General features: G+C 38.5%; 3 protein-coding genes across 10 annotated transcripts; 2 read left to right on the top strand and 1 right to left on the bottom strand.

The window, feature by feature from the left end:
* Positions 1–47,991: 47,991 nt before the first annotated feature.
* Positions 47,992–163,996, top strand: ATP8A1 (ATPase phospholipid transporting 8A1). 7 transcript variants are annotated; one of them, XM_071556561.1, is made up of 37 exons: positions 47,992–48,331; positions 59,985–60,099; positions 61,878–61,977; positions 64,487–64,585; positions 69,762–69,807; positions 72,427–72,467; positions 76,107–76,180; positions 78,013–78,082; positions 78,678–78,805; positions 83,150–83,261; positions 85,112–85,277; positions 88,637–88,764; positions 89,585–89,662; positions 92,291–92,379; positions 92,889–92,933; positions 94,575–94,647; positions 96,408–96,513; positions 97,704–97,786; positions 97,982–98,031; positions 103,389–103,458; positions 104,452–104,536; positions 108,005–108,144; positions 110,033–110,171; positions 111,015–111,079; positions 115,325–115,497; positions 120,586–120,769; positions 120,879–120,989; positions 127,444–127,518; positions 127,639–127,761; positions 130,145–130,223; positions 133,966–134,027; positions 138,935–138,991; positions 139,469–139,576; positions 151,951–152,039; positions 152,397–152,489; positions 159,106–159,197; positions 159,521–163,996. In XM_071556561.1, the coding sequence occupies exons 1-37, from the start codon at positions 48,283–48,285 to the stop codon at positions 159,616–159,618; spliced, it is 3,495 nt and encodes a 1,164-aa protein (XP_071412662.1). In that variant the 5' UTR covers positions 47,992–48,282; the 3' UTR covers positions 159,619–163,996. The 7 variants fall into 7 exon arrangements, with proteins under 7 accessions (XP_071412662.1, XP_071412666.1, XP_071412661.1 ...); XM_071556560.1 differs by lacking the exon at positions 76,107–76,180 and adding an exon at positions 73,467–73,540 and having other exon boundaries at positions 47,993–48,331; XM_071556563.1 differs by lacking the exons at positions 76,107–76,180; positions 92,889–92,933 and adding an exon at positions 73,467–73,540 and having other exon boundaries at positions 47,993–48,331.
* A 3,698-nt stretch (positions 163,997–167,694) lies between these two features.
* On the bottom strand, positions 167,695–170,232 carry SHISA3 (shisa family member 3). Its single transcript, XM_071555205.1, has 2 exons — positions 169,944–170,232; positions 167,695–169,116 (listed from the first exon to the last, which is right to left on the bottom strand). Exons 1-2 carry the CDS (start codon positions 170,230–170,232, stop codon positions 168,665–168,667), a joined length of 741 nt encoding a protein of 246 aa, XP_071411306.1. The 3' UTR covers positions 167,695–168,664.
* A 62,202-nt stretch (positions 170,233–232,434) lies between these two features.
* On the top strand, positions 232,435–264,453 carry BEND4 (BEN domain containing 4). Of its 2 annotated transcripts, XM_071555206.1 has the most exons (6): positions 232,435–232,856; positions 241,147–241,713; positions 253,404–253,495; positions 257,325–257,565; positions 260,747–260,938; positions 261,411–264,453. In XM_071555206.1, the coding sequence occupies exons 1-6, from the start codon at positions 232,493–232,495 to the stop codon at positions 261,455–261,457; spliced, it is 1,503 nt and encodes a 500-aa protein (XP_071411307.1). In that variant the 5' UTR covers positions 232,435–232,492; the 3' UTR covers positions 261,458–264,453. The 2 variants fall into 2 exon arrangements, with proteins under 2 accessions (XP_071411307.1, XP_071411308.1); XM_071555207.1 differs by lacking the exon at positions 261,411–264,453 and having other exon boundaries at positions 257,325–257,494; positions 260,747–260,826.
* The last annotated feature ends 5,973 nt before the right edge of the window (positions 264,454–270,426 follow it).

Genomic DNA, 270,426 nt, shown 5'->3' on the forward strand with positions numbered 1-270,426 from the left:
GGTTCACATGGCCTTAATTGGCCTACCTGGCATTTTAGTGATTGCATTTTGATATTTCATTGCAGACCAGGTCAGCATAGACCTTTCTCAGAGGGATGTTCACATTGCCCTCTACAAGGTTACTTGAGACTTGTGGAGGTTGGTGTAAACACAATATGGATGCCAGCAGCTAACGGAAGAAGCACTCTGAGCAATGAAGAAATCATATATGACATTTCCCAGACCCTCAGTAAATTTAGGCACTTCAGTCCTCCTGGACAGACCTAAGTCTCAAAATAGAGTGTCTGAGCATCTTAAAGACAGACTACCAGCAAACATGATGCTGTCTGGCATTGACTGATCTGGCCCACTATTAGCCCTCAAATGGCTGGACCAGTCCTTCTTGATAAAAAAAGTTGAACTCTAGACCACCTGCCAAATTTTTTTGTTGTTTCAGTCCTTCTTTCTTTTGAAAATGTCAAAAGCACACAGTAAGGCACAAGGGTAAAGCCACATTGAGTCAAGGTGAGGTGGGGACTTTCTCTGCTCTCTCTCCCTTTGGTAGCTTGACAGTGGAGGGCAACACAGAGTGTAGGAGTGAACCAAGTAATAATTTCCATGAGGAAATGGGATAAAGTTCCTGTAAGAAACAGTAAGGGCAGAGTTCTTTGGTTTTGGAATCTCAGCTACAGCTTTAACAATGTATTTGCTTAGAGTTTACATTAAAATACTGCTTTTTAAAAGAACATAATTTTTCAAATGTGGAATAAAAATGAAGAAGTTCTTAGAGAATGCCTTTCCATGTTTTTATGAGCTCTGCATTACCATGATTTGTTCATGTAATACAGATTGATTTTTTTTCTAACAGTCAAGAATGTCAATTTTCATATGCATTATGCCAACAATTATACAAGGAATACTTTAAACAATCATTGTAGCTGAAAAGATTAGAAATTTGCACACTTTTGACTGCATATATTTCTCTTACTTAGGACACTACTTATCATATGATATGGTTCATGGGCCTGAAAAAATGTTCATTGTGGGATAAAAGTAGGCATATAGTGTGACAATATCACTTATAATATTGGCATGATTGTATTACTGAAAATACATATGTGCCATAAAATACTGTTTTATACTGATAAATAATTGATTTGAATAAACATAAAGTTTAAGTCCAGTTTTGGTTGTCTGTGACTACAGCTGGAGTAGATGTACAGACAGACACACACTCACTGGAATGAAATGCCTGAATGTGTCTTGTTTTTTTTTCTATTTGGAAGAACATGAAAGTTGTTTCCTCCCTGTACGAGCATAGCTGTAGCCCTTATTTCATAAAACTACACTAACCAGCACACAAGATGACTGATTTGAAAAGCTGGTATGTTTTCTTTGTTCACAGTAATTGAATTTGGTGCCATCAACTGTAGTCAAGTGAGTCTCACTTCACCTCATAGTACATGAATAATGCTGATGATCTTTTATTTTTAAAAAACATGTATTGATGTATTTCATGTCTATACCACAAATTCTTTGGCAAATGTTGTTCAATTTGTCAACCTGTATGTGTGTTTCAGTGTCATCTTTGCAGTCCTTGCACCTCCTTTTCTCTGCAAAAACTTCTCCCAGCTTGAAACACTTTTCGCTAACTTTCAGGAACCTTTAACTAGAAGATAAAGCTGAGTGAGAAAGATGCTAATTGGTATAACAATGTCCATTACTTTCACATGCAATGCTTTAATTAGGAGAAAATATTATGATGAATTCTCTGAAAGCCTTTTAATCAAATTCAAAATTCATGGCAAATAGAGTAGTCAAAGCAGAAATGTTTCTATATTGAGCAAAGCTTTCACAGTCCTGTTTTTATTCCATTGCTCTGATCCCCTGCTCAATCAGCTTCCCCATCACTCAAGCCTCACTGCTTCACCTTCCTTCCAAGTCCGATCTCTCTTTTTTTGATCCTTTCTTGAGGAGCTGAATTTCTCCATTGCTTTTTACAGTAAAATAAAATTATTATTTAGAATGTCTACCTTGTAAACTTTCATCAATACAAGTATTTGTCTTCAGTAGGTCCTGGTTTACTACCTACATGCAAGAAATACGTAGTTCCTCTGACTGGCACAAGATAGATTACAGCTAGGTCATTTCCCACCAAATTATTAAACTATCCAATTTGCTGTTTCATGATCAATAGGTGGTGTAATGCAACAATTGATTTCATACCTCTCTGGCTCCTGTAATAAAATAATTTTATTATACCAGAATTGTGTGTTTTATCCTCAAACTAATTGGAGAGCTGAATGTGTTATCTTGGGAAGCATACATATTGCCAAAGTGAACTGTCTGATGCTTTAGCAGTGCTTTCTTTCACCGTTTGACCTGAGAAAGCTATCTGTCTTCAGTGTTTTTAAGAAGCTAGTACTTTAAGGGAAAAAAGTGTAATATTTCATTTGATCTGGGCATTTCAATTATTGTTTTCCTTGCTGGAATCAAGAACCAACCAAAATTTATGCAGGATTAAGAAATTAAAATGTATTTTCAAATGGAGCTTGAACTGAGGCAATGACTGCAATGTCCATTGATTAAACTAGTTTCTCGTTTAAATATTCAAACAATCTGACAAGACAGATAGTCATTTTGTACCTAAGGTCCAACACTGCAAAGAGTTGATTTTTACATCTTTGCTCATTTAAGTATGTTTTCCTTTGGGCACTGTTGCTTTATGGGTCTAACAACCTCTAATCTGCAGATTTGAAATATATAATATTGAAATAACAGTTAAGGATTTACTGATTAAGCAATACACTACTAAGAAAGTAATTGCCTAATAATATAATTAAATAATAAGCACATAACTACTACTTATTTAGTGACATTTTGCATAATTCTTGCATACAATTACAAATCTGCTATCATTCAAGTATTATGAAACACACACAACTACTATGGAGTTACAGCTCTATCACCCTTTCCTCCCACCACTAATTAGTAACTGGCTCCAAGTCCATCTGTCTTTACCATACCCCACACCCAGTCTTTCAGAATATAGACCTGATGGAAAGCTCAGTGGATCATCTAAGGAGCAACCTAGAAGATGGGCCAGCATCTCAGTTTATAAGTCAGCTTCAGTTTGTAGACATCTATGCTCAGTTTATAAGTCAGCTTCAGTTTGTAGACATCAGAAGATTCACCCCCTCCCATGTTCCTTACCTAATAATACACCTTATTGCAACTTACTCTATTTTCAAAACCACCTTTTTGGCATTCTTGCACCTTCTTTTCTTTGATCATACTCTTCCTTATGGTGGGCCAGATCCTTTACTTGAAGGCACAGGGGGCTCATCTTCACCTTTGACTGTAGTGGACCTATTTTGTACTTTAAGCTCTTGGATAGTGCAGGATCCTTTCTCTTGGTGCTGGAAGTCACCAACTTCCACCCTTCCACTTCTCCATACGTTGCACTTACCTTAGGACTAGGTGTGGATGATGTGCTTCTCTACCGCAGTTAGGATCCAGCTGCTGCACCTCAGTGAAGATTCCATCTTCTCCACTGAATGAATTCTTCTCCAGATCTTCTGCTCTCTTCCCTCTGTAACTCTTACACTTTGCAGCATAGAAGAGCATCTCTCCTGGTATCAGAGAGAGGTCATATGCACTCCTGCAATCAGGGTGTTGTAGGGTTGCACCTGCCACCTGAAGCTCAACCTGTGCCACAGGCTCTGCCCAACCAGGGACAGCTGCCCAAACACCTTCTGAGGAAACTGCTCTACCATGTGTCACCAACACAACTATGCACCTAGCCCTTATACAAGCCTGTATCAAGCAAGCACTGTCTAAAACAGTACTGATCCTCCCTACCTGGTGGCCACTGCAACAAAGGCTTTAGTCATTCTGGGTCAAGGGTGGCTGATCATGGTTGTTAGAAGCTGCTAGAGTTTCCTTGGGATTTGTATCCTTTTATCTCCTCTTACCTCATCCTTACCCAACAGCAGCAGGTACCCTTAAGTTTCTCAGAGGCTTCACAGGCATTTACCAGTTATCCTGGGCCTTGTTCCCAGAAGGCCCAGAAGCTCCCAAAGCAGAACCCATACAAACTGCTGCAGGAGTTACTGAAACCCTATAGAGAAGATAAAAACACATGGAGTGCCAACAGCTTGAACCAGGTCAGGGAAGAGCAAGCCCCATGAAGATGTGTAGAAGTGAACTATGAATTAGATAACCCCAAATATCTGGAACAGTCTAAGCAATGTCTGTATAGGCAAGCTCTGAATTTGGAGGAGAAATATTATCCATGCCTATTTTCCTAAACCAACCACACACTGCAAATCTGAATTTAAACTCTGAATGGAGGATATATTTAATTAAAAGGCTTTTTCTTACGGACATGTATTGGCAATCCTATGATACTGGTGGCAGAAGTAGGGCACAAAATCCATTGTCCAAAGCCTCACCTATTTATTGACCTGATGCTGCAGGTTATCTGCACCAACACTACAGACAGCCAAAAATTTTGGACTATGGCATGTGTCTCTCTGACACTATCACAAAGACTTTTCTTTGTGGCCTCATATCTTGCTGCATCCCTTGATGGTAAAGTTATAGTTTGGTACTTACTATATGTGCAGACCTGGAGCTCACCTATTTATCTGCCTCTCAGGTTGTATAACAGAAGATTTTGCAGACCCCTAACTAACCTGTGACCACTGAAAGATAAGAGAAGAGAAAGCAGCTGTATGATCAGGCAGAGATCTACAAAAAAGCCTTGTCTATGAGTGGCCTCCAACTTCACTGTCTGTAAGCTTTGCAATTGTTTTAATTCCCAATGATTGTGTTTACACTGCTGTGTGGAACCCTCTATAAGCTTAAGGTCCAAAGATATGTTCATCTACATTGCTGCAGTGTAGGATGTCCCCATGATCTGCAAAGTTTTTAGGCTAAAGGGAAATCTTAGGTGTAGACAGTGCTGAAAGTGTCTCTTAGAGCTTACTCACCCTGTGGACAGGATAAGGCATCTTTCTATTTGACATATTCTTGGGATAGCCATGATAGACAATACAAAAATTGCAGGTCTAATGCATATGAAGCATTTGGAGCCAAGAAGTCCAGCAGCAGAGTTTTCTTTCATGGTTGTTTTCAGTTCATTCATTAGAATCTTTGCACAGATGCAAGTAAATTAAACAATAAATTCTGAAGAATGCAAATATGTTCAGGGTATACACAAACCTGCAGAGACCTATAAAGGGAAATCACTACATTCTCAGCCTCCATTTTATCCATGTTTTGTTTGCTATAAAAACGTGGAGAGGCAGAGGTGCTGAGCATTTGCTCAGGAATTGTGCTGCAACATCTGGCATCTTGAGGTAATTAGTCTGCGCTGTACCTCCTTTGGAAACCATAGCAACTCTACAATAACTTAATTGTCTCCTCTGATGATGGCATAATAAATAATGTGCCACTGCTGTAATACACTAATTAATGGATTCGCAGCTGCCCAGCTGCTGTATACAAACACGCTGTCTATTATGGGTTTCTTGGTAAGAAGTGTTTGCAAACAGAAAAAGAAAAGGATTCAAAAAGAGCATAATTTTGCATGACCTCACTCCTGGATAAATTCAATGTGGAGATGGTACATAATTTAATTGATTAAGAATTACAGGAATCTAATTTATGTCAGTCAATACAGTATATGGGAAATAGATCAGTTTTGTCAAACTAATTGCATTTCTTAAGAGCATAAGCTTTGATAATTTAAAATAACTAAGCAAATGTAATCTACACATCTCTATAAGGTATTTGATGTCTCACAACATGACAAAACATGACTAGAAATCAGTATTAGACAGTATCAGTAAGGTGCATGTTAAAAAGATCATGAAACAGCTATCAAATCAGGGAGGAGGCATTAACAGGACTGTGTAGAAGCCAAATCTCAAAATCCCAGTTCAACTTGGCAAAATATAGTTCTTTACATTTAGAAAAAACAAACAGAACCTATTCAGCCAAAACAAATAAATCAGAAAAGTAGTGAAACTGAAAAAGATCTCAGAGTAATGCTAGACTGAGAAAATCATCTAGATTGTTAGAAAAAGAATACAAGGTAGTGGATCCACTAGTGATAAAACATTTGTTAAGACAATGGTTAACAAAATTCACGTGCATGCTTGTATGCAGTGCAGGCAAGAGTAAAAGAATTTATTCAAGATTGGAAAAGATACTCTAGAGCAGAAAAATGTGGCCATTCTGCAGCACTGGCCCTGACAGTGGTTGTCAAGCAAGGGTGGGAAGTCATACAACCACAGCAGTACAGTAGAAACAAGCCCAGTTGAGAGACAAAGATAATTTGCACCATGTGTCATCCTTCCTCAATTGCTTCCAGAATCTGTGCTTGTACTTCACCATAAGGCTGCCTTACATAGTGAACATACACCAGCTTGCTCAAAACTGGCCCAGGGATCTCTAATCAGGCCAAGCATCATTTATTTAGACATGTAAGTACTCTGCTGATTTTGTGTCCAACTCTACTCAAACACCATGCAATACAAGCAACTGAAGCTAAGAGCATATTAATGTCCTAAAATCAAGTAAGTTGGCTACTTTTCAGGAACACCCAAGCTTATTCCAGGAGATGGTAGCAATATAATGGCCTGTGATACACAGAGGATGTTTCAAGAAATGATCACCTGGCCCCAATCAGTGAGGACAAACACATGATTTAATAAAAATATACAGTCATCTCAGTTCCAGTCTGTGATTACCACCATTACATTGTCACACTATAAAAAAAAACAGCAGTGTGAATATGCAGTCATGGAACATACAAATTTGAAAATACTGTGTTTTCATTAAGACTCAATTTAATTATTCAGACACATTTTAAAATCAGATATTTGTCAGTAAAATAGCTCCAGAAAAACCCAGATTCCTTATTAATGATAAACTGAATTTTGAAATTTCTATGGGAAAAAAGTGAAATTTAGCCAACAGAACATTACTCGGTGAGAGTTAAATGAGTGCCATCGCCATACATTAAGCATGTTAATACAAATCTCTCCTTAGTGACAACAGTATTCTTTTCATTTTGTAGTGAAACGACAAGGGTACAAATTGGAAGAGGGAAATTTAGGTTAGATATAAGGAAGAAATTCTTTCCTTTGAGGGTGGTGAAACATTGGAACAGGTTTCCCAGGGAAGCTGTGGATGTCCCAGTCCTGGTGATGTTCAAGGCCAGGCTGGATAAATCCTTGAGCAACCTGGTCAAGTAGGAGGTGTCCCTGCCCATGGCAGGAGGATACTGGGATTAGATGATCTTTCAGGTCCCTTTGAACCTCTTAAGAGTCTATGAATTCTATGAATTCTGTGATTTTGTAAAGCACTGGCACAAAACATCATGTTTATTCTTCTCTGATCCTCTCCCTCAGACCTGTTGGTCATGTTAGCTGTGACCCACCTTTGCTTCCTAATAGAGATAAGACTGTGGTATTTTCCCAGCTCCTTAAGAAGGAATGCACATTATGAAATCCAGTGTAAGTAAATGCACTTGTAATCAAAGTGGTGAATGAAATACTTTATGACGTTATTTTTACAATGTCCAGACCCATGCTAGCCTAGGCCAAAACTGTGTCTTGACCTCTCACAACACTCCCAGCACAATTTATGGCAGTACAAATGGCAAGTTAGGAACAGTCATAGAACAGATGTCGAAGATACTAATATATACAGCAAAGAAAAATATTTGTGGTTCAAAAATGTAATTACAGGTTAAAATATATTGATATATCACAAAAACAAAAAGCCAAGAATACACACAAGGCTTTCCAAAAGAGAAAATAATCACAAGACAGTCGTGAGTTATGCTTATATCCATCATGACTCATATTTGACTCATGGTAAGTGAAATGAATTTGATTCACAGGCATAAGCACAAATGCTTTTTCCTGTGGGAAGCTAAGAGTTGTTTTGACTCATTATTAGTACCAACCCAGATAACCATGCCTAATATATCTGGGGAAAAAAAAAAAATCACGAGGTCAAATTCTGTTGAATTCGTCCCCATTCCAGGTCACGGAAAGAAACAGGGGAGTGATTGAGCAGTTTCCTCCCCTTGGCTGGCAGCCGACCCTTCCTTTAGAGATATATCTAATCAGACTGAATTTTGTCAAAGTAGAGGCAAATGTCTGTTGAGGCTTCTCAGGGCTCCTCTTTCCCGTGCTGATGCAATGCCCGCAGCCTGCCACACGAGGGTACGCATCCCAGGAAATAGCCACAGTGAAGGGGTTACTGCGGCATTAACACCTTCCCCTGGCCCGAGTGAACCCGATGGCACTACCAGATGGGGTGTTTTGAGGGCAGCAATACTTCACTCCTACCAGCTCTGTGTTAGCAGCATCATCGCGGCAAGAACTTTCAGCTAAAAAACAACTTTTTGTCGTTTACAAGATGACCACAATTATTTGACAGGCTTGGACAAAATTCTATAGCTTTACATCCTGTGAAAAGTTGATTATGCCGTATTTCATGCAAGCCAGTGAACAGAAATTTATTACATTGATTTCACTATTTGCAAATACTGAAAAAGTTAAAGGACTTCTATTACCTTCAGTTGAACAAGTTTCAGCTCAGAGATGAGGAACACACACTAGACCTGTGTAACCAAAGCAGGATGCAATAACATATGTATTTTTAACTTGATTCCATTATATGAGCGTACTTCATTGTTCATTTTCAGAGATCCTGGGAGTTAAGCATAAAAATAACAGTAACTGTGTCTATGTAATGTGTGGAGTGGGAGGAAAAGGGGGACTTCGAAACAATTTCAAAGTTAATAATGGTGTGCTATTCTAGGCACTGCTATTTTATCCTAACTCCACAAGAAACTTCAAAATTGTTTAAATGCTTTTTGTCAGATAAGCAATATTAACTACACAAAGTACCTCATGTTCTTTGCAGAAAAAGGGAAGGAGATTGATCCGCTTCCCTTCCTTTCCTCTTCTTTCCCAATTCTCTCCTTTTCTTCCTCCATCCCCACATTTCTACCACTTGAATTTTCATGTGAGAGTAACTCTTACCTTCACAGCTCCAGTAGCACTAAGCTAATAGGCAGCAATCATCAATCACCAGCACAGTCAGCTGGTGTTTTGTTCTTACAAGACATCTATGGCTACGTGCCAAAGACTAAAAGTTTGTTTCCAGATGAAACCCCTTCTAAACAGTTAATGGATCTCACTGCTACTAATAAGCCTAAGTGAAATACTTCAGCAGCTTGACTTGACAGCCATCATCAATCACAATGAAGAAAACTGTTCAGATCATTTACTGCTCAGACAGGTTGAACATCTTTCTCCATGATTCTAGTTAATCCACAGCATCAATTAGGTAAACTTAGCTTCATTTCTAAGAATAGTTGGATAGATGCTGGTTCCCCTGTTGTTACATCAAAAGCAAAAAATATTCAAGGGTGATGAAGGTAGCAGTGTTCTAACAAACTCAACACCTCATCTGGACCTTCAAGGAAAGTGTGCAGTGCCAGGAATTTTCATGGCTTTCACCCTGAGGACTCTCACACTCCACAAGACAGCTTTGGCTCTCCAGCTCCCTCAAAGCACCTGCTACCCCTGCTCTCCTCCTGCATCCCACAAGTTAACATCTGCTAGCATTAGTTAATGCCACTTGGCAATAGCTGACATTCTCTAGAGAAGCACTACCTTCTTGAAAGATTCCAGACTACCACCTGAGCAGTCTGCAGAGGTCTCCCTGTGGATAGAACTGCTTCTCACCTGCCCCCATCCTCCCCAGACCTCAGCAGTGCATCACACTTGCTGAGGTCCTGCCATAACCTCCTTAGGATCATATAGCCTTGCTCACAAGCCTGCTTGGGCAAAGGCATGTCCTCACCCCACGCTCCTATGGAGGGGTTATTCTGGGCTATGCACCAGGCTATGCAATCCACTACATTGCCTTGATGTAGAGCAACAGGAAAATTCTGCCAGACTACATTTCAGGGCTTCTTTGTAATCTTTGTTTTTGCTAGACTAAAATCACAAGCCATTTCCACAACCCGATTATGCAAGGTATTTCAGAAAACACTGACAACCTACATTATATGATTATTGTAATAATGAGGTCTTTCATCAGGGAAGTCTATGAATAATTAATTCTAATTAAGTAGCTGATAGAGTCAGTAAACCTTTCATCAGTGCTTGAGTACTGCACATTACAAACTGTAATAATTTTTCTGTTAGTGTAAATGCTGAGCAAGAAAGTGTAATCAATGAAAACATTATTAAAATTTGTGCCACTGCTAGGAAACAGATTGGAAATTTTATTCTCTGCTTTTGTTTTCCTGATTTGCTCTTGCAGGATTAGGTTGTCCTTGGCCAATGACTCATTCTTACTGCAGCACTATTTGAAAAATAGAAGTAAAGCAGTAAGTTAACAATAGGAAGAATAAGGAAAAGAAGAAGAAAAATGGACCATACACAGAAAGTTGTTGGCTTTCTCTATTAAGAAAACTTACGAGGAAAATTTTTATAGAAAGTGCTGAGCCAATGGCTGACATAATGGACACAGACAGCTTATTTTGGATAGCTTTACATTCTGTGGACTGTCATTACACCCACCACAAATAAACCAAACTTTTGGATTTATAAAGTTGGCATGTTATGCTTAATTCTGGGATTAAATACCCCTAAACTGTTTAGGTTCTATTAGTAAATTCTGAAAAAAAAATTGTGCATATTTGAAAATTAATGACAAAATCAATGTAATAAATATGGTTGTGATTACATGTAGAACCATAATATGAGAAACTAAATATTAACATAGAATTCATATTACCTCAAAGCCTGAATATACACATATAAATGGGACAAAGTTCTCCTTGGACCCAAGTGCTCACACACTGCACAAGAGAGGGAACTGGAGCACACAAAGAATTCCAGCATCATTAAAGGTGAGGAGATAATGTACTGAGAAGCAGTGACTGGGTCATTATTGGATAAGGTTGAGCCTTTAGACAATCAGACCTACTATTTGGGAGGTAAAATGCTGTTGAAATTTTTGTCATGGACTTGTGAATTCTGATGTTTTCACAGTCCACATTTCCCTAGTTCTTTTGTTGTTGTTTTTTTTTCCCAGAAAGAGAATTATAATCTTATTAATAATACCAAGGAGGAGGACATAAAATAAACGCAGAAAGGAAAGATCTATTGAGATTCTCAAGATATGTTTAGATGTCATGTGAGACAGCAACTCTTACAGTTGTTTAGATGTTTTGCTTAGATATTTAGAATTGAATTAAGGATCCAGGTCTCAATGTGCTTGCAATATGAGATAATAAAAGAAGGCTTTCACTGTTTCATCTCCTGTGAGCAAAATGGTGAAAGAGTATGTCAGTATATATGATATACTATATCATTAAATTCTTAGAGAAAAATCATAATTACAAAAGGCAATAACAGCAAATATAAGAAGTAATTTTTAAAATGCCTCAAGAATAGTAAGGATGATTCAAAAGAATTTAAATTCACAAGTTTGTGAAGAAGAAACATGTAAAATCAATGCCCATAAATAAAAAATGAATATGAAGGTGGTAATTCAACTATAGTAGTATTTCCTCCAAAATTTTACTATTTTTTTATACATTTTCAATTTTTTATGATAACAACAATTAAAAATACAGGAATTTGAGTAGGTGCCTACCAAGAAACGAGAACATAGAAAAGGGAACAGAAGCTAAAGGGAACACAAGCTAAATGAAAAAAACCCTAACTTGTAAATGAAAGTCTCAGATTTTATGACAATGTTACTCCAACAGGATATTTGCCCATTTTGTACTTCCATTGCACTGCAGTAGCCACTGTCATAGGGGATACCAAACACCCCACAATTATGTTTTTTCATTACTATGAATTGCATATATTGTCAGAAACATATGTTTTTATGTGGAGCAGAAAATAAAAACCTTGATAACATGAAAATGCCTACTTGCTCAGACCTGTAAGTACAAGCCTAATGTTGGTCATTATGGGGAGTCCCTGTGACTGCAAGAGAGCAAATAATGTTTTTGTCTGTCTTTGTAGAATAAAGTTGCCATTCATGTAGAAGAAAAAAATATTTATATGGCAAGTGGAAGAAATGATAAATCATACCACAGTTCTCTAGCAATTGCAATAAACATTGTACCTTTCTTTCCTTCCCTTTCCTTGAGTACATACTTTGCCAGTTGTAGTTATAGACCAACACCAACTTGCAGAGTTTTTTTTTACTTTCAAATGGACACACACAGCACCGAGTCGATCAGTCACCTGCAATACCCGGGCATAGCTCAAGGTGGAACTATCTTATTTTTCTTCATCCTGACAACAAAAAATAACAATTATGACATGGTTCTAGTAATATGAATAAAAATATCAATGACTATGTATTTCTCAACATTTTCTTAACTGTAAAACAATCTATTTCCCAGGAAGCAGAAAGTAAGGCGTGGGAAAATGGATAGAGTTCTAATTATTTTGTCTGATTTACTTCATAAAAACTGTTTTGCCTGTTTAGGGGCCAGGTGGAATGATGCAGCAAAAAGAGATAACAAAGCTCTGAGCCAAATCCACAGCAGTCAGTGGAAAGCATCTCACTGATTCAATGACTATTACAGTGCATTGAATATTACCTTCAACATTCAGTAAATATTAAATTCCATCATCTTCAATGCAAGCCAAATTAATCCCAGTTAGTTCTCTCGACAGCAATTTACTGGTTCAAATGTGTCATTTTTCTTTTGAGCGATTCCAGCATAGCCTGTTTTTTTAAAATGTCTCTATTAAGAGAAGGTAGAATAACATCAGTACAATAGAGTTGAAGGGGTCACATGTGCACTTTGGGGCTTCAGTCAGATCACACTCTTGTCACCCAGCTATGGAGAGAAGAGTACCCTACTGATGAAAGCCAAGTGAGCTGCAGTCTACACAGCGATCTCCAAAGAGCATTTCTGTCATCAACAGGTATTTTATAAATGGCACAAAAGAAATACAAAATCCCATGAGTGCTCAAAAGCACACTAGGGCTTCCAGAGAATATGCTGAGTAGAGCAGACTGCTGCTACAACTCTTACTGCTGAAGGAGAGACAGAAGAAGGTCTAGCAGAAAAATTAATTCAAACTGGCCCATACCTGCAATTACAAGAATAAGGTACTTAATGCATAATCTAATGAGGACAGGATCCACCATGGTGCTGAGCAGCAAGACAGCCATGGCACAGTCTCCTTGTTTTAACAGTAAGACGGACCCCCACTTCTTGTAAGCAAACCCCATTATCATGAGGTTTCTGAATCATGTAGGCATTTCTTACGCAAACCTCTGTGTTTGACAATACTAATATGACAGTTGATGTTCCATTGGCAGGGCTGGCTGACTGCAGAATGGAAACTGGTGTATAGAAGCCACCTCTGGTTTTATGAGCAATACCTTTACGGACTGCAAAGGTTATAATGCTTGTCAGAATTTTTTACTATGTGTCCTTCAATATTTATTGAGCTCTATGAGTCTACAAGTGACTAAGTATCTTTTCTAGGTTTAATTCATATTCTATGTATTGAAACAGCAAATCTAAAGTTAAAAATGTGTTTCTAGATGAAAAATGCCAAACTTCATTCTCAGGTAAACAACAATTTGTAATTCCTGTTCATTTCCACATTTTAAGCCAGTTACATTTAATTAAAACTGCAGAAGTAAGCTATTTCTTGTAAATACTAGCATGGCAAATACACCAACACCACTGTAAAAATTAAGTAACTCAGTGCTACTTTCACTTAAACAAGTTTTCAAGCACATCAGGCATGACTGCTTTTAACTCCTTCAGAGATTAGAAGAATGTTTCAAGATTCTTGCAAGTCAGTAGTAGCACACATAAGAAACTGTTTCATTCCTTTTGCAATTCAATTTACAGGGTAATAATACAGTAGGTCTTGTGCATGGAAGTTTGAAAATTAATGCATTTCAGATGCACTGAGAATAGGGTCTCCATTATCTTTATTGTATGAGAGCAAAAGACACTCTATAAAATGAATCCAGGTATTTACAACATAAGTTTATAACTCACTCTTCTTTATAGTAGAGCAATATTATATCTCCCAAGTGTTTCTGTATTGACTAAGTGGCTACTTCCTTGCAAAGTGAAATTGATTTAGTACTTCATGAAAGAGAAAAAAAATCAAATTTTTTTAAAATTGCTTTTTTAAAACCATATAAAGGGATGTATAAAGTCAGGGGACAAAAAGCCCTTCTAACCTGATATTCAGGCTCAAACAGTAATGGAGGCCTAGAGATCTTTTTTATTTTTCAAATTCCTAGAAGACCAAAAGAAACAAACAAAAAAATTTAGGAATTAAGAATTTATTTCACTGTATTTCCTCACTGCTCTGATTAAGTACATCTATTTTAAACTGTAGTTATACAAACTCTTGTGTGCAAATCTAGGTTTGCAAAGTAGGTAAACAGAAATATAGTTATAAAAAATACTTGCACTGTGACCTTGAACAGAATCTAGTTTCTAATTTGATTTTAAAGTTGTGATGTCTGGAGTGTCTGATCCACTTTCATTCTTGCAGTGAGAACTTAGAGCCTGAAATCACTGCATATGTTCCACTTACTGAGGGGAAAGTAGTATTATAAAAAAGGTTGAGTCAAGATGTATGTGCCCATTCAACTACAAGAAATTTGAAAGCAGATGTTCACAGAAAAAAGAGGGTGTTCCACACAGAAGCTCAAAGTGAAAGACAGTCCTCCATTTGGAGTACTTATTTGATCTTGGTCTGCTGTTACTGTTTGGTAGATGTTCTAGAGATGAATATTGAGTTCAAAAATTATTGTGGCAGTGGTCATTCTTTCAAGCCTTTGATGCAAAGCTGGATTTATACAAAGCTTCTGCTTGCCACCAAATTAATGACAATCTTTTGTGATAATAATCAAAGGAAGCAAGGATTACTCAAAGTCCCAAATTTAGATAAAAGATTACTTCTCACAACTCACCAGTTCCTTAATCACTGCTTTCCCCAATGAGACCTGTGAAGAGTGATCTACAAGATATTCCTCCAAGTATACAATCTCCTAGAACTAACCCTTAAAATGGCAAGGGCTTATATTTACACAGAAGAGAGAGAAAATAAAAACAGAATACAGTTCATTCACATATATATACAAATGTGAAAAGAAATAATAACTCTACTGAGTCACCCAACCAAATAATACAGATTCCAACTACTTAAACCCACAAAAACGCCCCAAAAGATTCTTTCTGAGAAAACTCCCAGCAAGAGAGGAGAAAAAAACAATAAGATGCTACTTGCCTAGATACAACAGCTGTGGGGGTGGCAATGAGGCCCAAGCACAAGTGGCGGCAGCGCGTCCTCCGGGGCTGAGCGAAGAGCAAAAAGGAGACAGAAACTCCATCTCACTCTCTTTTTATACTTGTTTTGATGTCAAATGATATGAAATATCTCTTGGTTGCTTAAGTCAGGTGACACTTGTCTCTCCTAATCTACATTACATTATCAGAGCCTCCTAAAATTATGGCCTACATCTATGCCTAACTAAAACTACCACATTGAGTAAGCTCAAACCTCCTTCAAGTTTAAAGTCACAGTAGACAAAATCATGTACCACGGTAGGTGGCATGACTGCTTCTTATTTTTTAAGGACAGTCATTTGGAGCTTCATGTTATCTGAAGAATAAGAGGATAACTGACTGAATGTACCAGAGGACAAATGCATATCAAATACAGCCTTAAACTTAGATCTGCTGTTGCTATCAGTAATCTTTCACCAATAATCAGTGCCTCTCTCTTAAAAAAATGCTAAGCTGATGTTTTAATAAAATTACCAACTTCACTGGACCTCTTTACAGTCTCAGTTTTCACCTGACATTCATTTCACATGGCATCTCTCAGCATTTCGGGTCAGCTACATTTCCTTCACTGAATTACCTGTCTCATTGAAAGTTACTGTGCTCCCTCTCCTTTTATTAAAAAAATAACATGTCACCACCATAAAATATCAACCTTGCTTCAGGCCAAATAAGTTTTGTGCATGTCTCTAGACCTACTTTGAGTATTGCCATTTCTTAGAGCGCCTTGCTAACTACCTCACTTCAGTGGCTTCCTGACCGTCTCCTGGCAGCTTAGCATGGGGTAATCCAGGATCACCTTCTATTGAATCTCAATGATTTTGATGTTATCACCTGCCCCTCTTCACTGTCTACAAACATGGTGGACAAAAACTGCACAAGCCTATTTATTGTATAGGAGATATATGTGCCATTAAAAAGCATCAGCAAATGAAATTATAATTAAAAAAAAACCCCACAACAAAATAGTTGGGTATTCTACAAGAATGTGTTTTGTGCCTTGAAGTAAAAAACAAAGCATGTTTTTCTCATATGTTTTTCAGTGGCTCACCTTGATATTTTGCCTAGTAGGAGACTGCCTTAGAGTGAGAACTACAGCCATTCTCCAGATGTTTTCATCCCCTGGTACCACATTGTTTTGGTTGCTTCAGAAGCAATGAATCTTCTCTGTCCTTATCTCCTCTTCCCTCATCACTACGATTTTTTCCAACCAGCTTCAACCATACCATTTTATGATAATCATTCTTTTTTTTTTTTTTTTGACTCTCACATTAGCAGATAGCATCTCAGGACAACAAGATAGGGACTACCCAATAGGAAAGACTAGTCAAAGGTGAAATGGGTCCAGGAAAGAGAAGAAGATCAAGTAAGACTACAAAAATTGTTACTGAAAATAAAGCAAATTAAGGAGAAAATGGTTTATATGAAAGAAAATGAGGAAAAAAAAAGTAAAGAGGAAAAAAACCTCAAATAAACTATAAAAAGAAAGCTCAAAAGATTATAAGTCAACTTATATCTCCAAAAACTCATACACATATGCTAACATGACTCTTCTGGGAACAGCATAGAAGCTGCGTGAGAGAAGTATTTTACAGTATTTATGCCTAAGGGTTTTTTTTTAATTTTTGATTTTTTAATTTTTATAGATTTTAGAAGCAACTGTAGTGAGTGTAGATTTTAGTGTACTTAGTATTTCTAGTAGCTTAAGTTCAGTGTTAATGCATGCCAACCCCTACCCCATATCAATGCCTCAAATTCCATTTAGTCTTGTTTTCAAGGCAGAAGGCTGAATAATATCTTAAAGCCTGTGCCACAAGACATAAACATAGGCCAATGACCTCAAAGTCAGAACACTGGAAGGCCTCCAAGTATCCTAACATGCTATGAGGAAGAGAAGGATTATGAAGAGGGGATCCCACTCTCCCCCAGAGTACAATTCCTCATGGAGTGTGCCTGGGTCAGGATGTGGCTGGACCAAGGGCATGTGTGAACAGGGGATTGGATGAACATTATTATAAAAACCATGAAACCAGTGTCAGGACACACACATACACACAGAGAAAGAAGCACGTCATCATGTATTCCTGAAGGTCCTAGACCTGGACATTAAAAGAACCTTTTTATCTTATGCTACACTAAGTTGGCTGGAGTCCTGTTTTCTGCAGTCTCTCAAGGCATCAGTATAAAGATCTTAAGATGGCAGCAGGTCAGTGGCAAAACAAAAATGACAATTTGCTCATAGGATAAAAAGTCTCAGAAAAACATAAGAGATAATTCCTGCTTATTTAAAGAAACAAAGCTTAAGATTCACTATATGAAATAGAGAACCAATGGGTCAGATTTTGACATTAGATCTTGTATCTGTAAGTACTATGCCAAAAAATGGAAAAGCAGACCTGAGGAAATAAGATAGAGAGTGAATTATACATAAGCATTTCTGCAATATTACAAGTATTTAAAAAAAAAAAGGTATAGCAATGAACGTGCAAGGAACTTCTTTCTGTGTGGCAAGGTCTACTAAACACCCTGGTGTAACTGAAACCCCAACTATTGCTCCTCAGTGTCCCCAGAGCATGTGTAGTGACTGGAGACTGGCTCTAAGGAAGAGGCATGCTGCACCATAGAAATAAAAATGCAAGTATGAAACTGCTGGGAAGGATTCCTAAAACACTCACATCTCTCTTCCCCATAGCCAGCATCCTGGCAGTGTATTCCTGAAATCTTTACAAGGCAGGATTCTGGAACCAGGAGCATACACATATTTCCATTGTTGTAAACTATTGCCATTACTGAACAAAACCATGGAGCACAGAGCTACCCAGGCAGCAGAGATTTTGATGAATTTGAAGTTAGTGGAATGTCTGTACAAAGAGCTCCTTATAGTACAGAGACAAAAGAGGAAGATTTGTAGGAACTAAGTGTGTGTCCTCTATGTAATAGCAGGTATCTTGGTTTAGGGATTTTGCAACTTTAACATTTTCCCGGGGAGGGGGGGAACCCAACCAAACAAAAAGACCCTTTCATATGCGCCTATGCTCCTACCTAGCACATACCTTACAAGTTTCACTTTAATGCATCTTTCAGAAGTGGCCATACTATGTATATTGGGCAAAGAATGCAAAGTGACTCCCTTCTAGAAATGAGAACAGAAAACATGGGGACTACAAACGCAGATCTTTTTCAAAGAATACATACTCTGCAGGTACATGAACATTCAACAAGAAACACAATATTTTTACTGGAATCTCTTCTTTTCATGTGAACATACTCTACTGACAGTAATGGACATGTTGCATGACATATAGCTACAGTATAAAGGACAGGCCAGATCAATATCTCCTGTGAAAATAATGAATATTTTTGGTTAGACTTTAATCTGTCCCATTTAAATTCATGACTCATTTCTTATGTGTAGCTGAGATTTAAGGAACTACATTTAAATCAAAGACTGTGAAATTACAATATTTTGACAAAGCAAAGTGGTCAGCGTTTGAAGTTTTCTACTTCAATAGCACCACAAACTTTTAATATGCTAAAATTAGCCACCAAGTATTATTAGAATTTATTCAGTGGCTTTAATGGCTTGGTCTTGTTACCCATTAAACAAAAAGAGAAATTTAAAGAGAAATTTACATCAAATAGGCAGTTCTTTAAAACACTTACTGCATGTTTAATTTCGAATCAGCTTCTCTAAAATTTCATCCTGATGGTTATGAATACTGGCCTAGATTAAGTAAGCCCTCCCCAGTAGATCTTCCAGCTACACTTACACTCCATAGCACTATATCCCTCTTTTTCCCATCCTGTCTCAGAACTTACTAGAATTTGGCAATTTCACCCCAAATATAAACTGTATCAGGTGTTTATTCCTGTGATGGTCTGGATATAGGCATATCCACCCTATGAATTCTTTTATCTAAAGCTGTCTCCAAGCCAGAATCATGGTCCCAGTATCCATAATACGCTAGATTACAGACCCATAGGTTATGGCTTCTTCCTAATATCTGAAAAGCCACAGACAGTCCATTTCCAAGTAGGATTGCAAATACTGTTTTCCAAGATGGTTTATTTTCATAACAGACAGAAGTGGGGGTGATAAAGACAGACCAGCAAAGCACCTCTTCTGTGACTAGGCTAAGCCTTCTGGAAGATGAGATTTTGGAGACCTTAACTCTTCCATGGCAGAAAAAGGAGTGCAACTTCCTGCTTGCATGCTCTGTTATGGACCCCAAGAGGCCATAGCATGTGTGAAGAAAGACTTCAGTGATCAGAATGATCAGTAAACACTATTCCAAGTGTATTTACCATTTAAGAAAAACTCCAGCCATTAGTCTGCACCTGCATCCAGTGACAGTAGATGGATGGGTTGCATGGCAGTTTCTGCATGAAGTCCAGGAAACTGGTGTGCTGGTTGGTTTGCTGTGTCATCTATAGACAGCTTTGTGAAAGAGCTCCAGATATGCAATAGAAAGGTATTGTCTTTAGCTTTGATCCCACTGTCTATGTGCTTGAAGATGCTGGAAAATTGATAAACGGATAATGCAGGAATTGCAAAGTCAGGAGATGCAGCTGCTGGCCCAGCAGAGAAGGGAGCTGACTCAGCAGTACTGGCACTAGTAGCAGAGACATTACATGAATCTAGAGCCAGAAGTGGGAAATATTTTTTTTTCTCAGCAGCCACTCTGCAACAATAGTTTCTAGTTTATGAGCCCTAAGAGAGAGCTGGATCAACAGCAGATGTGAGAGCTATCTGTCAGGAGTATTTCATCTGAGCCTGAACCTTCCCTTACTTTCTGCCACTTACAGTGAAAGCTGAATTACATTAAGTCCTGAGGGAACCCAGCTGGCTCAGCAGGAGGTGGGGCTGGAGTGATCACCATGGCAGGTCCCTCAGTTCTCAGGCTCCAAGAAAAAGCAGAGCATGAGCTTGAAAAATCCTCCTGGGCAGGAGAGTGAGCAGGATTCAACTGAGCATAGCCAGTAGATAGGCTTGGGCATGCAAAGAAGGTTCTCAAGGCATATTTTTAAACTCTCCTGGGAGGTGCTGGGGTTAATAGTGGTTGCTGTTGTGTGTCTCTTCTGATATGTATGGTACAGGGGTAAAGGAGGCACCATTGTTCAGTTTGTATTTTTCTATCCTGACAGAAAATAAGCTGTTTCTTAGATATGTTTTCATCAAAGCACCACCAGCTTGGACAGTAGGCTCAGCTCCTCCTTAGAGGACACCCTGCAACCCATCCACTACCACCACCTTCCCACAAATACCCCAGATGCCTGGGCTTGACCAGTTTAAAAGATGGCACTAGAAACAGGCAGAGTTTCCTCACATGGCACATATTTGTCAAAATTATATGCTCTGTAGGACTTCAGCAAACTTAGTACTCACAGCATGGAAAAGGCATGGATTAATTAATTTTCAGATTTTCCAAAATATCTGTTCATGGAGTATCTGACAGGACATAATGCCTACCTAAATCTATAGGGTAAAAGGTGTTTTGCTTCCACAGACAGTCTAGTTACAGAAGAGCAGAGTCTTAGGAAACAAACCAAAAGAACTCCCAGCACTGCATAAAAGAAATCTGTGTAGTAGATCACATAATTGAGATTAATAGGATGTAACAGGACCTCCAGAGGGACATCTGCATCTAAGGAGTTACCTGTGCTATCGTCTTCACTGAATATAGTGAGATGTCTTTCAGATCTCTGTTTTGTACCTCCAGTGGGAGACATCATGTATAGCTTGTTTTCTGGTTCCTTCAAATAACCCAAGGGAAGTTTCTCTCAGACAGGCAGAGAACCTTTGTCATTGTGACCACAGAGGCTGGTATGCAAAATAACTCAAATTAAAATTGTGTTGAAAATCATTACTTGGTAGTCTAGAATTACCACTTCTGCAACAATTTAAGGGAGGTTACATAAGCTACACAAAGCTCTTCATTATAAGTAGATAAGCCTTACCAGAGTTTCATAATAAAGCATAATAGCATGCACTGATGCATGAAAAAAAAAACCATTTAGTTTCCACAGCAATAAGAAAAATGTGACTAAGTTTCAGGGTCTTTTCCTTTTTCTTTCTTTCTTTCTTTCTTTCTTTCTTTCTTTCTTTCTTTCTTTCTTTCTTTCTTTCTTTCTTTCTTTCTTTCTTTCTTTCTTTCTTTCTTTCTTTCTTTCTTTCTTTCTTTCCTTTCCTTTCTTTCTTTTCTTTTTTCTTTTCTTTTCTTTTCTTTTCTTTTCTTTTCTTTTCTTTTCTTTTCTTTTCTTTTCTTTTCTTTTCTTTTCTTTTGGTATTGCTGGTTGTAAAATACCTGAAGGAAGAACGGCTGAGGTGCCTCTACTCTAGACAAAGATAGAGGAATCCATCATTCAAATTACATCATCGATCAAGGATTGGTTTCCAGGAGTCTGGCTTAGTGTTGCTTGCAAAATTACTTTAAGCAGTGCATAGCTGGGAATTAACACATACAGCAAGAACAGCAAGGCAAATGCCAATCTTCCTCCAACCAGCTGCACTGAAACAGTAACATTAGATTGCCAGCTAAATATTGTCTCCACATTGAAATGTTCTGAAGACTCTTTCTTGTTGTACAGATAATTACACAGAGCCTTCTCCAATCAAGGTTAAAAAACTCCACCTTGAAGTTTATCTGAGACTCTTTCAGCTAAGCCTGTTCTATGTTAGCTGAAAGTGTCTAGGGACCTTTCACCCCCTGTGTGCAGGTGTGCAAGGAAGATCCAAAAGAAGTCAGGCGGCCCAGGAAAGGCGAAGAGACACAGCTGAGAAAAAGGATCTCCCACAAGTCTCCACAAAGCAGGGAAGTTTTGCTCTTCTTTCGCCCTCAGGACTTCAGCATTAGTCCAGTTGTTGTATGAAACTGGTATGTTTCTGAGGTTTCTGGCACTACCTTGCCTCTTCAAGAGCTGTTTTTGGAACAGTGAGCCTTAGATCACTGGAAAAGGATGATGGAGTTCCAGATCATTTCTAGATGGTCACAATAATTTTGCAGAATATTCTTACAAACATGCAACCCACAAGAAGAACAGAGATCAGTCTGGACGAGGTGGTAGAGGACAAGTCCAGCTATATTTCTTCTCATTGTTGCTGCTATTGTGAATGCTTTGAACTGCATGGGAGTGTTGTGATGGAACTGGCTTCTATCTCCACCACTATGAAAAACGGAAGGGTAAAAAGCACCCTCTCTTGGAGAAATGCACTACTTAGTTATATATTCTTATTACTATGAGTAGTACATTTAGACTACTTAGTCTGACATGGCAAGGACTCAAATGGCTGGTAGAAGGTAAGACGGCTGTTCTACTTCAGTCTCAAGTCAGCAAACAAGTATCACTTTCCTAACTATGAGTACTTTGGGGGAGGGAAACAGGTGTTCTGGGATAAAGCTCCCCTCTAACAATGTAGAAAGACTAAGCTGGTACAATAGAGTAGATTATAAATTGTACTGGTTTGACTAAAAGGTGGGAGAGGCTGCTTGCCACATGGTCTATAAAGTGGCTCACTTTTGCTTAAAACCTGGCCATGACAATTTGTGTGATTAACCTCTGAAAGACTTGTGTAAGACATTTGAAAGAATATTTATATCAGTAAAAACATCAGAGTTTTCTTTTTGGTTTGAAATAAAAGGGTAGTAACTTTTTCCTATTGAGTACTGATGGATTTAAGTCCATTATACTACATTAGTATCTTCTAACCATAAGATTGTGCAGGTCATGAGTGTGAGGGGTTTTTTTGTCTTCTTGAGAATTGTTTGTCTTCCTCTACTTTCTCCCATTTTCATTTAAGCATTTTACATCATTCTACTGGCCATTTTAAAATGGCATATAATTACTTATGGTCTGAGGCCCACCAGAAAACTCAATCACTTACTAATGTATGAGTGTCACACTTTTACTAGAGGGTAATACAAAGTCTGAAAATGTCACCTGGCTAATTGTTTAATAATACTCATGCATTCATTATGCTACATCCTGCCACAGATGCTGATAAAATGGAACACAGCTGAATAGCTGTAGGCAACTCGTGGTGAAAACCTCAAATCTCATTATTTGAGTCTTCTTGTCCTCTGAGCTTGCCCCAGTAAGCACAGTGTGCACAGGACAACTGGATATACACAACAGTAGACAAATCTGGTAATACCACCAATTGTCAGTCTCCTGACAGTTTCCATTGAAAGATCCTATTTTGGTTGTCTTTGCCTAACTATTTGGACTAAAATTGTCTATGCGAGGATCTCTGCCTCAGGCTGAGTTTTATTAGAAGCATTTCAGGGAAAAATACTCTATCAGAAAGCAGAGTTGATGGAGGAGGGGAATCCATTGCTTTTTCTGCATTACCAAAACTGTTTAATTAACTAAACAGGAATCTGCTTACCACTGTTTTTCCTGGCCCTCACAAGGTACTGCAGCTGATCAAGTGGCTGGATCTGTGTGACCATGGGACAAAACAACTGGCCGAGGAAAATTGCAGTGGAATAGATGTGTTTGAGTACAGCAAGGTTCAGATCTCCATTTTTGTTTCAGTGAGAATATTCTCAGCTAGAAAAAGAGGCTAGTTCTAATAATGTAGAGAAAAATTGGTATCCCAAAGCAGAGAAGACAGTATTGGAATGAGACAGAAAGAATCTGCAGTTGAAGGGAGAGAGGAAAGGAGTGAGAGAGCAAAGGGGAAGCGAGAAGCAAAGCCTTGCACCAGATGGCACTCTCTGTTTCAGACTCTGATGGAGACAGAGATCACCAGGTTTCCCATCCTTTCACCGCTAGCAGAAACTCATCTTATCCTCATCATATGGCTGCTCTGAGAACGGAGTGACAAGTTGTTTTCTTACCCATTGATGGATTTGCATATTGGAACTAAAATATTCAATACTATTGATTGACCCTGTCATGTTAATATAGGCAGTATGATTCCTCTACAGCAGCATTGTTTTCCTTAGTTCTTGGTGTGGTTAAATACAGGAAATATACAGAAAAAACCTACAGATAAATTGTGAAGTCAGTTATATAAAACTAGATTAAAATTTGGTCTGTATTTCCCATCACATGTCACATGCGACTGATCCATTTAACTTGTCAAAGCATTTAGCTGCTGAACTCTGTTTACATACTTTGAGCAGAGAGAAACACTGACCAATGGTCTAGAATAGACAGAAGGACTGAGGGGAAGAGCCTGGGCAATTCTCAGTCCATCTAGCTCTTGCTCCCTCTCAGAAGTATGGGGAAAATTGGTTTTGCATCTGTAATTTAAAACAAAACAGTTGCTAGCATTACTGTTAAATGCATGTGTATATATAATGTACCATTCCTCTTATTTTTAAACCTCTGTTTTAAGCTCTTTCAACAAGGAATAGCTTTGCTTGGACAGACTTTTTTATTATCTATCTCCATACTTGCAGCAGGCAGTGAAATGCTAGAGTCATCTCTTCCTCCCCCTCTCTCTTCCTCGCTCCCTCATATGGAGGATGTATTTACAAATCATGTTTTACAGGAGGCTTCCAGACTCTAAACACCCATAAGCAATGTAATGAATCACAAGCACGGACAAAATGCCGCATACACAGGAAGCGACTGAAATCCCTGAGAAAAGTAACTGAAAAAATAAACATGTTCTGTGGTGGGGTTGGAAGTGAGGGAGAAGCAGGAAATGCTCATTTCTGAACCTGTTCATTCTGTGCTATTGAAGGCATTGCAAGGAAAAGAGCAATGCTAGCTTCCATGTGTGATGTTTTCCATCAAATAAAGGATACTAGGCAGAGACTAATCACTTCATTAGGTACCAGGCTCAATGTGCTCTTCCCCAGCTCTGAAGGAAATGTGCTATGCAGTTACATTGGTCAGGGGGAAGAAAAAAGGCCTATTTTTAGTGATATCCATTTGAATCAGTCAGATTTCCGGCAATTCACAGGCCAGCAGCCAACCCTCAGGCCTTCCATGGCAGGTGGGGACTTGGTGTGTCTCCGAGGTGGCACAGTAGCCAGGCAGGAGGAAGGAGCCAGCTGGCCACCCTGCAGCCCAGCACTAGGCAAGCTGTCTCAGGAGAATGACCTGCTACTGCTTTAGCAACCAACGAGGAGGACTTGGAGAGGGGAAAAAGCACTGAGACCAGCGAGCTAGGTCATATCCAAATGCCTGCTGTTCCCTTTCACTGGATAGATAATCACACTCAAAGTAAAAAGCAGTTGTGGTGGATATTTTTCTTCCATAACCCACTGCAAATAGTCTATTTCATGGTATCCTGAAGTGATAAAGTCTAACATATCAAACAGGAAAGTCCATTCAGGCAGTATTAATTTGACCTATGTATGCACCTTTGCTCAGAGCCACCTCTTTGGGACCTGCTTCATGCACTCCTGCAGCTTCTCACGGACAGCCAGATTTGCACTACTGAAGTGCACTGTCATTTTCTCAGTCCAGTCTGTGGGGTGACTCATATCTAGTGTGCTTATCAAAAAAAACTCAACAATATGAACACATTAATAGGACGCAGATTTCAGGCATATCAACAATTACCTGGAGCATGGTACAAGTCTTGACAGAAATTATATTCATACACATGAAAGACATTGAGAGCTAAAAATCAGTTAATGGTAAAATGGAAAAAAATATAAAAGAATACCACAAATAAAACCCATCTCTGCTGTGAGCATATTTCTCTTTAGTGCAGAGAGCATTTCCAGAAACTGCAGGAGAAAACAATTGTGAGAGTCTGCCAGACAATCTGCAACACAAAAGCCTGGAGTGGAATGATAACCAGAGAAAAGCACTTTATTCCCTCTACGTGATATATTTGTTTTCCCTCCAGAAACCACAGAGCCATGATAAGCTGCTGTTGGGCTTCTGAAGATCTTTCCTTATGATGGATAGTTAATGAACAGAATACAGCTATGTTAAAAACTTCTGCCTTTATTGTTTGGGGGTGAAGTTTAGCCATCACTGTCAAGGAAGGACTCTTTTTAACTACACAGAGAGCATGTCTTGGGTGAAGATGGCACATGGTGTACATAGGTCTTGCAGTAGACTAGTGTAGGAAGGCAAGAAATTCTGGTAACTAAGAAAGGCTTCATGGAGCTCATTGTTATTCTGGGACTGCAGTTGTTTTGTAGTTTTATGGGAACATTTCTTCCTGTACTGCAATTTCCAGCAGATTCCCTGGAAACAGCTCATTTGCTTGAGCCATGGGTGAAAGAGAGATTTCACTTTTAAATAGCAATATCTGACCTAGAAATATTTCGGAAAGGAATGGGAAAGTGAAACGGCAAAGTGAATTTTGTAGAAAGCAGTGTAATTTTTTTTTCAGTAATGTATATGAGTGCCTTCCAGACACTAAAAATCCGCAGGGAAAGACAATCCTCTCTGAAGCAACATACAATAAGAGCAAGGTGCTACTCTGAAGTGTGTTGCTGCACTCTTAGCAGAAGCAGAGAAGTCGTTTATCGTGTAATGGAACACAAAAACCTCTCATTTGAATTAGACATGTAAATAACAAATACGGTAAGCAGCCCGAATGAACACATTGAAATTTAAGTGAGAATGTAATTAATGGCTTGAGTTGATAATGCAACTGCCTATGTTAATTTTTTTAAAACAGTCATTAATTTTTTCCTAAATTCAGTCAGTACATTGATCAACAGGCAAAACTGAAACACTGTTTTCTTCACAAAGTTCCTTACCAGAGAGATTATCAAGCTTCAGAGAGCTAGCTGGTGAGATGTTAATTCCTTTAAGCATAAGGGGAAACAGCAGAGGAAAATAGAGAAGGAAATTAAATAAATGTGTATGTCTTTAAGTATACAGTGAGTAATTTGAATTTTAAAAAAAAAATAAATAAATAATAAACACATGCATTCTTTTCTGATGTTACTGCACCTAGTTATATCCCATAGTTATCAAGAAGATGTACTTAATCACAAATAAGAGACAAACAATTCAACTGAGAATGGAATATAAAAGGTTGTGCAGTTTCTTTGAATGCAGTTCACACTTTGAAATTGCAAAACAACTTTCTATGTGAATGATCTTTGTCAGTACTGAATTAACAATATTCATATTAATATGGGGCCTACACTATAGATTTCCTCTGAAAGTCAGTGACCAAATTTTTTTCTGCACAGCTACTGAAAATGAATATCATGAGGAATCTCAGCACTTTTTTTTTCCACTCCTTTTTTGTTATAGACATATTAAAGAAAAGTTTAGAGATTAAATAAAAGCTTCTGCAACATTTATCCCATCTCCAAAGTAGTGCACACCACATAAAGTCTCTGTTTGCCCCTTTTGCTAACACTTGAGTAGCATTATAATTTAATATTCACATCTCTCAGGACCAGGGTTGAGGGGGCCACTCCTGAGATCATTCACACACACACACACAGTTTGGGAGAACATATCGAAAGCACCTTATTTCCAGCTGGGGTCTGGTTATAAGTGCCATGATAGAGGCAGGGTTTGGAGGGGATGGGACAGCACATCTGGGGGCAGGGTTAGGAAGGCAGGGCTGGCAGCTGCAGCAGGGCAGGAAAGGGGCATAGAGGGGGAAGGAGCATGGAGGCTGAGCCCGTCACTCATCCTCACCACTATTTGGTATAAAGCTTTTATAAAATACACCACAGTACTCTTATATTTGGTCCACCAGGGAGCTCACATCCCTCAGTGCTCAAGGTTGCTGTGTTTGCACAATTCTTTGTGTGCCCTTTTGCTTCTGAGCTGTACCAGGAGGTTTGTGCCCAAGGCTGAAGCCCAGTTCCTTAGGATGCAATCTAAGGAGAAGCTCTGTTCCCCAAAACATATTGAAAGTAAATTGCTACTAATCACATGTAGAGTTTGATGAAAGTCTGAATCATAAAAAAACTCCAAATGCATGAATAGCTTCTTAAAAGATAGGTTTAACTGAAAGTGCGGAGTTGAAGCTTTCTCTAAGCTACCTCACAGCATATTTCTGAACAACAACAGAGCATAAGGAGCCTGCACTGATCAGCCTCTGCTTTAAAATGTATGGCTAGAAATTCCAAACGCTGATTTGTCAAGAAGCAAACTCAGTTTACAACAGTGCAGTTGTTCAATCTGCTGCAGACTAACAGAACCTTTGACTGAGGTCAGCTTTCCAGAGTATATAGCAAATGTCAACCTGTAGACCTGACTCTTTGGAAAGTCTTTGAACTTTTTGCATCTCATACTATTTTCTGATTTCTTCTGTTGACATAGTAAAGATAGGAAAAAAAGAAAAAACAAGATGATTTAAAGTAGTCGGCTTTCTGTCACTGATTTATTTATTTAGACATCTAAAGGAGTGTGCACTCTGCAGATGCAAACATTCCCAGATCCTAGTCTTTTTGTAGACCCCTGCAAGCACAGGTTGCCTCAACGTGATTAGAATAGAGTTATGGAAATAAACTGAGACAAAAGTGGGAATGTAATTTATAAAAACTAAACAGCAGAGCTCACTCAGGATATAGCTATGTTTCAAGGTCTAAAATCATTGTCTGACAGCCTGGGATGACCTTCAGTCTAAAACTAGACAATTAACTGGGAAATAAAATCTTATCAGACTAGAGTGGTGGATATTATTGCACATTAACTTATCAAGGTGACACCTTCATTCATAGTGTCATTCACTGATTGGTACAATTTCTTTGCACTTGGTACTCAGGGCACTCAGCTTTCCTCTGGTAAAATCTAGCTGTAACTTTGTGCTGCCAAACACAAATGAAAAATTACTATCCCAAACAGCTAAAATAGATAAGTAGTCTAACTGAAAGAAAGCTTGCCACCTCTTTTGCTCATGCGTTCCTATCAAGTTGCATGAAAGGCCACACTCTACATCTGGGTCAGGTCAATGGCAATGCTTTGCCCTGCCCTTTGTCTGGATCAAACCCTCTTCCTACAACACACCTACAGCCATAACACTGCAATCATGAATTCTCCTTCCAGAGGAATAACAGAATGAGAAACATAAGAGTGGCCTAAATCTTTACTGTTACTCATTGATACCTAAAGGTAAAAGAAGGTGAGGTTTTAACAGCAGCTTCTCTGGAACAGTTCACCCATATTTACATGAAATGGTGTAGCAATACTCTAAGAAGGAAAAAAAATTATCTGAGTAATGAAATGCAGGTTAGTATGGCGATGACTCTGCTATAACACAATAACAGATAACACAGCTTTTGCTGTAATATAAGACTTCCTACATTCTGTCCCTCCTGTCAGTCTCCAGAACTACCCATTATGGGAAGATTTCTTTCATATTAGATCTTTTCTTCAGAAACCCAGTCTACAAGTGTGAAATTCGTAATATATATAAGTATAACAAGTACAAAAATCAAAAAATATTAGGCCTAAAGCTGCACACTGACTGTGGATTGGGAGAAAAGAGGTAGCTGGAATACTGTAGACTGTAACAGAAGCCTGACCACAGATCCATATTAGCCTGTGTCTTTCTGCAGTGTGGAGTACAGTCCCTGTGTCATGTTGGCAAGGGAGCTGACAGCTGAAAAAAGCACTAAGGCATTATTTTCTCTCCCAGCCTTCTGTCTTTAATGATCATGCATTCAAACCAGTAATCTGTGGTGGTGCATGACGTGAGATGGCACAGAATTGCTCCAAGTAATGTGGGTAACATCTGACATAGAGGCAATAATTTAGATCAGTGTTTAAAATCTAATTTCCTAGACATTTCAAATTATTCCTCACTTAACACTAATGTAATGTTTAGATATAAGTCTCTTCAGGGACAGGGAGGCAGAGGAAGTGTGACTGCAATGCCAAGAATGACTGAGTGGTTAGAATGATACAGCTAATCTAGAAAGATAAAGCAATACAGAAGATAGAATTTATAGCAACTGTGCTTATTGACTAAAGTCAAAAAATGACACAGATGATGCTATTGTTTTGAAATTTAACTGTTGAATTGACTGTCATAAACTTTATGCTGGCTCAGAAGATATGGTAATGTCACTGCAAACCCAAGCTGTATAATCCTAAATTTCTTAGTGATTGAGATCTTCCTCCTAGAACACTGAGGTCTCTGTTCTCATTAGAGTCTGTAACAGAAACAGAAGGCAAATGGCAAGGGAAAGGGTTTTCCAGAAAAAAAAATGTGAGTGGCATAAAACCAAAAATTCTTCCAGTTTTTCTAATTATTGTTGTTACAGAGATTTATGATCCCCTCAAGAACATACTGAAGTAGATTTGCCATCCTCCATATGTAAAGAACAACTTAAATGAACCAGAACTCCAAAATTGTTCTGAATTTTAAAAAAAATTAAAAAAAATCTGTAACCATGCTGCTGCATATGGGATCCTGAAGAGAAAAGACTTTGAGGAAGTGATTGTACAGACTGAGCAGCTCCAACTAGTTTTTCCCCTGTTCCCTATGCAAGACCTGTCAGAGAAACAGACTGCAGTGAGGAGAGCAATGGGTTGGTCACCAGAGTTTGCATATCTGTAGTAGTCACCTCATCTGGAAAATGGATACAAAGGCTTAAATATAATTTTATATGTGGAGAGTCACAGCTATGCTGATTTATCCCCAGAGAACAGAATCATTCAAATTATCAGCAGAGTGGAGGCATGTCCAGCATTGCATGGGAAAGATAGACCTTAAGGGAGGTTTGGTCACCAAAGCCAAATTCCATCACTATCCCTGAAAACCAAATAAGCCCTAAAGAATGAAGAAGGGTCAACACTTCTATAATCAAGCACTAGTAAGCTGCTGTTGTGACAGTGAGTGAAATGTTTCTTTTCTAATCCCAGGGGAGCCTGTGCAATGCACAGTGTCTGCTTCTGCTTTCTTTCTGTTCTGCTGGACATCAGCAATACCATCAGAACACCTTCTGTATCATACATGGTTACTATTTACCTGTGAAAGCAGTGCTTTGTAGCAAGACCTTTCCTAATGCCAAAAAAAAAAAAAAGCAAACTCTAAAAAGCCACCAAAAAATCAACCCACACATTGTCAAGACTGACATTTAAATGTAATTGCAATTCTTTGTCATATTGTCAGGAGAGTTTTCTGTATTTTCAGAAACTAGACAGCCAAAAATAGAAGATTAAGTCTAATATTAGTCTCCTCCCTTGACATATAATCCATTAAAAAATCCAGTTTAATCAGATTTTTTACACTTATCAAAACCGGGTTTTTTTCTTTTCTTTACACTGCCATTCATTTAATTACACTAAAAATTGGAATATCTCTTGATAGAACAATGTACCATAGAATTTATATTATATTCTAGTCTATTTTGAAATTCAAGACTGTGAAATAATCATCTGGTAGATACTTTAACAAGCAGGATTGCAAAAAAAAAAAAAAAAAATTAAAAAAGAAAGGGGAGGAGAAAATCTCAGATTTAGTTTCTACAATCTCTATCCATAATTGTTTACAATGGATGCTCTAAGGTTTTGAAATGCAAAAACAAGCACAAGAAGGAGTAAATTTGGGGCACGAAGGAGTGAAGGCGGTGAGAGGAAGAAGCAAGCGTTTCAAACTGGAACTGTTGAGTGCAGAGGTTGGTCAATTAATTTCACGCAATCAGACTCGCAGTCCTCTCTGGACATTGATTTTCCAAGGTTATTTAGTAGCTGGTTAAAAGGAAAAGTTTAAAGAATAACTGAATTTCAGTGCTAAGGCTACTACCATTATATTTGAGAGACAGAAGCATCCTATCCTACTATCTTAGTTTCTAGGGTCATAAAAGAGCAACTCGGCAAAGCCAGGAGTTAAGGCAAAATCACTTCTCTTCAAGTTCAGGTTGATCCTGAATTTCTAGACTGAGGCTTACATTTTCCAATTACCATTGTCTCTTTATTTTTTTTTCTTTTCCACTTAGTAAAGTGTATAACTATATTTCAAGAAAGCAGAAACTGATGAACAATAAAATGCTTGTTCAGGGCAAAGAAAAGTTTCCCATATGAAATACAGGAAATGAGAAAGATAATTGTATAACAGTATATAAACTTCAAATGTGTCCTCCATAAGGAAAACAGAATCAACAGCCCAACCAAAACAACTGGGTCATTTGACCAACTTTCCCCCTGTGTTCTAGGAGAAGGGGGGAAAAAAAGTTAAGGATTCTCATTAAATTGGAACACGTGGCCCAGAAGGAAGAAATCAACGTATCTTTTACCATTAAGTGAGAAGTAAATATCTTTACTATCTTCTGATTTACAAAAGACAGCTTATCTGGAAGAATTATTACCCTTGCTAGCAGAAATAATTTGAGAAGTTTTCCACAAGGTGAGTTAATTAAACTTAACGACCAAATAACAGCAGATAAAAAGAGAAAACACAGAGAGCTAAAAATGAGGCAAGGTTAGAAAATGCATGATCAACATCTTGTTAAAAATATTTATTACATGGGATGCATCCAGTATTGCTCATGGATGGGAGGAAAAGACAAAGAAAGGTAACCAAAGAAATGCATTACTGTAAAAATCACACATTCATCAAGATGTTGCCATGCCGATGGGGAAAAAATAATCAAGTAGGAAAAAGCCTAAGAATATTTCAATTCTTCTATAGAAAATAAAGCTTGGCCTCCATGGATCCTATGTGGTCTTGCATTCTTACTTGCTTAAAGCACACATAACTGGTAATTCAGACTTCTTTCCATCCAAGTCCAACACTGTTCACCAGCATGCTTCACAGTGGAGTTGCTAGGCTAAATGAAACAAAACATTAGGAAAGTATTAGGACTTTTGTGGAACTTTGTTTTTCTCTCTAGTCTCTGTCTCATTCTGTGAAAATAACATAGACAAGAAAAGTAATTAGGATGAAAAAAACTCCATTGCCAAATAAACTTAATAGTGTCACAAAATCAAAGCATGCAAGGAAGATGCAGGTCAAGTAGAATCATAATGATGTAAATCACTGGAGGAGAATCCAGGGCCTACTTGTAAACTTAAAAGGGATAACTGTCATTGCATTAAAGCATCCATCATTCCCTTCCTCTTCTGCACAGAAATAAGAATTTCTAGAGAATAGCATACAATTATAGCATCTCAGCTGTATGTACAGCAATTCTTACAAAATATACCTCTGAAAGCAGTACTTCATTTGAAGCTGTATTTCTTTTTGTCTTTTGTCTCTAATAATTAACATGCCTGGGACCTGGGCACACAAAATCACCTGAAATTATTTCCTTTGTTTTCATTAAAAAATACGAGCCTGTATCTCCTGTGTGTCCCACACACACATGCACATATGCATACTCACAAGAGCCGTTTTACACCCTGTTTTGAGGTTTCAGACTTTGCTCTTCCTCTCCTGCTGAGACAGAAGAACCTCTCAGGAAGAAAGATGTAAGTCTGGAAATGGGGCTAGGGAGGCCTGGCAGAGGATAGACTGCTGGGGTGTATATGCAGCGGTTCCTGAGGTGGGATGTAAGCTGTCCTGCAGGTGCCCAGAGCAAAGGACTGTGGAGAAACTGTAGTTAATCTCTGATGAACTGGTACATGCACATATACTATTTTTTCATTTACTTTATTTTCAGGTGGATTGTCAGTTTGATACTGAATACTTCTATATGGTTAAATCTATGGCAGAATTATCAAGCACTTTCCTGATATGCATGGTTTCCCCTATATTTTCAGTATAAGCAGGTGCGTTCTTATTGTGATTCTATCAGAAAACGATTTTTGACAGGAATTCTTTCAGTTAACTCGCCTTGCTGTTCCAGAGACAGGATTTATGTCAGGTCAAACAATCCTCACATTTTCTTATAAGATGATGACAGATTAAGCACACACTGAGAATGAGAGACGTTTCTAGGTGAGAGAAAGGGCCAGCTTTTTTCTTATATGGCAAGTGCTTAGGAAAACTACTGGCCTTTTTGTCAGCAGGCTAACTCTTGATCCTAGCACACAGCTGACAACTGTATTTGCTTGGCTGGCTGTGGCTGCACAGAGGCAGCATGATTGCAGCACAGCAGGGGAATGGAGGAGCTCGCAACAGGGTAGAATTGCTCTTGGCCACTCAAATGTCTGCTGCAGAGGTAGGTTAAAGGACTGCAAAAGAAAAAATTGAATCAGATAAAGGGCATCTCTCATTTCAACTGTGCAGTGTAAGGCCTTCACTGCATCCCTTTTGCCTCCACTGTAATAAAGGCACAATTTTAGTAAGAAAGACACTCAATAGAGCAGTGGCATCTTCACTTCAAGCATATAAATAGTGGTTTGAACCAACACTGTATACATTTCAGTGAAATAAGAACTGAAGTGGATATTCTATAGAATATATGGACTGTTTTAAAAAGAATGTCCAATGCATTGAGTCTCAGGACTACAGCCCTGAGACAAAGTACAAGGTAGTAGTAACCTCTGCCATGAGGCTCTGCTTAGTAATCCTGCAAGCATTTTAAAGTCAGCCAAACTTTCTTCACACAAACAAATAATGAGTATTCATTCAGTACTCTGCCAGACTGTTCATCAAGTTGTATTGATTTTTATCAGTTCATAAACATATGTCAGTTTGAACTTTACATCACTATCAATATAAGACCTAGATTAAAAAGGTTTAAAACCTAATGAAAGTGTTCCAAGGCATGAAAGGAGTCCAGATAATCTCTGTTTATTTGGTGGCTGACAAATACTGTTAATATCTGAGACAGAATGTCTACAATAGCATTTTAAAATATCAAATTTTTTTACTTGATTCCTTCCAAAAGACTTACCAAGTAGAAACGCATATGAGACTTCTTGTAAACTCCGTGGTAAGAAGTAAAATACGGTAACTGAAGCAATATTTGGCATTCTGGAAAGCAAATTTGAAGCCTGTCAAACATCAAAATAAATTAATAAATACCATATATTAACCTCCCATAGCATCCAACATTTATCTCCTCAAACAGGATTAACTGAATAATTCATCAGTGCTGCAGAATAGAAAATGAATGAGTTTCTTATACAAATCTTTTTGAAAGAGATTATGATTACCAGCATATCATATGGTTCCCAGTACTCCCCTTTACACAGTGAATGAATGTGTTACTTTAGTTTCATAAATGACCACTCTCAAGGGCTTTTTTGTTCTGTGCCATGTATGGAATATACACTGTTGCCAGCTATTTTCTTTCTTTTGCAGCTTATATTTTTTTCAAATATAGCACAGCATTACAACTGGACATTTGTCTTCCATAGAAGTGGAGGATTTTCATGCACAGAACTAAAATCAAACTCTCATTTTACAGAAAAAAAGAAGAGCATGCTAAAACTGTGGATTGGGTCAGAGACTGAGTTTAAGCTCAGGACCGCTTCTTTTACTCTGTGTGTGCAAAGGCAGGGACTTCAACTGATAATATCAGTTTTATTACCTGTCAAATGCAGTTTATAACAGGTGCTTTTTCAGTGACAGCATCCCCATCCCCAGAATGATTTAATCGCAAAGCTAAATAATGTTCTCATGCAATCAACAAGAATTCAATTAGTGTGTGTCTTCTTGGCTTTATCTCAACTCTTCAGACATTACTATAGGAATTCAGCTTTCGCAGCCTCTGTCTCAGCCTTGTGCAAGCAAACATTTCTTGAAGCAGAGGAGCTTTGCACTGATCAACAGATTTGTACCATGCACAACTCTGCAGCTTCCCCTTTAGATGGGTCCTGCATCTAACTTTGCCTTCTATGTGTGGCCTATTATCACACTACCAGAACACATTTGACACCTTAGTATGGCCATGGTAGCAGAGGCTACATCTTTTCTTTCCAGGTGACAACAGGTGGTTGTCACTGGCAAAAGGAAGGCAGTAAGATGAAAGTTCTGAGTGTGAAACTGGTAGCTATAGGCACAAAAACTGAGAGTGGGAGGAGGCCTACAGGAATCTGAACAGGTTTCTGTTCCTCTCTGCTCCTTCCCAATGGAAGAAAGGAATCGATTTCTTTTTCATTGCCACATTTCCTCTGGGAAAGGAAAATAAGGCAAAGGTCATGTGCTGAATGCTGAGTCATTGCTTTTTGCAGTTTGTGTTTGATTCCTGCATGCCGAGTAATGATGCAACATTGCCAATCATTAAAGTCAACTCATCTTCACAACTAAAATGATTCTCCATAAATATACAGGAAATGTTTAGCATGACGGTAAAATAACACATAATTTTAGAGATTGTTATTTTTAAAACTTGTTTTACTCAGTTTTCTACATTTGCTCCTTTACTAGAGAAGAATGAAAAGTGAGCAATGCTATTCATTTGTTCTAAACTAAGAATTTAATAATTGTTTCCAAAAGCTATTATTAGCTATGTTTTACTGGTAAAGAGACAATTGTGGAAATCACTGCAGGAAACAAGAGGCGTTATCGGGAGCTAAAAACATGCTTGTCCTCTAGCTTACAATTAATAAAATGGGAAACCTGTCAGTTGGACATACGCTGCTCTTCCGCAATGGAGAGTGAAGCACCTTTACTTTTCTCCCTCCTGTTTCCCAGAAAAGTATCCAATTTAGGAAAAACACATTTTGTTTCCTGCTTTTCTTGTAGTTTTCTTTGGCAAACTATACTTTCCCCTTACATCTTAGCTCTGAACCCACTTGGATTCAAGACCACTCAGTTCACTGGGTCCTAAGCACACTGCAGCTGTGTGTGAAACTGCTGAGATATAAATAGATCACCATCTCAGTGAGTTTTAAAGCCAAAAATAAGCTTATTAAAATTGAGACATTGTACAAACTGCATTCAGTTGTATTCATGCTGGTCTTTACATTCAGTAACACTGAATTCAGTTATTCCAGAGTACCGCAAGGAAAAGTGACAGCCAAAGTGACTTCTCCAGACCTAAGTTTATAGCAGGTATTTATTTGAATAGGAAGATCCTCCTTTTCAGCAGGCTGATGTCTGAGAATAAAAGGAATGTATAAAAGTAAGAACTTTTTGGCTTAAAGGAAGTTTCTTTATAATCTTGTATGCATCAAATCAGCTTGGTAAGAGATATAAAATGTAAATGGGTATTATGGAAACTGATTAAGGTTTTGCAGCTGACATTAGATGAAATAGTTTAACTACACCCATGGTGAATACTGTTCTGTGTTTCAAAACCTGAATAGCCATCTGCTTTAATTCCCAAACATCTGACATAATATAATTTCACTTGATACTCTTCATTTTATGGTCCTTTTCTCTCAGATACACATTAGATTAGTCTCCTGATGTCTAAATAGATGCTGCTGTCTCTAGAGAACTAAAAGAGAAATGGAAGACTTTAAGAAAATGGTGTTTTTTTCATTCCCCCTTCAATTTTACTTTTCTGGGATAATAGAGCTCTCTGACTTCTTTGAAACCTTACCAACCTCCTACTAAATTTGCATTCTATTACAGATTTATTTATACTTGGCATTTTTCTTTGGCCAGCAGAATAGGTTATGATGCTGGATTAGTGCTTTATTCATAGTAGGATTTCAGATGAGTCATGGATGTATCTCTGCAGCAGCTGTTGCAGACCTTGTAAAGCCATTATGCCCTGACTCTGAGTGAGATGTTGCACTGAGGTACTGTGGCTACAGTCTTAGTGATTTCTGCAACAGAGCCCTTCAATGTAGATGATGGAAAAGTATCAATGAAATTGATGTAGAGCATATCCTACAGGCATCATGCACACAACATGCACTTCACAAGTTTTGTGACCTTTTCAGATCTTACGTGGAAATACACTGCAGAAGATGAGGAAAATCTACTTGCAGAAGTTTATAATTGCCTTCTGTTAAAAAGGATTGACTTCCTACATCATGGTAAAAAAAAAATTCCTTGCTCATGATACAAAAAACACAAAAACAAAAACAACAAAAAACCCCAAACCCCAAACAAACAAAACCCCAAACACTTAAAACAAACCCCCCAACCAACCAAAGAAACAAACAAGCAAAAAATCCCCCACTGTCCTGCTCATAGTAAGAAAAAACCCCAAACCCACAAAACAAAAATAAATACTTCCCTGATGATGATTTTAAAAAGTTCAATTTCCTTGTTCATGGTAAAAAGCCTCAGCAGACTCACTGACGACCAATAACATTCACAAGAGTTTTTAGAGGTCCTGCTGAAAAACTACACATTCATAATACAGAAGAAAATAGATCTCATATATCAGAAATTTGGTCAGGAACTCAGCTGCCTGTCTGCAGAAGATTATACCATTATAAAATACACAATTTCTGAGTTCTGGGGAAGAGTTATCATAAGCATAGACACAGATAATGCTTAACATTTTAAGCTTCAATGACAAGAACTCCACTAAGCTTCCACCCTTGCGTGATGCCATCTGTACAGAAATATTAATCCCATATTTACCTCTAAGGTCTCTTATGTTAAACTGACATACTCAGCTAAATTCAGATTTAGAGTAGATAACCTGCTGCACTTGGGGACAGGTACATAAAGTACAGCCACTTGTCCTAGGCACTCAGTAAATGACCATCTTGTTTCTGTGAAGTCATCCAGTCAGACAGCAGGCATTACTCTGGACTAATGGAAGGTTTATATCAGGTTCCTTGCATACCTTTCTAACATTCCATTTGTTGGTCAATGCTCCTTTCATCTGATTTCATTCCATTGCCTTTATTTGCATATACTTGGAATTAATCTGGCTTATGAAGATATATATAAAGTAATAGAGGACATGCATAGAGGACATTTAATAGTGACAAGCTATATTTCTGAAAAACAGAAATGGAGCAGTGCATGATTGTTCTAATGCAAAGATGCATAAATAAAAAGGGAGAGAAGAATTATCTACATTGTTACTCTGTTTACCCAGAAAGATACATATTTTTTGACCTGTCAAGGATAAAACACAAATTCTCACCTCCCTAACACTGAGGCATGGACATGTGTCATGTTACATTCACTCGCTTTATATTAGAAACTCCTTCAAAGCTTTTCAGAGACTCCTACCATGCTGCATGTTTTGATTTTGCAATGAATCCAGCACGAGGACATTATTTTGTTTAAAGGTCAGGCAAAGCATTAGCTGAGTACACCCTTAAACAAAACTATTTCATAAATACACATGGCTAGAATATTTCATAAATACACATGGTTAGAATAGTTCATAAGGGCCCAGTGCTGCAAGGTTTTGGGTATATAAGCAAAGACTTCATTGCCCAGATTTGTCTGTATTTATCACCTAAGTAAAAGGAAATACACATTGTAAATCCTTACAAAATATCAACACAAAAGGTCAGTTAATCAAAGAGATAGATCAAAATAATGTTGGTTTATAATGGTAAATATTACCTCTGGGCAACCAGAGGTAATGTGAACAAATGGGCACTGTAAAACTGAAAGTGTGATGTTTTAGTTTCTTATATTGCCTGTTCAAAAGTTCCTGAAACAAAATATGTCAAAATCTTCTTTTTAAAACCTACTGTGGCAGCCTTTCCATCTAGGCAGTCTTATAGCTCTCTTCACTATGATATGCAGAGCTAAGTGAATGTGAAGACAGACTTTATTAGAAAGTAAAATAACCTGTCATAAGCATCCAACAAACAATAGGCATAATTATAATTTTTATTTAAGAATGCCATTATTTTAAAGATTACATGAGAATGCTCTTCTGCTCTTCATATTTTTTTTAATTATGCCATATTACCTTGCTCTAGAGAAGACAGAAAGAAAATGGATAATGCAATAGGTCACATCATTGAGGAATAATATTGATTTATAGCATGACATTATTTGGCACAGTTTTTTAGTCAGAAGGATTTTTTAGTTTGTTCTAGTAACTACATAGTAACCTGATGGGTTTAAAACTACTGGAAAAAAACAAATCTGGGCAGTTTTGATTAAAAATACTGGATTTAAATTTAAACCATCTGATATTTTAATATTGAAGCTATTATTTTACAGATAGACTAAAATTCTTCAGGAATCACTCACTGAAGCATGCCACAAACATCGTGAGTATCCTGACACTCCTGAGTTTCAAGCTTACCTTTTATCAGGGTTGTTAGATATTTGGTTATTGCCCACAGCCCAAGAGCTGAAGCACTTAACCAAGGACTAGGATAGGCATCTGCCCCAGTGTCAAATACCAGACATTTGTCCACAAGTATGTTAGAAAACATGAGCTTCTTGATGTCCTAAAAGAGCTGTACTTTGGTAGCTACAGACACTTTATCTATTATTTTAATTCCTCCCTTTTCCTTTGCTTTGTACAATGGAATGATATTCCATTACTCCTATCTTCCCTATCCACAACCATTTGCTGATTCCAGTTCTCAGTGTTGCAGTCACACCTCATCCTCCTTGGCACACAGTTGTCTCCAAAAGTGACACTGCAAAACATGGGAAGTTTAATTTTTAGTTTTTGAATGCTGGTCTAGTAAGTGCCCTTCTGATCAGGGAAAGACACTACTGCAGAGGAGAACCCTGCTCTCTCCCTTGAGTCCTGGCAAATGGTGTAACCTTCAGAGATTTGGCTGTCAAATGCTGACTGCACTGAGAATCTGCAGGATCAGATGTTTAGTCATGACTCGCCCAATTTCAGTTGACTTTATTTTCAACCACTTTGGAACAATGTCATAAAGCATTCCTCTGATAATTAGGCAGACCACCTGAATCTCTGCAAGGGTTCTTCAGTTTCTCAACTAAGTGATCAGTTAATTAACATAGGAGTCCCTCACCCCATGCTGTTTTCTTTTACAAGGTTGTCTACTCATATTTGGTTTCAGTGAAATCAGGGAGTGACAAGATCAATTTCCAAGATCAAATCCTGCTACACGGCAGGAGGGCACTACAGGCAGTGCCCCATTGTACTGTCCTACTACTACAGAGAGAATGACATCTGCTCACTCTCCCCAAAACATGGAGGTGACTCATGCACTATATTGCTTTGTTTAACAGAATCTATTCTGTTATGGATGAATTTCAGCTTGATAATGAATTTTTGGTTTATGATCTCCTTCTCTTTACTCACATTTGAATATTTCTCCTATCATAGCTCCTAGCAATCTATAGGTAGGTATATCAATAGATGTTTAAATCTCTTATTGTCATTTTTGCAACTGACTGCCTATAAAACTGAAAGCATTTATTTTCGCAAAGGTTCTCCTTAGTCCCCCTTCCTGTTCTCCCAGAAACACATATCTAATTGGAAAAGTATCCCGGCTGTTTTCAATTTAAACTTCAGGGGCCTTGTTTACTACCATTATTCCATATGCACAGTGTTGTAACTTCTTTAAAATTGAGAGTGTTAAAGGCAGCATACCATGGAGGAAAACAGCTGGGAATTCTACTATTGTTATCCATGTAAATCATTTAATTTACATTTGCATTCATTTCTTAAAGGGAAAGTAATCACTGAACAGTAGAATTAAATGCTCATGCACACAATTAAGACCTGGGGATGCCACTAATTATCCTTTTAGCATTTTCTTATAATTTGCCCTCACAGAAGAAACCAATCTAATATAAACATCTGCATTTTATTTCTTGTCTGTAGTTTCAATCTACTATTTGAGTATGTGTGTGATTAGCCACAAACAGCCATCTGGTTGGCCACACTCTCCATGATCCATTTTCTTTATGTGCCAGTATAAAGAAAAACATGACTCCTGTGCCATGTTCCTTGTGGAGAAATCTGTTCACCACAATACTACACCCAAACTACCTGCATGACTGTTTCAGTTTCCATCTGCTGAGCAATGAGTGCTTGTGTGTTTGCCATGGCTTTACAAACATCAAGGAATGACTGCAGAATGCTACAATAATCTTGAACACACTATGAAGGCCAAGTAGTCTGACAAGAGTTCAAATCTTTGCCTTATTGCTTTGCTAGGGGTTTTTTCAGGCATGATGAACTTCCTCAGATTTTCTACAGTCGTAAGCGACTATCAAAAATATTACATACAGACCTTGACTTTTATGTTCCTCTTTATGTATGTGCCTTTGTATGATTGCTCTTCCTGTTTACTCAGCTGAGCATATAAGGTCCTGTGGGTACAGCAGTTAGGTATTGGCAATTCTGTAAGAAACTGTCAACTGTGGGCCTATATTTATGGTTTAAGACCATGGAAGCCCAAGATGATCAGCCTTGCTTGGTATTGAACATCTCCTGTGAAAGGCTAGAAGCACTGTTCTTAGTACTATTACTGAGCAAGGATCTCACTATAATAGGGCTGGCATTAGTATAAGGAGAGAATATAAAGGGACTTTAAAGATCATGTCATTCCAATGCATCTGCCATGGGAAGAGAATCTTCCACTAGACTAGGTTGCCCAAAACCCCATCCAGCCTGGTCTTGAACACCTCCAGGGATGGGGAGTCCATAATCTCTTTGGACAACCTCTTCCAGTGCCTTACCACCCTTACAGCAAAGAATTTCTTCCTAATATCTAATCTAAATGTACCCTCCTTCAGATTAAAGGCCATTCCCCTTGTCCTATCACTACATGCCTGCGAAAAAAAAATAGTAATCCATTCAAAAGATAAATGAAAGCTTCCAAAGTTGAGGATTTGAAGTCATGTGCAATAACTCCTAGAGAAGTATATGGCATATTCAAGACAGCAGAGATACCCAAACACTTCTCACATAGCCCACCTGTTCGTCTATATCCATCCCATCATCCTTGTGTGCAAACTGAATTATGGGAAAGCCTATCTGGGGAAAAATAAAGAATACCTTCCCTTCCCTCCACATGTGAAAATAAAGAGGATTTGATGCTCATGATATTCACCTTCTACTCAGAAAAGGATAATGAGGTGGATTTAAAGAAGTACTGATACACTCACTTAACATGTTAAGATCATGACTTTTGAGGAACTAGCATGTCTCATGTGAGCTGATTGATGCTGCCACACGGTGTTACAGGATGCATACCAAAGAATGTGTCCTTGAAGATTTCTATTGCAAGCAACTGTGAATTTATGCTATGGAATTATATATCTCTAAGTACTTTTTCCTTCATTGCCTTGAATGTGAATCTAAAAGTGTATAAAGGAAATTTCAGTGAAGGATATTTGGCTCAGGTGGAGAGCACAGTCGACAAAGAAAAGGATATATGGATGTAGCCTCTATTTCTTACACTCTAGATGTGTTTTGTTTATGATTGTCTGGGTTTTACTTTCTTATGGTTTGTTTATGCAATCAGGCACTGCTACAGCAGCTGAGTGAGAAACTAACAGGAATGCCCTCACAGATTTCTATGAATCAGCCTAGAGATTTAATTATCTGATGTGTTTTGCGGCAGGTTCTGTATGTCTAAATATCCACTTCAGGGGTTTGAGTTTTCTTTTATTAACATGTCTTGCCTCAGGGAAGGAGAATTTTGTCTTTCATAATCATAAAAGATACACTCAATATAAATTTACACTGGCTTGTACAAATCAAGCACATTCTAATAAAAACATCACAGATGTAACATTTGGACAAAACAAAGCTTTGTTGTTTTTTGTTAAACCACACAGAGACAGTCAGGAATTTCACTAGGAGTACTTGCAATAGCAGCAATGAGAAACAAAATTATCTAAATAAACTTGCTTTGGAGATATATTTATCTGAGAAGATTAAACAAACCTAAAATGAGAAATTCCAAAGTTTAGCAAATAACCAGTTAACATGTAACTTGTAAATAAAACATCTTGTTACCATTTTAATGGCTTCAGGAAGAATTTTAAAGCACTTAATCTGATCTGCCTATAGAAAAGTTAGTAGAAGATTATGCTTAAACATACACACAATAGATTTAAAAATCAATTCTCACAGCCTGCAAGTGTTACTCTCACAGAGTCAAAAAAGAATATGCTGTAGCTCCTGTGAGCACAGCACTGGATGTCTACAGAAATACCATACATATTCTCCTAGTAAATTATAGACTTGTCTGAGTTAAAGTGTTTGCTTCCCTGTAACTTTTTGAATTTTAGATGTAGCTATGTATAAAATTATTAGACACTTCCCATGGGCTGAGAGTATCTCATGTATTAAAGTAAAAAAGTACTGGTTAAAATATTATGCAAGTTTGAGATTAATGGCACAGCCACCCCACCAGTAGCTCTAGTATCCTATGAAGCAGCAAAAGATATATGCTAGAAATCCCTTCCAGAAAACTCAGAAAAAAAGCAGAAGTTACACTAATAATTTTCCCTTACACCATTGTATGAAACCTGGCCACCTGTTTTCTGTCAGAATACCATAAAGGGAAATTGCACCATTTCATATGCATTAATAGCATTACTGGGAAAATCTACATTAAAATTTTATGTATGTTAGGTTTATGAAAACTTCAAGCCTGCAGACCTCATTTACCCTGCTTATACATGCTGTCGTTTTAAATAGAGCATTTCTTACTCTGGGAGACTACTACAGTGGATATTTGGTATATTAGAAAGAATGAAAACTTCTATATTTTGTAAGAAAGTAAGTGTTTATTATACATGTAAGAACAGATTTCAGCTGGGTTAAGTAGTCTGTACCACTGAAGTCCATACCAGTTCATCATTGGAGATGAACTGGTGACGTAAGACTGGCTCATCATAGCTCAGACAAATCCATCAAAATATGAAGTAGCATATGTGATATTTTTGGCTTTCAAATAAATGTGTATCCTTTCACAATTTTGTTTTACTAGTTCAACATTTCAGCTGTCATTGCATGACATTTTATCCATCTGAAATAACTTGTTCTTCTCTATGGATATGCATTTTTCTGCTTATTTTTTTAAAAATGAGAGTTTGTCTTCTTTTGTGCCAAAAGGTAATGTGTGATAATAAATTAATGCTAATAGATTGCTATCGGTTCCACCAGAACTTCCATGTACTTCAAAATACAAGTGGAAATCAAAGAGAACTTCAATCTAGTGTTATCTAATCTTTAAAGCAGAATATAGGCATACTATTTAATTTACACCTGTGCTGGAAAGCTGGCAGGCTTCTTCTGTTTTGCAGTCCTGTCATGTATATCCAAACAAGTGATGATCCAAACCCAAACATTCGCTTCCTTAAATATAGAGCATACTCTCAAGTGTATAAACTGAGCACACACTCAGCTTAAAACCAAGAGCCACTTGGTTCTGCTGGTAGATCTTGTGGGGGAAGGTGGAAGAGATAGAGGCTACTGGGCTTCTGGAGTAATGTTGCAAGTGGATGAGGACAGTTAGGAAATACAGCAGCTGAGTTTCATATATTTGGACGACATCTGGATTAACTGTCTGTTGTGTAACTAAGTAGTTAAATGTGTTTAGCTTATCACTGAGGCTTCGTAGAATACCTACTGGGTAACTGGAGAATTTCTTAAGTGATGGTAAGATTTAATAAACCCTAGTCCTTTTTTACAAATATTACTCATGCTATAAATCAAAAAAAGGCTTTTTCTTTCAAAAACAAATTGTGACACTAAGCTTTTATGATAACTTAGAGTACACAAAAGTATACCAAGAATAAAGCTAGAAATTTGGTTGATGTGCTATTTTGTGAGGTGGAGAGTTGGCCTTGTTAATATTCACTATTTCAAATAACACTTGGTAGCATTGTTTTAGCATCTTTTCTACTGAAGTGAGTACACTTCCAATTGCTCAAAGGTATCAGTAATAAGCACCACTTGCCAGGGATCTTACAGCCAAAGAAACAAATTTGGACATAAAATGGGACAATCCTATTTATCACCAGCATTGCAGTCATTTGGACGAAAATGTATGTTTGCTGGCATGTATATGGATTTATAGTGAGTTTCACTATTTCATTGTAGCCTTTTAACAATAATGTAGCTGCTATAAATAGCAAACCACCACCCCCCAAGATAATTTTTCGCAAAAGAGCCCTATATATGCTGGGAGGTTAATATAGATAGATAGATAGATAGATAGATAGATAGATAGATAGATAGATAGATAGATAGATAGATAGATAGATAGATAGATAATGTTGAGTCTCCTAAATGACTGCTTTAGTCAGTGGAATCTCAAAAAGAAAACTAAAAGCTGTTTCTTACAGAAAATAACTTCCATTGGCAAAGCCCATGGCTGACTGACCTACAATGAGTATTTCTTAAAACTGAATGAACAGTGCATTTCCAGGCATTTTTTTTTAATCAGTAAAAATGCATGAAGAGAGCACTTTCTACAATCTTTTTTTCTGGTTTTGAAAAAAACCCACTCAAACCCCACACAAACGCTAACGACCCACACATATTTCTGCACAGGATGATGAAGAAAAGCATTCTCTTTTGAAGGAGTGTCTGCAGCAGGTTGTAGATTGAAAGAAATCTACTGCTTTTATTTCCTAATGCAGTCTTCTGTCTTCTTCCTCTTTCCTGATATCTGAGCTCAGCATTTAAGAAAAACAAATTTTTGGTTCACTTTTCTCCATTAATGAAGGGTTGCTTCATAGAATCATAAAATCACTAATGTTGGAAGAGGCCTCTAAGATCATCGAGTCAAACCATTAACATAATACTGCCAGGTCCACCACTAAACTGTGTCCCTAAGTACCATGTCTATGTTGCACTTGATCAGTTTACAGAGATCAAATTGATACAATTTTATCAAACAAAAAGACTATTGCTATTAAGAGAGACTATATATATCTTATTTTCTCATAGCATGTGTGTGTGTATGCTCTAGAATGAAATCAGCAGCAATGCTACATCTGTAATCAGTGTTACGTACTTTCTGGGAGACACAATGGTGCCCTTTAATGGACACGTCAGCCTCAAGTCCTCTCAAGATTCATGGGACAATAGTAGCTTTATTCCATTTCATAACTTCCATTGTCCTCTAGGTAGTCAGTATGCTTGATGCCTGAGCGAAATAATTATGCCAAGAAAGCCTCCAAATCCCATCACCTTTCCTATTTTCCTCTCCATCTGTTTTTTCCCGTGGCTGTTTCTACCGAGACAGAGGGACGACACGCCGCAGCCGCAGTGCTCAGCCAGTTGCAGACGAGCCGGTGTCACGCTCAGCCTCCGAGAGAACCTGCCGCTGCTCCTGGGACCCCCTTCCAACAGCCCACACGGGCGGAGAGCCTGGATTCACACTGACTCACGGCTGTCAAACTGCGGCATCCTGACTTATAAGAGATTAAAAATAAAAAGCTGGGCGAGAGTTTGGAGGCTGCCTGTCAAACGGAGCGCAACACCAACCCTCTCTTCCACGGAATGAGGGCTGTGGAGCACCGTTTCAAATTCCCTCTCTAGATTAACGCCTCCCGGCCCCCACCGCGCCCCTGCTCCATTTACATCTCGCTCAGCAGTGTACGAGACCGAGGGAGGGAGGGCAGAATTCGCTCTGCACATAATCACGGCTGGGCAGCTCTGCAAGGCCTGCTGCCCTCCGCCCCCGTGACCTTCGCTGCCCGGGCCGCCGGGCTCCAAACGCCTGGGGCGCCCCCATCGCCCCACCCGGCACCCGACGCTTCCTTCTCCGGTCCCGGGTGCCCTCCCGCCGCGGCTGCCGGAGCTCCGGCCGCCCTTCCCCGGGGCTTCCCCCGCCGCCCCCACTGCCGGGCAGCGGCCCAGGGCTCGGCGCCCTCCACTGCCCTCGCGCCGCGGGGTGGGGGCGCGTCGGGAACGCTTCGCTCGCTGCAGGAGCGGGGCACAGAGCGCCGCAGTGCCAGTGCCCGGTTACGCGCACCGACCCCGCAACCCGACACCGGGCGAACGGGGAGGTGGCGGCAGGACGCCGAGGGACGAGGAGGCGGGGGGGGGAGGGCGGAGTTGGTAGGTTCCGGAGGCGGCGGGCGAGCGCGGAGCGCGGGCGCCGCGGCTGTCAGTGAGCAGCGGCGCCGCCAGCGGGGAGCGTCGTAGCCGGGGCGAGCCCGCCGCCTCGGGCTGCAGGAGCCGCCGCCTCGGGCTGCAGGAGCCGCCGCCTCGGGCTGCAGGAGAAGCCGCCGCCGGGACCCGCCGCCTTCGCCCCGGGCCTCGCTGCAGCGCAGGGCGCGCTCGGGAGCGACAGGTGCAGGGAGGCGGCCGCGCCAGCGCCCCTTGCCCGCGGCGATGCCGGCGGTGCAGAAAACCGTGTCCGAGATCCGCTCCCGCGCAGAGGGTAAGAGCCACCCGCCTCTCCGCGCCCGGAGGGAGGGACGGGGTTCCGGCCAGCGGTCCGGCGCGGAGCCGCGGCGAGGGCTGCGCCGCCTGGCCGGGAGGAGGCGGCGGGAGCCGCTGTTGCGCTGCCGCCGCCGCGCTCCTCGCCGCGGCCTCTGGTCGCGCTGTGCGCCCCCGGCGGGGCTGCAACGGCGGGAGCTGCCCCGCCCGGCAGCGACCCCCGCGCTGGGGCATGAGTGGGGTCAGCGTGCGTGTTCTCCGGGAGGCGCCGTGTGGATGGCTGCCGATGCCATAAGCCGATGCCGATGCCCCCTGATGAGCCCCGGGCAGGGTTGTGCCCCTCGGCGATGGCAGCGTTTCGGGCGAGCGGTGGTTTCCTTTTCCTCGGTGTGTCGGGCTGCGTGGCCCGCCCACCCCGAGCGGCAGCGGAGGCTCATGGCGTGCGGTCCTCGGCCCGGGAATAAGCTGAAATCCCTCTTTTGTGTGTAGCGTGTACTGATCATGAGAAATAAAGGTTTCTGATACAAGGCATGTGCCTGGTTGGTTCGGACCGTGCTGATGTCTCGTGCCTAAGTGAGGGAGTTGCTCAGCCTTCAGCAGCTCCCTTGTGAAAAGGATCTCTGCATTGAAATTGCATCGCGATAAGATTTATTGCATGCAAAAGTAAAATTTGAAATCGGGGACACCAAAGCACTAGTCTGTTGGGACAACACTGCAGTCTGCGATTTTTGGTTGCTGTAGGTAACAATAGCAGTGTCCCGGTAATGGCACATACTTCCTTGAGACAGGTCTGAAGGGTTTATTCCCTTGTCTGAAAATTTTCACACTTAAACAGTACATCAGGTTGATTTTTTTTTCCTGGCTTTTCTTGGCTGTATAGAGAGGCAGAACTTTCTGCCTGTATCTTCCTTCCAAACAAAGGTTATTTTATTTATTTATTTATTTTGTGCTAGAAGAAGCACAAAGAAACATATATTGGAAATAGGCTGTTAGCTTGATGTTCTTTTCCGTTTTTACCACATTACAAACCTTCCTGCCCCAGAAGCAGGCTTGTGGGAGGTCTGGCTCTGCCTTTGCCTAGGAGATGTTAGCTGGCCAAGAAAGAGAGGAATGCATTTTTCTGAGAAGGAAGAATGTGCATCCTTTCAGGGACACTTTTGAAATGTGTTTACAACCAGAGACCCTGTCCTGCTATACTCAGTGATTAGTGGATGTATATAATGGGATGACTTAAATTTCCAATTTTTCAGTGCTTAATTTCAGGTTTTTTCCATTTATTGTTATTCCAGAGAGTTAGCTTTCACTAACAGCTGAACAGTGCATCAATAAATAGGGAAAATAGGCGCTCTCTTTGAAATTATCTATTTACAGAATTCTTAATGATTATCAAGTGTACAAATTTGTTTCCTAAAGGTAACTGACTAAAACGTGCAATTGCAGTGAAAGGAAAAAAATAGTACAGTTTACTTGAACAAGGTTGAATGACTGTGAAACAGTTGAATGCAGAATTTAAGAGGTTTCTCAAAAAAACTTTCTTTAGGACTGAAAATAGGTATGAAATGTCTTTTAAGAAACTTAACTTTTGCTAAATAATATGGTAGTTTTTTCCATCATACCAGAGGAGCTAGACGCATACTATACCATACTATGTATAGCACTACTCGAAGAAAAATGATTTTAAGTTTGTTAGTTTTCTTAATCTTATAATAGTGTGACACTTACTAGTTCATATTATTTATATTTAGTTCATTTGTTTATACAACATTCACAGTGAAACCAATATAAGTCTCTTCCTTTTTTCTTTTTGAGGCAAATGGCTTCCAAGTCTAGTATTTGGACTATGTAGTTGGCATTTTTAAACAGTTCTTTGTAAGTAAACATTGCTATTTTCTCAAAAAGAGAACTCCAGCACTCTGCAATGTGCATCTCATCTCTAGCGCTTGACAGGGACATACAGCATCTGTAAAACCCTAGCTCTGGCCATCACACAAGGCTCTTAGATAAACTCTGTGCAAAGTGATGATAAGGCTGCTTTCAGAGAACACCACCGAAATCTTAGCTACAGTGCAGAGTTTTTGCTGGCAATGTCTCTCTGTGCTCCTTGGAAGTCACTGGTAGTACTGTAATCACAAACAACAGCTGTCACGAGGGCTGTTACGGTGTGCACCGTTCTTTAGAGTAGCATAAGGCTTGTGGTGATCTGACGGACAAGCTTAATATTACTTTCCTTATGCTAGAATTTTGTATTGTATCTGTGGGATTAAAACCTCATTTTCTCTCCTGTCACTGCAGCAGCTAATTTCTCTTTTAGAGACCTTTTCCATGGATCGTGAACTACCTTATCAGGCTGGACTGTCTTGACATCATCTCAGAACTAAGCTTGATTTCACATGAAGAGATAGTAATACTGTTATTAGAAAAAGTCAGCTGTTGTGCTCAGATGAAACAAGCCAAGTCAGAACTGTCAGAACGATGTGCACATATATCATTCAAAAGAATTGGTCAACAGTTGCACAGAAGAATTTACACTACAGTCTGTAAATGATTGCAAAATAAAAATGGTAGGTGTTCTGGAGTCTCTAAGACAACATGTCACCCACACAGAGAAAGGAATTTGAACAAAGAGGAACTACTGATTTTGTGCCATTCTTCCAAATCTCTGTAGGTGCTTCGTGGCAGATAAAAGATAACTGGGCATGCTTAGAACCTTGTTTTAATAGATTTTTGTGTCCTTTATCCCTGTTGCCAAGAGCACCTGTTGCTTACCAGTAGCCTACGAAATGCTACAGTTCTGAAGTGGTATGTGTATCACTCAAGGCATAGAAGATCTGGCCCTCTTAAACAAAGTTAGGAATTGGTGTCATCTATTCTGCAATTGCAAAGCACATGGGAATCTTTGAGTAGTGTGACCTATATCAAGCTTTATTAAATACAGTAACTAACTATGGTTATTGTAGCTATGTATAGCTTCACAGTTAATATATGCATCTATTAAATAATATGAAATGGAATAATTCAAAGCATTTTATTTCTTTTGATAGATTCTGGGAGAGTGGAATTGTGCTTGGTAGTTATTAGGGTTCTTTGAAGATTGAAGCATTAATCCTTTTCCCCTGCATGTTGGTGGAGTTCAGTGAAATATATTAGGTCATGGAGAAAGGGTAGAGATTTGAGGTGCCATGGTGCTGTCTACCAAAACCAGTGGGTAATAACTAGTTCTCCATGTTAGTGGAGGTAAATGCCTGTATGAAAACAAGGTAAAGCTGAACTTGTGCAAGATGAGGTGACTTTCTTGTGAAGAAGGAGTGTATTTTGAAATTCTGTAGTAGCAATCAGATTGTCTTCATCAGACTATCTGTTTTTGTAGTGCCTAATATATCCTTAGGTGTTACTACTCATGGTCTTTAGGACTATATAGCATTGTACTGGATGTGGTTCTCATAGTCACTTGTGTCTGGTTTTTTTTCTGCCGAGTCTGTTTTGCAGACTGTGTTGAGATCCCTACATTTCAGAACAGGGAAAAAAACTTGGTCTAGTTTTTTCTAGAACAAGCTTGGCCGTCTCAGCGGTACCAGAGGTTCATACAGGTCATTTAAATTCCTTTCTGTGCTCGGACTCCTCAGGACAGACTGATGGATCAGGTTCTCGTTGCGTGTTCTGTCACTGAATGTCTGTCACAGTATTACAACAAATAATTCCAAAGACATCTTATTTTTGGTAATGATTTCCTTCTGGAACTGTGCCACATTCTTCGGGAGTTAGAGCTGGCAAACTGACTGTCCTGTTTTGGCTGGGATAGACTTAATTTACTTCCTAGCAGCTGGTACAGTGCTGTGGTTTGGATTTAGGATGAGAATAGAATTGTTTTACTAGTTTAGAAACTTTTTAATCAAAACTGGCTTAGAAAGAGTCCCTGCAGATACTGTGTGTTGGACGAGAGTTGCTGCTTCCAGATTTATTCTTGGAAATGAAATGTGGTCTTCAATGGGTTCTCTTTTTGGAAGCTTGAGTTGGTGTGAGGGCTTAATTTGGTTTGTTTGTTTGTTTGTTTGTTTTACTGGTCACTTGTTTATTTGGACTTAATTGTTAAAGATATTATTCTTTTGCTGGCAAAACTGAAAACATGTATTCTATGCAAAGTACAGATTTTGCTCTGAATATTTCTTCAAGTACAGCTTTGTACCCTGTGGAAGTAATTACCCAGTCTCCATACTTTCAGAATTGACAACAATTCTGTTTCAAATTTTTTCTTGCATTTTCCCACCCTTGCATATGATTTACCTCTGTTCTTTAATATTGAACAGATTGAAGGAAATTCTGAACCAAAACCTCAGTTATTTGTTGAGTGCCTTTGATTGAAAATTGTGGTGGTGCGCTTATACATCAGTAATTACCAAATTCTGTGTTCTGCTAGCAAATGACTTTCAGACTGCAGGACAAAATATTGTGTATGGTCATTCTACATTATGCAACAGCTTGGTAAATGAACTTCTTTATTAGGGTAATAGTTGAAATCCTTTGATACTAAAGAACATTTTAATTGGTTTTGGCCCTGTAGTGTCATATAATAATAAAATAATCAAAATACATGGCCAGAAAGTGTGATTCTGAATATTAAGATGGAATTCATTCTGAAACTTCACATTGTTTGCATAATGAGTTGTCAGAATAGTATGATGTCTCTGCATTTCCTATTCTTTTTAAAGTTCTGTCTTGCAACTTTTTTCAAGTTAGGTGCTTTTCTGTCAGTGGGGACACGTAAGAGTGTTTGTCATGGAATCTGTGCAGTAATTCAGCTGTGGTTAACTAACAGCTCAAACCTGGTTAAATGTCAACTGCTGCAAACCACAGCAGAGGATGAAAAGTTTTGGAATATATTTGTTCTTTCTGAATGGCAGCAAAACAGTTCCTATCTGATCTGTGATAATTGCTGTTTTGCTAGTTGTAAGACTTAAAAATTATTACTAAGAGTTATTTCAGAACTCGTTTTGACCTTAAATTGTTGCAGCCTTTAGGCCAAAATGAGTGATGCTACTTTTTTCTTTTAAGCCTTGGAACAATGTTTTTTCTTACAGCTTAGAGTGAGGAACAGACAAGAAGCAAGTTAGGTTGACATTAGTTTAATATCTGTAACACAGTAATAACTGCTTAAAAAGAGAGAGAGAGAAATTAGAATGAATACTTCATCTTGAGTTCATTCTTCTTCTGCTTTATCATAAGCAGAATTTTGTAATGACTGACTGATGCTTTGCTGTTGTCTGTGCATGTGTTATGGGTTTGTTATTCTTCCTGTCTTGATTCTGTAACTGAGGAGTTTTTGTTTGTAAACTTTCGGAATGTTTGAGTCAATGCTCTTCTATTGGAACCTTTTAGTGGATTAGAAGGGCAACCACCTCTTTTTAATTCATCTTGTGTGTGAAATGCATCCTTTTCAAACACACCTTTATGAAAACTGTAGCTACTTACACAAAGGGATGATCTGATGAAATTTCTCTGCCATTTTCAGTTATAGGTCTGCTTTTATTTTTTCCTATGGTTTCTTTTAGGCAATATTTTTATGATAGGCCATCTTCTGCTTATTTAATTAATAGGCTGAGTTCATACACATTCATAGAATCATAGTATACTCTGCACTGGGAGGGACTCACAAGGATCATCAAAGTCCAGCTCCTGGCCCAGCACAGGACAACCCCAACAATCACAGCATGTGTCTGAGAGCATTGTCCTAATGCTTCTTGAACTCCATCTGGCTTGGTGCTGTGACCACTTCCCTGGGGATTCTGTTCCAGTGCCCAGTCACCCTCTGAGTCAAGAACCTTTTCCTAATATCCAGCCCAAACCTACCCTGACAGCTTCATGCTGTTCCCTCATGTCTTGTCCCTGATCACCATAGAGAAGAGATCAGTGCCTTCCCCTCCTTTTCCCCTCACAAGGAAGTTGTAGACTGCCGTGAGGTATCCCCTCAGTCTCCTCCAGGCTGAACAGACCAGTGATCTCAGCTGCTCCTCATACGGCTTCCCCTCAAGACCCTTCACAGTCCTCATGGTGAGCATCTCCTTTGGGTGTTTTCACACAAACCAGGAGGAAAATTTTATCTCCTGGATACTGAGCTTTGTGTATCAGTCAGGTCTGTGTGTATTCTAGTGAATAGATTTAAAAGTGTAGGTAGGGAGGTGATGGGACATGGGTAACCTTTAAAGCTTTCAGAGCAGCATAACACACCTAGGGCAGGAGGGCTGTAGCTGCAGAGTATAGAAGGCTAAGCATGAGGCTCAGAACTTAAATCCTAAGATTTATTTTTAGGTGAAAATTGAAAAAAATTAATTCAAGGAAGAAGGAGGGGAGGTGGTGAAAATTTATTAATCTCAGCATCTTTTTGTTGTCATTTTGATTAAAGAAGGAATAAATGCCATAATACAGAGATAGGAAAATGTACATCTGTAGTTTGGCAGTCTTTTTAGCAAACAGGTATTATATAGTGTTTAAGGTCTGCTAACATTTGTTTTAACTCTATTTCTGCCAGTTTCCAAGGCCTATACTGGCCCAGTTTTTAAATGAATGCTTAAAAATTAAAGTAGTACATTCCACAAATCCAAAAACTCTCCTTATTTCCTGAATTTGGTCAGGCTAGGTTGGTACTTCAGACACAATAGTTTCTAGATTTTCCACCTACATACTCTTACAGGAGCCATGTCTCAGGTTTGCTTCTTCAGGGCGCAACTGGACAGTGAGTGTCCCATACTCAGAATGAAGGTATGCTCACCATGTGATGGATTTCTGCTCAGTCAAGTCTAAGCATGTGACTGGATGTGCACCTGTGGCTTGAGTGAAACCTGGTTGTCTTAAAGATGTACCTATATCCATTTCTCTTACAGGGATATTTTTTCATGGCACTGTGTGGTGGAGGTTGTGCATAGCCAGTTGTATAATGGTTGCCCCTTCAAGTAGAGATAATGCAAGGATAGGTATTTATGTGCTTAGTCTGGTAGGTGCACTTTTTCAGGTGGGCAAGTCTGTTAGGCTGTCTGCCCTTCTTCTGAAGAGACTACTTGATATATATACTGAAATTTGAATAGAAGTGTGTTGGATGTGTACCTTTCATTGGGTGAATTGAAAGGAAGGAAATGGAGAAATTGCAGTGGGTGAATGTAGTAGTGGATTTCCTGTGTCATAATAGTCTCGGCATTCTGAATGACAAATGGCATGAAATGAGAAATTTTTCCTGACCCTTTGCACAATGTGTGGACTTGACCTTGCAGGGTTGTGTTTGAAATGTATGTTCTGGATTTAATAGGTGAGAGTCAATATAGTGGGCCAGTGGACTGGAGAACAACTTGGATTTTGCATAACCTGTTTATGAAGATTTCTAGAACATACTAGAAATAAGCTTGAAGTTTTCATGTGCAGCCTCAATTATTCTTGACATGCTATACATTCTAATGTATTCAGTTGCCTAAAAAAAAAGGTTTTTTCTGTGTCTTTTTCATACTTGACATACAGAAGGGACAGTGTTTATTCAACAAGCAGCTGTACACACACAGATTATTGTTACAATGTTAAAACTTTATGGTGATTAGTTTATGCCAGACCTGTTTTTACAGTACAAGCTCCAGCCTGAATAATCTGCTTAGGCCTATTACCATCAGTGTAATGGCTGAGTGGTTGACAAAAGAATAAAAAGCCTTGAGAGAGAAGAATACTTTGGCACCCCCTTTACAAATGAAAGGCCCAGATGCAGGTTGGCACAAGGTTCCTCATAGTCTGTAGAATATGCACAAAGTTCAGCTTTCACTGGAGTAGTGGAGGCAGGTGCTGGGAATCTCAGTGAGTCTAATAATAGCATTTCAAGTTAAGCCCACACAAAATGAACAATATACTGATGTCACTTCTCTGGGAATAATTCATGAGGAAAATTTGTAGCAAGGGAAGGAATGGTATCTCATTAACCAATGAGCCCAGCCAACTAAGATTAACCAACTTAGTGATATTGGCTTCCAGGGATCACTTCTTGCATCTCAAGACTTGGCCATCACAATGAGCAAGAAATCAAGCAAAGGTGGCAGTAGGACTGCATGAAGCAAGGCATTTGATACTGTCCCCACAACATCTGTTTCTTTAAACAGATTTGATGGATGGACCACTCAGTGGATAAAAAAATGGTCTGGGTGGTTGCACTGCCAAGAGTTGCAGTCAACAGCTCAGTGGAAAGCAGTGGCAAGTGCATTTCTTAGGGGTTGGTATCAAGACTATCACTTTTTAACATCTTTGTTGGTGACTTGAACAGTGAAATTAAATGCCCCCTCAGCAAGTTTGCCAACGATGAAACACAGAGGAACCTTAACAGGCTTGAGAGGTGGGCCTGTGTGAACCTTATAAATTTCAACAAGGCCTTCCTTAAACTGAAGGAGGGTAGGTTTACATCAGGTATTAGGAGGAAATTCTTTATTGTAAGGGTGGTGAGGCACTGAACCAGTGCCCAGAGTGGTTGTGGGCTCCTTGACCCTAGAATTGTTCAAGACCAGATTGGATGGGGCTCTGAGTAATCTGATCTACTTGAAGGTTCCCTGCCTATGGGAGGGGGATTGGAACTACATGATCTTTAAAGTCCCTTCCAATCCAAACCATTCTATGATTCTATGAGTTAGCAAGAAGTCCTTCACAAAACTCAGGCATAAAAAGGGAACCTACAAGAGGTGAAAGCAGGGACAGATGGTTTAGAGGAATAGAGAGGGATGGGTTTAGCTAGCAAAGTCAAAGTCTACCTCAGGTTTGATCTGGTGAGCAGCTTGTAGAAGCCCTTCTTTTTCTTCACATGTATGCTGGTTTAAAGATAAACCATCAAGAGAAATGAACCCAACTCAAGAGAGACTACAACTCAGAGTTACGATTTACTGAAAAGATTATGATAAATACAATGATCCAGAGAAAAACTGATTTTAACCCACAAAACCATATGTATAACCCAGCGCCCTGGGACACGAACAGAATAGTTTACATTATCCCTTGTGCTGAGCACCACGTGGTCCCCCTAAGTGCAAAGTAAAAGGAAAGGAAACCTGTTGGTGAGGATGAGGGTTGCAGTCTTTTTGAGAGTGGCAGTCACAGTCCTGTTGAGGTTCTGGATCTCCTCTGGATCATAGAATCATAGAATTGATTGGGTTGGAAAAGACCTCCAAGATCATCGAGTCCAACCCTTGGTCCAGCTCTAGTCCATTTACTAGATCATGGCACCCAGCGCCACGTCCAATCTGTGTTTAAAAATCTCTAGGGATGGTGAATCCACCACCTCTCCGGGCAGCCCATTCCAATGCCTGATTACTCTCTCTGTAAAGAATTTTTTTCTGATATCCAACTTAAATTTCCCCTGGCAGAGCTTAAGCCCTTGCCCCCTTGTCCTATTGCTGAGTGCCTGGGAGAAGAGACCAGCCCCCACCTGGCTATAACTTCCCTTCAGGTAGTTATAGACAGTGATGAGGTCACCTCTGAGCCTCCTCTTCTCCAGGCTAAACAACCCCAGCTCCCTCAGCCTCTCCCCATAGGACTTATGCTCCAGTCCCTTCACCAGCCTTGTTGCTCTTCTCTGGACCCGCTCCAGCGCTTCAATATCCTTTCTGAACTGAGGGGCCCAGAACTGAACACAGTACTCAAGGTGTGGCCTCACCAATGTAGAGTACAGGGGAAGGATCACTTCCCTGGTCCTGCTGGTCACGCTGTTTTTGATACAGGACAGGATCCCATTGGCCTTCTTGGCCACCTGGGCACACTGTTGACTCATGTTGAGCTTCCTGTCAATTAGTACTCCAAGGTCCCTTTCTGCCTGGCTGCTCTCCAGACACTCTGTGCCCAGCCTGTAGCGCTGCAGGGGGTTGTTGTGGCCAAAGTGCAGGACCCGGCACTTGGCCTTGTTGAACTTCATCCCATTGGAATCAGCCCATCTCTCAAGTCTATCCAGATCCCTCTGCAGAGCCCTCCTGCCTTCCAGCAGGTCGACACTCCCTCCCAACTTGGTGTCATCAGCAAATTTGCTGACGATGGACTCAATCCCCTCATCTAAATCATCAATAAAGATGTTAAACAGGACTGGACCCAATACAGACCCCTGGGGAACACCACTGGTGACTGGCCGCCAGCTGGATTCAGCTCCGTTCACCAGCACTCTCTGGGCCCGACCCTCCAGCCAGCTCTTAATCCAGGAGAGGGTACACTTGTCCAGGCCATGGGCTACCAGCTTTTTCAGGAGTATATTATGGGAGACGGTATCAAAGGCCTTGCTGAAGTCCAGATAGACCACATCCACAGCCTTCCCCTCATCCACCAGGTGGGTCACCTGATCGTAGAAAGAGATCAGGTTGGTCAGACAGGACCTGCCCCTCCTAAACCCATGCTGGCTGGGTCTAATCCCTTGTCCACCCTGAAGGTGCTGTGTGATTGCACTCAGGATGAACTGCTCCATAACCCTGCCAGGCACGGAGGTCAGGGTGACAGGCCTGTAGTTGCCAGGGTCCTGCTTGCAGCCCTTTTATGTGTATTGGGGTGACATTCGCCAACCTCCAATCATCTGGGACCTCCCCAGAGAGCCAGGACTGTTGGAAGATGATGGAGAGCGGTTTGGCAAGCTCTTCTGCCAGCTCCTTCATCACCCTGGGATGGATCCCATCTGGTCCCATAGACCTGTGGTACCAGAAGTCCCCAAACGCCAAGATTATATATGCTTAGGTTCATATGGGAATGCTCAGTACTTCCCCCAAGCCAGAGTTTCACAGAGCGTGATTTAACTCTGTGAGTCATGACATATTCTTGGAATCTTGGATGGTCTAGGTTGTTGCAGGTGCCTATTATGCCAGTCCCTAGTGGCCCATTAGCAGACATGACCCCGTGGGCTGGGTGTGAAGGTGCTGATGCCTCCCCAGAGGGGAGTTTCTACAGCTGAGTCACTGGTGTGAAGACAAACACTCCCTTGCCTTACAGAGTTCTTTAACACCCAGCCTGAGGTGTCAGCTGTTGCAAACGATCCATTATTAACAGTCTATCAGAAATTACAAAGAGGGAGTAGTTTTGGTTATACCCACACAGTGATAAAGTAGTCCGGCCCCTATAACTAGAACAAGATGTAACAGCAGGAAGATGATGACTGTGGGAAACACCGGCCTGCAGGGTGAATGTGACAAGAGAACCTGGAGTAAAAGGACACAGAAAAGGGTTCAGTACACAGCATCTTCTCCTCTTTAGTTTCTAGTGATAATTTCAGTCTTCAGGAGCCTCAGCTTCCTGATAACAGTTGGAAAGTCTGAAAGAAGAAAGGCTTACCTTACTGGAGGAGGACCAGGTTAGAGAACAGTTAAACAAACTGGCAAGACACAAGATCCCAATAGGATCTGATAAGATGAAATCATGAATGTAGAGGTAGCTGGCGGATGTCACTATGAGACCACTCTCAGTTATTGTGGCAAGGCAATGATTGTGGGGGTGGAGAGTATAGATTTTTACTAATCGTCTGTACTATACTGAAGAAAACTTTGTTTTTTCAGGGGTCATTACGTGTGAGAAATGCAAATACACATATTTGCAATAGATGTCTTTTGTGTGTCATGAAGTGCCTTGAATCTTGTGCATGTAAATCTATTTATATGGGAAATCATGCTATGTTTTTTCAGGTTATGAGAAGACAGAGGATGTTTCTGAGAAAACTTCCCTAGCTGATCAAGAGGAAGTGAGAACTATATTCATCAATCAGCCCCAGCTAACCAAATTCTGCAATAATCATGTCAGGTATTGACAAAAATGCTGAAACACTGCATGTTGCATAGCAAAAATAAAAAGATTTTGTTTATTCCACTTCTGTCATTTTCTCTGACCACCACTTACAGTCTCAGACTCTAGCAGGGAGAATGAAGTGAAATGAGGAGACAAGTGGAGCTGTTTCAGTTACAAACCTGGCCTTCTGAATTTTTCAGAACAGGGTGGGGAAGGTACCGATGTTTTACAGCTGTACCATCAGCATGTCCCTAGAAGATGAATTTTGTTCTTCAGGTTTCCATTCACTTCAACTTTGAATGTGTTCCTGGTAGCTGAATTCCAATGCAAATGTATTGCACTTGAGCACAGCATTGTTTGTGCTTTGGAAACACTTGTCTTTTTAAGTCAGCCTGTTATAAAGATGCTGTGGTTGCTTATGAAGCCAGTTTTGAATTTAAAATTCAGGCTTTAGGGATTCAGCTGATGGTTTACTTTGTGTTTGCTTTTGACGAATTTTAAGTCGCACACTAAATACACCTAAGTAGTGTATGTTTCGATCTGATAACATTCTCAGTTCTTTTAAAATTCAAAAGAAATGAATGCCAAGTATCTATAACCCAAGTAGGTGTGTTTTCTGAAGGTACCTTTGATAATGTACAGAAATTTTGTAGACATTGAAAATAATGTGATGGGATTTTGCATGACCTTGAGAAACTTTATAATGCTGTTTGTTGGTGTATACAACTTGTCTTTTCTGTCTTCTGTTTTGTTACTTGACAGTATTGAGCTCTTTTTGCAGGATACATTCATTCCCTCTTTAAATTGACTTTTATGCAAAGTCAAAGTAAATATTAATGGCTTAAAAAGGAGTTAGAATATTCTTACAACTGTTTTGCCAATAAGTTTTTGGCATGTTGTTTTCACATTGATTGTTTTAGGACTTTGGATGGTGTCAGTCTGTTCTTAAACAGCTGTAAGGCTGACAAAGAACTAGGAACTCAAATATTTTGTGATGATGGCTTAGCAGAGATTGTTATACTAGGAAGAATTACATTCTCCTAGCCTAGCAAAATCATGCTTAATATACAACATTTATTGGTTTAAAATAAAAAAGTGAACTTTTCATTCAGTGAAGGGTACAGGTTTTGTATTTTAACTAATTTTCATAATTCAAATTACTTCTTAAATGCATAATTTCAATTCAGTTGATCCTGTTATTAGGGTTTTGCATTGAGTCATGCAACCTTATACTCAGTGCAGAAGCTCCACATTTCCTCAATGCTGACTTTGCACCCTCCTCATTATGTTTGTTACACCTCAAGAATTTTGTCTGATCTGTAGCCACTGGAGGGCATTTCTCAGCCCACTGTATGCCATAACCCTCAGGACAGGGTCCTTAAGGCCTGCCACCTGCCCTGCCAGCTTCCCCAGAAGGTGTGGTGTAACTGCTTGGCTCCTAACTTCTCTTTATTTTTTTCCTCTCCTTATTGCCTGTAACTGAAAGGCAGCAGGCTTGACTGCTTCCCATGGAGCAGAGTTAGGTGAGGAGGGACCTTCTTACCTCAGCATGGCAGTTGTGCCATGTTGATGTGGGTGGTTGGAGCTTCCTTGGGTGAGCTGCCTCATGGAACCTGCAGGATGTCACTGTAGAAGTCATTCAGTTTCACTTTAACCAAAACAAATATTTACTAGCACAGAAAACACAGAAACTTCTTTTTCATTTGAAATCTTTTGTATATGAGAGGGAAAGAATAATTTGAAGAAATTTTTGTACTGTAATAATAGCGTGTGTTTTTGTCTCTTTCTCTCAGCACTGCAAAGTACAACATAATCACATTCCTGCCAAGGTTCCTTTATTCCCAGTTCAGACGAGCTGCTAATGCATTTTTTCTTTTTATTGCATTACTTCAGGTAAGATCAACAATAAAATTCTAATGTTTTAGACTTGCTAAGAGAGTGTTTATACCATAGCCAGTGTTTTGCAGAGATACTTAAATTGCTGTACCATTCTTTCCAAGCTTGCTGGCCTCTCAGAATAGCTGTACTGTGTAGATGTAGTTTGGGTTCATGGTTTATTTACTCATTGGAGATAACAAAATGCACACAAAGATTTTTCTGTGAGGTGGGCTAAGTATAGTGAGATACTGGCAGGTGAAAAAGACTGCTGTGACAGGAAAATTCTATTGAAAAATATCTGGCATATACAGAAAACTGTTACCTGTAGTTGGCATTTCTTCCAATAGAGGGTATTGCCTAAAAACCTGAACTTTATGAACTGTAATCATGTAGGCTGTTTTGAGGGATGGGAATTGTAGCTGAGAAGTGATTATTTATTCTTAGAGGTAAAGACTGAAATTGAAACTGGACAAAGAAAACTGGTGGCAGCTATTACCTGTATATCACTTGGTCAAGGTACTGGTTAGGCAGGAAGCACACAGTCTTTTCTATATCACCACTGTAGCTTCATTAGGTATGTTTGTAAAGGGCAATCCCTGACCCACCTTACTGAGACTTTTTTGAAGTATATGACATTTTGCACATCTATTAGAATATTTTAGTTTGGTAGTAACTCAAGTTGATAAAGCAGATTGTGTTTTTTTGTATACTGTCCTTTGAATACATTAGCTGCTGATGAATGAAAATAGAACTTGTGGTCAGGTGCACTTGTATTTGCCATGGACTAATTCTGCATTTCAAATATATATGATAAAATTTTCAGCATAATTTTTCCTGCATTTTTATAACATGTTGATTTGTCTGTTCTGAAGGTCATTGTATTAGGGATTGATGTATCACAAAAAATTACTGAAAAGTGGCACATAAACTGCCATGCTTACTTTTTCCTCACTCACTTCAGATGTTTCTGTTAGTGCAAGTTTATTCTTCTGATTTCCTTGCTTCTGCTTTAAGTGCTCAGGGCAGTTTCGTAGGACACATCTGCACACGTAGATGTTTCTACTGCAGATCTTTCTACATCTGCAGATGTTTTCTATGGAGGAAGAAGTCCAACGTTTCCTTAGGTTTTCTGCCTGCAGGCCTGTGGCTTCTAAATCAACTTCCTGGTAACCCCATCTGGCATTTCAGGCTAATCCAGTGGTCCAACAGTGTTCCTTGTGGTGCCACTGTGTACCTCAAGCTAGTGACACAGAATATGAGGTTTCAGTAGCTGTTTGGGGCTTGGCAGGTAGCTGTTGAGAGGCTGACAGGTAGCTGTTGGGAGCATTAGGAAGTGGAGTGTTAGGATTTTCAAGCCCACTATCTCCCATGAGACCGCAGCATCAGGAGAAAGGGATACAGGTTAATGGAATCAGAGTACTGGCTGGTGACTCTTGCTTTCATATTTTGCGTGGAAAATACATGCAATTGGAATGGGAATTTGGACATATATGTAGAGAAGAATGAAAGGGTAGGAATAGCTGGAGGAGTGATAGATCCCTTTCCTTTATAGGCACATAGGCACTTGCCCAAAAGTAACTTTCTGCCTCATTTCCACTTAATTCCTTGAAAAATGTGGTCTGGAGTAACCTGGAAGATAGATCTATATTGGTCTTAACAAGAAATGTAGCATATATACATACAACATCCTGTTTTCTTTCAGAAGCACAATGTGGTAGCAAAAAGAAATATATAAAATTCATGAGAAACAATGGCTGTTTTTCAAGCTACTTTGTGGTAAATTGAGTATGTCTTCCAGCTGCATTGAGGCACCACCACTTAGTGAACGGTTTTCTTGCAGAGATCCCATTGTCATCACACTGCATTACCCATTATAAGTCTGTTAAGGCAGCAGTACTTTGAACTACCCATGTTGCCATTAAGAACTCTAGTCAATATAAAGATAATTATAGATAACCATCCATGTATATCACATTAGTACCTGCATTTTCTCATAATTTACTTTATGTGCGCAGTTGCTTGCATCATCTGTGGCCATACCTGCTTAGCAAAAATGGATTTTTCACAGTAGACTGATGAAAAACAGATATTTGAAATTTGTAAGTTAATATCTATTATGATACAGAATATATTGTAAGAGATTAAAACTGTAAAGAAGCAACAATAACTTTGACTAGTGTCCACTCCAACAAAAATCTAACCTGAAAAAATTAGTTCTGTTTTCTAAATAACTATTTGAATTTGAAACACAGAAAAGGAAGGTAAATATTCTGCAAACACTAAAACATCTGGAAATAGTGCCCTTGAACACTATACTATTTAAAATCCAAATGTTCTTTTATTGTATCAACTGCTTTTGAACTGAAGACAATAAACCTCTCTTGGAAATGATCAGCACCATGTTTAAAAAATGAATTTGCTTGTCTTGTCTTTATTTGTACAGAAAGTATTGCTTCTTATATTTCAAATGTGTTTTCAACCAGCAATGCAAAACATTTTTTTCTTTCTCTTTTGTTTTTAATAGCAAATCCCAGATGTATCACCAACAGGCCGCTACACAACATTGGTTCCTCTTTTATTTATTTTAGCTGTAGCTGCAGTGAAGGAGATAATAGAAGATATTGTAAGTGTTTAATAGCAATATTTTTAAATATTTTTCATATTTTTCATTTATAATACTACAAAAATTTTTCTGCATAATTCTGTGTTGATCCATTGTTGCCTTCTGGATGCTTTTAAAACCTTCTGAAGCTACTTGCTTCCAAAGATGAAATCTTAGAAATATGGTGTTACAATTCAAAAGTGTGTTTACTATATATACAAGCGATAATAGCATGAGAAAACAGTAACTGTTGTGTTATATAATATAGATTGTTTATAGTCCAGTATAGAATATATACTAGAATAATATTTACAGAAGAAATGTGAGAACTTCTGGCTTTGATCATTGAAGAGGGTAGAATTAAAAAAAATCCAGAATACTGTTTTTTGAAATCTTCAGTTGAGATGTTTATAAAATAATAGAGAAGCCCTTTGGAAAGCATTGAGGATCAAGCAGCTTCATTTGTCGTCTTGTTGTGCTTCGGCCTTGGCTGAACACCAGGTGCCCACCAAAAGCCACTTTGTCACTTCCCTCTGAAACTGGACAGGGGTGAGAAATACAATGAAAGACTCATGAGCTGAGATAAGTACAGGGAGAGATCACTCACCAGTTGCTGTCCTGTGCAAAGCAGACTCAACTTGAGGGAAAGCTGTGGATGTGGTCTATCTGGACCTCAGCAAAGCCTTTGACACAGTCTCCCATAGCATTCTCCTGAAAAAGCTGGCAGCCCACGGCTTGGACAAGTGCACTCTCTGCTGGTTTAAGAGCTGGTTGATGGCCAGGCCCAGAGAGCGCTAGTGAATGGGGCTGCATCCAGCTGGCGGACGGTCACCAGTGGTGTCCCCCAGGGATCAGTGTTGGGCCCAGCTTTGTTTAATATCTTTATTGATGATCTGGGTGAGGGGATTGAGTCCATCATCAGCAAATTTGCAGATGACACTTAAGTTGGGGTGGAGGGTCTATCACCTGGAAGGCAGGAGGGCTCTGCAGAGAGATCTGGACAGTTGGGCTGATTCCAACAGGATGAGGTTCAACAAGGCCAAGTGCCGGGTCCTGCACTTTGGCCGCAAAAACCCCATGCAGCGCTACAGTCTGGGGACAGAGTGGCTGGAGAGCAGCAAGGCAGAAAAGGACCTGGAGGTCTGGATGAACTGGAACCTGAACATGAGCCAGCAATGTGCCCAGGTGGCCATCAAGGCCAATGGGATCCTGGCCTGTATCAGGAACAGTGTGGCCAGCAGGTCCAGGGAAGTGATCCCCTGTACTCAGCACTGGTGAGGCCACACCTTGAATGCTGTGTCCAGTTCTGGGCCCCTCAGTTCAGGAAGGATATTGAGTTGCTGGAGCAGGTCCAGAGAAGAGCAACAAGGCTGTAAAAGGGACTGGAGCACAAGTGCTGTGGGAAGAGGCTGAGGGAGCTGGGGTTGATTAGCCTGGAAAAGAGGAGGCTCAGGGGAGACCTTATGTCACTCTACAACTGCCCTGAAAGGATGTTGTAGCCAGATTAGGGTCCGTGTCTTCTCCCAGGCAACTATCAGTAAGACAAGAGGGCATGGTCCTAAGCTCTAGCAGGGGACATCCAGGTTAGATATTGGGAAGAAATTCTTTACAGAGAGGGTAATTAGGCATTGGAATGGGCTGCCCAGGGATCTGGTGGATTCTCCATCCCTGGAGGTTTTTAGGATGAGACTGGATATGGCACTTAGTGCCATGGTCTAGTAACCGTGGTAGTAGTGGATCAAGGGTTGGTCTTGATGATCTTAGGTCTTTTCCAACCCGGCTAATTCTATGATGAATTAGTTGAACTCATTACTAGTCAAAATCAGATCAGGATAATAAGAAGTAAAATAAATATTATTACCTTCCCTCTACCTCCTCTCCTCCAGGCTTATCTTTATTCCTGAGTCTCTACCTTCTTCCCCCCAGAAGCTCAGGGAGAGGAGGAGTGGGGTTACAGTCAGTCCATCATGTGTTGTTTCTGCCACCTCTTCCTCCTGAGGGTGAGGAGTCCTTCCCCTGTTTGAACGTGGAGCCCCTCCCAGGGGAGACAGTCCTCCACAAACTTCTCCAGTGTGAGTGTTTCACACAGAGTGCAGTTCTACACAAACTGCTCCTTCTCCACTGCTACCAGAATCTTGCCACAGAAACTCAATACACCTGCATACCTGAAGCTGGGTGGCTTTTTATTTCCCAACAAAGTAATTCCTGGACCTTTCTAAAAAGTGTCTTTTAGCTTGCTACTAAAATTACAAGTTTCACTCCATTATGTTTAGAATAAACAATAATCTTTTTGGTTAAATACCAGTTAAATACCTTAGGTGAATGAGTACAGGTCACTCATGTAATTTTTGAAATTTTAAAAATCAATTTTGCCCAGTTGTGAAATCCAGGTCCCAGCATTTGATATATCGCTTTATTTCTGAAGTCACATGCATAAAATCCTTAGTTTCACTGTTGTGACTTTGCAGGGTATTGTAGACAGAAAGGGGAATAGACCTTTTCAGTTTTTCCCATTTCTCCAGTCCAGGGCAGTTTACTGTTAGCCTTTCATGTCTTGGTTTTAAGTGTGATCTGCTGACTCCTGGTGGTCCTTGTTAGACAGATAACCCCACCTATGCCAGGCTCTTTCCAGTCAGTGTCTGTGGTAGTGGTTGTTTTGCTTTCTTGCATTGAATGAAAACTTTAAAAGAGGTGGGACATTATGTACATGGAAGTGCCCATTCTGATTTTATTTTGAGGGAAGAGAAAGGAATTTCAGTCACTGTTTCATTCATACAAAAGATGTTGGGGCTTTTTGAGTACCTTCCTGCTCTTCCTCCACTAAAAGCATATGATGTAACCTATCTCCAGATGCTAAGAAATTTCCTTTATCTGCCTTTGTTCTGTTTTAGTTCTGCAGGTATGTTATGAGGAGGACAAGACATTAGATATGTCGTAATACGGCAAAGTGCCTTGTCCACTAGATTAGCAATATTCCTGTTTATGGGCAGTTCTCTTTGAGTTTTGGAAAGGGTTGCAGGTAGCATAGTCTTTCCCTGCACACAAATAGGAAGCTCCCTGGGAGCATCATATTTATTATTTTTGAGCAGAATTACAATGTATGTGCAGAAACATGATCAAGAGGAAATGCACTGAGCTGCAAAGGAGATTTGGAATGGAGGGTGGCTGATGACATGCTGCCTTTCTTGCTCATACAGTCCACTCAGTGTTCTTCTCTGTTACCTCTGTGAATTGATGGTAGGCAAGATACAGGCCCATGGATTTTATGAAGCTCCTGGGTCACAGAGTTGTGTGGTCCTGCAAGACACAATGAGGTTTCCATTAATTATTTTTCTTCTATTTGGCATTTCTAGTTTTTGCTATCCTGTAGTCAGCTTCTCCTTAAATACATTCGTTGCTTTCTCTTTACATAAACAAAACCCCTTGAAAAAAGCCATAAATTCAATTCATGTTCTTTCAGATATTTTTAACCATTCTGCTGTTAATGCTTACAGACTTACACCATCTGTCAGTGTCTAGGCAAATATAAAAATGAGGTTGCTGCTACTGTACAAAGTGTCCTTTTTAAAATTGTCAAGTTACATTTCTTTTGTCACTTATTTCTGCCATTTTGTCTTTGCAACTTGAAGTGTATGGTTTGGCAGGGTGGGAGGGAAGGCAGGGATCGGGGTTAGTGGGTTTTGCATATATCTACTAAACCAATAAAGTTCTCATTACCAAACACTAGAGAGATCCGTAAAAGCAGTACAGCTGTACTGTTTTTTCCTGGGTAAGCTGACCACTTGCTGCATAGTAAAATATTGGGATTTTTTTCCCTTAACCTTTAATTTTCATTGTGTCTCAGTTTCTTTTACACAGTGAGATATAGAATCTCCAGGAATGGTAATCTTCGACTAATATTAAAGCTCTGGGATAGGGACAGTGTCTATCAATATCAATAAATATACTTATCAAAATAATACATTGAAAAACCGAATGTTTCTTTTTCTGGAATGAAATCCCAAGAAGAAAACTATGTTAGCAACAGACATTATTCATGAACAGCATGTGTTTTCCATGTATGCTTCAGAAGTGATAGCAAAATTTGTGACCTGGAGTACTAGATTGTCAGCTGTTTCCGATGATTTTCACCCATCATAGCTCAGCAAGCAACTGGTATTAAACTGTTAATTTTCAAACAAGAGATTCACCCTGTGGGCAAATAGACTTCTGCTTTGATCAAGTTATACTTTCCCATTGATCAAGGGTGATTGACCTGTACAGTCAGCCACGCTTTTGAAAGGAGGATCTGTTGATAATCTGTGAAAATCTAGTAAACAAATACTACTTCAACTTTGCAAAGTGATAAGGTGGCCTTTTAAGAGCTTATAGGTCAGAGTCATATCAACATTTTATTTGCAATAAATTGCTCAAGTGGCTTGACTTAATTTTCTTTCAATTTACAAGATTGGTTCTGATTTAATTTGTATTTCAAAGGCATGAATTCTGTACGTCTGTTCAAAAAGCTGACCTAAACTGATTAAATCTATTAAAATTCATTTTCCAAAACACGTTCCTGCTCAGGAAAAAAATTATTTCAATGGTCTTAAATACTGTATTTAAACTAGTACTCCCTAAACTTTACGTATCTGAGATTGGTCATACCTTCAAAATGCTGGTTGTTAATGGCTGCATCAAAAGACTACTGTCAAAAGATTTCTTACAGCTGTATTAAAACTGAGGGACATCATGGCCTCTTTGGGGGAGTGTGCTGTCAATTTTTGTTTGTTTGTCTGTTACTGAAGGCTGCAGGCATTTTCACAGAAGTGAAGTCATATGTTTACAAAATCATTGCTTAACTTCAGATCTGAATGAACACTTACATGAAGAATTGTTCTATGATGTTTGCTCTGGTAGAATTATCTCCCAGTTTCAGGAAAGGGCAAAGTAATGGTACTGAAATGTACCAGTTCCTTATATAAGGGAACTTGTTTAGATAGTGACTGCCCACGTGAGAGGACATTCTAGTACAATGCAATTAGCCTGGAACTGGGTGTGACTTTCCTGTTCATCATAAGTATGCAAGTGATTAATATTTCTATTTAAATGTTTATTGAATAGATGAGTGGGAGGGGGTAATAGATGTGGTTTTTATTAGAAGTATGAAAGTTTTATTTTATCAACAGAAGTATTTAACCACTGTGCATTTTTGATTTAGAAAAGGCATAAAGCTGATAATGCAGTGAACAAGAAACAAACTCAAGGTAGGAAATTTTTTTGACCTTTTTAAGGAGGGGCCCAGTATTGAATTTTTGCAAATGGTAGTAATGTAATTTGAACTGCTGACAGGTAATTGAGTGGGAAATTGCATATGCAGATTACTTCAAAATTTGGAAGGTAAACAGTTGAAATAATAATTTCCAGTGAAATTATCCCCACAAAACAGAGTATGTTCTAGGTTAGGGTGGGAGGTTCCTAAGAAACTTGAACATTTACTCGTTTAGCACAAGTGTCACTGTAGCTGTTAAAAGATCATAATTACCAGTATATTTAGTGGGCCTACATTATAACTGAAAGTCTGCATTTCTGGATATGCAAATAGAGTCTATTGTCAAAGCAGTAAATAAAAAGTTAATCAATATGGTATTCTCTCACTTTGTTTTCATGTATTCAGCAATTATATAACCCTGAAAAGCAGTGATGCGCATTGTACATTGTATATCCAGCTCTACCTTTGATTGTTTTTTAAACATGCAAAATTGTTAATGAAACAACCTGTGCCTGTATAGATTCTGTATATGGGTTTTCCTTCATCTTTCTGTTCCTTAATGACTATACCTCAGTTAACCTTAAGTAACTAACTTCATAAATTTCCATTACTACAAAAAACCTTTTGCAGAGGATTTTGATGTATTAGGCTGCATTAGGGATGATTTTTGTTACCTTAGGCTGTGCACATATATGATACAGCAGGACACCATCAACATTCTGATGTGATGAAATCTGCATTTCTGGAGTGTGGGGAAATATTTGCCTTCTATAGGGCAGATGGAACGTACCTTTGAAAACTGGTTGTTAGAGACAGCTGAAAAATGGGAGATACAAGACTTTATGGCACAAGTTCTGTAACCATTATGTAAAAGATACATAGGAACACCTTTTTTTTGTTCTCATAAGAAAATGTATTTAACTGAGTATCAGTGTATGTTAATTGGGCTTAAAAGCTTATCAGATCAAGCTAGGGATAGAGTACTCCAGAGCTTTCAGGTGGCTCAGCATGTTTTCATGAGTCTGACTCATCCATTAGAGAGCTGATTTTAACTAGTTAAACCATCGGAAAACAAATTTAGAAACTAAAAATTATAGTGTCTCTCCACAGCAGGACAGGACTTTCCCTTAGCATCCAGAGACCCCTCTTTAAGGAGCTCCTGGCAACATCTGGTGACTTACATTTCAGACCTGCAGAACTCCACTGACAGTTACTCTACTATTTGTGAAACTTAGTTGTCTGGATTGCTGCAGGGTATATTTTTAATTCTCATAAGTTCTTTCATCTGGTTGGTGGCATGGCCCCATGAACAGTATTGCTGACACAGGGGATGGAAGCAAATAGTTGGTGGCACAATTATGAAATGTCTTGGGTTCCTTAGGACAGTGTTACAACCATTGTTACAATCATGCTGAGTATGTAGTTTTCCCAGTGAGGGGAAATGGTTTGTCAAGGTAGATTTTGTGTAATGATCAGCTGATTGGTGAGGCAGTCATTAAAATATCTTGCTTACTGTCAGAAAGGGAGACTCCTCCATTTATCATTGCCCAGACCCTATGAGCATTAATAAATTTGGGCAAAGGAAGGGAAAGAAAATTTATCTGTTCCTGAAGAATTTTTAAGCAGGTTAAATAATGATTGCAGAAACCATTGAGATATACAAGAAGAGGAGTCAGTCTGGTTCCTCTTTTTTTTAAGTCAACACAAGCTTGCATAAGAACTTGGTCCTGATCAGGTACTTAAGATAAGCTTCCTGACAGTTTGAAAGCTGGATGACACAGTGAAAGAGAACAAGCTCTTTAAGCTATCTGAATATTGATGCATAGCATTGTTTTCCTTTTCCTCATGCATATCTATCTTCCATAGCTTGCAACTGAGGCTAAAAAAGAGTAACCTTTAATATTCTCTGAAAACATAGTCATGAGAGTTAACTAGGAAACAAGGCATGGGTTTTGTATCATAATATTAACACTTAAAACTAGAATAGTGGAATGCGGATGCAATATTAGTTGCAACTACTGGGGAAAACTATACTAAATGTTAAACTAAAACAGCATGGTTTGATTTGGAGGATTTTCAGTATGTTTATGGAGGAGATAACTGCAGTCATCCTGAAGTTCTCTGATATGCCAATAACTGTAGAATAAAAGAAAGATAATAAGCTTCCTGGCACCTTTTTACAAATCTTTTATAAATGAATCTTTTTAATATGAATCTCATCAATACTTGAATTGAGGAAAAAAATCTTGAATTTAGCCCCTATACCCGAATAATTTCATAACTGTTTAACTTTGGAACTTCTTATTCCAATTGCTAATCTATTTTGGAAGACACCACATTATCATAAAATCTGTATCAGATTTATTTGATTCTCAGATCCTGTAAAATGTTCTGATTGACATTTTAGTAAGATTCTGTGGTACAAAAACTGTTACAAAGAATATGTGCTGTATAATTGAAATGCTTGACCAGAATTTATAGAAACAAGGCATGCTGTAAAATATTATGCAAATGAGATGTCTGTATGGCTTTTAATAAGGAATCTAGCACATACCTGTATACTGCAGTTAGAGTGTATGACTGGAAAATACTTTCTTTTTTCCTTTTTTTTTAGTACTACGAAATGGTGCATGGGAGATTGTCCACTGGGAAAAGGTGTGTGTCTTTATTGGTGACTTTTAGAACATAATGCATACCTAATATGTGGTTTATTTCTCCAAATAATTATAGATATTAAAAATTAACTGCTATTATGTGACATTTATAATCTTGTGTATTTTATTTTTTTGTCTGTTAATATTTGCTAATAGTGCCAAGGTTGTGGGTTCGATCCCTATATGGGCCATTCACTTAAGAGTTGAACTTGATGATCCTTCTGGGTCACTTCAAACTTAGAATACTCTGTGACTTGTCTGTCAAAACATACTTTGAAGTCAGGCTTAGTTTTGATGGCATGATTCAGGCAAAACTGGTGGGCTTTAAGTTCAGTGAAAATAATTTGAACAATTTGATGGCCTATTGCAAAATTATTCACTTCCTTGGTATTATTTGCTTTGCCAAGGCAGGAACTTCTTTCTGGAAATCAGTTACTTTGTGTGTTTGTTGAACTTGGCCTGAGTCATGAGAATTTCCAGGACTATTATGCTGTCCTTAGGAAGGGACTTGTAAAGGTAACTTTCAAGGACTAAATGCTATGCTACCTATATAGTCACTTAGTCTTACTGGTTTCCATACCTGAAAGCTTGAAGAAAATTTGATCCACAGTAATTTGGACAAAAGATTCAGATAAAATTGGCTTATACCTTTGAAGAAGCAAGGATAAGGGGTATAAAGTGTGATGCAACAAAACAGTAATCTTAGGTGAGATGAGCTTCTTCTTTAACTCAACTTCAGTCTTCCAGTAAAGTATTTTACAAAACTAACAAAAATGAAGAACTGCATACAGAAGGTCATGGTTAGGCTTATTAAAGATTATATTTCCAAAGAATTCCAGTGACTTTTGAGTACAACTCCAGTTGTACAATCTAAATTCTCTAAGTGTTTGAGTTTCTAACAGTTCTTTTAGCAAACTCAACAGGTAAATATTTACTGTGTTTAAAACAAGCAAAGCATATTTTGTTTGAGACCATTAACCAATTCCCAGTTTTCTTTCAGGTAGATGTTGGAGATATAGTTATAATAAAAGGCAAAGAGTATATACCTGCTGACACTGTACTGCTCTCATCAAGGTAGAGATGCCCACTGATGCTTATAGTGTAGAGGCTGGTTTCTCTACCCTGCATTTATTTATTTATTTATTTGTGATTGCTCCAAGGAAATAAAGAATAAACAAAAATGCTGCTGTTTTGAAGTATAGCCTTTTGTTCGTTTGGTCATGTATCATTTAAGGCAATGTTTCCTTAAACTGACAGTTTATTTTGCTGTTTTGAAATTATACTGTCATTCAATTTAACCCTAAGAAAAATTTAGTATGTTATTTTGTTGTTGGATATAATACAAATATAATACAAAAAAGGCTGTTTCTTTGTTTAGAATTCGAACCTTAACTAGGTTGGCTTTTTGATATGTACTCAACAAATTCCATCCCATAAGTAAATCCAAATGGATATATTACAGGGAACAAAAATGGGTTTTAATGGATTTAGTCACTAGACTGATAGTTAAATCAGGAAAAGAATTGAACATGAGATGTGAAGAATCAAATTACCACTGTCTTTATAAAATGAACAGTCACTTTATTATCTAATGCATATACTATGACGATTTCAATACTGAAAGCAAGACTAAATTTATAGCATGTTATGCTGTGACTGTTTTTACATGAACAATCAGAGCTTGTTTATCATCATTTCCTTGGACAGTTTTATTTAAGAAATCCACATCTTATGTGGAAGATGCACATTTTTCAACATCTATTTGATCAGGTCAACAGACAACATATTCTAGTATTCTTTTTAATGAATATTATTTAAATGTGATCAGTTGTATTTTAAATTTTTGTTCTGACACAAGCAAAAGCATTATTGTTATGTGTATGACTAAGATTTAGGTATAAACCCTCTATGATCCCACTGAAATTAATGAATCCACTCATACCCACAATTAATAAAATTAGGATCTGATGTGTTTCTGTTGACAGACTGCAGTATAGACTAGTATATTGTTTATTCTGTCTTCCATTGTATCTCAAAATTAAGTGTAGCTCTTTCTAAAACACTTCCATTAAATTACTGTTATGTATAAAGTAGTTGCTGGATAATTCTGTGAATTTTCCCCCCAGTCTGTCTTCAATGCTAATGTTTGTCATAACTTAGCTACGTTTGTGTTGTGTCCTCCATAAACCTTTTACTTCTGTGCTTTGAGAAGCATTTATAAATTTTATTTATGCTTCCCCTCTAAGATCTTAGGCAATACACCATGATGCAAGAACACTTGTTCTGTTGGCCTGATACTACCTTCTGTCATGCTAACCCTGGTGTCTTGCAGGTGGAACAGGTTACATCCTCTCAGAGCAGCTTCTTCATAATCTATCTGAGTAATCTTCTAAATTTGAGTCTATGCTTAGGTGTCTTCACAATTTTGACCTTTTGGATTTGAAGGATGCTTAACATTGCAGTGTTCTCCTGTTGTGGTTTACATGGAGAAAAATAGCAACTGCCTGAAAAGCTACTTCACAAGCCTTGTTCCCCCAAAGGAATCTTATATCATGTGCTGATAAATTGAAATAATAGTTAGCTGCTGCTGGACTTGGTCAGGACTGCTACTGCTTTGTTTAACCTTCTTTCATTGACCTTATCACAACACATTATGTATGTCCAACTCTGACCTGCAGTTTCCCTGTCAAGTTTTCTTCCAGGATCCAGATTGCAATGGGGACTCTTTGACTCATGATTGCTTTTCTGGGCCCAGTTCAGGCATTTCTTCCAGCTAAAATATCGTCCTTCGTTACATTACTGGGATCCTGTTGCAGCTCTCTTTCCAGGAGAGAGCCCTGTACTACTGCTTTACCTCTAATTCTGCCTATATACCAGAATTGTACTCTCCTGCACCTCTCATATCCATGTGGCCATGTATTCTCCAGGAAGACAATCTCATCAATTTTGCTTTTCAGGTGTTTATTGATGCCCAATTACATTCTGCATTTCAAAAGCAGTGCAAGTCCATGGGCCTGGTTTTAATTCAGACTAATATTTGGTTCTTTTTACCAGCAATGCCAGGTTTTGGAGAACAAAGGGATCTTAATTGTTTTAGGAAACTATAGTGGCTTACAATGAAAGGACACAAACTGCTGAGATTTAATTTCATATGGTTCTTGCTAGCTCAGTGTTCACAGAAATTTGCAAAGCTGAAACAAAATACAAAATAATTACCAGCATGTCTACATAGAAAAGCTACTTGTCACCTGGCTTTTCAGAGAAGTTGATGGAAAATCTTTTGTTGTGCCTTTTTTTTTTAATTGACGTATGAAGCAGCTATAAACTTCATCAGTTGATAAATAAGCATAGCTTTTTTATTTTTACTGTACAATGTCATTGTGTTCTGCAGCTTAAAATTGGTGCCTTACAGTAAAACAATTCACTTGAGCAAAAATGAAAGTGTTCTAGCTCTTTTTTTTCCTGACCTGATTAAAATAGATTTTGAAAAAATGCTCATCAGACATTTTAATTAACATGTATTTTTTGAATAATAATTTCAAACTCTTTTTGTCTTTGTTCATTTCTTTTGTTTTGTTTGTTGTTTTTATCTGCCATCACTTATTTTTCTGTTCTAATCATTTCAAACTGGGATGTGTAGGTGGCAGTAGGGGAAGTAGTGAAAGTGACCAATGGGGAACATCTCCCAGCTGATCTCATCAGTCTGTCTTCAAGGTTAGAATAAACTAGTTGCACAGGATATGTGTATGTGGGTCCTCATATGCCAAATACAAACAGCTCTGCCATACTGATAATCTTTGCTTTGCTGTTCACCTTTCTTCAACAAAACCTACACATTTATAAAATTAGTAAGGGTTCGGTTGATAAAAGTACAGATCATTAAAGCATAAATACACAATAATGCTCCAAGAAATGAGAATTCATTTCAGTCCTCTTTTTTCTTTTACACTATCCCCATGAAATTTTATCAGACAAGGTTAAAAACCAGTATAAAAATAAGTGTTTAATTCCTTAGAGTGAATTAAGAGGAATATATGTTTCTACCAAACCACTGTTTTCAGCAAAGAATGTAGTTTAATGTTGGTAGGACTGGTAGAGGACCCTCTGCACAGAGTTGGATGTTGCACAATCTCTGCTGCATGCAATGACAAAAGCAGCGTTGGTCTTGTGTATTGTGACAAGTGCATGTTTCTTAGACACGTCAGCTTTGTGCTATTGTCTGCAGTGTTACCACCCTTTGCTTTTCCCTAACAAATCAATGGGCCTGCCTTGATCTAACCTAAATTTACTGTGGAGGTCACTGCAATCTGCTACAGTTACTACAATTTAAGCATGTGTCTCACTTGAAATGTCTTTGCTGCCTTAGTCTGTTTTAAAAGTGCTTCTGAAAAATAGTTTTTTATTGTTAACTAATAAAAATACTGATTTTGTGGTAATGTCTTACACAGGTGATTCCATCCAAACAATGTAAATAAAAGTAATTTATATTTTTAGAAAATTTTGCCAAGAAGAAAACACTAGCCTGAAAGCAGCTTATGATAATGATTTGTCACATTTTAATGCTTGTACTTTACAAAATTGTATTAGAATAACCTACTTAACATTATCCTGCAAACAATCTAAAATTAAGTCACTTATCAGTAGCCACTGTCACATTAATAAAGAAAATTTTAAAAACACTTTATGCTTGAATTTTTTGTTAGAAAGAAGGAAATCATTAGAAGCTTCAAAGTGCTGTAGATAATAAACCTTTTAAGTTTTATGACTTATTTGGTCCTTTTCAGAATCAAAACTTCTTTCTGTCATAGATTTAAGTAGTAGATGTTCTTTCCTCATGCCCAGAAAAGGAGCTAATTGGAGTAATTCAGAAATTTACTATCTACTTGCAGAAAAGTAGTTTTCTCCTTCTGTATCTCCACTTTCCTAGTTAACAATTCCATCATGATTGTAATACAATTTAAAAATCTAAAAGTATTGTACAAAATCTAAAATCATTGTTGTGTTCCACATCAAAAAATGGTATTGGAAAAGTTAAATCCAGGGAATTAGCCATTTCTCATTATGTGTCAAATAGATTAAGAAATCAAGTAGTAACGTTCTGCATGAACTTCAAACTTCTAAAAAGCTTTTGAAATTGTGTAAGGAGGATTTATTTCAAAAACTGTGTTATGTTATCCATAATTAGACTTTTTTTGTGAGAGAACCCTTTGCAGGAAACCTTTTGTGTCTGAACTACTGGTGCCTTCTGTAGTAGGCACTACAAATGCACTGCACTTGTTCCCATATCCTAATCAGGTGTATAAAGATAGAACCCTTTTGCTGTGTACAACACTTTTACCAATGTTTCATCTAAGAAAATAGGTTTTGGCAAACTTTTCTGAAAATGTAAAACACCGTTGGTTTTTACAGATTTGGCTGTAAATTATTCTAATTCTGAAGATTTGATAAGACAAACCTGTTTGCATAAACAGGTATTACAAGGCTATAGAAAGTTTATGGATTTTGACCTTTTAATTTTAAATTCAGGATTTTTTTTTTCTTAATAGTGAACCACAGGCCATGTGCTACATCGAGACATCTAACTTAGATGGTGAGACAAACTTAAAAATTCGACAGGTAGGAATTTAACTTTTGAGATATTGCTAATATTTTTGTCTATTATTGCTTATGAGAAGATTTTATTGCAGTAATGGCCATTTTAGAAGACTGTGAAATTTTAGTGTTTTGAATAAAAAGCTACAGGTTACTGGCATCATAAAAGCAGAGGAATAAATGGTTACCCCTAACGCATTCTTTCTGCTTTGTTTTAGGGTTTTTCTTTGGGAAAATAGGTAGAAATGTAAGTAGTTTGAGTATTGGTTTTGTTTCTAGATGAGGCAGATGGCCTGCAGACAGCAGCTGTTAGTGCCAGTATTGTCCATCAGGGGCAGGTAGGGAATACCAATTTTTTTAGTGAGTATGCTGTCTATGCGCAGGAACAGTCTTGCTGACGTGTGTGTTGGATTATGATCCTATGCTGATGATGGTAGTTTAAGATGCCAAGGTAACTTCTTCACTGTAGCATCCAGCAGTGTGACAGCAAAGTGTAGCTGGCCTATTTTGTTCCCAGAGGGATACTTGTTTTCTGGTCTTGCACTATCAGGTTTATAATACATAGATTTATTATTGGATAGTGATTCTTAATGTGATGACAAATGAATTTTGTTTACAGGGTTTGTCACTGACATCAGAGATTAAGGACATAGAAAGCTTAATGAGACTTTCAGGCAGAATTGAATGTGAGAGCCCAAACCGACATCTCTATGACTTTGTTGGAAACATCAGACTGGATGGGCATGGGTATGTAAATACAAGGAAGAAGTTTTGGGGATATTCCATCCATCAGTAGATAGCTATATGTTGTTAAACTACTGAAGTTAGAATATGAATGGTAAATATTTTTAATATATTCCTTACTAGACTTTATTCTTTTAAAAAACTTAAGGGATAAAAACTTACTTCTAATGTCTACAATTTAGGTTGTTATAGTAGTTGTCCTTCAGAAAGCAAAAGCTAGTAATAATAAAAGTGAAGTTCTGGAATATGTACATAGTTACTTCTGAAGCAATACGTCTGTTATAGAAGCTTAATAGAAATAGTTTCTTGTCTATTTTTTTCATTGTTGTTTTCTTCTCTTTGCTTAAATCTGGAGTGGAACAGAATTCATCACTGTGTATCTTAAATTCTTCTAATTTGGTAGCTGGAAGATGTTTAATAGCTTACTGAAAGTATATTCCTTTGGAAATAGACCACATGCATTTACAACACACGTTTGTAAAACTGCTTCAAAATTTCTGAGAATACTGAAGTGCATACAAGAAACTAATATTTGGAGTCTTCTGTGGGTTCACAGAAGAGTCATTGTTAGATCCAGAACTGTTGAGTCCTTCATTCCCAAAGATTGACAGTAGTTCTTAGTTATTTTGTAGGTATTTCTCCATATCCAGTGTTATTCATGTTTGTGGTTTTAGACTAATTCATATAGTACTAACTAATTATTAAATACCTCTTTTTTGTCCCACTTAATATTCCATTTTTTATTTACCGATTTCTTACAGATGCATTCCAGGAGTTTTCAGTCGCAAGAGTGTGGATCTATTATAATTACACTGTACTTGTCATTAAGAAGAGAAAAACATTTACCTGTAATTCTTCTCTGAAGGTAATAGTTATAACAGATCCACACATTTATTCTTCCTCTCTAGCTAGAGGGAAAATCACACTTTTCTTTTTAATCTAAAAATTGATTTAAAATATAAATACTGAATGTGCTGATGGCTGTTATACCTGAAGACTGTGTAGGAGCACGCCATCTGCTGGTCACGCAATTTTTCATTTGAGAAATCCAGTTTTGGAATATTTTTACTATAGTTCCTGCGCAGTAGGATAGTTCCAAAAGTGTGGCTCTAATATAATATTTACCTTCAGTGAAAAAGAATTGCAGGTAAGTAGCTCTTTTTGGATCCTGACCTTACTTCAACCTGAAAAATCAGGGATGAGTTCTCTTTCTGCCCATATTAGAGGTAGCATAAATTCATCTAATTGGTACTTAGCTATACAAATCTTTAAGACTTTTCTACCAGATTATGTAGATTGGGCAGTTGTGAGTTACACTTTATCCACTGCCATCTTAATATATTTGCAAAAGCAATAGAGGATACTGAAAATTTATCTCCCTCTTCTTACACTTTATGTGAGTCATTAGAGTGCCATAAGTGTTGCATCTGATTGACCTTTTCAGTCTTTTAATTTTCACTTCATGGAAGAACAACTCAAAATAAAAAAGGTTCTTTTTTTTTATGTTAGATACTCAGTATTCAGGGAGGTAGAGCACCACTACAGTTATTTTTGCCTTTTACCTAAATCTGTGTACTAAGAGGCAAAACTTCTGGTTTCCTCAGCTTTTGAGTGAGCTACCTCTTAACTCCAAAGTGTGCAGCTCTTTATTTTGCTCATGAATATACAGAAGCATGTCAACTTGGTTTTTGTCCATGAAGATACTTAGCTAGAGAAAGGAGAAAAGTTCTTCAGCCTAGATTAATCTGAAATGGTGACTAGACAGTGGCTCAGGGAATGGTGAGGGCATTGTGCAAAATGAGGGCAGATACTGGTTATCCAGACCTAAAGTGAATGTTTTCCTGAAGACATTCTTAAAATTTTGGATAAGAGTGAAGGATGCTTGTTAACAAAAACATTTTGATATGTAAACTTTCAAATGTGTCTTACAAATTACTAGCTCTTAATATAACCTTGGCAGCTCTGTTGGGAAGGTATTCTGAAAGGATATTTCCCCATTTGTGACCATCCCTGACTGAATACTACCCAAATACATTGCTGAGAGTCACTAGTTAAATAGAGTGCAAGTGAAATCAGATGCGTTGGATCAGTTTTGAGAAGGCTGAGGCTGGGAAATAAGACACTTGAGATCTCTGTCAAGTCATTGAATCATTACCTCATTAGAAGGTGGGATATGATCACAATGTTGAGGATTAGTAGCATGATACCTGGTGGATCTGAGCTTTCCATGCCCCTGGTTCCTTTGGTCTGTGTACCAGTTCTGCTGGCTGCAATCCCAGTTCTTAATCTGGTTGTCTTCCCAGTAAAAGACTTGAGAATGAAGTCCCATGCAAGTGTAAGAATGGTTTCCATTTGAGAGCCACTGTCCTGATGGAAAAAAAAATCAGTGGATTCTGCAATAGAAAGGACTATACTACATATGCTTCACAGTTTTTAGAAAGGAAAAATAGGGGAAGATTGGGAAGTGGCAGATAGAGTCTTAGAACTCACCTGATTCTTGAAGGAGTACAAGAATTAAGAGTTGCAGGTTTTGAATTTGTTTTCCTCTAATTTATTAGGAGAAGGAACATAAAGTCTTTTGGCATTCCATAGAAGGTCCACAGTTCAAAAGGTTTCTAGTTTACCTGTGGGAGACTTGCATATAGCCATAGGAAGTTATTTTTCTTTCATCTTCTTTGACATTCATGTTAGTGTTAATAGACTGAAAATATCTCATTATTCTTGGAATGATAGGTAAGCCATTCCTTAACTGAAATGTCTGTCTTGTGTTGATGAATAGTCCTAAAGTCTTAGAATGGTTCTGATCAAGGAAGGCCAATAAATGCAAGTACAGAAGCAATCTTTGGTGGCAACAAGGGTCTCTCTTAATGCTTCTGGAGTAACTCAAACCCAGAGGTTCCTTTCATATTTGAAAGGACATTTAGTCTCCTAGTTTTGCCGTGATGTGAACACATCTGAAATACAAGAGCAGCACAGTTCAGATTTAGAAAGCAAGTAAATATCAGTAAATACATTTAATATCAGTAAATATGTTTTATATTTCAGTTTTGTTTCACCATACCTTCTTTTGATGGAGTGCCTGCACCTAGAAATTGTTCTCCATGGCAATATCATTTAGCGTTTCATTCAGTTGAATGTACTTTGTTACTAGGGAGAACAATTCCTTAAACAATCAGTATGCTCTGTGCTAGTTTCCTAGAAATTCTAAGTTGTAGTGGGGTGGTGTTTGTTAGTTGTTTGTTTTTTATAGAAAAGCCCTCAAATATTTTTCCAGAGTAATTTTTTTCCTAGTTGCTGCAAGAACTGATTCCAAAAAACTTGTTTGCCACTGATAATTTTAGGAGAGGAATAATAGGTGGTTTTCTCTTTATTTGCAGTCTTTAAATCTTAAAAGCTTGTGTAAGAGTAGGGAAGGAGACTTGATGATCCAGAAGAAACTTGCTCACTGAGACTGACTATACTCACTGTGCTACCCAAAATGTTACCAAATATCATGGTTTTCTCAGTCCCTTCATATCTTATATATCAGACATGTAATTGCTGTCATTAATCAGTTTATTTGTAATCTTAATAATGTATTGGTTTAGAGATAGTAGTTGTGGATAAAAATGCCAAACATTAGCGCACTTTTGAGAAGTCTCAAGTGGTAGCTGGTATTTTTAGAAAGAAAACTCAAAAATAGGGCCTGATTGTCCAAGGAAAAGGGTAATAATTACCTAATATTTTTATATTTTAATAAAAAATTTGAACTACATTATAAGGTCAGCTGTCTGAATGTAAAACAGTTAAATGTTTCCAATGTCTTCTGAAGGTTTGTTGATCCTTTACTCCACACAGTTCTAAAAGAGTAACAAAAAAATTTACCTGGTTTTGCAGTTTACAGAAGGTGCATGAAATACTGTTTTGAATTTTAAACAATTGTGTTAAAAGAGGATATTTATTTCACTGTAAGTGGATTAAGTTGAGAGTTCACATAACTACTTCATTTGAAAATTGCTTTTGAAAATCGATTTTGTAAGAGAAAATTTAGGAGAAAGCTTTGTAATTATAAATCACAAGAAAATTAGACATGTTTAAGTTTCAGTATGCTTGCTTAGTAGTACCATATCAAAATTAGTAGTGCATAATAAAAATGAAGTGGTAGATAATATTTTTGGAAACTTAAATTTTTAGACTTGTTTTTAACTGTCAAGTTTTTTTCTGTCAACACTTCCAAAAGGTTATCTACAGAAATTAAGTTCCTAACATATTTACAATATTTGTCTAAATTTTGAGAAATTAATTCTAACGACTGCTGATTATGTTTATTCATTGACATTGTTTAAATGTAAAACTGCTTTCTTCTAGTACTGTTCCACTGGGATCTGATCAGATTCTTCTACGGGGAGCTCAGTTGAGAAATACTCAGTGGGTTCATGGGATAGTTGTATATACTGGACATGACACAAAACTTATGCAGGTTTGTCAGTTGGATTTTCTCTGTCTTTTTTGTTACCTTAGTTTACCATTCCAGGGTACAGAAAATCCTTTCAGAAAACATGGCTTAATTCAATATAGTAGTAAAGTGTCAATAATAGAGCATCTTTCATACAAAGTAAAACCAGTAAAAGTAAAGCAATTTCTTGTTTGTTTTATTTACTTAATCACAGATTCATTTTTTCCACTAGTAAGCATATTCACTGATTTTGTTTTGTAGCTTGTGTTTTGAAAATTGTTTTATTAGCAAGTTGGATCATCAGAGTTTGCCTGCTCATCTTTTTTTATTTTTGACTGCTCCTAAAACTGTACTCTTGTGGAGCTTTTGTTCAAGTACAAAGGGGTAAACATTCTTGACAGGAAACAAAATGAGAAAGGAAGAGAATGAAATTACTTTGCCTAGTGCATTTTGAAATATCGAAATTGAAGTGCATTTGTTGAGAAAAAAGAATATTGGGGCACATCGGGCATCACCATTTATTGGGATCCCCTTGTCCTGAGTAAGGGGGCAGTGTGAATGAGAGTCAGAAGAGCTCAAGCGCAGCAGGCATCAGAAGGCTTGATCAGAAGGCTTACAAGAGTTTATTCAAGATAGTTTCACAGACGGTTTCCTCATAGATTATAGTAGTAGTAGTAGTTTTAGTAGTAGAAGAAGTAGTTCTAGTTGGTTCTATTCTCAGTAATATCCACACCTTTTATATCCTCTCACATCCAACATGTCATGACATTATTGGCTAGCCCATTCACCTCACATTCACCAAAGCATCCCATTGGCTACAAGATCCCACACACACCACAGGTAGCTCTCTTGTCTTTTAGAGAGAACTCTAAACTGCTTTCCTTAAAGGATGTGATGCCCAAAAAGGCAGAACAAACTGTTTAGAGACAAAGTTTTAGTCAATAAACAGCAAGGTATTTATTAAGACCACGTTGGGGAAACTCTCCGATTAGTATTGGACAAAAGAGCTCCCAAATCTACAGTGAGAAGCTACAGTATTTATACATTTCTAGTGAGGGATTACAATATTTTTACCTACATATTCATGCACGATTTTAATATTGCAATATCTAGTTATAATATTCATAGCAGGCGGAGTTGGGGCGGAGCTGTCCATTTTGAGGAATATTATGAGGGGAGATCTGTTACTTCATCTGGTGGTGGTCGTATTTTTGCTCTTCATCCTCATGAACTTTTCAATTCGGTCTAATTTTGCTGATTCTTGCAGATTCTTGCAGTGGGTCTTGCCAAACATGGTGCTCTGGCTTTTTTCTTGGGATTAACCTGTTCGCTACATGGACCTTTAATTATGACTTCACTGAGAGTTAGATGTCTTCTGTAAATTAAACCTTATCTCTTGGAAACTCCCCGGAAAGTTGGGTGCTTTTAGTAAAATCCCCTAGGTTCTGGCTTTTCTCTACTTCAGATGCATGCACTCACTCTCACCCCTACAAAAGAATGCTTTCAGATTGGTCATACATGTCTTATTTATTGCTTTCCTGATTTGTAAAATAGTTCCTTGGAAAAGTGTGTCTGTATTATCAGTTGTCTTCTACAGCACTGATACGGTATATGCACATTAATTTTTTATGTTTACTGATAGCTGTTGCTGTTACAAGTATGCTGTGTGATTGTTCAAACTGCTTGTGGCACAAATCTAAAGCTCTAATTCATAGATTTCTAAGCTGCTATTTTTTAATTAAAACAGGGCATTTTATGGTGATATATTGGGGAGAATATTTAGAAAAGGATGCAGAAACATATAATTTGAAAAACAAGAACCATTCTACCTCATCTCGTATTTAACAGCCACTGGTTTTTTTTGTCTTTTGCAGAATTCAACAAGTCCACCTCTTAAAATGTCTAATGTGGAACGTATTACAAATATTCAGATTTTGATTCTGTTCTGCATCCTCATTGCCATGTCTTTGATTTGCTCTATTGGTTCAGCTATATGGAATCGAAGGCATACTGGAAGAGACTGGTATCTTGACCTAAACTGTAAGATGTAAAATAATCATATTTCAGTATTCAATTGCGTTTCGTATTTGGAAAGGAGGATGATTACCATCTTCGCACAGTGGATTTTTTTGTCAATATCCTATTTTTGGCTGTTGGCTAAACTCATTAGGCTAGATATATCACAGCAAGTATAAAACTTGCCTCTCTGTGCCACCTAAGCTCTTGCTCAATTGAGGAAAGGTCAGATTTGTTGTTTGCCTCTACTTCTTTCAGGCACTATATCTCTGCAGCTCAACAAAGTCTGTATCAGCATTCCGCTGGCATAAACAATCAGCTTCCTAAACATCAGACTAAAGCCATTCTGAGCTTTTAACAGTAGATATCATTTAAAGCTGCAGTGACTTTTCTGAATTTTTAAACTCACTTATCCCAGGAAGTGATGCTGTTAACTTTTAAATTTTTACAATACAGGTATTTAACTAATTTTTGTCTGCAAACCTCAGATCTTAACAGACTTTTCATGGAGAAAGGTAAAAGAGGCACAAAAGATCTCATCTAACATATTATGCTGGGCAGCTGTGCTTAAGGTGGAGGCAAGGCAATGTGATGTTATGAGGCCTTCACAGGAGTATGCAACCTATAAATAGAGTTTGACCCTGTGATGGGTTTAGCTGGGTGTAAATTAGGCTTTAGATTTCAGAGTAGGTCTGAGACTATCAGCTGACTTGAGCTGGGCTGGGCTAGCTGACAGCTGACTACTGGCCAGTGGTATTCCATACCATATTCCAACATCATCTCAAAATATAAAAGCTGGCTTAGTCAATTCCTTCAAGCTGTGGTCCCAGGAGGACGCACTGTGCCATCCCAGGAGGGACGGGAGGACCAGGCCCAACACCAGGTCACTACCATGTTATCTTCGGGAAGTAAAGTGTTTGTTCTTAGTCTTTCTCTCTGCTTGAGTCTGTCCCTCTGGAGATTGAGTTCTCTGGAATGATTTGTAGCTAAAATAGTGGGGTTTGTGTTCGATGGGGAGTGGAGAGTTATTTTTTTGTTATTTCTAACTTATGTGTGTGTTATATTGTACTTTTAATTTTCTCTTTTCTGTATAAATATGTATAGTAAACTGTTTCGAGTTTCCAGGTTTTTTCCTTTCTCCCTTTTCTCGGGAGGGAGGAGGGAGACTGACTCTGTATTGGACAGTTGGCATTTTACCAGCTTAACCCAAGAGAGACCCTCTATGTGGAAAGTAGATTTAAAGGAAGTTTTCCCAAATATACTTTGTAGTCAAGTACTCATTTTTTCAGAATGTCTTAGAATGGCCCTGGAGCCCCTTCTGTACTTAGGCAGTAGTATCAGAACTAGATTTTCTTCCTCTGAAACAACAGTCTTGAGTACAGAGCTTCTGAATGTAGTCATCAAAGTAGGAATTACAGGGGTTTGGTCTGTTTTACAAGAAAAATCTTGGAGTTCTGATTTGAAGGCACTCTTCATGTGTCTGCCTTTACGATGAACTCTTATTTATTGAGAACCTTGCTTCTTTTTGATGCTGGGGAAGAATTTTTTTTTCTAATTAAGAAACCTCACTTTCATACTTGCATTGTGAGGTGGAAAAAAGTGAAATCATTCATGGAGCACTGACAATTTCCAGTAATATCAGAGAATGGCATTAGATGCACTTCATCTGATTCTTCTTTTCAATGCATTTATTTTTCTTTTCTGAGAAATGTAAACATTTTAAGAATACAGTGGTTAATATATGGATAGCACAATAGTCAGTTTAATTAATATTGATATATGCCACAGAATTAAATGAAATTGTGTTGGATTTTGTAAAGTATGCCCTTTAAGGCTGCGTTCAGCTTATAATTTTAATATCTAGGAAGTAATTTATTCCCCTTTCCCTTTATTTTTTTAACCTTTTTATTAATTTATTTTTAAATGTAATGTTTTTTAATTTTGAATTTTTTTTTATATTTAGTTTTTTAAGTACTTCATTTGATGCTGGAATTGATATTAATGAATGTACCCAAAACCACCTCTCCTGGATCTTGAACTAACAACGAGATCCACATTGCATAGGCAGTGTAAACCTGTCTGAGGCTGGTTTTCTTTGAGATATCTTGGAATACAGACAGTCAGGCTCCATCCTTTTGTGTTCTGCTGTACTGGAGACCAGACTTTCCCTTTCACATTCTCTCTGAGGTGCTATTGTTAGTTATCTAAAACTTTAAAAGGAAAAAGAAGTTGTCTTGGGTTGAGCTGGCAAAATGCCAACTGCCCAAAGAACAGACTTAGCCTCTGGCTGAGAAAAGGGAGAAAGGGAAAAAAACCTCCAAAACTAGTTTTGTGCTGAAACTAACTATATGTATTTATACAGAAAAGAGAAAATTAAGAGAAAACTACAATATAGCACACACTTACACAAGTTATGTATAACAAGAAATAACTTCCCACTTCCCAGTAAACACAAATTCTACCATTTTAACTACAAATCATTCTAGAGAAGTTAATTCCCCAGAGACAGACTTAAGCAGAGAGAAAAGCTAAGAACAAACATTTTACTTCCCTAAGATAACATGATGTTAAGCTGGTGCTCTGGGCTTGGGCCTCCCCATCCCTCCTGGGACGGCAGGGTGTCTTGCTGGGACCACAGCTGGGAAGCAACTGACTAAGCCACACACACAAACCGGCTCTTACCCCTTCTGAGATGATGTCGTAACATGGCATGGAATACAACATTACTGGCTAGAAGAAGTCTGCTGTTAGCTAGCCCAGCCCAGCTCAAGTCAGCTGACAATTCCAGGCCTAGTCTGAACTTTAAAGCCTAAATTTTTGGCCTACTTGGTTAAACCCGTAACAGTAGTGTAGAACTCCTTGTTATATATGTTAATATTCATATTTCCAGTTGTTTTTAAACTTTAATTGAAGTCTGTAATTTCATCTCTTCCTTTCATGGGATGTGAATTTACCTTTCTTATAGTATTTGCTGGTTTAAGGGAGAGTGTGACGGTGGATAGAGGAAAAGTTCATTCCACTACCTATTTCCCCCTTTCAGAATATCAAACTGTAGAATTTTGAGTTTAGAATTCGGTTATTTATATAGATATTCCCAGATTATGATCTTAAAATATAGCAAAAGGGGAATGAGTGGTAAGTTTGCTTTTTAGAAATTGGAGCAGATGGCAAAAATCTCTAAATTTGAACTACACTATTATAATAGAGATCCTTAACTCTTAGGAAGGTCATATTTATAGGTAAGTGGTACTGTAATTTAAACCAAAAGATTCCTCTTAGAACATTTTAAAAATCAGGAGTTAATGCAATATTCTGAATACATTGTGTATATATTTTCAAGTACAGTCTCAGATATTAATGTGATTTACTTTGGTTTTTGACAGATGGTGGAGCAAGCAACTTTGGATTGAATTTCTTGACTTTTATCATTCTCTTCAATAATCTTATTCCAATCAGCTTGTTGGTTACACTTGAAGTTGTTAAATTTATCCAGGCTTATTTCATAAATTGGGTAAATATTATTTTTATAATTTTCATTGACTTCTAACATCATGTGGTTTACAAATGAAATGATGGATTGCTTGTCCTATGCGTACCTTTTTCAGACTTTTTGTAGACATACATATTAAAATATGCTGTTTATTTATTATTACTGGACTCTGAGAAGGTGATAATAAATTATTTTATGTATTACTCCTATATGTGCACCAAATTGATTTTTGGAGAGTGTTTTTGTGCTATTTTACTTCCCCATTATTGATATTCAGGTATCAGTTTCATTCAGAATGATCAGAAGAAAGTGTTTTGCAGTCCCAGGATGTTTTGTTCAGTTTCATTTCTTCTTTCTAAACTTATTCCGTGTTTTGGGTTTTTTCGACATTTTGGTGATTTTTTTCTTAGTAACACTATAGTTTAATGAAAGTGGAGGGTTTTGTACAGTATTTTTTTTAGTATTACAGTACTTTTTTGTTAGTATTGTCACAGGAAATATATACAGCTCATTTTGGCATCCTTTAATTTTTTTTTCTTAATGAGTAATGCAGGGAAAAAAGGATTTACTCTGTTTACTCTGTTGGAGATGGGTGTGAGATAGTCCCTTTAAAGCCATGTAAGCATGCCTTCCATTTTTCCATTTTTTTGAATGCCATTCTGAACACTTTAATCTGATTCCTTGATGAAATGTGTGAAATAGATTATTGTCTGTGAGATACTCCATGCAGATATGGAGAAGAATGTATGTGGAGTATCATGTGAGCAAATGCTTTGTTTTAAAAGTTGGGACATTGTGAAGAATAAATTTTTAAATACATAAGATTTTTTTTTTTCTGTAGGACATAGACATGCACTATGAAGCTACAGACACTGCTGCAATGGCTCGTACTTCCAATCTCAATGAAGAACTTGGACAGGTAGAAAAAGAATTACTGGTTCTAACCCTGTGTATTGAAATTATTCATGTGAGGATTTAGTTCAAAAAACTATATTCTTGCCTTAGTGTTTGCTTATTTCTGTTCTCTTCGTTTTGTCAGGTTTTTTTGAAAACGCTTTGCAATATAAGTGAATTATATTTTTGAAACCAGTATTAAATAAGCAACAATTGTATTTAAAGTCTTGCTTTGAAAACATTCTGTGGAAAAAAATTACATGCTCATTTAATTGAATTGTGTTACAAACACAAGTACACACATTGTTGCATTTCCTAGCCTAGAAGTTTTCCTAACTAATTATTCACTTTATTGCATGGGAACATGCAAATTGTTTCTAGCTTTCCAAAAACAATAAATAATAACGCAATTTTTAGCCATATAGCCAAGAAGTCCTAGGGACTAATACTTAGGAGGGCCTTAGGAGGAACTAATGCTAGAGGACAGGGCCTTTGTCTGCTGGGTTTAAAATGTATGTGCAGAAAATTCTGTTCTTTTCCTGGCCTTAAAAGGGAGTACAAGCTCCTCTACTGGGCAAGAGTCTCTCTTGAATCTTAGCTTTTCTTCTGTTTCATTTTAAACAATCTTTTTATTCTCTCTCTGCAGTTAGTTTGTTATTCACGTTCCCAGACTCATTCCTTCTTTTTGACTTGAGTAGTTTTTTTCTTCATTTCTTTAGGTTTCTCATCAAATTTCCTTCACAACCAGGAGCTAGTCAGACTTCTTGGGATCTCCACTTTCACTTTTTTTGAGAGATTAATTTGAGCAGATTTTCATAGGGACTCTGCTAACAAAACAAGAGCAGATTTCGTCTTTGAAGTACATGAGGGCTGCATGTAATGAAGAGATTTCCCCCAAGAGATCTTCAGGTTTTAAGAAGAGCAAAACTTTGGTGTTGGCAAAAAAGGTTGACTTTCCTTAGCTTTCCCATTCTGCCCACACCAGAAAAATACGATTTGGGACGTAAACCTGGCACAGAATATTTCTTCTAACTGCGGATTTGGATGAGTCACAATCCCTCAGTGTGGCCGAAATTAAAATTGTTGACATTTTTGGTCTGTGTTTCGGCCAGCGATCTGGGCACAGTTTATATTATTTCCTACCTTGTTGCTAATAACAAGAAGAGATAAAGTAGAAACTTCACCCTTGAAGACAGAGCTAGCTATAAACTAAAAATAATTGGCCTCTTTTGATTAGCTAGTTGCATTTGGAGGTGGTTTGAAGGAGAAAGTGAGGGAGAAGAGGATGAAGGCTATCCCCTAGACCCAAATAACTGAAGACCCTCAAGCAATTATGCACATGCTCAGGGATATTCCAATGCCCACGCACATGGGCAGAGAGAAAACTGTTATGTAACAAATGGGTGGAGCTGGTGACTTCAGCCTAGACGGTGTTAAGGGGCAGTATTGGACACGCCTTCCTAGTCAGATGTCACTGGCCACCTGTACTTTAAGGGCAGATGACTGGGGTGCGGGAAAACTTTGCATTTTAAAACACCAAGAGCCCTGTTACTGCAGTGAGTCAGCTGGCGCACATGGTCTCGGCTTCCTCCTTTGGAAAACCTAAGTGTGTGTGTGTGTGTGTTGGTAAGACCTTAGTAGTTCAGCAGCACTCCCCTTGGTGAGTGGGAGGCGTTCACATGCCTGGGTTTACCGCTCTTTGAGAGGTTTCTTCCCTTCCGTTTGCTTCCTCCTTTTCCACCATAAAATTCCTGTTACTCAGCAATTTCTGTTAATAAAATACCCCTGTTTGTTAATCTCTCAACAGTGTGTCTGGTTCACTTTCTGGCAATCCTTTGAACCTATTCTAAAACACTCAGAAACATTTTTACTAATATATAGCATTATTTCCTACAGGTGTAGTGTAGTTAATTCCTAATTAAGAATCCTGGGGTTTTTTTAATGAGAAATGAATTTTAATGAATTAGTTGAGGTTTACCTTTAATTAATAGAACCTTTAGTTCATCACAGATGACTTCATTTCTTCATATATTAACCTTTTTCATAAGATTAGATTTAAACTAAATGTAAATATGTCACAGATTCATGTATTTAAACTTTGAATTTCAAAATGCTTTAATACTTTCTGGAACAGTAGGTTTTATAATGAGAGGGAAATAGAAGGCCTGGAGTAGGCAGAAAGGAATGTATTTCTTCTATTCCTGTGATTTGGCATTTCTGAACTGTTGCTTTTTTACTAGCATTTTGGTTTTGAGAAGATACTTCTATGTCAAAAAAATGGGTTTAGAAATCCACATAGATACTTTTCTTACTATATTGATTCTGTTGGAAATTTAATGTTTTACTGGCAAAGTCATTGGTCTTCACTAGTTTCTTGCACTTCAACAATACATGAAGTGAGGGATAGTTAAATATACTGCCATGAAACAGGATTACATTTCCTGACGTCTCTGTTGATTGTTCTGTTTGAAAATGGGTATGAAGGCTGTGCAAGTGCCATGTTTGTGTACTGGTTTTGTTGTGGTTTTTTTCTATAAACTGTGAAAACTGCAGAACCAGTAAAAATATTTGGTGTGTTAATAGTAATGAGTTGTACTAGATGAGTCACTAACTGCTGAATGTTAATGCATAATGGATTTTACCATTCATTTAGGTCAAATACATATTTTCTGACAAAACGGGTACCCTGACATGCAACGTCATGCAATTTAAGAAGTGTACGGTAGCAGGAGTTGCATATGGGTGAGTATTTTTATAGACTTGACTTTATCTGTGTGCCTTTGCCTGCCCATGCATTAATACTACAGTTAAAAAATCTCACACCTGACAACTAGCATTCAGTTTGTTTGTAACTATGAAATGTCTCTTACAAGAGATATCATCACTTCTGTCAAGACATCTCTTTTTGCAAAGAGGAACAAAAATAAAGTTGAGATACCAAAGGCTTTCTGCCATAAGGCAACATCAGTATAAATGTTTTTGCTGTCATATAGTCTGTTTAATATTGATACAAAATAAAAGTCTGAGGGAAGACTTGCAAGAATTTGGGGTTTCATACTTTATGAAGCCTCAAGAGAAACACCATATTTTTGCAATTTTCATTGCAGTCTAGGCACTACCAAAATAGTCTGTTGAAAAGCTTTTTATTAGTTAATTTCATTGACTAATTTTTTTACATATGATCAACCTTTTTAGCATTTATGATTCTTTTTCCTCTCCCTATTTCTATTTTTCCCTTGCTTCTTGTGCAGCCATTGCCCTGAGCCTGAGGATTTTAGTGTTCCTTCAGATGATTGGTAAGCTCCAAAACTCATTTAGTTTGTGCTGTTTGTTGAAGATTGAAGTTTAAAACCAATGAGAGGTATTTTTAGGAACAGAGCTAAATGTGAGATATTTTACTTGTCAGAAGGTGTTTTGCCTTTGAATTGATGCAGACTGACATTCTTACTCAAATTTATGCCATCCAAATTCTGTGGCATTAGGTTGTGTACTCTGGAATGGAATTGCTAATAGAGTCACTAAATAGATGCAGTTATTCTACTGAAGCATATCTGAAATGGATAAACTGATATCTGAACAGTAGTTAAAGAATCCAAACCAGTGCTTCCCTTTTATAGACTATGAACATCTTGTGAATACTTATGAAATAAGAAACTTTAATAAATTTCTTCATGTGTAAACCTATTGCAGTCAATAAAATCTGTTTGTGACAGTAACATTTCTAGTCCTAAAATGACTAATGGATTACATCCCCATCCTTTTAAATCCTTATTTTTTTGTATTAGAAAGAATTGTTTTTCAGTTTGACACAACATACACCTGCAAATGTTTTTCCTTATTTTAGCACTGAGAATCTGTGTGTCTAAAGATGTTAACCTTTTGGCACTTCAAGGTCTATTTGCTTTGCATTTAAAAAAGAAGTCTCGGTGCACGAGAGTACTTGAAATTTCTCAGTTTAATTATAGTTAGAAAAAGTAGTCCTTGAGTGGCTGTATGGTGGAGGTTCTGCATTTTCTACTCCACCGTGGTAGTTGGTGGAGAACTAAACCAGCTCACTTTTGGTTTTCATAGAAAATCTTTAGACTGCCTTTGATGTATATGGCTTATCCTTCAACTTAAGTCACCAAATGTGTTTGCTCTTTTGCAAGATTATTTGATCCAAGGAAAGACCAAAGTAAATGGAAAAAAACACCCCTTTCCTCCAACTAGGTTCATGGGTTTGTTTTTCTGCACTGTTTTGTTTCACTCAAACTCAATTAGATTGACTTAATACTCAACAGTAAGCTGCAGTAACAAGTCTTCACAGAAGTATCTACATTTGTGAGGTCTCAGTTTCAGCCAGAATATTTGTGCAATTGAGAGATACTAGGGTATGAGTTTACTTCTCCAGAACCATCTCCTTGCATCTCTTCAGTCCCTACTTCACCATTGTTGCTCTGTCTTCTTTATCAGTGTAGCATATTCCTTTTGGATTATAAGTAATGGAAAACAAACCCTCTCCAAGCAGCCTCCTCTGATGTCAGAAGTAATTTGTTACCTCATTTAGCTGTCAGACTTCCTATTTAGAAACCTATTCCAAAACTGCTAATTTCTTGATAAAGTGTCATCTCTTTGGGCATATATTTTGCTGAGTCCTTTTTACAATCTCATTCTAGAAATCAGAAGACAAGAAGCCACAGTCTTACACTGTAGATGTATTTTTACTTCATTCTTCATTACCTGAAGTCAGCAAACTTTCCCAGATTTAATTGTATTTATATAAATCAAGGTTTCTTTAAATTAGATAAACTTTGGAGATGTGAAAGAAATGCCTTTTAAATTCTTTTTCTCAAAGTATGTGATTTCAGCCTTTATTGCAACAGCTACAACCCAAAATTTGTACATAAATTGTTAAAATTATGCTAAGGATGATCTCTTTTTTATTTAATTATTTCTAGGCAAGGTCCACAAAATGGAGAAGAAAAAACATTTAGTGATTCATCATTACTGGAGAATCTTCAAAACAATCATGTAAGTAATATAGAAATAATTACCATATAGAAACAATCAAACGATTGCTTTCAGTAAGTCAAAAGATGATGTGCTTTGAAGGGAGCTAAATAAATTGTGTATTTATACAAAGTCATCATAACCTGATGAATACTTTTATAATTGTTGTGAATATATGTTGATTAGATCCAGCTCTTTTTTTCTTTTCCCCTTTCTTTCTGATGCAATAATTCAAGCGCTCTAAGTCTGAAGTAGTCTTGTGTTCTTCATTCTACGCATGTTTTAACAGTAGTCATGCTGTTTATACTGATGCCATGACATCTATTAAAACTTTCAGGGTGAGTCAAGTTAACTTAACATCCTGATATGACTTACCTAGGCTTAGACAGGAGTCAAGGAGTTAACCATATTCATTGGGTTTGTGTACATGCTTCCATGAGGTTAGATCTTCAGTTCCCATGGTGAAATGAAACAGTCATTTTGGAAGCTGGTGTTTGCCCTGAAGAGACAGCACATTTCTGAGAAAGTTAACAGCTTAGTTTGTGATCTGACTAAGAAACAGTATCCTCATTACCACTTTGTGTTTGTTGTTTGTATGAGAAATGTTTTTACCTAGTCATAACCAAGAACACTCACTTTAAATAGTGTGTTTGTTCTCTTTTTGAAGAGTCTAAAGAAATTACTGTTTTCTTTATATAAAGTTTTTCTTCCCAGGAGGCAAGTTCCAGTTTAACTGGCAGACCATGAAGCATTTTTTTGTTACAAACCTGTAAAGGCCATTTGTATTGTGCTGGTAATATAGATAGTAGCTTAGCTTGAAAGAGACAGTCTATTACTGCTGTTGTCTAAGTGTCTTTGGTGTGCAAGTTTTCTGGTAGATATGTAGTATTAAGTATATATAAAATGAGCATGCAAGCTATAAAAATACTTTTATATACTTCTTAAAAATTCAGGCACACATTCAAAGAGGGACTTCATCTCTGTATTTTAAATGTGTTCTGAAGTGCTTTGGAAAAGAATTTGTAATTCAGCCTTCTGAATACATCTTAGAAGATCTTGAGGCCCTCAGTGGAAGAGAACAGGAACCTGCTTCCATTAGTGTTTCTGCACTATGGAATTAAGTTAGGTTTTCAGAGATTATTGTATTAAATAGAGCAATTGTATTTTGAAGAGTAATTGTCATGTTATTCTTAGTCTGCTATTAATCTGAAATACTATAAATATGCTACAAGAAACTCTCAGCTGAGGGGGTGGCTGCTTTGAGCTCAAGAGGAGTGCTGGTGTTTCTTTTAAACAACCATTCAGAATTCAGCTCATTCCTTCTGCAAATGTCAGCTGTACTAAGAAGGTTCTTAGCGGTATTTGTCAAATCTAATCAACTATTTTGCTTATATATGTTATTTTCCCCTTTTTGACTAAATAATTTTAAATTATTTCAGCTTTGTACACATTGGAGTGCTTGATTCATTCATCTAAATGTCCTCCCTTAAAAGCAGTGTGTCTGATCTTGTCTTGAACTTTTTTGAGTCATTCTATATTGCTTGTTACCTAATTTTGATTGTTACAATAGCAAATGCCACTACATTCTATTTATATGGCTAGTATCGAAATACAGCAGCAGGAAGTAATTCTGCATGCTGAAATTAGCGTACAGATAATTTTTAAAGAATATAGGAAGAATCTTTCATTAAATTTTTGTTGACTATTACTGGTCCTTATTACATTTTGATTGTTTATGGTTTAAGTGATTAATCACACTCTGACATCTTATTTTTTTTTAGCCAACTGCTCCTATAATATGTGAGTTTTTGACAATGATGGCAGTGTGTCATACAGCAGTTCCAGAAAGAGAAGGTGATAAAATTATATATCAAGCAGCATCTCCAGGTGAGACTCAAATAACTATGTGAACGTACAGTAAAGTATTTTATCAACTCAGTTTATTGTTCAGTTTATTGTTTTTTGGTGTATCATCCAAAATTAAAATAGACCTGTCCTCAAGAAAGAATTGGTATTATCTAAAATCAGTTTTGTCAATAAAGGATTTAGACTTTTTAAATTTTCTTCGGAAAATGCATACGAATGTCCCATGGATTATATAAGGGTGAAAAATTATTAACCATAGAGCACTACTAAGGCATTTTCAGATTGCTGTGGAATTCTAAAGGAACTGCTCAGATGTAAATAAAAATCAGATCAGGACTCAAATTGATGTCCTTGCTTGTGAACCTGTTCTGTACTTGGTAACCATGATACTGATTTAGAACAGACTGTGTAATTGAAACAGAAATGTTTTTAATAGGTTAAAAGTTGTAATTTCTGTTAGAGAGTGAGAAAAGATTATAATGCAAAAGGTGTGTTTCAAGCCTACTGTGGTCCATAAACAATTGTGAATTCAGGAAATGATGAAGCAAGGCAAAATGATTAATATATGCTCAACTCTGTTGAGCAAATATATTTTAAGTTATGATGGGAGAAATTACAGAAAGCACAGAGGGTCTTCCCTGTCTGCCCCAGCTCCTGGGTGTTTATCTCTAAATTCTGTCCTTTAACAGCTGGAAGACAAGGGCAGAGGTAGGGCCATAAATAAAACTAAGTCATGGCAATGTTTCACTGAGCATTGTAGGAAAATTCCATTCTGACATTCCGAGCCACTTGGAGAGAACTGATGACTATTGGAGACAAGGTTGCTGGTTTTAATGTTTCCTGATTGTAGACATTGAAAGTACCTATTATTTACAGGAGTGACTTACCAGTCTTCTCTTCAAAAACAGAACTTAAACAAAAAGCAATGTACTTTGTCTAGTGCCCAACTGAGAAAGGTTTGAAGAGGATGCTCTCGTTACTGAGCTGAGGGGCATGTTCCTTTCATGGCATATTTTCTCTGAACTGTAATAAACTTTCATCAGTTTTAACAGGAGAAACAAAGACTTCTTTCCAGCATCAAATCTAATCTCAAAATTCAGAAGGGAAAAAGGGAGTCAAAAATAGAAAAGGTGGGACTGTGTTCATTCAGTCATGGAATGAACTAATAGTTTTCTGGTATGTTTGTAAAATAAGTCTTTAACTTCCTGCAGATGAAGGAGCACTGGTCAGAGCAGCCAGGCATCTTCATTTTGTATTCACTGGAAGGACACCTGACTCAGTAATCATAGAGTCTGTAAGTACATAGGAGTAACTTTATTTAAATTCAGCAGAAGTAAATACAGTAAAATATAATCTCTGAATAACTGTATAGTTGTACATATGTATTGACATGTTGTTTGGCTGGTTTTGGTGCTTTTGCTTGAGGTTTTTTTGTTAATTCTCTCCTGTTTTTTTTAATTTCGGCTTTGTTTTTTTTTTAATTCTTCAGTTGGGACAGGAAGAGAGATACGAACTGCTAAACGTCCTGGAATTTACAAGGTAAACAGCATGTTTTGTACTTACTGTCTTTTTGTGAAAATACTTTATGGACTTCTCACATGGATAAAAATGTTTGCATTTTTTTTTATTTTTACAGGCAAAGTATGCAGGCTGTGTAACTTTTATCTCTGTAACTTGAACATACTATAGACAAAGCAGTGTACATGATTAAAATTACACTTCTGATATTACTGTAAAATATTTTCAGAGGCTTTTTCCTGTTGTCTACTGTGTGACTCATTTTTTTCACTTCCGCTTTTGCTCAAAGATTGAAAAAATCTTTGATCTTAAAACTTTAAAAAATTCTGTGAAAAGACCATATAGGAAAGTACTCAAACTTCTAAATGTATTTCTGAAAGCCCTGGTGCCATGTGATCTATTAAAAAGTAAGTGTATTTGTCTTGACTGATAAAACTAAATTTTGTGTTTGACCTTAAATACACTTGCATAATTATGACTTGTATAAATACTCTAGACTGAAACTCTATCTTCTGAGCAGCATCACTACTACAGCACTGGCCAGTTAGTTTTCTTGGAAAATGAGTTTATCACAAACTTTGCTAAAGGTTTTGGAGTTAAAAAGGTACCTATAAGAAATACGGATGAAATTTCACTTCTAATGTAAAGCTGTTTAAATTGTAGCCATGTATGTTGTCTGTGTTGTTTGTGTAGGCCCATTGCTTACTTTGGCACAGGATTAGGGAAGAGATTTGCACGTAGAGGAAACTTCTTCTTTTTCTGACAATGATTACTTGTAATTGTGCTTGTGTAAAGTGGTTGTTGTTTTCCTTCCTGTCCTATTATGTTTCCCCTGAGCTTAGCTAAGTAGCGGAAAAATCAAAAAGTAAAACAGTCTAAGGCAATATTGGAGAGACAGGCTGAAGATGTATAGGTTGGATGAAATCAGAGAAGTAGTTGCCTATAGTTATAATAATAGCAGTAATAATATGAAACATAATGAAAGATCACAGTGAAAAAAACCCAGCAAGTAATTTTTATAGTTATATCTTTGAGGACGTACTTGAATTTTTTGAGATTTGTACCATGGTTTCAATTTTTTGCAGGCACTGCTTTCACTTTCTTGTCTGGGTATGTAGTGCAAAGTGCATTATTGTTAACAGGACATCTGTGAAAGTTCATACTGCATTCCTGGAGTAGCAGTGAAGGATTCCTACTTTGCTTCTGGTTGTGATTTCATAATTTTTTTTGAACTTCTGTGTCGGTCTAAAATTCTAAATTAAATAGTGATACTTTATGAAGACAGGAGAATTCCTTCTCAATCTTAACCTTTGAATGATTAGATTTTTTGGTGGATGCCAACCATTCAACTTAAGTATTTAGCTTTTATAGCTGGTTTTCTTATTCTGTAATATTTAGCTTTGCTTGGAACTGACTTGTCGGAAGCACTAGAGGTCACCCGTGTTCCACAGCATGAGAAATTTTGGCTCCAAAACAACACCATTTGTATGGGTAGGAGCATGTATCTTCAGAGAAGTATGAATAAACTGTTAAGAGTTTGCAGGTGTTTCAAGTTTTCCCAGAAAAAAATTCAAATTAATTCCTTGCAGCTTTCCAGTACAGGCCAGATTAAGACTCTTCTACAAGTAGCGTACAACAGTGTCAATATTTGGTAGGATAGTCTTTCAGAGAAGTATGTTACAGAAATAAACTTGTAGGAATTCTTGGTAGAGTTCTCATTTATGGTATTCTCTTCTTTAAAGTGACTATAGTTGTGCCTGTGAAAAGAGATACTTATACAACACGCTAATTACACTTTGTTCATAGCAAGGAGGTAGTTGCCAGTCTAACTGGCAGATGAGCATTCTGAAAGCACACTGAAAGTATTATACTGGTAATCCTTAACCGGTTGACAGTTATTTCTAAAATATAGTGCTGATCTCTATGGAGCTAATAGTGTCTTAATAACTTGTGCTGAGTTTAGTTTGGCTCCAGTATATAAGTCTGCACAGATGCCATGACTGCTGCGGTACCTTAAGTTCGAGCAAGTGAAGAGTTATTCTCAGATCGTCTGCTGTTCAAGACCCCCCCTGGCTTTTAGGGAAGGAACTGTGCAGTGTTCTTGTATTCTGTCACCTGGAACTGTAACAAAGAGAAAAACTGTAGCTGTCCCTTGGCAGCAAAAACCAACTCCTAGGGTATGTATCTGCAGGGCAGGGGAAAGCAGGGCACCATGTCAGAGATCCAGAAGCACAGCACGTCTTATGTTTGGTGAAAAAATGAATTAGATTTGAAGTGTTTGATTCCTTGTGTCATTAAGCAGAAGTGATGTCCACTACCAGTGCACAAATTGCACATCGGTCCTTGCATCAGCGTGTCCTTATTAGCAGTGCTACTGAATGAGGTTTTGATTTGAATCTGCTTGTTTTCTTAGAGAAATTAATTGCGTTTTTAACATCAGGATTAACTTAACTGGCAAGTATTGAGTACATACTGTCTATTGATTTAAGAGCTGATTTTCATTTGTATCCCTGGGGAATACCTCAAAACCCTAGCAGAAACTGTGATAGTTACAGTTTAAAGGTTCTTGCCTAAATTTCTGTATTTTTTATTTAGAATGCTAGTGTATTTACCTGACATACCTTGACTATTCTCTCCTGTCTAATCAGTTTTATGAATAATCCATGTTACCTTGGCTGTTGTACTGGGCAGACAGAAGGCCTCCTAGAGCATTTGAGCCCTTATCTCCTCTCTGTCGCTCAAAGAGGTCCAGAATACACTGATCCTGTTTTGTGACTGAAGACTGATACTTCTAAATGTTGAAAAAAGAATGAATGGTTCACAGAGGAGGTACCAAAACCTCTGTAGCAGTGTTTGTTTTCTGTGATTGTCTCATCTTAAACCAAGTCAGATTTTAGAGTAATAGGGGGCTCATCAGCAGCTTCTTCCTAAACTGGCAAATCTCGTGACTGAGGAAAATAATTCTGTCCCTTCAAGATACTTCTGTCCATTTGTAGTCCCATGGGAACTGCATGGGAACAACCAGCTTACAGCCCAAAGGGTTACTCAGCCTCTAGGTGTATAGAGATCACAGCAGTGGATTTGCAGGATTCCATGGCACACAAGGACACCAGAGCTTTATTTTCTACTTTTTTTTATTACAGATTACTACAAATTGCTGTTAATAAAGGACTGTATACACACACACACACTGAGAATGATTTGCACGGGGGTGACTCTTAGAGAGAGAGGCTCCCTGTTAGGTGTAAGTCATTTGTGTGGGGTGGGGCACAGACATAAGGACAGATGCAGGACACCACCACACACAACAGTCAATAGATGCTGCTAATTTCTGTGTTTCACCTGAGGCAGCCAATAGATAATGGTGTGTTCTTTTCTCCAAGACCAATTTTTATTTTTCTAGATCGTCGTCAATTCCTACTTTCGCATAGTGTTTTCTCCCTTTTCCACACAAGAAGTTGTAGTTAGTTTCTTGTTTTGTGCATATTGCTGATATCTCAGGATGTCTTCAATTTCTAGGCTGGTAGGCATTTTCTATTTCAGCAGACATCTTCTGTTCAATATTCTTCCCCTTATAACCAGGTCAACTTTATGGCTGCTCGCATCACTTCTATGATGAAGAAGCAAAACGGGACAATGGTCTTCCACTGGCAGTTATTTGTAGTAGTGCAGTTTTGTGCTTTACTGTAGTTCACCAGGAAAATGAAATAAAACTGTCACTGCAGTGAAAAGGCTCATAAAAATTTAGAAGTCCTTGACAGTAACTCTTAGTCATTAGCTTTATTGCAGTATTACTAAGAAAGTGTATGTCAGTCAAGATTCAACATTTGTGTTCATAGCTAAAGTTCCAGCATGCTGCAGGGAAACATTGTTTTTTCTCTGATACATCTTCAGTAAAATAATAGGCAGCTGTATGCAGGACTTCAAGACTGCAGTCGTCTTGTATTGCAAGACAAGTACAAAACTGCTGAGTTTTTACTTGTCAAGGACAACTATAACGAATTGTTGTTTATACAAATCCTAAATTACTGTAATTCCTCCATGATTTCTGAACTGAACATTCAGCTAGTGTAATGAATTTAAGTATCAGTAGGCTAGATGATCTTGGAGGAATCAGTGTGGATCTGAGACTTGCTTTTATTTTAGACATCTTAACTGCATTTCAGATGATCTTAATTTCTCCACTATTGTTTAACTAGATCTCCAACTGGCCACTGTCTAAAGGGTTTTGGAATTCTGATTATCCATGGGTTTTTTGGATATAAGGTGAAATGGAAAAGGTGTTGCAGTAGTTAATGTCTTTATATGCTCATTTTTGCAATATTCACAGTAACAAAGTAACTTAATGTTGCTGTTCAGGTGTCTTTGCTTGAAGCAAAGTGCAGGCACAAGTGGAATAGGAAAATACTTCCCTGAAGATACTATTCAGTCACTTACTTCACCAGTAATTACAAAATTCTTTCCTCCACCTATGTCTATACATTCCCTTTACAGGATGTTTTCCATGGCAGTCTGAACTTCAGGAGCCATTCATACAATAATGCTCTTTGATGATGTATAAATGGGATCTAGTTCCAACAGGCACCAAAATTGTAAAAGGACCATTTATTTCCATCACAGTTATGTATTTTACTGTGAACTGTTGTGTGAAGAACATTTTATCCCCTCAATAGTTTTTGTAGATTTATTCATAAAGTTGAAGTCTGAAAGAAATCCATATTTTAACAGGACATGATCTTGAATCTAAAGAATGCTTGTTGGTGAACCTCAAGGGGAAGGCAAAAAGCAGACATTGACAGTCTTCTCCATGCTTTCCTCCAACTTCTACCTCAGTTATAAGAACAAAAAGAAAAAAAATACTTGGATCTTATTAACAACTGAGAGCCAGAGAATAGTTAATATTAGTCGAGCCCCTTTCCGGTTCTTAGCATATTGAAAACTTTTCATAATAAATGAAACTCTGGGATGATACTGATAGGATTGCAGTACAGTACAGTGTACGAGACTCTGGCTGGCTGGGAAGGAAGGAAAAACGGAAACAGTCCGTCGTGCACTACGTCTTTATGATATTGGTAACAAGTTCTTTGTGCTTTAAGATGCTTTTTTGTGATCAGGAAACAGTACTTAGATGAAGGTAAAAATTCTCAAATTTATTTTTATGGAAAAAAAATTCACAGAAGTATGCACAGAAAATAGTATTCACTTTAATTATTAGACAGTACAACTATTTTTCCATCCCAGGCACCTGAGAATATAATACAGAATAAATTGGTATGACTTGTTATCCTTTGTCAAATATATTGATATTATTAGGGAAAATATTGTTAAATGTTTATATTTACAAACCACCTTATATAGAGCATTTATTTCTCTTTCAGCACGAGGAAAAGAATGTCAGTGATAGTTCGCACACCATCAGGAAAGTTAAGACTCTACTGCAAAGGAGCAGTAAGTTTTGATCTGTTTTCACTGTAACAAAGAATATGTGCTACCAATACAAATACAAAAGCAAAAAGTCATTATAACTGCAGTCAAAACTTGAAAATGTGGAGGAAGGACTGTTGATGCCTCTTCCAGTTTACATCATTTTGCTATATAGCTGTTTATTGTGATGAGCTAGTTAAGTCTTTTTTTACTAGCTGCCTATTAAAGTGTGACAAACTTGTTCATCCTATTCTTTGTACTGGACTAATACCTTTATGCTTCCTATTAATTACTTCCTTCTATACTCACAAGAAAATGGATGAATCTGTAGATGAATGTGTTAGTTACTTGCTGGAGCAGCTGAGAATGGATTACTAAGTAGAAATAGTAATCTAGCATAACTGACTAGATGGGAATTTTAACCTACCATTGACATTGTGCCAGAAGTAAATTTTTTCCAAAAGCAGGACTATGGAAAGGTACCCTAATCACAATGCATATGGGAATGTCAGAGTTGCTCATTAGTTCTTCTTCTGTAAGTCAAGTTTGAGGGGAAGGGAGATGAAATCCTGTTCCCAAATGAGTTTAAAAAGGAAGTTGGTTGAATAAAAATGCCCATTCGATATTATCTTAGGTGAAAAGAAGAAACTGTTGTTAATATTCTGTATACTAAGTTGGCTACAAAAGACTGAGAATGGCAATTGCAAAGCCCTAATTTTATTTTGTGGGCTTGATATTAAAAGTGAAAGACAACATTTTGGCACTTTTCAAACTAATGGGAAATAACAGCAAAAAAAGTGGAAGAGAAAAACTGCATTGTAGCAGAGTTTGTAAATTTAGAAAATATGAGGACTGGAATGCCCTTTTTTAGCTTCTGAAACAAGATTAGGACTATTAATTTTTAATGTTTAAATAATACAGTGCTGTATGTTTTTCTACCATTTTCTTACATGATTTTTATTGTTTACACAAAAAATTGTATTAAATTGTTCTGTGTTAATTTTATTTGCTTTGTAGGATACTGTAATTTATGACCGTCTTGCTGAAAGTTCAAAATACAAAGAAATCACCTTAAAACATCTAGAGCAGTTTGCTACAGAAGGTGGGTGATATTATTCAATATAAAAATAAATAGGAAATTCAGTTACTGCTCAACTTTAACTGTTTTATTCAGTTTTACATTGCTGTCGTGTTTTACTCATGTTAAGTTTGAAAATTACATTTTAGTAATGCCTCCTTAAAAAGATCTTCTTCCTGAGAAGTTTTAGTAATAACTTCATGCTTAAAAAAACCAAAAAAATAACCCAATGTACCCCCAGAGTACACAGTGGAGTCTTTTAACTAAATATGTTTTTCCAAAGAGCAAACATGTTGCACAGTGTTTCTGTGAAGATCTCATTTCCCATGATGGCTTTTACGTCCCACACACAGTGAATGCTGTAGAGATGGCACAGAGGAAGAAGTAGCCAAAGATGCTTGGAAATGATTAGTGTAGTGCTTCTAAGGTAGCTTTATGCTGCACTGTCACCAGTCCCAGTAAGGGAATTGCCAGCATTCCATTATGGTGTGTTGTGATATCTCTGCTGTTTTAATAATCACTTCTACAAAACAGTTGCCAAAGGAGGGGAACCCCCCTGTGGGGGTTTGTGAAATAGGAATAGTAAGTAAAATTTGAGAGACTATGCAATTAAGATGATTGATACAGACAGCCAGTTAATTAATTATAGTGGATTCCACAGTACAGATATGAGCAGAAAAGCAGACTATGAAGGTTTCTGCATTCATGTAGGTTCTTCTAGCACAATTCCTAGATCTTCCATGACATCCCCTTTTCAGGTACCTTAGTAAAGGATTATAGTGTTTTACTGTGCAGCATCATAGTGTTTTAATTTATCCATAAGTTGGTATAGAGTAGCTGGAAACAGAATTATAATAGTTACAGAAATCTGAACTGCAGTGTTTTTAACTCTTCGTTTCTTTAATACAATGTTACTGGAGCATTAAAATTATCCTTAATGTGTCTTAAGAAGTAAGCTTACACTGGAAAGCAAACTTTATTAAAATACTTTCCTACTAAAATACAGTCCTTATCTTTTGTTAAATGGTATCTGGCTAAATACTCCTATATCATGAAAGATCATTTTCCTCTCATATGTATGACTTCTATGCATTTTGTCTTTTGATTTACAGTGGAATTTATTTTTGGTTAGTGTAGTCAGCAGCTTCAGCCTCTTGGTTCTATCAGTAACAGTAGAAGCAAGTCACAGATCTGTTCCTTTTGTTAGTTTTTCATATCAAGATCTCTGCAGGAAACATTGGTTAGTCTTAAATAATCTCAAAGTAATAAAGTTATAATAAATGATACAATAAACTTGAAAGCAGAACTAAAACCAAACAAATTTGACTGATGGTACAACCCAAGCCTCAGAGACACGCTGGAACTAAATGTGTGCTTAACCTGAATTGGTCAGGGAAAAGTTATGTAGGTGTCAAGTTAGTTTGGGTCATAAGGCTATATATTAGGTTACAGAAGAGACAAAATTAGATCAATATCTGCTGTCCTGTGTGAATTGATGCAAAATTTCAATCCAGTTCTTAATTACTCTTCTCATTAAATCAGTGGTACAACTGCTTAGCAGTCTGGTTGGACCAAATAAATGAACATAAAAAGTGAAAAATTCCACCCATCTTTAGAACCTCGTATTAGTGTTAAGTTTGCTGAAGTACTTTTTGTATCCTCCTTTTCAACAGAAGAGGGAATTGCTAACTTTTCAAAAGCATAAAATTCAACTTTCTAAAAAAGTACAAGTTTCTGGAGTCCATTAAAAATTGGTATTTATTTTTGCATCAGATTTAAATTGGAGCCAATGAAGTTGCAAAGTTTCTCATGAGTATTCTTTCATGTGGTAGTACAGTATGTCCTTGGCATTTGCTGCATGCTCTTGGTATGTTGTTCAAAAATGAAGTGGTTAGCATGGCTGGCATTTATATGTAAGCATTTATTAAGCTTGAGTGTTAATGCCCACTTGGATAGACAAAGTGTGTAGTTTTCCTGTTGTTCCAGTCTGTTAAGAAGCAGATTTAGTGATACTTTGTTTTCCACTTTTTGTTTGAAAAATTCTTTTAAATCAAAATGAAAAGAGTCTTTATTAAAAGTAGAAAAAATAATCAGGCTCTCATTTGAAAAGAGAAAGCAAATGTCTTGAAAAAATTGCTTGCTGACATTCCATACACTTGGATTTCTTTTCTTTATTTTATCATCTGCAGAAAATATGTTGAAAGAATTGTGGAAATAGTATCCCTCTTAGTCAGACATAGATTCCTTTCCTCCCCTTCACCTACATTCATTACTTTGGATCTTGTTACCATATCCTTATTACACAGAGTAAAAAGAATTAGTTGAGTTGTCAGCCTTAATTTTATTCTCTTAAGTCTAGATGGTGAGATGCTGTCTTCCTAATGCTGTTTAGTTGTCAGGGTACTAGGATTACAAATGATTTTCATCCTGAAGATGCTAAATTACATCTAAGACACATGTATTATTTTATGCCCAACCTCTTGATCATTTCAAAATCGCCTCTTGTGCTGAGCTGTGCACAATAGAAACCTGTGAACAAATAAAGATTGCATTTAGCCATCCCTTGTTACGGTGTTGTATGTCTCCTAGAGCAGAGTGGGAAAAAGACCAAGGGGTAACTACATTAGTCCTGCCTGCCGCCCTTCTAAATCTACCAGCATGCACGCTGTGTCTTTATGAGAGATCATTTGGCTAGAGCAATGCTCTTTTCACTATATCAAGAATTATTGCAACTTCATGCTCTAGAAATCTGACAATATGTGAAAATAAATCATTAGAACATTCACACCTAGCTACTTCAACTGAATGTAAATGAGTGTTGTCAAAAAATAGATATTTCTTTAAATCATACAGTCACAAATTCTTGCTGCAGTGCTTAAATCAGATTTGACTGAAGGAAAAAATCATTTAGTAGTAATCAACTCACAGATTGTAAAGTAAAATCTCCAAATAGTGCCTGTACACAGAGATTTTATTTTAAAAATTTGTAAAACTGATCAAATGTGGTAAATTTCAAACTTCAACTGAGAATTTCCTAAGGGTATTGAGGAAGGGTGAAGAGTGTAGTTGTTACAGTATTATAATAAATTGTAACTTTGTTGCTTTCCAGCGTAGCAGCATTTCAGTTTATACAATTTTTTCTCAGAAATAAAATTCAATCTTATAATGTTCATAAAAATCTTCAGAAAGTATTGTGATCACTTCGTTACGGTTTAAACTAAGTTGAATCTTATGTATACTTTTATAATTTTTTCCTCTGAAGGACATCTGCGTGTACTATATTCAGCTATTTTGAACCGTTACTCTGTTGAATAAATTTCTATTTATAGAACAGTTTTACCTTACATACATTTTAAAAGTTCCCCAAGATTCGCAGCAGTAAGCTGAAAATCAGGCATAAGCATTCAGCATAAATGCAGTTACTCATTGCAGTCATATCAAGGAAGGGACTAACAAATACTGAATTATATTTATTATCTGCTTTCTCTTTAGGCTTAAGAACTCTGTGTTTTGCCGTGGCTGAGATTTCAGAAAGTGATTATCAAGAGTGGTTAGATGTCTATCACCGTGCTTCTACAGCTATACAAAACAGAACACTCAAACTTGAGGAGAGCTATGAACTAATTGAAAAAGTATGTGTAGCTTGCATAGCTCTTTAGGGTTTGGTTTATTTGAGGGGGAAGATGGAGGGTGGGCAGAGGGATGAGCAGAAGTGTGGGGTTTTAATTATTGTTCTTCCTTTCTATACCATGAAAAGTGAATCATTAGTGAGGAATAATGCTTAGACAGGAAAAGGTATCTAACCAGGTACTGACAGTTGTGTCGTGTATTCCTTGCAGTTTTGATAATCAAAATGAAGAAAAATTGATTTGTCAAAGTTTTTGCCCAAGTATTTATCTTGCTAGAAAGTGTCAGCTTTGAGTTGAACTACTGGGAAGCTTTTTTTCAGAGTTGCTCTATTATTTAAAAAAGTGTAATAACAGACAAATACCATGTGTTTCATTACTTAATGAACTTGGAACCATGGAGTAGTCAAGATTGGAAGGAACTTTAGGTGGTCGTCTAGACACAAATCCCTGCTCAAAGCAGGGCTCATTTTGCTTGCCCAACATTTTGGTGAAGTTTGAGTATCTACAAGGAGGGAGTTTTCCCAGCTGCAGCAAGTAACTTTTTGGATGCTCAACTAGTCTTTTTCCCTTTTTCTGCATTAAATTTTTTTTTGCTGCGGAATGTAACTGTTGCCTCATGCTCTTTTGCCATGCTCCATGCATCTTGGAGGAAGATGGCTGCTCTGCAAGCCCTCTTCAGTTAGCAGAAGGCAGCCATGTTGTATTTTTTTCCCCATGTAATACTCATCCTGTTTCTTCAAGCACTCTTAATATAGTATTCTAGTGGTCCTTAGTGCTCTAGGCCCTAAGCTTTTTTTGTCTCTCTCTTTGACTTGCTGCACTTTATCAATCTGTCTTGTATTGATGGCCTGCAAAGGGAGGTGATATACAGATCCAGCATCACAGGAGCAGAGCCTTGAGTTCCCCTTAAGTTCCTGGAGCCAAGTCAGTGATTAAGACTTCACTGCCTCAACCAAACAGGCTCCCATGACTCTTAAATTTGTAAGAAAAAGGAGTGCAAGAGAGCAATAGTGTTTGAAGTTTTGATACTTAAATTTTGAGGGGACTATTTTTGCTTTTTTTCCTTGGAGAGTATAAGAGAGATTACATCAATGAAGCTACTTAAAATTCAGAGCCTCAGGAACTTGCAGTGTTTAATCCATGAGAAAAGAGTGAGAGTATCTAGCTTCAGTCACTTGTGGGACTTCAGTTTACATAAATGACTAGTTTATCTAGACACATAAGACAGTCTTAAAACTATATAATGTTTTAATGCCACAGCAACCCTGCTACCATTAAAAATTTTTGTATCAGCTGCACAAGTACTTTCTCGGTATGAAGTACACAGGCTATGCTGCAACCAGGATTGCACAGTAGTAGGTTTATAATGGTGTCATTAGCAAAGCCTAGCATGATGAGTTTTAAAGGTATAGAAATGTGAAATAAAAATGGCTGTATTCACAAAAACTGTATAGATTTGCTCCACAGGAGGTTAAAACCAAGCATAATCAGCACTATAGTTTTAAGATTGAGTTGACAGGTGCTTTTTGGTTTTTTCAAAATGAGGATAAATCATTACAAGACAGAAGGCATAATAAGAGCACTGCTGAAGCCTTAAATCAGAGAGGTGGTTTTCAGGAAAACGTAGCTGTTGCTGAACAAGCTACTGAGCTTGTGAATTAGTTGAAGTTTGAGTGGTGACACTGTGCATTCTGTCAAGCCACATCAATATCTAAGTTAAAGCTCATAGGAATGAACTGGAAGTTCTTATTTGTTGATACCAAATCTGATTAGTGAGTTTAGACAGCATTAACCTTGTTGTAAATATGGGAAGTTAAATAAAATAAATTGAAGATGAAAACTGAATTTAAACAAAATACCCCTGCATGTATGGAATATTATATGTTGACAGAACCTTCAGCTGCTTGGAGCAACAGCAATTGAAGATAAACTACAAGACAAAGTGCCTGAAACCATAGAGACACTCATGAAAGCAGACATCAAAATTTGGATACTTACTGGAGACAAACAAGAGACTGCCATTAACATTGGTATTATATTTGCATTTATTTGATGGCATTGTTACAGGTTTAGAAATAAGAGAAGTTGAGGGAGTAAAATTTCTTTCAGAATGGGAAGTTATCTTCTAAAACTAATACTATTATATGGCATTACAGAATTTGAGTGTTAACTTATTTTTTAATCACTGGTATGGGGAGATTAGGGAGTGGTGGATTCTGCCTCTTAAAATAGTAAAAGCTAGGAAAAGGCATGTTAGAGAGGAGGCAAAGAAGTAGGCATTTGTACTTCATTATAGCATATGAAATTAGTTAAAAAGAGTACACTGTTTGGTTTTTGACAGTGAGAAACAATAATATTTAGAAAATACAAGTATTCTTAGTTTCCGTTCTCTGTTTCTCCTTCTTTCCAAGAAAGGTAGTGAGGACTACCTTAACTAAAGCAAAACAATATAGATGGTGCATTAAGATATTATAAATTTTACCATTAATTGAAGGTTTCCTTTTATTCTTTCTTTTATTATTACAAAAGACGGGGGGAAAAAGACTAATTTCAACAATGTTAAAGTTGTATTTTTAACTAGTAATACGCTAAAGTTGCTTTTAAGATTTAATATTCTTTGCATGTGATTAACTCAGCGCGTTAGCAGTAGCCTGGATGGATACATGCCCAAAATAAAGCCATACTTTAGTCATACAGATGCTTCTTATTTCTGTTGTTCTTTCAAGTCTTAAAGAACTTTCTGTATGTCATGATTTTTTTTACCATTGATTTCAGCTGGGGAAATCTTGTATTTAATTTTGTATGTAGTTCTCTTAGAGGAAAAAATGCCTTTTTATATCAGAACAGATGTTAAAAAACCAATTTTTTAACAGGTCACTCCTGTAAACTTCTGAGAAAGAACATGGGACTAATTGTTATAAATGAAGGCTCTCTTGATGTAAGTAAAATCTGCAGAGTTCTCAGTTAATGAAACATTATTTTACTACTTAAAACATCCAGACATCATGGTGGAGGTTTCCTGAAAAATAGCGTAGAGCATCCAATTACCTGATCAAAAGTAGACAATTCTGCCAAAACTGTAGTTTGAGAGGGTGTTGTTTGTGTTTGGTTTGGGGAGTTGCTTTTTTGTTCTTTTTAATAATCTTCTCAGTTAATTTTAATATTCCATGTTTGGAAGACTGTATAGTCTTGTGACAAAATATTACTGAATAACTGGGAGCAGTATACATCTTCCAAAATCACAGCATAGCTACTGCACAAATGAACTTCAGAACGATGGGCAGACAAATTCCATGTGGTAGATTTCATCCATGCAGGCACAAAGTCAGGAGCTTCACAGGCTTCTAGTAGCATCTACCAATAATGTATTCTAAGTTCCTTTCTAATGCTGTTTCTTACAGAGTACTTGTTATCTGGCAAAAATTGTTACTGTATGATTAAACAGCTGAAGCTGTGCTCAGATGTTGAAGTACAAGGGTTAGAACTGCCAACTTGCACTTGCACATTTCCATACAGTGCTTCATAGAGAAGGCGAAAAATCCCATGAGGGGAAAGAACTTAAATACTTTCACCCCTCTGCAAGGGAGACTTAAATGAACTCTAGATGTCGAAGAATTTCCTCATTGACAAAGCTCACTGTCCAGAAGGCTTCAGGAGTAAATCCTAAAATGAAGTTTATGTTACTTTATATTGTGGTCAGGTTGCTCAAGACTTAAGGAGAGAAAGTGAAAAGAAAATTTGAGAATCAGCAACAGTGCTTTAACTGAAAGGTTCCATGGTAGCATGTAAGAGTAGACTAAACATGAATTAAAATACTTACTATTTTTTTTAAAATAAGTAGTTTTTAATTTTTTTTCCTGTTTAGAGTAATACATTTCCAACATTAGTTAGTATGAATTTAATCGTGATTACTGTATTTCAACTTATATATTTTTGCTGATAAAATTGAAAATTAAATCCCAAACACAGGACAGATAGAAGCAGTTGATTAATGTCTGGAACCTGTTGTTGATACAGTAAGCAACTTTTTACACAAATAGCCTATGATATTACTGAAGAGAGGTGATTTTTCTTTTCTTAATTAGTTCATTGGATAGCTTTTGAAAGATTGTGATCATTGTTGAAAAAACAGGGAAGGTTTTTTGATTAAATCCTTAACTTTGTTTTTGATTTTTTCACTACCCAACAAATCTCTGAGTAAAAATTAACCAATACACTTGAGACCTTCTGTCCAATATATAGGTTATTTACACAGATTACTGCATTTCAGAACTCCTGCAATAATTCCTTGATTTGAAGTGCAAAAGATTTAACTACTTTTTATACTTCTTCGTATGTAATGAGACAAAGGGAGGTACTTCAATTTAACTACTAAAAGGAGTCCAATAACAACTCGTTAAACAAGCCTTACACATTAACCACTTCTAGTGTGATGATTCAGAAGTTCAATGAATATCTATTAAGCAATGTATTTTTAAAATTAATTTATATAAATATAGTTTAAGAATAAAAGATAGTAGCTGATATGATAACTGCACCATAAGCCCTAATTCAAACTGGAGTATCTAGATTGTGACGTCATTGATAGATCCTTTCCCTATATGTCCAAAGTACATTCAGAATGCATGGGGATGCAAATATCTTATGGCAACTGAATTTGTATATGCAGACTTGGTCACTTGCAAATCTGGTTTTGGTGATAGCATGTATCATGTTTTTTTTCAGCAGCAGGTAAATGTAGCTTGAGGGCAATGGGCAATTAAAAAAATAAGAATAAACTAGCTCTGTGCAAATATTTTAACAAGAGACTCCAGTTATGAAGTTTTCTGTCTCATTTGATGGTGTGCATTTCAGTTAGACCTATGTATGTCTTGTGTCTTGTCCTGTGCTTTCTGGTGTGGTTGGAGTCATGTATCAGTCTCTACTTCTAGTGTGACTGGCTGAGTCAAAAATTACCTTTGAAGTTCTGATGGAGATATGGATTTGCTCTCAGGAAATGGAGTGAGGGATGGACTGCTGTGGCTGTAGAACATTGAGTGATTGCAGCTGCAAGCGTGGATGCAATTTCTCTTTCCTTTGTGCATGTCAGCAACAGTTGACAAGAGGCTGTAATACTTGGTTGGAATATTGTCTGTTAAGGAATTCATATAGAATGAAACTTTAGCTTTTGAGTAGCATAGGTTCACCTCTTGTTCTGTGACTCTGTACACCCTTGAGGGCTGCTGCACAACCCAGTTCCCTCAGCACAGGAGGAACTGAGTAGCCATGAAACCTTGAAGAAAATAATTGTGGTGTAGTGGGACCTATGTATTTAGGATCTTGGAGAAGACTTGCTCTGTGGCAGTCCTCTCCTCCTTGGGTCTGTAAAGTATAGCCTCTTGGCCATATGAAGATGTTGATGGTTTCATAGGAGTTAGGAAGGTTAGCTTTTCTTGGTCTGCGTACTCTTCGGAAAAACAGTGGAACAGTATACTGAGAACAGTGGCAGTAAGTAGATGCTTCTTGCCATTGCTGTTAAAATAATAGTATATGTCCCTTGCATACCAGGGGCTTCTCCTAAAAAGCAACTACCTCAACTGTAATGCATTTACGGACAGGCAGAGTCCCTTGTCCCTAAGGCGTGTAAAAACAGTTAATGAAACAAATGCCTCCTCAATTTGGTCATTGTTATGACATTAGCAAGCAAGACAAAGGAAGTTAGAGTAAGAAAATATATTTGTCCAGACTGTATCCCAGCTCTGTGAACTGAATTTGCCAAAAATATGCTGAAATAAAAAATCTTTTTTATATGAATCAACACCCCTATTTATGCCCAACAGCGTTGGCTAGTATAGAACCGAAAGTATTCAGCTATCTCAGGTTTTTACATCATTATTTGTTTCGAGGCTCTACTCCTATGAATGTCTGCTTAGCTTCACAAGCAAAATTTAGAATTTTGTTAATAAATTCTTATAGTGGTTTAAAAGAGCATTGAATTTTATTTGCCTTCATAGTCACCTAATGGGCTGCTAAATGTCAGTATAGCACTGTTAATCACAGACAGAAGCCATAACATAACCTCATTCTTTTAATTGTGAACTTAAATTGAAACTAGAAAATAATTTGATTGCTATTCAATGTCATTGACAAATATTTCATGGAAATGGTGTCAAGTGAATAAGGGATGTTTTTATGCTGCTTTTAATTTGAGACATGCAATTTCGTCATATGGAGTAAGCCCACAAAGGAATTTTAAATTTGAAGTTAATTTGGCTACTTCTGTAAGGGATATCAAAAAGCACTTCTATAAATACATTAATAACAAAAGGAAGGGCAAGGAAAACCTCCATTTTTTGCTGGACTTCAGAGGGAACATAGTTCATCTGGATGAGAAGGCTGAGGTTCTTAACATCTACTTTCCCTGTTTTCAACAACAAGACAGGTGGGCCCTCAGGGCAACTGGCCTTTGGAGTGACAGACAATGACAGGAAGCTGAATAACCCTCCTAAATTCCATGAGGATACAGTTAGTGACTTACTGAAACACTTGGATCCTCAGAAGTCTATGGGACCAGATGGGATCCACCCCAGAGTGTTGAGCGAGCTGGCAGAAGAGCTTGCCAAGCCACTCTCCGTTGTCTACAACAATACAAAATATGTTCCTGTATATAACATGTACTTGATGTTATAATCATTAAATTATATTAAAATATTTATTTATTGCAATAGAATTAACCGTGATAATGCATGTACTTATGAATTATCTGTGTTTCCTTTTTTCTAAACATTTAGGGCCATTTTATAGTGAATAGAAATTGTTTCTTCAGGTATCTGCATATGTGTGTATCATCTTTTGCATGGGTATATAGAAAACATTTAATAATGTCTTTTGGCAAATATTTATGCAACTATTGTTTCCATTTAAAGATCATTAGAAGTTCCACCATAGCTTATACACTTTTTTGTTTGGGCAGGAGGGGAACAAGTGCAAGAGCAATCCTGCACACCATCTCTATTGCGGTTTCTAATAGTACAGCTGTTGCAAATATTCTTTTTGTTTTAATCTATTTGATAGCACAATCAATCAAAAGGCAATTTCCTCAAAAACCAAAATGCCAGTGTTTCTGATTACACCGAAAAAAACGTTGGATATAAGAATAGTTGGAATTAAAAATAATGGACACAAGTTTTTTTGTGTGTAATAGGGAACACGAGAGACACTTAGCCATCATTGCAGTACTCTTGGTGATGCTTTAAGGAAGGAAAATGATTTTGCTCTCATCATTGATGGTAAATCTCTGAAGTATGCTTTGACATTTGGAGTAAGACAGTATTTCCTGGATTTGGCTTTGTCATGTAAAGCTGTTATTTGTTGCAGGTAAGGTTTACATTATTCTCTCTCTACATTGTTTTTATATATAAATAAAATTAAGAACCTGAAGTTATGAAATATAATCAACTCAAGCAAAATATCTCTGTAGAACAGTCTGGAATGGAGTGTACCTCTCAAAGTATTTCGGTTTGCATATTTCCAGGAAAATAATTTGTAACCCATCAAGGGTAGTCTGATCAACGTTGAGACACTAATCTTGACTGAATTAATACTGCAGTTACCTGCTGATTTAGCACATATGGAATATTTTGTAGATCTTTCTCCACAGCCTACTTTTCTGTAAGCTGTGGATTACACTGTTTGAGACGTGCACAGAAATGTTAAAAGTACTACCTAAAGCTGATGGAAACACCTTTTTTAATCATTATTATGCCTGGTTGTTATGGAGTTCCTTTATACAATGAAACCTTTCATCCTTTCCTGTAAACATCAACTATTGTAGCTTCCATTGTTCCATCAGACTAAATCAGATTCATCTGAAAAATCTGTACAAAATGAAGCTGGTTTTTTCTTCCTCCATATAAAGACAATAAACATCTGAACCTCTCCTTCATTCTAAAATTACAAATTACATCACTTTCTTTTAAGTTTTCACACTTTATTCACTTGTTCCGAAGCATTTATTAACAACGGATCTTCTGTTGGTAAGATCCATTGGTAACACAGATGAGGCTGACAAATACTCAGTAGCCATTTCTCTTAAAAAAAAATCTATGTAATTCCAAGCACATGTTTGGCCTAAAGACTTCGACTAACTGAATTCCAGAGTAATATGTTCAAGAATGTTAAGTGAATTATTCTGTAGGAAAAAATGTACAGAGTGAGCAAAATGAACAATATTTTTACTGATTTCACTGTGAACTTGAGGCAATGAGAGTGCCATCTTCCAGTTGCCCCTGTAACATTGTCTGAAATGGAAATAAGTCATTGATCCTGTAAAGTTAGAAAGATGAAAAGGAAGCACTCAGGTCAGAAATCTTTTGTAGAAGCTGGCTGTAGCAAGTCTTGGTACAGTTCTCAGCGGCAGTGTTCAAATAAAACGTAGCAAAAGATCATAGAAATTTTTTTTCATATACTTGGACCACAGAATTTTTCACAAGGTCTCTTGCCCAGAAGCTTTCATCCCACGTTTCCCACAAGGCTGTAGTCATCCCAAGTAGCTTTTGCAGAAGTCCGAAGCTTCTGATGTGCTGGCCACTGAATAATGTAATGACACAGCTACCTTGAGTGTGAGGGCTGCGTTATTTTTCATTCCTTTGGTTTTTGCTTTTGAAAAGTCACACAATTTTATGCAACCATTTTCTCTGATTCATTTCATTTGAAGCTTAAGAGTTTTACTTAACTGGCACAGTGTGGGATTGGGGTGGGGTTTTTTCAGCTGGTTAAACAACACTCAAGGGGGAACCCTGAGAAGGTGTCCTTTGGCAAATGGGGAGGAGAACTAGAACAGCTACAAGAATGTTATGGGAACCCAGTACTAGTTAGAGTATCATACGTGAGCAAAGACAAGCCTAGGTACCGTGTATTCAGTTTCCCTTCATAACACAGTCTCAGTGTTAAGCACAATGGTTTAAGAAAGAGACGAAACCACTTAGCGTACCCCTATGCTGGAAACTCAGTAATCTGTCTGATGTTGAGGTCTAATCTAGTTCTTGAAAGATAATTTTTTTACTTCCTATAGCTTTATGTAAAATGAAAAATACTGACATTTGCTGGAGAAAAATGAAAAATATACTCTTTTTTTCTTTTCCAAATGAGCTATAGATCTTATATTATTCCTTCATATTCTTTCTGTGACACTGAAATTGAATTAAGTATCAGTCTGTTCCATACTAAAAAGAGTACCTTGGTGCTATGAACGGAAGTCATGAAATGGTGCATTGAAAGTATGACACATAATGAAATTGTGTGATTATGATGCATGCATAAGACCTCATATCTACAAAAAATGAGTTTTTAGAAAAGATAGTGCACTTTAATTTCAGAGCTGCACATCTCTGTCTTATCAGGAAGACAGATCATGATCTTTCAATTTCTGTTTAAAATATGATGTTTATAACAGTCCTCTTCAACAAACTTGTTGACTTCATCAACATGGAATTCCCTTCCAGCTTTTCAGTTAGTTTTTCAGAAGTGTTGTATCTTTTAACTAGTAAGAATAGTGATTGTTACTGTAATTTATTGATTTAGACAAAACTTACTTCTTCATGAATGTTATATGAATAAATGTGTGTATCAGGACATAAGAAGCATGTCCAGAAATCCTTGGTTTTCTCCTACATTTCTAAGCTATGTTTCAGAATAATCATGTTCAACCTTCGATGACTAACAGACAGCCTTTATTTTAATAGGGAAAGGCTTTCCTTCAATTGAAATTTAATGTTGGTTTGGTGAGATTTACATTTCTAAAAGACATAATCTTCAAAATGTTTCAAATATTGTTTCTACTTTTACCCTTATTAATTAGCTTTTTGCAAATCTTTTTAACTTGGATTTGTTAGTAAAGAAAATGAGTAATAGCAGTACGATGTCAGAGATTTGGGTTTTTTCTGAACTTTTTCTCCACTCTGCTGCATTTACTTTTTCAATGAACACAATAAGATTAGACACAAGCTTCAGCTGTCAATTCTAGGAAAAAAAATATTTCCATTTTTAAAGTTTATAGCTTGTCTGTCATGCTATCTCTGTTTGTTTTATTAGTTTTAAATTGTTTCTTAATTGCATTCTTACTCATACAGAATGGAAGGTAGGTGATATGGCCATTAGCTTCAGAAAGCCTGTAATTGCTTGTTGGTTGTGCTATTGGTAGATGTGGTACAATTTACAGATAACTAGACAAAGTGATGGCCAAGCATTGTTATTAGTATCTATGTGCTTCATAGAGAGAACATAATTGGTGCTTCAGTGTTCTAAAACTGTAAAAACTTATCATTGAATGTGGGGAATTGAATCTCTCTCCTCATTTATTTGAAAAGAGATGGCAGATTTGTTCTAGTCCCCATGGTTTCTTTAAGGGGGAATAGGAAAAAGATGAGGAAATTTGTGTGAACAGTGGGAAAAGAAAACTTCCTCTTGTGTTAAGCATCAAAATTCTGGTCCAAATTGAGAGCAGTGCATTGTAACCTGTAATGTCAGTCTGTCCAGTGTCAAGATAGGCAAATTATTCAGCCTTAGCTGTAATGCCAGAGATCCCCGGATAGGCAGAAACATTTTATTATGCCATGTACTGAAAAATAATTTGACTAATGTATATAGTTGAAGAAAAATTGTGTTCCCACAAGGCGGCATATTTTTATTATTACACTCAGTAGCACTGGTTTTGTGTTCTTGAAAATCAATCAGTATAAATAAGGCAGTATTTTTTTGCCACATACATCTACTGGATTTGATCTATAATTCTTCAAACTAGAAAAAAAACTTGCACATCAGGAATCTCATTAATAATATAACAGTATAACAGTATAATTTTCTCAAGTATCATGAGTTCTTCCAGTATTATTCATGCACTTAGGAGAATGCTGCCTTTGGACCCGCAATTGGCAGGAGCAATCTCAGCATTGCATAGATACCACAACAAAGCAGATTTTTTGGTGTCTGGTGAAAACATTTTGTTTTGTTACTGAGCTTGTGAGTACCATACAGCAGTATTGGTTCAAGTGAGAGCTGTAGTCATGACCTCCCTAGGCCGTGTTGCCTGGCAGTGTTTCAGTAAGCAGCAATTATATAGAATTGCTCTTTTGTGATTTTCCTTTGCAAATTTGTTCCCCAAAACCTATATTAATTTCTTGTATATTTCTGCAGGTTTATTTCCTTTGATTGACCTGGAAGAGTTAAATTAAGGTTATGAGCATCCCTGCATAAAAGCATTGACCCTGAAATTTTGTCACTACTGGGGAAATCTTTCACTACCCAAACTGCCAAGTTCCAGTGCTGTGGTACCAGGAGGTTTATTGCCTTGTGTGAGCCTATAGAAGACTTGTAGAAAATTATAAATACATGCTTTTACCTAAGTTTTTGGTATTAGTATATAGCCATCTCCGCACTGGAGTCATGTTTTCGTACCAGATTGCTCTCTTTGTAGGAAGCAGCAAATAGCAGTGATTTGGGAGACAGACTCACAGAGCTTTTTCTATTTCATCTTGTTTCTGTTTGTACCATGAAACAAGAGCAGTAGGATTTGATCCTCAACTCCAGTGCCAAGATTCACAAGAGTGGATTGCCACACTGCTTGAGGTTTACTTCTTGTCTTCCCCACCCTGTGAATCACAGCAGTCCTAGCACATAATTTCTGTATATTGTTTTCAGTTATGATGTCTCAAATACTACAAGCACTGAATTTCAGCGTACTAAAGGATGAGCTTTAAAAGTAGAATTTTTGCAGTACAAAATGGAAGGTACATGTGGGACACATATGATGGCAGATATGGGCAAAACTGATACAGTTTCATCAACAGAGCTGTCATCCCTGGAATAATTTGTCCCCTCACTTGTGAACAGGCATTCTCTTAATGACAGCTAATTGAAACAGTCCTGAAAAGAACAAGGGAGAAGTTACCGGCAGATAAACTAAGTAGACGATTAAGATTCGATATTCAAAGTTACTTTCTCTAATTTATTGATGTAGGCTGTGTTAAGATAGTGACAGTCCACTCTGTGTTTGCTTTGACATCTGTTTCTTTAATCTTATTTGTATATAAAATACATATTTAAACAGAGAGTAAAATAAAAAGCATAACAAAAAATATGCTAAAATCTGCAGTTGTTGTAAGTGAATACTGGCAGTGGCAGCATTTGGGGTTCCTTCCATTACTCTGTTTTGGGGATTCATTGCTGTTTGACCTTTGTTTCTTCAGTCCTGTTAACATCTTGCTTCAACAAGTCTAAGTTTTCTATGAATTTTTCTGGGAACATGCTTTCAGCATATAACCTGAAAGGCAATAACCAGACCATGTCACTGACCAGGATGTTAATTGGCCTATTTTTATTACCTTTTCACTGAATATAGAAGATGTTTTGAATGTACATTCATTTGAAAGTCTTGTATTCAACCTGTTCCTTTGTATTATCCCTTAGGGTATCACCACTTCAAAAATCTGAAGTTGTAGAAATGGTTAAAAAACAAGTTAAGGTAGTAACTCTAGCGATTGGTGATGGAGCAAATGATGTTAGTATGATACAAACAGCACACGTTGGTGTTGGGATTAGTGGGAATGAAGGTCTACAGGCTGCTAATTCTTCAGACTATTCAATTGCTCAGGTAAGTCATTACATTGCAAAATACTACCTTAAAGTTTTTTAATATTAGATTAATATTGGTGTATTTGTGTTTTGATTGTATGTTTGTTCATTTTTCATGTTTTTTGCAGTTCAAGTATTTGAAGAACTTGCTGTTGGTTCATGGAGCCTGGAATTATAACAGAGTGGCTAAATGCATCTTGTATTGTTTCTACAAGAATATAGTCCTTTATATTATCGAGGTAATTTTACATTACATTAAATGTTATTTCTTGAAAGTAAGAATTTTATTTTTTTGAGCTTTTGATTATTATATGTGATTTTAAAGAAGCATTTTAACTGTCAATAAACTTAGTAGTACTGAATCTTGCTTTTGAGTGAACTGATTAATGATTTTTTTACATTAAAATATTGTCTAAAAATGCATATTAAATACCAAATGTTTTGTTGCTAAATATTGCTAGTTTATTAAAATTCTGTACTTGTAACATCATTACTGTAATTAAGTAATACTGTTAAAAGTTATTTTAAATATATCAAGAGATGTATGTTCTTAATCTCTTTGAGCTGGTGTCAGTAACTCTCCAGTTGACAATCTGAAGCCCTTTTTGAGGTCACTATTAAACTTGTGGGCTGTTGTTGTTCAGAACAGTGCCTAGGGTTTTTGGGACTATTACACTATTGCTGATGGGGTAACCGTGCCTCCTTAGGCTCTAGTTCTTGAACAGAGATATTTTCCTGAAAGTAGCTGAGCTGTATTTTTCACCTGGCATTTTAAGGATGCTGAAATCTTGTGAAAAATGCAGTACTGTGAAAGGGGACTGTGTTGTATTAAGTGTATGTTTATTGGTAGGTATGGTTAAAACAGCATCTATAGCTATAGTTTTCATTATCTTCATGACCACATGGCAACCTTAAAATTTTGAATAGATTTTTTAAATTATTTTTAAATTTCCTCCTGCCTCTCCCTTACTTTTCTTTCAGCAACTGCTTGCTTTCTTATAACCAAATATGTATCTAGTAATTATGTTTATAACTGATTCAAACTTTATATTCAGAATGATACTTTGGGTTAAAAATTTTTTTTTTGCAAAGTTTGATTGCAAAATAAGTCTCACAGGTTGGTCTTACGTATTTTTTTTATAAACAGGGTTAACAGATATTCTTAAAACTCTCATAGTTTTTTTTAATATAATTTCAAATTAGTATCTTAAATTTGCACAGTAAATATTTGGTTTTACTGAAAGAAAATGTCTTATTTCTGTTAGACCTGGTGTAAACATTAGACTGATATTTCCAGTTTTTATGACCTTACACTGTTGTAATATTTGAAAATACTTTAGTCATCTTTTTATGTGCACATGTTGTAGCCAAAAGAGTGCATTTTTCTTATCATATTTTTACATTTTAAAAATTTACCTCTTTTTTCTCCTTATTGTGTTATTAATGCAAATAGATTTCAATCTAAGTGGCACCAAGTTTGTAGCCTGTTTAGAAAAACATAAAGCAGGAAGCTATAGATGAAGGAAATTCACTAAAGATCCTTTTTTTTTTGCTTTAGAAGTGAGGGCAGACTTTAGATCCTGTATTTCAAAAGCTGAGTATCTACTTACTCAATCAGACTTCCAGAAGTCCTGATTAGCAGTAGTTCTAGAAGTATTTGAAAAAACCAATATTAATGTGTATTTTCTGCTTATAGAAAACATACAAAGGCAGTCTTTAAAACACTAACTTATTTTTCTTAGTTTTCTGCAAATACTTTGTACATTTATAACTTAAATCAGGTATAAGTATCCCGTTGTTTGTATTCTTTGACAGAGAAAGTCAGATGTGAGGTAGAGAAATCATAGTCTGAAAATACAAAAGGCTAGAACAGGTAGTCTCTGCCTTATGAGCAGATAGGGCAAAGAGATCATTCTGATCTGGGTTATTACCCTTGATATATAAAACATAGAAGCATTTTGCCATATACACCTTCTCTGGAAGACAGGACAACTTCTACTTGAGTTCCTGTATATCCAGCGTTTGTCAGATCAGAAAACGTTGAGATGTTAATAGCTCATGTCAATACTGTGAGTGAATGGGCAGAAATTCATCACTGAATGTCTCCAGAAAGGACAACTGCCAGTCTTGCGTCTCTCTTTTCAGTTTTTTTGTACAGATCAGGCGTGGGAGCAGAGAGCTCAATGAGTATTTGTAAGCTGCTGCTTAATATGCAGAAATGCTACATCAGGAAAATGTCTGTGAGGCTTTTGTGGCCACGCCTCCTCTGCCTTGGAGTTTAGAAAATAGTACTTTGAAAGGCATGTCTGGAAGTTGCTTTAAACAAGTTTCCTTTTATTAGCTGACAGTAACTAAAAATACCCACCTTTGCTTAATAGGTGCGTATTATGTATTTAAATGTTGGCTCAGTACTAATAAAGCAAGTAACATAAAATACTCTGTTTAATCTAAAATAAAGCCTTTATTCTAGGCATTCCTGAGCTGATATGAAATTTGTGTCATTGATTTCTTTGTTCAGAAAATGATAAAGGTCTACAGTAATACCCAGACACAGTGATTATTGACATTTCAACTCCTATTTATGAGAAACTAGAAGTGGTCTATAATAATTTTTTTCTATTCTGGGCATTGATGTGATAGCTGTTTAAATATGGCACTCATCTTTTGTGTGGGACTAGTCCCGGTGACTTTAGAGGCAATATTCTGAAGTATCAGTCTAAATTACAAATGAAAACTGAAAAAGCCTATGCAGAGTCTCATACTTATTTTGAAGAGACTGTCATTACTTTATAATGATGGTTGGGACTAACATTGATCTAGTGGTTAAGAACATCTTTGTGGATTGGTTTTGGTTTTATAATTACCATTACTGCATATACTCTTTTAAACTACTCACACAAAAAGTTATGCAAATCATCCTTCGACATCAGAGGAACAAAATTTTGCTATTCCTACTTTTCATTCTGCTACTTAGTAATAACATAAAATAACTGGTTTGTATTAAATAAAAAATGTTTACAATTTTAAAAAAATAATAATAATTTTGAAGACCTGCATAGGTCACTCATGTTTCAAATGAAAGAGTAACAGACAGATACAAACAGAAGAAACAGATGTGTGGAGTTTCGTATTTAAAGTTCAGTCACAGGTCTTTAAACTTGGCTGTTTGTAGCAATTTAAGTAAGGTACGAGGTAAACAGTTCAATTAATACAAAGTAATTAGAGCCGCAATGGCACTTTTTTGTTCCATAAACTTTGGATGGTGGGAGGGATTTACTTTCCCCCCCCAAGCTCTTTTCATCCCACTGCTGAGTTACACACTTTTTGCTGCTCATGTCTGTAACTGGAATTTACCGTTTTGTTCTTGATTTCCTTTGCCTGACATATCAGATGAATGTGTGTGGCAATACTGAGACCCGTATCATGCATAAACCCAAACATGAGCAGGCTTTCTGTGCATACTCACACTGCTTCTGAGCTGCAAGAGTTCAGGTGCTGTTGTTCAATATGCCATGGCTGGCTTGATGAATGCAAACTGCACCAAGTTCAGTTTGAGACATGGACAGCAGAAAGTGATGATGCTCATGCCCACATTTATACATTATTATATAGTTTGAAAACTTAGGACTACAAGGATAGGATCTGTGTTGAGGCTCATCTCCTTTTAGGTGGGCAGGGAACTTATCTCTTTCCTTTTCAATGGAAATTTTGTAGTCTTTCAATTATAGAATGAATTTTCAGTAGCTGTTCACTTATGTGGTCTAAAATACTTTTTAAGTGTACCAATCACCTGTCCTGTATAGGGGTGCTGGATTAGTAATTTAGGATGATACAGTAGGACCTACAGCCTAAGAGAGAAGTGTTTGAGTCTGTTCCTAAATTATCATGTACAACATCCTAAAAAGTTACTTTGCAGGTACAGCTGCCTTCATTGCCTTTCATAATTAGCATACAACACATTTATCCATGGAAAAATCACCCACTGTGAAGCAAGTGTTTCTTGTCATTCTTACTATTAATAATGTCATAAACTCCATATTAGTTTTTTTATATATGATTAAGAATGTGATTTTCTAGTGTCCGGGGTTCAGCAGTTAGGGCAAATAGGTGGCTTACTTTCTTCCCATCTTACAGTTCAAGATAAGGGCTGTATTTATCCTGTCTTTTTTCTTGCCCCAATAGATGTTGTAATTATTTTTGAGTCATGGATGTTCTTAATGTGAACATTCAAATACTATCTTGTACACAATAGAAAATTAATGTTTCTGCTTAAATATTAAACATGCTTTGTCTCTTAATGTGGTGTATCTGGCATTCCACTAAGTAGTAATGTTTCTACTAGAGGATGCTGGTCTTAGCCACATTAAAAGATTTTTTTCTTCACAGACTTTTTTGATACTCAGTTCAGAACCTAGAGGTTGTATCTAGACCTCTGACCAGGATACATTCCAATCCCTTATGACACTATTCTGAACTAAAATGCCTATAACTTGCTTGCTTTCTTTGGAAGAAAGTAAATGCTAAGATTTCAGCAAGTTAATATTAAGCCTTAAAGGATTTCTTTGCAATTCTACAGTAAAAGTGTTTTCAGTGTAAATACATTAAAAATTTTAACTTTAGTTCTTTACAAAATAAGGTGAAAGCAACAGGGATTTTAAGGAGTTAAATGATGCATAGTTTTTCTGAAGAGGCTTGTTAGCAACTTGATACATGCCATTTCATTGTAAAGTAAAATTTTATCTTAAATACTTGCATTTCTTAAAAAATAAACTCCAAAACATTTTCAAGTATTGCTTAGCATCAGTTACCTGTGTAAGAGCAGTCACCATTTGCAGTAGATTCAGTATATGTATTTAGGCCTTTCATTTAAAATTAAAGTTTTAGAACATTTTGCCTTCTAGATAACTCACAATAAAAAGTTAATGTTCTTCCCATATACTCCTTGGTTCTGAAGGGTCAAGTATATGTCTGCTCGCGGTCTTCTATTTTCTTTCCAAAGAGTAATGCTTTTGTTAAACTCTTCCTGAAATTACCAGCAATGAGATGTATGCTTATTTATGCCCAGCTACTGAGTCACATATTTGCTATTAAAACTGTTATCTTCTACCACCCTAACCTTTTTAAATTAAGGGTTCTAAAATTGACTCCAGTATTTGATAAAAACAAAAAAAATCTAAAAATCCTGCTGATGTTGAGTGCATAATTAATTGTTCTGCAATGAATAACTGATTATGCACTCATCTTGCTCCTTTATACTCAACTCCTGAGAGACTGCTGCCAATAAATGTCTTCTAAATTAATCACAATTAAAATCCTAAGTCTTATTTTGAAAGTCAGAAATCAAAATACACAAGTGTTAATAAAAATCTGGTTCAACTGAAATGAAGTAATTCTATTGTCTTTTCAGTGTATAGTCTGAAAGGTTAGAAAATGATGCTTGTTACTGTTAAATCAACCAAAGTAGAGAGATTTAACATTATAAAACTTCCAAAAATTCAGAGGATTCTCTGTTTTGGCATTGCAGCCTCTAACATTCATGACTTTGTATGGAATCTTGTTCCAGTAATTGGCCACAAAAACCCCCAAAACTATCTGCTCTTCACTTACTAGTTGAACAAATAGCTGGATTTTAACTCCCATTTTTAGTGTTAATAGTTGCTGATTTCAGGGAGGTTTCCATCTCGAGGTAGTCACAAACATGTTCAGACATTCCACCACATGATTTAAAAAATAATCTGAGTTTGGCCATAGATTACAGTCACCTGGAGACCAAACGCACATACTGATTGTAGCAATTTATGTTTCCATAATAAAGTCAAATGAAAGGTGAGCTGTAGGAAAGCAGCATCAAAAAATGCACTAGAAAAATATGGCTCTTAAATTGAGTAAAATGCTTTTTAGATGATTTTAACTTCTGTCACCTGGGAGCTTACATTTATCCTAGACAATGTAGTTGCAATGTAACTTGTTAATAAAGATTCCTCAGACATGCTGCTTCTCTGCTTTGTCATGGAACTAATATAAGCATGAAGAAGTAAGAGAAAGCAGATAAGCTGCATGCTGTGCAGAAAAAATTAGAAAATATGTTATCATAAAATTCAAATTAAACTTTATTTCTTTCAACCTTTAGCAAAAAGTTATCAAAATTATGCAATAGAAGATACACCTGATTGTATATACTTGTGCTTGTTAACTAAGTAGTTGTACTTAGTTTAGTGCTTTGGTAAAGCCTAATCCTCTCATTACTAAGGGATATTGGTACAGTTTTCAGTTCCAAACAGCAGTTTACTTGATGAATTCTATTAGTTAAGAAGTTTGCTATTAATGAGAAGATGACTACTAATCATCTGTGGGCTCCCTCTCTACCACCCCATACTTTGAGCATTTTTATTCCATCAAGAATTAAGTGAGCTTATATCACTCTTAAAGAACTTCACATTTCTTCTGAATGAACCTTTGAATGTTTTCATATTTACACAGAATTGGTAACATACTGGTCTAGATTACCCATTAACTGTTCTTGATTGCATGTTGGTTTTATTGTTGATTTTTTTCATATGAGTTTAAACCAAAACATTTTCAGCTGTGGTGTAAATGTGTTCTAGGGATATTCATTTTTTCAAAGATGAGGGCAAATCTATTTATCATACCTTGCAAGTCATTTGACCAATACATGGTTTTGATCTTTTTCAGGTCTGGTTTGCATTTGTCAATGGCTTTTCTGGACAAATTCTTTTTGAAAGATGGTGTATAGGTCTTTACAATGTGGTAAGATGATTTGTGTGTTTTAGTTATTTTTAAGCATGAAAGTTTCTTGAGTAAGCAATCTTTAAGTAACTCTTTGCCTCTAAAATTCTGCAATTTTATTTTTTTTAATTCATGTACTAGATGTTTACAGCAATGCCTCCTCTAACTCTTGGAATATTTGAGAGATCTTGCCGAAAAGAAAACATGCTGAAATATCCCGAGTTATACAAAACTTCCCAAAATGCACTGGACTTTAATACCAAGGTAGATATTTTAAAAATCAAATTATAATAAAGCAAAAATTCATAGGAATTCAGTATAGTTATCCTTTTTGTTCTGTGTTGCTTATAATTAAAAATGGAGGGGATTTTTATAACTACTGTTTCCAGGTGTCCACTTGTCTGTGAATGGTGCAGATCATTTTTAGCAAGTATGGAAGTGGGCAACAAGCTCTTTATTTTTTTCAGCCCCAATTGTTGTTTTTTTTCTCTCTGCTGGTAATAAAGCTGTCTTCTATAGGCAGAAGTGACTAGACCTCACTGTCACTTGGCTCCATGTATTTGTACTGTTATATGGAAATGGATTACTGAAGCCTGTGAAGAAGTGTTGCAGAGGACAATAAAAACTGTCATTAGATTTGTAGAGGGAGGGACATGGTACTATTCTTTGTCAATTTGGGGTTGTGATTTTATGGTTTGAGTTTTGAGAAAAAGTACTTGGAGTCAGAATGTGCCAGGGTGGATCAAAAGGAATCTGAGGCTACTTTTGGTGGGAAATGGGTGACATTCATCTTAGAGAGACTAGCACAAAAAGTGAAAAAATGTAGCACTCCTTAATACATAAAATATAAAAGATTACTACAGCATTGTCCATACATAAATAATCCCTTAAAAAACTTGTTCCTGAATCTCTGATTTCACAAGTATATGATGTTTGTAAGAGTTCTTTCTGATTTTATATTTTGTAAATGTAATTTTGACATTTCAAGTAATGTCATTTTATGTTGAACTTGGGTCCATTTTCAGTATGTCATGGAATTAACAATGTCTGCTTAGGATGGTCTGTAGTAGATGTGCAGAGCTGATACAGCATGCTTAGCTCTTGTATCTATGCCTCTTAAGCTGTAAAACAGGAGTTACATTAATATATATAGCATTATTTGTCTGAACTGTCTTTTCCCACTTAAGCAGATGAGATTCCTTCTTCCTCAATTCATCCCTTCACCTAAAAAAACAAACTGGAAAGTTTTAAGGAGACTGAGGAACACAGTCTTTTGCATCACCATGAATTCTTTACAAATATGTCACTTTCATGTTCCCATTCTTACAGGCACTTTTGTGTTGTGATAGTTTTAATAAGTAGTCATGAGTTACAACTGTTGGATTTTTACTCTTTAATATTTCTGTTATTACACAGATGTAGTGTTGACTTCATTAGAAATTCTGTGGCTGTTCCCATGCAACAGTTGCTTTGAGTAAATGTCTACAAACTTGCCAGCTACAAAATTCCCAACTATATAAGTTGAATAGTTGGTGTTAAAGATTGGGAAACATTACTGCCTTGAATGTTGATGCCGATATTTGTTATGGTAAAAGGGATCAAAGGTTATGAGGTCATGACAGAGGTTAAAGGATTAGCATGTGACAAAAAGAATTGGTCAGGAAAATGGAAAAGTAGAACTAATTTTTCTTGCACCCACCTGTGCTTTCTGTCAAATAAAAACTTCTGGTAATGACATAGCAAGACAGAGAGACAAAGGTTAATGAGTAGCACAAGTTAAATTTGGAAAGTATTGGAGTGTAAATTGGATCATGCAACCTAGTGTAGTTGTATAATCTAACAAAAGACTGAGACGTTGTGGAAAATGTGAGACAGGCAACTTAATTTCAGTTGTTTGAACACCTTAATGCTCAAAATACACATCAGCTAGTTACAAACCATAGTGGTCAGAAGTGTTACTAGTGGAAAAAACTATAATGCTATAATGAAGTAAATTAGTTAATTATTTTTATTAAGCCATTTTATGTCATACAATATACTATGGAAAGCATCAGTAGACCATTTATCCTTAAATTTAAGACAGTTCTTCGCAGAAGGCATCCTTTACAAACGAAAGTAAGTTTGAAAGTAAAACTTCGAATGATTAGCAAATGGAGCATGTAAAGAGATACTTAGGAAGATACTTCCATTTCTTCTGTTTTAAATCTTTTGTATGTGGGGATATGTAGGTAGGAGTATGTAAAACAGGTTTTGATTTTTCTACCATCTAAACTTATTCTTACATAAAATTCAAATTATAAAAACTAGAGTCCTTTTTAATTCCCTGCTTTGAATGGAGCAATTGTTCTGGTTGTATGGTTTAGTTTAATTTTTGTGATTATACTCCCATAAGTTTATATTTTAATTTCCCTTTTGATTTGAAATTAAAAAGAGATAATACACACTTTTTTCAAAGCATAAAAATAAACAAATGACCCATGAAGAGCTAAGAAGCAGAAAGTGCCTGTCAATTGTATTACTTCACAGTGGTGGCCTGACAAAAACACCTTTTTGTGAATCTAACACACACATAAAAAGAAAGGTCAGGGTTCACAGAGCTAGTTTATTGCAAATGGTTCTCATGGTTTTTCTGTTTTCTCTTTCTGAGGTTTTCTGGGTTCATTGTTTAAATGGCCTCTTCCACTCATTCATTCTGTTTTGGTTTCCACTAAAAGCCCTCCAGCATGGTAAGTATTATGAAAAATAAAAAAATAAACATTGAAAAGTACAAAATATCTAAATATTATCTTTTTTTAAGAGAAACTTTTTAAATACTAACAGTCTAGTGTGATTAAATTTCAAGATATGATTTTTAGAATTAGACCAGATGTCGTATATTTAAAATGTTTTATTTAAAATCTGTTTATAAGTAGGAGTAATATTAATGTGTAGATACATTAAACTATCTTAAGTAGGGCTTATGCACAATGACATAAGATTTAGAAAAGGAGATTGATATTTAATTATGCTTATTTTTTATAATACACTGCTATGGTAAATAACTAGGAGATCCTAAATCTCTACTATCCCTTGTATTGTCTCTTACATTTTGTCAGTTTTTATTGTTGTCGTCTATACATTCTCTTCTGTTACTCAGACATACTAACCTGCTAGTTTACATTTCTGCGAGTAGGATTGTGGCAGAGGAATGGTGATATCTTGGACTGCTCAATCCTGTCCATTGTCCAGTTCTACTGTTGTATATGCTCCTGAGCTGCAGAAGGAAATGGGGCAGTTGAGAGGAAAGTGGTGTCAATTAAAGGGAACTTGAAAGTACTGCTTCCAGCATGTGGGAATATTTGGGGCTGGGGAAGCTCTCACAAGAGTGTGGTTTTGTTTTGCTTCCAATTTGAGGGGAGAAAAAAACAAGTGTGTACCTTGCAGCTTTCCTTAAAATTAGTCTGCTTGGTTTTAATGATATAGACAGGCAATCTGTCCTGGCATAGGGGACTGAAATGTTCTCATACACATTTTGGAACTGTTGAGACTAGACAGTGAGGCTGTCACAGCTGCTTGTGCCTGGAAAGGTTAAGGGAAGACTTCTTGCAGAGTATTTTACACTCAGTGACTCCTAATGGGTAAAGGCAGGTATGTGGCAGCCTGTCTTCTCTGAAAGCCACTCCCATCACACTGAATGTGAGTTTGCATTGCAAAGGTTTAGACAGCCCAGGAGGAATGAGGTCCCAAAATGTCCATGCATGTCTAAAACTATAATCTCAAATGCAAACCAAAATTGCTGTTCAAAGCTGTAGCCAATCCATGCAAGAGATTTATGCATTACATGATGGAGAAATGTTTAATGAGTATATGTGGTGATGCAGAATAGAGTTCATGTGTGAATGTCAAAGCTGCTATTCTTGCACAAGCACTTGTGAGAGTAGTGTAGCACAGACCTTCTTGGCCCACAGCCCTGGGCTAGAACTGACTGCTGGCATGTGGCTTCTACAGTCCTGATCAAATTGCCTTCTGCCTTTCCCTTTTGTTCCTAAGAGAAAGGACAGGAGAGTGAGAGAGCAGAATTGAAACCTGGGGAATTGTGTTCGTGGTGAGCTGGTATAATCAGTACCTGGCATGGGTCCAGGTGATGCAGAGTTTTGTATCAAGAGGATATGAGTGTAAAATGAAAGCTGCTGTTAATTAAATCTGATGTCTGTGTGTTTAAAGAGAAAAGGGAAATGGAGCTGTAAATTTACCGAGGAGGAGTTGATAAGTACCAGAGAGTGGAATTTCTGAGAACAGGTGTCAGTTTCCACCTTCTCCTAGCAAGGAAGTGGTGCAGGAAGATCCTGAAACATGAAAGAAGGAATGGGAAAAAAGGGGGATAGCTCAGCTTTCTGTCTAAAAGTGCTGAGTCCCCACACTCTGGCTGATGTGCATAGACTTAGCTGCATTCCTAGTCCTCTGTCTTATCCTCATTATGTTCTTTACTGCTAGGTATATATTGTAAAGCATATTTGAGCAGGTATTTATTAAAATATTGAAAAGCAAATCTTGAAGATTATTAAAATCTCCTGGAGCACTTCTCTTTGTCAAATTTTCATGTTTAGTCTTTGGTCTGGCTTGTCCACCTGTTTGTTATCTGTAAGCCAAAAATTTAGTAGAGCCTATCAAGAAATACATAATCAGAGAGTAAGTATGTATTTGTAAGAGTTGTTTTGTCCAAATTTGCTCCATGGGACCTCACCATTGCACAGTACACAAATCTTACAGTCCATGTATTGTCATGTGGATATGAAAAGTGCCAAGGATATAAATCTTCACAGAAGCTTCTTCTGATGCAACTTTTCCAGCACTACAGTAAATAGCGGAAGCCAGACTTAAATGTACTAGTAAATTCACCGAGTCTTCCATCTTTTGTATAACCTTTAAAATGAATGGGTTTTTTCAGGCTTCAGCTCCTGTAGTCATTTTTGGTGTGCTAGTCTGTCCAGGGAGAAAGTTAAAAAGGGAAGTGTCAGAAATGCAATCAGTATCACTAGAGCTAAGAACGCAGCCATTGTGAGCTCCTCATCATGGGATGGGAGGCAGCTAGGTCAAGGATGACTCTTTATAAGCATTTTTATTCTACTTTTTTGTGTGAACTTGTCCCCTGTTGTCTCTTCCAGAATATCAACAAATAAATCATTTTTTCTGTGGTAAACTGGCTTCACAGGTCCTGAAAAGCTTTTAGAAAGGAGCACTCTTCATCCATGACTGAAATGGATTTCATGTCAAGCATGAATAAGAGTGATATGAAAGCTGGAAAAACACTTAACACAAAACACTTTTAATTAGCAATATTTAATATACTCTATGCTAGCTGAGGATAGTGTAAAAATAAGTGTCTTCAACTGCAGGCCATTTTTATCAGCATTTATTACCATTTTCTGGCCAGCCCAATCAGAGGAGTTATAAATCCGTCCCACCTTCTCCAAAACTCCAAAGAAATACCTTTATTCTTCTCTTTCCCACAATAAACCTTTTTTTAAAATATTTCTTTTTTTTCTTTTAACCTTACTTATGACATGCACAGCATTTTGATATTTCTGTATGATGGCAGTAAAAAGCAATATCCTGCTGGTTAGAACCTCTTCAGCAGACTAAGTCTTATGATTTAGTTGGTTTAGTTGCAGTATATGAACATTCTTGAGCACCACAAGCATTTCTAACAGAATAGGTGAAAATGTAGCTACCTCAGTATATTTAATTGAGATGGGGAATTTCCTTAGGGTAGTTCAGTTGTTGTCTGTTGTCCCGTGTTTGACAAAAACTTTCATAGAACTGGGATCAGAAAATCCTGTGCTGTAGCAGTAGTCATAAAATAAGTTCTGATAAATAATTGTAAATGCACTGTTTCAGAATCCTGAACTTAAGAAACACGTTAGATGTGATTTTTATGAAAATGCATCTCTTTAGAACTCTAACTCTTTACATAACTGTTGTATGTGTGCATTTCCATCCATGTATGTGCAAGATGGATAGGTACTTAACATGAATCTACTTATTTAAGCTGGGTAAAGTTTGAAAAATTTTATGAATGACAAGCATCTCAAAAATTCTAACTGTGTGTATTTGGTATTTTTAGTTTACCTATATGTTGCAATCAATATACACTATAACCATTATACTTAGTATTTTTCTGAGGGGTAATACTGTATCTCTAATTTTAATAGTAATTCTATTAATTTTTACTGAATACAGTATTCGTCTTGTTGGTATATGATGTTACAAAAAGTCCCTGTTTCTAGCATAATCCCTGAAGTCACTGAAAGCTTTAAAGCACTCAAGTTGTAAAAGTTATAGATCTCTAGTGTTCAGCACAGTTTAATGTGAAATCTGCTGTTAGTACCCTATAGAGTGCTACCATCTATTTTGTACGAAAAATAAGATTATATATAGTGCTATTGTCAGTGTTTAAATGTTTTTATTTTTATTACTTTCCTTCTCCAGGTACTGTATTTGGCAATGGTAAGACTTCGGATTACCTGCTCCTGGGAAACACTGTGTACACTGTAAGTCAATATTGGTGCTGCTCTTTAACTCTTTAAAAGATGTGTATGTATTATTATTTATAGTAATAGAAGACTTGATTTAGTGTAGTGCCTTAAGAAGTCCCTTAAGAATAAGAAATGGCTGTTGAATGACTCTTTGAAGAGCTTTGAAGTGCACTTTGCATTCTAATTCCAGTTTTTAAAACAAAGCAGTTTAATAAAAATGAAGAAGATACATCTGTCCTTTACTGAAAATTATCTGTTTTTTAAAATAATGAGAATTATGATTCCCTAATTACCACGCTTATTAATAAGGTAAGCTTCTGTGTTGAAGAAAACTCTGGCTTGTGGACTTTCAAAGACATAGTTTTCTTCTCTCAGTTTATGATGGGGCCTTGAAACAGGCATAGAGCCACACAGAACAAATGTCTGTGGGATGCCTTTAAGAGGCAGTCAAACTGCCAGAATTACACGTGGCCATACGTAACTAATCTTCTGCTGCTCTCGTAGATACTAGTCATTATTGGTTGGGATTTTTTCTCTTATCTTTTATTTCCTAGAATAAATGAATAAAGCTAAATATCTGGTTTTGACTTACTAGATATGAATGTTACCCAAGAGATGAGGGTTTTTCAGGATCTCTCTTAGAAGCAAAATTAGACTTAGGCCACTCTTCTTCAATGTTAAGAGTTTAATGAATTTTTCAAGTTCCTACTGTAGCCAGGTACAAAAAAGAAAGTACTTCTTCCATCAAAATAAGGGAATGTAATACAAATTCACATCAAAATCAATTTCCTTAGGGAATAGGGAAACATCATAACTAAAATAAAAGTATTTTAGGTACATTGTAGTCCTTTGAGAATGTAGCCGCTGTTGACATTTCATATGTATGAGAATGTTTTGAATAGTGTTTTCTGGTCAGCTAACAAGAAGGTTTAAAGAGATAAAGTAACCACAGCCCTTTCTCTCTATTTCCTACTGGTGTAACAGTTAAAATGTCTTTTGCCAGTCAGTACATGGTTCTTTCAAGCACATAGAAAAATTGTTCACACATTCTCTTAAAAGTTTTTTTGCTCCACAGTTTCCTTTCCTTATTCCAAAAGGCAAGCACAGATTGTTTTGTCAGCAGTAGATGCATATAATCATGCAATTTATCACTGATGAATTGTTTTCCATTAGGAGTGGATGGAATATCCTGGATAAGTGTTTTCTGTGCAAGTCTTAATAAAATTAAGATGTAAGGTCACAGTCATTGTCGTAGCTCAGTCCTGACAGAAGTAGCTCAACTGACACAGGCCTATTTGTATTATGATCTCATAATACCAGACAGTGTTTAGAAGTCGTTCATTTATCTGAATGTCACTACTTTCCTCAAAACTGATAAATCCTTCATAAGAGTATCTACCAGAACCACCTGTTGCTTTAAGTGAAATAGGTTTATCTTGGGATTCACTGCTCCAGGTTCTCCCCTATCTACAAATGTTTCATTGTTGACTGTTTCTAAAAGTTGCAACTTTGCTCAGTTCAGCAGAAGTTTATTTTATTACTTGTATCTATGTATACACAAGTAATGTAACTTCACCTGTCTAACACTTAAACCAAATTTCTGGTAGCATCTTCTTTTCTTTGATGGCTTTACAAGTATCCATTGTTTTAGCCATCTTTTTGTAGAGTTAGCCCTGTACACTTGTTAAACCTAATTAGTCAACATATGGCTGTAGTCATAGCTGTTGTTCTCTCTTGAAGAGATCTCATAACTACTTCTTATCCAGGCACTCTTGCTTTGGGCTTCTTTCCAAAGCCAAGCTTGGCACCAGGAGAAAGCATGTTACATATGGTGTACTAAGAGTTTACTGTATTACGCTAGGTCCTGTGGAACTGAGTGTTCAAAAACTACTGCTGTTAAGGTTGTCACCCATCAGTTAATGGATAAGTCTTGAAATCTTACAGTACTGCAGAACATGTGAGTATCATCTGTGACATCAGCTGGCTCACAGGCACTGAAGACTGCAGTTTCAGATTTGTAGCAACATTTTCCAGTGCCTTCGGAAATTACATAATTTCTGATATTTTCAGTGTAGTAACCTGGAGGCACTCATTACTGTTTGTCAAGCTGAATCCAAAAACACTAAAATAGGGGTCATTGCAGTTATCTGTCACCTTCCGCAACTGGTTTTCAGCTCTCCTAGTTAAAACTTCACCAGCTTGAGGGGTTAATTTCTTGCTACTAACCTGAAGACTGGCCAAGAACTTCTCAAGAAAACTCTACCTTCCTTCACTTCAGATTAAATCTGGGGATAGATGGACATTGCAATTGATGTATTCTTGCTCTTGCACAGGAATTCAAGGAGGTCTGGAGCATAGCTGAAGATTTGAGAGACTTTCAGAGTGAGGGTAGAGGATTTTTTTTTCTTTGCATGTGCACTGTGTGTGCAGTGACAGTTGTCGGTCAGGCATTGTCTTGAAATACCAAAATCATGAGGCTAATGTACTTTTCATTTTTCATACTAATTTTCATGTATGAAGTTTTAAGAAGTATGCATTCATCAGTTCTACAAAAATCAGTAAGAAAGGCATTCAGGAATTAATAGAGGTTAGTTTCTTTGGATCCACAAAGTCAGGAATATGCACTGATTTATATCATGTCCTGGAACTATTTCTGCCAACATAGATGTCAAATAAAAGTAGAGTGCTGTGAAAATATTTGTACGATTATTTTTGAGAGGTCTTTTTTGGGAAAGCTCAGCCTTTATACAGAAAACCAGTTTGATTTCTTGTTTCTTTGTAGGAGTCAGTGAGCTATTGTTAGTTTGGCTCAAGGAGATGAGGAAGCAATACAACTCACTTTCTCAAGGGAGATGCTGTGCATAGTTAGTGATTTTTGTTAGGGGTATCAGAATTCCTTCAGAGATCAGTCAAAGGGTATATATTTACACAGTGTGTATCTCTTTTTATGGAGACCTGCAGTGGTTTGTGTATACATTTTGTCTATGCAAGGGGAATTCTTGAGCTCATCCTACAGAAGGATTTCTTACAACTGAGCAAAGTAGTAAGCAAGTGTACCAGATGAGGGTTTTTTGGTTTTTTTTTTCCATGATTCACTTTTTTCACTCATCCAAATAAGCACCAGTACTGGATAGACTAAGTAAATTATAACACTTGTCCTTAATTTTCTTCTAATTAGATTTCACACATGGTGAGGCCACATTCAGTTCTGGGCCCCTCAGTTCAGGAAAGATACTGAGATGCTGGAGTGGGTCCAGAGAAGAACAACAAGGTTGGTGAAGGGGCTTGAGCATAAGTCCTATGAGGAAAGGCTGAGGAACCTGGGGTTGTTCAGCCTGGAGAAGAGGAGGCTCAGGGGAGACCTTATCACTCTTTACAACTACCTGAAGGGATGTTGTAGCCAGGTGGGGGTCCATCTTTTCTCTCAGGCAACCAGCAGTAGCACAACAGGGCATGGGCTTAAGCTCTGCCAGGGGAGGTTTAGGTTGGATATCAGAAAGAAATTCTTTACAGAGAGTGGTCAGGCATTGGCCTGCCCAGAGAGGTGGTGGATTCACCATCCCTGGAGGTTTTTAAGATGAGACTGGATGTGGCACTGAGTGCCATGATCTAGTAATCAGAGTGGGGTTGGATGAAGGGTTGGACTTGATGATCTTGGAGCTGTCTTCCAACCCAGCTGATTCTATGATTCTCTGGTTTAGATAATGGAATCGTAGTGCTGTGATTTTTTTTTTTTTTGGTCCTTAGTAACACAGCAGTAGTTGAAATAGGAGATTTCAGCATTAAAAGTATAAACTTAGAGAGCAGAGTTTTTCTGTAAGGATTTGTATCCTTCTGTGTATCAGACATAGTGAAAGATTTGTCATACATATTTTCCTGGTTATTTTCAGCTTCTGATTGAAGTACATTTCTTCTGAATTTCTGAGGCTGCTTGAAGTTCAACCACAGACAAACACACATCAGTGCTGTCAACCTGACCAACAAACTAGAATTTAAACTATAGCTCTTACGTTTGGAGCTTGGTCTTTGTGACTTGGTTTTTCAGCTGCATGTTCTTCAGATTGCACATAAAGCAAAACTTGTGATACACATTCACAAGTGAGTTACAAAATACAGCTATTTCTTTTCTAAACAGAAACTTGTTGGAGTGAATTTCAAAGAAAGTAGATTTTTCTGGAACAGCTAGTCTTAACTGTCTTCCACTGCTTATCTGTAGACTAAAATGGATCATATCCTACAGGACAATAATGTGATGTTTTCAGAGACTGTTCAATAAAAAGCATAAAGAAAAGTGATAGGAAGAAATAATGAAAAACACTTAACAGACTTATTCAACAGGTTATTTGTATGCAGAACATAGGTCTTAGACTGCCAACATTTAACTCTTCAGCTTTTCAGTATTTGGGGCAGGTGACTCATTATTAATGAAGTGAACAAAACTTTCGGTTTGGGGTTTTTTTATTTTAGTTTAGACTAGTGTAAACTTGAACAATTGCAAGCTTTCAGTCCAGCATCTATATCTTCTAAATCTGCCTTTGTGTAGAAAGTAGTAGTCATCCTCTTTGTAACTAGGGCTTCTTCAGTCTTTACTGAAGCAGACTATACTTTTCACAAACCTTAATGTGTAACCAAAATGCCATCAATAAAGATGCTAACAACTTAACAAGAGCTAGATTTACAGAGTTCTAAGAGGCAAGGATAAGATTCTAATACAAAATTCCAAATCAAATGAGTGGCCATTATTAGTGGAAGCTAATACTTCTTAGTGTTCTGTTACTAGTTCATCATTGGGGTGTATCTTTAAATCCTCTAGTGGCAACTTTTTCTTCTGTTTTCCTGAAAGTTAAACCAAATTAATAAGTACACTATGTTAAGATTCCCATGTTAATTTAGAATCCTCTCTCTGACTTTCTCTCTGTAAGTTTGTGGTTCTGACTGTGTGTTTGAAGGCTGGATTAGAGACTTCATATTGGACTTTGGTAAGCAAATGTCTTTGCCATATTCTCAAATGTTCTGTAAAACATGATGGATGGATGAATAATTGTACTGTTTCCTTCTTATTGATTATATTATGCCCTTTTACAGTTTGTCGGTCCTCCACACAGTATCAAGCTAAACTGTGGTTACAGTGTGGAAGGACAGAATATCCATATACAAAAGTAATGCTTGATATTGAAAATGAGGGTAGGGATAAGGCTTAATGTAATCCTTAAACTAGAAAAATCAAAGTACTCTGAACTGATTGTAACTGAATTAAAATTGGCTTAAAATCCAGTAATATTGCTGCTGATAGTATCATTTTGCTTTAAGAAATAGCTAGTGAAGTAGTAAATTAATACAGGGCATGGAAATTTCATCCCCTATATCACAATCATATTGTAAATACTAAGTAGCAAATATGTTATTTTATGTTACAATGTATCTGTGATGATCGTTCTCTTTTTTTGTTTTAACAGTTCAGCCATATAGCTATCTGGGGAAGCATAGCACTTTGGGTAGTGTTTTTTGGAATCTACTCTTCTTTGTGGCCAGTCATTCCTATGGCACCTGATATGTCAGGAGAGGTAAAAGTATATTTTAACTAGTATCTAAATGTGTTAAAGAAATATTGATTCAGTCTTCAGTACAGGCCTAATCTTTATTGGATCCTTCTGCTAACTAGAGGTGTGTACGTCATTTCATCTTTTCTACCTTCAATATGGTAGCCATGTTCATTTAAAATATAATGAACTTTTATGTAAATGGAGCTCAGCTAACAGACTGTGAATATGTAGTCTAACGAGGAAAAATAGTTAAGCTGCTTTGCAGTTCTTAGGTAAGCTTTCATTTTCTACAGAAAAGTCTTACCACATCCAGAACTCAGAATTACAGAGCTTATTTGTCTGAAGAATTTTATTTATAAAGAGGTGCACAAGTAGTGCCCTGGTTAAGGTTGTTTTTTCATCTTCAGTTTTCCAAATTTGCCAAGTATTTGAAACTGTAAAATGCCTCAAAAAATTAAGGTTCCATAACATTGCATGAACTGTTTGTCATGCACACATTTCCTTTTCTGTTAATGAGCTGCTTATAATGCATTATTATACTCTATCTTTAACCTTTTGAGAGTAACCACTGCGTTTTCTTTCATTTATTATCCCATTTACGTATATTGCAAATTGGACTGAATGCATAAAAGATGCTTATTTGCTGCCTGTACTCATATAATTGGAACTGCAGTCCCAAATTTTTAATGGCATTCAGTTCCAGAAACATCTGAAGTTTATTATCAATTTCCTAGACAATAATGTCTGCTTCTGGGCATGACCAGTACCTCCTGAGCTAAGAAGTTGTGTACATTTTCAGTGGGAATCAGAAACTGTGGATACCTGCTTGTTTCAGAAAGATACTTTTCTAGTGTTTCTCAAAGCATATCAACTAAATCGAATCTTACACCAGTAAAAGAGTGAATATCTTGAACTCCACCACCACTGTGATATAATTCAGTGATTGAAAAATGCATGCAGGATGTGGGAAATACAGGTGCATGTCTCTCCCTTACTTGAAGGTAATTAAGACCCACAAATCCAACCTCCTATGTAAGCAGTTATAGGAAAAAGTAGTATATAGGCATTTCTGTACCTATTACACTTTAATGGAAAGCGCAAGAAATTAACTTAAGTGCTTGGACATGTAAGAAAAAGAATTTGAAGTTGCTCAATTCCTTGCTATTTTTCATCTCTATTATAATCTCTTACCTATGTGTATATGTAGATTTGTACATTGGCATGTTGCCTCTACTACTCAAAATTAATTCTGTACATTATTCTAAATTAAAGTAATTAAAGCTATCATACTTCAGCATATTTATTCATATACACTGTATATGGGCTTGGAATTTGGTGTTTTTAGAGATCTTGTAAAAGCTTTGTGGTGTCTAAGAAAGCAGAACTTTCATGGTGATAAGCACAGTGGGAACAGAAGGGTGTGTTATACTTGGTATGATACAAGGGTGGGTACTTCACTTTTGAAATAACAGTATTTTACTTACTGCATGTTCAGACTGAAGTTATTGTGAGAAAAAAATGTTTTTGAAAGGAATATAATTCCTATGGACTTGGAAAAACAATTCTTCATCAAGAGATGTAGCTGTCAACAAAAATAGTACTCTTGGCGTTTGAATTCAAATTGCACCAAAGTAGTCTGACTTAAGAACCTAAAATCTTTTTTTTTTGTTGTGATAATACTTTATCTGTACTTGAAATTAGTAGTGTTATTTTTTAGTGTGTTTGCTTATGCATGCATGTGTATATAGTAGCTTTTGATGTATTTGCATGCAGTTGTTTGAAGGGGGATGTTGTTGGCTGATATCTGTAACATCAGAATAAAGTTGCCTAACGTATGATAAGGCATAAGAGCTTATGTTAACAGCTCTGGTCTAGCTTTCTGAGCTGCACTCTGTGTGGCTGAAAGTCCAGTTGATGCATATTGCAGTGCAGAATGGAAGCAGGATTTTTGTATGCTCTCCTGGAACCTCCCTTACTGACTGGGTGGCCTCTGGCAGGGCAGAATTCACTGAGTTTGTCTGAAGCAAGTCCAGGCCTTCCATAAATATTCAAACTAAAAGATTCATGAATTTAACTGTGGAAAAGATTGTGGTGTGATAGAAACAAATCCACACAGGCGACTGCTCGCCTGTGCCATATTATGCTTGTCTAATTTCTTGAATTGTGTGAATCAGACTTCAAAAACTCATGTAACTACATTTGGCAAAAGTTAAATGAACGCATCAAAAGTTGACCTCTGCTTCTTAGCTTTTTGCCCATGTCTTGATCTGATCTAATAAGTTATGCTGAAGGGGATTTTCATGCCTTTTTTTCCCCTAATGTGTTCATTAAAAATGCCCCCTTTTTAAAAATTTTTAGATTTATAAGGATAAATATATGCATATAATGACATAAGTGTGGTATTTAGAAAGTTTAAATATATTTTGGTTTAGCTTCTTTGAAATGGTAACAACAGTTCTGTCTTAGTAGGTTTATAGTCTTACCAGTCACTATTCTTGACACAATATTCATCCAACAATTCGGTCCCAACTAGATGATATGCCTTCTACAAACCTTTTTCATGGCTTTGGATAGAAAAGAACCTAATGAAACACCCTAATAAGGATTCAGTCTAACTTCTTCATATTAATGTAATGAAAATAATAAGATTCTGGCTGCTTATTCCTGGTTCTGTTTCAAGAAAATAAAATTCTCTTGAAGGGGAGAGAAGAAGCATTTGGAAGTGACGGAAAAATCATTCATTGGATGCAGAGGAAAATTTTCATTTAAATATTTTTAAATTTTAATCCATTCCTTATAAATGTGTTTAAATGGAGAACACTACAAGGTAATGTCCCAAGAAAAAAATAGAGTTGTAATAGAAGAAGTCAGTTCATGCTGCAAAAACAGTCTTATGTTTGAGCACTGAAGCTGGCAGCCCAAAGTTAAAGTGTAAGGGCTGTTGGTTTGAGTTCATGTTTTAATATCAAAGCATCACCCAATCACTTAATGAGCAAAGAAACAAGTATGTCACCTATTTTTGCAAATTCTTCTGACTTTTTACATTAATTTTGTTTCCATTATTTTGTGTGGCATTCTAGTTGTACAGGAGGTAACTAAAGTTGGGTTTTACATAAGTGTTGCTGTGTGTTAATAGTATAGAAGGAAAAATTGTAGAATGCTTTGCTCTAAAAGAAAATTTAGGGAAATGAAAAATTAGGACACTGCCAGCATTTTTTTTCCACTGTCTAGGCTGCTACTCTCCTTTCCCTGACATGTTCCTAATAGTATAATCAAATGTATTTTTCTTCTCTTTTGCTCTGAATTTTCCCAAAACAAAAACAAACAAGGACCCTCCTTGATCCAAAATGCCCTTTTGATCTGGAATGCTGAGACAGTTCTGGCATCAAGGCCTTTGTTTTCTGGACTTTCAAGTTGCTAGTCCCACACTGGATCAGCTAATACGGCTGTACAGTACCATTTCTCACAGTGTGGGAACTAGATGGCTGTCCATGGAACAGTAATCCTAAATCCTGTAACTAGTGGTAACTAGGTTGCCAAATAGGCAGCGCACCAGAAACGTTCAAAGTTGTCTGCTGACTCACATAAGTGAGGTATCCTGGCACAAATGTTCTCCTGATATGAATAACTGGTAGTTCTGTAGCTGATTATCTGTTAGAGATTGATAATTGGGTTATAGCAGCTGAAACATGTTTCCATATTAAAATTCTGAAACCAATTATTTCTTGTCAACTGTAAAACAATTTCTATTCCAGTTGTGGGCGTTTTTTTCTTTTAAAAGTTCCAGGTGAAGAAAACTTCATTCATTTTCCCTGATTGATGATGTTCAGATGAAAACTGTCAGTTCGCCATTGTATTTCAGCAGACACAGTCTAGAAGGAAAAATGAATGAAAATTATGAGAGGAGCAATGGGCTTTATGAAGCCGAAGAAAATAGAAAAATAGACTGTAAAATTGAAGAAAGATACTCGATAAAAGGGAGTGATAACCTTAGCAATTAATTATGTAGTATCCGTGGCTAGTTCAGATGCTGTCGCAGATAAACTTTTGAGTCTTTTAGTAGTCTGAAACAAGACCTAAATATTGTATCATTCATTAAGCTGAACTGCTTATTTACTTTCATATTATTTCTTTGTCCTTTAGACTCATGCATTTAAAAATTATTGTTGAGTTTATTTTAAGAATTAGGGACTATATTCTTCCAGCCTTAGATCCAAAAACACTAGAAATTCAAATTTTATCTACTTAAAGTGCTAAAGTACCTTTTCTACAAGGAAGATTTTGGTAGTAGTAGCAAAACGTTATTTCTGTTGGAGTGAACAGGAATGCACAGTGTATGAGAAGGAACAGTTTTCACTAATTTTATAACAACTTTTCAGCCTCTGTAACATAGTCTTTATTGCATTATAATCTGCAGTACACCTGCAATCATGTTTATTCACTGATTGATTGTCTGTCAGTGCTGTCCAGTATGGAAGCATGTGAACATGGTGGTTTTAAATAGAGATGCGCAAGAAAGAAAGGGGGAAAAAAACCCAGCATTCTTTGTAGTTTTGTGGTTAGATTTAACACCATATGTTTTGACCCATTACATTAAATAAGATGCATTTAATTTCAAAAAAGATGTCACTAGAGACTAGAAGGGATTTTTCTTGCAGACTTGAATAAGTCAAGTGTTTAGATCTCTACTACGTTGATATTAAGTTTTATGTATAACATAATTGAAATATACATTCAATATTTTTAAACCACTTACAGTATTTTCTCAGCTTAAACCAGATGTAGTTTACATAAATTTCTAAAAGTAAATGCCAAGTCTCTGAATATTTGATGGGTTATTTGCTTTTTAGGTGTAATTCTTTTTTTCTTTGAAACTCTTCAATTCATAGAAAACTGTTCTGTGTGCATTTTAATCTGTGATTCAGTGAATTGCCAGAAGTTTCCTGTTGTCCATGTTTTGTCATATTGTGCATTGTACATGCACAAATAAATGATGCTGTGATTAAACTGTTCTATGTCTTTACATCTATGTAGTCCTTTTGCAATAATTGCATTAACAAATGAAGTTTCTGTAACTTCCATTACCTAATACGAGCAGCCTCCATTCATGTGTCAGTAGGCTGTAAAGCTGCTAGACCCTTCCATTAATGCTTCAATTCATGCATTTAAAAGGACTACTTTTCATTTTAATGCCACTTAAAAAAAAAAAAGCAGACTGATTTTTAAGATTATAAACGGTGTGGTTATCCCTTTTCTTGAAAAAAATACGGTTGTCTGAGTTGAAAAGCTGTTTTTGAGGAAGGATGGAAAAACAAACCAACATGTTGTATATTTCAACTTGTAAAGCCCCTTGTTACTGGTAAGTGTTCTGAATTCTTAGGCCTTGTTTTATCCACCTATCTGATTAGTAAGTTTGCTTAGAATTATATACTTAACTTGAATAAGAAGTCTAACATTAAAAGCAAAAGTTCAGTATCTGCAAAACTTTTTAATTTATTGTGGTAATGTAGATAATGCTGTAAAGTTCTCCAGAGCACCATCTGTTTCTGCTCTGTCTGACCTGGGGGGTCTATAAAACTACTGACAGAAACTGAAGTTAAGGAACAAGCATGTCTTTTACAGAATTTTAGATCATTTGATTGTATGAAAAACAATAATATTCCTTGTTGGATGGTTTATCTGCATGGTGTAGGAAAGATTTATTAGAATATACTACATTAACATTACTAGTTTCTTAAACAGTATTAGTTTCTTAAATACGGTTTCCCTCTGTATTATGCCAAGTGTCCTGCTTATATGAAATTGTGCTTATTAAAATATTAGATAGGCAGCATTTAGGCCGTTTACTGCATTTTTTAACACAAAAACACTAAACAACTTTTTTTAAAAAAGTTGTCCAGATACTTCAGTCTCTAATGAACAGGTCTTCTCTAGTGAGAGATTTGTCCATTGTCTGATCCAAAAGGGGGAATTTGTTCTACTGTAATGGAAAGCAAAGCCAGTGTTCAGGCTAATATACAATCATAGAAGGCTTGAAGCTGGAACAGATCTCTTAAGGTCATCTGGTCTGATGCTCCTGACGCTACATCAAATTGGCCGGGACTATGTCCAAACAGCTTTTGAATGTTGCTTAAAACATTGCTGGACAACCTGTGTCACTGTTAGGTCATCCTCGCTCGCAGTAAGTTTTTCTTGATGTTCAGATTTGTTTCAGTTTGTGCTTATTTGCCTCTTGTCCTGTGACAGGGGATCACTGGAAATAGCCTGGTTGTGTCTTCCTTGCACCCTACATTGAGGAATCTATCTCCATCAGTCAGGTCCCCCTGAGCCTTCTCTAGGCTATTATTGAGGTTCCCTTATCCCACGTAAGGGGGCGGCGTGAATGACGGTCAGAAGAGCTCAGGCACAGCAGGCATCAGAAGGCTGATCAGAAGGCTTACAAAAGTTTATTCAAGACAGTTTCCTCATAGATCATAGTAGTTAGTAGTTCATAGTAATTAGCAGTAGAAGTAGTTCTATTCTCAGTAACATCCACACCTGTTATATCCTCTCACATCCAACATATAATGACATCATTGGCTCACCCATTCACTTCACATTCAACGAAACATCTCGTTGGTCACAGGACCCCACACACACTACAGGTAGCTCTCTTCTCTTTAAGGGAGAACTTTAAACTACTTTCCTTAAGGGATGCACTCACTGTCACCCCTACAGGCTATAGTCCCAACTATCTCAGGCTGCTTTCTTATATAAGAAATGCTTTCAGCCCTTCATCATCTTTATGCCCCTTCAGTGGACTGTCTCCAGTATGTCTGTGTTCCTTGTACTGGGGAGCCCAAAACTGGACACTTCTCTAGGTGTGACTTCATCATTAATGAGTAGTAAAGTTTGCTTTTAGTCTTTCACTTCAGGAATCCAAAACATTTTTATAAGGGATTTTTCCTTTTCCATTTAATCCCCAATAGATAGTTTCCATTTTGAGCCCTCAAAACTTCATGGTTAATTGTACTTGGTCTAGTAGCAGATGTTTTGTTAGCCCAAGTCTGCTGTTCCCAATTATAGTTCAAAGATCCTTTTCCATATTCAGTAATCACATTCTCATTCTCTGACTGCACAGGTACAAACAGAAACAGCAGAGCTGATCTTTGAACTAGCAAATTTACTTTTTCTGCCTACAATGATCTGTCATAGTAGTATTATCGGTCTACCATTCTTCCTTTTTATAGGTTAGTCTTTTCCTGGTATCAGCATTTAACTGAATTCTTTCCATCAGCATATTATTGCCAATCATCTTTATAAACAAAAGTTACAGGGTGGGTTTTTTGGTTTACAATGTTGGGAATCACATTCAGTAAAAAACCCTGGTGTACTTACGCATACAACTATACTTCAATGATACTCAGCTGCCCTGTTTTTACATAGAAGTTTCCTCATCTGATGTGCAGTAGTGAGGAATGGCTTCTGTTCTTTACAAATTCTAGTGAAATGCAGCATTTACTGTACTCCTTTCTGTTACATTTGTTATGGTGTAGATGACACCCACCATGGTAACAGACTGTAGAACCACCAGAACTCATCTGCTTATTGAAGCTTTGCATCTCCTTTGCCAGATATTCTTTCATGTCGTCTTGGAACCAACTCAGGTTTCCCTGTGAGTCTTTTCCTTTGAGGCAGAAGAGGACAATCTAGCTTTTTCATTAGAAAGCTAATGTTCTCTGATTACAAGCATGATTAAAAGTGTGGTAAATATCAACTTGGCAGCACTTTCTAGCTTGTCTAATTTCATATCCAGGTGGCTAATTCTCTCCAGTTTTCTAAAGGTTATTTTTCATGTCTGATAGTTCAAGCCATAGTGTAACCTTGTTAGCCAAACTTTTGCCAATAGAACTTTCCTTCCTTCCTAATTCTTGGGGAAGCTTTTTTCTTTGTGTGTCATTCTCCTCTCTGGCTTTTTTAGGAAATTTCTGGGTGTTACTGTTTATTGTGAAGCCTTTTTTCTTCTTGCTTGCTTTTTATGTTTGAAAGCACTTCCATCACTCTGTCTAAAGTCAACAGAGATAGCAACTGATAATATGTTTCTGGACTCATAATTTATTGTTGGTCTGTTTGGGTTTTTTTTTTCCAAATGTGAAAACTCTATGAGCTAACCTAGCCTTTTATAAAGTGCAAGGAAGGCATTAAATGCCGATGAACTTAATTCGCTAACTGAAAATGTGCAACCATTCTGAGCTACTCACAAGAACACATATTAAGCTGCAGTCTTTCATTTCATCCCTTTTGGGGCTCAAATATGCTAATCAGATGATTCCCAAAACATGAACAACCTCCCACAGTTACATCCTTATCACCTGTGTTTTTTTTAAATATCCATTTATCCATCATTTCAATGCTAAAACATTCCCCCCAAGTGAATCTTAACCCCAAAGCCAGATTTAAGTTTCTCTTGACTTTGCAACTTTTAGGGTAATGTTTTCTGCTGAAAGGGTGATTGAATAAAGAATTGTGTCATCTGCTGTTCCAGTTTGTATGGAGTAATCATAATTTACTGGATCAGGAGAGACAGTGTGCTGGCTTTTGCTCTGCCTGAGTGATTAAGGTCCTCTTGTGGAAAAGACAAGATGTGTGTTCCAGTGCATACTTAGAATATTAAAATATTAGTGAAAAGTGACTCAACTAAGGACAGATCTGTAGAAGAGACCTTAGTTTAGAAATTCTTGAAGCTTTGGGATTTATAGTATGTCTGTGTTTCTGAGCTTTTGTATGTGTTTGCTTAGTATTTACTACACTATTTATTATTTGTGTTTATATAAGTAAGACCATCATGTATTCATCATTCTGTGGGATAAAATCCACCCTTCATACCTGCCTATGGAGCAGAAATCAGTGATCTTGCAATGGAATATTTATATTCCCCAGCTGAAGGAAATGAGAGGAGATAGGGCAACAGTAAAGGCATGTTCCTTAGTCTGTCCTTAGTCATTTTTCCTGTTCATAGAAGATTCATTCAGGTAAGAATTTATAGATTCTGCCTACAAATATCCACAGTTATATGCTTCCCCACTGCCTGAGTACTCCCTCTGTTTCAGTATCTCTTACTATATGTTGTCTATCAGTAAGACTTTATTTTGTATTTGCAGAAAATGGAGAGATTCACTTTTTAATATACCTAATAACCAGAGCTCCTAATAGGTAGGAACTTAATTCTTTGGAATTGTACGGAAAGTAGTTCTTAATTAATAGGAACTAAGAGATGTTTTTAAATTATAATAGCAAAGAAAGACCAAAGGCAATACAATAACTCATTTGTAGGCACTTCACTGCACTGGAATTTAAAGCAGAGCAGTTTGAATATTAGAACAGTAAGTACTTTGGCATATCTGAAGGCAAACACATGAAGATAACTAAAACTAATGAAGTAGTTTTTGTAGGTTGATACAGGAAACTTTTGCTGGTTTGGTGGTGTTGAGGAGGTGTTATTTTAAAAGCTCTGTAGTTTATAGGAAGGAAACATATATATAGATGACACCTGAAACAGATAAACTGAAAAGGGTATGGTTTTCCACAGCAAGAATTTCACCCGTTTTGTCTTTCCTTATTTTTAGAAGGCTTTTTAAAATCTGAGCTAGCCATTTTGGCAGATCGTTTCATAATGAAGAAAAAGGGAATATTCTCTTTTCATTCTGACATGTAATTTCCTAACAGTACATCTTCATCAGTACATTAAAAACGTTTTGTAGCCAAGATTTCTAATCTGCCACTAAGCGACAAAAAGGAGTATTTCTCCACATTTTTTTCTTTTTTCTTCATATTTTTTCTTTTTTAAAAATAAGAACTTACATAAAAATCTGTATATTGCACTTAATAAACAATCTTAATTTATTTTAGAAAGTCATAATACTGAGTATGAACTACACATAGAACAAATTATTTATTCTTTCAGCAGGATTTGTAAATCCTACAATAAATTGGGCTTCCCAGCTCTCATTTTGGATTACTTCTGAATTCCCCTGGGAGCCACTTTTGTGGCAGGTTCCATTTGGTTTCACAAGGCCTAAAGGGGGAAGACTTGGCATAGACCACAAATCTCTCACATTAGGAACAATTTGTAAACCACAAACAGAGGCAGCCAGAGTCCGTCCCCAGAACAGGCTGCTCCTGTTAGTGCCATTGTCTGAAAAGGATTGGTTTGCCATTTCCCAGATGACCTGCCTATGTGTAGAGAGATGTGAAAAGTTAGAGACAAAAATGTTTTCTACAGAGTAAGGGGGAGCTTTCTTGTACAGAAAGGAAGGAAATACCTCTGTGGGATTTTATTTTTTCCCCTCTTCGTCCAAAAAATACAAAGAGGCCCTCTGTCTTTAATGCGAATGTCGGCTTTAAATCTTTTAGGTTTGGATTAACTCTGTAAAAGAAAAAAATCTGACAGGCTTTCAAATATGACGCAGAAAAACTTTTTTTTTAACCTCAATTCATGTTGTTCATTTGTAAAGCCAAAGGCTGGATGGACTGAATAGTAGGCGCCAGTTGTTCCTTCATTCATAGTTAGCATTACAATGGTCAGAATTAACATCCTAAGACCTACATTATCACTTTTGCTGTTTCACCAGCAAACATTTAATAGCGGGTGGCTAAATGCAAGGACAGCTCTTTGCTATGTTCTTACAAATTAAAAAACATTAATAACAGGAAGTAAGAGTTCTGATTACTTCAAGTTGTATTTTTATGCTTTTTTTCTTGTTTTTAAGGAAACTGTCTCATTGCTACTTAATTATGTCTTGCAAAATGTATTTGTGATAGACATTTCCTATTAGCTTTTGTTTTAGAAAATGAGTATTTTATTAAGTATGTAAAAGTCATGTTTTGCTTATAAAATGACTGTGCTAATACATTTTCTCCACTACTATATTTTCTCTACTTCCTGTTACAATTTTTTTTCCACTATTACAAATGTGGATTGTTTCATTTTAAACCTGCCACCGATCAGTGTTTACACTTTGGTGGCAGCTGTTAGCAGAAATAATTACTAGAATCTCAAGGCAGTATCTATGCCCTTTTGACATAGCCATGAAAATTTACCAAATTTTTGGTTAAAATACATTTTAATGCTTTCCAAATAATCAGTGTCTGTAGGAATTTGGATACAAAACAAGGTAAACAGAACTTTTTACTTACATGAGAATATAAGTCAGACTATTTTTCTGATATTTTCACTTCTGTTTTCATATATCAACATAGCAAGTATAATTCTAAAATGTTTATATATGCATGTTAAGAAATTAGACTTTAGCTACTGTAAGCTTACATTTGCTGCTAATTAAAACAAGTAATATTTCAGCTTTTTTATTTTAGTTACATAGTGAGACTTAACCTTTGAAAGAACTTAGTCTCAAAGTAATGAATCAAAAGATTTGAAAGGGTATTGTTGTGTAGCATTGTTACTTTCAATCTCTGTACAATCTAATTAGATTATAAAGGTATTTTTAATACTAACTGCAAAACAAACTTCCATTAATATGCTTTGTTAAGTATTTATCATACTCCTTGCATCCGTAATATTATTGATGTAGACACTTGAGCATAAGTGACAAGCGTATCCTTTAATGTCTATACATTGTGATGTCTGTTTTGGCTTTCTAGTACGTTTTAGTTTTAGTATGTCTATAGACTAAATTATTAACAGAAGAAATTCCTATATATTATATAAAGCAGTGTGTGAAAAAAGCAAAACACAGCTAAAAACAATTACATTGTTTTCAAATATTTCACCATGCATTAATGTGTGGTATCTTCATTTAACAATGTTTAGCATACTTTTGTAATTATGTAAATGGTCGTTTTCTTATTTCTCATTTTTAAGCAATCTGTTTAACATGAGTTTGTTGCAGTGTGGGAGTGGTGGTACAGCAAGTTCTGTGGGAGATAACTTCGATCCAAGTTATATTGCAGAATGATTGTAACAGTGTCCAGTATCCATATGAAGGGTCGGGAACTGTTACATCCTGTTGAGATCAATTGCAAATAGGAAATTGTGCTTATAATTTGTTGACGAATTTGAGAGGGGTGGATTTTTGATAAATCTGATTTTAATGGAAATGCCTACAATCAGCATAATGGTATAGAGCAGCATTGTGCGGGGGTAGATTTCCCCACACAAGAGCTAAGCAGTGTATCTACCAGCTTATTAACATGAATTAGTGCTTACTATTTACTGGATTTCTGTTGTGACTCGGGATTTTAGAAAGGAGCTCAAGGTTTACTTCACATTGGACAGATTAGAACGGTTCATTTAATTTTGTTTTTGATAGCCTTAACTAAGTAATTGATATTTCTAAGAATCTTTTTTTCCTAGTTCTTGTCATGACATCCTCAATTTTTGTACATTTTGCCTTCAGGCAGCGATGATGTTCAGCTCTGGAGTGTTTTGGATGGGACTTCTTTGTATTCCTATGACAGCTTTACTTCTTGATATAGTATACAAAGTGTGAGTACAGAACTGCTGAGGTTTACGGAAGAAAGTACTGACTTTTAAATAGGTGTTCTAATTACTAATATAATAAAAAATAATGAAGATAATTCTGGTGATTATATAAAATATTTTTCACCTTTTTGTTTCTGAATATTAAATAATGTTCTTATTAATAAATATTTTTCATTTCTAATTTGCAAGAACAGCTGATAAAATACGTTCTTTAGATTAATTTCTTGATATTTCTCCTTCCAAATCTTAGTTTTAAGTCTGGGAAGATGGATTTATGAGTTGAATATTTATGTAACTGTTAAAACTATCTGTTCTATTTTCAAGAGATTAAATCTCACAGTATTTTTTATATACTTACAGAGTAAAGAGAGCTACTTACAAGACACTGGTAGATGAAGTTCAGGAGTTGGAAGCAAAATCTGAGGATCCCGGGGCAGTTGTACATGGCAAGAGGTACTGTAAAAAATCTGTAAAATGTTGTCTTAAAAAAAAAGGCTAAATATTTTAAGCCTTCTACATGTATCAAAGACAAAAGGTTATTTTTCAAAATCAATACAGACAAAAGGCATCTGTAAAGGGCCTTCAGGTCTACTGAGACCATGTGTTTTTTCATATGCTTACATGTAGGTTTTTAGCAAAAGCTTTTACTGATTATGTTTCTTTGTAGCCAACTGTTTGGTTTCTAGTTATTATGTAAAGAACAAACTTGAGGTATGATTTTAATTGTGTCACTTTTGACTGTTTTAAAAATTAATACAAAATAAGTTTAAACCTGTGTCATGCACTAGTATAGTCATAAATTGGACCTAAGCACAAAAAAACTAATTTTTTTAAAAAACTACTTAGTAGCATAGGAACAAACAGCAAAACTGTCTAGGTTCTGAAATTGAATATAACAATCTGGCGTTGTATCTAATGCCAGTCCAGAGCAAACTAATTTGACTAACCTATGTGAGGCAAGAAAGATTTTTAACTTCAGATTCCACAAGAATTCCTTTGTTACATCCTCCTTCATGGGCCAAGCAGGTCATTTGAAAAGGTGCAAACTCAGCATAAAGGTGTGCACTCACTAAAATACTTCAGACTTTTTAACCCTAGCTGAACTCGTAGCAAGCGCTTGCTGAATGGGGTATGAGATGACAAAGTCCCCCTCCCTCCCCCTTCCAATTCATTAGTGCCATTTGGCTGAACTAGAGCTTTCTTTCCTTGTCTTCATTTTCATGAGTTTTGTGAAGTCTAAAAAAAAGCCAAAACTGCTGATACTTGATTTTCCTGTTCTTTCTTTCCTTTGGACTGCTGTTCTTTCAGCATCTTCATGGTGAAGGCTTAGCCAAAAGAGGCTTTTTCCTACCAAGCTATGCACGGAAAGAGATCAGAAAAAATACAAACAGCCATTTCTTTTATTATAGGTTCAATTTCCAGAAAGTACCTTTTGTTCATAAAGATACTTTAGTTCCTTTTCTCCTTCAGTCTTACTGTATCCCTCTTCAAGCTCACTGGGAATCAGCTTCCAAGGATTTACCAGGTTGAGGTCAAATTACATCAGTTACCAAGGTGATAACCACCATTTCTAACAGTGGAATATCCAGCTTGTATGAGTGCTTTCACAAGAATGTTTTGTCTCTAGTTGGGTTCATCTTCCCTGTTACATACACAAGTTCCAAGGGGAGGTCCTGTTGTGAGGCCTGGATGTTTATCCCACCACCCGTGGAACACCTAGTCTAGTGTGGTGGGCTACATAAGAGAACATACCTACGTACAGTCTCCCATCAGGCTCTATATGCTGTCTTTGTAGCAACAGCTTCAGACTGGAAGCACTGCAAAATCTCCTAGTTGATAGCAGTTCCTACTTCAAGCCTACTTTTCCTTCATCACTGCAAGACCCAACTAGTCCTTGCAGGAGTACGTTCCTTTACCTTTAATGGTGACCTATATTGATTGTTAAGGATGCTTTTCTCTGGTGGCAGTGCTCATTCAAGGATATTCAGGGCAAGATCTTCCACCAGATTAACCAAGTCATATATGTATGTGCTGAGTTCTGGGCCAGAAGCAATGTATGCTGCATGCTCTTTTGCAAAGAGCAAAAGTTGTAAAAGAATGAATTGCAGAAAAGAAAGCAGACATTAATACTGCATAGTGATAAAAGGGGAATATCTTCTGGATGTAGAAAAAAATACAGTAACATACCTTTTGCATTCCCAAGACTTCTCTTGTATTCCCAAATTCTGCTAGTTTAACTTCAGTTATCTAGGCAGTACGCTTTTCCTTCATTCTACATACAGCATGTTTTCAAAACCCCTTCTTATATAGGTAAAATGAACTTGGTGTTTTCACCACCAATTCTATAATTAGGTTTTTAGACCATAATTAAGTAGTTACAAGGGCTCCATGAAGGTTTTTTAGTTACCTTCCGAAATTTCTTTCTTATACCTATTCTATCTCCAGAAAGTTATTTTTAGACCTGTATTTTTGAAAGATACAAGCATCCACCCTGTCGATGCAAATCAATGGATGTTACACAACTTAATTTCTCTTCAGGTTTTATTCCCTCATTATATTTTAAATTATATCTAAATTCAGAGTCCAAACTTCATGTCTTATGGAGAAAGTATTTTTTGCTAAAGAAATGGTCCAATGAACTGGCTTGCTTGCATCTTCAAAAATTTGATTGAAATTGTGTAAAATTTTTGAGTCTCCTAAATTGCAGAAGCCTGGATTAATTAGGTACTAGTGTAGAGGAAGTAGTTAAATTGGTAAGGAATGTTCTCTATGTCTGTTTTACATGAGACTTCTTTATTCTTAATTTGTAGTGCTTCTTGTGCAAGAAGAAACAGTCTTTTTTTAAAAAACTTACTGTGTATTCTTCAGCTCCAAACATTTTTCTAGTGTGCATATCTCTGGAAGTACCTTTTTCTGTTGTAGCAGAAGAAGGGGTTTGTTCTCATGAAATACCAAAATAACCTTAGAAGATATAAATCACTGCTTGATTAAGAGTGAGAAAGATAACTCAGAAACTTTTCCACTCTGTCCGTTCCCATCTTAAAAATACTACAACACCGAATTAGAGGCTCAGCTTCCACAGATAACAGGTCTGGGTTCTGGGCTAGATGCTGTAATTGGTCAGTGTCTGAATGTTATACTTAGAAGGGGACCTACACGAGAGGTGGAGATGGACATTATATAAGGGCATGTAGTGACAGGACAATGAGGAATGGCTTTAAACTGAAAGAGAGTAGGTTTAGGTTAGATATTTGAAAGAAACTCTTTACCATGAGGGTGATGAGACTCGAACAGGTTGCCCGGAGAAGTCATGGATCCCCTCTCCCTGGAAGTGTTCAAGACCGGGATGGGTGGGGCTCTGAAGCAACCTGATGCAGTAGAAGGGGAGTGGGAACTAGATGACCTTTAAGGTCCCTTTCAACCCAAACTATTCTGTAATTCTATGAAGTATATTATTGCTAATTTTCATTGCTGTTTTTTCAGCTAGAATGTATTTGTTGCACATTTTTTAGAAATGTGTTGGCCTCATATTACATGCATTTAAATGCAATTAAAATTGTAAGGCTTTATCTTTTGGTGTTTTCCAAACAAAAAATAGTAGGGTAGGAGTTTTTTATTTTAATTGTAAATTTGCACTTTCAGCTGTTTTCTGAAAATTAGGATAAAAATTGACAGGTACATTGAAATAATTTAAAATACTGTTCTTCAAATATTTTTATTGTATTTTAGCTTTAAGAGTAGGACAGGAGAATACAACCTTAATATCTGTCATCCTTTGTATTTTTAGAGTGATAATTTGAAAAGTTGTTTAAACTGCTATTGTATCTTGCTGTGTGTAAGGATGTTTAATGCGATTTTCCCTCAAAACTGTCCAAAAATACTTCCTTCACTTCTGTAGGCAATACATTAAAATCTGTTTAATCCCACATATTTTTCAGTTAAGTGAGACTGTATCTTGAGCAAGAAGGTGCAAGTTTTGCATGGCCATTTTTCCACCTGAAAGTAAACTTTCAGGTTGGAACACTGTTAACTTGAGGGTGCCTTGATAGCATGAATAATGGAGCAGCTTCAGTGAATCAACAAATTCATGCTGCAAGAAGTACAGTTTCTATCATTGGAGTCATAGTAATTGAAATGGTACTAAGCCATTTTTACTCCAGATTGAAATGACTAAGATAAAGGATACTTTGTATATAAACCATTGTTCGCAAAGGGTTTTTTCTGATAACTTATATATAATGCTTAAGCAGAAACAACTGTATTAATACTTATTACAAAAAATGTTTCTACTTCACAAATATTTTTATCATGTTGAATACTACATGAACTATCAATAACATGAATAACGGTTCAAAATTGTGGAAATGTCTTTAGTGATAAATACTGCAAATGCTACTTCATAGAATCATTGGTTTTAATTACGTTCACTTAGAAATTATTCTTAGACCAGATAAGTGATTGTTCAGGAATACATAAAGTAATTTTTTTTCTATAAATGCGATTACCTGTAAAGGTATACATTTCATGTTCAAAAATACTTAATATTCTTCTCGTCCATATAGGTACACATAATGAGCATAGACATTTAGTTACTATGATCTGTCATTGGTTAGTTATGAAACCCATATTTTCTTGACTTCACATGTAGATTTTAAATATGCTTTTGAATGGCAACAGAGTGTTCATAGCAGAGATCCCACAGTATTACAAGTAAGCGGAATTTAATACCTGAATAGCTGGAAACACTTTTCTCAAGTGTATTTCCTAGTTATTTTGTATTTTCTATAGCAGCAATCAGATCTGTGCAGACATAAACTAAGACATGTGGATACTTCATGTTCTTGTAAAACTTAAAGTAGAATTTTCACTGCTTAGCATTTACGCAATCTGAACATTTCACTCTGGAACAAAAAGAATGAATGATGGTACCAAAAATGCTATAGGAGGCCTGCTAGGTTTTTAACAAAATAGATTTTTATTATAAAATAACACCTGTCAAACATTTCATATAAATTGCTGATTTTAGTTCACATTAAGAAGAATTTCACAGATGTATTGCAAAGGAAATACTGCTGATAACTGTATCCAGGTATTCACATGGTCTTCCACCTCTTTGACCTCCAATTTTACATGAAGTTACTGATTTATTTATTTACTCTCTGAATCCTTGTGGTTTAAATTTCTGTCCTTAATTTGTTATTAATGTTGTCACTTTAACAGCAGTTCTGAACTGAAAAAGAAGGCTCCTACACAGCCTGGAGGAGCAATGAGGATGCAAAAAAAATCCCCAGAGAGCTAGCTTAGGAAAACACTGAGAGTAAGATGTGTCTCAGCACTTCAACCTCTCTATTCTTTGTTCAGTTAGCAGATGGCAACTACTTTCTGGGAATTGGTACCTAATTCCTTTCTTACAAGGAAGTCTCATTCCATCTTTTCATTCAAAACATGGCCACAGAAGCAGTTTCCCCTGCCTATCCCCTTACCCTGTAGATTTGGCAGTTAGAACTCCTCTGTGGGTGTGGAAATAGTAGATTTATTTTCCTTTTCCAACTTAGAAAAGCCACACTTTCACCTCCCTTGAAGCTCCGGGCTGGCGGGGAACAGAAAGGGGAGATGAAACATTGGTCCCTTCAGCTTAATCAGTGGTTCAGCTTCATATGTAAGAAGTATATACTCACTGAAAAAAGAATGAGCATTTCTAATTTCACAGTTTGAAAGGTAATCTAGTAAGGAAAGTAATCTAATTCCATTCCTTGCACCGCAAGGTTGGTTGATAGCCTGGGAAATAATTCTGTTGAGCTAATTGACAGTAATATTAAAAAGTAATACGAGTAATCAAAACTTGGTAACATAAGGTGTGTGAAATTTGTGTTACTTACTACAACCTTACACAAGAGACAACTTTCATAATCTAGCAACACTGTAACAAAATCAAATCACTACATACTCAGAATAAACATAAGATACTTCCTTTTTTTAATGGAAATAATTTTGAGACCAGTTCACATGGAGAGGGCTGGATTTTTCAGCATTTGAAATGTTTAAATGATAGCTTACTATTTCTCTGAAACACAAGCTCTAATTTGCAGTGAATATCAAATCTAGAAGAAGACACTGAAGGGTTTGTGTGATGGTTTTTGTAATATAGTCCCTTGCACATATTTAATATGTTATCAAAATTGTAGATTTTGAAAGCTTTCTGAGCTATGGCTAGCCCACCTGTTATTTATTTAGTAATGTATGTTCCTATTTGAGAGAACGGACAGTAAGGAAACCCTGTATCTTTGCTACTCCATTCACTACAGTTTGCAGCATTTAGCTGATCCGTGAGTCTCGATTTAAAAAATGCTTAATATTCCTGTTTTCTCATTGGGTTGAAATGGAGAGTCACTTGGGTTACACTTAAAGCACAATAAACATATAACAAAACAATCTCAGTAGCGCTGGGAAGGAAGGAGATGGGCTGAGGTAGTCAACCTTAGCAGTAATAGTAGTCTGTTATTTCGGCATCATCTCCAGAAAAATACCTTTTAGAGTTTCCTGGGGAATACGTCTTCTTAGAACACTTTTCATGGAAATAATATGTTTCTCTACACACAGCTGATGACCATGAATATGACTTCCTCTCCATCTTTATTTCCCATCCCTTTGTGGTACTGTGTCAGTAGAGACTGGGAACACTTTCTATGTTAGAAAGACTAACTCAGCCTGGCACTAATCAAGCCATACAAGGAAGCCACATTAAGGAAGACAGTGCCCTCCCTTCACATCATATGTTTCTAAAGGAGTCATGCTGAAAGGTTTACAATATTATTCATTTATTTGTGTTGTCAGCACACAGCAGTGTTTCAAATAAATATTTTGCCTCTATTGTGACAAATAAAATCATTACCAGGGATCTGTACTTAATAATCTGTCCTTACACATGCTCTTAATCATCTTTTTAATAATTCATCAGGCACAATTTAAAAAGAAAAAGAATGGACACTTTTCACTTAATAATTCATTCCCATTGAACAGACTCAAAGATAAAGGGATAGTTTAATTAGTAACTCTTCTTTATTTCCAGCTTAACTGAGAGAGCACAACTACTGAAGAATGTTTTTAAGAAGAACCATGTGAACTTGTATCGCTCTGACTCTTTGCAGCAAAACTTGCTTCGTAAGTGTTCACTGACAAAAATTAATATCCAATAACGTAGAAGTAAAATTCTACCCTTCACTGCATTTATTTATAGTAAAGATGCAGTATTCTAAACTCATTAGACCATACTCTTTGTTAGTTTCTCTTCATTCCTAATATACTCCGTAGAGTTCTTTCTGCTATTTTATAAGTGCAGAGTTATGTCAGAAATGATACAGTTTTTTAATAATTGCTGAAAAGAGCTTTAATCCCTTCTGTTGTGACCTTCGTTGTTTTTATTAAAGTTTAAAAAAAAAACTGGTAAAATCTTAATTGGTTTCTATTTTGTCTTATATCTGCAGATGGCTATGCCTTCTCTCAAGATGAAAATGGAATAGTTTCCCAGTCTGAAGTAATAAGAGCTTACGATACTACAAAGCAAAGGCCTGAGGAATGGTGAAGGAACACAGCTCGAGATTTAGGCCTTAGTAGTTAATTTTGTGAGGTAGGCTCATTGCTGGGAGCTGTGACCATGGCCCAGTTATCAGAGACTGAAACATCTATGATGGTCTTGTTCCATAAAGTTTGGATTTGTGTATTCAGTAGACATAAGCACTGTGCAACTATACTGTAAAACACCATCTCTAAAATTTTTTAACAAGTATTTGCTTAGTCTTTGTAAACAGATTGGAATTTACCTTGTATCTTGCCAGCTTGCTTATTTTGCAATGAAGTTGAATCAATACTGTTCATATACTAGAAAGGCAATGGTCAGATCTCTAAACTTGCTTTACGCTGACAGATCAATTAGCATCTATGAAGACTTTTAAGTGTTAGTTTATTTAAATACAGTTGATAACAAGCCTTTGATTTCAACAAGTGCTGAAAAAAACAGTATCTTTATGGTGTTAATTCACCTTCTTTTAGAAAGATTTTGAGATGTTCATAGATGTTTGTGTCAAACTAACCTGAAAACATTTGCCAAAGAACTTCCATAAATGTTTTATGTTGTTAGAAATAATTTGAAAGGAAATTATCTACAGTCCTGATCTCAGAACTGCATGCTTGAGTCTCCACACTTGAGGAGAAACTACAGCAAGTCTAATTTGAGTGGCCATTATGGCATTTGTTTCAAAACTGCAAGTCTTTGCACCTTTGGCCTTATACAAACTTTCCCCTTATTTTCATTTAGTAGTGCATATGTTGAAATGGCTGCCAACTTGTATGCATATTATTTTGTTCAATTTTTAAGAATTGCTCTGCCTTACTTCCCTTTAGCGAACAATTATTTTTGTGATGCTTTATTGTATTTGCTTATACTGTAAGTTCAAAAGAAAGTTTGTTTTAACTTATTTTTTAAAATTAATCAAATTTTCAACATTTTTATACTAAGATTATTTGAAATGCATACACTGGAATCCAGAGAAAGCATGTCCTTCACTAGTCTGTGGTATGTACTGGTCTATTTGCACTAAAGTCACTTCTTATAAAGGTGTGAAATACATTGAAGCAGTCTCTTTTTATTGGTCATCCAGAATACCTATATACTGTCACCTTTAAGCAAAAATAGAGAGAAATTGACTGCAGAAAAATATACACCTGGTATAAGAAAAAAAAAAGAGGGAGGTGTTAAATGAGAACATTGTGATAGAATTTCTCGGCTTAACACACCCAACAAAACCATCAGGTTTCAAACTATGAAAAGCTACTTGAACTTCAAAGCTTCGTTAATTCTTGCAACTTTTTAGTCCATGTTTAATCCCGAGTTTAAAGGCCACCATAATCACACTTAAAATACAATTTTGTATAGTAGCCATTGGTTTTATTTTTAATGAAATTTCTGTGCATTACATGAGTGATCTCTTTTTTTTCCTTCAATAGAGGCCAGCTAGATGGAAAAGCAGAATAACATTATCTCCAATGATCTGTTAAATTAAGAATTTCCTCTTTGCTCTCCAAATCGTTTACTTTCAAGTTAGAAGTAACAAGTCATCCAGTCTGATCTTATCTCTGCCCTCCTTCATTCATGATATACTTAGTAAAGGTTACTTTACCTCCTCTTTCATCTAGCTAAACACCTCATGTATCGTTTATTGCACTGTCTAAGTTTTTTATACTCCATTCTAAGAGAAACTTAAAAATACACATGGAAAGCCCAACAAAAGGCACTACATGAAAGTACATATTTAGGAAGGGGTGTATCAATGGAAAGGCAATCTGTATTTCATATGCATGTTATGCAATGTCTTCCTCTCACTTTCCCGGAGTGATCGTTAAACAGAAAACAGAAGACACAGGGACAAAGGGAATGTATCCCACTAGAAACAGTACTGCCAGTCAGTCATGCAGACAAGAACTGCCTTCAGAAAAGCCATTTCAGGCATAGATAAATAGATGGATCAATATGGGAGGGCCAAATCACTTGACCTAAGGCAAGAAAAAATTTGGGGGCATGCCCCTTTCCTAAAATGGGGGTCCCTATTTTCTGTCATCCAAGGGACAATGACCAATTTAAAAACATTTCTGAAATTAACTACGACCCTGTTGCTCCTTTATAATCTTTCAGTGTACTTAACTCATAGAAAATGACTCAATCCTACATACTCTCTTTATGAGTAATTCTTTTTCTATCCTAAATGGTTTAATTGCTAATTTTTCAGAAAAGGACACAAGGACTAAAATACATTGTAAAATATTTACAATGAGATATTTACATGATCTCTTATTCTTCGTATGCATTAAAATTCTGTCTCACCATTGTAATACAGTTTGCAAAAAAATAACACACAATATATCCCCAGTTTAACTATCTTAAAAAGGAAGAAAGCGACTGAAACAGCTCTAACATCCTCAATTTAGAATGTAATTTAGGATTTTTAAGATAGTCTTGGGACAGCATTTCATCCTTGTATATTTGCAGAATTTGAAGTAGTATTTTACAAACTGAGTTTTTCATTTTTATTACTTATGATGAGTTTTATTCCTGTCTCTATACTTTTTCTGATAATTAGTGGTTGGAAGATACCACTTCTTAAAAATAGCAGAAGAGACAGGTGTGGCAAAAATTGTGGGATTTGACTGCTCATACAATTCCATTTTAAAATACAAGATTATCGTAGCTGTGTGTGCCCAATTTTAAATCAGGTCAAGGATACAATATGCACTTTATTTTCCTGTTAAGTACACAGTTATATAATCAGTTACCATCCTGTTAGTACATCATATCTTTGTTAAAATAAGGGAATTCTGCTGATGTTTGTTTAACGAAAAAAAGTTTAGGCAAAAATGCTCAGAACAATGCCTCTTTTATTATTGTTTGAAAATTCAAATGTGCATTAAATATAGAACTCATATGGACATTTCCATTTATTTCATTGTGCACTGCAACTTAGTATTAAAAATTTCCTTCTGAAGATAGAACCAGTGCCACTTAAAAATCGGGTGTCTTATATAAATACTGTTGCTTGATTATTTTTAAATATATACATATATATATATAAAAATTATTCAAAAGAGAAGTAACTGGAAACAAATTTTGACAAACCTATGGTAATTTGTATTTGGAGTTTTTTCTTGCCATTTCCTAATTTTACACATATTTTTGCAAAGCAGTTTCAACAGATTTATACTTAGTCATCATTCTATTTGTATAAAATTATAAATAAAATATTTTGAAACACTAAGAGATAGCTGAAGATTCCTATATGTCCACATGCATCCATAAAATTCACCGTGTTACAAAGATGACCATTAAGTGTCGTAAGACTTCTGTCATGACATTTGAACCCATCTTAAATGACAAGTAATTTGGCATATGTGTTAAATTCAAGGACAGAAGTTTTTTCCCTTTTTTTCTTGTGTGTCGTGTAAAAGCACTTGTAGTTCTGATGAATTTATCTTTCTGTATGCATGAGGCACTATATCTAAGTGTTCTGAGGCAATGCATGGTGGTTGTTGATTCCTGTTTTTTAATGCCTTTGTTAAGTCTGCTCATAATATACCGAGAAGCTAATGCTATTTAAGCAAATGAGTTTGTCGGTTGAGCTTCCTCCGTACTGGATGTTTTCACTGGTAAAAATACTCAACAAGTGGGTTTCTCCTTCCCCCCCTATGCCCTCGCTCCCCCAGTTTCCTTGCTGTTAACCAATAGATCTGTATTAAACAAAGGAATATTTTAGCATTCCAAACCTGGTTCCTGCTTATGCAAACCATTACTCACATAGGCTTCATCTGGACTGCCTGTGAGTATAAGAACTACGCATCTGAGCGGTGATGTGCAAACTTTGGAGAATTGATGCTAAAATAAAAGCATTTCCATGTAGAGTTTGATTTGCAATTGTAAAGCTGTGACCAGAACAAGTTGGGTTTTTTTAAAACATATTTTATGGCATTTCTTCAATGTAGAATGGAAGCCATAAATGCATTAATACTGTTTTCTATTTCAACATAATTTTTCATTACAATTTTCAGTGTCTGATATGTCTGAACCGCTGCAGAAAGCGGTCAGTCTGAAACAGCAGAACTTGCATTCGAGGTGAAGTGAGATTTTACAACTCCACTAAGCCATTACTGCTGAAACTGTTGTGGAAATTATGAAGCTGCATGAATGAAGATTTTTTGACTCGGTGTTTATGGTAGTTTCTCAGGTTTAGTTCTAACTGGATGTTAAATGCACTGTGTTTTTTAAATAGTTCTTTTAGTAACACATTCAGTTCTAAGCAGTGTTAAATGTCATTCGGCATTTGGTGAATGTGCATGTTTTGAACTGCAAATTTTAAATGTTTTGTCTTTTAATTGTTAAAAAATGAATAAACTTTGCCATTAAATTAAGAAGCTTTGCTGACTTGATTGGTTGGAAATGCTAGCAATTAGTTTCACAAGAAAACATATCTTGTCACTCTTGGGTTTGAATTCCATAAAATGGGACATACCAGAAATAGTATTTCATAAATACCAAAGAGTTTTTATGTTTATTAATGTAAGGTGAAAAAGCAGAATATTGTTTTAAGGTTTTTTATGTTGGGGTTTTTTTTTAACATCTGAGATGTCTTTTTGAGTTCTCAGGTGAAGTCTAGAAAAAGTTTTAAAAAAAAAAACAAACAAGGAGCACTGGAGTCTGAAATTTAGTGACCTCCAGCCGAGGCCTGACATACTGCAGTGGTGATACCATATTTTGAAAGAGAAGTATGCAGTACAAGAAGGGTAACAGTGGGAATAAGGAAACACCACCTCCTTTTTCAGACAACAGTTGATAAATACTGTATCTTTTGGCTGTGATAACAGTACATATTTCTTTCCTGTAACAGTGCCCACCACACCACTGAATCAGTATATCCAAATCTAAACTGAGTTTTGGTTGTAGATAGGTGACTGATTCTTTATATATGCACTAAACAATGATTTTATTTTGTATTCTGTCTAAGCAGATTCAATTAGAGATTCATCTTAGATGCAGCTGGTTTCACAAGACCAAGTCTTTAGTGGCAGAGCTGGTTTAAGGATATTCCACCTCATGGTATGTCACTGCCTCTACTACAATGGCAGTCATGAGGCCATTGAAATTATTCAGGTTATAATCCAGTTTATAATGATCCAGGTTCCCTTTAAAATACTTTACCTCTTTGATATGGCAAAGATTATTTTTAAGCTAAAGTCATTTCACTAAACTGATTCACTACAGCCCCCAAATTTGCACAAGTCATAGGTGGGAAGGAAAAAAAAAAAGAACAGAAAGGCATTTCTTCTGCCTTTGCTAATGAAAACAGGGTAACATGGAATTACAGCCTCAATGCAACTGTGAGTCAAAAACTGTTTATGTGACTATTGTGGAGCAGTAGCCACCTCAAAAGCAGACACACTGTTCAGGGTAGTTTAAGTTCATGCAGCACATCACAATAGGCAGCAAACAGCACCGAAAACAGGCTTCATCTCCTTGGTGTTGCTGTCCAGCTGTAACTGAATAGTAATGGCGACATAGTTTTGAAATTGTCACTCTTTTTTTAATTCCAGTGAGATTAGTATTACAAATAAGCCATGAGTTTTCATAGCCATATACTGTACTGCTTACCTAGTTTCAAAAATCCTTCAGGCATTCTTGCAAGTGTTTGCAATGTTTTTCCTAGCACTGGAGAGTCTTCATCTAAGTTATTACCAGTTCATGGCAAGCAAAGCATTTATTGCATCATGTGTGAATGACAGTAATTTATTAAGGTTGAATATTCTTTCATTTTGATTTTAAAGTAGCACTGCTCTAGTAAAAGAAATATGAACTAACTCCAGAATTACAAAAGAAATAGTTAAATCTACTTCGTTAACATGGCAGTAAAGCAAGTACTGACTGTAAATGTTACTTCTGATAGCAAACAATTGCTTTTGGCAACCATACATCCACTCCTTCACACTGTTTCATTAGGCATTGAAACTCTTACCAAAATGTCATTTCTGTTCTGTCTCCAAGTTTTAGGAAAACTTCCTATTTTCTATAAATCACAGGAGTATCTAGTGCCAATAGGTCATTTTCATTAGGAAGGCAATTCAGCATTCTCAGCTGCACACCAAATCCATCTAGGTTGGAAACTACTAGCACAGTTAACAAGCATTTCCATCCATGGGCTTGTATTCTGGCCACCTGCTTTACTCTGCCTTCAGCTATATAGGTCACTGCAACTAGCTAAATGAACAGTAATAGATTCTTGTTCATTTACAGATTTTTCTTTATCTATTTGGAGATGGTGCATCACAGGTTACCTGCATCGCAGGTAACCCAGTACAGCTATTTCAACTAAACCTGATCTTTCCCACCCTTACAATGCTGCCTGCAGGATTTGTTGCACTCTGACTACTGATCTGTGAAGTACTTAGCACTCTATTATAAACTTACAGACTTAGATAGTCTGATTCATTGAAATTTTATTCCCGTGTGTCAAGTTCTTCAAACATTTTATGCAGACAAACCCCTTATGCAGCATCAGGGGAAGGAAAGAAGTGGCTCAGAGGTGTCTTACCTGCTAGGCTGTTTCATGCTAAATTACAGACTTCATGGCATCTCTCCTTAGGCTGAATAATCATTAAAATCTAAAGCAAGTGTAGTGAAAATTGTCCCTCAGTTAAAACTCTATTGCAGAGCCCACTGACACAGTCACAGTGAGGCAGCCTGACCTGTCCACTGTCCAGCACCAAATGGCAATGGGCAGTGACTGAGTCTAACTCACGACTGACTTCGCTGTGTACAGCCTGTCTTTGAGGGAAACACTGAATTTCAGGCACTTACCAACTGTGTCAGTGTCTCTGAGGACTTGATTACTCTTTAAAGGTATATAAAGTGCACCGTTTTAGTTAAAATCGATCCAGTTTCTGCTTCCAGAAGGGGCCTGTGTTGCCTTGGTTTAGCACATAAAGATTTCTACTAACTGGAGGCTTACTATAATTTGTAAATAATTCCAGTTTAATTGGTTTACTGTTTCTGCTGTACACAGGAATGGTCAGCAGATCTCACAGTATGCTTCCAAATAACAGTTGATACCTATTGCATTACTCAATGATTTTTCAAAAAAGTTACTTGATGAACAGTCCTGTGTTTAGTAGCTATTCAAAATACCCAGTGAAGAGTCCTATGAAACAACATCATAGGTGAGCAAAAATTTACCTGCCCCCTTCCCTGGAGGTTGTTTCTAAAATAAAATTGCAGGCCAGACCACTGAACCTTCAATTAATTTCCCAAGTACTCAAAATCTTGTTTTTAGTATTTTGTAAAATGTATATAAGACTGTGTATCATGATGTAGGTTGTAATTAACAATTACAGCATTCAAGCTAAAGCTTATTACTTAAGCCATCATAGTATACAACTTGTCTGTCTTTCTGCATAGAAATTGCACTTCCAGCAATAATGTCTGTTGGACTGTAATGTTAATTGTGCAATAAAAAACATTTAAAAGGGTTATCTCAAAATATTTTTGTCATAACTACTGATTGCTAGATATTTGCAAAGAATAAAAAATTACTCAGCTCTTGAGGAACCACTTTCCAGAACACTTCTAAGATTGGTGAGCTATAATGTACTTCAATAGTTCCCATAGGCAGGGAGGTTGAGATTGATAAAATAGAAAAACTCAGCCTCTGATATTGTAAATTCTGACCCACGGAATTACTTTGTTTTCAAAAGTAAGTATACAGAGAAGCCCTTTAATGACTTCATTTTTTTCTTGTGTATTTTCCATTTGCTTACTGCATGTGTTTGGTTTGGATGCTTTTTTTTTCTTCTTCCATTTGGTTTGTTGGTTTACTTGGGTGAAGGAATGTAGAAGGGCAAACAAAATTTATTCCTAGCGCAAGATGTTTAATCTAAAATACCCAACTAATCAGTGTCATTTTCACCACTTTTTCAGCATAGCTGCATGTAAAAGACATTAATGAATCTATTAGTTTACTATACAGTCAGAATTTTATATTATATTAAATCTGCAGAAGAGGTGCAGTTAAAGATGTAAATCATTTTAAAAAGCAAAATAAACTATTTTAACAGGAAAAAATGCAGGATAGTTACACCAACTAAATTCATCAAACACTACCTGTACAAAGTGATACAGATGACACAACATTTCAACCACACAGTTTATTGGTAATTTTTCTGTGTGTGACTACTAAATAATTAGTGTTGTCAATGCTGTAAATATATTTTAAATTACAAGCTTGTCTTTACATTTTATACACAGCTAATTTTACAAATAGAACTTCATGATCAGTTTGTCCAACTTACATGTTGCTGAGTAAAAAGCTGACAATAAATACTTCCTTCTGAAAGATGCTTTATGTAGAACACCATTTTTAGAATTTTATGTGAGAAGTTTTTGGGGATATTGCTGAATACATTCTGCTTTTCTCATAGATATTTTGGCCGCTTGGGACTGGCTCATTTTCAACTGCCTAATTTAGTACTAGTTTTATCTATCATAGTTAAAATTTACTAATTCAAATATGCAGTATAAGTTCAAGTATATGTATTTGTAAAAAATCTGCGCATTTTGATATCTAATAAAATTCTTCCTCTTCATTGCTCATGGAAGTGGTAAGCAGTCAGCTGTTTCAGGGATATTCTTTAGTAAGTATTTACTCCTTTCTTACTTCTCAAGCTTATTGCTGCTTCATAGAATGTCTGATTATTATCAGTGGAACACAGCTACTGTTTGTTAACTAAGTTAACTGCATTAGGTTAAAATGTCATTTATAACACTGTGAAATCAGTACCTGTACCCCAAAATGATTCTTTCACTTTTCTCTGTATCAGAGCAGTGTTTTTAGAGCAACTGTTTGGAATGTTTTACAATTCAGTTATAAGTGTGATCCAAGTTTGGGAAATGCAATCCCAAGCGAGACCCTGCACTTTCCAAGGGCAGCTCACCCACGGAAACAGTTCTGACTTCTGCAGCCACAGAACATATCAGTGTGACATCCACCGGCAGCAATCCTTGTGCTTTCAAAGGCTGCATTACTTCTTCACAATTCTTTTCAACTCTGAGTAAAATCAGAGCAGCTCTTCCCAGCCAGGGCAGGCTCTGGCTGGAGAGGATATCCAAAGTACGGCGGCGACACCAGAAATCCAGTTGGCTGAGTCAGGTGCACTGTATGGGCTGTCTGGAAGCAGCCAGATGTGTATGGTGGGGGTGGTGACGCCACAAGGCATCCTGGCTCTGCCCGGGGGAAGGAGAACCTCCGAACCGAGCCACTGGTCGAACTGGAACTTGTCGCAGTACTGGACTGCCTAGATGGTGTCCTGAAGCTTGTGGAGGGCAGGATCATGGGAAGAGTCTCGGTCTGATAGCTCCGCAGAGAAAATCGTATTGGCTGCGACGGTTGTTTAGGTCTTAAACATGTGCAACAATAAACAGCTACCAGTGAGCCCACGATAATGAAGGCAATAAACAGTGATCCAACAATGAGGAATGGAACATAGATTGGTTCTGGGAGAAGAAAGAAGAAAAGCCGTGCAAATTAGCCCACTGAAATAACAGGTCTGCTGCATAAACTCCACAGCTTTTATTAAAGCCCCCATCATTTCAGTCCCACTAACACACCGAGCTGCTCAGAAGACAGAATTTTGATTCATTATCACTGAAACCTGTAGGTTCCAATCAGTATTTCTTTCTTGTCACAGTTTTCCTAGATATCAAAGGTAAAAGCTGTTTATACCAGGTTCCCGTTCGCTAGTTCTTGAGCATCTCTCAAGAATCTTACTCCTCTCCTCCCTCATTCCCCAAACGTCGGGGCTGTCCAAAGTAACAGCGTGAATCTGCAGGCGAACCTCAAATGCTGCGGATTCTGTCGAATCGCTTCCATTCTTAAGGTGGAAGATAAGCGCAGAACGTTTGACTTGGGAAACCAGTCTCCGTGTGCGCTGCCGGATTTCTTTTGTTTGGGAAACTGACGGCCCCTCGGACGGTGGGGCTGTGCCCGCAGCGCACTGCAGAGCACCACTGTCACCTCCGGGAGCAACGAAGTGAAACAGACACAGCAAAGTCGACCCATGCGAACTTATTATAAGTGTGCCATCCGGGGGGACGGATCCAATAGCCAGTGCCCTCGGACCGGAGAACCGCAGCCGCCGCACACCCCGGGGGCCCGCTCCGCAGCCGCCCTCCCGCCGCCACCCCGTGCGCACCTGGAGCCGCGCCCGCCTCCTGCCCACCCGCCGGGACGGCGCAGGGAGCCCCGCAGCCGGGCTCGGGCCGGGGGATGCTCCGTGGGGACCGGCTCCCGCCCGCCTCGGGACCCGCGGCCGGGCACTCACGGGCTGTGACTCCCGGGTCTGGGGGCTCCCGGTCGTTAGTGCAGCCGCCCTGCTCCAGGCGAGCCTCGGCGGCGGCGCAGCAGTAGCGCAGCGCGCAGGACCCGCAGCAGATGGTGGCGGCCGCCGTGTCGAAACCCTCGGGGCACTGGAAACCCTCATGGTAGCCGCCCTGCCCGTCCACCCAGCCGTGGCAGTACTCGCCGCCTCCGGGCTGGCCCCCGACGCCGCCGCCCAGCAGCCCCAGCAGGAGGCAGCGCAGCAGCAGCGGCAGCGCCCGCCGTCCCGCCATCTCCCCACCGCCGCCACCTCCGCCCCGCTGCCTGCCCGCCCCGACGGGGCGAGAAGGGGGCGGCCCCGGGTGCGGGGCCTCCTGCGCCGCGTCCGGGGGCTGGGGGCAGCTCCCCCCGCAACTCAGACACACACAGCCGCGCCCCCGCGGGGCCGCCCCCGCGCTCACCTGCCGCCTCCTTCGCCCCTCCGCCCCCGTAGCATCCCCCCGCACCTCGCTGCCCCCGTGGCCGGGCCGGTCCCGCTCGGTACCTGTCGGTCGGACGAGGCTGGGCGCGGAGGAAGGGGAGCTGCGGCCAGGTCAGCGTTTGCGTTCCGGGGCTTCTTCCTCTCGGCGGGCTCTGTGCGCGGCCTCTGCGCGAAACCCGCTGAGCCACAGCGCGGAATCTCCGGTCCCGCACCCCCAGACGTGCCCCTGCTCCCCGCCAGCCTGACGCCACGAAGCAGAAGGGTCTTTCGAACTGGCAGTTTATTAAAGCAGCCCTGCGCATCTAAGGGTTAAGAAACCAAGCACAGCGTACGATTTATTGCAAGGCTCTGCTTTTTAACCTGTTTCCCTTCCTCGATAGTTTTTACGCGCAAAGCCATAGCAGCATATGCCCAGAAGATTTATAGCCTCTTTTAGTCAAACACCAGCCCCGTCACCTCTATTTTCCAAAGGGAGAGAGTGGATGTGGGGTGGGGAGCAGGGACACATCTGTTCATATGAGCGTCTGAGCCTTTTTCTGCTGGAAGAATAATAGCAAGTCACCAAGCAAAAACCACAAAAGGAACTGCTTATTCATTTATCCTGGAGGAAAAAATATTTTAAATGAACTGAGCAGATTTGGACTTCTGGTTCAAGCAAAGAAACATTTATTTAAATGATACCTCCCCTGTGTGCTGAGAAGCACCCTTGCTCAGTGAAAGTCCTTATGAAACAAGCATTATATTAAAGCCGAGCTGAGCAAAAGAATTCATTTTTCCTGTATCTAAAGCTTCCTGCCATTATTTACCACTGGAATATGAATATGTATATCAGAGTTTCACCACTTGTCCAGCGTTTTGTATGCCCATGGCACTAATTTCCGAAGTTGACAAATTTAGTGAAACAAAAGGAACAAAGTTTTCTGCATACCAGCAATAAAACTGTGCACTCAGAACCATCTATCAAGACATTAGACCTCTGGCCAACCCCTAAATACAGTCCACAAGCACAATATTTGTGTTTGTTTTTCTTTTAACTAATTATTATCGTCTTTTTTTCCCCCTCTGACCCTTTTTTCCCCTATTTTGATTTCTTTAAGTATAACTGGTACCACCAGATCAGAAAAGTAAACAAAAACTTTGTATAAATTAAAAATATTTTTCATGGCTATTTAACAGATGTAGCTTTAGAAGTAAGAAAACTGGATATTAAAGAAAAACAAATATATTTTGAATGAGAAAATGTGATACTCTGTCCTCTTCTGCATTTTCATTTTGAAAGGATGATGTGAATTAAACTTTTACCAGCTGTCCTGACTACAAGTTGCTAGTTTTTATAAGCCAATGTTAAATATTAATATAGTTTTGCTTTTACTTCACTGTGGTTTTAAAGCAAACATAACCTTCATGGAATGTTTTAAAATGTATGGCTTTTAAGGGCCTAATCCAACTTCCAGGAAGGTCAAAAGGAATCACTGTGTTGACCAGGATGAGGCTTGGAATAAGAGCTCAATAAGGTTTTCATGGTGCCTTTAGCCGTCTCAGGTGCAGAGAGCAGAGACAACAGAGCCATCCTCTTTCATCTGCCAGATTTGGTAGCAATCACTAAGTAAATATGTCACAGCTCATATGTTGATTTTGTTAATTAATTCATCAGCTTCCAAAAAAAATGGTCTGGAAAAAACCTTCTGAGATACATAAAGATAGATAGGTAGATAGATAGATAGATAGATAGATAGATAGATAGATGATAGATATACACACACACACACATATATATATATACTTGAGACCTTAAGCTACTGTAGTAACTGCAAAAATATTCTGGGGCAGGGCAGGGAGGGAACAGAGGGGGCTTCTAGTCCACAGACATCAGGAAGATTTTGATCAGGATTTAATTTCTCCTTTGTTCCATCTCTAGTGCTTGGATCATTCAGCAGAGGCTAGTCTCTGCTCCTCTCTTGGATAAGCTAATGACAGCTGTACAGGGTCTCCTGCAAATGGGCACAATTAACTTTCTCTTTATTTGAATTCCATCCTGCAAGAAAAATCCTGTATGAGTTTCTTAAGTATTGGCTTGCAAATGTGTGTGTGGTTGGTTTATTTTTGTGTGGATAAACGGCATTACAGGCACTCAAGTGGATTTATCTCACTTGTGCCAAATAAAAGTCAGAGGCACATTTCAGTACTCCTGCAAATACTGCCAAACTGGAAAGCTTGAACATACATGGGGAGTTTTCCTATGAATTGCCGAGATCCTAAATGACTTCTTTTTGCTTTCTCTGAAATACTGACAAAGTTTACAGAACGTGGTGTGACTCTGGTGGAGATGAACTGGATTGTTCTGACCTATACAGACAAAAACCTTTGCTCCCCTTTTGTAAAGGTTGCGTCTGGGCATACACATCCTTAAACAGTTTGACTTGCTAGCAGATTCATTTCCATCAATTTACGTCATTTGCTTTAAACTAAATCTGCAAGTAATGAAGAATACAGGAGAAAAACATCATGCAGACTGTTGGTGAGCATCCTTCATCTGCAGTTTGAGGACATGGGATGCCTCCAAGTAGCTCGCTTTTGGACTGAGTAATGTTCCTGCAAAGTACCTGGGCTGACTTTGCTTATTATTTATTCTTAGCCAAAGCCTTCCAGCTTCCAGTGATCTGTCATCAACTAAGTTACATCACATTAATTTTAAATGAGAAATATTGTTTTTAAAAGCTCATATAGATATTTTTCTGATTATTGTTGTTTATAAAGCTTAGTATTAGAACTAATGAAGTTGATATCAGTCATATAACAGGCAAAGAAGATAATTCCATTGTAGTTTAAGGTTTCATTATTTACCAGGCTTTTCTTACTGTCTTAACAGCATATCTATGGGGAGAACGCATTATAGTTCTCATCTGCCTTTGTGAAAGATCAAACAATTTTTCTTAAATAACTTCTGAAATCATTGCATCCTGCACACCATAATTACCTCACTGCTGCCAAACAGATTGATTGCAAAAACATACTAAGATCTCCTTAAACAGATTCATAGTTCTTAATAAAAACTTTACTATTCAGTTTTCTGAGTTTGGGGGTTTTTTTCCCTTTTTTTCCTGTTTTCACCATTATACTTTCGGCATGCTTTTAGAGTATGAAGCAAGCCAGTTACCCACAAAACTCTAGTATGAAAGTAAATCATATCATTTCAGGCAGGCATTACTGATGTTAGTATGGGCCTGAAACTTTGGCTTGACTAGGGCAATGATAGACAGTCTTTGCTTTTATCTAGCTTGTTGGCAGTCTTGCAGGTTCGGTCATTTTACCCTGACTCTTCATTAAATTTTGCTTTGAATTTCAAAGAATAAAAAGGCCAAATTGAGTCACCAGCTTCAAAAAATAACCTGGTGCAAGCAGGTTTCCCTTTAAAAGTAAAACCAAAGTAATTTACCATCTAAACTGCCAGCCCTTTAGCTACATGAGTTGCTTCATTAAGCACATAAGGACTGTGTTGAATAAAATCCTGTATGCTGCTCTCTAAAATGATACCCTTATTCTTGGCTGGTTGTGAAAACACCCTTCCTGCAGCCTCCTTGTGGGGAGAGCCACCTGCCAGGCCACAGGCATCCCTGTCACCTGCCAGGCCACACACATCTCCCAGGCTGAAAGGGCTGGAAGAAGTGCTGGGATATGCCCCAGACTCAGCCCCACGTCCCAAGAAGGAGGCTCCAGCTGCATCTCTGCTCCTCCTCTGACTGCAGAGCCTCATCCCATTGCCTAAATCAGCAAATTAATACAGACCCATGAAGCCCATAAAGTGTGTTTTGATTAATTAAATCAAGTGGAAACGTGGTCCTTTGTTTTGTTTTGTTTTGTTTTGTTGCCTTACTTCTGTTTAAGTATTCTTTTGTATTTGGGAGGGAGGGATCATTTCAGGTTTTTTTGGGTTGGGGCTGCATCTCTGACAGTCAACTTTTTTGGATTTTTTTCTGGGATTTGACCAGCACTGTGTGGTTTTCCACACTAGCCAGGAATATCACCATGTTTTCTGGTCTCTAAAGGAATACTTGAGGGGTAAGGTTATTTGAGCCATCTGTTAAAGGCAGCACCACTTACGCTTGCCCACAGGTAACCCCATTGAGAAAGCTGGTTACACCTTTTGGAGAAAAACATAAAAGTCAGACTATCTCAGCCTAATGACTGTCAAAATGAGATTAATAATGCTTTAATTGCCTTAGGGCTCACTCAAGAAGTGGAATGTTTGATTGCTGGTATTTTAATCCATGTATATACATATCGCAGTAATGGTTCCTTATCTGAAATCTGTAGTACTGCTAGGTGGAGGAGTTAGGCTCAGACTTCAGACATCATCATTCTCCTTCTAAATATAAAGAGCAGAAGATATTTTCAAGCCAGCAATGCAGCCATCTCTATTCAAGGAACATATTATCCCAGCCTATCCCCATTTATCCTTTAGAAGATTATTCTTGCCTTACTCATGAGCTCTATAGAGACCATGTCATGAAAGATGAAGAGATTTGCTTACATATAGTAACTTTATATGCACTGAATGTAACTCTTCTATACAACCACAGCTCCACATCGAGCCATGCACAGAGCTGCTAGAAGAGCAAGGACAGATGTCTAGAAGAGATAGGAGTTGGTGATGTGACAGGATGTGCAATCCCCTTGCTTCACTCCAGCTGTGCCTAAAATTAGCCTATCTTATGGCTACCAAATAAGGTTTTCTGAAGAGGTCTTTAATTTGCTTTTAAAAAACAAGTTCTTGTGCTTTTGAATTCAGAAACAAATCCTCCAAGCAACAATTCTTGATTCTAAAATCAAGTACAGTATAGTATGTAAATAGCAACCACTAATAGAGAAAGAGCCAATATAAACCCTAAGGAAAAAGTAAACAATAAAGTGTAAAAGTGACTGTTCTGCTCTATTTCTAACAGCTGTTTTCAAAACACCAAACATGGGGAAATGTTTTGCCAGAAGTTGAAAAATGGCCACATTTTGACCACTGATTCAGCTGAAAACTGTTAATCAGTTGTAATTTGGCACATAGCTCCTTCTCTGTAATTTGCAGAGGAAAAAAAAGAGTTATTGCTATTAAATAACTACCTTTTCTAATATTCTTAACTGCTGTAACAATTTTTAAACAGTGCTAAGTTTACCAGCTAGAGCTGGGAATCTCAATATGCTATTGCCAGGCAATTCCCTAATCCCCCAAACAGTCATATTAATGAATAGTGCAACAGAAAGGTCAGAGGAGAGAGATAGCATCAGTCAGACCTGCTTTGCTCTGCAGCAGAGTATGCATTTCTTTTCCCTTGCAACAGAATTAATGACCAAAAAAAAAAAAAAGTGATAGGGTGTGAGAGAACATGACATTGGAGTGTAGAAAAGTGTAGAAATGAAATGTACTTACCAGGGAATGAAGACAACTATGTTGGGTTTTTTTCACTCCCACTGAGAAAAAAATAGAATACAAACATTCAAAAAGAAAAAGTGAATGTGTATCAGTGCTTTTTTTCTCCAAAATAAATTGTGCTGAATATGAGGGCACTGTTTCAATCCTTAATTAACACAGTGCCTAATAAACATGTGCATAACTTTAAAAGTACAGTTTCCTCTTTTTTATTATTAAATATAAACATGACAATAACTGACAATTTATGCACAAAGAAATCTTCAGATGGACTGGTTATGGAGTGCTTTTAGCCTTAAGATACATCCTTTACAGAACTAAGGAAGAACCAGTTTTGTAGGTTACATTAATATCTACCTCTAGTAGTTTTCTTATTACACATGCAAGTTGTACACAAATAACTCATCAGCAATGGAGCCTCTGGATCTAGAAGAATAATTCCTTTGTAGCACCAAACCTGGAAAACTAAACTGATCCCTTACACTTTAGTCATCAACAAATTGCATAATTTTATTAAATATTTTTAATAGTGCAAACAGGAATTTTTTAAAAATGCTTACATTACTGCTGTTACAATTTATTCTGGGCATTAAATAGCAGATTTCCAATGCTAAAAACAGGGCCAAACTCTGCATCTTTGAATATGGGAGCATGCCCTCTGTTCCCCTGGCTCAGGTCCTCTAAACCTGCTACCTCAGACTACATTTCATGCAATGAGGACCAACCATCCAGGGTTGCATTTATATCATTGCATGTTCATGAAAGATAGTTGTGTTTTGTTCATTCACTGTATTTGTTCTGTCTTTAGTATGGATTCAACACTTCCTATAAACAGCAGATTTCCCAAAGTACTTATGACATTTCAGGTCTGAAGAAATTAGCATTTGGTGATGTAAATTAGTTGTACATTTATGATAATTTAATCAGTGGATGGAAGACTGAGACCTGTATTCTTTGTTCTGGTTGCAAGTAGGTAGGATTTAAGGAAGAGTTCTACCTCAACTTCTGCAGCCTAGGGCAAGTCAGGCATTGGGAAACTTTGGCCCCATTTTGAGTAGCTGCAGAGATGCTGTGCTTGTTGCTTCTGATATGCTGCACTTCCAGATCCCAAGCAAGATGGGTCCTGCCATTCACCTAATCCAATCTCATCTCTGTGGCCATCAATAGCTGTCTGGCTGATCAGGGTGTACGTAGAGGAAATACTTGGAGATTCTGTTCTGAAGTTCACAGTCCTGAAATATATTCAAACAAGATTTATGTGCAGGAAAGAGGTCTTATCTAGTGAGCTCAATATATAGTAGTTTTAAAATTTGGATCAGGAAGAATTGGGGACTGGCTTTAACTCAAGCCCTAGACCAGGCACACTAATTCTCTTTTTTTTTGATGGCAGCTGAACATTGAGCAGCTGTCTTCATTAGGGTGTCCTGTCTTTTCTAAAATAATACAGTGAACTGTAAAGTGTCTAAATAGAAGTCTGAATGCATTCTCTAAATGGTATTACCCTGTATTTGCAGGCACTGCATTTCACTTACCTTTGTGTTGCTGTTGTGGTTCAACCCCAGCCACTAGTTCAGTACCTTGCAGCTACTTGCACCATTGAGTCAGGGAAGGAAATCAGCAGGTTAAAAGTGAGAAAACTTGTGGTTTGAGATAAAGACAGTTTAATATGTAAAGCAAATACCACATACACAAGCAAAGCAAAACAAGGAATTCATTCACCACTTCTCATCCGTGTAGCAACCTCTTCAGTTAGTAACCTCTTCATCTTCCTTGCCTCAGTTGGACAGATGTCATGACAGGCTCCTGTGTTTACTTCCCATGGCACCTTCCTTCAAGCTGGAGGTGGCTGCAAGGTGGGCTGTGTCCCCTGGCACAATGTCTGTGAACACTTCTGCTGTCACTGTTGTTTAGCAAATAATGACTTTGAAACACTGTGTCTGCTCCCTGTGGGGCCTGGACCTCTTGCACCTCCATCTTTGTGAGCAAGTGCAATAACTATGAGTTTAGTGGTAACTCAGGGTCACTAACACTGCTGCTGCTCCGGCCTCATTTTGAGAAGGATTGGGTTGGTTTACTGTGGTTAACCACCCAGAGTAGATTTTCACTGGAGAACTAGTGGGCAGCCACCAGTGTGATGTATAGCCATTTCTCCTAATATCCCCTCTGCTTATGTCTCTGCTGGAATGGAGAGCAAAAGGCTTGCACAGCAACCTTGGACCTTCTGGTTTATTGTGAGCTCCTGAGTCAGCCTGGGAGTGACTTCTGCGTGAGCCAGACAGCTCAGTGAACAATCTGTCCTTTCCTATCTTGGTCTTCATGTCTATTTTCCTTCCTGGGAGATAAAACCTTTGGGAGAATTGACAAAGCTGTAGCTCATGCTCACCTACATGCTTAGTTGTAGTCATCAGATGCCAGTCCTGAAGCCCAGCTTCCAAACCCTCCTGACTGGCATCATCTATACTTAAGTGACACTGAGAAAAAGGTGGACATGAGATGGCAATGTGTTCTTGCATCCCAGAACACCATCAACATCCTGGGCTGCAAAAGCAGCAATGCCAGCAGGTCAAGGGAGGTGATTCTGCCCTTCTACTCTGCCCTTATGAGACCCCACCTGGAGCCCCCAACACAAGATAGATGTGGACTTACTGGACGAAGTTCCGAGGCAGGCCACAAAGATTGCCAGAGGGGTGGAGCACCTCTCCTATGAGGACACACTGAGAGAGTTGGCGCTGTTCAGCCTGTAGAAGAGAAGGCTCCAGGGGGACTTTATGGAACCCTTCCAGTACCAAAAGGGGGCCTACAAGAAGGCTAGAGAGGGACATTTTACACAAGCAAATGGTGATAGGACAAGGGGGTAACAGTTTTAAACTAAAGGAGGAGAGATTTAGGCAAGATATTTGAAAGACACTCTTTACTATGAGAGTGATGAGACACTGAAACAGGTTGCTAAGAGACATTGTGGATGCCCCGTACCTGAAGATGTTCAAGGCTGGGTTGGATAGGGCTTTGAGCAACCTTGTCTAGGGAAAGATGACCTTGTGCATGGCATGGGGTTTGGAACTGGATGATCTTTAAAGTCCCTTCCAGCCCAAGGCATTCTACAATTCCATGATTTGTCAATACAAACTGCAGGGTCAGCACAAACCCATTTCACCCTTTGCAGCTTAGAGTATTGCCACCATGTAAGAATCAATGCAGTTGTGAAGCCTGATTGTTACTCAAAGCAAAATTGTGTAGGAAGACATTTTTGAATGTCGAACCAGCACAGCCTCTACTCTGCCATGTAGAAAATCTAAAAAGGACTAAATCTTTAAAAAACTATAAGTAGATTCATAAAATGTTTTGTTCAACACATTAGTTATTTTGGAGAGCAGTAATGTTGACTTAAAATATTTAGCTTTTGAATTTGTCTCAAAGTATTCAAGTAGACTGAATGTAGTTGTGTGTTTTTGTGAATTAATGATTTTACTTGTAAGTATTTCATATTATTCTTATATACAACAGCCTGAGGAAATTTTTGTTTGCTTATCTACATTTCAGTTTCTTTGCTTAGATTTCTTCTGGGATCTGACCTATAAAAACAGCTGGATTTATGATACTCTAAAGTTTACTGCAAACATTTAACAAATACTCCTATTTCAGATACGAAATTCATAGTGTTTAAACATAGTCTCTGATGTTATCATATTTGCTGTTTACTGAGAGAAGTAGTTTTCAAGCAAATGTCAAGGAAGTAACTAATAGGTAAACATGCCACGGAAAGTAACTGCACACTGCCATCTACAGAGCAGGCTGAGGACGTGGCAGGGGCAGCTTATCGCTGGGAGATGAGAGCAGGTACTCATAACCAAAACAGTCACAGATTTTTCTCTTTTGGCAGCAGTTTCTGTTGGGCAGAGCATGTGTTGCAGAAGGACCATTATGGCATAGATTGTGCATGACTGTTGTGTGAGGAATGAGAATTCACAGAGAGTGTGAAGGGTATTTATTTCTCTGAATGATGTTTGTAGTAACAAGGACATGTTCAGAATGGCCAGGTGAAAACATGCAGGAGGACAGGAGTAGAGCACATCCCATGCCTGGTGGGCGAGCTCCTGTGGGATTGCAGACATCTGAGCAGCCCAGTTTGTGCAGCGTGTTGCAAGAGCACCATGTCACATCCTGAGTGCTGGTGGAAGGGGATGTTTCATCCACCAGCAGTCTCTCCCTCCCCACTCCTGACCTGTATCTGCCTCTTTCTAGTTGCCTCTCACCTTGCCTCCCTGCCAGCAGCTGCTATTGCCCAGTGCTTGCATTTTCCGAGAGCTGCAATGATCGGTATTGATTGCTGGACAGTCTTGGGCCTTCCCTCTGCCCCCCCCCGCCCCAGTTCAAATTATCAATACAAGGCTGTAAGCATCTTCTTAGGCACAGCCAGCAGCTTTATAGGGATGTGTCACACAGTCTCTGGGAAGAGAAGCAGGTGGGTGTCCAGTGTACCATGCACATGGCTTATATTAGTAAAAATAGGGCAACCTTTTTTACTCTCTTTCCCAGGCTACTTCTTGCAAGTGAAAAAAATCAAGAGAAAATACATCACAGTTGAGTCCTCCTTCAGGTCCCCTCCTGTATCGTCTATGCTATGCACAACTGTCCTTTTCAAGAAGCTTTTGAAGGACACTTGGTGGCTAAAAGAAACTGGGAACCATTGTGCAGGGCAAAAGACTTAGAGGAAGAACCAGTGATACATGCAGTTTCTGCTTTTACTACCCACTTTTGTGGCCTTGCAGACCACCAGCAGCCCAGGGACCGTCCCTTGAAAATCCCCAGTGCTCAGCAGAGCATACTCTGCTCATAACCAGGTTGCTGAGACCTTTGCTTCTGGATGGCTATGAACTGAGAGAATCCCACTTGTGTTTACTGCTTTATTACCAAGGCTGTTTGAATATCTCCTCAAGGAACAAACCCCTGGGGTTTAAACTAAGAGGTAAGTGGAGCAAGTGCTGGCACTAATATGTGCAAGTACACTGCTTAGCACAGCTGGGTTTGGCAGTTTGGCAGCTCAACAAAAATCTTTGACAATGTCAATAAAAGTCAATAGCCTCAGACCTAAATTACTATTTATTCAATTATAAAAACCAGTCCTAAATTAAGTGAATCATGAGTCCCCATTAGCCTTTCCCTCAGATGAGAAGTTAATGTTTGTCATACAGACTGCCTGTAGTCTCCTATATTACTCACATTTGGCTTCCTTCAATGAACTTATCCTGAATTGATGATGAATTATTATGAACTTGCTTTGGACATCTTACTTCAGACTTCTGGCTCAGCGGCCTAGTAATCTCTTCAGTGCCAGATTGTTCACTTCAGTCTCAATTAATGATCACTTGTTATCAGCTTAGTTCAAATATTTGGTTTCCAACTTTTGATTGCATAGTCTAAACATTTCCAAAGTCCAGATAGACAGCTTTAATTTAACTGTTATGATTTTGATATTGACTTGATGCCTTCCTGGCTGAGTGTTAAGATTTTATTCTTCCATCACTTCGAGTAAGAGCCCTATTACATATCCTATGCTTTGGAGTACCAAGGAGTGAAACAAACAAGCACCATGTAGACTAACCTCGTTAAGAGCTAATCCTACATTTCTGTGAGAAATTTTTTATTTGCTCAGAAGCTGATACACTCTTTAGGAAAAGTTTCAAATTATGATGTATTGAACTTCTCTTCAGACAGCTATTTGTCTTTTTGTTAGCTTAAACTTGTGTTCTGCAACTCACATTCTGTGTGGTTAAACATCACTCTATTACACAAGCACTTAAGGGTTTGATTTAAGTATCAGGAAAGTATTCACAGAACTCTCTGCTAGCAAATTGCAGGTCTTTACCCCTAAGAGTTCATATGGGATAAAACCTCACATCTTAACATTAAACACTGGCAGTTCTCCCATCAGTACCCCATCATCAGGCATTCTCGGTGCAAATGCTAGACCATTCACCAGTTTCTAACATCTTTTTCCCACACCCCCCATTAAATATCCCTTAGGTATTAAAAACATGCCTTGGGAAATCATAGTCTTTAGCAAAATAAGAATAGAAATGCTCAGGTTTACTTTTACTAACATAGCTCATTTTATTGTATTGGTTTGTAATAAAAGATGCATCTGTGTTTTGTAGACTCACTTTAATACCCTCCTATTAACTAACCAAGGAGATTTTATCCATTTCTTCCTTAAAAGAAATTTGGTCAACTTCTGGTACATATATTTGAAACTGAAGACACTTTTCATATTGTCAAATTCACAGTACCAAACAGGGCTTTTTATTTAGTTGGAGAAGTTGAATTGAGACCAAGACACTAAAACAATTATCAGTCTTGAAAGTCAAGAAAAGTACTTAATATTTCTTAGTTTTGGTCATTTGAGATTCTTAAAACACTCATTAAGTTTATTAATGTATGTTTTTTTATAAATACATGTGTATTCTCTGTCCTGCATTTGCCAGCAGTCATAAAATGGAACATCTTCTCTTAGTGAATACTTCAGGTTTATGCGAAGAATGCTGCAGAGTATTCCCATTGCTTTTGGGATTGAGAGATTAAATATGTTCAAATTTTTGGTGAAGATTTCTTCATATCTATCTCTAAAGAAATAGTATAACAGGTAGTCTAGTTATCATCTGACCAAAAAAAAACATGGCACTTATAACTGTTGAAAGCACAAGAAGTGAACACATCTGCTCAGTTCCTTGGACAGCCATGCGGAGACTCAGCACAGACACAAAAAGGATTTGTAAATATTCTCAGACTTTTTTGAACCCTCAAGTTAAATAAAACAAAAGCATCCATGTGATTGAAATTTTACATCCCACTGGTGAGTTAACAGCAGATCAGCAGTGGGGAATTGGTGACAAGAAAACCTCTATGAAAAATGTGAAAGTGCCCAGAGCAGCAGCTTCCTTACCATGCTAGAGACAAGCCTTCTTTAAAGCAATGGCCTCGTATGACCACTCTCATTCACAAGGCAGCTTAATCATACAGATAGTTTATTTGTTTTGTTCTACTCTCATCTCTAATAAGTTTATACAAACTGTTGACTTCTGTCCCACCATACAGGTCAGGGACATCAGATACTATCTCTTTATGTGTGCAAAATTCATGACTGTTATCTGCTGGTAAGGGATGCCTGCCTTGCCATCAGCTGTCCTGATTAATTCCATGATAAGAAATGGGATAACTGTTAAATCCTGCCTTTATTGGAATGTTTAGACCTCTTACGTAAACCTCACATAGTCAAGTAATAAATGGAGGATTATTTGTAAGCACAATTCCTCTGGCAATCACAGTCATTGTATGAGCAAATGGGCTCAAAAGCAGATGTGTAAATGAAGCTCTAGGCAAGAAGATGAAAATTCCATCACTCAGTGAAAAGTTCAAAGTTACACCAGCGTAAATTTAGAGGTCATTTTCCTTCTGTGTTTATGTATTTGTTTACTGGTTAGTTCAAGAGGTAAGAGTTATGGATGATAGACTTACAATGAAATGTCTCATAAGTTATGATTCTTACCTGTTTTCTTTTTTAATCATTCATATGTCAGTTTGAAAATCATAGAGCTCAGGCGGCCTCCTCTGAGTTAACTTCAGAGTCATACTGTTCTTGGTCAGATAATCTGTCCTGAAACAGCAGATAAATTTTAATGGGTATCAGATTATTTTTCTCCCAGCTAGCTGCACCCAATACGATAATAATACCACTGAGGGTAGTTAGCAAATAGGCTTTGGTATTGATGTCTGAATGTTTTCCAAATCTCGTTGACTAGCTCAACAGCATAATGAAATATCTGATGCCTGTGCAGTTTTTCTTACAAAGAGCTTTTTCTGTCCTACTGGGATTTCTTTAGAATAGAACAAGCTCTCTAAAATCCAAATGATTTACAAACTTTCCCCTTTTTTTTCTACAATTCTTCCTGAGGATTCAATGTCCATTTTTTAAATTACATCATTCTGTCTAATAAAATCTGGTATTTACAACTGTGAATTCAGTTAAACACCAATAACATAATGAAAACAATCATCATTTGCAAAAGATGGGTAGCTCTGACCACATGTGCACCTCTAGCTCTGCACTTCTGACCGTCCTGCATGTCCCTCTGTGTCCTGGGGAGTCTGGCCGAGTGTGTGTTTAGGACATTGCTACCAGAAAACTGATGTTTGGTAATTCACTATCAAACCATAACCAGTTCCCAGTCATATACCTTAGGTAAAGTTCATTCATGCTGTAGGAATGACAAAGTTAGTTTCTCAAGGTAACTTTGTATTCAGTCACCACATCTCTCCTCACTCCAGCTTCTTTAGAATAGACCTTTCCTTTGCAAAGCAGCCAGAGTCCTTCTCACCGGGAAGACCACAGAGGCACTTCAGTGGAGACAGGCTGCTTGATCAAGCTTGGCTGCTTTCAGGTTGAGCTTCTTGATGCAGTGTGTTCTTCTATGGTGATTCTGAATTTGGGGGAAAAAATCATACTCTACAGACTCCATCATTAACAATGTTCTTTCGACCAACTATGTCATATCTATCTTGAAGACTCAGAGAAATTGAGGGAGACTTCTGAGTAATTTGCCTCAGTTTCAGCCGAGACAGAACCAATGTGATTACAGCGAAGTATCTGACCACTTTCAAGTGCTCCCTGTGAACTTAGTTAAATTTATAGCTTCTCTTAGACAAATAGCCGTGAACAAGATAGCTGCTTTCTGCCTAGATACAGACAGTAAAAATATTTGTACTCAAAAAAAATAATTGCTCCAATCCATCATCTGTTTCTTGTCTCAAGAGTGGTCTGCTGCAACTGTTCTCATTGGGGTCGTCATAGGAAATACTGCTGTAATCTTACAGGGCTTGATAACACAAAAAAAGTATCATGACAACCTGGTGCTGGATACCAGCATTTTAGGCCAAGGGTTCTACTTGAATTTCTGAGTAGAAGAAGGAAGGATTTCTTTCTTTTTTTTTTTTTTACTTACCTGTGTCTCTCTTTTGTCATTCAGCTCCAGCTCCTGAGACACTCTCATCCCGCTCAGGCAGGAGCTCTCCCAGAGGCACGAAGTGGAATCTCCCTGACTTTCCCTATCCCCCACCCTCAACAAGCCCTGCAGACAATTACTCATTACTCTGCTAAGTCCATGTTCCTGGCAATTCTGCTATGATTCAGCATTTTTCTGGGAGGGAAGAAGAAACAATCTCGCCAGGACAAGGGGAAATCAGGGTGCTCTAGGCATTGTCCCTCCACTGTCAGAGCATGATCCCTGAATGAGCAGGGCAAAAGCACAGCACAGCTGGGCAAAGTGGTGCAAGACAAGCTACTGGCCTAGGACAGAGAATTATGCCACCTCATGGGATTCTGGTACTTTTGTATAATGTGCCCTTGAAATTACAGTGCTCCCAGAGCCTCTTTGCCCTCATCATCATTAACTGCATTGTGAGGGTGCTCAGTGCTGCAACTGGTGATGGCACATGGGTTGGCCACAGCTGTGGTGTAGCCTGGGTGCCTCTCCCCAGACCCTCTCCAAGGGTCCCCAACAGCACCATGGCTTGCTGAAGTCAACAGGAAGCTTCCCACAGGCTTGAGTAGGCTTCTTGTCAAGCACCCTGAGTAGGTGTGGCTTGGGAAGATGCTGTTTCCTGGCTGATCATACAGTGACAGTCCTCTGGGGACAGTCAGATAGATTTGAGGAGTGGGAAATAATAATTAATTTTGCTATTTTTTGGCATCTGTTTGTGTTACTGTGGGCACTGTAATAAGTGATACCTTTTTCCAGTCTCTTGCCTGCTTGCCTGCTGATTTGGGTGTGTTTTTTCTTTTTTTTTTTTTTCATGCAATGGTAAGTACATTAACCTTTAGTTTAAAATCTTGCTTCCTTTTGAAATTAAAATCTTCTATAAATTACCAAATTAAATCCAAATTATTCTTCAGCCAGTTCAGTATTTACTTATTTTCTTTTTTAATTACTTTAGCTAGAGGCATACTTTTGAATTTGTAGGTGTTTGGATAACTTAATATAAAAGAGAAAACAGACTAGTCTAGATAAGAGAAACAGGTCAAATTATTCTGTTTGTGACATATGTGATACATAATGCTTTGTAATTAGATATTAAAGTGGTTGCTGTGCAGCAGGATGTTTTATGAAAATGGGACAAATGTTTTTTAAATGTACCACTGGAAACCAGACAGATGGTAACCTATATCCCCAAGGAGGATAGCTGAATTCCACCAAGTTTTTTATATGAATTTGAACTGTGGTGAACAGGAAAGGAGGGAACTTGTGATTATAGCTTAGCTCACCATTAGTCAATGTTTGGCTGAATGTGCAAGGGATGCTTATATGGTGCTTAGTCTGGACAGCAATATTTTCTGGGGATTTGTTCTTTTTTGAGCAACAGCAGAGCAGATGGTGACAAAGCAGATCTAGCAATAAATCATGGAGACAGGATACTTGAAAGAAGCAAGATGATCTAAAGGAACAAAATAGAAACTGAGGAATAATTGTTACACAAATGCAGAGTGTACCCCCACTAATTTTATTCATGCTTGGGACAGTACATAATGGCTGATAATTTTTGTGTAGCTGTTAAAATCCCTATTAAAATTTTTAATCAACACCCTTTGGGAGCAAAACTTTTCAGGGCACATACCAAAAAAAAAATTCTCAGCTATGTACTGAAACTTCCAATGACTGCACAATTTTAAAATGCCTCACAATCTTAAACAGCAACATGCCTTTTGAGACTCACCAGTTTTGTGGTTCCATAGGATTCAGCTCTGAAACCATGACAGGTTTCAGCACTATCAACTGCACATGACAGTAATGGGAAAGGCACCTACAAATATTCTATGAAGCATAAAGGAAGAAACAGCAAGGCCAGGAAGCAACATCTCAAGGGACTAATTGTAGCCTGCTAGTAGCTGGATGGTAACGTCCTCTCTGCCCCCTACCTGGGAGGCAGCCCAAAGCCCTATCCCAGCCAGAAGCAGATACCTACTTGTCAGCCAGTCTGCCGCCTGACCCTGGGAATGGTGCTTCCTTACAGTTGCCTGCTGTTTGCTCTCTTGCTGTCACACCAGCACCTGTATCAGTGTCAGATCTGTAGTCATACATAATATTTCACCTGAAGTGTTTATAGTTACATTCCCCAGGTTGGAGCCTGCGGTTACTGAAGAAAGCAATGGTGAGTGGTTCAAGGCCCTGGATGGCAAAGGGTCCTTTAGTTGTCCTTTCTTGTACTAAAGCAAGGCAGAACCTGGCTTCCAAGAAACATGATATGATGAGGAGATATCAATTCCCAGCTCGCCAGGCTCAAGAAAAGGATTACTGTTGCATTTTGAGCAATACACTACAGCTCAGATAATCCAAAAGATAGAAACTGTTCATTGATTCAACAAATATTTTTCCCACAGATCTCCATATAAGATCATTCCTAGTGCCTTTCAGGGTGCACCAGGGCACAAACAGCATCACACAGCCTTGACATTCAGTCAAGCCCAAGATCTTATCATTCACCAAATATCAAGTGGTTGGTACTCATGCATCCCCTTGGATCATCTGTCGTTCACTTGAAGGCAGCATCTCCTCTAATCCGCCCCATCTCTGTGACACTGTGAGACAGCCCTACTACAAAGGATTGCTGCAATGAGGTGTATTTGTGTGCTGCACAAAGGAATGTCACACAAAGGGGCCACAGATGAAGGATTAGGCAAACTAAAGGCAGAAATATTGAGCAGGAAGATTGGCATTTTTGATGCAAAATATATTGTGAAAACATATTTCAACAGCTCTCAGAGCAATTTTCAATCAATAATTATAAAAATAGAGCTATTAAACTCAGATGAGCAGTTTTACAATATCATAATGTCTCCATTTTCTTTTTCTGATCATGTATTGGGATGACTTGTAATGTGGAAACAGGTAGAAAAGTAAATTAAGCCACTAATGGGAAGGGCTAAAAGCATAGTAATTGTTTGATTTTTCAATAGCTTGTACCGACATTTGAACAGAGAGCGACACAGCTTATGTTTCCTGTCTGCATATATTCTTGTGTAGTGGCTGGAATTCAATTTTATATTGTAGAATTTCAGGAACAAACAGCCTGATTTCCCATGTAGCCATGTATGTTAAGCTCTATATAATCAAGGCTTGAATGCTGGGATGTGATTGCTGATTTGTCCATTTCTGATTATCATCAGAACATTTATATATTAGGTAGATATTGCAGAAGTAACATCCTTTGAATACTAGAATATGTATAAGAAAACAGAATTCTGACTAAATGACACAAACAAAATTAGTTTGATTGTAACATGTGCCATGCAGACATACATATAGCTAGAAAACTTTGCATGTTAGAAGTGGTGATAAGAGGCTCAGAAAGACAACCACTACACAATCTTTAAGGGAAAAATATCCCATGCAAGAAAAAGATAAAACTGCCCCCTCATGTGAGTGAAAACAGAATCAGAAGCAATATTGTAATCTACTTGACTCCTGATGCCAGCTCACCAAGACTCAGAGGAGGTGATTGCACTTCAGGTACATCTCTATGCCATGATTTTACCTTGCACTTGTGTTTGCAGCCTAGAGTCACATATTCAGGAATGCTGCTGGTACATTTGGACAGCCATCCTTCTGAGTGGAGTCCTAGCTGAGGCTGGGGACCAGGGAAGCACCTGGGGCATGCACAGGAAGCATAGACACAAGGTCCCCTGGTCATTAGGTCTCTCCTAAGCCAGGCTGATGGTTGACATGAATGTCACTGCTGGGAAAGATGTAGCACAGGCATATGGTCTTGCAACTGTGATGGAGCCAGAATGATAGTCAGGGACAGTTACTGTACCTGCTTTTCTCTAGATTGTACATTGGAGCTGGTACTAATTTCACTTTATCCCTATCATCTCCTCTTCCCAGTGTGTAGATTACTTGTTTGTCTATCATGAGAAAAATATAAGATCCCAGCAGCAGCACACAAAAAGGCTTCTCACTGCCTGGGGTTTTTTGTTCTCCCCCTCCCTCTCCCTCTCTCTTTCTTCCTTCTCCCTCTCCCCTCCTCTTCTCTCCTCTCTTTGTTCCTATCAAGGAAGGGATGAAAAGATAATGCCAAACAGAATATGTTTCTCTATTTTCAACTGTAAAAAACATTTATATGAAATGGTGTTGGAACAAAAAGTTTAATAAGTCACATCTTAAATGCTATACATAATGTTTCCTGCATGATAAAATTAAAAGATCGTTGGAGTAAAGAGTCTGAAGTTCCCGTGTCTGAAATTATCTTGCACATTGGTTTATCATTTCATGCTGTACAAAGCATGGGTCACATTAACACCACTGATCCTCTAGAGTCATTAATTTCATCAAGGCCAGACCTATTAAAGCTTAACAATAGCAAAAAAAAAATTACCAAAACAGGAAGTAAATGCATTGTAACATGGTCGTACAACCTTCTCATTGGTAAAGAGAACTAAAGTTTGAGGGCAGAGGTGTCTTTGCTCTTTCTAAACTTTAATTCTTCAGCAAAATTCAATATAAAAAGAGGAGCACAATATCTGGACCCACATCCACCTTCATCTCGTAGAGACAGTTCTTTGTGACAGGGCTACTTGCATCTTAAAGCAAAGGAGGAAAGCTCCAGACCTGGGAGCCACTAGCAGTGTTCACCAGAGAGGCTTTGGTAATATCTGCTGTAGGAACAGAGGGAATGTCCTCATGACATTCATGAATGAGACCACTGTCTTGCCCCTTGTAATAATTTTACATTGCTGTGAAATGCAGCATTAAAATTTTAAAAGGAGAGGCCATATAATTAATAAATTAAAAAATGCTCTTTTAGTTTAAGGAAATTGTTCCATTAGTCTGAGACATAATTATGACAGAGGCTACCAAGAAGCCACTTGTCCATAAACAATTTTACTGAATAATTAAACTTATTTCGTTTTGCTTTAGCAGCTGGAAGCACAATTGCTTCTTTTCCTTGAAGTTAGTATTAAGGTTTGATTTGAAAGGTGCTGCTTCAGTGAATGAGTAGTACAATTACAAAGTACCCTCAAATATCCCAGGAGCACTATTTTTAAGCTATGATTCAGTAAGATACTAGTTGCTAGTACAAAATTTTCAATGCTATCTTGTGCACAGATGTTATTTTTAAGGATAAAAAACACCCTTCTGGTGCTAAAGCTGCGGGAATGAGGCCCTTTTCCTGTCAAGAGTGACGTATGAACTGATAGCTCATGAAAGGTGAAGACTTGACTAACTCATCAGACATTTACCTTTAGACTTATGGCTGGATGTCCTGAGAAGTCTGTGAGCTTGTTTTCGTTATCAGTGACAGCTGGGTCCACTTTGATGCCCTCAGACCAATGTAACTCAACAAATTAACTTTCCATTCCAAAGAAAATGTAACCTAAAGCAAGCTATGATTTATGTGAAACAAATGCTGGCTACAGCCCATGGGGTCTGCAGTGCTTAGCTCTGGCCAAATTACTTTTAAAACCACACAGGAAAACTCTGAAGTTCAATGAATGAGTAGGATTTAGTACCAAAAAATAAATTGCTAGGGCCTATGTGGATACTGGCAAACATATCAAACCTTGCAGAAGTGCAGCTTTCTGTGAAATGTTCAAACAGCCTGAGAGGTTGGGGCGCCGGGAAGGCAGCTCTGCACGGTAAGAGCAGTTGAGAGAGCAGCAGTGCAGAACCTGCTGCTCCAGGTTGACTTTTCTGTTAAACCATATATCATGCAATTAAAAACTCAAACCTAGCTGAAAACATGCCTGGTTTGTTGGCATCTGATACAGAAGCAGAAATCACTTTGCATAGTCCAAATCGCTTTCTTTTGTCTGTTCTCCCATTTAAAGGAGCCATTGTTCCATTGCCCTTCAAAAAGTTGAAGGTGGGATAGTGCAGTAGGATAAAGATTAAAAAATAATAAACCATTCCAGTTACAATCAAGTTTCTTACTTTCATTTCATTTTGTCAACTCTCTGTGGTGCTGAGCTCTGGTCTGAGTAACAAGGTAAACCAGAAAAAACAAGGACTTCAATCCCTATTGTCTTTTTTTTTTGCATTTGATAGAAACTAAACTAAACTAAACTAAACTAAACTAAACTAAAAATCTTTAGAATGTCTTTATACTATGGGAAATGTTTAGGCCGTGTGAGAATACTCTGCATTTCCTGAGAGTATGAAACACTGCAGGTTTTTTCCCACCTGTCAGCAGAGAGAAGAAGAGTATGAACAGTGGCATTTTTAGAGTTCCAAGCCCTGGAATCCCAGCATTTTGAAAATAGTATTTTTTTTCTATTTTGAAGATAGATTTCTAGCCTTGTGGACGTAAGAAAGTTTTACAATAGTTTGCTTGGTAGAGAAAACAAAAGTCTGGCTAATTATTTTGTAAGAGGTGAGACAAGTGAGATACTCCAGTGCCTATTTGCCCCACTTTTCTTTGACTCCTGAGTACCTCCCTGGAATTAATACATTTCTTCACTAGTAGCAACAGGAATTTTTTCAAGCTACATGTCCAAGGTCAGAGTGATATGCATGCATCTCTCTTTAGGTTGTTTAACCTTACACAATTGTCAAAAATGTTTACTTCTGTTAAGTATCACTGTAGTTACTTGTTGTTCTTAGAAAGAAATTCACTGCTAGTTGTTTATCTTGTTTATTCTCATTATACTGGGTTTTACAGCATGACATCATAATTATGTGGGTATATTTGAGAATCAGGACTCTTAACATACCTGTGTAGAATTAGATGTCAGGTTGAACTTTCTTATAATGAAAATACCCAGTTGTATATTCTATGTGTCTTTTTGCTGTCATCCTCACTTTGGGCCAGCTATTCAGGATCTGCAGTCACATGAATTTACTCAAACCTGGGATGCAGACTGTGTAGCAGGGGTAATACAAAAACTGCTATGATGGAAAGCATTTGAACTGACACTTTGGATGTCCTCCAGAAATTTTGCCTTTAAAGGGGCACTGTGAAATTCAGCTGCTGCAATCATATAGAATAAAGCACAGATTTCTCATATATGCCTGTGTTCTCCAGAAATATGGTGTGGCATTTTCCAAACACACATCCCTATGCACAAAGTGTAAGTTTATAGTTCCCATTTCTAAATATAAACATGCTTGGGATTTTACTTTTGACAAGCACCATTGATGGATTTACACTTGTGGAAACTAAAACTGGATTCCTGCAGGATGCAAGTCTGTGTTTATGGCATATAGGAATATAAATGTATTTCCAAAAATCACGTAGGCACAGCTTTAACTCTGAAAAAAATGCAGACTGTATTTCCATCCTTTAAGTTGAAATTATACTTTTGAAAAATCTCTTGTTGTTTTGTTTCATCACGAATAACTCTTCTAAATATGGAGACCTTGTTCAGACTCAAAATGGGACCTGAGATCCCAGCTGATTTCTTTCTATTCACATATTCATCCCATCTGTTTGTTAAATCAGGCCTTTAAAATGACTCCTCTGTAATTCTGTGTCTTACAATTTGGTCTTTCCCAGTCATCTTTGTAACTCAACTGCCCTCCAAGGATTCACAGAGGAGTGACTGACTGGCATTGAGACTAGATAAATTATTCTGTTGATGGTGCCCAGGAGGTAATGAAATCCACTTTAGTCCCTCAGATCTGTAAAGCCTATGAAGTCAGAAGAAGGAAATAGCAGTAAAAGCTGTGTTTTGTCAAAAAGTCAGTGAGTGTGTGACTGTGAATACCTACAAGGGGTAGCCTCTAGAAGAAAATACCATTTCTGCAGCCACCATTAGACACAAACTAGAAATAATGAGTGATATCTCTGTTACATAGGACTATACCTCACTCATTTTCTTTGTGACCAGAAGAATATTTATATAACAGTTTCTAGCCAGGGAGCTAAAGAAGCTTTAAAAACTCCAATTAGTCACACCTCTGAGTTTGGGCAGTGCTTTCTCCATTGCACAGATGGAACAACAGTGACACAGGGAAGCTGTTTATCAAATGAGCAAAACCAGCCTGAAGAGAAGGTAAAGCATAAGCCCCCAAATGCTTGCCCCCTGTTCCTGCACTTTGACCATTTTTCTGTCAAAGAGTCTTAATGAGCTTTATATATGTATAGAAATATCAATGCATAATAATCTGCCTTAGCATTCCAAGGGAGGGCTAATAAATGTAAGAATAAGACATAAATCATTCATTAAAATGTCAGAAGTGATGAGAATAAAAGATTGCTCCTGCCTTTGCTGAATTACATATGCAAATTTGCATACACTACAAAATGAACATCTCTAAATGAATGAATTAGAATCTCGTGTAGAAATGACTGAGCCACATTTGCATACAACATTTATTAGGAGGAGATGTGCTTATTTTTGGAATAAACAGTGATAATAAATTCCCAGAATCTGATGAAGCAGCCTATGCCTGCAGCTTGTCAGAGTGATTGTCTGCCCTGCCAGTGTCTGCAAACAAGTATGAGTTGTGCCCTGGAAAAACCATAACTGGCAGATTCAGGAAAAAATTGACCAAACCCAAACATTTATAGGAATTTACCACATTGTTTATAGTCCGAAAAAAATTAAAGCCACTGAGTTTTTCTTTATATTATTTTCTTTTCAGAAAAACAGATTAGTACTTTGGCAGATTTGAATTCATCATTAGGACAGGAGTATCCATATTTATTTGAAGCAAACTCTATTAGCTGAAAGAGAGGCAACTTTTCAGTGAGACCCACCCCAAGGGTATTGACGCAATTAAAGAGTATTGGAATTGGAAAGTACAGAATACCCTATAGATACACCATGATCATCACCATGGCCAGGCTTTGCGAACAAAGATTTGGGAAGGGCTCTACCAACATGGGCATACCCTTTCGAGGCTGCGCAGTGGATTTTTTAGGTGAGGCACAGCATCCACAGAAGTGGCCCCACCCTTTAACTCCTAAGGTTCATCTGCCACAACCAAGTGAGCTTGGACAGTGACAGTGAAGTCCTCAGGACTAGAACCTACAGCCCCCGGTATTCCCAGGAGGTCTCCCATCCAAGTACTAACCGGGCCTGACTCTACTCAGCTTCCGAGATCTCATGGGATCAGGTGTCAGGGTGGCATTCAAATGCCTATATCTATAGATGGATGGATAGATAGATAGATAGATAGATAGATAGATAGATAGATAGATAGATAGATAGATGATATATAAAATCCAAAATTATCTGGCATAGAGAACCACGAAAAAAAGAAATTCTACTTGAAATCTAAGTTATCTCGTTCAGTGTATTAATTACAAAAATTGTATTTTTCACAAGATTTCGTGAATCACTGAATCCTCTTTGAGACTTCATTTCACCCACAGCTCCTTATACTTTAAGTAAAGCTAAGCACCATCAGCATCTGCATTTTCAGCCACTATCAAAACTATTCCAAGCATAGGAAAGTTATTTTAACTAGTTGTAATTAAAGCACATGGGGGAGAGAGGAGACCAGGAGTAAGCATGTCAAATCCATCCCGAGTCCCACCCACGGGCATCCCACAAGACACTCTGACCACTCTTTCTTCTTCCTTTGTTGCTGGTTATTTCTTGAAATGAAGAGGTTATGGAAATACACGTAACCCATTTTTCCCTGTGTGCGGTATTTGCAGTAGTGACCCTACAACTATTTCAGAAGCTTTCTGTATTAATATCGTGATGAAGAGGAAAACCCACCTTTTCTATACACCTTACTGCTTTTTTTTCTAGAAAGTCTGTTGCCTGTGTTAGTGGCTTTCATTAACAAGCCCGTTGTGAGCTGCGATAACTCTCACGTTCCAGATCTCCTGAAAAGCCTTTGCCTGGGCCGGGGCCGCCTCCAAAAGGGGGCTGGGAGCGCCCTCTGGGGGCGCCGCCGGGAAGTCCGGACACTGCGGCAAACCTCGTGTCCTAAAGCAATTCCTGCTCGACATCACACCTTGGTCTGCTCCGCCGTGGCCCCTGGCTGAGCAACCCCCGGCAGATGCTCACCTGTTCACTTCCCCAGAGCCTGAGCAGTCAGGTGCGCTGACTGACGGCACTCTCAGCAAGTTCACAGGTGACACCAAGCTGAGTGATGGTGTTTACACACCTGAAGGATGAGGCCATCCAAAGGGATCAGAAGAAGTTCAAGGAGGCCCATTGGAACCTCAGGTTCAACAAAGTCAAGTGCAAGGTGCTGCATTGGTGTCAGGGCAAACCCCAGTATCAATAGAGGTTGGAGGATAAACAGGTCGAGAGCAGCCGTGCCTAGAAGGACTTGGGAGTGCAGGTGGATGAGAGGCTGGACATGAGCCAGCAATGTGCACTTGCAGCTCAGAAACCCAGTTTTGTCTTGGGCTGCATCAAAAGTGGTGTGACCAGCAGGGCAAGGGAGGCAGTTCTGTCCCTCTACTCTGCTCTCCCCTCATATATAGCAACCTTCCCCATCTTAGCAATTCTACTTTAACGTTTGGCAGTTTGTCTGTCCCTCCAAGCCCATAGCTGTTATTTGGAGGGACTAACTTTTAAAAAGGGAGAGCAAAGCAAGAGCAAGGAACAGGCCATTGCTTTTCATAGTTGTAGCACTTCAGTGGATTGGTCATAATGTGGATCCCTCTGAACAAGCCACAGCACAAGCACAGAGCAACAGGTTGGCTCCTGCTTTGGTTCATTGGCCTCCCAGGGAGGCAATTTTAAGAGAATTAAAGTTTAGAAACCTTGGGAATTTCACTTTTCAATAAGCATATTTGAGTCCAAACATGAAGATTTCTTCTAGGTTTGATCTTAACAGTGTCACCAACAGATCTACTGGCATTTCTAAATTATTTCTCAAGGCAAGGTGAAGCCTGAAGAGATTGTCCTGATCTTTGTAATGACATTTTACTTTAGGTTAATTGAACACCTGCAGACTCTCTCCTTCTCATCATAAACAAGAAAGACTGCAACCTAGAACAGATGCAAAGAAAACAAAACAAAAAATATTCCTAAGCCAAGAGGAGTCTCCCTCAACTTAAAAATCCATAAACAAACAAGAAGAATAAAAAACATAACCAAAGAGCTTATCCTTTAAAGATAATCATATTCTTGACAACACAATATACACTGCTGCACATACATGCAGATTGGGGAAGAGTATGTGCTAAATCTATTTCCTCCATCTTTAGATACAATCCTGTAATGTTGGAGAGATGCCAATCAGTTTGCACGCCCTGCTCACCACAATGGACTGAGTATGTCCCCAGAGTCATTCCTCTGAAGTTATATCCTGGATGGATTTATTCCTTTCTGTCCACTCATGAGGTTTCACCAGACAGCTGCTAACATGAGGGCAGAATGAAATATTGGCAAATGTGTCAAAAACTGGTCATAGCTATCTGACCATTCTGAGTCTGAATATAGTAAATATTGACTTTTTTTTCCTCTTTCTCTTGTATTTGGTACTGTTAGTTCAGTATTTTGTTGTGAGGGGAGTGACAGTGTGTGTCCATCTTCTATGGTCGAGGTAATTAAGGAGTACACCCTTAAGGACCAGAGAGCTATCTGTAGAGTGTGTGGTGTTTTGTGACCAATAGGATGCTTCTATTTATGTTAGGTGGACTATTGGCCAATAGTGTGCTAGCATGTTATATACAGGTGTAGATAAAAAGTATTGTTGTAACTAAGAATAAACTCTTAGTTGTAAGCCTTCTGATCAAGCCTTCTGATGCCTGCTGTGCCAGAGCTCTTCTGACCATCATCAATGCAACCCCCTTAACCCTACAAAGGGTAGTGCAATATTTTGTTACCATATAATTATTGGCAAAAAAACCAGAATCGGTATAAATACAGCCCTTCAGTTCTTAATTTTCTATGTTATTTACACCCGTTGTGCATTGACTTTATAGGCATTTTTGTTAAAAACTCTGTTATCATTAAAGAAAGAAAAAAAGAGAAAAAAAGAAAAAGGCAAAGAAGAAAGCAAAAAAAGAAGGTGGGGGATAGGAAAGTTCAATCCTACAATTCCAGAAATTTCTGTTAAGTTCAGAGGGGGGGGGGGGGGTACTAGGCATTTCCAGAAAAAATCAGATGAGTTTTCAGGAGCTTTATTCCCAGTCTGGAAATCACAAAGTGCTGTTTATTCTGCAGATTTGTACAAGATCCAAACTGATGGGATTCTTACCCAGCAGTCATTCAGGAAGTACTTGAAAAATTAGTATTTCATAGCAGAAGGAAGTTCATTTAAAAACCTGCATAGAAAGAAGGGAAAAGTTACAAACTCTTCACATTCATTCAGTTTTGCACTTGCCTTGATGATCAAAAAGAGACTTTGAGGTATTGGTTTTTGCAAGTCACTTCAAATTTGTCATTATGACATAATATGGTCTTAAATACCACAAGTCTGCTAAAATCTGTAGGCACCCACAAGGTCACAAGTCCTACCAAGAAAACCTCTTTCAGCCTGGACTCTCTCCATGGATTCACAGGTTCCTGCCAGAAGCCTGCTCCACCACAAGTTTCCCACAGGTTCACAGCCCTCTTTCAGGCATAGGCCTGCTCCAGCATGTGTCTCCTCCATGGGCTGCAGGTGGATCTCTGCACCCCCATGGTCCTCCATGGGCTACAGGGGAACAGCTACTTCACCATGGGCTGCACCACAGGCTGTCTGCAACACAGCTCCGGCGCCTGGAGCACCTCCCCCTTCTTCTGCACATCTCTCAGCCTTGGCCAGTGGCATGTCCATCTTGGAGGCAGCTGGCATTGGCTCTGCTGGACATGGAGGAAGCTTCTAGCAGCTTCTCATAGAAGCCACTCCTGTAGCTGCCCTGCTACCAAAACCTGGCCACACAAACCCAACACAAATATTCACTATATTTAGTTGCTAAACAGTTAGTGTCTGAATTTCCAACATCTGCAACAATACTTCCAAGTCTAAAAATAATTACAAGAGTTTCCCAGATCCCTGAAAACCTTGCCTCTCTGTCAGCAGCAGCTGTTCCATTAGTTTAATAGTCTGCACGGTGCCCTCAGGATCCTCACATTACTGCTTTTTATTTCTGCCTTGGCAATGCTGATGTACTTTGAGTGCTTCTTTGTCACTAAACCACTCTGCTTCCAAAGTGAAATATATTAAAACAGAAAACACTTCTATAGTTGCAAGCAAATAGTACAAATGATCCATGAGATGTGAAACTTTCCCAGGAAGTTTACCCTTCCTGTTCACTTCTAGAGGGTTAATTTGACAATATCGTCAGCATGAATGAGTGAAAGCACTGTAGCATCTGAGCATTGTAGAAATAAAGCTGGTAACTTACAAAGGGAATTACTTCTCATTGTGAAACACTAGGATCATATAGGCCATTTAAAAAATATTTTCTGAATTTGTACTGCCCATTATTGATAAATGTTTTCAATTCCAGAAAGACTTTCTTTTGTCTTTCTTATACTTTTTTCCATTTGCTTTGAAATTATAAATATGCATTAAAAACATTTTAAAAGTATGATCAAAACAAATATAGAATGTACTTAAAATATCCTGTCAGAATATGTTTTGATTAGAAAAATTCCACAACTTGATACTAAAATATATTGCATGAAGACATTTTTCTTCAGTTAATAAAACATTTTCAAAAAGTTATAACATCTGTTACAACATATTTGGTGTAGATTAATTTGATTTTATCCTCCAGTTAGTTAGTTCAGAAATTTTAAGTTAAATATTAAATTGCAAATGGAATTCATTCCAAATAGAAAGTTCATCTATCTTGCTCCACAAGAAAATTTTTCTCTATGTCTTCCACAGAATGGAAATTCCAATAGAATTTCCCACAGAAACAGGAATCTGTGCAAAGGTCTCACTAAAGACAGCAGTCCTATTGTCAGCTCTGTGGGAACTTGTCCCTAGCTCCTTAGTATCACCTCTCTGCTCTCCAGTAGTATTAATGAAGACGTGGTGTCTTGAATGTTGATACATTTGAACTTAGGGCAGCAGTTCTTCAAAAGGATACCAGATTTCAGAGCTTCAGGATGGAGTTAACTCCAATGTAGGTTGGCTCCTGCCCTTCACAGAGAGAAACTGGAAGGAAGATGTCTTTGGATGCCAGTTCAACTGGCAATCAGACCAGCCAGGCACAGCCTGTGGGCAAATGCAGGAGGACTCCATAGATTATGTAAGTGCGGATGGACATGAGGAAGCATTTAGGCCAGCCATCAGGAAGCCTGTCAGGAAGGTGTCCTCCTCTCCTTTGGATCAAGATCCACAACCTCTTTACCAAAACAGAATACTAAAAAAGAGGCTCTTCCATGAAATCAAATGAGCTGTGGACCCTTTTGCCTCTTTTCAGTTCATCTCCACAGGAGTGCTGTGAAGCAAAATCTACCTTTCTAAACTGCTCAAAGCACAGAGGTGGGATCCACATGGGTAGAGGGACAGTCAGGGTAACCTGCCCCCAAGTCCTCCCCAACCACTGTCACCAAGTGAAAACCACTCACTCTGCAAGATTGATGTCACCCTGCGAGACACTGGATTATTGTATTAATTATTGGCTTGGACAAACTCAAATGTGTGTGGGGAGGAGCAGACAGGTCAAATTTTGCAAAGGTGAGGTGGTGCTCTGTTCCATACCCCAGCCCCTTGGAGCCTACTTGGTCAGCCAAGGAGCAGCCAGTCACTGGACGCCTGGAGCACTGCCCCACACCACACCCCCTGGAGCCCCTACCCCTGCCCCAGAATGGCTGGCACACCAGGAGCCCCACCTGGAGGAGGTAGCCACAGAGGGCCAGAGCAGATAAAACCAGCACCATGTGGCAGCGTGGGGTCTCACCCACCATATGGACATGTGAAAGCTGGACTTGCACAGGACGCAGGGTGGTATCTATAATTCTCTCTTTTTTCCTCTCTTTCATTACTTTTTCTAATCTCCTGTCTTGGTCTTTGGGTATCTTAGAGCTGGATAGGTTGGATTTTGCTAAGTTGTATGGGTTAGCATGTGCCAAGTCATTGCTTTGTGAAATGCTTTACTTTGGTTGAATGTTGTCCTTTAAACTTTTGTCAAATTCCCTTACTTTCTAAAGTTTTCCAGTAAAAATGTGTTATTTGACCTCCTGAGAAACATGTGCAGTGTCCTCTCCTTTGCACTCTCTCTAGGTATTAAAAGAACTGAAGGCCCTTTTAATGGAACTGCTGAGCAGACTTTGGGAGCCTTGTACACTTTAAAGTAAAACCCCTGCAATGGGCTCATAGCTCGAACGTGGGGTCTTAACACACCCCTGAAAGCCAAAAAGTCAGGAGACAGTCAAGGAAATAAACAGTATTTAGACACTAACAGACTTCTTAACCAACAAAACAATGTTAAAGATCAAGCAAGCTGAGAAGTGCCAGGTCTGAGCAGAAGTCCCCCTGGTACTTGCTAAGGGGACATGAGCAGCATTACTGTCCTCCTGCGAGGCTGTGCCTACACGTTTTGCTCACCAGGTTGCCATAAGGATCACCAGGTTTTTCCACAGCCTTCAGGGAAGAGCTGCCTTGACATACCTACAGCACTGCACTCACCTAAACATAAAAACTGCAGTTTCAAGCCATTGTTGTTAAATCTCCATATTTCTCTATTAATGCATGAATTAAAAGCTGGCCTAGATTTAGATTGTCACTCTTTAAAAATAAGGCTCTGTATTTCTCTTGAGAATGTAGTATATGAAACGGAAAGGACTGAGAACAAAGAAAACATCTTCCACCAATGGTACGAACCCATGGTATACACAAATTTTGAAGATTGTTCAGTTTAAGTCTTGGTAAGGAGATGAATGGAAAGGAAATACGCTAAAATAATCTTCATTTTTAGGCATTCATCCTACACAGTCACCTGCATGATGACCCACAACTTCATTGATAATGTACACCACGCAGTTAATCCTTGTTCTCATGTTCTCATTTTGTCATGTTATTACTCTCTATTTATTGGGAGCCTGTAAACCTTGTGGGGCGTGGGAAAGTACTGCTATTCCATTTTGTCAGTCCCAACATTTAGTTGCTCAGGCCTTTGGCTTTTCCCATTCCCACAATTCAGTGTTCACCCTCACACATCTGATCTGTCTGAGCAGCTTCATGACTTCCCTTCTTCATTTTAAAAGTCTTATTAATTGCTATGTATGCTCATTTCCAGTTAAGAGGTTCAGATCTAAACAAGAAATCAAAGGAAGTACTTTTTCTCACAAATTCTAATTAAATTATGGTGTTTAATACCAGAGGATGTTACAAAGGCCAAGCATAAATGAACTCAGAAGAGATTAGACACAATCATGGACATAGGTGCCATTGCCACCTATTAAACTTGAGTTCAGAGGCAGCATCTAGCTTAGAAATTCCTTCAGTATCTGAAGAGAAGGGTCATGCTATTTGTGCGCTGTTATTTATATGCCTTCTCCAGGGACACCCCATTGTCACGGGGGAGAAGCTTGCGTGCCCTCATGAGGTTGAGAGCTATGCTGGAGGTGGTTTGTGCCGCCGGTAGGGTCTCTCATGCCAGACAGGTCTCAGCTGAAGGGTCAGACAAAGTGTGTCCACGGGTAGGATGGGCTCGCTAGCCGTCTGGCAACCATCCTAGGAGAAGGACAACTCCAACCCCAAACCCGGGCAGATGGAGCTCGTTTAGCCCTGTAAGGCCATCTATCTAAGAGAAGGATACTCTAACCAAACCTGCGTCCTGAGGTATTCGCTGTCACCATCCAAGCTCGCTAGACCATGGCAGATGAACCTTAGGAGTAAAGGGTGGGGCCAGTTCTGCGCACGCTGTGCCTCACCTAAAAAATCCATTGCGCAGGCTTGAAGGGTTCACCCACATTGCAAAGCCCTGTAGCGACAGGTGAGGGTCGAAAACGGCAGGTGATAGGAAGCATCTGGAAGCCGCAGACCCAACCCTGCATGCAGGCAGTTCAGGATATGGGTCATTAGAGACTTGACCCCAGAAATGACAGTCTCTTGTGGCAGCATCCTGAATGACCAAGCAGCCTTTTCTAGGGACAGCACTGCTTGCTCCACACGGAGAGGGGCCTAGCAAAGGTGGCCTAAACAAAGCTCATCTCCACACTCGGTTGGATAACCGCGGCCAACCGGCATCTTCCATGCGGTCAAACAAAAACAAAGAGATTTCAAAGGCATACACCTGCCTGCAAAGGTGTGCTCGAACTAACACTCGCATGTTGGAACATCAGAACCATGCTTGATACTGGGGATAGTGGACGTCCTGAGCGTCATTCTGCTCTAATTGCCCACGAACTGTCACGGCTCAACATTGACATTGCTGCTCTCAGTGAAGTTCGTCTTCATGAGGAAGGCGGCCTTAAAGAACATGGTGCTGGCTACACACTCTACTGGTCAGGCAAACCCAAAACCGAAAGACACCTTTCAGGAGTTGGCTTCATGATCAAAAACTCCATTGCCTCCAAACTTGAAAATCTGCTGACAGGTCATTCCGATCGCATTATGTCCTTATGCCTCCCTCTACACAACAAGCAACATGTTGTTCTTTTTAGCGTATATGCCCCAACTCTCCAAGCCGACCCAGCGGAAAAAGACAAATTCTACACAGACCTGCGCCGCCTCATCCAAAATGTTCCTGCAGATGATAAGATCATAATCCTTGGTGACTTCAACGCCAGAGTAGGTAAGAATTCTGAAGCCTGGAAAGGAGTCCTGGGCAAGCATGGCGTTGGAAACTGCAACGACAACGGACACCTCCTGCTAGAGTTTTGCGCAGAATGGCAGCTCACCATCACCAACACTATCTTTCAACAGAAAGACAGCCTGAAGACAACCTGGATGCATCCTCGATCCAAGCACTGGCACCTCATTGACTATATCTTAGTACAACAGAGAAATGTCAGTGATGTCCATCATACTCGAGTGATGCCGAGTGCAGAATGTCAAACAGACCACCACCTTGTGCGCTGCAAACTTAACCTCCACTTCAAGCCCAAACCTAAGAGAGGCAGCATTCCAAGGAGAAGGCTCCAAGTCAGCAATCTTCAAACAGCCACAGTGAGAGACAGCTTCCAGGGAAACCTTCAAACTAGACTTAAAGATAATCCCATAGATCCCTCTCCTGAAGCACTTTGGCAGCATATTAAAAGTTGCATCCTGCAGTCCTCTGAAGAGTCCTTAGGGTTCTCCTCCAAGAAAAACAAAGACTGGTTTGATGAGAACAATCAAGAGATCCAGGAATTGTTGAAGAGGAAGAAGAGAACTGCTCACCAAGCACACCTTGCTCAGACATCTTGCCATATAAAAAAAGCCGCCTTTCGTCTTGCATGCAGCAAGCTCCAACAGAAACTTCGAGACATCCAGAACAAATGGTGGCTCGACCTAGCAGAAAAGACACAACTATGCACAGATTTGGGTGACCAAAGAGGATTCTATGAGGCCCTGAAAGCAGTGTACGGACCCACACACCAGGTTCAAAGCCCCCTACTCAGTGCAGATGGTCAACTGCTTCTAACAGATAAAACCTCCATCCTGAACCGATGGTCTGAGCACTTTCAGACTCTCTTCAGTGCCAACCGTGTAGTCCAAGGCTCAGCAACTCAGCACATTACACAACAACCGGTGAAACATGAATTGGATGCAGCCCCTACTATGGGAGAGATACTCGAGGCCATACAACAGGTGAAAACTGGCAAGGCAGGCGGGGTTGATGGAATTCCACCTGAAATCTGGAAGCATGGAAGTCAAGCACTCCATGCCAAATTCCACGAGCTTGTTGTGCGTTGCTGGGAACAAGGGGAACTACCACCAGATCTCCGTGATGCAGTCATTATCACCCTGTACAAGAAGAAAGGAGAAAAATCAGACTGCTCAAATTACTGAGGTATTACTTTGCTCTCCATTGCTGGTAAAATTCTTGCAGGAATACTTCTGAACAGATTAGTACCCACTATTGCAGAAGATCTTCTACCTGAAAGCCAGTGTGGTTTCAGAGCCAATAGGAGCACCACAGACATGGTGTTTGTTCTCAGACAACTGCAAGAGAAGTGTAGGGAACAGAACAAAGGTCTCTATGTAGCCTTCATTGACCTCACCAAAGCTTTCGACACTGTGAGCAGAAAAGGCCTGTGGCAGATCTTGGAACGCTTAGGATGTCCCCCCAAGTTCCTCAAAATGATCATCCTGCTACATGAGGATCAGCGTGGACAAGTCAGATATGGCGATGCACTCTCTGAGCCCTTTCCAATAACCAATGGTGTGAAACAAGGTTGCGTTCTTGCACCAAGTCTATTCACAATCTTCTTCAGCATGATGCTCCAAAGAGCCACAGCAGACCTCGATGAAGAAAACGGCATCTACATCCGATATCGTACCGATGGAAGCCTCTTCAACCTAAGGCGACTGAAGGCCCACACCAAGACCCTGAACCACCTTGTCCGTGAGCTGCTTTTTGCTGGTGATGCTGCCCTCGTTGCTCACACAGAAGCAGCTCTGCAGCGCTTAACATCCTGCTTTGCAGAGGCTGCTGAGCTTTTTGGGCTGGAAGTCAGCCTGAAGAAGATGGAAATTCTCTACCAACCTGCACCTCAAGAAGTCTTTCATCATCCTTACATCACCATAGGCAATTCAGAACTTAAGTCAGTCCAGCAGTTCACCTATCTGGGAAGTATCATTTCCTCAGATGATAAGATTGACAAAGAGATAGACAACAGGCTAGCAAAGGCATACAAAGCCTTCGGAAAACTCCATAAAAGAGTCTGGTCCAATAAACACCTGAAGAAAACCACAAAGATTAGTGTCTACAGAGCCATTGTACTGTCTACTCTTTTATATGGGTCTGAATCCTGGGTCATCCACCGCCACCACCTGTGGCTTCTCAAACGCTTCCATCAGCGCTGCCTCCGTTCAATCCTAAACATCCACTGGTCTGATTACGTGACCAATGTATCTGTTCTTGAACAGGCAGGGGTCAGCAGTATCGAGGCCATGCTGATGAGAATGCAGCTGCACTGGGCAGGGCACGTCTCCAGGATGGAGGATCACCGCCTTCCGAAGATTGTGCTCTATGGTGAACTCGCCACTGGCTGCTGCAAGAGAGGAGCCCCGAAGAAGAGATACAAGGACTCCCTGAAACAACACCTCAGCCTTGGCCATTTTGACTGCCACCAATGGTCCACTCTGGCCTCCAATCGGGATTCATGGAGACACACCACTGACGATGCTGCTGCTTCCTTTGAGAATGCATGGAGAGTCAGTCTTGAGGAGAAAAGACAACGCAGAAAGAACCGTTCCTTGCCAAAGTCACCTAGGGAGGTGTTCCACTGTGCCTTTTGTGACCGGACCTGCCTATCCCGTATCGGCCTTTTTAGCCACCAGCACGCTTGCAGCAAGCGTCGGTAGTGCCCTTTTCAAATCTTCGTTCACGAAGCCTAGCCATGATGATGATGATGATGATGATGATGATGATGATGATGATGATGATGATGATTTATATGCTTTCTTAGGCATCCACTTCTGGCACTTTCAGAGACAAAATACTGGAACAAATGCAGGTGCCTTCTTCCCAGCCTGGTGTCTCTGATGTGGCTAATTTTCACACAGCTGGACAGACACACTTGTTCATGACCAGCCAGACAAGAAAAGTGCAGTTCCTACTCCTTGAGCTGAAGGGAGACTTAATTCAAATTTTTGATAGATCTGCCATAAACAGCACTTGAGGGGTCTGCAGTGCCTGTTCTTAAAGCCCAGAAGGCTGCCTAGAGCTACTACTCAACATATTTCCTTGACATATTTCTCTGCTCAGAGCAGGTGGAGTGTGTGACAGGAAGAGGAATTGCAAAACACAAGTGAATGGGAAAAAATGCAACCAAGCTACATGCACAGATAACCACAGTCTTCATTTTAATGCTACTAATCACTGTATGGCCAGTTCAGACTAGATCCCTAATTTGAAACTGAAGTATCACAGGTCCAAAAACACATGTAGGATCAGTGCCTAGGGTGGTGCCTGCCTCTGGACTGACTGACATCCCCATCTTGGTGACACCTTTCCCCATTTCACCTGCTTGGAAAAACACCTACAGTGCAAGCCAGTTCCCCAGCACAGAAGAGATCGAGCCCAGCCTTTTTTTTTTTTCTAGCCACCTATTTGCATTCTGACAGCATTAATCATTGCTCTACAGCAATATCCTTTCTTCTCAGAAGCACATCACTGTGTGACCCTTTCACCTTCAGCTTTCCCCACATTGGCAAAAGCTACCTATTTTAGGCTTAAAATCTTTGTATTTCACCTTTGCGCCTCAGCCTTCCTATGCAGAAAGTATGTCAGCCTTTTTTGATCTCAAGAATCTCTAGCTGGAGCTCTAAATCCTAATTATATCAATGTATAATAATAATCAATATATACTGTATGTTTTCTTTCATAATTTCATGTATAAATTGCCCATATCCCTTAAGAATTGGTGTGGGAAAATACACTCTGTAGCACTCTTTGTAACAAAATAGTTACAGCCTATGCTACATACTAGAATTTCAGCGAGACACAGCAAGAAATCAATAAAAACACAAATTGCTCCATCAATACATACATTCATTTATACTCTTCAAGGTTATCTTCGCTATGCCAGCACAGAGACACATTTTCTCCATATATAGTCTTGCATATTAAACTAGGCAAGAGAGAAGGGAACGGAAACAAAAGCTATCAGTACAAATCTAATCTAGCTAGCATTTACATTCAAAGACTTTAGAGCTGTTTTTCCCCTCCACTCAGGAAGCAGTCTGAAATCTGGGCACACCAGCTGACACTGACTCAACATTCTCTGTAAAATCATCTTCTCCTATGGCAGGTATGTTCAGTCATAAAAAAGATCCCCAAATTCACCTTATGTACATATCACTCTACCCACGCTGGTATAATATCTATGAACAGGACTTTTTTTGCATCAGTGACAGATTAATGTGTTATGACCAAGGAACTGATGTGTTAAATTTTGTTTCGTGGTCATCCATGTCAAAGGAGAACAAAGAGAACCTACATAAGTATTTTTGGGGCACTTCATGTACAGGGACTTGTGCTGAAGCCCATCACTCTGGGAAGACTCCACAAAGCTTACATCTTTATTCATGCTCCAGTTTATGGATTACAAAGGTGGTATTTTCAAAGCAGAACTAGGTCTGTTATACAATAAAGCAGATTCTGCAAACCTTGAGCTTTGGGGCCAGAAGAGTTCATGTTCCTAGGAAAGACATGAGGTAGCACCTGTCAGAGGTCTCTAATAGTCAAAACAAGAACAGCAGTGAGGTCTCTGATGCAGGCTAGCTGCAGTAGGAGATGCCTTTCTTCCTTGTAGTAGTCAGTCATTGCAGAGAACAACATTCAAGAGATCACAGTGGTGAATACATGCACTGCTGGTTTGGTGTGTTATTAATATTGAACACAACAACATGTTGCTTAGTTGCAGAATTCTAATTGCACCATTTATTATTTGTATGAATTAATCAAAGCCTGACTTGCCATGGCAGTATCATTGGTTATTTTTCCATTGTGCCCGGTCCTGATGCAGTCTCTTGGTTTTTATTTCTATTTCTACATTACTATTACATGCAAAATTTCTTCAAGGTCAAGCTGAAGAATGCACTTTCCAGTGGGACCTGATCATTACATTGTTTATAGTGGATATCCATTATTTTTGTAGGCAGGTCTTCATGGTGTTCCCAAGAAGGTAAAGTGAGCCTTGAAAAAGCACAGAAAGAGCTGCTTCCTTCATGCCACTTTCCTGATGCTGAGTGTATGGGCAACAGCTTTCTTTTTATTCTTATTAATCACTAGTGAGCATATGAAGGTATAGATGTGAACTACTTTGATATGTTCTCGGCATCTCAAATCTTAATGTAGGATCAGTCATGTATTACTGGAGAATATTCTTTGGTTTCAGATCAGATTTCCATGCTGGATTTACCTAGAACTTACATGCCTTAATCCAACTAGTTTTCTGAAAAATTGTATAAATTTTTATTACTATGAATTTTTCTTTTCCCATCAGCTAGTCTTCTACTTCTCAGATGAAAATTTCATAAAAGACCTTAACCAGCACCATACATGAGAGTAAGATAGAAGTCTGTGTTCTTGGAAAGCATCTTGGTGCTCTGGAGACAACTGAATACATCTCTTTGGCTGTGTAACACTTAATATGACTCTCCATTCTACATATGAGGTGCATTTTTATTACTCCTTACTTTAAACACATGTGCAGTGAAATCTCTCTCTGAGCTTTCCCATGAAACCTCAGTGAATCTTACAGGCAGTAGCAGAAATCAGTACCAAGGAACCCAAACATCCATATGCGATAGGAATTGCGTACTGGCACAACCTTAAAACTGTAGAAACTTTGTGTACTTGAAAAGTTAAATAGAACATTGAGGAAACTTGTTTGTTTCCCTCTCTGGAGGCTGAAAGCAAACTACATAAGTGTTTTCCCCAGCATGAGGTGTCTCAGCAGTACACGTGATGTTATGATTTTTGCCCAGTCCATGTTCAATATGGAAATGACAGTCTTACAATTTGTGTAATCATCTCACAATCTGTCTCTCGATTTCAGCATTTAAGCAGACAGGGGCACCGCAATGCCCCATGATTAACTCTGATTGTGAAACTCCTTCCATAACCAGAATTATAAAAGTGATCAATCACCTTAACAATAGCTCTTATCCAAAGCCATAATAACCCCACTCTGCAGTTTGACTATAGCAACCTATTACCCTATGAACCCAATCTTGTGTCTCAAACAGCACTGTTCTATCTCATCTAAAAGCCTGAAAGGACACCACATATCGTGGTCCTACAGGCTTCTTTTGACCTTCCTCCACTCCTGCACAGTAATTCCCGCTCCTCTCTTACTCTCAGTTACCATCCTAAAATCTCTTTTTGCTCCCTAGGAGGGTTTCATAGGAAGTCTCTAGTTTTTGAGGCCACCTCATGCTCTCTGTCTGCCTTTTACCTCACTGTATGTCACATTAGTACCAGCCAATTCTTTTTCACATCTATCCCTTTTCCTAGCAAAACGGAAAAATACCATGAATTTTTGAAGACTTTATTTCTTGGCATTTGCATGCTAATAAAGAGCAGGTAGAAGAGCTTGTTAAAGTGTGATCCCACTGGCCTTCATGCCAGACCTGAAGTCCTGCAGTCAGGTTTACACAACCTACAGCATCTGTCAGAGATGTGCAGGGATGCAGTGACAATACCTGTTCCAGTTCAGCTACTGCCTCTCTCAAGGAATGAGCAATTATTGATAACACAACAACTTTAGGGTCATTCCACTGAACTGTCTCAGCCTCTCTGGTTTGTCTCAAACAAATTTTTGTTCATTTCCAATTGAACTAAGCTGAGTGTATTGAATGTTAAAGGACTTTTCACTTTTATATGTTATGAGATAAAGCCACCTGAGAAGGTGAAGACAAAGTTTGTGAGAATGGTGGAATATGAACACATGATATTGTTTTCACAGAGAAGCAAATTGAACTGGGCAGCACACAGGTGGGATCATAAAATCATAGAATAGTTTGGATTGGAGGGATCTTTAAAGGTTATCTACTCCATGCCCTCTGTAAAAAATTCATCTTTCTTATGCTGGACTCAGAGAGCAACAGGATCTTCAGCATCCTGAACCTGGTGTTCATTTTTGCCACCTGCATATGCGCTGCCTGAGACTTGTTGCTATTTTTCACACAGGTCTGTCATTTAATTTGTGAAGGCAGGCAGGGCACTTCTGACACTGATTTGGGGAGAGAATGAGTTTTCAGTTAATATTCTTCAATCACTCTTCTGCAGATTTATCATTGAAGAGCTAGTGCAGCCCATCAGCAATTCTGCAAGGGTAAACTCATGAATGAAAAAAGGAATTCCTTCTCTATAACCATTGGACAGCCACACAGACCTCTGTTCTGAGACAAGCAAAGGGCACCATGGAGTTGGGAGAGATCTGCAATGCAGATCACAGGATGAACCAGCAGCACTTACACTCTCCCAAGGCTTGAAGAGTAGCAGAGCTTCAAAGCATGCTCTCATTAATTAACTTTTCATTAGGTACTTCATTAAATAGTGGACATAAAGAGGATAAAAGATCAACTCATTAGTATTGTAACATAGGGAGGATCATAGAAAAGGTAGACTAGGACAAAAAGACTGTGAAAGTGGAGACAAAGTTCTCAACCAAGACAAGGGAAAACCTGGGTACAGATGGTGAGGATGTTGCTGAACTCTCCCCAGGAATATAACTTGGTCCTGTGTGCACATACAAAGATCTAGTGCAGTCAGTGGCTCCTCAGCTCTTCCCTGGGGAGACACAATGTTGGGTGAGCAAGCATTTTTCCACTGAGGCTGGCCAACACTGGCACATCACACACAGAGTGTCTTTGACAAAGTCCCTGTATCCAGAGACATTCCTCTCTAAGAAGAAGACTTCAGCTTCCATATCCTTATTTAATATATCAATAATAACCAGAGGTTCTCTTTTCCCCTACAATGCCTAGTAATTGTATCCACTCTAGAGGAATGCTTCACTTACTCTGTGATTCAATAGAAACAACTTCACTAGCTGAGCTGTTGCCTTCTGGCTTAGGATGAGAGAAAACCCTGCTTTGGAAGCATTAGTTGGAGACTAAATAGGTTTGTTCAGATTCAGTCTGAGGTTTTTTGCCTCCTTGCCTACCCTCTGGAAGATCCTCTCACATTCTTATCAAATTGGTTTAATTTTTTTTCCCACAGGAATAACTGTATTTTTTATATTACATGATTTGTTGTAGGTCAAAAACAGATCCTCTCACCTTTGACACATCTGCAAGTCTTTTTTTCTTAATTTATTATTTGTTCATATGTTTAGTTCACACACTCTCTAAATAGAAATAAGTTTCCCACTGTAAACCTCAACATTTCCAACTCACTTCCCACTGGCTGTGGCAGTTATGTCCTTTAGACTATCTGTGTTTCTGGCTTTGCACCAGCTTGTCTACCTGTGGGCTAGAAAAATCAGAAGCTTATAGCTACAGTCCACCCTCATCAGACCCAGTTCAAGTCCCAGGGATGGTCTGGGGAACACCACCATGGCAAACTGCTGATTGATGAAGAGGCTTGCACAAGGTTTCAGGCTGCCTCAGAGTGGGAGATCCAGTAGATGCAAAGAGCAGACCTCCTGCAGGTGGCAGGGCACTGTTAAGCCCCATACCCTCGCTAAGGGCTCTGTGATGGCTGACAGCGAGTCGCAGAGTAGCAACAACCAGCACCAGTTTTGGTTCACAGCATCTCCCTTCCTCATGTCAGTGTCATCTTGTTTTCCTGTGGGCTTCATCTCTTGGCTGACTGGCAAGACTAAAAGATTGTGTGAAGGGCAGTGAAGCTCTGCTTATGTTTGTCCTGCTTTTGTTGCAAATGCTAATCTGATGAATACATCGTAAAAGAGACAGCTCAGGCTTAGCCAAGTATTTTCAGAACCAAGAAATTCAGGGAAATACTAGTTGCTCAGTTAGGTATAGACACAGCCAAGAACATCAAAGAAGTTAAGAGCTTACTGTTTACAAGCTGGTATAGAGAAGATCATGGAAACATCTGCCCCTGCAAGAAAACTGCAGCCAAAAGAATTCTTCCAGTGAAGGTCTGACAGATGTACAACATTGGAGTCATAAAGACAGTGGTCATGACAGTGCTAGTGCAGGTGTCACACGTGCTTCTGAAACTGAGTGGTTTGTGAAAGATTCAGATACATTTGAATACCAGTCCTCAGACTACAAAATCACAGAGATCTCCTTGGAAAACCCTGACTATAAACCTACTTTGGGCAAAAACTGCTCTGATATGTGATGTCTCTCCAGAACTTTCTATAAGATATGCCACAAGAACAACTGTAAGAATTCACTGTCTCCAGAGTATTTACTCTTATTGCAGTGATCCTCCCACTTTTCTTTAAAATCACCATTTTATCCCTCAATATGAAAGGTCCCATGAGACAATGGGCCTTGAATAATTGTGCTGGGACTAATTCTTTTTTTTTATTACTATTTTAAATACTGAGACAATATGGTTTTTAGCCTGAGCAGACCTTATTTAATCAATCTTCTCAACAATGTCATTCACAATAACGACAATCCAGTGGGAACTTGCAGAATCCTGAATTAAATCAACTAGCATGTAAATATAACCAAAGTATTCTCAAAGTAAATACAACTGACCAGTTTAAAAATGGGAATTGGCTTTTGCTTTCTAATTGGGGTGACATTTTGCAAGGCCATTTCTGGGTGAGTTTCATGTTCTTTCATTCTCTTCTGCTTTTCTTATTTGTATAGTGTTATCAAGGCATATATGAAATACATTTCAAAGTACAGATATCAGCTCATTTACAGCTAATTATAATAGGCAAGTGGTGCAGTAAATGGAACACCCGATTTTCTCCCCTCTTTTTTTCCTTTTGGTTGAAGCTTTTGTGATGTTCTCCAGGTGACTCCCATGCATAATGTAACACGAGCAATGCTGTTTGCATAATAAGCTATTTTCTACCACAGAAGCAGAAACATTTTATCACTACAGAGAAGGCTTGGATTATGAATACATTTTCATATAAGTTGATTTATGTGAAAATTACCAATAAATGCATTCTAGCCATAAGTAAAATGTTTGTTCTTATTTTAAAAAGTAGTATTATTTGAAACTTAGGGGGAGGGGAAATGCACATCCCACAGGGGAAACTATTTTATTAGTATGATTCAAATGTCAGAGCTTGCAGTCACCTTTCAAGGTATGGAGCCCCCTGAGTTTCCTCCAGTGAAGTCAATGAGAGTGGAAAATACTCAGCACTAGACAGAAGTACTCTGCATCTCACCACACTGAACCCCCAGCTCTGTGGCATTTACTGCAGTATAAACACTAAACCAATGTTGGCTCTATCCTGATGGCATCTTCTGCAGTCTTCACAACAGTTATTTGTTGCCCTCTTGTTTAAAAAGCAGCTACATTTTGATATTATGATGTTTCCTTACTAGTCTTCTTTAATGTGTATATTTGAATTAGAGCAACATTGCCAGTAAGACCAGCTCAGGAATATCACCTCCTTGACAGAGCTGTAGGGACAGGACTACGAAGCCTCAGTCCAGTCTAGCAAATGCAGACAGGCACCAGCACCTCTATGTGCTCCAGTAGCCCCACACCACTCTCATATACCCACACTGCAGCAAGTGGAGCAGTGGGGTTAAAAAAGCCTCCACAGGCCCTGAACCCATTTTGAGATCAGCACAGGATCACAGCTCACGTGTTTGGTCACAGATGAAATGCGACCTAGATGCATATAAAGCACCAGCACCAGTCTCAGAGCTGACACTCTTGAGACTAAGCTGGTGCCCTTTGAAGCCAGCAAAACAGAGGGCTTTGGATCTGACCATTTGCATTGGAGGCTATCTCAGAATCAGTTAATTGCCATTGCAAGTGCACTTTTGATGGACTAGGGTAAAGAGGCATTCCTTGGGAAGTGCTAGACTTGCTCCTATTCTGTGAGGAGCTAATCCTCCAAAGTACAGTCTGTAGGCAAACCCTGGTCCTCCTGAACCTGTGGGGTCCTCGGCAGAGCTGCCTGATATAGCAAGGCTGCACCCCAGTGGGACAGCTCAAGCATCTACCTTTGAAACAATGAATAAATGTACATCTCAATTTTCCAAAGCAATCCACTGCTCAGTTCTCCTGCTACTGTAAATGAAGGTGGTTTTATCGATACCAGAGGAGTTCTGCTGAGTTACATGAGCTGAATGTCTGATCCAATGCTAGTGATCAAGATTATTTCTGCTTAATACATAACTCACAGAAGAAAACTTTTCATACAATATGTCAATGGCTTTGAACTCTACAAAATTAAAAGGCTAACACTCCAGTTAGAGGAGGATTGACTACTGCAAATGAACAATACATAACATTTTTTTGCCTGGAACAGCACTCTGTAGTTGTAAACACTGCTTAATGTCATAATTTCCCTGTAGATTTTATAAACTTCTTCAAAACCACTCTGTAGAAATCCCTTGATTTCACCTGCATTATACCAAATAGGTTGGTGTGAGTTTTCTTCCAAATACATACTTATTTTTCTAAATGCCTTCCAGTTTTACTAATTAACTTCTCTCCCTTTTGCCTGCAGACCTGCTTGTGAGGAAGAGCACTGTTCAGTGAACAGCCTTGAGCACTACATGCCATTCGTTCTTCAGTTTAGCAGCTGAGGAAACACCGTGACTCTTTAGCAGGTGTCACTGAACCTCCATGGGAAACTGAGCCCTCCACAGAGGGTTCGGTGGTGCTCAGGCCTGCACTGCTTGTAGTCCAGCCCTTGCTGATGGCAGAATACACAGTGCACTGTCTTTGAGGGAGATCTGACAATACTTCTGCCCTGGGTTGCCTCCAGGCAAAATCCTGCATCATTCATTCCCACACTCTGCCGCTGAGAAGTGTCTGTACCTACCTCTGCTTCTCATTTACATTTGCTATTAGAGTCATCTTATAGAGCCCAGCTAACTGTATTTCTCACTGGAGTAAAGGGTATTTTGTAAAGAAAGGTAAATTAAACCCTTCTCCTAAGGTGATGTTCCCTGGACACACCTGAGTCCCAGCTTTCCTGCATGACCCAGCAGAACTCTTGTGTCCTGAAGTCTGCTTCTTCGGTGTCCAGTTCCACACCATCAGTCCAGAGGCACAAGCCAGTCGGCCCCTGCAACTTGTGACCATTATATTTTCATCCCCTCAGATGAGCATTGCAAGCTACACATTTTGGCCCAGGATCCGTTTTTATGGGTACCACAAATGCTTGCAAGACTCTCCTGCGTGATACTTTCTTCCTGCTGTGCACCCACCTGGTCCCTGCTGAAGATGGTTCCTGCCCTGTAGCCTGCTTGGTAGCAGTCCCTGCATGCCCAGGAGACTGGCTAGTACCTCCAAAGGAGCCTTAGCAAAGTTTCTTCCACTGTGAAGTTTCTTCTGTCTGCTCTCTGTGCTCTGACACAGTCACTGCAGGCACTGGTGCTGTGACAGTTCCATTGGCCCCAGCTGAGGGTCACTGAGCCAAAAACTCTGACATGAAAAAGGAGCAGCCCAGGTTACCCAACAGCAGGCATGCCAGGCTCTCCCAGGAGCAGGTATCAACAAGAGAGTCCTGGATAATTTCCCTCACTTACCAGTGAGTCTGGGGCTCCCAGCATGAGGAATCTGGTTCAAATTCCCCTTGTCCTTCTCCTGTACATAAAAAAATGATGCTAATTCACAAAGTAACACTGACCTCTATGTTTTAGTATTTTCAATTTTAAAACATTTAAAACTATATTTATTTTATTACCATTAAATATATTTGTGTCTCTAAGATAGTAACCAGTATATCTAATGGAGTATGGATTTCTTGCCTAAATTCCTGTGGAAATAGACACTCAGAAACAATATTAATGGAGAAAGATGATATACCTTTATTGAAAGCTTTCAAGGTGCACACCTGAGATCTGCACACACATGCACAGGCCCACAGATGCATACCCATGACCAGGGATGTTTCAGTTTTTATAACCTCTCCAGAAATTAACATATGAGATATCTATGACCAACCATGATTCTCATTTCCCCTGGTGCCCCACCTGTAGAGGTCTTCAGAACTGCCCCTTGGAGAAGCTCAGGACCTCTAGGCCTTCTTCTTGTGTTTTGTCTACAAGCTATTTTGCAGATGGTTTCTTCAAAAAAGTGTGTCCTTGAGAGAGCTTAAGAATATATGAAGAAATGTTTTAGTAACTTCTAGCACCACCTAATATGTGAGCAACCCAGGAAAATCCATGTAACCTATATAATCCCAAAAATCTACAAAATGTAAACTGAAAACCTTAAGCATCAGATTCAAGAAATTAAACTGACTTATATTCAGATGAGATAGTGTGGAGACTAAAGGTGGGAAGCAAGCTACAGAATAAGGGTGCTAGATCATGCATTCTTAGCTACACATTTACTACGTCTATAACAGCACACTTTTCTATTTTAAACCCTACTAAGTGGAGACTATTTAAATGTACTGCTGTAGTAATAAAGAAAAGGTCAGCTCAATGTCTGTCTTGGCCATTAATCAATCTTTCCTATACTTTCTAGTTATCTTGATTGCCTGATTGAGTGAAGCATGGGACACTGATCATCTATATGTTCCTTGGTTATATCTGCTCTTGGCACCTTTTTTTAAGACAAGAGAGGATATTTTCATGTAGTGACTATTTTTCATAAAAGATCCCCAACTTCTTCCTCTGATAACCATCTCCTTTTCTGCCTTATCTCCCACCATTTTCTGTAGCAATTTTGCAGGCTGTTCCCTATAAAATGTTGAAGTGTCTTTAACATCTCAGGCAGCAATTTTGTGTTGTTTTTTTGTCTCCTTTTCAGTAATATGGGATTCCCAGCATTATTCTCTCTCTCTCTCTCCCTCTGATTATGAATTGCAGCTTTTTGTTTTTAGAGGCAGCTTAATGCAATGCAATAACACACAAACACAGGAACAAATTATAGACATGAAAAGATCAGATTTTTTTATAGCGATAATTTCCTTTTACTCCTGGTTTTCACATATCCATGAGGGACCCCAGAACTTCACCAAGAGCAGACAGATAGCTTGTTACCAAGACACCCGGGACTGCATAGTATGTCTTGAATCCCCAGTGACAGGGAGGACCTGGTGGAAAGATGTGGCAGGGGAGAGGCAGCAGGTCACATTCAGACTGCATAGATCCATCCCAGGGATTGGAAATGCATGTTACAACAGGCATACAGAAAGGGGCAATTGTGCAGCTCCCATATAAGCTCTGGGAGATGGTTTAGTCTCAGTTCAGCTGTACAGAAAATACCAGGGAGACAGGAGACCTGCAAGGATGGAAACCTCATCTAAATTCTTCTGTACTGAATTCTCAGGGAGTTTGAGATGTTTGAAGAATGCAGAATAGGATCCTTTGGAAACATTTTTCACCCCTTTTGATTATCTCTACAGCTTGATTGAATGAGTCATGCAACCCAGCTCCTTCAGATATCCATTAATGCCCGGCAAACAAAGCATATTCAACACATCACTGTTTTTTCTTAGGCTTGTTTTTTTCCTGTTCATAAATAGCTTGAGAACAAATACATTCTTGGGCCAGTAACTTTTGCAAGTTACACAGACCTTATGATTTTCTCAAGTAGCTAATGGTTTGAGCACTGCGTTCCTCCAAAGCTGCATCAGCAGACAGGCAGCCTCCATAGCCACCTCTCCAAACCACTGCAAATCTTGGTCCTTGATAGAACTAGTGTGCACTGGGGGTGCAAGGCTCAGGGGCCCCAGCCACATCCCAAAAACCTGGATCAGACTGGGTTTCTGTGTCATGATATAAAAATGGAACTGGAATATGGCTGGGCAAGGGTTCTCCTATTTTTGTGTGTGTCTGTGTGTGAATGCTGTTACCAGACAGCTCCAACTGTTAACATCACCATTCTTTACACACTGACACCCTCAAAATCTGGGTCAGTGGGCTAAATCTGGGGAAAGCCACTGCACTCCACAGTGCAGCACCAGGATCCATTATGTTAACCACCCACCAGATGTATGTACCTCTTCCACTGAAGATCTACAGCACCTGGAAATCTGATTTTCTTCTCTTTTTTTTTCCCTTCTTTTTTTTCCCTTCTTTTGTTTTCCCTTCTTTTTTTTTTTTACCCTTTTTTTTCCCTTCTTTTTTTTTTCTTTTATGAGCACTTTGTTGGAGTCAGCTACTGACTTTATACATTGAGAGTCACACTGGCAGGACTTGTGGTACCTTGCTAGATCCCATCCCTGCCAAATGATGCTTTTTGCTAGAAAGAAACAGTACAGACAGGTTAGAATGGGTTAAAGGAGATTACTGTTATATGACTGTCTTCTTTCTTAGTCTTCCAAAGACAACCCCACAGTGATAAATGAAACAGTACCCTAATGGAGAATTACTAGTTGCAAAATTATAAACTTCAGATTCAGTAATAGTACATTCAGGCAATATTTACATGAAAAATAAGAAAAGCCTCTGACAGAAGAATCTTTCATGTACTTGTCTAGCTTTATCACTCAGCTCACAGTTTTATCGTGCATTTAATCATATTGCCCTTCATCTGCCATCCAGTAGCCAAAGTACTAAAATACCCTTAATCTCTCTGTATCTCATTACAATGTGAGACTATGGTTTTTCAAAACTTTCTGTTAAGTATGATATATCTCAGCTGCATAAAGTATATGCTCAAAATTCATACGGAACATGGAATAGCACTAAAAATTCTAGGACCATCTTTAAGCAGAAGAACTGGATACAATGATGCAGAAAATACAGAGTGATGGGTAGGTAAAGTGTTATTAATAGATCATAAAGGCAAATGAAAAGTATGAAATGCAATTTCATTTAATACAAAACAGAGATAAATGCATATCAGTGGGTCTGATGGCATAAGACTTACTTTGAAGATTGTATCCTTCCTTCCTCAGAAGAGGGCTCCATGGCATCTGTTTAGGGCAAGTGCAATTGAAGAGAAATCACTTTCTTTTGTTTTTAATCTCTAAATCTACAGTCAGTATGACGTAACATATTTTCAGGCCAGAAAAACATGATACAATAAGTCAACAATATTTATAAAGATCACTGTTTACCTGATTAACTCCTCATCAGTTTTAGACCATACTCAGTACCACAAAGAACTAGGTCCTTAATTGAATGTGATTGTTACACCTTGGTGTTAAAATTGTCTCCTGCCTGCATTTACAAGTGGAAATCCCTTTAAGCAAACGTATGTGTGAATAAATTATTATTACTATTACTGTTGTTGTTGCTATTATTGCTATTATTTTAGCCTCATCTTGATGGAGTTTTACGTTCTGAAGAGTACCAAGTGGTACTGTGGAAGTCTCTGAAATTACTGGATTTGGGCTGTAGTTTAATACTGCAAATAGCTGGCAATTTATTAGTTACCCATTCCATTTGACTACACCAGTTTCTGTGTATTTTAAGATCTTTCCTTTTAAGTATCTCTGAGACCCCTGTTGTTTCAATTACTTATCACTGTGGCCTGAGGTATCATCACTATGCTAAGGATAATAAACAACTTCTCCTATTTCTGCTGCTAAAGCTGTGACTAACTTAGCATGATCAAGAAGCAGCATAGGATGGAGAGGTGTCATGTGGTAGGTGGATGATCCTAAATCATATTCTGCTCTGCCAGAATATGATTTGTGTGGTCTGGGGCAAATCTCTAAATCTCACTTTTTGGAAGAGCTGAGCACAACATATACTGACTACATAAGATTGCATAATAATTTTGAAATTATATATCCTCTGCTGTTTCTTTGCTGTAATAAGGTTGAGGTCTAATGCTAGGGATAGCAGAAGTCTATTTAATACAGCAAATTTAGAAATGCAACACTGAAGGACTAGCATAAGAGCCATTTCATTTGCATCACAGCATGCAGCTGGATGTCAGTGCATATTCAGATGGAGATCGTTTGAACACTTAGGGTCTGAGATGTTTGTCTTCTCATGTGAAGTAATAACTCTTTACTGAGTGTCAGTTTTGACAACGATCCCACAATCCTACTGTTCCCTTCAAAGCTTTAGTACAGCATCACCTGGTTCTTCCAGCAAATGTCTTTTTAACACTCTCTCTGTAGCTCATTTGTATTTTCTCACACCCAATACTAATATTTGACCCATTTAATATAGAATCTGGGTCATTTAATTTCTGCTAACTTGTTATAAGCGGGTCCATCCTGTTGACTAAAAAAGTCCTAGTTTACAATAATTTTGCCAGCCCTGAAGAATGTTCAGGGCTAAATCTCTTCCATGTCTGTGTCATCTAACTTGATTCAATTTAAGGGGCAAAGAATTTGTCATCTTTTATTTGCTTACTATATTATAAAAGTTATACATTAGGAGCTTTTTTCTTTATGGAGGAGCAGAAAAAACTCTCTGAACTCAAAGCTCATACAGAATCCTGCTGTTACCATTCTTGCAATCATGTCTTTCAGCTAATTTATTCTCATTAAGTCTAATGTTACAAAGAAAAAATGCTTTGCAAACATTTAATGTCTTTTATGAGTCTGAACAAATGAATCCATAAGTTTCTGCCTCTTTAAATATATTTCTCACCTCCATACATACACCCCAATATTCGAAAGAAGAAGTTTCTGGTTGCTTTCTCGTACAAGTGCAAGATTGTGAGGTCTCAGGTATTTGAACCTGACTTCTTTCTTTGGGTCTTATGGACAGACCAACTTGCAGAATTGCAGGCTCGGATATTGCCCAGTTACATCACAAAACTGTGTTCTTTCCTTTCTCTGACAGTAGCATAAAAACTGTGATGGTAGGATCAATCTTAAAATGGCTGGTGTGATTTACTAAAGGGTGGTAGAGTCCAAAATCTTTGATGCAACCTTCTCCTACTAATTTTGCTACCTCAGACTGTTTGCTTGGAGGGGTTAACCAGTAAGCCAAGTATCAAAAAACAAAAACAAGAGGAAAGTAAATGTGAGAAGAAAAAGAAGAGATGGCAGAAGGTTTCCATTCTGGTATGATGATTCATTTGACCTAAGCAGGGAATTTAACTAGTACCAAATTAATACTGAATTTATGGAACAGCAACTAATTGTGCATAGACTGTACAGACCCTGCTCATGCACAGCCAATACAAAGCACCATTCCACCTGCGAAGAGCACCAGTTGCTTCAAACACAGACAGCCACGTGTTAAACCTTTCCATGCCAGACATGACATTAAGTCCAACCTTTGACTTAATACCACCCATGCCCATTAAACTGGATCACTTCACACTTAGGCATCATCCCTTTGTCTTGGTACTACATATTACCAGAGCATGTTGTATTTATATTTTGTATTTGCCTTCATTGATCTTGTCATCTGCAAGGCAGGTGCCAAATCTTGCCCATAGCAAGGCACAAGTGTAATGGAACAAAGTAGGGGACAGGGACTGCAGACACACCTTGGGAGACAGAGCTGCTTCCAACTATGTCAGCCCTCCAGGACAGCTGTCCTCCACAGATCTGGCCCTGGAGAAAATATCAGTGAGAAGAGCTAAGTGTTGAATAACTCCATGGCACTTATTTTGGAAGGAAATTCTTTGTACATGATGGAAAGAGTCCATGGAGATCTCATACAGGTCCCCATGGACAGACTGTGAGCAGAGCAAGGCTGTCAAGCTCTCTAGGTGCACTAGCTGCTGGTAGCTGGGTCTCTCACAGAGATAAAAAGATTGACACTATCTTGTCTATCCATTACTGGAATGGATAGTCTCCAATTTCGGAAAGAAAAATATTGTTGAGATATAAAATAGAAGGACAAAAGGGTTGTTTACAATCTCTGCATTAAAGACAAGCAATAGGATGAAGAGTTACATTTCTGCTGGGGATGTTGTGCAGTGATTTGTTCCAGTGCAAAGTTTTTCTACAATGCCCACATTTTACACCCCACAAAAACAGAAAAGCAACTCCCAACAAGTTACTAATGACCTCTTTTTTTAACATATGGGTAAGTAATGGGAGAGCTGCATATAGTCAGCACTTGAGGTTTGTGTTCTTGAAATGAGACTGCAATTCCTCTCACATTTACTTTTCCCCTCTCTGCTTGAAAATCCTATTGTATGAATAACTATAGCATGACAGATGTAAACATCAGGCAAGTTTTGCCTACATGAAGAAAACTAGTTCCTTCCTCAGTAAAGACAGAACAGTTTTTTATTTGGTATCTCACCCACATGTAATCTTTAGATGTTACAGATAGATGTGCATTATAGATAGTTACAGACATTTTACAGAATACAAAATTAAGAATTCAGGTCTTTTAAAGTGAAAACTGATGCTGTTTTTATATTGCTTTATCTGGGAAGGAATAAAGAACCTCTGATTTTAGATGGAGTAAAAATCATCACTCATATTTTCCGAAGTATCATTCATTTCCCAAAATAACCTTTGTACATGTATAATCTTCTAATTGTAGATTATTAGGTGTTAATTATACATAATATCTTGCTATTTGTCAAGACTTCCTCAAAATGTAATTCTCAGAACTATTATTTCTTGATCTTTAACTATGTGAAATACTGATTTCTAGACCCAACAAAGAGTGAAATAACAGCAGAACAACCCTGTCATTTCAGGCCTGTCAGGGAGCAAAGGAAGGACTGTTCTGCACTTTGGGGAAAGACAGGACCATTTCTCTAGCAACTCAATGAGTTTTTAGCAACAATTGTTTAAAGAACCTCATTAGCATAAGAAAAAGGCTCTTGGTAGAAATGAATTAGCAGTCACAGTGCAGGTGAAGCAGGCAGATAATATATTAAAGTTAAATGGAATTTATTGTGAAAATGGTCTATCACATGGTTGTCATCTGCACCTGCTTTTTGTCTGACATACACTCCCATGTCATAGGAAAACAGCCCCACATCAGTTTCCCAGAACACAGCCTGTACCTGCAGAGTGTGACAATTCCTATTCCCCTTTGGGTATCTCTGGTCCAGAATCCCCAGGGCTGCTTACCACCACTGGGTGGCCCACCAAGGGCACCCCATCCCAGTCAGCAGTGGACTGCAACAGTCTCACAACCAGCACCTCTGGCACTCAGGTCAGCGAGAGAAGCCCCTGAGGTACAGTTACATGTACCTCAAACTGCAGAGAAACATCAAGAAAGAAATCGGTTGTCCTCTGCACAGTGCTTTAAACACGCAGTTCTACAGGTCTAAGGTAAGACCCTGCTTGAGTGTGGAGCAGTGAACCAGAATGGACTCTTACATGGACAGTCCTGCAAAGTTTTTAGGCTGGTGTCACTGGGTTATTGATGTGTATAGAAACACCTGCAGTAAGGAGCAGTTCTGAGAATGTGGTTCTCAGAGGGTAAACAGTTAGACCAACAGGTCATACTCATCTCTTCTTTCCTTGTGGCAGGGATCCCAAATGTAGGCTATTACTGTCATCATCATCTTCATCATCATTACTTTATATGGAAACACTCGTAATTCCAATGCTTTGAAAGCATGGCTGTTTGGAGAAAGAACAGGAAAAAAAATTAAATGAGCCCTTAGCAGGTGATCCACCTCATGGTCACCAATAATTTAGTGACTTCTTGGCATGGGCATTGTATCTGCAACCCCCATGTAATAGTCAGCAATAGCTCTATGCTCTACATTTCTTTGATGTCTTTGGATTCATTAGACTTTGGATCTTCTTAACAGTCTGTGATGGGGAGTTCATCTGTGTAGCATGTAAAATAAACTTGTTTTAAACTTGCTAGTTGAAAGAATGTCCCTCAGCTTTTACAGTTGAAGGAATACTGAATCATCATTCTTCATTCACCTTTTCTACAACATTTATCCTCCTATAGCCCCTTATTAGAACAGTTTTCAGTTATCTCTTCTCCAAACTGACAAGTCCATGTTTATTTGCAGTCTTTTTATATGTAGGTTTATAGAAATCTAGCTGGATTCTGCATAATTCACCTCACACTTTGCAAGATGAAAAAAATGTTGATATTATACTGTATAATCTGAGAAATAATATTTGATCATGTAATTAGACTGTATCATAGGCAAATGCACTAGGGAACAGAGTTAATGTTGCATGTACAACCTTAATTTTATTTTCTGACTTTTAAATGCCAAACTAGGCAACTTTAACATTTTCTTAATGCAATTTTTGTATGGAATATTATATAGCTTATTACATATGCATGCATATTGAAATATGGAATACATTAGGCTGTAGTACACAGACTCTGGCACACACACACACATCCGAGTCCTAGATGTCAGCACAAGTCTTGGCTGGCACTGGCTCAGAGTTACACAGGTCATTTCAGAGTGATGGTCTCAAAGTTTTGAGTGTCACTTCCCTGTTGTTTAGTCAGTATTTACAAGAAGTCTCATACTGGAGTGTTACAGATTATTACATTGATAAGTTGTTTTGTTTTGGTTTTTTTTAAAACTGAATTGATGCTACCTTTTACAGTTTCATTTTTTACAAAGCTAGCCTTATTCAAATATTTAGGCTTCAGCAACTGAAGAGAAAAAGTGTGTCCTCGGAAGCTTTAAAAATTATGAAAATATGTAGGAATATTATAAAAACATAAAACAGTTTGCCAAACATACTGACACCATGGCTTTACTTCCTGATCTCTGCAGACCTCTGTGGGTATTAAGGCAGTATAATCGAAAGCTAAGCATCTCCCCTTTCAAGTGGTAAGTGTAAGAAGACCTTTTCTAGCTACAAAGGCCTATAAAAATCACTAACTTCAAGGCAGACTTGTAAAGGATTAGACACTGTCCTTTCTCCATCTTTTTCCACACTATAATGTCAGGGTATCTCTGAAGCTACATGGTAGTTTTAGAGGTTAGAAGAAATCCTTTGCAGAGACATATTACTGAACAAACTGCAGGGAAGACACTTGGATGAACCAGAATACAGGATTGATTGATGCAGCTAATCTAAATAATCCAATACTCAGTCATTAAATGAAAAATAAAACATACCATACATGTATTGTCATGAATTTCTAACATAAAAGGGTTCTGTTGGACATTGGGTTTTATTTCCCTGGCCAAAGACATCTAATACATGTCAGGATTACAAAAGGTTAATATCATATGACAGGATCAAGAATTCTACTGTCTTTGGAGGTTACTCTTGAAGAATGTCATCATGGACTGGATGGAATATACCTCTAATAAATCACAGCAATGTTCTTCCAATAGACTAAGTGATTTTTGAAAAGGGCAAAAAAAATCAAATAACATATTCAGCTAACAGGATTTGATCAGCCGATCATCTAGTGAATATTAAAAAAGCTGATCTGATGAATAAATTATTCAGTAGAAGCAGACAAAATTAACAAATTATGTATTTGCTGAACAACAGTTAAACCATTCAGCACATATATAATTAAATATTTATTCATACATATTTATAAATAGTTCTTACACATTTTTTTTTATTTCATCCAGTTGAATAAAAACTCTCAACTCTTTTTTTCTTTCTTCTGAGGAAAGTGGAAATAGCCTGTCTTCAGAAAGCTTGATCTCAGGTCAGCATCTCATCAAAGTCAGTTTCATTTGCATTTTTAATCAAATGCGTATGTAAGTGAACATGTAAAATCTTAACTGCGTAAGTGTCACTTTGAATGTTATAAAGAAAGAAATGTGTAAAGAAAGAAAGGCTATACTTGTGCTCATGCTTTGGCCAGATGTACTGGGGCAATGTGTTTTCCTTCAAACCTGGACAGCTGTCTTTCTTGGTACTTGGGGTTTAGAGGAGCCACAGTATATTGCTTTCATACATATACATGGTTAGAAAACAACAATTTCCTTGGAAATCATGGTCTCATCCATCAGTAATGGAGATGATCAGAAAGGATTTTTATCGCAGCAAAAGAAAATTACAATAACCAAAGCCTTAAAAAATAAAAGGGGTTGGAAAAGTACAGAGATTAAAAAAAATAAATAAACGCAACAGTTCCACAAGAGTTTGTTTCTTAACAAACTAAGTCCTATGTAAGTGCAATGCTTGTTTGTGGAGGGACATCAAGAAATTATGTTTTCCTTGCTTCCTTGAAGAGCCACTCTTCTACCAGCTGGGAAGATTTTAATGTATTTTTAAATGTTAGTTCATATTAAAATAATTATCTAAATTCTGATTTCCTTTATAGTACTTAAGGGTGGCAGAACCAGCACCAAACCCAGCAGATATTTCCAGGGATGGCAGATGATAAAAGATTTCCTGAATTATAACTTAAGATTCAGAGACAGAGCATTAGCCTAACTTCACTTCCACCTCTCCGTTGATATTGATGGGCAAGTCTCTCTTCTGTTGTAAGTCACAAACTCATTGTCACATAGCAAAGAAACAAGGACATAATAATGAGGATGCTGAAAAACGGTCAGGATATGGAGATTCTCATGATAATCACAAAAGTAAAACTGATAGATGCTTGGGGTATTATCATGTTAATATCTCAGACAACCACACACAAAACATCTTTTTTTTTCCAGATCCTGTGCATTTAAACAAGTAAAATCATGCATTTTTATAGAATGTTACTAATTTGAAGTGCTGTTCTGAGGTCACCACTGGATGTCTTTTGGGTGGAACTCATCTGTGTGCAGAGAAACAGAGGTGGGTGGTGCATCAGGTGAGTACAAGCCTCTGCCAACACAGCAGCTGTACATTTACCATTAGGCAAACAAGGTTTCACCTTTTTTTTTTGTAAGCAAATGTAGTTTGTGGTGGACACACTCCTAGGCATAAAGACTTGCAGGATGATGGATTTTCTTCTCACTTGAAACTGCAGCAGTGTCCTGGCCCTGCTCCCACACAAGTTTGCCTTTACTTGTTGTCTTATATTATTTCCATTTCTATTAACATGGAATTCAACTGAGTTTGTGATTCAAAGATTTTAGCACCTCTTACAAGTGAGCCATTCTGTGCTGCGTCAGTCAGCGTGCAGTTGCAGTCTCAGGAGACTCCAGGTTTTGCCCATCACTTTCTTGTTTTATGGACTGCAAGTAATGATTTTGCCCCAAAGGACAGCTCTTTGGGGTTTTGCAGAGGATTAATAGTGGTACTTCTACACAATTACTAATGGAGAGAAAGTCCTTCATTTCAGGTCCATGAAGTGGCTGAACTCTGCATTTAAGAATGAGCTGTTGTCATGATTTCATGTAAGTGTTAGGGGCTGTCTGAGAATGGGATAATGATGAACAGAAACATAGGGAGGAGTAGACACCCCTCAGTTCCTAATAGGCCCTCTTTAAAGCTGGGAAAGGCATATGGTCTAGGTTGAAGCCTTTCTTCAGCAGAGAATAGGGTGTCATTCCCATATTTCCATCACTGCTGGTATCTCCAGGCATCTGTCAGGCCTGTGTTTTTCATTAGATTAAGCCTAGTTGACTCTCTGCTTGGTAGACTCAACAAGGCTGATCGCGGATATCCTGTTGTGCTTGAATTGCAGTCGGGTTCCCCACCCAGATGAGTTTAAGGTAGATTCCACTTTCAGCTGTTTTCCTCTATCCAACCCATCAGTGGTTTAATTGCAACTGATGTGCACAGCTTGCTTGACAAAATCTGACAGTATTTTTGAACAGCCGCCAACCTGTGTGGTTGCTGGGCCTGAACGTAACACTTTAATGCAAAGTATCAGTAACATCTCTACTTGGGAAAATAAATCTGTGATTTCCACTCTAATTGAATTCTAGCTCAGTGTGACTTTTGACCTGCAAGGACTACCATTTTGCAAGCCTGGACAACAGAGATTGGAAAGTATATAAAGGGCAGGAACTAGTAGGACCAATGAGAGTCACAGAGGTTTGGCTAAGAATCACAGAATCACTGAATATGCCAAGTTGGAAGGGACTCACAAGGATCATCAAGTCCATCTCCTAGCCTTGCACAGGATCATCCCCAGGAGTCACACCATGTGACCAAGAGTATCATCCAAATGCTGCTTAAACTCTTGTCAGGCTTGGTGCTATGACTATTTCCCTGGGGAGCCTGTGCCAGCATCCAACCACCCTCTGGGTGAAGAACCTTCTCCTAATATCAAACCTAAACCTCCTCTGACACAACTTCAGGCCATTCCCTTGGGTTCTGTCACCACAGAGAAGAGATCAGTGCCTTCTCCTCTTCTTCCCCTCACAGAGAAATTGCAAACTGCAATGAGATCTCCCCTCAGTCTCCTCTTCTCCAGGCTGAACAGATCGAGTGACTTCAGCTGCTCCTCATATGACATACCCTCAAGGCCCTTCACCATCTTTGTTGCCCTTCTGGATGCTCTCTAATAGCTTAATATCTTTCTTATATTGCAGTGACCAAAACCACACTCAATAAAAGAGCTGTGTCCCAGCCTGTGGAGCACCATCTCTCCCTCTCAGCACACAGCCAGAAGAGCTTTCAAGGTGCTGGTCTCAAACTGCCAAGCATTTCAAAATGAGAACTAAACATTGCAAAGAGCAGCCATGCTTTATAGAGCAACTGTGCATTATAGAGCAACTCTACATTACATGGTGATGGCCAAGATGAGAGCACTAAGTTTGGGCAAGGGCACGAGCTAATGTTCCAGAGAGGTGAGGCTATTCCCAAACACTCCAGCATAAACAGTGAAGCTTTTATAGGACAGATGGAAGTTCAGACTATGTTATGTCATCTGTTTTATCCATGACATATTTCTAAAAAATTCTCAGCAACAAGTACTCTATACTGTTTCTTCCTTCTTGAAACTGCTATATGTAAGCTATCTTTAATTAAAATGAGCTTTTCCATGTGTCCACAATTGATTCCTTAAAATATTAATAATTTTCCCTACACTGAATATCAAAGCCATTACTTTTTCCTGTGTATCCTTTAACTATACTTAAATAATTCATTTATCCATTTTCCAGCCCTCAGGGAGACACTTCTTTTTTTTATACAATGTGATCCCATTTAAAACAGAGGATATTTCCTTCTCCTAAAGTTATAGGATATTTTCTGTCTTTCCATTGTTTATTCAGCATAAGAATCCAGTTAGCAACCATTTTATTAAGACACAAATGTAGCATGGAAATATGTGTCTGCCTGTGTATAAATGCCCTTTCTACTGCTCATCAATCTTGCACTAATTAGAAAGACAAAAATATTTTAAAACCAATTAATGTCACTGAGAAACATTCCAGTAATTCTCAAAATACAATGTAACCATGATAGATACATTTCAATTATTTCAAAGCATTTACACATAGCACTGAGTAAACATAAGGGAAAAGAAGGGGCTAAAATCTGCATCACTTGGGTGCTGAATCTCTGGCACAGGATGAGGATTAAGGTTTAAGTGAGACCAGCAGTTCATGTTCTCCCTCAAAAAGCTCCTGAGTCACCTGATTAAAGTGCAACCTTGACAAATATGCACAGTGTTGTCTCTCACAGTTGGAATCACCAAAGAGGCTAAAAACAGCACCATGAGCTGCATAATCTCTAACCTCGGGGGACAACAAAAACAGAGAATTGCTGTGTCAATCTCATTTCCTTGTTAGGCTCATTATCATAAATGCAGGCCTTTAGTTTTGAATGCCACACTTCAATAACATTTACCTATCAACAGCTGCTGAAATATTGAATTCCACAGTCATCTTTTCCTTTTGATACTTTCCCTTTTGTTTCTTTATCCATAAACATGAGCAACTGAGCTAAGCTTAAATTAACTAGCCAGGGTTAAATGTTTAGGGCAGCAAATTATGGCTAGCCTGCTTCCAGAGTGGTTTAGATTACAGAGGAGAGTTGCCAATCTTAGCTCTCATCATGCACTCCAAATGTGCAGAGCAATATTGGCAGTTCATGGCCAAATCCTGCATGCTTTAGTTATCACAGGAGCACTGCTCCTATGAATAAGTGGAGCAAGATTTAGCCCCTGCTCAGAAGATAGAGATGAATCACACTTTTATTCTTTGAGTACCTCACGGTACCTTCAACACAGGCATGTTCAGTGATTGATAGTCTGTGTCTAGATTGGGTATTTTTCTATATACGGACAAATACTCTCTTCACAGTGGTTTCTAGAAGCAGAGGAGAAAACACTGCAGCAATGTTGGGTTTCTTATTTTCATTGTGCCCTTTGTTTTGATTAGGGTTTTTTCCAAAGGTCAGTTACTTCCTATCATTGTTCCACTCAGAGTGCTCTGCAATAATCCTGTTACAGATCTCCAGACTTTAGTGTCAGTAAAACAGTGGAAACTTGCATCAGTAAACAGGTAGGGAAAGACACAACCTTTACTTCAGGGTCAGATCCCAAGTTGTGGCACAGTCTAAAGGAAATGAAGGTGTTTGGCTTTCTGAAAATGAGCTGCTGGTATCAGCTAAGGCTTTTTTTTTTTAGTTGATCAAGACAAGGGCTATGTATTAACTGTTTTCATCCAGTGTGCAACCAAACTGGGGCTGTAATTCAGAGCTAAATGTTTGGTTAATAATAATTTTACGACTACATGCTGTTCCTCTCAAGACCGTTGGGGAGCTGCAGGCTGTGCTGCAGGGAGCAGCCTTGGAGAGGGGCAACCCACAACTACTCACAGCAGGTGCAGCAGCATCTCCTCGTACTTTGAGACCATCGCTTCACTCAGCCTGCCTCTTTGCCAGTCTAGGGCCACACTCCTCAGCTGAAAGGGCACAAAATCCTCCTCCAAGAGTGATTGCAAACCTAAACAAAGCTTATGAGCAAAATGGTATTTCCTAAAAAAGGGCATCCCCCACAGGAAAAGGTGGGACCACCAGGGTAAAGCATTTTTGTTCCACAGGATTGAGCTGCAGGAGCTCCTCAGGTTAGGCACAACAGGTTTTCAGCCACACCAGAGCCCCTTGTATGAAGTTTGGGGGAAGTCATAGAAGGAAAGGGAGAGACACCAACACATTCTTTAGGTCAACACATCCAAAAGAGTCACTGAGAGCAAAGTAGAGGAAAAGCCAAGCCTTCATAAAAACAACCAAAGGGGTATTGTGGTGGTGATGGGCACAGTCAAAAACCTCAGCAGAAAGAAATCCAGTGCATATTTTATCTTCCTAACAGATGAGGTCCCTGCCTAATTTCAGTGGCTTTGGGCTCCATTAACTCTAAACCTACTTCTGTCTTTATAGAAACCTAGCATGTGCCTGTTGAGCTGCAGGGACCCCAGTAAAGAACATAGCTTGGAGGACATGACCTGCTACCCTTGGTTTTCTCTGTTTGTATGAGGCTCATGTTATGCAAGGGTTGTTTCCTCCCACCAGGAGCTGAGAGTAGGCATCAACACCAGAGAGTAGTGAGCTTCTAGGACTGTAGTTGACACTTGAGCAGGTAATTTTTGTCTGTTTATTTGAATCTAACTATAAAGAGTCTAGTATTAACTTTATACAATTTTAGCACTGACCTCTGAGAGCTGCTGGCCACAGCTGTGACAGAGGCCAGTCAGATGAAAAAAAGGTGGAGGACATATTTCATTTTTGAGTGGAAACAGAGTTTATCTAACACATATTTCCAGTCTCTCTTTTGCATTACAGTACATTTTTTTAAAGCACAAGTGATCAGAGTCAGAAAACAAAAAGACTTATGATTGATTTTGCTTAGGTAAAATTGAAATTTCTATTACACTAGCCTTTACTTAGATGCTTTTGGCTGCTACAAGGAATCAATTTATTCTACTTGTCAAAAAAATCAAAATCAGAAACAGCCCAGCTCCTGATATGCCCTGCATGAAAGAAATGCCTGGCTTGTAGAACTTAGCTCCACTTTTCTGCAGTAGATGGGCTGAAGACCACAGGATTTAATTACATTAGTAAAGAAGGGTCACTTTTCATTTCCAGTGAGCCCAACTCTGACTAACTAAATACAGCTGAAATGGGAGAGCGATGACCACAATAAGTGTCTGAAACTCCATATGATGACAGAGGAATGATTTCCCACTGCCGCCACTTAAATACAACTAAGGTGTTCTGTAATTTTACTTCCACAAGCCAGAGGGTTTATTGTAATCCTGATAAATTATAGCAACAGAAGCAGGCGAGAAGTGGGACAGAAGAAGGGAAATGTTAATGCAAAATATAAAATTGCCTTGCAGAAAAGAATGGGGAGAGCAAGCGAGCAGTTTGTTATCGTTTATTTTTCTTCAACATATCATTCGGTTTCAGCTGTCTCCCATCTCGCCCAGATCTCCACCATTTCTCAGAAACGTCTCTCGATGGCATCTCATTCGCCTGTCTTTCACCAGCGTTTCATTATTTCTTAACTGTCCCTGAAAGGGCCCGGGCGGGCGGCGCGGGGAAGTGGGCGCGGGGGGAGCAGGACCAGCCTGCGCGCCACGCGTTCCCCCATTTAAGCAGTTTCCAAAAAAGCGGGCCGGGAAGAGGCGGGGGGATGGGAGATGGAATAAAGGGGAGAGCGTTGCAAATAATGTTAAATGTGATTAATCTCCCGGATTCCTGGAAATCTGACATGCATGAGTTACAGCGAAACCTCTTTTATTTCGCCATGAAATGCTTTTGCATAGTAAGAAAGAAAATGTCCTCTGTGCCCTAATCAACTAAGACAGGTCCTGGACTCCCAAATACTTTTCTTTATGGCATTATTTATTTCACCGCTAATAACGGGGCAGGCGGGCCCGCGGCTCCCTCCGTGCGCGGAGAGAGAGGGAGGTAGAGAGGGAGGGAGGGAGGGAGAGAGGGAGGTAGAGAGGGAGGGAGGGAGGGAGTGCTGCCTGGGCGGGGAGAAGGACTCCGCGCCCGCCCGACGGGACACAAAGTTTTAGCAGCGGCCGGCGCTCGGCGGGGCCGTACCCCGCGGCCCGACCGCGACGTGCCGGGCGGTGCCGACCCGAGCCGGGAGAACTCCGCGACCGCCCGCCCCCCGCCCGGCGACTCACCTGCCCGCGGAGGGGGGCCGGGGGCGGTGGCGGCCCCGCCAGCGCCCGCCTCCCGCCCCTCTGCCATTAGCAGAGATTACCCTAAACACTTGCCGGTCGCCGCCCGTCTCCCTCCAGGCATTGGCGCGGCCGCCTGTCAATCAGGCCGGCGCCCCGCCGCGCCGGGGCTCCGCCGTGCCACAGAGACGAGCCTCGGCGGCAGCAGACATAGCCCCGGAGCGGGGCCGCGCCGCGGCGGGGGAGGCGGCGGAGGATGGAGGAGGAGATGCAGCCGGCGGAGGAGGGGCCCAGCACCCCCAAAATCTACAAGCAGCGGGGCCCCTACAGCGTCCTGAAGACCTTCCCCGGGAAGCGGGCGGCGCTGACCAAGCGCTACGAGAGACCCACCATGGTGGAGGTGCCCCGCGGGCGCGTAGCGGGGCAGCCCTTCCCGCACGCTGCCGAGCCGCTGCCCTATGCGTCGCACGGCCCCTTCCCCAGCGCGCCCGCCCGCCCCGCCGCCGCCCCTGGCGCTGCCCAGGGCCACCCCCGCCCGCAGCCGCCGGCCCCGAGCTCCTCGGGCCGCTACGGCCCCTGCCCCGCGGCCGCGGCGGGCGGAGGCGCGGAGCTGAGCGCAGGTACCCGCAACTCCTCTCCTCTGCCGCGCAACTTCGTGGGGCACTTTGCAGCAGGCAGGAGCGGGATAGGGGCCGCGGGCTCCCCCCACCCCGGCGCGCACACCCCTCTCCCGGGCGGCGGGCTCGACCCCCGCCGGCTGCCCCGACCCGGGGCTGGCGGCGCCGGGCGCCCTGGGGCTGGGTGCGGGGGAGGATGGGGTGGGCGGCTCGGTCTTCCCGTCGGTCGGGCATCGGCTGAAGTTCCCGGGGCGGGCGGGGTCGCTGTCTGGCCAGTGTCGCCCCCGGGGCGGCAGGGAAGGGTCGCGGCGGCGCGGGCTGTGCCATAGCCGCGCAGGACTTGGCGGGGCGGGTGCCGCCGGCCGGAGCGCACCTGCGGGAGCCAGCGCTGCTGCCGCTGCCGGCAGGGCGGGGGGCGGACGGACGGACGGACGGACGGGGGGAGCCCCGGGCCGGCCACTCCGCTCAGCCCCGCGCCGCTCCGCCGGGGAGGGCGGCGGGCTGGGACCGGCTGTCAGTGGAGCTGCTGGTAATGGAGAGGCTGCTGATGGAGAGGTGGTGATTTTAACAGAAAGAAAATAGATCGCCTGCTTGCCTGCACCGTTTTCGTAAGATGCAGTGAGGAAGAGGAGATCAAATTTTTTTTTTCTTGAAAGGTTTAAGATACCGAGATGCTGAACGCATATCTTTCTTCTAGAGATGGCGTGGAGTTAAAAACCACGTAGATCTTGATATGCAACCTAAATTTGGCATCAGGAAATGGGAAATTGCATCTTTAAGCAGAGTACAATCAAAAATGAATTACAATAAATCCTATATAATTGCATAGGTCATTCTCTTTAATGAGATTTTATTAACCTGACTGTCAAGCTTTTGAGTCAGGCAGATATTTTATCTTCTTCAACTGATAAAAGTGTCAGCTATAAACCACCATATAAATATTCATAAATCTACACATCTGTGGCAGCCTATCAGCATCATTCTTTTGGACATTAAAAGCATTCTAATTACTTTCTGTCTAGCAGAGCTGAAATGCTGCCTGTTATAGTATGTGCTTGGCAGGCATGATTGCTTTTGTTTGCCATCACAAATAGCAGCATCCTATTTTATATACTGATGGTCCAGAATATATTCATGGTTTGACTGAACAGGATGAATATTATGAAGCACCATCTGGTTTTGATAACATTGGGTATATTAACTCATCTGTTAATTTTTGACACATCATTGATTTATTTATTTAGAAAAATTGGATCCTGTTTTGGTATGTTGCTGTTTGCCTTTGTAACAAATGTGATGACATTTCCTTACTAAACAGGGAGATATGCTAGTTAATAGGATATATGGCTATGTTTTAATGCCTGTTTTCACTTTAGAAGCAGCCGTGGTCTGGATGAATTTAGCATGCCTTGTTACAAATAATTCCAGTACTTTACCAAAAAGTTTAATACTTGAATAGATTAGCCTGAAAATTCACATCTTTGACGCATGGTTCTGTTATCTGTGGCAGAAGGTCATCTTTTTTCATGAAACTACTTCTTATTTGAAATGCCCAAATGGTGGTATTTAAGTATTCTTTGTGGCCCAGAATCAAAACACTGATGATAAATGTGACACCTACGTTTCTTTACAGAAGCAGATTACGCCATGGAAAACATTCAGCTGTCTGGTAGATGATATACAAGGCCATATTCACAGCAAAGCCCTCTGGGCTTTGATGGACAGAAGTTTGGACTCTTCTGCCTGTGTACATTACACCAACCAGATGCTAGAGGGGCTTCAGAGTTTGTCATTGGTTCAGGCCTGTGCTAAAGAAAGAGATAGTTAAGGAACTGCCATTTGTGCACTGAAGTTCTTTGAAGTCCCTGCCCCTTCATCTGCATGATCAGGCTTCCCTTTAACTTTAGATTTCTGTATGGGTCCCAGCATACCCTTTGCTTAGACTTAAGTACCAAGAGAGACAGAACAGGAGAAAACAAACGAAAAATTTGTTAATCTGTGCAGAGGTGGAATTTTGTACAAGTTGTTGCCAGAAGTGGCCAACGAAGTTCGTAAGGCAACTAGAGCACTTCCCCTATGAAGACAGACTGGGAAAGTTGGGACTCTTCAGCCTGGAGAAGAGAAGACTGTGTAAAGATCTCATAGCAGCCTTTCTGGTATTTGAAGAGGGCCCACAAGGAAGCTGGAGAGGGACTCTTGAAGAGAAGCTATAGTGATAGGACAAGGAGTAATGGGCTCAGAGGAGAAATTTAGGTTAGATGTATGGGAGGAAATTTTTTACTGTGAGGATGCTGAAGCACTGGAACAGGTTGCCCAGAGCTGTGGATGCCCCATCCCTGGCAGTGTTCAAAGACAGGTTGGATAGGACTCTGAGTTACCTGGTCTAGTGGGAGGTGTGCCTGCCCATGGCAGTGTATTTGGGACTAGAAGAACTTTAAGGTCCCTTTCAACCCAAAACATTCTATGATTCTATAAAAAAAATGATGCAAGGTTTAGACCTTCTGGATGTTGTAATCCGAGGGGTAAGGGTGCTTTGCTAAGCTGCATGCCTGTCCTTCCTGCTTGGTGATGGAGTAATACCAGGCACTTGCTGTTGGAGGAGCCGTAGCACCGGTAAGCTGAGCAGGGAGCTATCTGGATGCCCGGAGCTGTATGTATGTGAAGTGCTCATATTGGCCAGAGTCTTGAAATCCTCTTAAAAAATGTGTGAGCCAGTGTAATGGCTCAAGCTGCTTCTGGGGAGGCAGAACTGGGTTTTTGCCCCTGGGGAGTGGGAGTGTTTGTATGTGCCCCATGCATGGTCACTCTGCACTTTCCCTGCATCTGTGGATTCCCCACAGCAGCAAGGGGCACAGGCCCAGAGCACCTCTGAGCCAGAGGTTCATCTCAAGTGGTGGGTGTTATAGGGAGGGACGGGTCCCTCTCTTAGCAGGTGTCCAGCTGCGTGTACATTCTTCACAAGACAGTCACCATCCATGACTTGTACAGTTTTCCCACTTAGCTTATGCTTTGAACTTGGCAGGTAAATACTTGAATTAAGAGGTGAAGTGCTGTAGGTCACAGCTTTGTGGGAACAGCCATTTAACTTCAGTTTCAGATTCCTTTCTTTCTGCTGATACCAGAGCAGGCAACAGTGAGCAAGATGGTTAGTACAACACCATTCCTGGCATGCCTAACTCTGTGCCAGCAACTCAAAACACTTAATGCAGTTGATTCTTAATCCTGAGTCATGACATTTCTGGCCCCATGAGACTCAGAGCTCCAAGTTTGCTTTCAGGAGCAGGCACCTCAAACACAGCCACAAGTAAGGGTGTTTCCATATTTTTGCAGCTTTTCCTAATGGTTCCAGCTTGTGCCCAAAGTGGCTAGTTTCTTCCTCAGTCCCTCTCCAAGAGACCACCCTTCCCTCTGGAATCCATCAGAGTTGCAGGAAGGGAGGTTAGGGAAAGGAGGAAAAGCAGGTATTCTCCACCTCATGCCATGTTAATGAAAAATATAGTTCGAGATCCTATCACATAGGGAAAAATCATGCATGAGAAATGTCATCTTGCAATGAGAAATGTGGAGCTGTACTGCAATACAACCCTTCTCTCTCCTCTAGTGAATAGTGGTTACTCTGACTGCTGCTGCTGCTGGGAGCCACACAGATGAATGCATTCAAAGCACCATTTTGTGTGAAACATTAATTCTTTTTTAGTCTATTGAGATTATTTTCCTGCTATGAAGACAATGTGTATCTTTGGTAGCATGTACATTGGACTATCATAATCCAGCAAAGAAACTCTTCTTCCTTAGAAAAATATGTAGACCTTACAGTGCAGCTTAAAATTTAAGGTAGGCTTTCATGGAAAGCAGAGAAGGAAGAGCAGAGCTGTTTTAGAGGTGTCACCTGTGCAAACAACCTGGCATATTTAACATGACCAGTTAATAAAGCTCTGTCATGCCAAGACAGAAAAAGAGTTTAAGTGAGCAGCAAAGGTGAAGACTTTTGTTGTGGCCTTAACTGAGAAGTTTGGAGCCCTCACCTGGAATTAGATCTGTCAGGTCAATACTGAAATGGCCAGACACTTGTAGTCTTCATCCACTGGACTGTTTCAGTGATCTTCATGCAAAATGCCCAAGAAAGCATCACTTAGTCATAGGAGGTGTTAAGTGGTCTTGATTTTGTAACCCAAGTGTTGATATTTACAGTAGTCGTCCTATCTAAAAACATAATGATAAAGTCTCTATGCTTGGATAAAGACTACTTTGGGGGATACAAGGCTGCTGCCCCAGGATCTCAACTAATAAAAATATGATAATAAATCAAGAAATATGGATAATCAGGTGAGAGGACTGAATCACTGCAAGGTGAAGAGGGAGATGATTGAAACTGCTAGGGAACCTGGACTTCACAATCTTGCTGTAAATTAAATACCAGTGAATGCATTCCCTGCAGGGGAGAATGTATGGTATTCAGATCCACTCAGTAGTTCCAAAGATGACTTCTTAAAGCAGCTGCCCAAGGATACAAAGGAAACGATGGAAAAGTCACAACCTGAATCCAGAGCCATTGAGACCCAACACAATGCCTTTATTAATAAAGCTGTCTGGTCAAAGTATTGAAAAGATACTTAGGTAAAAGCTGAACTTATACCTGCCAATTTTTCTAGACATCTCTTCTGATGCATTAGTGTAAGTTATTAGGTTGAGTTTCAGATGTTTGCTCTTACTAAACCCTATTTTCAGTCTGGCAGTTGAGTAGCTAAGAAGCTTCCATAGTTCAGCATCAGTGAGAAAAAGATGTAAAGGTGAATGCTGTATCTTGGAGTTGGCTCCTGATTTGCCATATGATAGTATCTTCTGGTTGCTTGCAGTCTCAAAGAATCTAGTTATGAATGCTTATGCTTTTAGCAATTTAATCCTTCTCTCTTAGTGCTTTATGGGCCTTATCCAGCAAGCCCACCTTCAGGCAAATGTCTAGTTAAAGTCAATAGAAGTTCTATAAGACTGAAGACTGTGGGATCTCAGACATTAGAATTACATGGTTGCTGAGCCTGGTAATAAGGAAAAGGAATATCACAATAAGACTTTAATAAACTGTTTACACTGTTTCAATCCAGAGCAGTGGTTTCAATAGAATGCTACTTCCTTAGAAAATACATACATTACATTAAATCAATTAAGAATTATATATTGGTGTTTATTCAGTAGAAATCACGTAAAGCAACTTTTTGTCATTTCTTAAGTGATTAGATGTTGCACAGTGCTTGCATTTCTAATTACTCAGTCTGTAAAAGCTGAAATCCCAATTTCTACAATATATACTAAGTGGACAGCATTTGTTTTTATTTTTTCTCCATCACAAGAAATAACTGTAGTTACCATTCTCATTCAGGCTTGTTCACACTGTGGGTGCATGCACCATTACTGGTGTAGAAGTCACTTCAAAGGGGTACCTGCTTCAGCACAGAGCCAGATGTTTCCAGAATACGTGTTGAAAGCATCCCTCACTATTGCTGCCCAGTGGTAACCCACAAAAAAAAACATTTGCGACCTAGCCCTGCTTTGTCATGATTCTCATTTTTATGTCTTCAAGTATGGGTTGAAGTTAAGAAAAAACCCCCAGTAACTGCAGTTATTGTGTCTTTGTAGTAGTTCTGATACTGAACTGAAGAAATTTTAAGCCGTTATCACAGTGAATATGTCTAATGCATTGCATTTTACAACAAATTAATTAATTTCATCTTTACTGATGTCAGTGTGTATTATGGCATTCTTCAAAACTAGTATTTTGAATGTTGGGTTACTTTTTTGCTGTTTTTTAGGAGAAGCCATAATATTAGAATAACATCTCCTATAATAATCTAGTCTCTTTTCAATTGTTTCATTCATGTTTTGTCCCCTTGTAACAAAGATGTGCAAAGAATGAGTAACTGTTTTGTCAACAGGGACAATAATTATTAAAATACAAACAGGAAATATGACTTCAGGTCTAGAATCAGATTATAGGATTAAAATGAATGAAAAAAGCTGTTCTGTAGTAGGATTGCAAAGTTCCAATCGATATTATCCTGTAATAATTTTAAAAGGAAATGTGCGAAGAAATAAGGCAAAGAAAGCACAACTTGAGGTTGTTAGTGATGCTTGACTTTCTTGATTTTCCTTTGCTTTATCACGTCAGCTAGAAAGCTGCCATGTCACTGGGCTTCCGTTCTTTTAATTTTTATTACATCTGTTGTGCTGTGTTATTTTGCATTTACATTGTAAGAGTTAAAGACAGCTGACCTTAGATTAGTGCAGAAAAAGGGAAGGAGAGACAGCAGGTATGGAGGCTACAGAGCGCCTGGCACCTCATTGGCACCCACTTGCAAAGGGGGCAGCAGTGCCTGTGCATTTCTGCCTCTTGGAGCTTGTGGTGTGGACAGAGGGTGTTGCATAAGGTTTTGCATCAAAGACGTGTTGGAGAAATCTGCCATGGTTCATCTGAGCTCATCTACATGGGTATGTTATGGCACTTTTGCACAGGAGACTGATTGCAAGGATGCTTTAAGTGGCCTTAGGGCCACTCCAGCCCTTCACATGCCACTGGGCAATCCCTGCTTGGCCCTGGGCAGCCTCATGGCCCAGCACTGGGCTTGGGCTTGTTCTGTCCTCCTCACATCCCTGTTCTTACAATTAAGTCCTCAGGAGATCACATCCTTGGGTTTTGTGCTAAGGAGGGCTCCTCTGACTGCGTTTGAGACTGAAAGCATTTGTATGCTGCTTCAGCCCTGCCCTCTTTGCAGAGACCTGGAAGAAGGTACAAATGCAAATTAGTGTTTCAAATATTCTTCAGGCCAGCTGCACTAATCTCAGTGTGAAGTGGATTCTCCACCAGACAGTGTATCTTCTGGATCATGAAGAAGTACTGTGAGAAGTGCCACCCCTTAAAGGCCTGAATTCTGAATTTTTCTGTTCTTTATGTATTATCAGTGTGATGAGGCTATGTTTTCATCTCTTCTGATGAACTTAAGATAAATGAAGGTCTGGGATGCTTAGTCTCATGCATCTGTAGCAGGTTGCCGTTTCAAAAGTAAATGCGTTTGTCACTTTCTAAAAGTCAAGCCTGCCTGAGAAGTGCTCTCCAAAATTGGCAGCACTTTAACTCACCAGTCTTTTTTTTCATATGCAAAATCTTAGTTACATCTGTTTAGACACCTAGAGGAACTCAGCTATGACTAAGCTAAAAAAAATTTAAAAGACATTATTTTTATTGGGGAACCTAACAGATCGTATCATAAATGTCTTGGTCATTTTCTGTCTGAATGAAGAAGTGTTCCGGGACTTGAGTTGTATACATAGACATTGCAGAAATGGACTATCCTACTGTGTAGGTTTAGCTTGTAGCTGCTATTACTCTCTGAGATGTGACACTTCCTGTCATTAGAGGTAAGGCTGATGAGGTACAGCATGGCATCCTTATCTTACTTCCATAGCTGGCCTGTTGTGTCCAGAAACTCATGCACATCCACATGTAGAGTTTCCTGATTGTATCCAGAGCATCTTTAAGAACTCAGCACTGCTCTCCACTGTGTGATACTGGCCTGCCCACAAACTTGTAGGAGGTCGGCAGGACAGAAAAAATTCCTCCTCTGACCAGAAGAGTTTCATGTTGTACATTTGATGCCTTTGCTCTATTTAAGAAGGTTTTAAGAAGGTTTTGTGCTTATCACTCTTGAGTTTTCTTGGACATTTCTGGAACCTAAAGCAAAAGGAACAGAAGCAAAGTCCATAGAATTGGGTGAGGGCTGTGTGAAGTGTCCCATGCCCAATATCAAACAAGTGCAGCAAAACCAAAAAGAAATAAAAAGAAAGCTTGGAAGCCGTGTTGGAGAGGATCAGGGCATTGAGTGAAGGTGTGGTGCAAAGTCCTGCAAATATGTACAGACAATGCCCTCCAGCAGTTTGAAATAGGTTTTCAAAGAAGTACTTATTTAAACTTTCACTTGTAGCAAATTGGATGGAATTTGTATTTTCTTTTCCATTTTCCAGACTTAATCCCTGTGAAAGAAGATGGCAGTAAGCAGTGTCTATCATCACAATGCATTTCTGATTAACAGCAAGGGCGCAAGGGCACTCTCAAAATAGAAACAAAGTCAGGATTGTTTTAAATCACAGCGTTGTGGAAGTATTAAAGCAGAAGCCATAATTTTAATGTGTTCAGAAATACAATGCATGCTACTGTAAACTGTTGTGTACATTCATCTAGCTGTACTGCCTGGCATAACCTTATGCATTAGGTTTCTGTGATTCATCTTTTCTTTTGTTGCAGAGAGTCGAATGATTCTGGATGCCTTTGCCCAACAGTGCAGCCGCGTTCTAAGTCTCTTAAATTGTGGTGGAAAACTACTGGACAACAATCACTCTCAGTCCATGATTTCTTGTATAAAGCAGGAAAACCCAAATTATAGTGAAAGACAAGAGCAGTGTCAGCTTGGGAAAATGGTCCATAGTCAGACGTCAGACATTTTAGACATAGAGATGCAGTATATGCAAAAGAAACAACAAACCTCAGCCTTTCTGAGAGTTTTTACTGATTCCCTACAGAACTATTTGCTTTCTGGGAGCTTCCCTTCTCAGAACACCTCTTCAGTAAATGATTTTAGCCATTTGGCAGATGTGGATCCACTTTCAACCTCTCCAGTACACACTTTAGGTGGATGGACATCTCCAGCAACATCGGAATCTCATGGTCATCCATCATCTTCTACACTTCCAGAAGAGGAAGAGGAGGAAGAGGAAGAAGGTTACTGTCCTCGGTGTCAAGAGCTAGAGCAGGAGGTAATTTCATTGCAACAAGAAAATGAGGAACTTCGTAGAAAGTTGGAGAGCATTCCAGGTAAATAATCCCTTGCCATATAATGTCAGACAGTGATAAAAATAGTTTGGGTACTAGTTTGTTTCAAGTTCTAGTAATTTTTTAAGGTTGCAGTCGTAGTAACCAAACACTAGAATTGTCTCCAGCCAAAATGTTACCTGGTGGTACTCATCCATATGAATCTTGAGTCCTAACTAGTGTGAGATGTGTTCAGGTAGGGATGTACCTGTAATCCCAAATTCCATATATCAGGTGGTTTGTAACAGTAATTTCAAACATATGCTTTTATAACTCATTATCTGTCTTGTTCTTTAAATAACATTGCAGCTTATAAGACTTATTCCCATTTGGGCCTCCTTTTTTTGGTTATTTAAGGAAACTCTTCAAAGGAACATCCATATTTTTACCGGAAATAAATTTGGCTTTTATCTTGAACAGTATCTCTTACATTACTTTTAGATTGACAATAACTTTTTCAGTGCAGCAATACCTAGAAGCCACTGTGAGAGAGCAAGGAAACAGAAACACCCAATCTAATATAAATCCCCTATGCAAAAAGCTTCTCTTGCTCTTTAAACCTAAGACTTCTCACTGTTAAAGTGTGTCAAGATACTTGAAGTGTGGTATTGGATAAGAAAAAGGTATTTTGGACCCATATCTTCTAGAATTTCAGCACAGGCAAAAATACGCCTCAAAGACTAAGACTAAAAGCAAATTGGAATTTGTCAGAGAAAAGATGCATACAACATGCTTCTTACATATATAAACACTAGGGCACTGCACCTTTGCTACCTGAGTTTGAGGTGCTTAGGGTAGATCCATGCAAAATTAGTTGAACTAATCTCTAAATGACAGAGAAGTATGTATAATATAGCATGTTCTACAAGACAGAAAATAGTTCAGAGCTGCTAACTATGGAGAAAGAAAGAAGGCAATAACCAACTATTACCCCAATATGTAAGAGCAGTAGAAAAATCTCAGCAAAAAGAAAGCAGCAGTTTTCATAATTCTTCTCAGCTATCAGTGATGTGTTATGCATTATTTATATCAGATTGTGGTTTTCTTTTGTGTGTTGGTCCATAGGGGTACCAGCAAATTCCATAAGAAGCATTGTTCAGTGCAGAGAAAAGCCAAAATTTAGAGTAATTCCCTCACCCCTTCCAAAATCTGGAGTTGCCATAATTCCTGGAGTCTCGCTGATTTCAGTAGTGATCTGGAAGCACTGCCTGACAAAAAGGATATTGTGTGCACTTCAAGGCCTGTTATATCCTAGTTTCAGGTGGGATCATTTAGGGTCTGTAATCTGACCTACAGCTTTCATTCAGTCACTTGTACTGAATGCAGTAATGGTTTTGACTAAAGAGTAAATTACATTTGGCTCAAGTAGTATCTCAGAAGGCCTCCAGTCTTGAGTCGAAGACTCTGGTTAGCAGCTGTTCTACCTTGTACCCTGACTCTTGGTTCCAGTGCTTAATTACACTGGTGAAAATATGTTTCTTTTTCCCCATCTGACTAGCTGAAATCAGCTTCTAACCATTGACTTTTATACTTTGCTCCACTAAATGAAGTGCTCTGTAAGTCTTGGTACTTCTTCTGATTGAAGGTACTTACAGACTGAAAGCTGACTTAATTTCCATTTTAGATAAACAAAGCAAACTGAGCTTTTGAAACTCCTCAAATGAGTTGAATACTACTTTGCAGTTCTTTAAAATTTGGACACTGGGAGTGCATACAATACAGTCTTATCTGCCTGATCAAAAGTAAATAGTCTCTTTGCTCTGGCCCATGGTTGCCCTGGTCACTTGACTAGCTTCTCATTCTCTGCACATTTCCTCCTAGATATGCATGCTTTGTATTTGGCTGTGTTCATGTACTAAGTGTCCCAGTTTGCTCTGGCTGCCCTGCTTGCCCACTGTTTGCCGATTCATCAAGTTCAGTATCATCCAGATTTTTTTAATTCTTATTAATGCTGTGTTCTGGTTGGGAATGTTGAATGGTATTTAAGGGTGTTGTTAGTCCCTTTCTATTAATGATGATTCCTGCAATGACAAATACTTGAGATACCAGTAGCAGGTTCCTAATCTGTATATGTTCTAGTCCACTGATACTGTTTGTTGCTACTCTTGCAATTGGCTAACTCATGGTAGTAAGTTAAATGCCATTCAGGAGTCTAGGTATGTTACATTGTTCAACCCAACTTTTTCAAGTGAATCTATAATCTCATCATCAGGTTAGTCTGACAAGATCTACTTTCCGTAAGACCATTTTGACTGACATTAATTATATTCATACTCTTAAGTTCTTAGTCAGTTGAATCCGGTTGTGATTGCCTGTATTTTGCTAGAATTCATGCTGGGTTAAGCAACAGGTATTTAGCTGGGTCATCATAGTTACCCTTCATCTCTCTTTAAAAATGATAAACATGCATAATCACAGTCATTTTACACCCCCCAAGAGTAATGAAACCCTTTGTTAACAGTGTATCAAAGGAACCAGACAAACATAAAGTAAATGTTCAAGGACGTAGGACTTCATCTGCCAACAAAAAGTCATCATCAGATGCATTTGCTGTTGTTTGGGTGACATATAGATCTGAAGTGATGTTTGTGTGGAGGAGCAGTAAGAGCTGCAGAAGCTGCCTCAGATTTTGCTACATGGTAGGACAGAAGTTTGAGTTCCTCAGACAGTCTCACAGCCACCACTGAGCAAAGTTGATCAAAAATCAGCTAAAGGCAATGTCTAATTATTTTTTCTGTAGTACTGATTTTGTTCCAGTGAGCTTTTACTACCAAAGAAGATGGCAGAAATTTTTGTTACTCAAAATGCCCAACTCCATATGGAAACAAGCTAGGCTCATTCTCTGAGCCTTTTTCTTTGCCTGTCAAGATGTTGTATGCCTCAGGAGGGAGCCAGAAAGCCCTCTGCAGAGTGTTTCACTGTTGTCTGCCACATCTATCAAAGTTGTGTCAGAGCCCAAACTTTCTTCTTTGTGCATTCATCCACCTTGTGCTGAGCATCTGATGGGCCAGGGAAGGCAATGAGTGCAGTGGAGAAGCAACAGTGAAAGCAGCTAGATGAGCATGAAGGCTGCCATGCTGTCTCCATCAAGCCACTGAAAGAGCAGGATTTTTTTACATAATGATTTTCCTTCTCATCCTTGGGGGAACTGGGCCAGAGCTGCTCGATGAAGCTGGCAGAGGACCCTGTGGCACAGTGGCATTGTGCATCATATAGTCCCCAAAGTCTCAGGCTCCCACTAGCAACCTTCTGAACAGAGTATAAAAGCACCAACCCCTCCCTTCTGCTGTATAATCTGAATCATTTTATCCTTTTCCTGAAATACTTTGCGTTTCTTTTTTTTTACTTTCCATATGCAAAAGCCCTTTTAAAATCCAAGAGAGCTTGCGATCTAAAAATAGTTACCACTATACATTTCTGCCTCTAGTTCTGCAAAGCTCACAAAGAGCTACTGAGAAGAAGAGTGTTTCCTCAGCAGATGTAAAGCCAATGACTTTTTTTTTTAACAAATTTTACAGAAGACATATTCTCCTGTAGCTTTTGAACACAGAAAATAAGATTTTTTAGTTTTCAGGACTCTGCCCTGTTGCTGTAAAAGCCTTCTAGTTCTGTAGGATCTTTTTGTCTGTAGCATAGCATCACTCTTTGGCAGATCACCACTGGAGAAAAACAATTACATGGGTAAAATATTGCATATATTTTGGTTGTTGAATGGGTGGAGGATTTTTTTTCTTAAAAAATAGCCATTTAATTTGACTGAAACAAAACTTAAATTTATGTGAAATCCTAATTATTCAAACTGTGGGAAAAATTTGTATTTCAGTGCTTGGGTTTTGGAGCAGTTTGACTTCTTGCAACTTGTTCAGTTTCCCCAGTATTTTCTTTCTGGGGAAGAACATTTTCAGTTTTCAGTTCAACTGAAAAGAAGAGCTACATTTTCATTCAGTATGTTATTTAATCTTGTTTTGCAAAATAATGATTAGATAATTTCTGGAAAGAGTTTGGCATAGTTATGGTTGGCTCTTTAAGGTTTTGAGACCATCAAGAACAGAACAAATTACTCCATCTATATGAGGAGAAAAGCATTTCCTAATCTCTTGCCTCTGTATAAAAATTACTGGGGCTCTGATACATTCCCAATAGTGAAATTAAAGACCTATTTGTGGAACTGTATGTAAGACCTGGATTTAGACCATCTAATATATGAGGATATTAAGCAGTTCTTCATTATTGTCAGCATGATTTTCTCACAGTTTTTGACCTAAAAGAGAGAAAATATTTCCAGGTGGTTAAAGCAACGACCTGAAATGAATGAGGGTTTGCCTCCTGATGCTCCCAGCTTTTATGCATGGTTTTGGACAAATTAGTCTGAAAGTAGTGCAAAAGTATAAATAAGATGAAGCAGTGTTTGGTAAATACAGTGATTATTCTTACTTTGTTAGCCCAGCAGCAGAACATACTCCAGCAAACAGCAGGATGGGGGTGGAAAACCCCCTGAAATGCAGAGCTTGTCACCTATAGAGATGACATTCATGGTGGCTGGAAGTAGCCAAAGCAAAGTGGGATCTGCAGGTAGAGTTAATATTAATGTAATTGAAACAGTGAGACAAGTTTTCCAAGAGGTTTTGTGTGCCCAAGGCTTGACTCTTTTTCCTGACTATCGAGTCATCTAATAAAAGATACTACGTTTCCCTACAACTCCTGTCTCCTTTATACTTTCAGAGCATTGCCTTTCCAAAGAGCCAGCCGCAGCCACAGCGTAGATAAAGCAGCCATCAAGGCTTATGAGGAACACTTTTTCATGTCCTTTTTTTTTGGTCTTTTTTCTTGATGTTCACATTTAACCACTTCTTTGGTTTCCCTTGATGTTCTCTGGATGTTTTGGTCTGATCTGTGGCCTTGTTCTGCTGTTCAGCTTCAAAGTGTGAAGTTACTGTGAGAAGAGAGAGCCTCGACCACAGTCACCCAGTGTTTGGCATTAGAACCCCTTTGAATTTGCAGCATGGCTTTGCTTTGCTGCTTGGGAAAGCCAGCTTACTTTTCTAAACCATCCTGAAGACAAAAACTTACTGAAACATGTCATTGCAACAGATCATGGTCTAATTATATGTTTTCTCCATCCTTCTGGGTTAAAACCCACAAGAATTTGAGAGGTCAGGTTTCTTAGCCTACGCTGGGGAGCAGAAGTGGGAGTTTTGTGGGGAGCTGCAGTTCAGCCTGACAAGGATGAGCTCCCTAGTATCAACTTTGGTTTACCCTTTGCAGGTCAGCATTTGCCATTTTAGTGACACAAACTGCTGTCCCCACTCATGGGGGATTCCTTGGTGTCTCTGTTAGTTATCAGCAGTAGAAAATGTATCGTAGAGAGTTTTACAGATGATGTCCCTTCAGCAGGGAAGACTTCATGGCTGAAAGGGAGCACAAGAGGTACCTTCTAATGAGTGAAGGAAAATGAGGGAGCACAGACAAAATCAAAAGCCACATGAGCATGTGGCAGCATCACTTAAATGAGAAATGCACAGCTGCTTTGGTTTTATCTTTTTTCGTCTGTTGTTCAGGCAGAGGTGTATGATGCCGTGGGAGACCCCAAAAACAGGACTCCAAGCCAAGTTAATGTGGGATAAGATAAAAAGGTACATTCTTTAATGTCCAGGCTTAGGGCTTTTAGGAATACATGATGACATCTTCCCACACACACACACCCCGAACACTGATTTCCATGAGGTTGTTTTTATAATATTGCCCACCCAATCCCCAGTTTACACATCTCTCGGTCCAGCCCCTGGTTACACCTCCTGAAGATTTGAGTCTGGGGTCACTGGAACCCTCTGTCTTCATCAGTTCTTCCCTTCCTCTGGTTTCTGGAGTTCTTCCAATGTTCTTAAACTCAAGGTTGTTGGTTTATGTTTATGTTTCATTCTGCAGGCCTTCTGATATTCTTTAGCCCTTTACCTTGAAGAGAGTCTAAATAACTAAAAGAATTTGAGCTACTGATCTGTGGTAGGGGTTAGGATATATAAACAATGAACTTAAGCTGTTACAAATATGAACACATTACATTTGCTTTTTTACTACAGTTACAAGTACTTCTAAAATCTATAAAAATCAAAAAATCCAAAACCCCATTGGCATCATGTACATCTCAGAGGCATATGGGAGGGAAACATTTATATTTCTGGAAGAAATATATTGCAAAAGGAGAGTCCAATGGCTTTTCAGATGCAGATTAATAGAAATTAAATGGTTTTTCATTCCACATGGAAAACATAACTGAGAGGTATTTTAAAAGTAATGGGTTATTTGCTAGAGTTTTTTTTTCTTTTCTCTGTTTTAGGCAGTCATGTAGATCAGTTCAGACAATATTTAACACCTTTCTACATAGTGTTGACTCTTGATTTCTGCTGAATGCTCTCACTACAAATGATGGTTGCTTTTACTTTACTATTCAGTCACAAACATCCAAATTTGTAGGGTCTTGAGCAGTGAGATCAGTTCTTCCACAGATCCTAACCCTCATCTCTCCATGGCCCTTCCTGTTTTCCAGCTCAACAACTTGCCTTCATGGACCATCCAGCTTTCACTGGCTTTCAGCTGACTATTGAAATAGATGACAATATGAGCTAAAATAATCCAAGCCATGCACACTTGTCCAAATCTCAGGCAGAGAAGACATTTCCATTAATGTTATAAGAAATTCACACAGCCATGTGGTTCGTCAGCATGTTCCCTGTCATTTGTTACATCTTTCTGACAGTCGAGCATCAATTTAGAAAGGCCCTGCAATGAACTCAGAGAGAAGCATCAGTCAAGGTCAAGTGAAGGAGGACACATTGTAATGCTGAGCCAGTCTTAACTAGCAGCTGCTGGCCTGAGTGGGGTGGATGTAGATGTACACCCTTCCCAATTCTCCTCCTTGCTGGCGAGTCAGAGGTAAATTGTCTTGAGTGCTAAGGGATTTGTCTTCTGCAAAACACCAGGAGGAGTACTAGCCAGTGTCAGCTGCAGAGCACAAAATCTCATTAATGAACAGAATAACCAGATTTCATACTGTCTGTTTATGGGGCTGAGGCCACCGCAGGCAGACACACTGCCAAGCTGTGGGCGAGCCGTCCCTTCTCACTAGGGCTGTCTGATGGTGCAGGAGAGGTTTGAGATACACTTTACTTTGGAGATGTGCCTTATTTGCAGCAAGCCCAAGTATCTATCTCTTCACAGTGCTGTGCTTTGGCAATATAAACAGCCCTGAAGTGTTTCACACTGGGAGGTAACGTTTTGGGGACGATAAATGAGAGCCCTCATTTTGATAGATACCAGTGCAAGTGATTGTGGCACAGTAACATTTATAATGAGCAAAAACGCAGCCAAAACTGATAATAGAGATTTTCTTGGCACTTAATAAAAAGTTGGAAATAATTATTAGAGCTAGAGGTTAAAAAACTAGAGCAGTTTATAATTGGGAAGCATTCGAAGCATGTTGTTGAAGGCCCCAAAAGACTATCTGGAAGGAAAAGTTTCTTGCCATGTACAAAAACAACCAGCTTAGAGGGAAAGTGAAGGAAGAGTTAGAAATATAACAGATAGATTAAAGGAGAAGTTGATGGTGATGAGTAAAAAGCAGCAGTTAGGATCAGCAGCAAATTAATAACTACAATTAAACTTGAAGCAGTCTCAAGAAGGCTTTCTTTTCCTGGCAAAATTAAGGAAAAATATGACATCCAAATTAACAGTGCTGGACCATTATCAGGTGGAAATAGGTTTTAACAATAATGTGGAACTGCTCATTGAGTATTTCTGTTCTGGTACTTGAGAAGAGTAAAATGACACAGTCACACCAACATAATGATAATGGTAATCAGGCAGAAATATTTTCCATTGCCATTGTAACTCTGGGTTTTAGCGCACATTCAGCAGCAGCTTCATGTGGGACTGCAGCCTCAGCTGTCTGCCCCAGCTCCCTCCCAGTGTTGGGACAGCTGAAGTGCTTGTTAGAGCCAGAATTACCAGCCTTTTAGAAAACTATAAAGAGATGCTGATTCCAACCCAGGTTGTAAGACAGAGTGGTTCCAGAATAGAGTCAGAGATAGTTATTGCCAGGAGAGCTGCAGCATGTGCTGCGGAGAGCAGAAGCTGCTTGGGCACACCAGCTTTTCATCCCTAAAGAGCACATCAACTTACTACCAAAAGCAGTAGCAGCTGCTGCCAAAGCGTGATGTTTTCAAAATTGTGAAGTTTGGACAACTCCCTTCAGGAACTAAAACAATATGTTTTGGAATATTTGGGATGTTTCAGAAGACCAAAAGATGAAAGTACTGTCTAATTTTTTAATTTTTTTTTTAAGGACGAGTGAGATGTCCTTTATGATTGTGAGTTCATTGGCCTGATACTGAGCCCAGACAAACTAATTGCACAGCTGATGCCAGCTTCAATTAATAGAGTACTAAAAGGGAATAATGGCATGAGTACCAGGCAGCATCTTGCCAAATTATGGTTTGGATGAGATGAAAAGTTTGTTTGATGAGGATATTGCAGATATTCAGGATGTTACGTAACATCATACTGCTAAAAGCGATTTAAAAATACAAGTATAGTTCACAGCCCATGCTTTTAATACTTTAATCCGTGAAAGAAAGCACACAGTCCACTCACAGCTTGCAAGCAGTGCAGAGGTAGCAGTGAGTGAGGAAGATGAGAGGTGACAGACTTGGCCGATCAGAGTGCTGATTACTGTGTATTGAGGCACAGAGAACATCACTCTGCTTGGTTTCAGACTCTAGGAAATGTACACTGAGGAAGGCTTTTGGACAACATGGTGACTTTCTGCCTGAGGAGTGATGCATAGCATGGCCAAAATGGCCACCATGGCCTTCAGCTGTACAGATATGTAAGTTGGTGTAGGGACTCTGCTCTTACAGGACCCCAGCACCTTGGGAAGGTCAGTGTTCAGCTTGACAAAGAGAAGATGGATAAATGGACTTCACCATTAACTATAAGCTTGTAACAAGTGACAGGCATTTTCTATTTATTTTCCCAAGTTTTTATAAAACCCAGTTGAAGGATAACAAAATGAAGACTTGAAGTAAGGTTTTTGTTCTGAGGGTGAAATAGCACATGCTGCAACAATGAGCTAAGGGTAGAAACTGCATCACTGGAAGATGATGGCTTGAGTTGCACTGTGTTTACCTGCTGATGCTGTCTGGTGCAAGGAGGATTTAGTCCAGGGAGTTGTGCTGTGTGGCAGCTCAAGCTGAAATATCACAGCCCAGCTTTTGTCATTGGCACAGTTGGTTACCACCACACTCACTGTTCGACTATTTATTAGAAATTAGGATACTCTGCAGAGAAAGCTGTGACAAACTATGCCAAATAAGCACTTGCTACAATGTACAGATGCCTAGAATATCAACGAAGTCTTAAAACTTGGATCAGTAAACAGCAAATACCTGCCACCTCTTACATGTGTTCTGCTTAGCATCTTATAAGAACAGTCTTCCACAGCATGCCAAGTCACCTCTAGCCCCTCCTCCTCATCCTTTAGCTTCTGCAAAGACCTTCCTTTCTCACTTCCTGCAGGCCAGGTTACTTTGCTACTTTCAGAAAGTAAAGGCTGTGGAAACTTCTTCCCTAATGGGCAGGAAAATTACTGCCTCCCCACAGGCTTTCTACTAAATCACAACAAGCCAGCATTATTTCAACATTGGTGTCTTTCACCTTGGTTACAGTAGATGCAGATCCTTGTTAGTGATGTCAGTGATAAGTGGCTATGTGCATAAGAGTATCAGCTCTTGGGATTATGATCTTGTTAACTCTAGAGACCACATCAAAGTCAAAGATAAACAAAATAAATTAGCTAGTAGGTTTAAATGATTATTCATCTTCACCGTTGGGAGCCCCAGGTTGTAACAAAGCTACGTTTGCTGCAGTTTGGAGGAAACAGTTCTCGGCAAAGACTATATTTGCAGAGCCATAAGAGGGACACAGCAGCAAAACCACAGCTTTGAGTCTCTGCCTCATGCTGCCCTCTTTGTGGCTTCTTTTAGGCTTCAGTTAATATGGCAGCCTAAGAAGTCTGGATTCTTAAGTAGTACCTGGTGTTTGAAAGGCTGAGGTTATTTGTACCGAGAGCAAACTGCACTGTGCAATGGTTTTACAGAGTTAAAAATGCTTGGTGTCTTCCAATCACTACAGTCATAATGAAATCACACAATTCTGTGCTCAAAACACTACTGCTTTTATAAAGAGAAAGGTTTTTACAAGCTTCATCCAGCTTTTAGTAGATTTTTGTTTCACACTGGTAATGATAAGGCATTTAACAGCATCATACAGTTACAGTAGAGCTGTACTTCATCTGCTGAGGACACAACACGTTAAATAATTTCCTGTCATCTTGCTTGTGTCCTATCCCTTTGGAAGAACACAGTTAAACATCTTTGGATAGGCCTGCAGTGAAATTACTTACTGTGTGAAAAATCATCAGTAGGAGTAAATACACTGTTGGGTCACCTTACAGAGAAGTCAATGTGGGATGCAATAACATAGGAATGGCTTCTGTATGCTTTTGTAACACCACTTAGCCCTCAGTAAAGAGTCTATTTTGCACAGAATAACGTTGTTCTGCACCCTGGCTGCCTAGACAGGAGCATAGTTGCTGTGCAGTGTGAATGCTGAGGACCGAGTGCAAAATACCTGCAAATCCTACTCTGAGACACTCTCAGCTATTTCAATGCTAGCTTTCAGATTGCCAGCTTAAGACAAAACCCAAAACACCCCATTTTTCCAGGTGTAAAGGCTGACTGCCAAGAAATAATAAAAACTCCCCAAATATTTCTTCTGTCTTTTTAGTTGAAGCTATGATCAAGTCTGAATATTTTACAAAAACAACCTATACTAAGTGTGAGAGTGATAAGGTACATTAAAAACTATGCTTATTTAGTCAGTTATAATGTTGGATTGGTATCTGTGTAATTCTCCTATGGTGTTTCAGGCTCAGGAGAAAAGAGCTGTATCTCAGAAATACTCCAGAGTTAATCAGGGATGTAGCAGCATCTGCTTAAGAGAGACCCATAATTGAATCATCCCTAATTAACCTGTCACCTTAACAGAAGAGAATAGGATGTTGGTACCACTACTGTAATGGATACGAGTGATGGGAATGGAAAGCAGGAAGGATGAGGGAACGAGAAATAAAGCAGTTTGCTTAATACCTAGTTTTATAACAAATTCAGGAGGAGGGAGGGAATAGAAATTAAAGTATATGAATCACTGAACCTCTTTAGTATGTCTAATCAGACTGTAGTTTCAAAAACATTTGAGCATATTTACATGTTAATCAATGCATTATTTAGGTCCAAAAAATGTTTTTGTCTTTGTATGGTTTGGACTTTTTACAATATTTACAGATTTTTTTTCTTACTACCATTACTGCTGACCTAATTTGCATTTGTAATAATTATAATTTCAAACTAGGAAAAAACCCTTTGAAAACTAGTGGTCAGAAAATAAAAGCAATGTCAGAGATCTCAAATAGGAAATAAAACATCTGTTTTACAGAAATGTCCACACAAACCAAAATAAGAAGTATTTCCTATTTGAAATATATCTCACAGAAATACAAAACAGATGCTGAAGAACACTGCTTGATTTGATATTGATCTATTTTGTGCTGATATACAATAATTGCAATTTGTTTCATGCAGTGCCCTGCCAGACTGTTTTAGATTATTTGAAGACCGTACTTCAGCATCACAACCAGCTTATGGTACCACAGCCAACAGACCATCCAACTGAGGTAGTATAAAGTGAAGACAAGCTTCATCTTTTTGTGTTTGAAAATTCATTGAAAACATGGAGGCACTGGAAGAATTTATTTAGTAGTAAAAGATATGTAAAATCTATTGTTAAACTGTCATTCTTAGGTACAGTAATGCCCCAAATGGAGGTCACTTGTCATTAGTATAATCTAGAATGACTATACTAAGCAGCGTGCAACAACCTCCGTCAGCACCAGCTGCACTTGCCTTGCTTTGGGTAATTTTTCTCTCACCTTTCCTCAGAAACATCACTTTTTTTGGTAGGAATTTAGGCGAGGGCTAGCTTGGTGAAAACTGTAGCTGCGTGATTGACAGTGGCTGCACATGGCTGCTGGCACCCAGGGGCAGCAGCCCACATGTGGGTGTTCCCAGCATGTCATGTGTACAGACACAAACACACATGTAGCCCTGACATGGTTAACGGAAAAGTACATGTTTCTTTCATTTTTCAGATTGACCCAAATATAGACTTCTGCAAGTCTGTGGAGAGCTCTTGGTTTTCAGAAAACATCCCAAACCAAATGTTGAGTGCTGACAACTTTGTATGTGATACAGAGTTTGGGCATTTTTGTAATTACGATCTTTTTAAAAGTGATGCAGTGAAAAAGGACATTTAAGTCCTCCGCTTCTCTAGAAGGTAGATATCTAAGTCAGCTCTGGTGTAAATCACATTAATTTTGCTCCAGTGTATTTCTCTCCAGGCTCATAAAAATGCCTGAAATTAAGTGATTTTGTTATAACTCTTCTCATTTAAACTGTCTGTATTTGCTATTCTTTCTATGCATGTTTTTGTATATGTGTCACTGTCCATTCACAGAAACAAAATCAGAGGAGAGAAGACTTAGGTTTAGTCTGATGTCCCTTTGCACATAAATGATACATAGTGCAAGACTCACATAGTCCAACTTATCACAGTTTCACTGAAGATATTTTGCATCAATTCAGGGTGTGCATCACTTTGCTCCTCCATTCAGTTTTATCCTCTGCAAGTTGATATATACATATTTGTATTTATGTATCATTAGTTGTTATCACTTGACTATATTCTAAAGATTCACTTTCCTTTTTTTAATGCTCTTTTGCTTAACCAAAATTTTCAAGTACTGAAAAAACTGAGGCTGTTCTGTGATGTCCCACAAGGAATAGCTTGCCATAATGTGACATAATTTTTCATTCAATTAAACACATAGATATTAATCTTTTATTCATGAGCTTAATCATGTACAAATACAAGCATGAAGGCATTTGTATTTTGGTTCTTCCTTTAGGGTCTACATATTTCATTTCTAGGAGGTTTTCTGTTTGTTTTAGTTTAATGACTGCTGGACACACCAAACCACATCATATATTTAGTTAGAATGTTTTGCCCAGAAGTGCTTTACTTTCAGAGAAAGCAACGAACGTGTGTCTGCAGCAGGAACCCAATAATTGTTTAACAGAGTAGCATAACACTATATTATGCCTTTGGGGAAGAATGAGAAAAAACATCCTAAATTTCTTGGGAAATAAGGTAGGCTTTATAAAATTGAGACTGAGGAAGTTACACAAAATTTATCACCTTCTCCTCAGTTAATAGTGATGTGAGCTCTCGTGAAAACTAGACATTGGGCCTTTCTCCACCCTATTTGCATCAGGAAATACATATATATATATATGAATACAGAGGTAGCTTCTAAGATAGCTTGCTGGTTAGCAAAGCTACATATGAGCATCCATCCTTAATGCACATGAGCAAGCCTGGAGCCTTCCCCTGTGCCATGGGCTTGCATTGCATAAGCCCTGTCTGCCAGGGCTTAAAAGCAAGACAGTGCCTACAGAGTTAACTGCGGCTTGCACTTTGCACTGGTATCAGTAAGAATGGTCCTTGCTTCACTGGAGGTTTTTTTGTAATTGACTTTATATAAAAGAGATGAGGAGTTAGGTGCTGAAAATAATAAGTGCCAACATAAGTAAAAGAAACCAAGGAAGTACTTGGGTCAGCTCCCCCTGGGATAGCATGGTCAGAGTTGCTTTAGGAAAGAGTATAATACCTCCGGAGAGCTTTCTATGCTGCCTCTCTGCTCTTCCTCCTTCCCCAGTCCCTTCACCATGTTGGCAGCGGACAAGGAGCTGGAGTGGATGGCAGGTAATGTTCTTTCATTGCAAAGCTCTTCAGACTTACTACTGACTTCCCAGGGGTTTGTGTACCTGGCAAAAATTAAAGCAGCTTCTTATATAATGAATGATGGGGGAGGAATTGACCCTTTGACAGTGATGTGAGAAGACAATGAAGTCTGAAGAGAAAGACCTAAATTTCAACAGAGCTAGACTATAGGTGAAGGATCCTTCTCCTAGGGATTACATGCTTGAATTGACAAGCTGCAGGGGGAATAAAGTATTGAGTTGTTTTGAGGCAAACAGTCCCTCAGACAGACAAAGCCAATCTCTTCCTTTATATTTTGGCTTCCTTTGCAGAGTTTTGGATTTGCCTGTATCTGTCCTTGCCAGCAGCTTGCAGCAAGGCAAACAAGTAGCAGACAGGCACACAGACTTGCCTCCCAGTGATGCTAACCCCACTGGGAGGTGGTGCTGCTCTAGATTATACAGATTAACTAGCAACCCTCTCAGCATGGTCTTCGCCAAATTCAATCTTTCATATATTTATCAAACTCGCTAAGAAATTAAAAGCAAATACCTAGGAAAAAACTTCAAAGATGCTACCTGGCTGTCTCCCAAGATACTATAATAAATATATGAAAGAAGGCAAGGGTAGTCCTTAAAATAGTTTTCAGATATCAGTGGCCTGGAAGCAAGGAGAACTTTGCAGCAGTTTCCCACAAGTGCAGCATGCGGCTGATTGCCCCACTGAGCATCAGACCCTTGTTTCTGTGGTTCACTGTGAACTCCTGTCTAAGCTGGTGCTATACGGCGAGTTTACTAACTGAGCTTTTAGAATTGTGTGTTTTGATAAAGAGATGCAGCTGTAAAAGTGAATGAGTCTCTAGGAGGGTATAGTTTGGGGGGTTTTTGTACTTCAATTACTTAAAGTATATTAACAGTACCATCTTACATTAATTGGGTAATCCTGGACCAAAGTGTTTTATGGGCAACAAGAATTAAATACAATTTAGGTACAATTGACTTAAGAGGGCTTATAAATGTGTGTAGATTACAGGAATCCCCATAATTAGTCCCACAGCATTCATTTAATGTTGGAATATTGTGGCACACAAATTATGAAGGTTAAATGCAAAATTTCTTTCCAGCTGACACAGTGGCATTTCTGCAAAGCAATAATTTGAGTTATTACAGCATTCATTAATAATAATAAAGCTTTTAGTTTTCATAGTTCATTTATTTATCTTCTTTACATTTTTCACAGTAACATAACTGATGTCAAGTTTCAGGTGTGTTGTACGTTAAGTAATAAATATATTATAAAAATAGACCAAAAGAATCACCTCTGAAGTAAACTGTCAGCTGTGATGAAGTGAACCATTTGATCACACTCTTCAAAGACTCCTTTTATGCATTTTAACATATTAAGAAGCGTTATAGTTAAATAACATACCCAGTCAATTATTCTTAACTCTTTTTAACCTTCTTGTTACAGTGGAAATTATCAAAAGCCACCTCTCAAAATGTATTCTTCATGCCTCACCCAATCTGAGTTGTAGAAAATGTAATTTTAAAAGTAATTCATTCTCACTTTGGGTTGTGTTTCACTGTCAGGATCGTGGCTAATTAGAAAGTGTATTTTTTATTGCAACTGACATTTTTACTTATTTGCCTTGTAAAATAAGCAACAGAAATATTTCACTTTTTCAGGGGAGTAAGCAGTTGCTGAACAACTACCCTGTCTACATCACTAGTAAACAGTGGGATGAGGCTGTAAATTCTTCCAAGAAAGATGGACGACGGCTCCTGCGCTATCTCATCAGATTTGTTTTCACAACCGATGAGCTTAAGTACTCATGCGGCCTTGGAAAAAGGAAAAGGTCAGTGCAGTCAGGAGAGACAGGTCCTGAAAGACGTCCTCTGGATCCAGTAAAAGTAACATGTCTCAGAGGTACTGCATCTTTTCGCTCAGTGTCCACCATATGTGATCTCATTTCACCACATTGGCTCTGGCTCAGTAGAAGTATTTGGCTGACAGTTGCAGAACTAGAAGGGGCTTCGCAGGCAGGTGACAAGCAGCCAGAAACCCTCCACTTTCTTTTTATAGATACATACATATACGTATGTGTGTATTACATATGTATTTTGGGTGGGTTTTGATGGGAGAAAACAAGGCTGCTTATTTGAGAGAGGAGAAATGCAAGGCCACATGACACTAAAGGCACTTTAAACAAAGAAGCAAATCCAGACAATCCTGATTACACTCTTTTATAGTAAACTATCAGGGTATTTTTTAACACTGATACACAACAAAACTAACCAAATAAATAATTATAGCCTAATGTGTAGAAAAACACAGTACATCACTGGAGTTAGAAGCTAACCAAGTTTCAGGTGTCTTACAGGGTCAAGTACATCTACAGGTTAATCACCCACGAAGTGTATACGAAGTCATTATTAAGAATTTGACTTCTTTTTTGGCATATTGATGCAACATTGCCTGAAAAAGTTAGGGAACAACTTTCCCCCATGTTTAGCCTGAAAGGAAGGGGAGTTTTGCAAGCATTTCACAATGTCAGAGAGCGAGAATTTTGGGATAGTGAGAGAAAGGGTACAGAGTGAGAAGAATGTTCTGTGCTTTCATTTCCTAAAATTGTTTGAAAGGCCTGGTACTAAGTTTAATAATAAAACATACAAAACAGGACTTTTTAAAGCCCAGGTAAAAATATCTCCTTAGTATCAACATTTGCATTTTATAAATATATGTTTATTATTTCTTTAATTAACTCTTAGTTAACTTTATAGTATGTTGTGAACACATGCATGAAATTTTGGTTGAATGAACTCGAGAATATTTACTCATCAACGTAATGTAAAAAGCTGTATTGTGGTCAGTCAGTGATAAAAATATCTTCAGTCATTCAACTGGAGTCCAAAGTGCTAATATACATCAGATGGATCCTCTTCTCATCTAGGGTAGAAGAATCCAACAGGACTAAGTAGATAAGATTTGTGATTGGGATACTTTGATGTAACCAGGTAATGAACTCAGATTTTGGATACAGGCAAATTAGGCAGATAAGCTCTTTTTGTACTACAAAGGAATCTTTTAACCTGCTATATGATACTCTACCAGACCTGAATACTCTATCAGAGCTTATTTGAAGGGCAGATCCATTGCACACCATGCTGTAGAGGTCTAGAAAGAGTCAGGGTTCCAGAAGTTTTACTGAGAACTGAAGGCTGGATATAAATGCTTTAATATTTACTAAGTAACTTCAAATTTCACCTAATAATTTACAAGCAGAGTGTTGATACCCTTTTCTTCCCCTTTCTGCCCCCTGCCTCCCAAGACTAACAGTAAATCCACCTGTACATGAACTTTTGTTTATGGCCACCCTCTTTTCTGGGGCACTGGACATACACAGTGTGGGGAACACTCCTTGGGAGAAAGAGGAAGAGTAATTTCTTTAATGTTCAGAAGTTTGAAGAGGAAGCCAAAACATTCAGTATGTAAGGACCAGCTAAGAGAGAAGAGTAGACAGCTCTCCCTTTGGGCTTTCATGCGTGGGTGACAACTTTATCCCGTGCTGAGACTTGGCCACTGGCTCCTGCTCATTTACAAGCCAAGGTAACAAGTGTCTGACTAATTCTCAGCCAATGGCCAGTTACACCTTCCTACCACAGCAGAGTGCAAACTGGTTCTCTCTGTGTACTCAGAGTAGTTTAAACATCTATAAACATTTTTAGTGTATTCCTACAACTGACTGGTGTCTGGAACCAGCTTTAAAACAGACTGACATGCTTAAATTATAGCATTACTCCTTTACATGGTAACTATTTCTCTAAGAAAGAGATAAGTCTGTGGAGGCACATGTGAGCATAACTGGGAAGAAATTACTGTTGCCTGTGCGGATTTCCAGGGAAATAAATTTAAAACAGGGATTGCTATCACTGTTGCAGACACTGCTGGAGGAACTATGCAAAAATCACATCCTAATTGTCCAACAGATGAGATACCTTGCAGGCACAGGAACTCATGTAAAAGCACAGCAGTCCCCATCTCGAGATGTGGTGACAGTAATGAAGTTACCTTACACCACTTATTATGCTGTTGGCTTGTCAACAGTAGAAAACAGAATTTAAAAATATCCTGGAACACACAATATTGCATGAGGGAATAACTAATATTACAGAATAAATAAGAAGCTCAGTTTCCATATGAGTTATAGTGTATGCAATATCTCTACTAAGGTGCCCTCACATTTAAAATCTTATTTGGATGTTTCAAAGTCCAAATACACCTATTTGAGCTGTGTCTAGCAGTTATAACTCCAGAATTGGTAAGGCATCTTCTGCAAGGTCTAGCCTATTACATGTCAAAGATCTGAAAAATAAATTATAAAATAATCATCATCTTCAAATGGCTGCATGTGGAAGCAGCAGCTACTTACGTAGCCAAATTACATGCAGTACAATTCATTTTCTCCTGTATTGAAAACTATTGCAAGGCTCACCAACTCAGCCCTCTAATCTCATTTAGCTATTTCTAAGGCTAGTTTAGTCTCTGGAAAAATAGGTGCAAAATACAGGGAGAGGAAAAGAGCAGAACTTAAAAGAAAAGATACCCCAAACAAAAAGGAGCATCAAACTGAAATAATGGCAGTGACATTTTCCAGCAGGTTGTGGGCTCCTGCAGCCTGCAGGTGCTGAAGCAGCCAGCAGAGGGAGGTCATAAAGATCCACGACAGCAATCACCTTGAGGTATAGACACCAAGAGGTTTCAAACTAAATACATCCCATTCATGTACTTCAACATGTATTGCACATGCTGAATCACGGCCTTCACTCTGAATTAGTTCTCTTTGTTTCCACAATAAGGGATTTATCTCCAGGTCCCATGCATCACCTAATTAGCTCAGATACAACAGCATACGCTGCATGTGGAGAAACACAATTGTGCAGCAATAAAATAGGTCCAAGTGGCATTATCATGGCATCCCCCATAAGACTTTAATTCTGCTTAAGTAGAGGAGCAATACCCCTGTTTATTTCACATGAGCTTTTGATGCCTGGGGGATGATGAATGTTGCAAAGACAAGCTGGTTTTATCCTTGCATGTTTTCCTGCAGAGTTCATTAGGATGCACTGTACTTCCAACCCGGACTGGTGGATGCCATCCGAAGAGCAAATAAACAAGGTATTCAGTGACGCAGTAGGACATGCTCGTCAAGGGCGTGCAGTGGGGACTTTCCTTCACAATGGGAACTCCTATTACGAAGGGACTGATCATCCAGGATCACAAGATGAAGTCTTCAATAGAGGTATGCAAGATGGATCTGGTGATTGATGGCAGTGACAACCACCTCATACAACAGTAGCAGCCACTTAATTTAGGAGAGACTATTTGTTAAACATATTTAACCCTGCTGTCATTTAGGAGTCCAAAGCATGTTTGAACACATACTGCATACATTTCAGCTTCTCCATCCTACCACATCCCAGTTAACAGAAAGAAATCCATTTCAAGTCCTGCATTAAAGACTTCTCAGTGCCCGTTATTTACAAATACTTAATAGCACCCTCAAAGGGAAAATGCAGTTCATTTTGTCTAGTTGTAGGGGAAAGGTCATTAAAAAACTAGCAAAAGAAACAGCAGCTACTGTCTCTTCTGCCTATTGATAACAACCCCAGACCTGGACCCAGAATAGCTGGAGGGCTATTTGTTTTCCCTGAGCAGGAGATGTAAGAACAAGTTTGCACACTTAAAAGAAGTGGTCTCCCATTTCCTAACAGAAAAGAACATAACTGTCAATGCTACCTTAGAATACTGCACAAGATGAAAAATTCAGGGACTTCCGTAGCCAACTCTGCCAGGAAATTAAGCTTCCGGGTGAAACAGCGGCACTCATCAACAGCAGAATCCTTCAAGGACCCAGAACAATAACAGGCACTTCTAACAGCTACAAATTGCATTGTATATCAGATAGACAGTATATTTGTTCAGATTTCTAGAGGTGTAAAGTTGATCATGACAGTTTTCATTAAAACAAGATTGCTAAAAACAAATTGCCATTTCAGAAGACAGATTTTGTGTTGTCTACTGCTATTCTGCAGCCATACTGTCTAGCTTTAGAGACTTCAAATTGCCTTTTCTTGGCTTTACTTTCATTTGTTTTTTATATCCATTCCTTGAAAGATATGAGACAATGTGCTGGTTTTGCTCAGAGTTGGATTCAGGGTGGGGTTGGGCAAGAAGAGCCTAGTTTATACTTCTGCAGTCTATAAACATGCAGTCGGGACTATCTAAGAGCTATAAGAAAAGAGCTGTTGGAGCAGAATTCACAACAGTGCACAACATTGGAAGCAGATACCAGCTTTAAAAACAAAAATCAGTCTGCTAGAAACCTTTCATTTTAAAGGTTTAGGAGTCCATTGTCCCTCCAAATTGTTGCACTCGAACTGGCAACGCCAAAGAAATTACACCTTGCCTTTCCACAGTAGGGTGTTTGCATATTCTTACACTTGCGTGGTTGCTCAGGCCTTCTTGGCATCCTTTACAGCCAGGAACAGCTCTTCTTGAGACAGCATTTCCCCACTGGCAGGTACAGAGAACTGTTTTTTGTAAAGAAAGCTCACTTCACTTTTGACCATCCTTAGTGCTACCTCATCAGCGTTGACTCTCCTGAATGCATCACTCACACTCTTCAGCTTCTCACTGCCTTGTGCAAGCCATGAGAGTAGCTACTAATTGCTCCTTGTAGCTATCTCTCTCCTTCCCAACCTTCTACCTGTGCACCAGGCAGGGCGGGAGGCATCCACAGCCCCTTCCTCAGAGATCAGGAAGGGCTCTCTGGAGTGCAGCGCTCCCCTAGCCCCAGCGTGGCCGTAGGCGCTCAGCTCACCCACACAATAGCTTCTTCCTGCCATCTGCCTTCTCTTTCCCTGCAGTTGTGACTGGTCTCTCATGGCCCATGGGACATCTCAGGACATGGGCTCCACCATGCACTGCCATAGACAAGACCTCACTCAGCCCAGGATATGGTTTCGGCCCTTAAATGTCCAATACCTCTTGGTTCATTTTAATTTTGATGATTTTTTAAATGGGGTTCAAAGGCACTCACTGGACCCAAATTAACTTACTCATTTTCTAAAAGTCAATTAACAATTTAGTCACACAGAACCTCATCTAAGACCAAGGGGTTTGGAACAGCATCCCCTTATTACAGGCAGGAGGTGACTTTCTTGGAGCAGTCAACAGCACATAGTGGCCTCCAGAGAAGAAACTCAGTGTACAGAAATGTCACAGTACAGATATCCTATAGTAGCTTTTCAATGTTGAACTTAACTTTTTTTAAAAGAACTATTATAGAAGATGTTACATTGCTCAGATGGTGTAAGTCTTGCTGGTCTATGTTTAAAGTGGTGACACATGCCAGAACTATTTGGTAGAACATGTCAGAACATGTGAGTCAACATTATACTGTAAATTTGTCCACAGCGATATGTATCATGCTGTATTTTTGTAAACATTGTGATGGTTTCCTTTCAGATGTTTTAATTGTATGTTGTTAAAGATACAAATGTTTCATTTTTACCAGTCTCAGAACCGAACTACGGGACTGGACAGATGTCTCAATGACCTGAAGATTTGCAGAAATAACTAGTTAGCCTAGCTTTATTTTTAGAGTAAAAAGCGTAGCCAGCATTCTGAAACCATTCACAAGCCTCTACTCTTCATACTGTGCAAAATAACCAAAAGTATAATTTCATCCTGAAAGCCACTTTGGCAGTAGCAATGGCTTTACAGGTTTGGACCTTTTTTTATGAACAGGATTTTGCCCTCAATTGCTTATGTGCACTGGCCAGTGACTTGAATCATAAGTCACAGGCACCAGCTCATATTTTTGTTCATGTTTGGTTTTAAAGTAACTGAGTATAAGAACTTTTCTCAGTTACCTGTAATTGCCATCATGACCACTTGACCCACTCATTTCATTTATAAAACTCCAAAACTTCCACAGCAGCTTATTCCAGTTAATTTTTTCATGAGGTATTATAAATTCATACACATTGAAGTGTCTCAATGTCCTCAATGTTAGGTATAATAGTATGGGACCTGAAATAATAGATAGCACATAAGCCTTTGCAGAGCAAGATATCCATATGTAAGCAGTGTGCTTTGTAAGCCAGCACATCCCTTCCCAGCTCTGCATGTAGGCAGCAGGCTTGTGACAGAAGGAAACTGCTATCTATCATGTCACTCCAGAAAGTCCCAGGAGGATAGAGATTCTTGTCTTATCCTTCCATACGCTTTAATCTTACTGTCATTTATGTATCTGCCTTCTCTCAAACTTTGTGTAGCAGTACCGCACACCCATCTGTGCCAACATGCCTTCGCTATATTTTCTATGACAAATATTTGTGGAGAAACTGTGATTAAAAAAAAACATTAATCCTGATATTTTTATTGTTATGGTGTAGTTAATTCTATGAATACTTTCTAATGATGATTGTACTGTGTAGAGTAAGTACAGGTTAGGGATAGACCTTTACCAGATATTGTACAAAAAGGTGCATAGTGTAATATAGACTAGTAAGGTTTTTGTGACAATTTCTATAGGATGTGTGAATTGTTTTCTATGTGGCAACACACATTTCTTTTGAAGAATATAAAATCTTAGAAAAATTTTTAAACAGTCAATATTTTTTAATTATAAAGACATTTGTTACCTACAGTTTAATATTTCAGGTGTTAATTCTAATTTGAATATTGGTTTTATTACTACATACCTCCAGTTCCATTTGTTCTGTTGCATAAAAATGCACAATAAAAGTTAGTCTCTGGTTAACCTGTCTCTCTCTTTCTCTATAGGCAGTGTTGTGTTGGTGTGACACCCATCACAACTGGTTCTCACTATAAATATATATTAAAAGTTTTAGATTTATATAAAAGGCTAGAGCATTTTCTTTTGCATTAAATGCTTGTTTGGTATGGCACACTGCCGAGCTCAGGGGAAGATTATGCAGAATTCAAGTATGCATATAAAATAAATCATCTTCAGTTCAAAATATAACCACAGATTTATGTGCTGGTTAGACAGGAAGACCACTCAAAGGAGCTACCCATCTGCAGTCTTAAGACCTGGATTTTCAAGCAGTGAAGTTTAAATCCCATTTTAATTCAAAATTCATTGATGGCTGAATATAACATTTCCTGTTCTTTTAAAAGCTTTAGAGAATCCAAAGTGCAGATAATTTGCAGAAGAATTACAATGACAAACATACACCATGGCAAACCCCTTCTGCAGGGCTGTGAAGCAAGATGGGCCTGACTGCAGACTGGTGTCAGCCATTTGAACTTGTTGCCAAATACTGCCATTATAAAACAATGCTTTCAGGTGCCTGTGATGCTGCAAAATTAACTGGGATTGAGTGGGTATTTTCTAGATACGGGGCTTCAGCCTACTGTATTTACTTTTTTGTGAAATTAGTGAAAACATTTATTAGTGAAACCCTCACCAAAATATTTTCAAGTGATTCTGAGAAATGTAGGCAAAAAAATCTGTATTAATCCTTCTGGGAAAAAATATTTTAATTAACTCCTCTTTGAAAAACTCTGACTTCCCAGACTTTTGCTTAATGGCCGGAAATGTTCAAGGGTAAATCCAGATGCAGGAGTGAACAGGAATGGGTTGTGGGAAAACCAGCAAAGTGAAGGGGCTGTATAGGTAGGAATCCAGCATGGAAAGCTGGCAGGGAAGGAGGGCACATATGTAAGGAACCAGAGGCAGCAACTGGGTTTTTGAAGATTTAAAAAAGAGATTAGGACTAGCAGCAGAGCCTGTAAGAAGTTGGTAAGTTGTGAGAGGCAGCACCCGGAGCTGGGCAGACAGAGAGAAGGGGTAAGGAGGAGGTACCTGGGATGGGGCAGAACCATGGGTGGGAAATAGGTGAAGGGGAACAGGCAGCAGAGATTGGGGTTGTAAGTCAGTAATGTCACATTTTATCACTCTTCCACTAAATGCCTGTTAAGTATACTGGTAAGGCAATGGTTAAACTGTGGTCCTGCTCTGCCACAGAAGCACTGCCCACCTCCTGGCAGTTACATCTTTGCTGAAGCACTAAGATGTTCCTGAAGAGATCATTTATGGTCCAGGTCAGACATTGAATCTTATGTATATGAAGGAATCTGGTTTTTACCTAATTTGTTTAGCACAGGCTCACATGCAAGCTCACATTATAAGTCTTTGTAATCTTACACGTTGCAAAAATCTTGCCCTCAGGAGTTCAGATAGGCAAGAATGGCTTCTTTTTCTGCCTCCTTCCCTCTTCTGAGGCACTGACTGAAGCCAGTGGACTGAGGACTTGGAATAGGAAGTGTTTTCATCACAGTGAGAAGACTGAAACATCAGTCCCAGGGAACAGAGCAGGAGGCAGCACATTTCAAACTTCAGCCCACTGTACTCAGGATTGAGACAGTTTTACCTCTTCTTTCATAGCGGTTTTGTGAAGATTAATGCTACTGAAGAACAAGAGCTATAGCACTAAGCTCAAGATAAAAGCCCTCAAAGACAGCAAGGAGCCTGCAGAGTAGTTTGAGTGCATGCAGTACATAAAACCCGGTCATACCAAATGAGGTAAAACCAAATACCATATCACTGATGAAGAAGCACCATCCTCCTGGAGGAGGCTGGGCACAAGGCAAGAGAAGCAGTGTAGAGCAGACATGAGGACCCCCAGCCACAAGGAGACTGAGATACACTGGCACAACAGCATTAATTTTGCTCTTTCCTAACATCTGAGTCCTTAAGACATTGGCTTCATAATGTTCTTACCACAGCTTTGTGATCAACTAGCTCATGCAGCATGAACAATACTTGGTGAGTACTGACCTGCAAATTTTAACTTCTGTTTGTAAACATGCACATAGATATCTCAAAGAGAGCAGGGAAGAAAGAACTCCTCTCTCCTTACCTGACTCTTACTTCTGCTCATCTGCACCATGGGTAACTACAAAGGGCCCCCAAGTGCTTCAGAAGGAGGAAGATGTGAATACAGCTCCAGGTGACAATCATATAAATCCTAAGTTGATAGAGCAAACCAATAGCACTGATACTTGACCACTGCTTTAGTGGGGCCTATTTTAATCAGCATCTCTGTCTTGGTTGTTTTCTAGCAAGTTCATACATGAACAGCTCTCCAGGGATAAAGCTTCCCTGCTGCAGCAGGAAGTCCTTTGGAATACTGGGCAGATCTCTGTATATGACCTTGCCCCATGAAAACATAACCTCCTACACAGACTCTTCAACATCTGAAGTAAAAACACAGCTTCAACTGCAAATATATGGTGTTAAGGGAGAAAAAAAAGCCACACCAGCAGATTAATTACTTCAGTGAAGGGAAAAAAAATCTGACATGAACTTACACAACAGTGTTGGGAAAAAAGCTAAAAAAACCTTTTGTCCCTAAAAACACTTTAAACTTTCCCTTTCATCTGACAGAAAAAACTGCCTCAACCTAGGCTATCTTTGTAGGAAAATAGAAAGAAACAGGCTTGCTAATGACTCAAAGTAGTTTCCCATTAGAAAAGTTAATAATAAATTTAGTTCCCATTTACGAACAGGTTCAATAGCATAGCAGAAAAGTCTAATTAAAGCTTTAAAAAATACCTAGTAACCTGAGTGAAATACTGAAGTCTTTTTGCAAAAGTATATGAAAGAGCCAACAACTGAAGTACTTTTTGAACTGATGGAAGAGGGACTTTTATTTTCTAAAGGATAATCCAAAATGAGAAGCAGAGAAGCAAGCAGTTCCAACACAGTTTCTTGACAAAAGGAATGTGATGGAAACACCCAGGGTACCCTTCCCATCCACAGCATCAGGAAGACTGTTCCAGGGTGAGACTAATGTCCACAAAAAAGGTTAACCTTGGCACGTTTGTAAACCTATCAAGTGCTAGACAGAGCATTGCTGCACATCACCCTCAGTGATCCAGAAGTGTCCAATTGCCTACCAAGCAGATGGAGCTCCTGGAGCATAGACTTTGGAACTAGTCTCCCTCACCCAAACCCCTTGTTTTGAACCACCTGGGGACTGAAGTTCTACAGCAAAGGTCAGAACCAAGGAAATCAGTGCAAGGCATAAAAAGGAAGAATGGATTAAAGCCACAGCCTTACCAAAATGTCTTTCATCAAGGTTTCCAAATTGTGCAAATTCATTAGGATCTTCATCCACAGTATTTACTTTTGCTGAGATCTCAGTTCTCTTTCATAAGAAACATGATCAGTGAGGTGCAAATCTACAGCCAAAGATACCTACATACAATTTATAACATGCAAAGACATAAGTTCATGTATGAATGTATTTGTATGTGCATCAAATGCAAGATGGGCTTTCTATATGACTGCCTGGGGAAAAAAAAAGAACCAACATTTTGACCTTAAACTTGATGCTCTGTGTATCCTGAGTGGCCTGATTTATTTCAGTGCTAAACTGCTGTTCAATCAGGTTTTGGGGTGAAAAAAATATTTCTCTAAAACATTGAATATCAGTTTAAACTAGAACACCAAATAACACTGAAGCCACCTCACTGGTAGGAAGGAGAGTCTAGAAACGATCCGATTACGTCTCGATTCAGCACCAGAACTGAAGGAGTCTAAATTTAAAAAAAAAAGAAGATCAATCACAACAAAGCTTGGGTAAATCAATATAGGTAATTTACCAGAAGCCATGCTGTCACAACTTCTGTGAAGGCAGAAATTATGTCCCTTTTCCTAAGGTTTTCAAAAGAATTTTCACTGAACAGCACTGTTAAGATCACCTCCAACCAGCCAACTGCAGGGTCCCACTTCAACCCATTATCCACCACTTAACATGTTTATTTAAGAATGTCCTTTCAACAAGTACCAGAAATGGTAAATACATGAATTTGAAGATCCCAAGTTACATCACGTAAAAAGACAGCTCTCTCCCTCTTTCGAACTGGCTGAGGCCACTTGCCTGGTTATTCAGATAGCCCAAAAAGACAGTCCAATATTTGGACTTGACCTCAACAGACAAGAGACAAGGCTCTGAAAGTCTGTCCCTTCTCTGCTCAGGCAAATCTTGGTTCATCAGGAAAAAAACCCAAACCAAACAAACAAACAAAAAACACACACAAAAAATCCTACAAACAAAACAATGCCAATAAATATTCCTTGAGAGTCTCTCAACTATGAAAAGAAACATCTTTGGCAATCAGGACATTATGCTGCATAGCCAAAATCTTTCCTGCAATATCTTGCTTGACTACCTTATTTCTGGTATCTGATACCACACAGACAAAAACTCCAGAGTTTTTCAAGCTTCTCCACTTCATCACCCTGACTTCTGGCATTTTTTACTTTTCTTTCCAACTACATACAGATTTTTTAGCCCAATTACAAGTAGTTCTTTCCATAACTGGATAAATCACCAGTTTTATCAGTATTAGTGATAAAAAGTGGCACTTTAATGTATCGGACAGTACATTAAATACCTTCTAAGCTGACTGATTTCAAGCTTTTTCTTAGGAGGCTTGGACAGCTTTGCTGGGATTGTGAAACTACAGTTACTATGCAAGTCTAATACATAAACCCAACCTCTTCAAGGAATTTTCTCCATACCCTTGACTATACACAGACATGCAACCGAAGTGTATTACTACCTTTCTTCCTGTCATCCTTACTTCTGGATCAGGACAGGTAGTCCAAACTGGGTACAGCACCAGTGGGGCCTCAGACAGGCAGAAAGAGCTTTCTCTGTACTGGGGAATAAACTGCACTCTTTTGAGTGCGAGGGGAGAATAGGATGAAAGGGGAAGTTACCAGTACACAGTACTAATAAACAGAGCTTGGCTCTCCTAGGCAGGTTGCTCCTTAACAGTGTGTGCACTGTCAGCATCACAAAGGTAAACTGAACAAGTACTACAAATAGATGGATATAACCTTTGTTTTGCGTCCATAAAAGTTATATGCATTTTGAATTCAGAAACATAGCAAATCATCAGCTGCCTAAAGCCATTGTTACTGCTTACCTTTACAAGATATACATGCAAAAGAGCTTAAATTAAGAGAATGCAAACTTTACTGGCTATGTAACATTTTACTGAATAATTGCAAGTTCCATACATGATCAGAATGTACCAAATTGAAATATAATTACAAAACAAGAAACATATGCAGGTAAGTATTTAAATGGCCACACCTCACAAATTAAAATTACTTACCCATACTAATACAGAGTAACCAAGATACAGAATGAAAAAGCCAATAAAGCAAGAAGGGGGTGGCAGGAGGGAGGGTGGTGAATTTGATTAAAAGACTTCATGGAAAAATAGATTTCAACTTTGAGACTGCCCTTTGAAAGTTCTACCACCAGTGAAAATCCTCCCTGTTGATTTTCAAATTTAATACAATTTTGGCAATAGCTTTAGGTATTTTTCAAATGCTTCTCACATTTAATTTAAAAAGAAACTTTAAAAATCCCCTTTATATTACATCATTTATACATCATTGCATTGTTTTTCTTCTGACTTCAGATTTGAAGCAGCTGATCACAACCTCAAAAGTTTTAAACATAGTCTAAATTACATTACAATAATCAAACTTATGGTAGAGTGTGGACCTGTATTCCACTACTTTAACAGACACCTTCTTCCCATAACAGCACTTTGAATGTTGGCAGTACAAAAATTTGACTGGGCTCACTGCTAGTGTAATGCTTACAGAAAAGTAACCAAGACCCTTTATTTTAATTGGTGGCTTTGACTTACATAGAAAAAAAATGTCCA

Source organism: Pithys albifrons, chromosome 5 (assembly GCF_047495875.1).
Source record: "Pithys albifrons albifrons isolate INPA30051 chromosome 5, PitAlb_v1, whole genome shotgun sequence".
NCBI classification, from domain to species: Eukaryota; Metazoa; Chordata; class Aves; order Passeriformes; family Thamnophilidae; genus Pithys; species Pithys albifrons.

What these genes read in the sequence shown, in the direction of transcription:
- ATP8A1 (XM_071556561.1), top strand. Translation starts at nt 48,283, where the DNA reads ATGCCGGCGGTGCAGAAAACCGTGTCCGAGATCCGCTCCCGCGCAGAG. An exon ending in AGATTGTCCACTGGGAAAAG is followed by an intron (nt 72,468 to 76,106) that starts GTGTGTGTCTTT and finishes TGGGATGTGTAG; the next exon opens with GTGGCAGTAGGGGAAGTAGT. An exon ending in ATCAGACTGGATGGGCATGG is followed by an intron (nt 78,806 to 83,149) that starts GTATGTAAATAC and finishes GCTTTCTTCTAG; the next exon opens with TACTGTTCCACTGGGATCTG.
- SHISA3 (XM_071555205.1), bottom strand. Translation starts at nt 170,232, where the DNA reads ATGGCGGGACGGCGGGCGCTGCCGCTGCTGCTGCGCTGCCTCCTGCTG. An exon ending in AGACCCGGGAGTCACAGCCC is followed by an intron (nt 169,117 to 169,943) that starts GTGAGTGCCCGG and finishes TTCTTCTCCCAG; the next exon opens with AACCAATCTATGTTCCATTC.
- BEND4 (XM_071555206.1), top strand. Translation starts at nt 232,493, where the DNA reads ATGGAGGAGGAGATGCAGCCGGCGGAGGAGGGGCCCAGCACCCCCAAA. An exon ending in AGGCGCGGAGCTGAGCGCAG is followed by an intron (nt 232,857 to 241,146) that starts GTACCCGCAACT and finishes CTTTTGTTGCAG; the next exon opens with AGAGTCGAATGATTCTGGAT. An exon ending in AGATGAAGTCTTCAATAGAG is followed by an intron (nt 260,939 to 261,410) that starts GTATGCAAGATG and finishes ATTTCCTAACAG; the next exon opens with AAAAGAACATAACTGTCAAT.